This window comes from Neovison vison, chromosome 3 (genome assembly GCF_020171115.1).
Source record: "Neovison vison isolate M4711 chromosome 3, ASM_NN_V1, whole genome shotgun sequence".
Classification (NCBI taxonomy): domain Eukaryota; kingdom Metazoa; phylum Chordata; class Mammalia; order Carnivora; family Mustelidae; genus Neogale; species Neogale vison.
Window position 1 is genome coordinate 141,123,193 of NC_058093.1, and position 238,016 is coordinate 141,361,208.

Genomic DNA, 238,016 nt, shown 5'->3' on the forward strand with positions numbered 1-238,016 from the left:
CTAAAGGCATCCAAATGGACATAGTGAGCCTCAAAATATTCCTCTCTCATGTTTCCTTTTTCAGATGTGCTCCACCAGATTTAGCAAGTCCAACAAAAATGAAAATATGAAGTAGCAGGAAGCCTCAGGAGGACGGTGAGGGGAAGTCCTGCAGGACAACAATAATATTCACACAGGAACAGGGACAGAAGGCTCCAGCAGAAGACACTGCAAGGAGGGAGAATGTAAACTGGTAAGTTATGTGTTGTCTATCCTGAGAGGAGCTTTGTGGTTATGTGAGCAATTTAAGGCCTAAATTAATGGTAGGAAAAAGGTGGGGCTTAGTAATTGGGGAAAAAGAAAGGCAATAATTAACCCTGGTCAAAATAAAAAACTTTAGGAGGAAGGAAATATAATCATAGAATACCCTGTAGCTTAGGTGCAAACAATATCCCCATAGTCATAATACTGGATCCACTGAACATGATTTAACTATAGATGGGAGAAATCTAATTATGATGGGAGAAAGGGTGAGTGAGTGTGTGGACACATCGTTGTGCTGGGAATAGAATGCATGACAATTAACTCTTCCTTCCCCATAGCAAGAAGTCCATAGATGATGTCGAAGACAGAAAAACATCAGAAATAGCAATATAAACATGTTATTCGTATTGTGAAAGTAAATGCAAGAACCAATAAAAAGTTCTCTGGAGGGGCGCCTGGGTGGCTTGGTGGGTTAGGGCCTCTGCCTTTGGTGGGTTAGGGCCTCTGCCTTCGGCTCAGGTCATGATCCCAGGGTCCTGGGATCGAGCCCCGCATCGGGCTCTCTGCTCTGCAGGGAGCCTGCTTCTTCCTCTCTCTCTGCCTGCCTCTCTGCCTACTTGTGATTTCTCTTTGTCAAATAAATAAAATATTTAAAAAAAAAAAGTTCTCTGGAGAATATTTGAGCATGAGAAATGCTGGGGTAGCAGCATTGTTGTCTTTCGTTAGAAACTTTGCAGTACTACTTGAGCTCTTTTGTTTTAAAGATTTTATTTATTTATTTGACAGACAGAGATTACAAGTAGGCAGAGAGGCAGGCAGAGAGAGAGAGAGGAGGAAGCAGGCTCCCCGCTGAGCAGAGAGCCCGATGCGGGGCTCGATCCCAGGACCCTGAGATCATGACCTGAGCTGAAGGCAGAGGCTTTAACCCACTGAGCCACCCAGGTGCTCCACTACTTGAGCTCTTAAACTATACGTATTTATTACTTTGACCAAACTAAGTTAAATTTAAAAATTATACAGGGACATAGTAAAAAAAGAATTTCAACTGTACAAAGACGTTTGTGAAAATGTCTCCTCTATAGAGATGAACGCTGTGAATGATTTCTTGTGCCTCCTTTCAGGTTATCTATCTTTCTATCACACAAATATATAACACTCATGTATGTTATTTATATGTTACACAAATGGAGACAACTTGTAAACATCACATGAATTTTATTTGTACACACCTACTCTTCTGTACTTTGCATTTTCACGTAACGGTATATCTTGGAGATGTTCCAAACAGCAGCATAAGTAGGTCTCCTAATTTTTAACAAGGCTGATTATTATCCTGTTTTATGGATGTAAACTCTTTTAATGGACATCGAGGCCACCTCTGGTCTTTTACAGTGAAGAAAGTGCTGCAAGGAATATTTGTGTACATTTACCTTTGTGTAAATGCTTAAATATATCTCTAGGATAAATTCCTAGACACGGATTGTTGTGGCACAAGGCACACGTGTTTTGTTATGGGCTTCTGTATTTCCTCCCAAAGGAGGAGTCACACAATACACAGCCACCAACAGCCTAGGAATGCCCACTTCCTCATAAACACTGTCAAAGCAGTGCAATTCCAGATTTTTTTTTTTTTTTGTCTTTGCCTGTGTGATCAGTGTTTCTTATTGCTGTGTTCTTGCACTTAATTGGGAGGGACAATCATTCATGCTGGCTGGCAGTTTAGGAAAATTAAAAAGGCAGTATTCATATATATCCTAGGCTGCTGTAACTTTATGGAAGAATTTGAATACCATTCTTTGTATTGCTCCAGTGATGGCAACAAAGGCTTAAAAATGTCCCAGTTCTAATAAAACACAAACTCTTCTTGTACCATGGGCCCACCATCTCTAGAAGCAAGTCGAGGAGGGCAAATCACAACCCACTAAATAATAAGAACTGGAGAAAAGTAAGAGGTTTAGAAGCCTTAGAATCCAGTACTGGTGGGTTGGGTGCCTAGGTGGCTCAACTGGTTAAGCCATTATCTTCGGCTCAGGTCATGATCCCAGAGTCCTGGGATCAATCAAGTCCCACAACAGGCTCTCAGCTACATGGGGAGCCTGCGTCTCCCTCTGACCTTTCCCCCCCTCATGTTCTCTCTCACTCTCTCTCAAATAAGTAAATAAAATATTTTTTTCAAAAAATGAAATAGTGGGGGGTTGTAGTTGGTCAGATATTTCTGGAAGCCAATCTGGTAAATACAGAAATATTCAACAATAGTAATGATTAAATCATCAACAGGAGAAAATACAAATATTGAGAATGATGACTATGCAGACCCTGCCACGAGAATTACTAGGCACTTAGGTGACACAGCAATGTTCAATGCCAAGAAAGACCAGGAAGAATAAGACTCAGGGGTGCCTGGGTGTTTCAATCATTCAGCTTCTGCCTTTGGCTCAGGTTCTGATCTCAGGGTCCTGGGATTGAGCCCTGCACTGGGCTCCCTGCTCGGCAGGAAGCCTGCTTCTCCCTCTCCCACTCCTCCTGCTTGTTTTTCCTCTCTCTGTCAGATGAATAAAATCTTAAAAAAAAAAAAAAAAAAGACTCAGTCTTGGGTCTCAAAGGGCTCCCATGCAGTGGGAAATAAGCACAGGTTAACAGTTAAAATACAGTGGGATTAAGGCTTCCTTATGCTATGGGGACTATTGTTTGGGGGCATCTGGGGCAAGGCTTACCCAGAGGAAGTTACTTTGGCTGGAGACCAGGCAGATGAATCAGGAGGACATTTTTAAAAGATTTATTTATTTGAGACAGAGAGAGAAGGAGAGAGAGAGAGAGAGAGAGCGCGTACATGCATGAGTGGGGGTAGAGAGGAGCAAAGGCAGAGAGAGAAACAGACTCCCCACCGAAGCAGGAAACCAGATTCAGGGCTCGATCCCAGGCCTGTGAGATCATGACCCGAGCCAACAGCAGGCATGCACTTAACTGACTGAGCCACCCAGGTGCCCCCATCAAGTGCTATTTAGAACTCAATGAACTGGGGTGCCTGGGTGGCTCACTGCGTTGGGCCTCTGCCTGGGGCTTGGGTCATGATCTCAGGGTTCTGGGATCGAGCCCCGCATCGGGCTCTCTGTTCAGTGGGGAGCCTGCTTTGTGCCTGTCTCTCTGCCTCCCTGTAATCTCTCTGTCAAATAAATTAAAAAAAAAAAAAAAAAGAGTTCAGTGAACTGCAAGCAGCTTGGAATAGTGGGAACTTAGTTCGTGAGGGATGAGGGAGGAAGTTGGAAAAGTGAACTGTTTTCGAGTAAAATGTAAAAGGTAAATGATGAAAACTGTTCTCATGACACCGTGGTAAATGATGAAAACGGGATACGTACAGACTTCTTACGATCACGTGAAAACATGGCTCTGTATGCTAAATGGTCACCAGATATTTTCAAAATTGTTGATTGATTATGAATTAAGTTTAACTGGGGTTATTGGTTCAATGTCATGTTCATGACCTTTTCATATAGATAGTAGGTAATGAAAAACTCCTTGTAAAAAAAACTGTAGATGAGTTCTATATATTTATGTACTCATGAATATGAAAGAAAGAGATGTGAACTTAATATGCTGAGAAGTATCACCTCCCCTGACATCTCTTGCACGTTAAGCGTGGGTACTAACAAAATAATGGAGACACACTTGGTTCCCTGGGGTTTAAGGTTTCTTTTGCAGTCCAATTTTTAATTTAAAATGGTGGTCAGGAAAAAAGAAGTCAATAAGTAGTAAAGGAGGTATTGCCTCCTTTAAACCAGAAGAATCTGGAAAATCATTTTTGCAGAGACAACAGATGTTATCACCTATATCTGTTGTTTTAAATGACATTTAAAAGAAAGTGAGGCAGACTGTTTGAAGCTTCTAATTCCACTTATTGCAAAGACAGACTCACCTAAAAGGTACGTTCTTACCATGTTTAGAATTCTGGAGCTGGACTAGAAAACAGCTGGGAAAAAACTGCCTTCCAACTGAGTTAATCTTGACCACCAGGCACGGGTTACAGTAGCACCTAGTGTGGCTTGAATACCTTTCCGTTGGCATTAAATGCTTTAGTTTATTTAAAGTGACCACTGAGCTTACGAAAGAGGTGAATACAGTCAGTATAACTCCCTTTAAACATCTTTCATTCTTTACCTCCTATCTTGTAGGAAAAAATTCTAGGAAATGAATTTCAGTAAAATGAGCTCCTTCTCTTGGAACCTCCCCCGCCTTCCTACCCACATCATGGAAGTGCACAGGAGTGTTGCCAAGAAAAGGAAAAAACAAAACAAAACAGAGAGAGAGAAGGAAAAAAAAAATAACAAACAAAAAGAAACAGGAAATTGCAAACCGGCAAACCCTGAAAAACACTGTTCGCCTTATTTAGAAATGGCTGTTTCTGTTAATTACTTTTCCCAACATGGAATTATTTTCCCCTTGCAAGGGAGAGCTGCTGGTTATGGAGTGGGAGTGGCTTCTCCATACAACCAGAATACTTATTCCATCCCATCGGGGTACTCTGAGAAAGCAGCGCAGAGGATGGTGGGATCAGGGCGGGATTCCAGGACAGAGTGACTCATGGAAGACTCATTTCAAAATCAATCTTTGTCGCATTCATGAAACACTTTCAGGGATTGGCCTGACTAGACACCCTGAAATTTGGCATGGTTCTCTCCCAGAGGACAAAAGTCAGGACTCCGAGGTGAGCTACTTCCTTTCTCAGCAAGGGCAGCTGACATGCTCTGAAAGCCGCCTTCTCGATGACCAGGAGGGCACATTGGAGGGCAATGCAGCAGGACAGGGTTTGAACATGCTTGGTCTGGTGGGTTCTAGGTGAGATGAGTTTTCCAGGAATTTCTCTCCCCTAGGATGAAACTCCTTCACCTTCTTGCAAGTCTTTTCCAAACCCAACTCTTTTTTTTTTTTTAAAGATTTTATTTATTTATTTGACAGAGAGAGATCACAAGTAGGCAGAGAGGCAGGCAGAGAGAGAGAGAGAGAGAGAGGAGGAAGCAGGCTCCCTGCTGAGCAGAGAGCCCGATGCGGGACTCGATCCCAAGACCCTGAGATCATGACCTGAGCTGAAGGCAGCGGCTTAACCCACTGAGCCACCCAGGCGCCCCTCCAAACCCAACTCTTCGTGAACCTTACCTTGACCATTAATTTAAAATTGCAACTCTTTCTCCCACTCCTAATCTCTTAACCCTACTCTATTTTTATTATTTCTAATGTATAACTCTTAATGTCCAGGACAGTGAACTCTTACATACGTGTACGCTCATATAACCATCACCCAGGTCAAGATACAGAATTTTTATAGCACCCTAAAAGTCTGCCTCAGTGGCCCCTCCCAGCCAGGCCTGTTCTATTTTTTCAAAGCATTGTCTCTTTTTAAGATACAATTTGCCGGGTTGGTTCACCGATATATCCAAACAACTAGAACAGTCAACGCCTACTAAGTTCTATTGTTAAATGAATGAATCTTTTTTTTTTTTTTAAAGATTATGTTTATTTATTTGAGAGAGAGAATAAGAGAGCACGAGAATAAGGGAGCCCGACATGGGACTCAGTCCTGTGACTTCAGGATCATGACCTGAGCCGAAGGCAGTTGCTCAACCAACGAAGCCACCTAGGCACCCCAGTGAATGAATCTTTAAAACAATACCCATTGTGTCCCTTTTTCCCCACTCTCCTCACCCTCCACTCCATGTGATCTGTAAGAGAAACAATAGCCACAGCAATGTTACTGACGCGATGTGAGTTTAGGCGTGGACTGGACGGATCTTAGTGTAGTCTGTCTTCTGTGCAATGCTTTCTTGGACAGGTTGATCACTTGCTGGTAGATCTGCAAGAAAGAAGGGATCCTTCCTTTAGTCTAGAATTCTCTCTTGACTCTTAGGTGTACCGGCCTTTCTCCTGGTGGGGCAGAGCCCTCCTCAGTGGCCTGTCTTCCTTCTGACTCTGCTGTTCCTACTAACGCCAGCACCTAGCTTGGCGAACTTGGCTCATCTTCGTGTTTCTGTCTGCCAGTCAGTTGTAGATTCTGGCCACTCTGCGCCCTGCCATTACTCCTGATGCTGTCCCTGAAAGTTCCTCCTCCTTCCAGTGGCGAGTCCTTCGGGCCCACATTATGTTGCTTTACTAGCTTCTTAAATGGTACCCTCATCTTCAGTCTTACTTTTCAAACTAGTCTAGTTATTTTCCTTAGAACACAACACAGATCGTGCAATAGTTGTGATCATACATTTTCAATGGTTTGGAAGTGCTGTCAAAAGGAAGCCCAAACTCCTTAACCTGCCCCTCCAGCCCTATGGACAGCTGTTGCATGTCAGCCAACTGGTTTTCCCCATTGCTGTTCACTGGTCCCTATGTTTTCCAGCTTCTGTACCTTTGCTCTGCTGTTGGGTTCAGAAAATGGAAGGAACCATTTGAGGTCATCCATTCCAGTCTCATTCTACAGATGAGGAAACTGAGGCCCATAGAGATTAAGTGACTGACCAGCCCACTTGCTCAGAAGTCAAGTGTGACAGGATGCCTGGTTGGCTTAGTGGGTGGGGCATGTGACTTTTTTTTTTTTAAGATTTTATTTATTTATTTGACAGAGATCTCAAGTAGGCAGAGAGACAGGCAGAGAGAGAGGAGGAAGCAGGCTCGCTGCTGAACAGAGAGGGGCATGTGACTCTTGATCTTGGGGTCGTAAATTCAAGCCTCACGTTGGGCATAGAGATTACTTAAAAATAAAAAAATCAAGAGTGTCTAATGGAAAAGAAACTCAGGGCAGTTTAGGGTTTAACGATACCAGTGGAATCTTTCACATATGTGGAGGAAGAATAGTGGGGCTATTCTTTGAATATCCTCTCCACCCAACTCTGATCCCTGAAAGTGTAGGCTCTCCCAGCCCCAAATGCAGCGTGGCCTCCTCAGAAAAGGCTTCCTTAAGCCCCCAGGTGGGCGTCCGAACTCTCAGGCCCAGGACCTGAAACCCTGATCTGCAGGTAACTAGATATTTATCTGCAAATTCTATTTTCCTTACTACACCTTAGGCAAACTTTTTTTTTTTTTTTGACGATTTTATTTATTTGACAGAGACACAGTGAGAAAGGGTACACAATCGGGGCGAGGGGCAGAGGGAGAAGCAGGATTCCTGATGCGGGACTCGATCCCAAGACTCTGGGATCTTGACCTGAACCCACGGCAGAGGCTTAACGACTGAGCCACCCAGGCGCCCCGAAGCAAACTCTTCAATTCATCTTTGACTTTCCTCCATTCCCTTTAGAGACTCTTCCATTGTGGATGAGCAGTAAACTTCTGCTGAACCGAGTTTCCAGTGTGCGGTACACACACTGTTGAGGAGGCAAGATTCACAAACCCAGACACCAGCCCGGAGTCCCAAATTTCCAGCTACGGCGTGCCATTTCGGCTGCTTAGACCCCAACCCCCTAAGGGCGCAGGAGGTCGGTCCCCGCAGAAGGCCTGCTTGCTGCCACCCCAGAATAAGTTTCTCCAGGTCTTTCGGTGTGGTCCCTTTCCCCACCCTCCGCGCGGTGAACCGCGACGCGCGCTGGGTGACCGGTCCTGGAACGTGACTTGGCGTCGAGAGTGTACGGCTCCCCTTACCGAGGGAGGTCAGGTCCCAGGCAGGCCGCGGCCCGGCCAGCTTTCCGGGCTGGCGCGGTCACCGACCCCGGGTGGCGGCCAGGCTGGCGGAGGGCGGCGGGAAAATGACGCGAGGCTGGTGGGGCGGGGTGGCGAGCGCGGCCCCCAGGGAGGCGGGGGCGCCGGAGAAGCCGACAGCGACAGCAGCTGCCAGGTCGCGGGTCGGGCGAGGCCGGCGACGCGCTCCGGGGACGGCCGGGGTGCCCACCTGCCGCCAGCGCGCACGGAGGGCGCCAGGCAGGATCTGGGCCTGGTGTACCCGCCCCAGGGGCTCCCCGTCCAGCCCCTCTCCGCCCCCGGGAGGGACAAAGGGAGGGCGGACGGCCGGGCCCGCCCCCAGCCCCAGCCCCGCCGCGGCTGGCGGAGAGAGACTGGAGACACCACCCCAGAGCGGAGAAACCAGTTTGGCCGGTCCGGGGGTGCGGAGGGAAAAGGGCGGCCGCTGAGGACGGGCGCACGGACGCGGGGCGGGAGAAGGCGGGGGAGCCACTGGGGAGAGGCTAGAGCCAGAGGAGCCGCCGCCAACTGGACACGCTTCTCGGGGCCCAGAGCCAGCCCCCGTGCGCCATGAAGCGCTAGCGCGGCCGCCGGGGCTGGAGCCAGGCGGTGGCGGTGGCGGTGGCTGCGGCGGCCAGGTGCGCAGCGAGCGCGCGGAGGGGCGCGCCCCCGGCGGATGTCCCAGCCGGGGCCAGAGAGCGCCAGGTAAGGAGGGGAGCGGCGCGGAGCCCCCAAAGTTCCCCACCCGGGGGATCCCGCGGTGTCCCACAGGTCCTCTGGCCGCCCCGGAGCTGGCGGACTCCCGGGATCCGGGATGCGGTGGCCCCAGCTGTCCGCGCCCTCCGGCTCCGGAGCCCACAGGGGTGGGATTCAGGTGGGGGCTGTAGGAAACTTGGCGGCCTCGGGGATGGAGAGGCACAGCTGGCCGGACGGGCAGCTCCCAGGAGACGTCCAGGAGGTTTCACCTGCCGGGAGGAGAGGGAACTCGCAGGTGGCGTTTGGGTTGTTTGGGTTTGCCACGCACATGTCTGGGGTTAAGCTTTAAGGGGCGAGCCAGGCAGGCTTTGCAGAGCCTCAAGGCTCTCCCTTGAGGGGAGAGCCGCTGGTTTCCTGCCGTGTCTGCCGCGCCTCTGGAAGTCTCCCGTGGCCAAGTTCTGTTGGGGCCCCCTTTGGGAGCCGATGCCAACGTGTCTGAAAAAGACCTTAGGACCTCATGTACCAGGCGCACCTGCGGGGAGGGATGGAGGGCGCCTGCTGCAGGGCCAGGTACGCTCCTGGCATCTTTCGTGAGCTTTAACGCAGGTCGGGAGGTGATGGGGAAGAGGGACACTTTTCCCGGTGATAGTAGGGTCGTCTCAGCCAACTCCGGTGGCACCGCCACAGGCCATCTCCTTCCCTCCCCAGTGTGATGCCCGGCGCTGTCACTTCGCGGCTGTGCGTGCGGGGCGGCAGCTTGTCGCCGCGGAGGTGGCAGGGAATGGCGAGTGTTTCAACCCTCCGCTTCCCCACACACCCCCCAGGGAGAGAAGAGCCTTCAGTTGTCCGCCCCGCTTCTCCGGGGGGTTGTGCGCGTAGGGTCCCGGAACGCGGCTGGGGAGGCGGATTGGCCACAGATGTAGGGGGAGGACGAGAGGGCGGAGGGGATGCGGAACGCGGGAGGGGAGTTGACACGCGCGGGTCTGGGGCTCCTGGGCGGCATTTCCGCCTCGCGAGTGCCGCCCAATCCCACCTGACCCCTCCCGCCTGCCCGCGGTGCCCCCCGGCCGAGTCCCAGTCCTCGTTCAGCGCCCGCCGCCGCCGGGCTCCTTTCCCGGAAACTGCCCGCCCCGTTGGCGTGAGAAAAGATTCTCTCCCATCTTCCTGGTTGCGTTGCCTTCAGATTTCTGCCTCGACTCCTTGAGCATTGCAGGAGACAGCACGGGCGACGAGCCTGGACATCGCCAGGCGCGCAGTACGCTATGGGCGAAGGTTGACTGCTTTTAGGAACAAAAACTGAAAATGTGTGATAAAATCTCCAGGGATGGTGAATGCTAGAGTGTATAAAAAAGAGAAAGCACAAAATGTGAATTTTCACGGTCTCCAGAGCACTTTGGTGTTAGACCTAAAATGCCATTCGTTAATGTGGGCCTGTTGGGGAAGGCTTTCTGGCACTTTCACCGTGCCAAAGATAATGAATGCTTATTAGCTGGTTCCTTTCTGGGGGAGAAGTCCGCCTGCAATTACTCTCAGAATTTTCTTAATGACTTTCATTATGTGCTGGAGGCTTCCTTGTTGTAATTTTAGGTAAGAAACCTTAACCACTTTCTTCTTTGGTCGCTTGCTGGTGACTGTGCTTTGGTGATTCCTGTTAGGGAGGGCCAAATAAGGCTCTTGCGGCTTGATCCCGGTGAAACTACATGGCCATCTCTGTGAGAGCAGCTCTGGCTGTTTTCAAGCTTTCCTCCTGGCTTTTAAGGAAAATGCATGCCAGGGTGCACTGGTTCTTGGTAGTGATGGACCTAGGCGATTTTTTTCTCTTTAATTTTGTTTTTAAGGGGCCCCTGGGTGGCTCAATGGGTTAATCCTCTGCCTCCGCTCAGGTTGTGATCTCGGGGTCCTGGGATGGAGCCCACATTAGGCTTTCTGCTCAGCAGGGAGCCTGCTTCCCTCTCTCTCTCTCTGCCTGCCTCTCTGCCTGCTTGTAATCTCTCTGTCAGATAAATAAATAAAATCTTAAAAAATTTTTTTTAAATTGAGACTTTATTTTTTAAAAAAGTTTTTTTTTTTTTTTGGAAGATTTTATTTGAGAGCGATAGAGAGTACAAGCAGGGGGAGCAACAGGCAGAGGGAGTGGGAGAAGCAGGCTCCCCACTGAGCAGGGAGCCCTGTGGGGCTCCATCCTAGGACCCTGAGATCACAGCCTGAGCAGAGGGCAGATGCTTAACCTACAATCCACGCAGGTGCCCCTAAACTGAGACTTAAAAATAATGCTCAGCATGGAGCCTGCTTGTCACTTCTCCTTCTGTTCCCCTTCCCCACCGCTTGTGCTCTTTCTCTCAAATGAATAAATACAGTCTTTAAAATTGATTTGGTAAAGCAAATGGCTTAATAAAAAAGTCTGCAGACTTAAGGCTCCATGTTTGGCCTGGATTTCAGTCTTGGGGATCTTAGCATTCATGGATGGATCACCTCCTGCTGTGAGGTGTTTCCCTGTCTAACTTACCTTCCTTCCTTCCTTCCTTCCTTCCTTCCTTCATCTTCCTAAAGCAAGGAGTAGTGGAAAACCTGTGGATTTAGATTCCCGCAGGATTTCATTCAGTTCTTTTACTTATTTTAAGTTGTATTTCTTAGAATTTTTTATTATATTTACTTTTTATTTTTGTTTATTTATTTATTTTTACTGATTTTCTTTCTTTATGAGAGATGGAGAAAGACAGGGAGGCAGAGGGAGAAGGAGAGGAAGAAGCAGTCTCCCCACGGAGCAGAGAGCTTGATGCGGGACTCAGTCCCAGGACCTTGGGATCGTGACCTGAGCTGAAAGCAGATGCTTTCAGACTGAGCCACCCAGGAGCCCTGCATTTACTTTTTAAATTGTCTAAACTTGGATAAATTCCTAAATTTTCTGAACCTCAATTTACCCCCCAAAAAGTTATTATCAACTTCCTTTGGTGGTTGTTGAGAGAATTAGTGAGAGAACAGGTGAATGTCCCTTAAACATAGTAGGTGTTCTTATATTCTTTTTTCATTAAACTGCTATTTTAAAAAGAGTATAATGCCCAGATGTTTGATGTATTTTTTAAAAAGATTTTATTTATTTATCTGACAGCACAAGCAGGTGGGAAAGGCAGAGGAAGAGACTCTGCAGACTTCCCACTAAGCAGGGAGCCCAATGCAGGTCTCAATCCCAGGACCCTGGGATCATGACCTGAGCCCAAGGCAGATGCTTAACCAACTGAGCCACCCAGGTGCCTGTTCGGTGTATTTTTAGTATTTTATTGCCTTGCTGGTTTGAATTCCTTTTCATAAACAACATTCATGAAATCCAGGTGATCCTTATAACTCTAGCTAGATTTGAATCTATTATTTATGTTTTCTCTTATGAATGCAGAGGTACTTGCTTTTTAGTTACTAGAACAAGTTTTGTGGGATCCGTCCATGTCACGTATGTCTAAAGAAAGGTGTTTTTAAAGTCACTTAAGTGCATAATTTTAGGTTGCTTTTGTATTTGCTTCTAGATCCCTCTCGTGGGAAGTTTCTTTGGGGGGGTGTGTGCATGTGAGTTTTCAGGTGTTTGTTAGCATCTCTCAATTAGCTTATTTGTATTCACAACACCTGTAGATGTTTTGTTACTTAAGGTAAATAAAAATTAATTTGCTGCCGGGGTGTTTTAATAACACAAAAAGAAGATCGCTTATCCTTCTTTTTGTTAACCAGGTTATTCCCGAATGCCCGTCCCTGTGCCCAACTGAAGAGAATGCCCAATCTAAGATCTTGTCAGATCTGGTGTTAACGGAAGACTAGCACAGTGGAGGAAGAATCTAGAAAGTGTGTATGTATAATACAGTCTTTTTTTTTTTTTTTAAAAGATTTTATTCATTTGACAGAGAGAAAGATCACAAGTAGACAGAGAGGCAGGCAGAGAGAGAGGGGGAAGGAGGCTCCCTGCTGAGCAGAGAGCATGATGCGGGGCTCTATCCCAGGACCCTGAGATCATGACCTGAGCCGAAGGCAGAGGCTTAACCCAATGAGCCACTCAGGCACTCCTGTATAATACAGTCTTGTTTCTTGTTCTTATTTTTTGAAAACGGAGAAATTATCATCTGATTCTAAAGAATACATTAGTATTCTCCCGAATACTTCTAAATGTATTGTGCTTTTAAATACATTGTTTCCCAAATACGCACAACAGGAAGTATGTTCCATACTGGTCCCAGGGCCCCTGGAGCCCAGAGGCTGGTGACTTTCGGGCTTCGCAGTCCTTTGACCTAACTTGGAATCCGGATCTCACAGCTTTATTAGCCGCATAACCTAGGCCAAGTTACTTAATCCGTCTGGCTTCAGTTTTTTAATCTGTAACGTGGAATAATAATAACAGTAATAATAATAACAACAACAGCGGCAGCACCTCACAAGGTTTGTGATGAGTTCCAAATAGCAGCATGAATGCAGCGAAATTTAGCTTGGCACAGAGCTCAGTAAGACGTAGTCATTAATACTGGTATTGGGTTGGGGCGCCTGGGTGGCACAGTCGGTTAAGCGTCCGGCTCTTGGTTCTTGCTCAGGTCCTGATCTCAGGGTCCTGAGATGGAGCCCTGAGGAGGGCTCCACACTCAACATGGAGTCTGCTTAAGATTCTTTCCCTCTCCCTTCCCCACCCCCCACCTCCCCACCCTTGCTTTCTCTTTCTCTCTCCTCTCTCTCTCTCCAAAAATTGTTTTACTGTTATGTTGTCATTGGATTGCTGAGTAAATATTCATTGCTCACCCAGCAATTGCCTCTCTCCTAGACTATGTAGGAGACAGGAATCCCTTTGCATGTTGGTATTTATTTAAAAAACATAGGGGACTGTTTGCACCAAGCCCTGGCAAGAAAGAGTCTCTTAGGTAGGGGTGAGATTCTGAACCTTCATATCGAGGATTTGACTTCTGGAGCATAGACGTTTGGGGACAGCATGAAATTCAACTGGCCTTGGTGGCCTACGGACACGCCCACTCCGTCACAGCCATGAGGTTCTGGGTGGTGGAGTCGCTTGGGCCATATGGAGCACTTCTGGGTCTCCTTTACCCCCCACCTGCTATCTTTTTCCCTCGGCCTCTGTACTTGCATTAAAAAATATATATATATTCTTCCGTGTTCAGAACCCAGCAGTTTCTGGAACTTGAGTCTTCCCCAAAGGATCTGCGCCCTCTGTGTCTCTCATTTGTGGCGCCTAGTAAGCCGTGCTAATTAGAGACCCTTGGGACGGTCCAATTCATTCATTCATTTAAAAAAATGCCTTGAGGATCTCTTCTCTAGGCTCCCTGTCCTAGGGATTACCTCCCTGCTTTGCTGAAGCCTGTGAGCATAGCAGAGGGTCTGAGTTATGGGTTTGTTTGTTTCCTCTTTTTTGGCAAGAAAAGAGCCCGGGTGTTCTCTTTCCCTCTGGTCTCTGGATGTTGTCCCTCTTAGCAAGGGGAGATGGTGAGCCCAGCCCGATTCTGGCTCAGAGGCTCTGTGGTCATTAGCCATCTCCAGGCTAGTGAATTTGCACTGAAGAAGGGAGAGAGCTGGGCCAGGAAGCTGGCTCTCAGTCTGGGGAAAGGCGTGGACTCCTGATGGGGGCGGGTGGTGGGTGCTGAGGTCACCCTTTTCCTGGGGCAGCCTTTCAGTGTCAGTGGCCACCTCCCCTTCTTGGCACTGAGAATCCTGTGATTCGGCATTGAGTACATGTGTGTCCTGACCTTTGGCTGGTGGCTTTGCTGGTTGACAGGGCTGTCCTTTATGGTTTTGTCTCTCTGCCGAGTGGCTTTTGTTCACCAGAGTTGAGGCTTGTTTGGCTTAGAGCACATGGTGTTTGAAATCTGTTTTCTAACCTTTCCTCAGGTTGGGGGGGAATATGCTCCTTGGATCTGGTCAGACACCCAGTATGGTCCTCATATGGTCTCCCATCGTCTGCTCTTGCTGTTGGGGGAGCTCCGGTGGAATGGATGCATTATTTTATAAAGCACAAAGTGACTTGTACACAGATTCTCTGTGTCTTCTTGGAGTGCAGTGACCTACAGGGACCATTCTCTGAGATACGTATAGATGACCCATGGATCCAGAAGAAACGTTTAATGTTCTCTATAAGGAAACTAATGACCTTTTGTCTTGGAGGGTTTCAGTACTCACTTACATGAGAAGATGGGTCAGATTTTGTATGTTTCGTGCTGGAAACTGTTGGCCTTACCACAGTATCAGGGAATCAACTTGTGGGCCTCTAAGCCCGGCACTGGCAAACGTTACATCAGAAATTCTGGAGGCTTATTAAGCAAGCAAAAGCAAGTGTGTAGGGTTCATCAGATGGAAGAGATTGTGGGAATTCTGTGAAAATCTGTACTCATGATCTCACCGTAGTAGAGAAGTTTATTTCATGGGAATTTTGTCTAACTGTGGTAAAGTTTTGATAAAATTTGGCTTTTTAAAAATTTGTTAAAGATTTTATTTATTTGACAGAGACACAGTGAGCGAGGGAGCACAAGCAGGGGGAAGCAGAGAGCACAAGCAGGGAAATGGAATAGGGAGAAGCAGGCTCTCCCCACCCCAAGAGGGAGCCCGACGTGGGGCTTGATCCCAGAATCCTGGAATCATGACCTGAGCGGAAAGCAGACACTGAACAACTGAGCCACCCAAGTGCCCCAAGATTTGCCGGTTTTAAATGTGAATTCAGTGGCAGTGAGCACCTTCATGATTATCAAGCAGCAGTCACCACTGTCCATTTCCAGAATTTTTTCATTATCCCATTCTCATACATGGTAACCGTTAAACAGTAGCTCCCCCTCTCCCCCTCCCCACAGCTCCCAGTAATCTCTATTCCATTTTTTTAAAAAGATTTTTTTTTGACAGAGACATCACAAGTAGGCAGAGAGGCAGGCAGAGAGAGGGGGAAGCAGGCTCCCTGCTGAGCAGAGAGCCCGATGCGGGACTCGATCCCAGGACCCCGGGATCAGGACCTGAGCTGAAGGCAGAGGCTAAACCCACTGAGCCACCCAGGTGCCCCTTGTTCGTAGATGTTTTTGAGGTCATCTTTGGTTTTGTGACACTTACCTTTCAAAGAAAGTGGCTAAGAAGGGCAGGGACGATTTCTTCCAGAACAGCTTGGAGAGAGAGGAGAACGCGTGGAACCACAGCGAGGCTGGTTTCGTGGAGAGCTGTGGAGGGCTGTGGAGGGCATGACACGCCTCTTTCTCACCTGCAGCTGCTCCTAGGAAGCCGACCCATGGTGTGGCTGATACTGTGCTTGCCCACACAGGTGTGGAGGCTCAGGAGCCCTGGCTCCACAATCTGGAAACTTCTACAGACCACAGCTGTCTTCCAGGGAGGACATTCTAGTAGAGGGGAAAAAAAAAATAAAATCCTTAACTTTCCTCCAAAACTGAGTTGGGTGAAAACACATTGCTTTCTTTTGGTGGAAGGAGGGTTAGCATGTGAGAGAAACTGACATTTAAATGTTTGAAAATGGAATACTTAGTAGATAGAGTTCTACCTTGGGATCAAATCCATGGTTTTCAAACAAAGCTTTAAGGCCAAAGGTCAGTTATAGACTGTGGAATGGCAGAATTAGCCCATGTTGCATCGTGTAATAATAGCAGGAGATAAACCAGAAGGCCTTTTAAAATAATTAGATGTCAGTCTATTAGATTAAAGGTCTCTTAATCTGTATTTTCTTTTTTCTTCTTTTTTAAAAAGATTTTATTTATTCATTTGACAGAGATCACAAGTAGGCAGAGAGGCAGGCAGAGAGAGAAAGAGTGAGGAGGAAGCAGGGTCCCTGCCAAGCAGAGAACTCCCAATCCCAGGACCCTGAAATCATGACCTGAGCTGAAGGCAGAGGCTTAACCCACTGAGCCCCCAGGCATTCAGTCTGTATTTTCTAGAGAACAACAAACTCTCACTTTATGGTCAGAATGTGAAAAATTAGCCAAAAGAAGAATTTGCACGTTTTAAAAACAAGATTATTTTTTTAAAGTGAAAAAAAAAAATACTCTAACCCCCAATTCTACCATCCTTGGGTATTTTCCATCTTCTATCCTCTGCTGGTCACAGCCACAAAAAAGGATGTTGGGGCTAACATGGCTGATGTCTCGGAGGTTTGATACTTGATTTTTTGTCCAGCTCAACTTGATTAAGATTGTTGTCAGAAGTTTTTTTTTTTTTTTTTTTTAATCTTCGTCTTGGGCTTCCCCCCTTATGAGAACCTCAGGCCGTGTGAGCTGAATAGAAGGCATCTGATCTGTTCTTTGAGATCACTTGACCAACAGTCTTTTTGAAGCTGAAGGAAGTTTGCTCGGGCCCTGTCTCCTGTTCGACTCTTGGCCTCCCTTCCTGAGTTCCATGGCCAAAGAAGGACACTCTCGGTTTCTCCTAAGGAACTTTCTGTCTCCTCTGCTGTTCCGCCGAGTGGACCCTCTTTCTTAGCCTACCGGTCTGAAACAGAGGCCTCATTTATCCATCCTGCCGGCTGCCCAGGAGATGTTAAAAGGCACATGCTGTGTGCCAGGCACTTGGCATCTGTTGGTGAATCCGGTCCATGAAGAGAATCTCTTGGTGGGCTCACCCTCTAGAGAGCGGAGAGAAACAGTAGATACTAAAGGTAGTCAGCGGGTATGATGTGGCGTGTCTGATGGTAAGTACTGGGGAGGGGCAGGATGAACAGCAAGCTGGACAGCGTAGAGGGGCCTGGAGGAGGGGATGGAGAGATCAGGACGCCATTGTCACGTGGAGAAGGTGACATTTGAGCAAAGACTCCGCAGGGAACGGGGGAACCTTGAAGATCTGGGAACAGAGTGTTCCTAAAGGCAGAGGGGACCAGTTTCTCTGGGCAGAGGCCCTAATGTGCAGGTGCTCGGTTCCTGATTGGTCTGATGAGGCCCATGAGCAGGTGGTTGGCTATTCCTCAAGCCCGTGAGTGAGGAGGGGAATAGGAGGGGAAGCCAGGAGCAGCGGGAGGGGGAGCCCCACCATGCAGGGCTTCCTGGGGGTATAAGGACTTGGCTTGGATGTTTTGACGTTGCGCAGGACTGGGGGGCGGTTGGTGCGGGATGTTGCCCAGTGGAGTAGCGTGATCTGTGGTCTGGTTGAGTTTTAAAAGGGTCATTCTGGTTGGGATTGGGGTGGGGGTGTGGTCCTAGGCAGGGAGACCAGGCGGGAAGCTGACCCAGGTGAGCCGTGGTGGAGGCTGGGACCTGGGTGAGTCTCTGTGCAGGAGAGAGTTGTGGATCTACAGAAGGGCAGAGCCAACAGGATTTCCGGATGGATTGGCCGTGGGGCGTTAGAGAGGAGCCAAAGATAACTTTCTTGGCAGAACCTGGGTTGCAGACGGAAATCTGAGTTTCAGAATGCTGTAAACTCAGTGGGCTGTGGTATAAAGAGGCTCTTCAGAAATATGCATATTTATGTAAAATCTTGGTCCAGAGAGCTTTACCTTTGTTTATCTTCATAGTCCGGCTTCTTGCTTTGGGGAGGGGAGGGGAGGCTGGTGTTAGAAAAAGGCAATGGTTTGCACAAAGCAGAGGCCTTTTCTGGAAGGCAGATGGTCTGTAATCCACAGGGTTTGTGGGGCTGGGGGCCCTGTGCTGCCGGAGGGAGGCGGGGGCCTCTCCTGGGCTGCTGCTGATGGTGCTGGCTCCTTGCTGTGCGTCTCCTCCTCGGGAAGACAAGCTCTTCCCACCCTGCAGATGCAGGCAGGCCTCCTTCCTCTCCAGACACATGTTGTCTTCTTTTTTTTGGAGGGTTGAGAGCAAGCAGGGTTGGGGGGCGTGGACAGAGAAACTCTCAAGCAGACTCCCCGCGCAGTGTGGAGCCCAAGGCGGGGCTCGATCTCCACCGCCCCTCCAGGTCATGACTTGAGCAGAAACCCAGAGTCAGAGGCTTAACCAACTGAGCCACCCAGCACCCCCCCCCCCCACATGGTCTTTTTCTTAAGCAGCTTTGTGGAGATAAAATCCAAGTACCTATAATTCATCCTTTTAACGTGTTCGGTCTGGTGGTTTTTAGGATATTCACTGAGTTGTGCAGCCATCACCACAGTCTGTTGTGGAACCTTTTCATCTCTCCAAAAAAGAGGTCCTGGGCCGGTTAGCGGTGGCTCCTGCTCCTTCCTCCGCTAGGCTCCTGGCGAGGTCCAGTCTGCGTTCCCCACTCTGGACTCTGTGTATTTGCCTATCTGGACATTTTGCATAAACAGAATCCTACAACATCTGTTCTTCTGTGTGTGACTCCTCTTAGCAGAATGTTTTCTTTTGTTAAAGACTTTTAATTTATTTATTCGAGAGTGCAAGAGAGCGAGGGAGGGTGGGGGTAGGAGCAGAGCGACAGGGAGAAGCTGACTGCGCTAAGCATGGAGCCTGACTCGGGGTTCCCTCTCATGTCCCTGAGGTTGTGACCTGAGCCCAAACCAAGAGTTGGATGTTTAAGTGACTGAGTCCCCCCCCAACCCCGCCCCGCACCCTGCCCTGGGCTCCCCTGAGCAGAGATATCCGCATTGTAACATTTATCTGTACTTAATTCCTTTTCCTTGCTGAATATACCAGTTACTTTTGCACGTGATGCATTCTTGAAAAAAGACACAGGAAATGGAAATGTTAGTCATGAACAGATCAACTGACATGTTACAAAGGGAATTGTTTGTGCCCAGAGAGCTAAATGTGTATGTGTATATGCATGTGTGAGTGCGCGCGCGCGCGCACACACACACACACACACACGCATGCATGTGCGTTAATTTGTTCTCTGTCACAGTTGACAAATGCATGGAATCTGTGGTTGCATCTAAGGACCATGGCTTTCTGGTGTCCTCATGATTTTCTTTCATTGAATGATTTAACAATTACTTATCGCATCCCTCTCTACACTCCAGAGCCTATGCCGGGAAATGCTCGCTAATAGAAGGATGAACAAAACACACATGTCCTCCTCTTCATGGAGCTTACAGGGTCGTTAGGGGTGGGGTGGCAGGACGACATATTAAATGAAATGTTGAACAAAGGAAATAGGAAACAAACCGATCTTAGAATTGCCCTCTGTGATAAGCACTTGAAGGAAAAGAAGACACTCTTTTTTTTTTTTTTAAGATTTTACTTATTTATTTGACAGAGATCACAAGTAGGCAGAGAGGCAGGCAGAGATGGGGGGAAGCAGGCTCCCTGCTGAGCGGAGAGCCCCATGCGGGGCTTGATCCCAGGACCCTGAGATCATAACCTGAGGCAGAGGCTTAACCCACTGAGCCACCCAGGCGCCCCATAAAATAAGACACTCTTAAAAGAATAATGAGATCCTACTTAAAAATGGCCCCAGAGGAACCTGGATGGGCTGTTGATGGATGAGTGGATAAACAAATATGGTATATCCATACAGTGGAATGTTACTCAGTCTTTCAAAAGGAATGAAACTCTGACACATACTGTACCATGAGTGAAACTTAAAGACCTTGTCCTTGGTTAAATAAGCCAAACTCAAAAGGACCAGTATGGTACAAATGGAATTGCTGGGTACCTAGGGGTACCTAGAATAGTCAAGTTCACAGAAATGGAAAGTAGAACAGTGCTTCCTAGGGTCAGGGGGAGGGGGAATGGGGAATTACTGTTTAATAAGCATTTCAGTTTGGGATGATGAAAAAATTCTGGAGCTGGGTGATGGTCATAGTGGCACAACAGTGCAAGGTGAATGTACTTAGTATCACTGAACTGTACTCTTAAAAATAGTTAAAACAGTAAATTTTTGTTCCATGATTTAACCACGATTAAAAAAATAGCCTAGGAGTGTCTCTTGGAGGAGCTTATACTTGGGTTGAGACCTGAAGGATGAGAAGCACCAGTTAAGACGTCCCCTGGTTCAGTTGATGGGAAGGGCATGTGCAAAGACCCTGTGGTGAGTGCTCAGTTTGTGTTCTAGGAGCTGTGAGAAGGCCAGAAGAGCTGGGGGAGGTCATGGTGAGGCCAAGAAGTGTGAAATGAGGTAGGCAGGGTCCAAGCTCATGGGAGGGCCTTCAAGTATTTTTAAGCAGCAGAGTGACATGATTTGATTTCTGATTGCAGTGGGTAACTCAGACTGTGAGGTGTGGAATGCGTTTGGGGGGCAGGAAAACAGTTGGATGTCCGTGAGGGAGATGATGGAGGCTCGGTGAGGACCAGGGTGACCGGAGTGGAGAGGAGAGACATGGAGGGTAGGAGCTGTATTTGAGAGGTGGGGTCTTGGTCTTGGTGTGGATCAGATTTGAGGACCTCCTAGAAGGAAGTGTCTGGGTGAGGCTCAGATTTCTAATGTAAGCAACTAAAGATTATGACCTCAGAGGCAGAGGAGCAGGCAGGAAGAGGAAGAGTTTAGCTTCCGTCATGTTCAGTTCTAGTGGCTGGGACACCCAGGAGAGGCCAGAGGTCAAGCTTAGATAGGTTCAGAAAGCTTGGCTGGAGACACGTAACTCTGGGAACCGGAGATATGGAGGTGAGTTTCTGGAGTTCCACAGGGACGTTGGAGAGCCTATGAAACCGGTGCATCCTAATCCTCAGGGTCGGGCTTTAATTTTGATAAATTTTGGGACGCCTGGGTGGCGCAGTTGGTTAAACGACTGCCTCCGGCTCAGGGCGTGATCCTGGAGTCCAGGGATCGAGTCCCGCATCAGGCTCCCAGCTCTATGGGGAGTCTGCTTCTCCCTCTGACCTTCTCCTCGCTCATGCTCTCTCTCACTGTCTCTCTCTCTCAAATAAATAAAATAAAATCTAAAAAAAAAAAAAAAAAAATTTTGATAAATTTTTGTGAAATCATACATTCAGCCTGTTTGTTTTTTTTGTTTGTTGTTTTTTTTTTTTTTAAGTAATAAAGCATTTACATTTGAGCAAAAAAAAAAAAACACTTGTACAAAGGCACTGGCCCTGCTTTATGGGTAAAGAGGAGATGGAAGGGGCGCCTGGTGGCTCAGTGGGTTAAGCCGCTGCCTTTGGCTCAGGTCATGATCTCAGAGTCCTGGGATCGAGTCCCGCATCGGGCTCTCTGCTCAGCACGGAGCCTGCTTCCTCCTCTCTCTCTCTGCCTCTCTGCCTACTTGTGATCTCTGTCAAATAAATAAAATAAAAAAAAAAAATCTTTAAAAAAAAAAAAAGAGGAGATGGAGGGCTGATGCAATATTGTCTAATACACAGAACAACTGTGCACACACCAAAATGTTTATCAAATGCAGGAAAGAGCCAGTTTGTTTTGAATGGGGACTTGATAAAGTCACTGGATTTCTCAGATAGTCAGGCATTTAAATTGTGTGGTGTATGTATTTACTGGCCTCTTTTTGCAAGTGAAGGAGCTATAACCTGCCAGAGGCCTCAAAAACTGGAAGTTAAAAAACAAAAACAAAAACAAAAAAAACCCTGGAAGTTGAACTGTGTTTTCTCAGCTACCAAGGTGAGGGTTCTTTCCAGAACCTCACAGCTGTGTTAGAAAAGCATTACAAAGGACCCAGAAATTGGTTAGCCAATGCAAAATACAGGGCACACAGTTACATTTGAATCTCAGATAAACAGCGAACCAAATAAATAAATAAATAAATTTTTAAACATAAGTATATCCCATGTAGTATTTGGGACATACTAATACAAAAAAAAAAATTTCGTATCTGAAATTCAGATTTAACTGCACGTCCTGCATTTTATTTAGAAACACTATCCAGAATTGAACTTTTGGAACACAAAGATGTTTGCTATTTGAGGAGAACTTGTGTTTTTGAAAATTGGGGGATTGAGTGGGAGGAGGGTTGATTTACTTGTTCTCTCAAAATGGCTGTGTTGTGTTACTTACCTGGTCTTTGATGAATATTCATTATTTGTAATAAACAGCAGCCTGGTGTTGGGGAAAGGCCTTGGGGTCAGGAGATGTCCGATCTGGCCAAGTCACTGACCAGCGCTTTGACCTTGGCTAGTAATAACATACTGTATATTTTTAGGCCACTTCATTGCTTTGAAGTCCTCTCACTTGGCAGTTATTTGGCTGGATGGTACCCCATGGACCAGAAGAGCAACACTAGGGAGAGCAAGGTCTGGGTGGATGGTCTCTGGCTGGAGCTGGGCTATTACCCTCTTCGCCACTTTGAATTCAGTGGTGTCAATAAATTTTCAAAGTTCCCATTTCCTATGCTTCCTGTCATGCCCTACATGTGATAGCGTATCTTCCTGATGTCCTTCTCTGCACAATCTCCTATGCCATAAGATTCCCACTTTTAAAAGTTACATGGTGGGCATAATTTCAAGCTGTAAGTTAAGACAATGAAGCATATACCACTTTGGCAGTCAGGAGCTGCCTCCCTGTATGTTGTCCTTCCTCTGGTGGAGTCCGTAGTATCTGACGAGCCTGAGGGGCCACTATGCTGCAACTGAAAGCTTAGTTTCTTAGATGAGGCATTGCTGTAATAACAATGATGCTTGTTGGGATTTTTGAAATCCTGATACTTAAAGTGTACCAGTCCCAGTGGATACCTCCGATACCTATAGACCCAGATGTGGATATTCTATATTTCGGGGAGTTCTTCCTGTTCCTTTTGGAATATACTGTTGTTATATGCAGCCAGTGCTAACCACAGCTCCTGGCACACAGTAGGAACTCAACAATGTGTTGAGTGAGTGATTATAATGGACCCTATTCCTTGAGGACAGCTGTGAAGGCCATTACTTTCACTTTTCATGCTGACCTAGAGAGCTGTAGCTGTGTTAGAATTAGTGCTTGCCCTCCACATATTTAATATGTAGTGGGAGAATCGTACAAAAACCTATTTCAGGTACAAGGAAGTAATGGTTTTCATACAAGGTAAGAAAAAAGAAACCCGCCTTTGCAGTAGGTTCTGTCTTGTTTTATCCCATATTCACTTTGATGAAGTATTTTTTATGTTTACCCAACAAATACCATAGAGCCCTTCAGAAGGTTTATCAAATTTTAAATGAGGCCTTTTTGTTTTAAATGGGTTTTTTTCTGCATTTTGAGAAATTTTTAATCTACAGAAAAAGAGTTCTAACATTCTAGTCACTCAAGTTTGACCAGAATTTAGAGCATCTTTTTTAAAAGTTAAAAATCAGTAAAGCTGTGCAGTTTGTAAGGCACGACTTCAGTTTTGAAGAGGAAGTTCCCAGCAAAGACCCAGCCAGAATAACAAAAGGGAATCTAGAGTGCATCCCACGCTACCCAGCCTCCGTGTTCTAGTGGGATTTTATGCTTGCTTTTTATCAGATGAAGTTCTATTTTATTTATAGGTTCCTTTGCATGTGTCCTGAGGAAATCAGTAAGCATAATATGGCTTTGATTGTACTTGTTAGAGGACTAAGGGAGCATGCGTGTTGGTGACTATTGGAAGAACCAAGGTGCATTTGATTATAAAGTAACATTTTGTTTGCTGCATTGTCTTAGGAATGGCACAGTGATTTTCAGTCTAGAGGACCCTTAGGATTTGTTAATATCACAAAGTTCATTGTCTCCAAATTTTTATGTTAGGATACTTCAAAGGGGCAGCTGGGTGGTTCAGTTGTTACTGAGTTGTTATATAGGTGGTCAGCTCAGGTCCTGACCCTGGGGTCCTGGGATCAAGCCCCACATCCGGCTCCCTGCTCAGTGGGGAGCCTGCTTCTCCCTCTGCCACTCCCCCTGCTTGTGTTCTCTCTCTCTGTCAAAAAATAAATAAAACCTTAAAAAAAATAGTTCAAATCTTTCAAAACAATGTATTTTTTAAAGATTGTATTTATTTCTTCGAGAGAGAGCAAGCGGGGGTCCAGGGGGGCATACAAGAGGGCTGTGCCTGGAGCATGGAACTGGATGCTAGGTTAGATCAGATCCGGACCCTGGGATCATGACCCAAGTTCAACTGACTGAGCCACCCAGGCACCCCCCCAAACAATACTTTTATCCTAACATCCTGGTGGCTAGTTCTGTACTTTAGAATTTGTCTGATTAAGCTCTAAGTGGTTAGGGATCTTTTTTTTCTGTCCCAAAGGGTTCAGTCGATGTTATCTCCTAGATCTGGTTGTTTAACCCCTTGTACTAAACAAAGATAATAGTATCTCTCCTTTGACTGTTGATTTTTTTTTTCTTTTTATAAAACTCCCTATAACATTTTTGGGGGTTCCTAGTTTTCATGAACCTTTAGATGGCCACATATATTACTGAAATGAAGGCTCTTAGATTAGAGGCTACCCCCCAAAATTCCCAGCTCTTTCTCCCTATTTACGTTAAATTTACCTGGATCCTTTCCTCTCCAACCTCTGCCCACATTGGTCTCCACTTAGCAGGTGACCCTGAGATTTCTGTTTTATTTCTTTGCTTATTTCCTGGACCGGTGCAGGTCCCATCTTTATTTATTTTCTTTAAAGATTTTTATTTATTTATTTGACAGTGAGAGAGAGAGAGAGCATGCACAAGCAGGGGGAGTAGGAGGGAGAGGGAGAAGCAGGCTCTCCATTGCGCAGGGAGCCCAACACGGGGCTCAGTCCCAGGAACCTGAGATCATGACCTGATCCAAAGGCAGACACTCAACCGAGCCACCCAGGTACCCCAGGTCCCATCTTTAGACCAACTGAGCAGCCTACATTTGCCCATATCCTTAGTGGCGAAATTAAAATGGCGGAGTGATTAGTACTTGATAATCCGACGTTGTGATAGACTCTTTTTAAGATTTTTTTTTTTTAAAGATTTTATTTATTTATTTGACAGAGAGAAATCACAAGTTGATGGAGAGGCTGGTAGAGAGAGATAGAGAGAGCCGGGGGGGGGGGGAAGGAGGCTCCCTGCTGAGCAGAGAGCCTGATGCGGGACTCGATCCCAGGACCCCGAGATCATGACCTGAGCTGAAGGCAGCGGCTTAACCCACTGAGCCACCCAGGCGCCCCAAGATTTTGTTTTTTTACGTCATCTCCACACCCCGTGTGGGGCTCGAACTCCCAACCCTGAGATCGAAAGTCGTACCCTCTGTGGACTGAGCCAGCCCGCTGCTGCTATGACAGACTCTTAAAAAGCCCAAGCTATTGTCTAAGGAGGAAAGCATTTAATGCAAAAAGAAAAAGGCTGACAATGATATATTTGATCATTAAAATGCTTTCAGTAAGAAAGGAATGTTTTCATTCCTGAAGTTAATGGTGCAGTTGCTTCTGCTAATGTTACCTGATAAGAAATGTCATTTCCCTCTTAGCTGGAATTCTAATAGGACAGAGCACACTCCTCTGTCTGAGGGTCTCTGCCTATGCCTTGTTCTTTGTCCGTGACTCCCATACCCCCCACATACCTGCCGATCAGGAGCTCCTTCCTCCTTGAAGACTTCCTGATTCTCCAACCTCTCGGGTCAAAGTGAGGGGCGCCTCCTCTGTTCTGGTCACTCGCTGTACATTCCTGACCCAGATCTCACCATCTCAGAGATGGTAGCTAGCTTTTATTTCCTGTGCGCACTCCTCTTGATGTAGGGGTAGTTACCTAAACTCTGCTTTTCAAAAAATGGTCCTCAAGCAGCAGCCGCAGACTTCCTGAATTAGAAGCTTGGGAAGCAGAACCCCGCCATCTGTGTCTGAACGGAACTTTCACATGATTCGGACACCTGCTCCAGGTTGAGGACCACTGCCCTGGAAATGTTTGGTGAGTAGGATTCTGAAGTCACGTCTGGCTGTGGCAGGGAAGGGTATGCTAAGATTTCTTAGTGACCTCCATCACCTTGAGCAAGTGAGAAGCTGGACAGATGGGGGCTTGGGCAGTGCCATCCTGAACTGTTGTGTAATCGCTGGTCGGTCTGTCTCTGCACCAGGCTGTCACCTGCCTGAGAAGAGCCTGTTTAGCGATCACTGATGTAATCCGTCCTCCAACATGGTGCTTACCGGAAGCAGCAGTTCTGCAAGGATAAGGACCGTGGCAGAGTCAGACACACGCACTTCTCCACACTGAGAGTCACTGGAATTAGCTGCTGTTATTCGAAGATGTTCTCTGAGAGCAGGTGTTTAAGTTGGTTGTTGTGGCCATGACCCTGGGGTCAGAAGAACCACCTGTGGCCTGATCAAGTAAACTTTATGGCTTCATTCCTTTAGTAAGGTGCCAGAAGAGAATAACCACATTCTTGAACCTTATGACTTCTTAAAATAGTCACAAACAAAAATTGGTATTTTAAGATTTTTTTAGCACTAACTTCTGATGCATATTGCCGTCCTTTGCAAATGCCACAAAATACCGGGGATTATTTTTAGTTCGCTCCTACCTGGGGAAGTGGACTCTTGTGATATCTTGGTTTGGATAGGAGGTCTTTTTACCGGTGATACTTGGAAGCTTATAGCCCATTCCATCACTCTGAGCTATAAAATACTTGCATACAAGGGAAAAACAGCTCCCACCAAGATTCACTCACTGTTTGGGGTTCTGTGTTTATTATCAAAAGACAATAAAGCCAAAAGGTTTTCAAGATCTGCGGACCCTGTTTGGGTTAGTACCACTACAATTGTTTCTTTCTAGAGAGAGCAAGGTCAAGCTTAGGAGTAGCTCTGGTTTTACTCAGTGAATTCTAGGTGCTTGTCCACAAAGCCAGAACATGAGAAGGGTGAAGGAGTTTGTGGAACTCTTCCCCTGGGTGGGCTGTGGACTTTCAAGACCAAAATCTGGCGCCAGCTTTATTAGAGATGGCAGACATCCCTAACCTAGTCAACCGGGGCAATTTGGGCATCCCCTAAGGGGATGTTTTAGGTTGTCGCAATTGAGGGCGTGCTGCTAACATTTACAAACGCCTCAGGAGGCTGCTAAACATCCCATGATGCCCAGGACCACTTCCACAATAAGACATCCCACCCGAAATGTACAGTGCCAGGCTGGGGAAATCTTAACCCTACACCTTGGCCTGGAGTCCTCTGAGAATGCCGGTTCCCAGGACTCCCTCCCCGCGTGATTCTGCTTCCCTGAGGGAATCTGCTCAGTTTCAGTGGCTTTCAGTGCTGTTAACACACCAGTTCCTGTGGTTTTCTCCCTGCCAGCCTGTCCTCTCCGCTCTCTGGGTCTCCAGAACGGTGCTGACCGCCGCCCCCCCCCCACAACCCCCAGCTGGTTTAGAATGACTCCTCTCCAGCTGGTGCTAAAGCCAGGCACTTGGACTTGAACCATGGCCTCTTCCTCCTCCACATTGCACCAACCCGGCCTCCATTTCCTTTTTTTTAAAGATTTTATTTATTTATTTGAGATAGAGCAAGCATGAGGGGGGTAGGTAAGGCAGAGGGAGAGGGAGAAGCAGACTCCTCGCTGAGCAAGGAGCCTGATGAGGGACTCAATCCCAGGACCTTGGGATCATGACCTGAGCCAAAGGTAGACATTTAACGGATGGAGCCCCCCAGGCACCCTGCGACCTCCGTTTCCAGTCCACCTGTTAGGTCTGCTGCTTCTACCTCCACGAGACCTTGAGTCTACTGATTGTGTCCACTGCTTCCCCCTTGTTCAAGCCACCACCACCCTCCTCCTGAGCTCCCCTCCCCGCCAGGAGTCCCCTTGCTGATGTCTCCATTCCCAGTCCAGAGCGCCGCTCGGGTCCCAGAGCACATCTGTGCCCAGCTCTGAAATTTTTTGTAGCTCTCATGGCACTGATAACAATTACCTCCTTCCTGTGGCTTAGCAGGTCCAGCCTGCGACCCCCTGCCAGTTTCACTCTTGTCCTGCTTCAGCCTCTGGAGCACGATGGCCCTTTCCTGTCTCAGGACCTGCACATTTGTTGCCTTCTCACCTGAAAAGCTCTTCCCCACAAGGGCTCTTATCTTTTGCTTTTGGGGCTCAAGTTCATTTCATCGGAGCATTCTCTGATCACCCCTCGTAAAAGTAGGTCCCCCTTGCTTCTTCTCGTCCCTTCATTTGCTTGTGGGTTCTTTGGTGTGCGGCTCCCTGAGTCTGGAAGCTTCCAGAGACGGGGCTACATCTGTCCTGCTCCCTGCAGATCAGTGGCAGACGGAATGGCTGCGGCTTGGTGTTTGATCACTATCTGTGGGATGTTAGTGGGAGTAGCTCCTGCCTGGGAGGCCGGGTGAGTGAGTGAAGGGAGACCAGCCTGTAGGGGTGAGGGGGCACAGAGAAGGGAGTTACTCAGGTCAGGGGTGTTCAGGAAGCTTCCTAAGAGGGCGTTTAAACTGGAGGACATTCTTGAAGAATGACTGGGGGTTCCAATTGGGTGGGGAAAATACTTTAAAATAAAGGGAGCCTAAAGCAGCTCTGGCCTCTGAGACGCCCACAGCCACCCAGAAAAGTGGCTACTTCGACAGTGTAGACCACAGTCTTCTCAAACATGAATGCGTATACGATCTCTTAGGGAATCTTGTGAAAATGTAGATTCAGGATTGGTTGGAAGGTGGAATTGTGCAACTCTCCCGAGCTCTGGGCGATGCCCGGGCTGCCGGTCTGCAGGGTACGGGGGCTGGGCAGGACCCGCTTGTTGTTGAAAGGACAGCAGCTCCATCCTTATGGGCCCTTTGATAAAGGGTGGAAGACATGGCTTCCATATTGTCTCTGAAAATTTTCTTCTGGACTTTTCTGTGGAACAAGGAGACATCTGATGGCTTCATTTTAGGCAGCATCTTCCAGCTGTAACTTGATAAATTTGAAGTTCCTATTACCTGGGCCTTCCATTGTCATTAAGGAAGTGCACATATAAACATAGTTGTTTCTGAGCCCCGATGTTCTGTCCTGTTACCTGTTGTCAAAGGACCACAGCAAGCAGGTTGGCACTTTGTTAGGTACCAGGCCCGTAAGTAATACCGGTCCTGCGTTCCCCCAGGTGCGTTCCCCTGTAATCTGCCCCTTGTCTGTTTTCACGGCTTCTCCACAGCACGTCTGTGGCTTGGACACTCTGTTCTCTGCTACTTCTGGGCAATCGCCCTGCTCCCTATCAGCCTGTGCATCTTTAAAAAAAGACAAACTAGTATTAATCTGGGCCAGTCATCATTCGGAGGGTAAATCTGTTTTCCTGAAAGAACCCCCTCATAGTCCAGACTGAAACAAAGGGGTCCCTGTTACCTGGAGCCTGCGTCCAGTGTTTGAACCAGCAGTGACTGGGGAGTTGTCTGTGTGGGGGTGTTCAGTCTTCTTGGGGTTGTAATAAATGAAGGTCTTCAACTCAGTTGCACATTGGAGTCACCTGGGGAGCATCAGCTGTATTGATGCCCTGAGTCCCCCACGTGGTGGTGGTGGGAGGTGGGGGGAAGTGGGGGGAATTGAGCGCTGGGAGTCGCCCAGGTGGGGTACATCTGGGGGTTTCCAATGCATAGTGGAGGCAGAGAATTGCCTGGAAAGTAGACACGGGAGAAGTCTGCCCTCTATGGGATGTCTTTTAGTGTGTCCGAAGTTCACAGGGGCTTGTGGAAATGCCGGGGTATCGGCATATGGGGGAAGGGATTGAAATCCATGAGCCGCGTCACTCGGGCTCAGGGCTGGGTTCTGTGATTGCAGCAGCTGTGGGCGGCCTTGATGGAGTCCCAGCCTCAGCTCTCGTCTGTGTTGGGATTTGCTGATGACAAAATACTTTCACCTGCAGTATCTTCGGGTCACAAGAATTCTTTTTTTTTTTTAAAAGATTTTATTTATTGATTGATTTGAGAGACAGAGATCACAAGCAGGCAGAGAGACAGGCAGAGAGGGGGTGGGGGAGCAGGTTCCCAGCTGAGCAAAGAGCCCGATGTGGGGCTTGATCTCAGGACCCTGAGACCACCAGCTGGGCTAAAGGCAAAGGCCCTACCCACTGAGCCACCCAGGTGCCCCCAGGTCACAAGAATTCTAAAGAGAGGGCAGGCTGCCTTTGCCCCATCCTTTCCTCAAGGGACACAATTCTTTGTCATCGGAGATTCCCCTGTGGTGTTGTCCTGGGCCTGGAGCCCCTCCCAGGCTGCGTTAGGGGCCAGGCTCCTAAGGTAGCTGGAGCATCTCCTGGCACTTCCTGTATTGAACTGTAAGAATATGTGATGGCTTCTCCCCCTTTAAGGGTCATGATCACGGTAGCCCCTTCACCCAAAGGGTCTGTAACCCAGTAGGCAGTCACTAACTGATGATTTCTTCCATCCATCCATCTCTGCTTTCCAGTTGGGGACACAGGGCGCAGGGAGATGAAATACAGTCTAGCGCTCACCTCCCCTAACCTTTCAGAGCCCCAGACTCCTCTCACAACATTTTCTCTAACATCCCTTATAGCTCTGAAACAGGGGGTTCTGTTTTATCATTTTAACTCTTCATTGCAAAAACTCAACAGAGCTCTCCAGGCGAGTATGAAACAGTCTTAAGAAGATAGAGTACAGGTATAATGGGCAGGAGCAGAAATTCCTGTGTCCCTTCAGCCTGGGCCAGGGACCCAGTCCTGACTGCAGTGCGTTAGTATCCCCTCGGGAGGTGGAGAAAGTGGAAACTCCAGGGTCAGACCCTTTTGGGACCTTCCCCAAGTGATTCTGATGTAAACCAACTGGTGTTCGAGGGTCTCTTCGGTTCTTCTGGAGGTTACTCCCATCTGACCAGCAGTGGTTTCATGAATGGACTTCAAGTCCATTTTTATGAATTCTAAACAGCTGGCCGACCCCCAGCAGCCCCGTTGGGCCCTGGCCAGCGACATGCATCGTGCACACGTCGCTGAGACCAGCAAGGGGCCTTCTGTCCAGATCATGAGGGAGTCAGGGACATGGCTGCTTACACCTGACTCTTGACCCCGTAGACATCGCTTCCTAATCAGGGTGAGGAGGAGGGGTGGGTGTGGGCAAACAGAAGAGAGAAGGACCTGGGAAACCACATACATCTTCCTCCTCTTGGGTAAAACTAAGCCTTGCAGCTTAGTTTGCATAGTGTACAATATTGATTGCAAGGCAGCCCCTTTGGCTAAAGCCAGTGAGAAGATTTTGAGGCTTGGGGTGCCAGGGTGGCTGGGTCCGTTGAGCGGCTCACTCTTGGTTTCCACTCCGGTCATGATCTCAGGGTTCTGGAGTAGAGCCCTGCATCCGGGCTCTGCGCTCAGCGGGGAGTCTGTTCGAAATTATCTCCCTCCCTTTCCCTCTGTCCCCCTCACCACTACCACCCCAATTTTCTCAGGCATGCCCTCTCTTCCCTCTTTCTACAATAAATGAATCTTTAAAAAGATTTTAAGGGTTGTAAAATGGGATCATTTCTCTGGCCTTGGGTGTGACTGGCAAACAATCGAAAATTCACATTGCTGATGTAATTTTGACTCTCTCCGCCCCAACACACACCTTCCCAGAAGTCCTTTTCTTGGTCTCCGCCCCCCGCCCCCCAGCTCGGAATGGAAGGCAGCCTACCAGCGCTGAGCAGTGTGATAAGATCTGACTCCTCATTGTTAAATTCCCAAGCTGTTAATGTATACCAACAAGCAACAGGATGTCCCTTACAGCTGCACATCTTGGCTGTGGGAGCCCGGCCAAAGGGAGCCATTCACCGATTCACCGAGTCAATCCTGTAAAACCTTCAGTTATGTTTACAGTCATTGCGAACTCATCCGTTTTCCCCGCAGAAGGACATTTTAAGGAAATCGACAAGTTAAATATTTTTTAATCCTTTCAAGGGTTTAGTTAAGTGAGTAGAAGATTAAAATGGTCTTGTTTGCTTTACCTTTTCCAACTTCACATTAAAAAAAAAAAATTCTCCATTTATCGGCATCTCCAAGACAGTTTTATATAGAGAGACCGATTTGGGAATAGGAGATTCATAATAATCAAATAGGATCAGAAATGTGGGCTTAAAGGTCAGATGATTGAGCCGGCTTTTGAACTGTGGCATTTATGTGCCGCAGTGGTTTACAGAGGGCTCAGCGAACAGAGAATCCTTAACGTGATTGCCTGTTTCATTTCCCTTTTGTTGCATAACACAGGCTAAGCGTTGATAATCATCTTCCCCCCCATAAGATGTAAACACTGTATTCAGCGATGCTAAAATAAAAAAAGAACGTATCACACCAGGGCTGATACCCCTTTGATTTTTTTTAAAAGCAAATTTGGGATTTTACTTTTGCTTCCCTCCAGAGCCTTCCAGTTCTGTGAATGCTTGCAATGCTTCCCATTGGCTGGTTTTTTGGTGGGACGTCTCGGCTCCAGTTTTGCACCGACTGCTAGACCTCTCATGCTTGTCGCATGCGAGCTGTCTCAAGGGGCTTTTTACCAAATTTGGGGCCCCGCTGAAATGTCTCTGGATTCTCGCCAGTGTAGTTTGCAGTTTCTGCTGTTTCTGGGCGACCTCTCTCCTTGTCAAGGAGCTGGACCTGATGATACGCTTGTCATGAACAGAATATGGCACAAGGGATGGGAGGTCACTTCCAAGGTGAGGGTGGAAAAAAGACCCTCCTTTTGTCTTGCTCTCTGAGCCGCCGGCTTCCAGCCTCCAGCCTCCAGCCCTCAGGAACCGAATCCTGCCAGGAGGCCTGTGAGCAAGCCGAGAAGCAGAGGCTTAGGTCAGGCCCAGGATCCTGAGCTACTGAACTGAGATAATGCTGTGTTTTCAGTGACTAAAGTCCGGGGTCATTTGTTACGCAGCAGTCGGTAACTCATAAAGGACACACATTCAAGGTACAATTAAAGTGTCCCCTGCTGCTGGGGCGCTCCCCCATCTGGCGCTGGAGTTGCCAAGCATCATCGGTAAGGCAACATGTGAAATCATCATGGTTACTTTCTGATGAAGAACTTCAACAAAAATAGCTTCCAAGCTTCAGTGTTCCCATGTATTTTTTTTTTTTTCAGTTTAATTTTTGGAATAAGTGAAACACGTGAATGCTACAGTCTTCGAAAGGTCGGAAAGGGTATAAAGTGTCACGTCAGTCTTCCCCCTTCCATGTCCGTGCCCGCTTCCCCTCCCCCAAATCAACAGCCCTTACCAGTTTATCAGTTGCCTTTCTACAGAGAGTCTTTGCATTTACAAATGTGTACATGACAGATGTGTGCTGACCTGTCCGCCCCCACACAGAAACCACATAGCAGTGAAGTTTGACTTTCAGCTTGGACTCAGAATCAGGAACGTGGTTGATACATAATCGATGGAAAACTTACGTAATTCCTGCCAATGGATTCTGCTCTGAACACAGATAAGAGGGGGCAAAAGTAAAATTTCCACAGATAAGAAATTCACTTAAGGAAACAGTGGAAAAACCTTGGAGAGATATGAAGATAACAAGTCGTGGAATGACTGGGCCTCGCGAAGCCGCCTGGTTTGTCCCCTTGCCTCTTGGGTAGGATAGTATTTAAACCATCCAGAGGGGCTGCTTTTGAGAGACTGCCATCACGAAATAGCTTCTTGATCATTGGGGAATCGGGGAGATGGAAATAACTCTCCTTACCAGAAAATGTCCCCACTGATTGTTCTAGAATTTTCTCCCTAGAAACCCTATTGTGAAAAATTAGGGGTGCATGTGTGATTTGCTTCTGGGAACTAAGGTGGCTCTGCATTAGCCGTGGTGTGAGTCCCAAGGACAGATCTGAAGAGAAGGGCTTGTTCTCGCTCCTCTGCGAGTCTGTGTGCCTGTCCCCGTGGTGGCTCTGGGTAACGGTTGTTAATGGACTGGTTGGTGGCCCCGGCTGTGGAGTGGATACTGAGTCCTTCCTTGGGTGGCTCTGCAGCCTTTCCCTCACATCTTCACCTGTTCCTGTCTCCGTTTTCTCTCTGCAAGGGGAAGGTGACGACACCGTAGCTTTCAAGGATGGGGAGGCCCAATAAACATGGTGTTTGAAGGCCAATAAATACCTTAGAAGAAAGGCGCCATACGCGTTTGAGGTGGTTATTCTCGTTATGGTCGTTACCTGTACTGTTACGGGCAGCATGCCAGACAGCTTGACCCAGAGGTCAAAGAACAGTGCCACGGGATTCAGCTGCACACAGGTGTTAGCTGTGTTTCCTTGGTGTGTCTTGTCGGCGCTGACTGGAATGGAATCAAGAAGTACGCCCACCTGGATCATCGTCACAAGATCCACCAGTGCCCTGCATTGCTTGTTTGGAGAGCAGTGGGAGAAAGCACCCTACAGACAGCCACGATGGCGGTCATGGTGTGGTGACTCATGGTTCCTTAGACTGGAATCCAGTGTATTGTGTGTTCCTTGTTCTGGCATCACTAGTAGATACTTCTTTTCATTCTGACTAAGGCCACACAGGAATGGTTAGGTTTCCCATGAATGCTTCTTTAGGTCACCGCTCTCTGATAGGATCTCTTTCCATATGGAGAAATCTGAGAGCCAGTTAATGTTTCTTAATTTTAGGCCACTCACCTGGGACCTTGATGGTTGGAGTGAGAATTCCTTCCTTCCCACCTTCCTCTCTCCTCCCTCCATCTCCTTCCTTCCCTCCTTCCTTCCTCCCACCAAACACTGGAGTACCTTCACTGTTCCAGATGTTCTGGATTCATTGAAGAGAAAAAGAGACCTTATTTCTGTCCTTACGGAGCTTACATTCCCACATGGAGAGAGGGAGAAGAAATGCACGAGCACACGTCTGTGCGCTGCTGAGAAATGCAATGGCAGGGAGAGGTCAAGACTAACAGTGAAGACTTGAGGATTTATTGTTCTGCGTGGTCACGAGGAGGTCTTTCTCCAAGTTGAGCGTTGCTCCAACCCACAAGTATCTGTGCCTCCTTTGCCTTGGGCTGCACTCTGGCTGCCCATTTACCCTGGCTGGTGGGACTGGCTTACCCCCCCTGCCTGCTGCCCCTCCTGTCGCATTTTCCATCCTCCTTCCCAGCTGCGAACAGGCTCTAGTGTCCTGCACCATCTGCTTCTCCCACCAGAGCGTACACTCCTTGAGGGAAGGGATTTTTGTTTCTCGTGTTCAGATCTGTCTGAAAGCTGTTACTTCTCCCTGGGAAGGGCTTTCAGTGAGCCTTCTCCCTGCTCTGCCTTTGCCTGTTTTTATCATCCGCAAGCGCAGGACCGTAGGTACTTCCTGTCATCTTGTCTCAGCCACAGATTGGCTTCCTCTCTCCCTGGAGTCCCTGCTCTGGCTTATCATTTCTAAACTGCCTATCTGATGCGGCCAGTTTCTGGGAAAGAGGCCCCAGGCTCTTGACACGGACACTTCCGTGAAGGGCGCTCCCCCCTTCCTCCATGCTCTGCTGATGCTTCAGCCCCTGGGGCCGTCCTCGCTTGCTCTGGAATGTTCCTGCCCCTTCCTACGTCACCATGTCCTCCCTGTCCCAGTGTTACTCTGTCATGGTGTAGATACTCTGTGGGCCGTATCCCTGTCTGTCTCCCCAGAGATGGAAGCATGGGAGGGACAGGAGGCCTGTCTTGCCCACCAGCTGCTGGCGAATTACCTGTCTGAAGGCCTGGAGATAGTTGCCCAAAGCATGAGGAGCCTCTCGTGGCCTCTGCTTGCTGAGCACACAGTTCCAAATGCCTCCCACCTGCAAGGCCTCCCCCAGCCTTGCCTCAGTCTACCTCTCCGGCCTCCTCTTCAAACCGTCTTCTTCCTACACCTGCCTACACTCTTGTAGCTAATCCTGGCATTCCCTTGGTTTTCTCTCCTGACGTGTTTCTCTCTTACTTCCCGTCTCCCACCCTGATCACCGCCCAACTCATTAACTCCTGTCCTCTCCATCCTTCCTTGAGGTCCCCGCGCTCTAGCACCTGCCACGCTGAATTACAGTGACATGGCTATTGGTCACTGTTGCTGTTTGGACTGCAAGACGAGGACAGGGCTCCTGTTTTATATGTCACTGTATACTCTAGGTATATATATATATAAATATTCATGTATATTTGATCTTTGTATCTGTGAATATCTTTAATATACTTCATATATATCTCTAATCATGTGGGGTTCTTTTAAAGATTTTACTTATTTATTTGACAGAGATCACAAGTAGGCAGAGAGGTAGGCTGGGGGTTGGGGGAGGGGAAGCAGGCTCCTCGCTGAGCAGAGAGCCTGATGCGGGGCTCGATCCCAGGACTCTGAGACCATGACCTGAGCCGAAGCCAGAGGCTTAACCCACTGAGCCACCCAGGCGCCCCACAATCACATGGTTTTTTGGATTAACAGAGGAAATGGTGGAATTTTATGTCTTAGGAGGCTTGTTTGTTAGGACTACTCTTTTCTTTAATACACTGATATGATAGAATTACAGTTTGACCTTAGCTCTGGAAGGTTTCGCGTGGTGGGAGTTCGGGGTTCTACAGTGTGGCTTCTTTGTCTCACAGCTAAAGGTAGAGCCTCCCTTTTCTTCTCCTGCGTATTTATCAGGAGTTTCTGGGCCTCAAGCTGTGCTCCCTTCTGAATGTGGTTTTCCTGGTTGTTCAAGAAAAATGCTGAGGGTGCCCCCTTGACATTACTGGAAAACGAACTTCTCTTGTCTGACACTACTCAGATCTGGAAACTGGGTGTGTTCTGGTCAGATCCCTGCTCTCCAACTTTGGGGATTGTAGTAGAATTCCGACCTGAGGCAGCGCCCCAGGGCTGGTGTGTGTGGGGCCCGTGCGACGGACTCAGAAGGCTCATCGTGTACCAAAAAGGAAACACTGCAGTAGACGTTTATTTACTGATTGATTTTCAAGGAGGCTCGGTGCCTCGAGGAGGCAGGGCTCCAACTCCCAACCCTGAGATCAAGAGTGGGACACTTTACCAAGTGGGCCACCCAGGGACGCCTACAAATGGACTTTTAAAGCACAGATCACTAAGCTTTTTGGAAGCTTCGTGAGGGAAACCTGCTAACCTCAGACACTGAGGAATTACAGAGAAAGTGAGTCGAAGGGTTTGAAGTCGAGCAGAGGAGGGAATGGTCTTGAAGGAGGCGATGCACGAAGCCCGCTGCCGAGGGCGGGGCCGTAGGATGGTCTGTAAAATGCCATCTGCCTATGCAAAGGACAACCAGCCTGTCCCCTAAAGCAGGGGGTGTGTCTCTAAGAGAAGTGGCTCTATCGCGAGTCTATGAAATGGCTGTGGAAAAAATTAACCCTCTTAATTCTCCTATCAGCGGTACTGGCAGGAAACCCAGATTTCGTGATAAAAATTAAAGTTCATGTCCCTGCCAGAGAGGGGACATTAAGTAAGCCGTGTCTGACTGTCCCTTGTCTGTTCTTTTAGCTCTCTTTCACAGCGGGCATGTGGAGATGCTTTTGCATACGGATCTATGGCTGTGCCCTTGAAATCTGCCGTGGCAGGCAGGCCCAGGGTACTGTCCTTAGGTGTGCTTTGCCCCACGGAGAAGCCACCCTGCCCACTGGAAGTTGATCTCAAGGCCCCCATCCCCCTCTCCTTCTCCTCTAGGCCCTTCCCACCCCTGGAAGCTCTGGTCTCCGTGGCCTGGCCAGGTTCTCAGCGGGCCGGCTGGAGCTAGTGGGAGGAGCTTTGTGTCTCCTGTGGGGCCACTGGGTGAGCATGGTGAGCAGTGGGGAGAGGGCTCCTGGCAGCCACAGAAAGAAACATTCTTGCACGTGGTGACCCAGTGCCACAGTACTGTTTTGTATAGAACGCAGGTCTCTCGAGGCAAATGAGCGTTTTGTGGATGAGTCTGGAAAGATCCATTCTGATCTTCAGACAACCAGCTAAAATCTCTGGATTCCTGTCAGCAGCTTGGGGGTGAATGGGGCACATGGGAGGCCGGCCGTGCTGTTCCCTCTGCTTCTGCCTGAGAGCAAGAGAAAGGAGTTCCAGGCAGGGCAGTTCATGTGGGAACCTGAGGGACTAGATTTGAATCTAGGCTCTATGGTATACTAGTTGTGAGGTCCTGGGAGGCTTTCTAGGCCTCAGTGTCCTCATCTGTAAAATGGGAACAACAGAACCTATGTCATTGGACCCTTGTGAGCTCCAAATGTATTCGTGTGTGTGAGGTGCTTGGAAGAGGACCTGGCACATAGTATTGGCTCGAGCAAGGCGGGCGGGTGTCACCATCAATACTTTGCTAGGTCAGGAAAACAAGTCAACGCTCCTTGCATACTCTGTGCCTTTTTGCTGTGTGTCTGGAAATGCGGCCGGCGTGGTGCTCCTGTCTCTTCTCTGGACTCCCTTCTTGACTCTTCCAGGGTCCTGTTCAGTGTTTCCTGCCCTTGAGATAATCCGCAGACTAACTGCTTCCTGCTTTACCCCGGTCCCCCAAGGGACCTAACGCTGCTTCTCGTGGATGGTGGCCAGGCTGGGGAGTGGTGGATAAATGGCCTTCCATTCGTGGTGGTTTGGTGTGAAAAGGCTGTGGGCATCCCTGGGAAGGCTCTAGAGAAACTGGTTTTCACCCCAGGAAGAGCTCTAATCAGGGCACGGAGGAGGGAGCCAATTAGATCTTCATTTCCATCCCTGCAGGGCAGATCCGGGCAGAGATCAAGCCTGAGGAGCCAGCAGCCGGCCTGTGGACAGGCACCCCACGGGGCCTATTCTGGGCTATTCTGGGCTCCCGGGCTTTTGAGCAGTACTGACACTCAGCTCTCCTTCCGAGAGGCCCCTCCCCTTAACATGCCTGGACCAGGAGAATGTTGAACAAAGATGCGATGTGTGGTTGGCCTCCGTTCGCTTCCCGAAGCCACCTGTCCCCTTGGCATCGGGACTTGGATGTTCAGATGATCTGGTTGGACCTATCTCCTCTCTGGAAACTTGCCCCCAACCCCAACCTTCAGGGGGAGGCAGCCCCAAGGGAGCCAGAGCTCTTGGGTGTCGCCTCCCTCCTCAGGCTGCGCAATTACCTTCTGAGCGACTGGGAAAAGAAAAACATCCCTGGATTTTTATTTGCACCAGTCCTCAGCCACCCCGGCTTCTTGGGCTTTTTAACTGGCTAGAAACGATGGCCGGCACGGTCAGCCCAAGGGTTAAATCTCTCTCCTGGGCGTGGGTTTCATTTTGGAGCAGAACTCATTTCCTCCTCACATCACTTTCCAGTTGTCCTCACTTGGGGTTTGTTACCAACTTGGCATGAATGTCTCTTGCCTTTTATTTTTAGAACTTAGAGTAAGGATTAGCAATGTAATATTATGAATCCTGTGTATTGAATTAGGTAGAATGAACAATAGAGAAAAAGCCTTCAAAGCTTAGCTTTTTGGCATGTCAACAGTAAAATGGCTTTGTAGAATTTTAATCTAGGGTATATTATCCTCCCTCTGTTCCCCCGGCCAGTTATTTTAAGGATTTAGAAGTGGCTTTGGAGAGTGAGTGTGATTCTGGGATTCTTTGTAGTGGCTTGGAAAAAATATTCCTTTAATGTCTTATTATAAGGAATATGTAAGGATATTTATAGATTGGGTATATATGATGAGGAGCTGCTAATTGTCTAGGATTTTACTCTGTAATTAAAAAAAATCAATTTAGAGCTTGTATTTCTGAGTTTTCTTTCATGAAGGCCCAAACCAGTTACATACTGGTTTAATGCAGTAAAGCCGATATGCCTGGCACGTCTTAAGTCCAGTCCTGTGTTTCATCTCCTGGACCAGTGCTGTCCGATAGAACTCACCATGATTATGAAACATTGTCTGTCTGGTCACTAGCCACATGAGCATTTGAAATGTGACTAATGCCACGGAGGAACTGGCTTTCATTATTGTTAAATAGCCTCACATGATTAGGGGTTCCTTGTATGGGACTGGACAGTGGACCTGGGCTGTTCACAGAAAGCCTGAACAGCCTGTGACTCAGGCAGCTGTTGGCTTTTGGAGAAGCTAGAGCTAGGATCTGGTGGGATCAACCTAGAATCAGAGGGACGTGTGTCTCTGGCCCCTCCCTAACTCCCAGAGGCAATGTCTGTGCTGGACAGAAGCCCTGCCAGAGAGGTCACGTTCAGGCCTGTGTCCTTAGAGTTAAAGCCATTAAATGCTAAAAGCCTTCCTGAGGCTCTGTATTGCCTTGAGGATAAACTCTGAGGTCTTCAATCAATGCCCACAGTCTCTGCTCACCTCTCACACCCTCAAGCATCACCTTCCTCATCACCCCCCAACTTCCCATCACAGGGAAAGTCTTGTGTTCCAAGAACAGGGGGTGCACCTTCTCCTCTCTTGACCTTTGCAAATCCTGTGCCCTCTGCCTGCAGTGCCCTTTCCCTCCCATTCCCCTGCCTGTCTCCAACATGTCCCGCGGGTCTCGGTTTAGATGTCCAGTCTTACAGCACCTCCTTTAGGAAAGGCTTTCTTGGTCTCTCCTAGGACTGATGGGTGCCCCTGCCGGTAGACGTCCTGGGTGGATCCCCGTTATATCCTCTTCCACACTTGATTGAAATTCCTTATTTACCTGTGCATCTCTGACCTCATGCTAGAGCTTCTCCAAGTGGGGTCCCTGGACCAGGAGTTTTAGCATCACCTGGGAACTTGCTAGAAATGCAGACTCTCAGGCCCAAGCTAAGACCACCTGAATTAGAAATTCTGGGCTAAGCCATAAGCCCGGCGAAGATAGGATCTGTGACTATTTGTCACTGTCTCCCTAGCACACTGCCTAGACCAGAGTAGTTGATCCTCAAGAAATACCTCCAGAAATCATCCGTTATTCTTTGGGCAACTTGTCCACTTCAGAAATGTTTAGCTGAAATCCATTTAAATCTCTTTGTTCTCCAGAGGAGAGAAAGAACAAATGAGTACTTTTTTTTTTTTTAATTAAAGTAAAATTTTGTAAAAATAACAAAATTTACCATTTGAACCATTTTTCCTATTTTAACCATTTTTAAGTGTACATTTCAATGGCATAAGTAAATTTTTATTGTTGTGCAGCCATCACCACTGTCCCTCTCAAGAACTTCATCTTCCCAAATTGAAACTCTACACGCGTTAAACACTAACTCCTCATTGCTCACTCTGCCCTATCCCTGGTAACACTATTCCACTTTCTGCCTTTATGACTTTGATTGACTCTAGATACCTTGTGTAAGTGGAATCATGCTGTATTTGTCCCTTGGTGGCTGGCTTATTTGACTTGGCATAATATCCTCAGGGATCATCTGTGTACCACCCTTGGTCCATCCATTCATCTGTTGATGGACATTTGCGTGGTTTCTACCTTTTAGCTGTTAGGATCAATGCTGCTGTGGACATGGTGTTCCGTTCTTTGGGGCATATACCTGGAAATAGAGTTGCTAGAGTATAAGGTAATTCTGTGTTTGATTTTTTAAATTTATTAAAAATTTAACTTATTTGAGAGAGAGCAGGCGTGCAGGCAGAGGGGGAGGAGCAGAGGGAGAGGGACAAGCAGACTGCACACTGAGCATAGGGCTGGACCCCACAACCCTGAGATCATGACCTGAACTGAAATCCAGAGTCCATGGCTTAACCGACTGAGCCACCCCCAGGTGTTTCTGTGTTTGATTTTTCAAAGGAGACACCAACCCTACTGCCCCCACAGTGGCTGCACCACCTGCTGTTCCCACTAGCAATGAAGGAAGGGTCCAGCTTCTCCACCTCCTTACCTACACTGACTAGTTTCTGTCTTTTGACAGCCGAGCACTTTAAAGAAAAGCTAACTTGAGGATGTCAGAGAAAGAGCTCTGCATTTTCTTAAATGTATTTCTTTGATGAATTAAAACGTACACACTGGGAATCTGTTGTACAGCACATTTTCGTATTAAAAGAAAATCAATAGAATTTATTTCAGATGGCCCTTGAAATAGTTTGTTGGAATTTGGGGGTGGTGGAAGGGACATATGGAAACTTAAATGGTGGAATGTTACCAGTTCCCGATGCAGTTTGTGGAAACAGAACCCCATCTTTAGAGAATGGCTTTTTGACAACATTCTATCCTTGGCATTTATCCCTAAGGAAATGACTGACTGAATGCAAAAGTGTATGTTCAAGGAGCTTCATTTCCCGTAAGATTCTCATTGTTTTCGCCCCCGAATTTCATAGAATTTCAGTTATCTTTGGATCAAGGGAAGTAATTTCCTTTTTTTTTTCTTTTTAAATTTTATTTATTTATTTGACAGAGAGATCACAAGTAGGCAGTGGGGGGGCGGGGCAAGCAGGCTCTCTGAGCAGAGAGCCTGATGTGGGGCTCGATCCCAGGACCCCAAGATCATGACCTGCGCCGAAGGCAGAGGCTTAATCCACTGAGCCACCCAGGAGCCCCAAGGGAAGTAATTTCTATCAACGCCTAGTTGTCATCTCTTTGAGTTCTTAAGAAAAATAGTTAAAGACTCTAAAGTCATTGTGATTGATTGAATCTGGGAAGCACATTACATAACCAGGAAATACCCATGGATTTGGTTGTTTAAGTAACGCAGATACATCCTGTTGGAAAAGATCCTAAGTGCTAAGAGGGAAGAGTGAAAAAGCAAAAAAAAGTAGATTTCTGTGTTTGTGGTGTGTTTATGGTCAGTATACCGGTGTTCCATGTAAATATCTTTGACTTGTTCTAACCTCAGGATCTGTGCGCATCAGCCGACTTCCCTCTCATCTGCTGCCTGTTATTGTGTGCCCTGCTCTTGAGATCAAGTCCTACTCAAGGGGACATTTAAACTAGGAAACATACATGTCATTGTACATGTGTCAAGCCCCATAGAATATACAACACAGGGACCGAACCCTCAAGCAAACTATGGACTTTAGTTAGCAGTTAATGATAATGTATCAGTATTGGCTCATCAGCTGTAACAAATGTATCCTTCTAAAACAAGGTGTGAGTCACAGGAGCAACAACACAAAGGGCTAAGGGGGTAGATGGGAATTCTCTGTACATGGCTCAGTTTTTCTGTAAAGCTCAAACTATTTTTTAACAAAGTCTCATTAGGAAAAACACGTTTTAAATCTGATGAAGTTAGGAAATTTAGTGCCAGAAGGGATCTTAGACATCTTGTAGAAAAGCCTTAGGACAGTCTACCTTTGTTCCCCAGTCCAGTTTTAGGTCTGGGCCAGCAATCTGTTGTTTTTAAAAGCATTCTGTGGGATTCTTATGTGTGGTCCTGTTTCAGAAGGAGCGATCTGGTGAAGAACCTTTGCATACACAGGAAAATGTGAGCTGGGTGGGGACACAGTCTGCCCAAGGCCATGGTGCTAGTGTGTGCTGTCCTACACTAGAGTGTAAGTCTTTCTCCACTGCCTGTACTGCCTCAAGGACCTTCAGAAAGGCCATTTATGGCAACCTAACAATTGCTTGAAGCATGGGTGGCACCGTTCTGGTCTCTTTAAAAAAAAAAGGGTGTGTGTGTGTGTGTGGAATGATTCAGCTGGCCCCTTGGCTGGACTAGTCGTCTTATTTCCTCTTGTTTTAAGAAAATCTTTTCAAGCAAGCTGCCCATCTGGAGAGGTGAAGATATTTTTTATGACTTATTCCACTTTCAGTAATAAAAATTCCCAGTGATTACTGATTCTAGAACATGCTATTCCAGTTAGGCATACTGATCCTTTTAAATGCTACCTATAGCGGCGCCTGGGTGGCTCAAGTCGTTAAATGTCTGCCTTGGGCTCAGGTCATGATCTCAGGGTCCTGGGATTGAGCCTCGCATCGGGCTCCCTGTTCTTCGGGAAGCCTGCTTCTCCCTCTCCCACTCCTCTTGCTTTTGTTCCGTCTCTCCCTGTGTCTCTGTCAAATAAGTAAATAAAGTCTTTTAAAAAAAATGCTTTCTCTAGGACCGAGGCAATTTTTTAATTGTAGAGAAGCAATTAAATTAGAATCCATTACGTACAGATTTCAGGGGTGTGAATATCTATTTCTGTTAGGTATGTATCTCTTAAGAAACAACTGGGCTTTAAAAGTTTGTTTTTCTTAAAAAAAAGTTTGTTTTTCTGATACAGTGGTGAACAAAGGGGAGGATGAGCATATTTTCTTGTCAGAGTTTCGTGAAAGGAAAAGCTGTTGCAGGAGATCCAGGAATAAACCAGGATGTGCATTACTCATGAACCGTGTCTTGCGGAAACCACTGGCTTCTCTTTCCCTCCAGGGAGACCGGTTTTCGGTTTGGGGAAGGTGACAAAGAAGGTAGAGAGGGGCTGGCTATGGGAGGGAGTCATCAGGCATTTCTTTCTTTCTTTCTTTTTTTTCAAATTTATTTATTTGACAGAGATCACAAGCAGGCAGAGAGGCAGGCAGAGAGAGGGGAGGAAGCAGGCTCCCCACCAAGCAGAGAGCCCAATGCGGGGCTCGATCCCAGGACCTGGGATCATGACCTGAGCCGAAGGCAGAGGCCTCAACCCACTGACTCACCCAGGCGCCCCCTCATCAGGCATCTCTGGACCTGGCTCTGCCCAGAACTGCTCTGTTCCCAGATGGTGGGGTCTCGGTGACAGGACCGTTGCCTCATCAAGACCTAGGACAGGTACCGAGGGACACGCTCCTCCGATGTTCTATCCGCCCAGGCTTTATCCCACAGTGACTGTTTTTGAACTGTCAGTCCCCTGAGACTATTAATTATATTACTGTACTGAATTCTTCTGTGGCTTTCTGACATTTATAATTCTGGGTGCTCATTAAACTCACTACGGATGCGTGGATGGCTCAGCTGATTAAGTGTCTCCCTTCAGCTCAGGCCACGATCTCAGGGTCTTGGGATTGAGCCATGAGTCGGGGCTCCCTGCTCAGCAGGGAGTCTGCTTCTCCCTCTGCGCCTCCCCTTGCCCACACTCACTCCCTCTCTCTATCCCTCTCACTCTCCCTCATTCAAATAAATTAGTGAAATCTTAAAAAATAAAAACCCTTGGAAGGGGATCACTTTTAGTCATCATCTTTCCCCCTTTGTGCATTGGAGAGATTGGCCAGCTTGGAAAAACCAGGTGCCACAGCATGGACCCCTTCCTGTTGGTGTGCAGAGAACTTGGTGTGCTGACGAAAAATTCTGAGGAACTCCCAGCAGCTGTCCTTCATGGTGGGAAGGATGAGAGGGTGGCAGCAAGATCAGGGGGAAAAAAGTAGCCTTGAGGGACAGTTGGCTTGCCGATGGCAGGACTGGCTATGGGATTTTCAGCAGTGGTGATGGATTTGTTTTAAGTCATCCTAACACCCTTTTTTTAAAAGATATTTTTTATTTATTTGACAGAGAGAGAGGTCACAAGTAGGCAGAGAGGCAGGCAGAGAGAGGGGGGGAAGCAGGCTCCCCGCTGAGCAGAGAGCCTGATGTGGGGCTCAGTCCCAGCACCCCGGGATCATGACCTGAGCTGAAGGCAGAGGCTTTAACCTGCTGAGCCACCCAGGCGCCCATTTTTCCCCTGGTTCCTTTTGACACGAGTTGCCAGACACTTGCCTGGGATGAAATGTTCACAAAGGGAACTTTCTTTTTTATGCCCTTGGAGTATAGTCTTAGTTACTACATTGGGGCTACCTCTTTAGATCGAAATGTTGCCTGGGGGAAGTCCCTGGAAGTCATGAGTATCTTCCCTGGACGTTAATAAAGTCACTGTCACAGTATAACAGCCCTGCCGAGGTTGAGTCCCTAGAGGCAAGTCAGACATGAGAACATGGAGGGGTGGGTGAGGACTTCTGTCTTTGAGTACAGAGAGGGAGGGAAAGGGAGCAAAGCATGGTGGGATCTGTGATTCATTCAAAAAACATTCCCAGGAGATGACTTGTTCACACACATAAATGTTTCTCTACTTTAAATGGTGCCTAAAAAGTGACTTCTAGTGATTTCTAGGAAATAGTAATTAAAAGAAGCAAGTGAAAAGGGTCACGTATATTCTACTTCAGTATAAGAAAGATAAATATGAAATACATGTAGCTGCTTATTTTTATGAAAAGAAACACAAGAAGAATAAACGGAAATCAGTGAAGTGAATTGCCAGCATGGAGTGGGTGGGAAAGAGAAGAGGATATGCGAGGGAGAGCCACTTGGCTAAGTTTCCCTTTTTGCAGTGTTTTGACTTTTGGGAGCATGTTAATGTTCTCCATATTCAAAAAATAAATTTAAGTCAATAAAACATGAAGGAGGGAAAGAACCCTGGGCTGGAGACCCAAATGAAATGAATGAATCCAGTTACGTTTCAAATGAACCGTGGTGAAGAAGGGAAAAAAGAGACAGTGTTTTCCTATAAATACTCAGTCTCAGACAGTGTATGGGAAAAAAACCAAACACATCCTCGACTATTTTAGTGGTTTTATGTAGTGATGTTGGCAAAGCAATTCTGAGACCATTTTTAGGTTTGATCTTAGCCAAAAGGCCGAGAAGCGATCTGAGACAATTTTTTAGATGTTAGCATTGAACAGAGGAGTAAATGTATTATTTGGGGAGAGAGGTTTCTCACTGAAGGAGAAGGAACATACAGGTAATAGACGGGAGACGTTGTGGGGATCAGTTGGAATCTGCGGTTTTGGCATGGGTTTGGTTTCTTGAAGTACATGCAGAAGTGTTCTCATGTAACATGTGTATATTTGTATGTGTGAGTATATCTGTATGTATGTTTGTATGTTTCTTCTGTCCACCAAAGGGCCAGGAAGCAGAGACACCCCAGTAGCTGTGAGCACCTCTAGTGCCCAGACTTTGGTCTCTAATGTCATTCCCCCACTGAGAGGAACAGGCTGTCCTGGGAAAGGTGCAGCGAGCTTGGAATGCCTTGTTACTGCTGCAAAGTGTGGAAATGCTCCCAAGAATGATGCGGGTCTCCCACAGGATATATGTGCCAGTTTGAAGGGACTCCCAGTGGCCACACACTGGGCAATTTGAACACTGATTGTGGGCAGTAAGGAATTAGAAACCTTAGAAGAGTTAGAAGGAAAAATAGAATTTGGGCTTCCATACTGATAACCAGTGGATACACAGACGAGTAACTGGGAAGAAGGGAGCCTCCGCTAACAGTGGAAGGCTCAGGCTGGGGGGTGAATGTGAAGGGCATGCTGGAATGGGGAGTCATGCTGCTGTAGCCACGAGAGCCAAGACAGGATTGGGTGAGAATCCCCAGTGGATGCCACAACGAGGAGGAAATTTTGATAAGGATTAGGATGTTGCCATTGTCTCTTAAAGTGTCACCCCACAGATGACAAGTTAAAAAAAAAAAATACCTTGGCAAAATCAGACAACACCTTGCCCAAGTGATGGAAGTTAAACCCCCAGTGAGAAGTGGAGGACATCAGGTGCCTCTATTTGCCAGGTCCTGAGAAGGACACAGCATCATATATGCTGGGTTCCCACCAGGGTGCCCAACTGGGTGCAGTGGTGGGGAAACCTCAAAGACCAAATGAGAAGCTCTCTGGTTAAGAAAAAAATAAACAAATAAAAGGGGTGGGATGGGGACTGTACCCTTTTTTTTTCTTTTTCTTTTTTTTTTTTTTTAAGGCTTCAGTGTCAACAAATGACATCATGGACAAAAAATAGAACATTCCAGATTAAAGGGCTTGGCCATTTAAGGTAATTGATTCTGGGTTGGATCTCATCCTGGAGGAAAAATAATACTCTAAAGGCCAGTATTGAGTCAGTAATAAAAGAATACTAGGTAGTATGTTAATACTGACTTTTGTGAAGTTGGTTGCTCGGTTATGATTATGTAGGGAATGGAAGAGTTTCCCCCTGAGGTGTTTAGGGGTACAGGGAAGTGGTGAAGCTGATTCCCAGATGGTTCAGAGGGACACACACACACACACGCACGCACGCACGCACGCACGCGCGAGAGGGAGCGAAGAGTAAAGCGAATGGTGTAAAATGTCAACAGTTGAATGTAGGTCAGCAACAGCAAATATTGCTGATGTGGAACCGCCCTGTAGTTGGGCAGATGATTTTTCCTTTCTTTTACTTTTCTAAGAAGTTTATGGCAAATCTGTGGCTCTGTCTATGTTTTGAAATTCAGCGCAGCCTCTCTGGATTACCTTTAGTGGGTGCTTTCTCTTTTGCAGATACAGAATTTGAAAATTACCCACGTGTGTCTGTCCGCCCTTAGACAGGCTGATTCCCTTGCTGAAAGGGGACAGGTGAGCCACAGAGCTTGGTCCTAACAAACACCACCGGTTCTGGAGTGAAGCTGACCTTGACTGCAACTCCAGATTGCCACTTGCTAGTTTTATGACATTGAGGAAATCACTAACCTCCAAGCCTCAGTTTTCTTATCTGTAAAATGGGTATAATTGCGGTATTTGACTCTCCCAAATTCAATTCCTGCAAGGGCCGGAGAGGGTCGGGCTGGCTGCAGGTGGTTATGGGGTTGGGACTCAAGCAAGTGGGGCACAGCGCACATCCCTCAAAAGAAGAGCTGCTACCGCCTCCCCCCACTGATGGTCGTGATTTTATGCAAAATCAATAGATTTTTCAATGCAACTAATTAAAATTTCAACAAACAAGAAACCTTCAGTGAGTGAGCTCAACCGCTCATGGCTGTGGGTTGGATTCAGCCCGCTGTGCGGTGTGGTTTCTGCTCTAACTCCAGCCGGGTCAGTGGGGAGCTGGTCTGGGTATTTGGAAATCCGACGCCAGTCCCAGAAAGGCTGCCCCTGGGTTCTGGGCTGAGCACCACTATGACTGTGTAGAGTACATAACAGAATATGAAGGATTCCCGTATTTAAGGCCTGGGAAAGATTAGGGTATTGGCCCCTTATGCCTATTCTTTAAGTAGTTAAAAGTTAAAAACTCCCTCTGGGAGCTTGCCTATGTAAACAGGTGAGACGGAGCAGCTGACCAGGAGGGAGCCCAGCCTGGGATCCACAGAGAGTGAAGGAATCAATCATTAAACACGTAAATAATCAAGGATTAACTTGATTAAACAGCCGATGTGAAATTTCCAGAACCATTGGAAATTTTGTCAAGGATTTTTATCTTGATAGGAAACAAAGGAGAGAGGATTCAGTGTCTTTTAACCTTTCCCTTCCCAAATGTTGACATGGTTATATAATTACTTGAGTTCTACTTAAATAGGAGGCTTTCTGAGGAAGTGTTTAAGAAAGCAGTTCTGACGGGCGTGTAATATCTGGGTAGAAGAACACGTTCAGCTCAAGGCTCTCCGATGTACAATTACACATTGTTGATAAACAACCCAGACTATTTCTGGCGGGCAGGTATAGTGTGTCTCTTATTGGCAAGACAGATACCGTATATCATGGCAGGTGTCAGATATAAAAACGGTTTCTGTTTCTGGAAATAACACTTTCTCTTGGTGAAAAAAACCCCAAAACCACTTTTATCCATTATGCAAAAATAGGGACTGTGAGATGTCCCATTTATATGCTACTTTAAATTCCAGACTCTGAGTTTTATGACTGCTTTCCTCTTCACTCAGGAGAGCTGGAGAAGGAGGTAATAGGATACGCTGCAGGCTGCTTTGTTGTGAGCAGCTGGGAGAGTAAAATATTTAATGTCTCTCTCACTCCTAGGGTGATGCAGCAGGTTACGAGCTGGGTATTCCCCTAGCTATCAATGATTCAGAGGAAGGTACATTGGAGCCCGGGCATGCACCGTAATAGTTTCTCGGCTGTTCCCGAAGGGTCCAGTTTCGTCACACAGTTTGGTCTCTTAGTGTTTAATTCTCCCACACAGGATTAGCAATGGCTAATATTTATTGTGCCTTTCCTTGGGGCCTGGCTCTGTCCCAGGAGTTTTATCTGTATCCGCTCATTTCATCCTCACGGCAACCCCCAGAGGCAGGCACTGCTGTTTGACCCATTTTGCAGATGAGCAAGCTGAAGAACGGCGGTGTTACTTCACGAGCTTTCCGGAGGCCTCCCCGCAGGCAGGGAGGGTGACCCCGAGCCCAGACTCATCCCAGTTGCGCCAGAATGGACCGTGGGCATGCTGCGGGGGATGCCGTGACCTGGCAGTGTGGACTGACCTTGACAACTGGAGTGTTTGGACTGGGTCCCGTTGCAGTGCGAATGGTAACCAGCTGCATGACCTTGCGCCCTCCACGTAAGCTCTCTGGGCCTCAGTTTGCTCATCCTCGAAATGGGGATAGTAGCACTGTTTTACTCACGTGCTGGAGGAGAAAATGACGTAATAAAGGATGAGAACAGTTTTTGAGCTAAAAATCGTTCTTAAAAGAAAGGCGGCGATAATGCACAAAAACAAGGTTCAGTGCTGAATGTTCTCCGTGATCTGAAAAGTCCATACGCCGTCCCTGGTACCATAGAGACAGGGCAGCCTAACTTAACAAAATGTTTCAGTTTCCCGTTCCGTTTTCACTTTAGGAACTATTTGGTGAAATTCTCTGTTTATTTTGTGAAACAGGAAATATTCCATGTCATTTAAAAATACTCTTTTTAACTATGAAAAGACTTATTATTTAACAGTTGAGTTCTTTGATACCTGGATTCTCAAGATGGGCGAGTGGCCACTCAAAGCGTGGGGTTCCACAGAGTCTGTGTTAGGAATGAGGACATAACATGCCACATCCGACGGTGACCTAATGTCCGTACGTTAGTTTATTCTAATGCTAGTTCATTGTTTCATTTTTTAATCGAGGTAGGTTTGCAACATACAGAATAGAAACAGTCATATAATGAACCCCCCACTTCGTTCATGGCCATGGCCAGTGAAGGGTCTTGAATCTGCTCCTCTGTCTACTTCCTTCCCTGTATTATCTCAAAGCAAACTCAACAAGTGCATCTTTTTATTAACGTTGGTTTTGAAATTTAAGTGTTTCACTTGTTCATACCATGAATAAAGATTGTCGGAAATTGTTGACTCTGGAGCTGCCCGGGTCTCAGGTCCCAGGTCCCATCCACCCTGCCGAGGGTTTTAACCCGAGATTGAAGTTTGAGGACCCTGTAACGTACGCATTGTCTTCATGTTGTGAATGAGGAGGCTTATTGAGGATACTTTCCCCAAGGTCCCCAAGGTCCCCCAGGTCGTAAGTGGTAAGTGATTGGGAAACAAGAGTCCCGAGCCTTTGAAATTTACTCTTAGAAACAAAACCAAGCACAGTGCGAGTTGGAATACAAAGAACAGGCTGAGCAGACAGTAAGTTCCAGTACAAATGGAAAAAAAAAAAACAACCCATTGCATCAGGGTGTGAGGATGTGGGAAAGGAACAAAGTGCCTTGTTGCCTTGGCGACTATGCCAGTGTGTCCCTGGGAGTGGACAGACAGGCAGAGCTGGGAGGAACCTGCCATGAGGGGTGGGCAACAGGTAGATCGGGCTAATCTCTGATGCCATGTGAAACTAATAATTTCCAGAGTAGCCACGAAGCATTCCATCTGTCATAACTTCTGATGACATCCTGAATAATCTCACAGGTTTCTCATCGGACCTAGCCCAGCCGTTCCTCGAGAGCTGTTAATTCAGAATGCAGAATGCACTGGACGTTAATTGTCTTCTGTATTTGCTCTAGGTAGCAAAATGTAAATGTCATTCAAAGGAGTCCTCTTGTCCTGACAGCCTAACGGTTGATACAGGGACCAGCAGCCCTAATGTGTAAGTCTCTTGTGATACATGCACAGAATTAGCTGCAAAAACGTTTTCTGTGCCTGGGGTTTGGTCTTTGGAAAGCCAAGATGACCAATTCCTCATAGCCAGAGCTCTAAGGTGAAGGAAGAAAAAGAAGGGTGTAGCCTCTGAGTTCGGGTTGGGGTGTTAACCAGTAATGAGCCCAGGGACCCAGCTGCTAGGCGGGTCTGGCTGAGGAGGGCTCATAGGTGGCCTCTTTTATGGCCAAAAAACCCAGCCTGGGGTCTTGAGTGTGGTTTGGCTTTTCACTGATTGTACAGTGATAAAGCCTGTATCACAACTAGGAAATACGGAGGGATGGCCTTAGGTCAGTCCAGAGCACAGTTTTTTCAGAGTGCTTTTAAAACATGCTTTGAAAAGATTTTAATTAGTTCCAGATATTTGTAGTTCAAATCTATGTGGTATTTTAAGGTTTGTAAGTAGTGTTTTCTTGGGTTGTGCACGGTACATATATATTTATTCCTGACTTGGTTACGATGATTTATGGATTACTCATTCTGTTCCCCCTCATTCTATTCCCAATGATGTTCTCTTTATTCTACTTTTAATTTATTTTCTTTCTTAAAGAGCTTTGGTAAGTCAGGAGGATTGTTTTTGCTGAAATATCAAAGTTTAGGACAGTCAGATTTGTTCCATTTGGGGCTGTATCCCTAACATTGGTTTATGATGGGCAGCTGAGGGAACAGAGAATTCTTGGGAATAGAGGTGGAGTGGGAGGTACACTGGTTGAGGACGAAGGGAGAGTCCTCTGAACACAGCCAGGGCCTGCTTCCTCCCCAGACCTACAAGGAACAATTAGAGTGAGCTCTGCTTCCTAAATAAAGAAATGATCTTCCTGATTCAACTCAAGAGTTCTACAGTAATGCCTTCACCTAAATCACGTGTTAAATATTACAAAAGTATATAAACATTAGTAATAGTGTGATAAAAGTTATAAATAGTATGGCGATAACAATAGGGTTGAAGACGTAAATTTTCTGTGTCTTGAGTCCAGTCGCATTCAAGAAAGTCCTTGGGAGAGATGTGGGTTGAAGTCTGGGTCTCTAGAGAAAGGGGAGGGGGGAGGATATAGAAGAACAAAAATATTCAAATGTATTTTGGCTGTTTGTTTTGTTTTTTTATTTCACTTCAGCGTTTTTTTTTTTAAGATTGTATTTATTTATTTGACAGAGATCACAAGTAGGCAGAGAGGCAGGCAGAAAGAGAGAGAGGAGGAAGCAGGCTCCCTGCTGAGCAGAGAGCCCTATGCGGGGCTCAATCCCAGGACCCTGGGATCATGACCTGAGCTGAAGGCAGAGGCTTAACCCACTGAGCCACCCAGGCGCCTCTCTTTTCAGCATTTAAACAAAAGTTCTCCCTTTATCACATGGCTTTGGGAGTAGGGGTTGGGAATGGGGTAAGTGTCACTAACTCAAACCCAAGCCCCCACCACCGGGCTAAAGCTCCCAAAAGGTACCAAGTTTTTAAAGAGAAGCAAACGTTGATGAAGAAGGGAAAGTATCACTGGAAGAAAAAAGTTCTGGAATGAACTGGCATTTTTTTCCTGGGGTCGTGTTTTTTAGGAGATAGAGTAGAAAGCCCGTTTCATTGGTACTTTAAAACCTCAAAAGGTTTCGATGTTTTAATCAATGTTAGAAACTTCTTTGGGCTTATGTTCTCTCTCTCTCTCTTTTTTTTTTTTTTTTTACTGTTTTCTCTTAAAATGCAAATCAGAATATGTGTTTGTACAGGGCCTGCATTAGTCATTCCTATCTGAGCAGGCTGTCCTTATTTGCACTAAAGACCTGTTTCTTCTGGGTATTTCCTGCAAATAACTTTTATAATCTAGTTAAGTAGCAAAAAAATAGCATGTTTTACCTTTGGGTAATTAGAAGAGAGAAAAGAAAATACGGTCATTTATGTCTTAATTGTGTAATGTGTTAACAGACACTAGCCACAACTTTCCCTTTCGGGTACGCAGTCGTGGTGTGGGGGGGTGAGTTCTGAATTTGTAGACACAGTGAGCAGTATTTGACTTAAACATTCTTTGCAAGGGGGTGGGGGATACTGTGTAACCAGCAGTACTCAGAATTAGCTTCTGTAGAATCCAGTGTTTATCATAGGATAAGTCATTTTCTAAAGTGCTTTTTGGAAACAGCAGTAAAACAAAACTGAGCGGTTACTACAGCAAAAAGATTTTTGAGAGGAGGCATATTTTATCATGGACATTACCCATTCATGGTAATAACAGAGTAATAACAATGACAACTTTTTGGTTGGTTTTGCTACTGTTTTTTTGAATCTTCTGCGGGGAATGTGTTTTCTTATTACCTGTAAGCTGAGCCAGTGAACGCCTCCTCCCCTCCTGGTGGGTCTCTGCAGTGACAGCCTGGCCCAGACTGGCTGTGGGAATTTGGACGACTTGCATTAAGGATTCTGCACCCAATCCCTATTGTGTGTGGTTTTTCCACACCACCAAGCAAGGATCTGACATCAGCTGGGTGTCGTACACCTCAGCCCTGAGCTGACACTATCTCCCCGGAGATAGTATCAGATCCCACAGGCTCAGGGCTCCGTCCTGCAGGACTGCCCCCCCCCGCCCCCCGCCCGGCTTCACATGCCACCTGCCACTCTTCGCTTATCACCTGGTGCTTACGACAGGCAGGCTGGAAATTGGAGGTTCTGACGGCCCCCTTTTGTGGTTTAATTCATTCGCTAGAGCAGGTCAGAGAACTCACACAGTTTCCCTATGAGATCACTGGCTTATTACAGAAGGATCTGACTCAAACAGCCAGATGGAAGAGAGCCACAGGGCAATAATGTGTGCCTCCTCCTCCAGGCAAATTACTTGTTGGAATCTTCATGTGTTCCCAACCCCAAAACTCCAAACCTTCTCCTTTTGGTTTTTTATGGAGACTTCATTCCATTGGCATGACTGATGAAATCACTGGCCATTGGTGACTGAACTCAATCTCCAGTCCCTTTCCCCTTCCTCTCATCCTTAGCTTATTTAGGTGCTTTCCAGAAGTCGCCTCGCTAACATAACAAAAGAACTTCATCACTCTCACCACTTGGGAAAGTCCAGGGGCTTGGGGAGCTCTGTGCCAAGAACAGGAAGAAGATCAAATACATATTTTTGATTATAGATCACAATATCCCACACACGATCTCTCATTCTTAGCTCCTTGGGAGAATGGGCTAAGCACCCTTCATCATATGTTTCTTTTTCTTTTCTTTTCTATTCTTTTCTTTTTTTTGAAAACCATTTCTTTAAATAAAAATTCTGCCATATTCCATAGTCAGATTTAAAAGAGATGGCAGCTAAACTGCTGGGTCTTGCTGCCCTAGGAGCTGTGCTAAGGAGGAGAGCCACGGGGCATCTCTGGAAAACCAACTGACTGTGCATGTGAGGAATGAGCAGGAGATGGGCCAGGAGGAAACCAGCCCTAAAGACTGCTTCTCTTCATGTGAACAGAGGGCAAAGGTATTCCCTACAAAGTCAGAGACCTGGATTCTAGATAGTAGTGGAGAAATTCTCTTGCACGGGTGAACACACCCTTGCTAGGGGTGCCTCCATTTTATGCCCCTCCCCCTTCTCAGTTTCCACCCTGAGTGTCGCAATCAGAGGATGACGTCAAGATGGCTGGGTACCGGTCCATTCCAGCTCCAACAGAGATTTAACCGTATCTCTTAGTTGTTTCTGCAGATCAGAGGAACTGTCTCTTTTCCAATTTGTGCCACGGAGATAATACGTACAATTAAGGCACTGAGTGTTGGGACTGAGCCCAGACTATTGACAAAGAATTTTATCCCAGTTACCACCTACATGTGCTTGGGCAAAGAACTTGATCTCTCAGTGTCCGTTTCCTCACCTGTAAAATGGGGATGATCATTTGACCCTCAGCAAATGATGTTAGAACATATATCAAGCACTTAGCTCTGGGCCTAATCCATAGGATGTGTGGTCTCTTCTCTTGGAAACGCTCACCAACAGCATCCCATGAAAATCCTGGGAGCTTCAGAAGCTCACTTTTTTTTTTTTTTAAAGATTTTATCTATTTATTTGACAGAGATCACAAGTAGATGGAGAGGCAGGCAGAGAGAGAGAGAGAGAGAGAGAGAGAAAGAGAGAAGCAGGCTCCCTGCTGAGCAGAGAGCCCGACGTGGGACTCGATCCCAGGACCCCGAGACCATGACCCGAGCCGAAGGCAGCGGCCCCAACCCACTGAGCCACCCAGGCGCCCAGAAGCTCACTTTTATAAGCGTTGTAGTAAGTTCTTAGAACAATTCGATATGGAGAAACACAGACGGTCCTGTTGACTGACCAGTCCAAAATCTGAAAGCCAGAACAGGCTATTAGGATTGTCCCCTGCTTGTAGGAAACTCGAGGTGGTATATGCCCAAACGTTTCGGAAGGACATACGAAATTTTAACCACGTATTTGCGGGATGGTCTTGGTCCTGAACTTCTGGTGTGAATTCAGCTGTCTGGGAAAGGTTTGTAATCCAGTTGAGTCCTCTAAGCTGACTTTAAATACAGCAGAGGAGATGGTGATTTAATAGAAGATGTGGCCTTTCCCCTTAGACTTCTGGGACCCGGAATTTGTGAAGGTGGTAACTTTTAAAAGGAATGAGAAGTAAGGTTCTGTTGGCCAGGCACAGATACTCATGAAACCATGCCAGTGTCTAGGACAATAATCCAGTAGGTGCCTCCATCATACTTTTATGTGTCAGCCATACATCGTGTCTATTTAAGCCTTTGCACATATTTCTATATGAACACTTGGAAAATTTAAAACATATTTACATATGAAAAGGGTGTCTTCAGAGGGTTCAGGTTTTCAGTGGAAAACATGAAAAGGTTCACAGACCTTTAGGATGCAGATTACAAGGGGTGAGGAACGAACTTTGTAAATCACTCTGTCCCTGGACCTGTGCCCAGGGCTCTTGAGATCTGTTGACCTTAGTGCATGAAGGTCACTGGTTTGGAGTCTCCATCTACACATAGTGTAGGTCAGTAAAGGGCTCTTAGAGGAAGAGGACAGACACAGACTAGATTTCATGGCATCTCACGATCGTTAGGAGACACTTAAATCTTATGTTTACGAATGCGCTGGAAGGTACAATCACAGGAAGGAGTCCATGTGGCAGGTTTCATCTGTCCTGCCCTGACACGCAAGCCATCCCTTCTCTGAGCCCAGCCGCTGCCTGTGGATGACATGAGCCTCTCAGGCTGCTGTCTTTGGTTTTGTAGTCATCTGCAAAGACAGAGAATGATCGAAAGTGTGGGTGGGTAGTGTCCACCCCGATGCAATTTTCCTCCCCCTGTGACAAATCTGAAGAAATCTGGGGGCAGACAGATCTGGTTGAAACCTCATTATATGACCCTGGAAGGGTCCCCTAACCTTCAAAATGAGGGTGATACTTTGTTTTGGGGCATATTGTGAGGATTTCATGAAATGAGCCCAGCACATAACTGCCAGCTTGGTAGTCTTTGGCTGCAAGAGGTAGGTAGGTGTTACCAATCGCTGATTTTTTTGGAAAGAGAAACACAAAGTAAGTCTCTTGTTTGAGAGCAAAAATTCTTTTCTAAAACATGTGTATGACTTACAAAACTGCAGTAACAGGACCCAGTTCTGATTTCTGACCTTCCTCCTTTTAAAGTTGTATGGAAAATATTTCCTGTGTTTCTGTGGCTGTCGTTTCTAATGGCTGTCCTAAAATCATGATTTATAAAACCATTATCCTGTTGGACTCCCAGCTGGTTTCTCTTCCTGTGCTTTTTATAGCTAATCATGACCACCAAAAGTTTTTTTTTTTTTTTAAAGATTTTATTTATTTATTTGACAGAGAGAGATCACAAGTAGACAGAGAGGCAGGCAGAGAGAGGGGGTGGGGAAGCAGGCTCCCTGCTGAGCAGAGACCCCGACGCGGGACTCGATCCCAGGACCCTGAGATCATGACCTGAGCGAAGGCAGCGGCTTAACCCACTGAGCCACCCAGGCGCCCCGACCACCAAAAGTTTTATGTGAATCGTTATTTTACTTGTTGGTTTACATTGGAAGAGTTTCTAGAAATGAGATCATTGGGTCAAATGTTAAAAATACCTTTAGTGTTCTTGGTGCTTAAAGTGTTGTTATATTGTTTTTATACATAAGGAATGGACCAGTTTCAATGGTGGCAGCAGCGCTGCGTGTGTGCCCGTATGAATGTGTGTGTGTGTGTGTGTGTGTGTGTGTGTGTGTGAGAGAGAGAGAGAGAGAGAGAGAGAGAGAGCATTCATTCAGCTATATCCCAGCCAGCACAAGATGCAGTAATTGAATATTGTTAGCCTAATAAGGCATGAAATGGTGTCTTGATTTTCCTCCTTGTGCCTTTCTTTGATTATTCGTCTTATTCATATTTTCCCTGTATGTTTATTATTCCAGTTACTTACACATCTGACCCTTCTACTTCCCTTTCCATTCAAACAGTGGTCCTGTTGACTCTGGGGAAATGTAAGCTGTCTTTCTCCGTATTTAAGGTTCATGTTTAGTTCTGGAAAATTATGCCGATTCTTACGTCTTTCTATAGTGTAGTCTTTTAACTTTCTTTTTCTTTTTCTTTTCTTTTCTTTTTTTTTTTAAATTTTATTTATTTATTTGACAGAGAGAGAGATCACACGTAGGCAGAGAGGCAGGCAGAGTAGGGGTTGGAGAGGAACAGGCTACCTGCTGAGCAGAGAGCCCGATGTGGGACTTGATCCCAGGACCCTGAGATCATGACCAGAGCTGAAGATAGAGGCTTGACCCACTGAGCCACCCGGGCGCCCCAACTTTCTTTTTTTTTTTAAAGTAGGCTCCAAACCCAGCATCGGGCCCAATGTGGAGCTTGAACTCACGACCCTGAGATTGAGACCTGAACTGAGATCAAGAGTTGGATGCTCAGCCAACTGAGCCACCCAGGCACCCCTGTGGTGTTGTCTTTACATTAAATGTGGCCATGTACCCATAGGTTGGTGACTCTTCAAGTATTCAGATTAATTTAACTTGACAGATTTCTTTCTTTCTTTTTTTTAATTTATTTATTTGACAGATAGAGATCACAAGTAGGCAGAGAGGCAGGCAGAGAGAGAGGAGGAAGCAGGCTCCCCGCTGAGCAGAGAGCCCGATGCAGGGCTTGATCCCAGGACTCTGGGATCATGACCTGAGCTGAAAGCAGAGGCTTTAACCCACTGAGCCACCCAGGCGCCCGACAGATTTATTTCTTATTTCACCTTGGAGGTTTTGCCTTCAGGCCGCTGTCAGTTGTACAGTCCTTATGGTTTTATATTATTTAAGCACGAATATAATTTCAAAACCTAATCATAGAGGCAATAGTAATAAAGTAAAAATAAGGCCATTGTCCCTACCAAGTGAGAATGAAGCGTGACTGTACAAACAATGCTTTTTTTCCTAACTTTCAGTATTTATTAAAAAAATACATTGTGGATTGAGGCTGAGGCTCTAAAGTAAACATTTGGGGAATTCTGGCATTATTATCCTATGGGAACCAGTGCTAGTCTTTTGTTTACTTTTTCCCTTAGTTTTCCAGACAAAAGAACGGCAGCCCCACCCGGTCTTAATTTTGAACACATTTTTCTGGTTGCCACCACCCTAATTCAGGCCTGTATTCTTCCTTGCTTCAGCTGCATTCACACAAGAGTGTTGTTTCTGAATGTTACTGCAGAGGAAAGAGAACCCAAACTGCCTGGTTTTATAGATGACAAAGCCAGAACAGCCGATGGCTCGGTGGCCAGCGTGACCTCTGGGCGGTCTCCGTGTCTGGCTCTCACCTTCCGGGCCACCCACACTCCCTCCTCTATCAGATTAATCTTGCTGGAGCGCCGTGCGGATCGTGTTCCTCTTCTTGCAAACACCTTCAGTGGTTCCTTCCACTCCCTGGAAGAGAGCCTGGCCAAGCCCTCGCGGGTCGGGGCAGAGGACTCCAAGCAGCCCTTCCCCAGCTCCTCTCCTGCACCCTGAATCATTCAGGTGGGTGGGTGCCTCGTGTTTGCCCGCTGCCTAGTCTTCACCCAGCCGTTCCTCATTCCTGACAATCTCTCCCCAGCCACCCTGAGTGCTTGCTCTCCTCTGTGAGTCTCCGATCCTCAGCTCAAAACACCAAGGAAATCATTACTGATTTAAATGCTCCCCTATGTGATACAAGCTGGGAAGCATTTAAGATTTCCCCACTTGCTGGTGTAGGTCAGTCTGTAGACCATCAAGTTTGCTTTATTTTTCTTGTCAGTTGCCCCATTTTCTTTTGCTTAGGTTTTTCTTGTGACTGATGATGCTGTCAGTTGATATGTGGCAGGAGAAAGCAGTGGGAGCTCGAAGGAGGGAAATAGGCTCAGGTGCTTCGGGGGCAGAACTTGAATTTCAGCCCATATCCACATGTGTTAACTGTACCGCACAATCTATGTAGCACAGACTTGGTTGTGCCATCAGAGGGCCTGAATCCAATCTGACATGACTGAGCTGAATAACCTGGGCCTTCACCACCTCTGTCTTCTCTTTGGTAAAATGGCAACCATAGTGCACGGCCACACATCTCAGAATGAGTCCACGACGATTGTGAGAGCCGAGAAGTGTGAAAAATACTTAGTGATCCGTAAGGGGACGCCTCGTATTAATAAGTCCTCATCTTTGCTAGAGGATGTTAGTGAGCTCATGACAGAGTCGGGACAGTATCACTAAGGAATCCTCTACGTTTCACCAGGAAAATGAGAAAACTGCCCTTCTCTTAGAGGTCCAAGTTCTGAGGTTTTCCTGCACCTTTTCAATGGTAGTCTGCAGAGTTGTGTGGTACCACATGGTTGTCTACTTCCTTTGTGGCACAGGGCTCTACGGTGGACTTTTTTTTTTTTTTTTTTAAAGATTTATTTATTTATTTACTTATTTATTTGACACAGAGAGAGATCACAAGTAGACAGAGAGGCAGGCAGAGAGAGGGAAGCAAGCTCCCTGCTGAGCAGAGAGTCCAATGCGGGACTCGATCCCAAGACCCTGAGATCATGACCTGAGCCGAAGGCAGCGGCTTAACTCACTGAGCCACCCAGGCGCCCCTCCATGGTGGACTTTGAGAGAAGTGGAGGATGAAGCTGTGGCCCCAGAGAAGACTTTTCTGTCCTGAGGAAAGGTCTTGGCTGATTGTCCCCACAATAGTGACATCTGTGGTCCCTTAGTTTTACGGGAGCTATTCCAGGCTTCTAGGCTTTCTAGGTTTCGGTTTAGGAGGAAATAAAAAATATAACCCTCTTTGTCCCGGGGACAGTAGAGTCATGTTTCAATATCTGTATAAAGTTTAAATTTAATCTAGATCTTCGATATGTTTTATTACTATTGCTTCATGAGTTTGTCTAATTACAACTGTCATCAAGCTTGTTGGCTTTTACTCTGCAGAGTGTTGGACAGATTCCAAGAGGGGTGTGGCCGGTGTCTGGACTAACTAGGATTACAAAGAAGATTTCTGCTGCCTCTGAGGTTGGGCTCTTCTTCAGAATAACTTAGAGATAGCCTTACCCCAGAATCCTGATTATTTGTGATTCATGATACGTGTATGAGTTCTCTGTCATTGCAAATGACTCCAAAATTTAGCAGCTTACAGCAGCACATGCTTGTTAGTTTTCTGCATGGAGAATCCAGTATCACTTGACGGTGTCCTCTGTTCTGGGGTCTTATGAGGCTGCAGTGAAGGCATCAGCCCAGGCTGGGGCTGTGGGGTGGTCTCATCTGAAGGGTGGACTGAAGAAGAATAAGCCACTTCCAAGTTCCTGCGGTTGTTGGCAGAATTTATTTCCTTCACCTTAAAAAAATTTTTTTGCAGTTTTGTTGAGCTATAACTGACATATAACATTGTAGTTATAAGTGTACATATAACATGTAGTTTAAGCTACAGGTGACATATAACATGTAGTTTAAGGTGTATAGCATAATGATTTGATATATGCATATATAGTAAAATGATCACCAGTGTTAAGCTTAATGAACATTCATTACCATTATATACTTACAATTTTTTTTTCTTGTGATAACTTTTAAGATCTACTTTCTGATCTTAAGAAAGTTACTCTCTGAGTAACTTTCAAACATACAACGTGTATTGGTAGCTGTAGTCACCATGCCGTACATACAGAAAATTCATTTCCTTGAGGGTTGTTGGTCTGAAGACCCCAGTTCCTTGTTGGCTATTGGCTGGACAGGCACTGAGTTTTTGCCATGTGAGCCCCGCCATAGGACAGCTGCTTCATGAGAGCCAGGAAGGGGGGGCAGCTGGCTGGCTGGCTGGCAGGGAGTCATCATCTCCTGTAACCTAATCATGGATGAACCATCCCAATTCTTGTGTCATAGCAAGTTGGTTACAAGCAAGGTCTTACATCCAGCCCACTCTCACGGGGAAGGGTTACACAAGAGCAGGAACAGCAAGTGTTGGCATCATTGGAGGCTTGTGGATTCTGCCTGCCAGAGCTGTAATTTATTCTATTTAATATAGAACATATAATACAAAAACACATAGTATAGGACACATGGAAGTGCAGTGCACAGATTTATTATGTCATGTTATGCTACTTTGCATTGTCTTTAATTACAATAATAACAATAATAGGAGAGGAAAGGAGGAAAAACACATGTTAAAAATACCCTTTCTTGAGGAAGGCTTGAAGAACCATAAAAACAGATGGTGTAGAATGAACAAAAATGAATTTCGTGACTCTTCCTTTCTAAGCTGGACATGAATCAAGTGTGGCAACAAAGCTGTCATTGACCGGGGCCTCTCGGTCTTCCCCAGCCTCTGAGTTCCCTTTGTGTTCACACACAGATCCTACCCTGGCCATGACAAAACTCAGCTTTTTGTCCCTCCTTTGCCTTCACTGAAATCTAGAAACCTTGTGATGGCAGGAAAAGCCTGTGCTTTTGTTATTGCGGACTTCGGGCTTTTTTATCGCAAAGTGGAAAGATAATTCTTTGGGCCTGGGTTCCCTTTTTCCTCATTTCTTCAGTGCCTCCCCTACAAAGGGAGAAGGATATCATTCATTCATTCACTTGCATGTAGTTGGTAAGTATATTAGGTGACAAATGATGGGTGTTAGGGTACATGTTTGGAAACTCTGTCCTTGACACCTCTTGTCTTAGCGGGGTTTATGACCAACAGGGCTGAACACGATGGAAAACGAAGCACCCCTTTATTAAGAGCTAGAAAGACCCAAATCAAGCTCTGGTATAAATAAATGATGCCTCTTGGTTCCTACTCCTCCCCGCTCCCTCCACCCGGCACTGTTTTTCAGGCAGGGCTGCAGAAAAGTCTGGTCAGGGACAGAACGGGGAGAGAGGAGGATGGTTGCCAGAAGGCGGAGCCCATCCCGGGGTCTTGCTCTCATGGAGATGGTAAGGTAGGAAACAACCCGCACACTGTACTGAACTTTAAACTCCGGTAAAGGAGTAACATCTCCCGTAGGGCTGCAGGCTCTGAGCTGTGTGGGTCTCAAGGCCCCTTCCTTGGGCGGGAGATGGGGGGAGGGGGGCAGTGCTGAGGCCCTGTCCATTGTGGTGGGTATAGTCTTTGAGTCTTTGTTTTGCAAATTCCTCTCTCTTAAGGACTCTGGAAAGAACCCAGTGGAAAACTAGCCTGTACCTTGTATCTATTCCCTGTGGGTCGTCATAAGGGTTTTTAACACCATGAGGTAGCTAAGCAAATCCTTACTGTATTTGAAGGGTCACTATCTCCCTGCCCCTTTCTCTTTTTTTAACAGATGGGACAGCTAAGCTTTCAAAATGTTAAGTAACCCACCCAGGTTATACATTGGTGAGTAGAAGAGCTGGGATTTCAATCCAGGCCCATATTCTTTCAAAGAAACGGTGCTGCTCAGCTGAAGCGGAGCTGGGCAAGAGTATTTCCAAAGATCATGTGACCAGAAATGGCCTTGAATGCTAAGTCCTTGATGACTCAAAAAGAATTCTGATACATCTTTTGCTTACTTGCGCTAACATCTAGGCACGTTGACTTTGGACGCCATGATTATAGACTCTGGGATTAACGGGGAAGCGCCACACTCCGGGGGTGTGTGGTCACTGTGCCTCACGTGCTGAGGGAGATGACGGTGCGGTGTCCCACTGGCGGGGGCCAGTGTGTGTGCTCTCCGGTTACGCAGCTTCCGGCAACTGAGACGCTACTATTCCCAACCAATAGGGCAACTGTGCTGGGGCTGTTTTCCCACCAGCCCACCTGGTCATTCATTCCATATTCCCACAGCTTGCCTGGTTTACCCAGGTCAGTCCTCATTTTCTCTAGCTGTGGGCCTTCAGTCTTGACCACATATTGCTGCTGTCTCTTGCCTTTTGTTTTAGTCTGGAGGTCAACAGACTTTTTCTGTAAAGAGCCGAATAGGAAATATTTTAGACTCTGAGGCCATATGGCATCCATTGTAACCATCCAGCTCTGCTGTGGTGTACGAGCAGCCTAGACTGGATGTCAAGGGATGAACAAGGATGTGTTCTAATAAAACCTGATTTACAAAAACAGGTGGTCAGCTGACCCTGGCCTGGAGGCTGTCGTTTGCTAACTCCCATCCGGACTACAAGCCCCGTCAGGACAGAGGCAGAAGTAGGCTCTTGCCAGGTGCTGGGGTGATAGTGAGAAGTAAGAAAGATCAGGGCTCCCCCTCAGTACCTTACCACAGGCTGGGTTAATTCGTCTGTCTGTAGCAGAATCGTAAGCAGTAAGTTTTGGGGGGCCTTGAATAGTGAGACTGTTGAAAAACTGCCAGTGCACAACCTCTTCTCGTTGCTGTCAAGCTCTCCTCCTCCATCCACTGACAGCTTGAAGTCTTCTACCGTGTGGTAGGAAGGAACTGTGGAGAGATGGCAAAGATAGCTTTGAGGGCTTAATTGAAAGTTCATTTTTTCTTTCCCCAGATCTTTGTGTGACATCTAGGCGGTTGGCACTGAGTATTCACACATGGGACTCTGTTCTTGTATAGCTTGTGGTCTAGTGGGACAGACAGATGACAGATAAGTAAAAGTGAACATATATTTAAAAATTGTGGTAAGTTCTTCTCAAAAGAGAGAGGTAAGTATTGGGGAGGTTAGTGGTAGCAGAAAGAAGAGGATAGAGACCTGTTCAACACCATCCATGGAAGTGGATACTGAAGTTGAGATCTAAAGAATGAGATACAGTAGCCATGCCGAGAACTGGGAGAGAAGCATTTTAGGCAGAAGGAGGAGCATGTCCAAAGGGCCTGAGGCAGGAAAGACTTCACTGGCTTAAGCTAAAAGTGGGGCCATGGGGCCTAGGATGATTGAGCAAGAAAGAAGTTACAGAACTGTGCAGAACTCTCAGACTTGGGGGAAGCTGTGGATTTAGTTCAAAGTATAGCGGGAAACCACTGTCTGCTTGGACTGCCCTAGCAAAATACCACAGGCTGGGTGGCTTAAACCACAGACATTTATTTTTTCACATTTCCGAAAGCTGGAAGTCCAAGATCGAGGTGCCAGTCCTGTTGGTTTCTGGTGAGGCCTCTCTTCTTGGCTTGCAGATGGCCACCATCTTGCTGTGGCCTCTCCTGTGTGCATGCATGGAAGGAGAGCTCTCTGATGTCTCTTTCTTGCCTTGTAAGGACACCAGACCTGTCAGAATAGGGTTCTGCCCTTACAAAATAGTTTAGCCTTAAAGACCTCCTTAAAGGCCCTATCTCCCCACACAGTCACACTGGGGGTTAGGGCTTCAGCCTGTGATTTTTTAAGGGGACACAGCTCTGTCCAGAATGCCTGGGAAGGGTCTAAGCGGGAGAGTGGCATGACTGGGGGGGGGCACGTGGAAGGTGATCATGGGAAGTCCAGTGTGGGAGCACTGCAAGAGAGAGGTGATGGTGGTCTGAAGTAGGGTGAAGCCCGTGGGGCTGGAGACGAGGGAATGGGTTGGAGGTGTGTGTTTCAGCAGAAATGACTGGCCTTGCTGTGGATCGTGCCTCATGCCTGGTTTACTCACCTGTACCCCTGAATAACCTGGAAGTCTCCAGAGGGTCTGTTTCCAGCGACGGTGTGGTGGTCGGCATGAGCAGGTGCTTAGTGAAGGTTGAGTAAGGGCACACGTGGCCGCAGTGTGCCACTGGGATGTTCAGAGATGTTCCAACGTTTCCAAATCCACATTCTAGATAGTGCCTGCCTTACAGATGTCATGGTTTCGATCAGAAAACTCCTCCTGTCACTTGGGGCTTCAAAGAAATGATTTCTTCCTCATTTTTCTTTGGTAGTGCTAAGATGATGGAGCAAAGCGATTCCAGTATGCCTGCGTCACACACACACACACACACACACACACACACACACACACAGCAGAGAACTTCCGCTCAGCTCAGAGCTCTGCTTTCCAAGCAGCCCACACAGTCTGGCCTGGGGTGGATGTTCTGCACTGAGCTGGCTGGTTATGCAACGTCTTGCTTACTCTGGATCATATCCTCGTGGTTGTCAAAGCCATTCCTCCTTGTCAGCTGCTCCCTCTACCTCAAAGGACTGGATCCATTGAAATGTGGGAAATAAGCATGGAGACGCTTGCCAGTAATCATGATGAGGAAATGATCTCTTACGGAACGTTTCTAGGATATACTGACCCGGACCCCCGAAAATGGTTAAAGTGGCTCGTTTGAAGTCATGTATGATAACGAAAAAGTGTTTCTGTATGGTGCTTTCAGACTTGTTAATACTGTACATGCCCCTGTGGTGAAGAGATTAGCTCCTAAATCCTGCCACTTGGTCGCTGAGCCCCAGTGCCCTTATCTGTAGGATGGGATATTATTATCTGTCTCACAAGGCCATCCTGCTTGACACACAGCAGGTACTCAGAAAATGGTAACCGCTTTACTTACTTTAGTTCTGAGACATGGCTGATGCAAGTTTTGCATTTAAGGGTTTGGGAATTTTATTTTATTTTATTTATTAATTAAGATTTTATTTATTTATTTGACAGGCAGAGATTACAAGTAGGCAGAGAGGCATGCAGAAAGGTTGGGGGGACAGTCTCCCTGCTGAGCAGAGAGCCCGATGGGGGACTCAATCCCAGGACCCTGGGACCATGACCTGAGCCGAAGGCAGCGGCTTTAACCCACTGAGCCACCCAGGCACCCTGGGTTTGGGAATTTTAAAGAGAGTGCATTAAATTTAAGTATTAGCTAAAGCATGACTGGCAGAATTTTACAGAACCACAAATGAGGCTAATGAAACCTGTAAAACTCCAAGAAATAGTTATTTACTAGCCCACAGAAAACTGGGAAAGTGGGAAAATGTTTTACTCTGCAATTAAAAGGTTTTAAAATAGAATATGCCTATGCTTAAATGTAGTCCTATTGTAGTCTAATAATTTACCTCCTGGTGAGGGGTGGGTACATTTGGGAAGAGATTTTGAGAGATGGAAAAGCCTAAAAGGGATAAATTCTCACACCATTCCATTTGTTATTATAAATAACATTTTTTCCCTTAATTTTGGAGCAATCGGCAGTAACAATGACCTCACATTTGCACACTTACTGTACTGTGAGACTGTATTGAGTATTTACGGGAGGCCAAATTCTGAACCGAGCACTGTGCACACATCATTTCTCTTAGATGATGCATGGCAGTTGTTGGCATTTTGGAAAATGAATGACTGTCTGGATAACCGGGACTATTTTATGCATACGGATTGTTAACTCGCCCTTTTAACTCAACAAGTTTGGACTTTTGCAATGTCATTAAAAACTCTTCTCATCGGCGTGCCTGGTTAAGTTGGTTTCTGCTCAGGTCACCATCTCAGGATTGTGGGATCGAACCCTTTGTTGGGCTTCACGATCAACCGAGAGTATGTTTGAGACTCTCTCTCCCTCTCTCTCTCCCTGCCATGCAGTCTCTCTCGCTCTCTATTAAATCTTTAAAAAAAAAGTCTTCTGATCATGGTCTACATTTATACTATCCCCTAGTAGGAGGATATCACAGTTTATCTACACAGTGACCAACCCATGGATACACAAGTTACTCTGGGTTTTACGGTTTTAAGTAATGCTGGACAAAACCCTCACATAAATATTTAAACATTTCCTACCTGCTCAGCTAGGGCTATGCAGATTTAGATGTCTGCAATGCTAGATTTGATACAAAGCGTGCAGGCAGCCAAGTGGTTCCACTCAAGGCAACTGAGACTTGATGAAAACATATAAGAAACTATAATGTAAAAGTACAAGATAAGAAGGTCTCTCTTAGGAGGGCAGTTGTTTTTGCCATAAAAAAATTTTTAAGTAAGCTAGATGCCCAGTGTGAGACTTGAACTCATGACCCCAAGATCAAGACTTGCATGCTCTACCAATTCACCCAGACACATGCCCCTTTGCTGCAGATTTTTATTACCATGCAAGTCATTCAAGGAATTTCGGTGTTTTCCTCTAGAGTGGAAATGACAGCAGTACCTTCAACGGGGTGCCATGGGAAGTTTCGAGGACCCGGTGCCCCCAAAGCATTTCACCCGGGCCTGACGTGCAGTTACCACTAAGTAAATGTGAGCTGCTATTACGAGCAATGTTAAGTACATGGCCATGTGATGCTAATGTAAATAATGCCAGGCTGTATGTCTGTCTTCAGGTCTCCTATGGTCTCTGTGTCAGTATTTTTCTAATATAACTAAGGGTGTGCTTGTCCCTTCTGCAGTCACTTTACACAGGGGTGTGCTCATACACAGGCGACAGACAGGGTGTGGGTGGGGTCGTTTGGGAGGGAGGGGGTGAGGGAGTGCTCCCAGGAAGCCCTTAGTAAAGGTGAGCTTGTATTCAAAATGTATCACAGAGCAAAGTCTTAGAGTATGAGCCTTAGCAGAAACTAAGTGTCTGAGGGCAGGGTTTCCCAAACGTTGCCAGCAACCCACAGTGAGAGATATAATGGCACTGAGGGCCACAAAGCAAACAAACGTGTCTACGTGTTGGTTACGTCAAGCAGTTTCAGCAAACAGGACTGACTCTCGTGATGCCTGCTCTACTCTCATATTTTGTGGTCTGTTTCATTTCATTGTAAGGTTGGTTATGGATTCAGTTTATTTTAACAGGTAGAGACCCCCCCCCTCAATTTGAAATACTACCTTAAAGTTTGTATCTGCTTTAAGAGTTTGCAACTATGTTTTTGTTGTTAAATCTCACTGAGGCATGGAATCGCTAATGAAAGGTTAATTTGAACTGTGGGGGGCGCTATTCAGACACACTTGCCTGTGAGTTGGGAGAATGTTCTGTTAAAAGGGCACTAGAACAGGATGCAGGCAGGAGTCAGCCAGACCCTGGGCACCAGTTTAAGTCGCTCTGGTTTCTCTGTCTCTTCAACCAGGTAGTTCCAGTTTGCCGGCAGCATGAATTCGGAACGAGACTCGGAAACGACCTTTGAGGAGGATTCTCAGCCTAATGACGAAGTGGTTCCCTATAGCGACGATGAAACCGAAGATGAGCTTGACGACCAGGGGCCTGCGGTCGAGCCGGAACAGAACCGAGTCAACAGAGAAGCTGAGGAAACCCGGGAGACCCTCCGAAAAGGTGACCTCACTGGGACGGGGACCCTGGGACCTGTCCGTGTCCGCGCCCACGGGGCAGCGGCGACAGGTGCACAGGCCAGCTGGCCCATGTTAGATGGTCCAGGAGGTCTCTTCCTTCTCCGAGGGTGATGGGAGAAGGGTCGCTGGGCTCGGACGGGCACACGTCCTCGGCGTGCAGGGCTGTTCCACCGACCTGACCACGTCTGCCCGGAAAGTGGCAAGCATGGGCTAGCGTCTACTTTCAGAAGGGACTTGCATATGCAAGAATTTGCTTGTTCCTGGACTCAGGAAGCTTTGCATTACCAGACCTTTTGCTCAGTCAGTTGTGACCGTGAGATGGCTTAGGCTCCGCTTGCTGTAAGGGGCCTGTCCTACATGCAGCAGCCGGCGTCCCTGCCCAGAATGGGGGCAGCTGTGAGGCCGAGTCTGGACCAGGGGCCAGAACCAGACAGTAACTGTTTCAGGCTCTGTGTGCCATGTGCTCTCTGTCACACCTACTCGGCTCTCCCGGGAGCTCTTAAAAATAGCCCTAGACAGTCCGTCATCGAGGCCGAAAGAGTGTAACTAACTTTTATGATGCAGCTTTTCCCCTGCAGCTTTTCTGTTTCATTTTCCGCTGCTTCTCCCACCCTGGTAAGCAAATGTGATCTTTTCCTGTGGCCGATCCTTTCCTCCTTGGGCTTCAGATTTGCTCCAGATTTCAGGTGGAAAATATTTCTTCCATAGTCCCTAGAATTCCAGCTAAACAGCTTTGGTTTCTCATTTATAGAAATTTCCGCTAAGTTATGGTTTTTGACTCTCAGGATGTTGTCACCACAGCGTTGGTCAGAATAACCTCTGATTCTTTTTTTTTTTTTTTAGTCTAATCTTGTCCAATTTTTTTTTCCAATTTATTTATTTTCAGAAAAACAGTATTCATTATTTTTTCACCACACCCAGTGCTCCATGCAAGCTGTGCCCTCTATAATACCCACCACCTGGTACCCCAACCTCCCACCCCCCCGCCACTTCAAACCCCTCAGATTGTTTTTCAGAGTCCATAGTCTCTCATGGTTCATCTCCCCTTCCAATTTACCCAAAAGCACATACCCTCCCCAATGTCCATAACCCTACCTCCCTTCTCCCAACCCCCCTCCCCCCAGCAACCCACAGTTTGTTTCGTGAGATTAAGAGTCACTTATGGTTTGTCTCCCTCCCTATCCCATCTTGTTTCATGGATTCTTCTCCTACCCACTTAAGCCCCCATGTTGCATCACCACTCCCTCATATCAGGGAGATCATATGATAGTTGTCTTTCTCCGCTTGACTTATTTCGCTAAGCATGATACGCTCTAGTTCCATCCATGTTGTCGCAAATGGCAAGATTTCGTTTCTTTTGATGGCTGCATAGTATTCCATTGTGTATATATACCACATCTTCTTGATCCATTCATCTGTTGATGGACATCTAGGTTCTTTCCATAGTTTGGCTATTGTGGATATTGCTGCTATAAACATTCGGGTGCACGTGCCCCTTTGGATCACTACGTTTGTATCTTTAGGGTAAATTCCCAGTAGTGCAATTGCTGGGTCATAGGGCAGTTCTATTTTCAACATTTTGAGGAACCTCCATGCTGTTTTCCAGAGTGGTTGCACCAGCTTGCATTCCCACCAACAGTGTAGGAGGGTTCCCCTTTCTCCGCATCCTCGCCAGCATCTGTCATTTCCTGACTTGTTGATTTTAGCCATTCTGACTGGTGTGAGGTGATATCTCATTGTGGTTTTGATTTGTATTTCCCTGATGCCGAGTGATATGGAGCACTTTTTCATGTGTCTGTTGGCCATCTGGATGTCTTCTTTGCAGAAACGTCTGTTCATGTCCTCTGCCCATTTCTTGATTGGATTATTTGTTCTTTGGGTGTTGAGTTTGTTAAGTTCTTTATAGATTTTGGACACTAGTCCTTTATCTGATATGTCGTTTGCAAATATCTTCTCCCATTCTGTCAGTTGTCTTTTGGTTTTGTTAACTGTTTCCTTTGCATAACCTCTGATTCTATCTGGTTTCCCTAAAATCTCCATCACTAGCCCATCTGTCCCCCCAAGTGCCCCTGAAGTCTGCTTCCCTCAGATAACTCCCTGCTACCCTCATCTTTCCTGCTGCGTTCCGCTCCCCGGTCCTTGTGGGTTTTTTTCCAAACCATTTTCACCTGTAGAAAGAGCAACAAGCATGAAATGCCACTCATGGGACAATTCCTCCTGCTCTGGCCAGACACTGCCTCTCTCCCCGATGTGGGGAGGTTCTTCATGGGGGAGAGCACGCATCCAAACGGGCCTCTGCCCACAATGGGCTCCAAAACCTGGCAGGCCGGCGACCCATGTGGACTGTTTGCTGTCTTTGGTTTTCTATATCAGACATTTAGAACGATCAGAATTTACTGTGGATTTCTGGCTGTGAGCTCAAGCTGTTGAGAGTTAAGCTTAAGTGCTTTCTGCCTTGAAGCAGAAGGTACTAAAATCAGGATAATCGAACTAAATTAAAATGGAAACACTGCTGATCTGGACAGGAATGTGGCCTCTGTCGTAATAGGTCCAGGCTGGATGTCGTTCGAAGGGGGTTCAAGCCGAAGTAGCCTGACAAGTTAGCAAAGGAGTTCTAGCTGACTGCCCCAGTCCTGAATACCGTGTTTCTTCCTCATTCCTTCTCCCTCCGAACCTCTCAGTTTCCTAGCACAATCTCGGAGTCGCTATCATATGTGGCTATCTGATGAGTTGGCAGGGAACCGGCTCAGTGAGGTTCAAGGTGAACTTTGCTGTTGCTGCCTGGTGCCGTGCTCTCCGATGTGTGGTCCAGGACGCAACAAAGACGGGGTTGGGTGCCTGCAGAAATGTCAGGGAAGCACGTAGTGGATGGAAACTCTCACCTCTGGTTTTTTCCAACTCTGCTTTCACATCTTGGTGCTCAGGGCCCTTTCCTGATCATGCCTTTTGCACCTTCCTTATAGGTTTCTACTGTTGGAATACAGGCCTCAAGGGAGCCCAGACATGTTCTTGGTGCTTCATAGTCTTTTCCCATGGTGGCTTATGTTTTTAGGGGACTCTGATGGCCTGCCCTTCCTCCCTCCCTCCCTTCCTTCTTTCCTTTCTCTTTCTTTCTTTCGATTACTTACGTATTTGAGAGAGCAAGCATGAACAGGGAGAAGGGCAGAGGGAGAGGGAGAAGCAGACTCCCTAGTGAGCAGAGAGCCCAAGGTGGGGCTTGATCCAAGGACCCCAGGATGGTGACCTGAGCCAAAGGCAGACACTTAACCAAATGAGCCACCCAGGCACCAAACCCCCTTTAAAAAAAAAAAAAAAAAGATTTTATTTTTAAGTAATCTCTACATCTACACCCAGGGTGAGACTCAAACGTACAACCCCAAGATCAACCCGTATGCTTTCCAACTGAGCCAGCCAGGCGCCCCTGGTGGTTCTCATTTCTTAAAATTCCTGTCCAATGACCTTGCTTGTGACTTTCAGAAATACTATTCTGATACCTCTATCTGCCCTTCCCAAATACACAGAGGATGTTCAGTAAGTGCTAGAACCTCTCTCCCTACATTCCCATCTCTGCCCTTCACACCCCACAACAGATCGGCTTCCTCTCTTCCTCCCTCACTCCCTCTGTCCCTCCCTTTCTCCTCTGTACCCCTCCTCCTCCCTTCTGATTGTTTTTTTTCCCATACTCTTACTTGGTCATTTTCCCAATTAAGGTTGGGTCATTTTGACTTGTTTCAATTCAGCCTTCCTCTGTCTGGACATTTTATATGAAGGACAGTTTTTTTTTTTTTTTCTTCAAAGAAATCAGTTTTTTATTTTTATTTTTAAAAAATTGTATTTATTTATTTGACACAGAGAGACACAGCGAGAGAGGGAACACAAGCAGGGGGAGTGGGAGAGGGAGAAGCAGGCTTCCGGCCAAGCAGGGAGCCCCATGTGGGGCTCGTAGTCGGGACCCTGGGATCATGACCTGAGCTGAAGACAGAAGCCCAACCGACTGAGCCACTCAGGCGCCCCAGAAAGTTGGTTTCGTAAAGATGCCCTAGGCCAGCTGAGTTCAGCAGGTGTTCTGCGAGACCCATTTTGCATGCTTTTCAGTTGAAGGACCTTGGCTGTGGGCTGCGACTCTTAGCACAAGGGTAAGCCAGATCGTGCTGCTACAGGGTGCCACGGAGGAGGAGGTCAACCCACAGGTTTTACGGGAGTAATTTTACCCTTAGTTTACTTTGAGCAAGGATGGGCACAAACAAATGGGCGTGTTTCCCATGCTATGGGATGGGCCCTCATTTCCTGAGGAGTACATAAGAACAGCATTTCTTAGGGTGCCTCTGGGAAACACGACATTTGCCAGATGCGCCAGGACACAGATCTGTAGTCTCTGATACTGGAAACTCAGAATTCTGACACCTCTTCTTGGAGTTTAAGATTGTCCATTAGTATGAAAGGATCCAAGAACTCAAGGCATTCAATAAAGCAGTTTAATTTTATATAGCCACACGTTCCTAAAATTTCTTGACTCTAGAATGCTATGGGTTGGGTTTTTTTTTTTTTTTTCCCCCATCCCACCATCTTGTCGTCCCCTAGGTCAACTCCTTGAGTAATTCTGGGCCAGTGAGGAGCCAGCTTCCAGATGAAGTCCTTGGGAATGCATAAGGGATCGGGAGAGGTTGCTGGATTAATGCATACTGGCTCTTTTTTCGGAGCCTGGGCCTCCTCGGCCACACTGCCTTATTGGTGACCTCTCCCATCTGCCCGCTCTGCTGGCTTACCCATGTATTCACAGCTTCCCTGTCTGCAATGCGTTCCTACCTGAATCCTGCCTTCTGCCTTGGGCTGGTGTCCCGTCTCCTGTTGTCATGGCCAAGCTTCTGGAAACCCATTTCTCCGGTGCCACATCCTCCCGTTGCCCTGGGTTCTTCCCCTCCATGGGCTGCCCCACCACCCCAAGCATAACGCTTTCGTTAAAGTCCCCAGGAACCCCAGTGCAAGGCCAGTGAGCTTCTTGTCAGCCCTGCATTCTGGCCTGTTCTCTCTGGAGTGCCGGACCTTTGTAGCAGCCTCTCCTTTGGGAACGCTGACCTCCTTGGCAGGTGGCAATGTCTTCTTGTCCCAGCACTCTTCCTGTTTCTCCTTCCTTCTGGAGAATGTTCACCTCCCCCTTCACACTCCATTCTCTGTCTTCAGCCCTTCCTTTGGCAAGACGACTCCCTTTAACCTGAGTACGTACCGCACCTCTCCGTCACTCGGAGAGGCAAGATGCATGGTGGGGAGGAGGGACGACACTGGGTGCAGACTCTGGGCTTCAGCCCTGCTTCATGACTTGCTAGCTGTGTGACCTTGAGGAAAGGACATCCCTCTTCCATGCCGCAGTGGGCCCATCCGTGCAATGGGCGCAGTATCTGTACCTACTTCATTGAGTAGTTGTGCAGATTAAATCAGAAAATCAGTGTAACGGATTTAGGACTGTTTCAGGCATACAGTAAGTGCTCAGTAAACGGTAGCTGTTATCCCCACCACCCCCTCTGGCCAGTTCCTCCCTTAAGTCTTTCATGTCAGATTAAAAGTGGCTACTCTTTCCCATCGTCTCCTCCCTTCTTTCCATCATCATAACTTCTTCTTGACCCCTCCACCCCCTTTTGGGGTATTCAGGTTCTCTTGGACAGCCCCAGGCTGTAGCTGCAGACTCGTTCTTTTAAACCGCTCCTTCTGTCGCCAAAGCCAAGTACAGTGAATGGTTGTGGAGGTGGATGGGGTGAAGAATGGGCCATTTTCCCAGGAATGAGTTTGCTCACATACTGAGGAAATTTGGGATGATTTAGGGTCATCCCTGCCTCTGCCATCCTATAAGCCTTTCCCATGAACACAGCCTTCTCTAGCCTTTCTGTTTGCAGACCTGTGGTCTTTCCTAGCCCCCTGTAGTTTCTCAGGTAATGCCTTCCTCCTGGTCTCAGGTGGTCCAGCATACCCGCAGGGGGTCAAGGCGTAAGTCTCTCCAGCAGAGAAAGCAGAAAGCTCCATTCGTGGAGAAGTTCACGCAGGCACACGTGAAACCACAGGGACAGAGCGAAAGTTTGCAGAAGGAGCCTCACTCAGGCAGTGACCTGGTCTTGTAATGGGTTGACCTGTGCTTCCGCCCCGCGGGCTGGGACAGGGGAGGCTGCCCTGCTTCCGTGTGTGAGAGGCATGCATGAGCTGCCAAGTGGAGATAGGGAGGAGCTCGCTAGGAGAAGGGAGGGGGAGGCAGGGGCGTCCCGCAGGGGCACCGGGCTCGGCAGGGCATTTGTGCTCAGGTGCATCTGAGAGCCTCAGCACAGGTGTGACTAGGGAATCAGATGCGCTCTTCTGCCGCCTTCCCTGGTCAAGGAGGACTTCCTGGAGGGGAGGACACCTGAGCTGAGCCCTCAGTTAAGCGTGAGAGGGAAATCAGCCCCCGTGGTGTCAGGTGCAGGGTGTTCAAGCTGAGGCAGCGTGATGGGGGGCTCCGAGGAGCTGAGGGTGCAGGGAGCCGCGAGCCTTGTTTGGAGCCTAGATGGCGAGCTGGGGCTGGAGTCCAGACCTTGTCCTGGAGTCCGGACCTTGTCCTGAAGGCCCCAGGGAGCCATGGCAGCATTCTAGGTGCAAATAACATGGCTAGATGTGCAGTAGCCTCCTCCCAGCGTGGCTGCGGCGTGGCCACGCTTGTCCTCCTAGTCCAGGCTTCGTGGGGATGGGGGTGGGGGCTGGGAATGACTTCCCTGCGCCTGGGATCCGACTCCAGCTCCTTCCCTTGGCTGCTCGGGCCCCTGTGGTTTGGGCCTCTTGTCCTCTCCCGGCTGCCTGCCTGTGGTGCACAGCCGTTGTCACTGTGCTCTGTCACCCTGCCCTCCCCTCGCTTCCTGATTCGTGCAGCCTCCCCAGCCCGTGACTTCCCACCCTTCCCCAGTGCAGCCCCTTCCGTGTGCCGGGCTCCTTCTCACCCTTCAGCTCTCAGTGGAGTTGTCACTTCCATAGAGACATCTTCCGTGAGCGTCAGCCCTACCCTGGAGCAGACCCCCTACCCCCACCCCTCGTTGTATGAGCCCTTTGCACTTTCCTTCATACCCCTGAGGGCACTTAGGATTCTGCCCTTGAATGACTGTGTGACTCTCTCCCACCACACTGTTGGCTTCATGAGAATTGGGGCCCTGTTTATCCCATGCAAAGCCCAGAAGCAGCAACTATGTTGGGGGCATGGATTTATGTTAGGAATCCCGTGTTGGCACCAGCAGGGAGCAGACAGTAATCCGAGTAAAAACTGGTAAGGACCCGAACCAAGATGGCCAGGATGGAGAGAACGTGACAGATCATGACCCATGTCAGGGAGTTGACTTTCATAAATCCCACTGGATCCGAGGGTCAAGAGAAAAGGAGGCCTGAGCAATCACTTCTGGCTTAGGCTCCCCAGTGGGCGGTCTGGTTGTCCGTTGCTGCATGAAAAACCGCTCCAGACCTACCGGCACCAAGTCATCGTCATCATGTTCACAGATTCCGTGGGTCTGGGGTTCAGACAAGACGTGGCAGGAGTGGTTCGTTTCTGCTCTCGGGTGTCTGGGCCCTCAGCTAGGTGAAGACCTGAACAACCAAGGTGATGTGAACCCCAGGAGCCTGGAATCATCTGGAAGCTTCTTCACTCAGGTCTGGCCCCTGAGCTGAGTAACTCAAAGGCTGAACGGGTCTGTAGATGGAAGCATCTCTCTGTGGTTTGGGCTTCTGCCAGTGTGGCACTGGCGCTGCGGTGGAACGTCCTCTGTGGGGGGGGCTGTCTGAGGAACCAGCGTCCCGAAAGGTCAAGATCACAGCGGAAGCTGGTTGCAGAATTCAGGCAGCATCCCCTGTGCTGAGTGTCTCTCGGTCACGAGAGTGTCACCGAAGCTAGTTCTGATTCAAGGGAAGGGAAATTAGATGCCCTTTGTTGACGAGAAGTAAGAAGGTCACGTTGAACTTGGGAGATCCTCTCGCAGCCCCCTTCGGAGACTGATTTCTGCCTCCGTGGATAACGGAGCCGTTTGTAGGGATGATGGATGCTGGGGGAAGGAGAGGGGTTTGTTGTTTTGAACCTCACAAGTCAGGGACCTCAGTGGGACATCCACTTTGTGTTGCTGGCCACCTGGAAGTTAAAAAGAGATCACGAAGTGGTAAGAAATGATGTAGAACGAAGCTGCCTTGTTGCGGGAAATGATGGCACTTCACATTCTTAACCACGAGCTCATAGACAACCCTCAGTTTCAGTTCCCGGACAGCCATCCCGGGGACGTGGTGGACCGAATCCTGGGTCTTGCTGCATCACAGAAGTGGCGAGTTCTGAGGGAGAGGGTGACTGCAGGTCATGGCTTTGGGTCGGGGGGCTGTCTGGTGAGTACTCGGCCCTCACCCTGCCCGCAAACACACACACACAGCCCCACACGCCACAGCCATCTCCCAGCCTCTGGGCTCCTGGGGCGCCCACCTGCCCGGCCTGCATACTGTCTGTGCTTGAGGTTAGCCAAGAACATGACTGACGACTGCCCATCAGAACTAATTCTGCTCCCGCAGCTTTGAAATTGGAGCCAAGGCACACAGAGGCTGCGATGTCATTTGTCTTTGTTTTTTTGTTTTGTTTTGTTTTGTTTAGAGCCCAGTAATACCATGAACAGTATCCTGTGGGGGATGCTAAGCCACTCACAGAACAGCTTCTAGGCGCTTCTGAAACGTGAGCCCATAAGCAGTGGGCTCATTCACGGGCACTCTTCTCAACAGGCAGTCCCCAGAGACCTTTCTTCTTGCCCGGGATGGGCAGCCCTCTGTACCTGAAGGTAGAAAACTGTGTTTCTTTTTTAAAAATGAACTCTAGGCCCAACATGTGGCTTGAACTCTTGACCCCAAGATCTGGGAGTCACTCACTCTACTGACTGAGCCGGCCAGGTACCCCCAAACTACATTTCTTTGAAACCCTTCTCCAACTCAGAATTTTGTTCAGAATTCTCTTCTGGGTGGTTCACAGTACTTAAGATGGAATGTTCCATCGAGGAGGTTGCCCTCACTGGGCATGATTTCAGGTGGGGTGTGGCATCAACCCACGAGGGCAGCTGTTTGCCTGTCGAAAGCGGTATCCTCCAGAAGGATCTGGAATTAAGGATGTGGAGCTCTACAGCATTTGTGAATTCATTCTGATCTGGGACCAGAACACAGACTGGCTCACCGAGATCTGTAAGTCACAGGAAACCCAAAACATGCCGACGAGCTGTATTTTACACTCGAGTGGATGCATTTTGACTTTCCGACCCATCCCCCATGCAGAAGTTCCACTCTGGCTACTTATTTTCTGCCTCCAAGAAGCTGCAGGCCTCCTTCTACTGCTTTAGCTTTGTGACTACCACAGTCGCTGTCCGCTCACGAAAGGAAGGGTGTGGGGGGGCACCTGGGTGGCTCAGTGGGTTAAGCCGCTGCCTTCGGCTCAGGTCATGGTCTCGGGGTCCTGGGATCGAGTCCCGCGTCGGGCTCTCTGCTCAGCAGGGAGCCTGCTTCCCTCTCTCTCTCTCTGCCTGCCTCTCCGACTACTTGTGATTTCTCTCTGTCAAATAAATAAATAAAATCTTTAAAAAAAAAAAAGGGAAAAAAAAGGAAGGGTGTGGGGGGTGTTCCTGGCTGAGGGGTTTGTGGTGGGGGAGGGGATGAGGAGACTGCGCTCTCTCCTTCTGCAGAACCCGCTTTTGAGTCATTCATGACTGAACCTCGAGCAAGAAGCTCTTGCTCGTGGAGACCTGCGCGGTGCTGGCTTTTCTGAGGGCCGGTTTGAAACCTGCATCTCTGACGTGGGTTTTTGAGGATGGAAGTCACCTGAGGAAGACCTTGGCCGTCAGTGTCTCCACGGTTCTCCGTCCTGCTGGCGCAACAGAATCTTGTGTGGAGCTTTTAAACTCCCCTCAGTGCCTGGGTTGAGTTTCTGGAGGTGCTGAGAGGGTGAGTCTAGAGTGAGGCCACGGGAGGATCCATATTTTAAAATAAATCCCAGGGCGCCCAAGTGGCTCTGTCGGTGAAGCATCTGCCTTTGGCTCAGGTCATGATCCCGGGGTCCTGGGATCGAGTCAGGCTGCCTGCTCAGCAGGGAGTCTGCTTCTCCCTCCGCCCCTCCCCCCTGCTCATGCTCTCTCTCTCAAATAAATAAATAAAATCATTTTTAAAAAAATAAAATGAGGGGCGCCTGGGTGGCTCAGTGGGTTAAAGCCTCTGCCTTCGGCTCAGGTCATGATCTCAGGGTCCTGGGATGGAGCCCTGCATCGGGCTCTGTGCTCTAGGGGGGAAACTGCTTCCTCCTCTCTATCTCTGCCTGTGTCTCTGCCTACTTGTGATCTCTTGTCTGTCAAATAAATAAATAAAATCTTTAAAAAAAAAAAAAATGAACCCCACCAGGTTCAGCCTCCCTTCAGGACAGTCATCTGACACATCCCCCCAGTGTACCTGTTCCTCAGAGCGAGGTGTCTCAGCTCGCCTCACCTGGGTCTCTGTCCTAAAACCACCACCTAAGGGGCCCAGCTCCCCTTTATTTTCTTACCCAGAGGACACTTCTCTTATTCCATAAGGTCACTGATGGGATTCTGATCACCAAATCACAGGACATCTCTCGTGTCTGCTTACTGGGCACGTCTCTGTTTGCTACTGAGGCTCCTGCATTCTCACCTTTGTGACACGAGTTCTCCTGATTTCTCCCTGAGCCTCACAGTTTCTTTCCTGGATTCCTCCTCTCCTCCCACTACTTAAATATCTTGCCTGCTTGTAGCTTTGTCTCCTCCTCGCTTGCTTCTGACATAACCCATTCATACTCCTGGTTTCCACCCACATCGGCATGTCTAGTACCTTCCAATCTCTGTCTCTGCCCTAAACCTCAGCCTGGAGTCCAGATCTGTTTCTGTGGCTCCTGGATGGTCATGTCCACCGCCCCCCCCACATGTCCTCTAGGTGTTTTCAGTTCACCAGCCCCCAGCCAGACTTGCACCTCTGTGTCCTCTAGCTCGTTTGTGGTCTGTGGCTCGTCTGCCCAACCAGTCACCCCAGCGGGCACCCTGGGGTCATCTTTTTCTCCTTTTGACTTCATTTTGTTTTCTCATTCTTCCTCGCCCACATTCAGACCATTGATCTACAGTTCTTAAATCTGGCTTCTCTCCATTTGCATTCCCATAGTTCTGGCTCAGGCTCCCATCCACTCTCCCTTCAGTGACTGCACTGGTCTTCTGCCTCTAGATCTGATCTCTTTAAATACATCCTGCTCATTGCTGTGAGTGTGACCAGGGAAAACCATGATCTGACCAGCCACTCCTGTCCTGAATCCCTTTGGCTTGGCTGGACATCAGAACCCATGACCGCCAGACTTCCATCTTTTCCTGTATTGTTCACTTTTTTTTTTTTTTTAAAGATTTTTATTCATTTATTTGACAGAGATCACAGGCAGGCAGAGAGAGAGGAGGGGAAGCAGGCTCCCCACTGAGCAGAGAGCCTGATTCGAGGCTCAGTCCCAGGACCCTGACATCATGACCTGAGCCGAAGGCAGAGGCTATAACCCACTGGAGCCCCCCAGGTGCCTCTGTACTGTTCACGCTGGATCTATTCCCACCCATTCCATGCCTTTAGAAAAGTACTTTTTAAAATAGTAGATACAATGGTATAATGACCATAAGAAATTATCAAGCAACTTACCTACTGGCTTCATATGTAAACCTATAGAGGGAAGGAATTGAATTGTAAGCATATTGTTTTAAAAGGTAGTGCATGCCCCTGGATCCTAATTATAGGAGGGAACAGTGAAGATGAAGTCTCCTAACTTGTCTCCTCTGTTCTTCAGCCATGTGGTTTCCTTTCCCAGAAAGAAACTGATGTCATCGGTTTCTCAAATGACCTTCCGGAGATACACGTACACTTGTATATCAAAGAATACTTAAAACCTGTGTCCCTGTGTACTTACAGATACATAAACACACTTTGTCAGTATGTGTATAAGCATGCATCCCTATTGTGCATTAATTCTGTGTGTCCCATGCCAGGAAGCACAGTATGGTAGACACCCCAGCTTTTCTTTTTTTTTTTTTTAGTTATGTTGTGTTAGTCACCATGCAATACATCATTAATTTTTGATGTAGTGTTCCATGATTCACTGTTTGCATAGAACACCCAATGCTCCATGCAGTCTGTGCCCTCCTTAATACCCACCACCAGGCTCACCCATCCCTTCACCCCCCCTTCCCTATAAAACCCTCAGTTTGTTTCTCAGGGTCCACAGTCTCTTGTGGTTCATCTCCCCGTCCGATTGCCTTTCCTTCTCCTAATATCCTCCATGTTATTCCTTATGTTCCACAAGTAAGTGAAACCATATGATAATTGACTCTCTCTGTTTGACTTACTTCACTCAGCATAATCTCCTCTAGTCCCATCCATGTTGATATGAAAGTTGGGTATGCATCCTTTCTGTTGGCTGAATAATACTCCATTGTGTATATGGACCACATCTTCTTTATCCATTTGTCTGTTGAGAGGCATCTTGGCTCTTTCCACAGTTTGGCTGTTGTGGCCATTGCTGCTGTGAACACTGGGGTACATATGGCCCTTCTTTTCACTACATCTATATCTTTGGGGTAAATACCCAGTAGTGCAATTGCCAGGTCATATGGTAGCTCTATTTTAATTTTTTGAGGAATCTCCATACTCTTTTCCAATGTGGCTTCACCAACTTGGCATTCCCACCAAAAGTGTAAGAGGGTTCCCCTTTCCCCACATCCTCTCTTAACATTTGTTGTTTCCTGCCTTGCTAATCTTTGCCATTCTGACTGGTATAAGGTGGTATCTCAATGTAGTTTTGCTTTGAATTTCCCTGATGGCTAATGATGATGAACACTGTTTCATGGGTCTGTTAGCCATTTTTATGTCTTCACTGGAGAAGTGTCTGTTCATGTCTTCTGCCCATTTCTTGACTTGACATCCTTGCTTCTGTCCTTTAGTGTGATTTGGAGATCTTTCTGTGAGTACATAGAAAGCTGCCTTCTCCTCCTCCTCCTCCTCCTTCTTCTTCTTCTTTTTTTAGGATTTAATTTATTGAGGGGCACCTGGGTGGCTCAGTGGGTTAAGCCACTGCCTTCGGCTCAGGTCATGATCCCAGGGTCCTGGGATCAAGCCCTGCATCAAGCTCTTTGCTCGGCAGGGAGCCTGCTTCCCCTCTCTCTCTCTGCCTGCCTCTCTGCCTACTTGTGATCTCTACCTGTCAAATAAATAAATAAAATCTTTTTGAAAAAAAAGATTTAATTTATTGAGAGAGACAGAGAGCAGGAGCAGGGGGAAGGGCAGAGGGAGAGGGACAAGCAGACTCAGCTCGCTCGCAGGACCCCAACCGACATCACGACCTGAGCTGAAATCAGACCCTTAACCAACAGAACCACGAAGGCGCCTCAGCTGCCTTACTCTTTTTTGCAAACTGCATAGACTTTTGTCGTGTAGATGTTTAACTGGTTGCTCATGGTGGCATTGTTTCTGATTGTCCTGATAAACAGGGCTATGTTGAATAGTGCTAAGACATACCATTTCTCCTGTGCATGAATACATACGTGGGGGGTAAATTCCTAGAAGTGAAATTGCTCCATCTGCCAGGGCATGTGGGTGTGTTAAAATCTGATAGATGTGGTTCACTTGCTGTTCACAGAGACCACTTACGGGGGCCTGACCCTCTGCTCTCTTTTCAACCCAGCGTGTCATCAGATTCTTTGCTCTTTGCCAATATATTGCCATTGTAGGCTAAAAATTGGTACCTCCATGAAGAACTGCACTTCCCTTTTTATGAACTTGAGTATCTTTTCACATATTTAAGAACCAATGGAATTTCCCTTTGTATGAAATGTCTGTTCATGCCCTTTACCCATTTCTCTCTTCTGTGGTTTGTTGGTTTTTCCTTTTGATGTTAAACTTGAGATCTTTTTATTCTGCTTCTCCATTGTGGTTCGTACCAACCTATGTAGCTGTTTGGTTGTTGACTTGTCTGTAAACAAGAAATCAGAACCAGCAGTAAGGATGAGGGTCCAGGGGAACTTACTTTTTGTATGGCAGCTGTCAAAGGTTTGGGTGCCAGTGGGAGCACTCTGAATATCATGTGGCAATGTTTAGATGTGTTGAATATGCATTTACCAAATCTGGAGATGATTCTGAGCCATAGCTGGCCGACGTCACATGCATTTCTGGACACATGCATTGATGGGTTTACAAATGTTGTTAGTTGCTGTCTTCAGAGCTTTTTACCAAAGGGCCATATGTGCATTTTTTGCTGGTCAATTTATTATTTCTTCTCTTAGTATTTCCATTCTAGAAAATGGCATAAGCTTTCTTCTTTTTCTGTAAATTAGCCTTGTGGTCCAAATGTCTAGTAAAGTTCTCTGTTCCAAGTGAGTAATTTAGTAAATGTTTGATCAAAGAGACGAGTATTTCCAGGTGTTACTTTGCTGCCCTTCCTAAAGGCATGTGCTCTAGCACAGAGCTTCTCAAACTGTATTAGTAGGTGTTGTGTGATTTTTTTTTTTTAAATGTGCCAGTGGTCACATTAATTTTGAAAAGACCAAGTTAAATACAATTAAATACATTTCTTCTCTGAGCCCTTACTATGCCAGTGGGTCCATTGAAGGTCCAAAAGAGGGATGCAGTACAATATAATGTGTTTTGCAAATGCATTTAAAACCCCAGAACACTGTCTTCGCTTTTCTTAGGATCCCCGCTAGAAATTTTCCTCAAGCGATTAGCATAACACTCAGAGGAGAATTAGGAGAAGGCATCAGTTTGTTTACCCTCTGATTTGCCTGAATTATGCCAAACAAGGAACCTTGCTGGAAATAGGGTGATTATTGATTATTTGACTGCAGTCAGGTTTCTAAAATTAACTAGAAAATTCCTGTGGTTAAGGTCAGCATGTTGCAGATCAAGACCTACTGGTTACTTTATCCAGTTTCCCCAAGGTGTTATCACATCCCTAAAATGAAGAGACCAAGGGCATTTCTGGTAGACCCTTCACTGCCACTGCTTGAGGTCAGACACCCTTTCTGTCGGAAGCAACTAACATCAGAATGGGCTGGGGATGAGGCATGGTGCGGGACAGACGGAGGAACCACTGGCTACAGGCTGAATTATGGGGGAAATTTAAAGCAAAGTGAGGGTTGCTGGAGGGGAGGTGGGTGGGGTGATGGGCTTAAGGAGGGCACTTGATGAGCACTGGGTGTTACACGCAACTGATGAATCACTAAATCCTACCCTGAAACGAATGCACTGTATGGTAACTAAATTGAATTTATATATTTTTAAGATGTTATTCATTTATTTTAGAGAGAGAGAGTGCACACGAGTGGAGGAACAGGGGAGGGGGCAGAGAGAGAAGCAGACTCCCTGCTGAGTGGGGGGCTGGATCCCAGGACCCTGGGATCATGACCTGAGCCAAAGGCACACACTTAACCAACTGAGCCACCCAGGCATCCCAGCTAAATTGAATTTAAATAAAAAATTAAAACAAAAAAGAACCACGAGGTACGGGGGAGGCAATGAATCTAGCTTATTCACTAACTGGGCAGCTTATTCTTTCTTCTCGAGTTTTTCTGAGATTGATTTTTATCCCTTCCCTTTGGTCTTTTCTTGCTTCTTGAGGAATCCTGTCTGTTGTCCTTCTTAGCCTTCGTGGGTTTTAGAACAGCAGCTCCATGAGGTTCTGGGACACTGGTAGGTGGAGCTGTGTCGCAAACCATCTGCATGCTAACAGAAACTGTTAAAAGCACATACATTTTCAAGTTACCAAGACCGAGAATGGATTCAAGATCACCCTTTAAAATCTCTTTTTTAGCTCTTTTTATTTAGATCTCCTGTTCCAGCGGGGGAGAACTGTGCTGATCGTGTACACGAGATTCTGGTCGTGTAGCAGCGCACGTTGTAACAGTGCTTATGAGTTGTCTTACGGTTCCGTTTTAATTTTCCCACTTGATAAAACTGCACTTATGCTAGAAAGAGGCTGGGTGCAGTTCCGTGTGTGATGGCGCGATCATGATGATTACCCAATGAAGGGCGGCCAAGATGAGGCAAGAGAAATTTGTAGTAATGGTATTGTGGTTTTTAAAAAAGTAAAACAGAAAAGGAAGCATTAAAAACTGAAATACAGTATTTTTAGAAGTATATCTTTATTTTGATAATTGTATAGGATTGATAATTTTAGGGGCACCTCAGTGGCTCACGTGGTAATCCCAGGGTCCCGGGATTGAGTTCTGCATCCGGCTCCATGCTCAGTGGGGAGCCTGCTTCTCCCTCTCCCTCAGCCCCTCCCCCTGCTTGTGCTTGCTCATGCTCGCTCTCTGTCAGATAATAAAATCTTTAAAAAATAATAATAATTTTAGAATTCTTACCTGTAAATGTTCTTTAATATATTCCCATCTCCACAAATAGTTGAATCCCTTTAGTTGTTAATTTCCCTCTCTTGCTGGTGTGCCAGGGAGGGGGAGGGGTTCATTCCAGCTGGGTTGACCACCCATGTATAGCCTACAAAGGAAGTTCATCTGGTATGCACATTCAAATCCAAGTCTTCGGAAGACCTGATGGCAAGAGGCGCTTCCTCAACTTTCCTTCCTGATGGATGACATCCTTGTCTTGAGTTTTCCTAGTAGCCCTATGCTTATCCCTTCCTGTGAGGAAACCAAGTGAGGTCAGGTACTTGACTTCCGCCCTTCCTGGTGGAAAAGTCAACCCTGTGCTCAGAAGCAGCCCTTCCTCCTTGGCTCGTGGGCAAACTTCTTGGGGTCGTTTGGAGCATAGATCGCAAAAGAAGTCCCAGTGCATACAGCCAAATGGTCGGAGAAACTGGACTCCTCAGCATGACGTCTTACACGTAAAAAGCACTGAGCAAATGTTCGCTCCAGGGCCACATGTCATGGGCCAGAAGAGGTCAAGCAGCAAGTGGATAAAACAGACCAGGCGGGTGGAAATATTTTCCTTCTGTGGATGTAGCCTGACTGCCGGGTGCATCATCGCTCAGTGAGAAGGTCCCTTTCGCTGAAATTTCCATTAGGTTCTAGGCTCCATCAATGGGGCATCCGCGGCGACAGAGAGGACTTGAGCCAGAAGTAAACTAGATCTCACCTTGGGAGCTTGACCTTTCCTAGTCATCAGGAAGGTCTGCAAGCATATCTTCCATGGGTACTTTCAGCACATCATGGGGGGCCCCAGTCTGCCCGGTGAGCTGGTTGCAGGCCTGGAGACCACCGGCATGCCTGTCACCAAAGTAGCTAAGCCTGCAGTAGTGGGACCCTCGTTTCAGTTTTGCAGAGTGAAGGCCACGTAAGGGGACAGATTGGAAGCCAGGGAGTCTCCAAGGCCAGCGCCGAAGCTCTAGAGGAAAGAAGGGAGGACCAGACACCCAGTAGGAGGAGTTCCTATCACTACGGGATGGCTGACAACTGCTATAACATAGGGAGAGACAGGTCAACTCAGAAATCTACCTCCAGCGAGTCCTTAGCTGACTCTGGACCCACTAGAAATGATAAAAAGAAAGGAGTCTGGACCAGCCCAAGAAGCAGCAGCTACAGCCACACCACAAAGGACCCCAGGATATTTTGCACATCAGGGAGGAGCCCATCTCCTGCTGATTCAGGTTTTGGGAGTAAGAGAGCCACTGGATTGGCTCTTTGTTGAGAAACTTTAAAGCCAGCCCTACCACAAAACAGTGGTCCCACCGTGAGGAGGAGAGGTGGGTGTTGTGTCTCAGGCTGTGGAGGGAGGAACACGGGAGACCACTGTGGAGATGGCAGAAGGTAGCCAGGGGCTGGGTTTCGGGAGCAAGGAAGCTGTAACCTTGGAGTCTCATTAAAAAGGAGACATGGGCAAAAAGGCTCATTAAAAAGGAGTCTGGGGGGGCCCAGGCTCAGAGAAGACTTCCTGGAGACCATTACAGCTTGCCTTTGTGAGGGTTAGATAGATATACAGGCCATCTCAAAGTGGAACACATCTTTTGTTGGAATCTCTATGTCCCACAGCCTAGTGGTAACCTCACAGTGGATTGACTGTGTGATGTCACCATGGTGCAAGCTGAGATACCAATCTTGAAGTCAGACGACCCCCACCTCGCCCTCCGGCTCTTTAGAGACAGTATTAGGGCGCCATCTTGCCTCAGGCCTTCCTGACTGGTTCTCCAATGCTGTAGCTAAGGTCATACCACCACCACCTCCTCCCTCTCCTCTTCCCACCCCCCAGCGCCCCATGATGTCTCTGAATGTAGACTGGACTCCGGTCCCTTCAGGGGCAGTCAAGAGAAGTAGGAGGAGGCTGCAGCATGAATTGTGGGCAACCAAAAGAGGAGAATCATCACCCAGACTTCCTACTTCTAAACAGATACCTGGAAAATATTCTTATGAAATCCACAAGACAATCTGAGAATGTTTATAGCAAAAGAATTTGTAATAGCAAGATGCTAGAAGCACCCCAAATATTCACCAACAGAAGAACTGATAACCTGTGGTCTACACATGGTACTATAAGCCAGTGGCAGTAAAGAGCAGTTACCCACACTAGTGTTGATGAAACTCACATAGTGTTGAAGGTGGAAAAGCTGATTCACGGAAGAATCCACGTGATACAGCTAAAACTGGCCTGAACAACTTATTTTGGGGGGTGCGTACTTGATAAACCTATACAGAAAAATAAAGGGATGATAAGCACAGATGTTAGGAATGTGGTTGGTGGTTAGGGTGGGAATGAGGAAGATGTGATCTCCCAGGAGGTAGGAATTGTTCTATTAAACCCGTAGACAGCGCCTTCCAGTAACCATGGAGAAAACTATCCCCAAGGAGAATCAGGGTAGGAAGAGCTAGTGCTGGCCGGTGGGGGAAGGGGATGGTTAGGGAGAAGGGCTTAATGAGACACCTGTTGGGTGAGAAATGTTCCCCCCAGCATTAGAGATGCTGTGGACATTTTCAGGTTACTCGGAATTTGGGTCTCTGCTGATTGAACGGACTGAGTCCGCTCAGCGCTGCGGGTGTGACATTAAGCGTGTGAGGTAGAGCAGAGGACATTGATCTGCGATCAGGTCCCAAGAGTGTTGAATTAGTCAGTGATGGCCTTTTCTTTGACTTATCCATTCACTCACTATTTAATGGGTTAAAAACTTTACAAACCAAGTATGTGAGTGTGAAAATAATAATTTGGTTTCATTTAGCTGTGACCTCCCGAGGCTCTGGGATTGTGTTTGGCTCGTGTTTAATGAGGATTATTCTTAGAACCCCAGTGTTCTATGGACAGTCGGTCAAATGACAACATGTCCACTAGTTTGCTGGGGCTGTGCTGTAACAAAGTGTCACCATCTGGGTGGCTTCAACAGCAGAAACTTAATTATCTCCGATCTGGAGCCTGCAAGTCTGAGATCAAGGTGTGGGCAGGGGTTGGTTCCTCCGGAGGCTGGAAGGGAAGGAAGGGTCTGTTACAGGCCTCGCCTGTTGGCTTGGTGGTGGCGGTGTTTTCCCTGTGACTTCACCACCTCGACCCACTGTGCATTATGTGTGCAGATTTACTTTGTTTTAGAAGGCCATCAGTCCTGTTGGGTTGGGGGCGACTCTAATGACCTCATTTTAACTTGGTTCATCTGCAGTAACCCGAATTGGAAGTCAGGTCATTGTATAATATAAAGGTTATGTTACCAGGTTATATTCTGAGGCTCGGAGTGGGAGTTCAGGCTTCAACATCTGAACCCAGGAAGGACAAAATTCAGCCCATACCCATATGCTAATTCTCTGCCCGATGGGCTTTTTTCTCTTTCTTTTTAAAAGATTGTACATGGCAAGTCAAAGCAAACGATCGAAGCTTCCATGAACAACCTCACTTCATGAACACAAGGTTCTTTTGTATTAAGGAGAGCAAGTACTCGGTAAGTTGATTTTAACTTTCTAAAAACTCTTTACTAAAAGCCAGTGTCCTCCAGTGGCCCCTATGCTTACCAGCTTCATGAGACTCCTGCCTTGCAGGTCATCCCTGGCCCCGGGCCGTTGGTCATCATCGTCGGTTCTATAGAGTATCATGATCATTCATCACACTCAGTTTTATACAGGTGAATAGGAGTGGCTTGACACGGACCAAAACAAAATTCTGTAGACTGGAATCTTCCCGATGGGCACAGAGCTCTCGTAATGTTTTATATAAGAATTTATAATAATGTCACAGAAGCCTTGTGTTTGAAAGTAATAGGAATTTGAAAGGAATCTTGATAACTTCTCTCCCACTTCTCTGCCTGTGACAGACTTAGAGACTTTGAAGATATTTTCACCTCCGATAATCCTGATTACCTTTAAAAGAGGATTACGCTTGTCAAGTGTGTGCTTACATGTTGGAATACGTCTTCCAGCTCTCTAGGACAGGGACACAAACGGGCTAGTTGAAGACAACAGAAATTCGTTCTCTTACAGTGTGGGGAGCCAGAAGTCCAAAATCACAGTGTCAGCAGGGTTGGTGCCTTCTAGAAGGCATGAGGGAAGGTCTGTTCCAAGTTTCTCCCCTAGCTTCTGGAGGTGACTGACAATCCTTGGCGCCCCCTGGCTTGTAGACACATCCCTTCAATCTCTGGCTTCATCTTCACATGGCCTTGTCCCTGTGTGTCCTCATGTCTGTGTCCAGCTGTCCTCGTCTTCTAAAGATGGCAGTTGTCAGATCAGGACCCACCTTAATCCAGTGTGATGTCGCTATAACATGATCCCATCTGCAAAGACCCCGTTCCCCCATGACAGTCATGGGTCCTACGATTAGGATCAAGCATATCTTTTGGGGCACACAGTACAGCACATAGTAGCCTTCATCCCTCCTTAAGTAAAAGAGTGTCCCTCCTCCAGCTTTGTGGTCCATGCGGACATCTCGCTTTGCTCCATTTTCTTTCTTTCTTTCTTTTTTTTAAAGATTTTATTTATTTGATAGACAGAGACCACAAGTAGGCAGAGAGGCAGGCAGAGAGAGGAGGAAGCAGGATCTCCGCTGAGCAGAGAGCCCGATGCGGGGCTTGATCCCAGGACCCTGGGACCATGACCTGAACCGAAGGCAGAGGCCCCAACCCACCGAGCCACCCAGGCACCCCTTTGCTCCATTTTCTAAGAGGCTCTGAGGAGTCGAGGAATCTGCCAGCAGCGTCTACTTGTCCCCCAGCCAGATTTGCCGTGGAGATCCTTTGAGGGCAAATGTCTACTTCTTGTTACTGTCTCTAACCTGAGCCTCCAAGAAGTCAAGGAGGCCCTGTTTAGAATAAAAGGCATAAAGGAAATCTCAGTGTCTTTCTGGCCAATGTCCCTGTGTCACCATAGGCCATCAGGCTTTAGGGATTTTTGCAGGTGTGTTTACACTGGGACAAATGTGTGACCTCACGTAGAGTGACTTTCTTTCTTTTTTTTTTCCCCAACAGAATAATGCAATTAAAACATACAAGTATAATGCGTTTTCCTTTCTACCGATGAATTTGTTTGAGCAGTTTAAGAGAGCAGCCAATTTCTATTTCCTGATCCTTCTTATCTTACAGGTAATGACCTTTGACATCTTAAATCTGTTTTGAATTGTGATGACTCAGTAACACTGAAACTGTGGACATGTATAATCTTGAAAGTAGTGTAGTTAGTTACGTTAGTGTAACACTAACGTAAAGGAATAGTGCCTCATACAGAACCAGGGCGACAGTGTTCCATGAACAGGGAAAGGAAGCAAATGGAGATATTTTAATTGTTTATTTTTTTTAAATTCCATTTCATCCTGATGTGAGTGTTAAAACTGGTTTCCCCAAAGTGACTACAGTTAAAACCTTCACTTTGTAAAATTATTTGTACCTTAAAATTCTGGTTTTCTGTGTGCTTGCTTGCCCTTTGTTTTCTCTTCAGATGCTTGATTTCCTCAAGAATATTAATTTGTGTTAATATTTGAGTCATAAATCTCAATAAATTATTTTTGCAAGGTGCTTTTACATGGACAAAAGGCCTGTTCTTTTCCTGAGTCTTTGTCCCCATTGTTGCAAAGGATTCACTTTACCTGGAGAGTGTTAATTTTCCCTGTGTAGTAACTGTTGTTAGAATCTGAGAACTTTACACCCTCTCGTTGCCAGACTGTTGACCTTTAGCCCCTGATGTGCAGGCTACAAAGGGCCGCATAGCCACTTGGTGTTACCAGCTTTTTTACAACCAGAACTGGATTTAGAAAACGGTCTCATCTGCTGGGATTCCCTCCGGAAGGCTTCATGAGATGGGAGTGTGTGTGTGCCCAGGTCGGGGTGGAGGGCATGGGGGGAGTGGCGAGGAAACCCGAGGGAGAAACAGAGACCCGACAGATGCTGTAGAATATGAAACCTCCAGGTTTGAGAGTACAGAACGGTCCTGTTATCAGGAGGGACCTTTGAAATAGGCCCATGTGGAGACAAACTCTAAAATTTGAAGGTTCTGCTTTGTAATAAGTGAGCTGTCCTTCCCTGCCTGCCTTCCTTCGAACAAGAAAAAGGGGAATTACACACAGTTAAGAATAATGCGGCAAGTGATCTTTCTCTCTTCCAGCCCACCCCTAGTCATCTTCTCCTAAGATAGAGCAATTTAAATTGAAATAAATTATAGCCAGTTGCTTGCCTTGTTACTTCACTTAATTCTTCTCTGTGATGCGAGGGCTATCATAACCTCCATTTTGCAGAGAAACTGGGGTCTGGGCAGGTATAGGGACTTGCTCCAAATCCCAAAGCCCTAAGTGAGAGAGCAGGACAGGATTTGGATCCAGGAATTTCTCTGCAGAGATTGTCCTTTTAACCACTACATTATGTGGTCTGAGGATCCATAATGGATTACAAGAGATCTTTACTAAACTTGCCTCCCAATCTTTTGTTCCAACTTGAAGCCTGTCTTCAAGGGGACAAGGCCTCCTGGGAGGGCAGCCCCTTTCTCGGCTGGACCAGTAGCCGTGACCGCCAAAGATGCCCAGAGCAGTAATGAGCTTTCAGCCACTCCCTAATGCGTCCTGACCTCCATCCTGAGACCCTCAGAGACCACTGGCTGGGCAACCAGCAGTGGAGAGCCTGTTCTCTGCTCGTCCTCTGGGATCTGTTCCTGGAGGTCAGAAGCTGGAGAGGGCAGCAGGAAGAAGGTTGGCTGGAGGCTCGGATGCCTTTCCTTTCCTCCAGGCTCTGCAGGGCGTAGACTCGGGTGTCGGGGGAAGTTGGAGTTAGCAGTCACCTGTAGAGGCCATGCTTCCGTGGGCACACGTCTTCCTTGTGTTTCTGGCAGGCAATACCTGAAATCTCGACCCTGGCATGGTACACCACCCTGTTCCCCTTGCTCGTGGTGTTGGGCATCACGGCCATCAAGGACCTGGTGGATGACGTGGTAAGGATTGCTCGTGCGGCTTTCTCCTCACTGAGGCGGCATCCGTACCTTCTATTTTGAGATGATTAAAATAACCTTTTGCCTTCTGTCTTGTAAAGGCTCGCCATAAAATGGATAACGAAATCAATAATAGGACGTGTGAAGTCATTAAGGATGGCAGGTACTGTGCCTTCCTTTGTTTGTTACTTAGTTACAGGGGTAGAGTGGGTCACTGTGCTCAGAAACATGCTTAGAGACAACCCTTCCGACCTTAGAAGGCTGTCAGCACAGCGGCCGTTTCCCTTGAAGGGTCTCTGTTTATTTACTAAGACTTGGTCTCCTCCTCGAGACCCAGAGGCTCTATGCCAAGTTGGGTTACGGGCCCTACGGTAACAGCACTGTTGTGTTTATTTATTTTTTTTAACTTTGATTTATTATTTGAGAGGGAGCAAGATGGAGCAGGGGGAGGGGCAGAGGGAGAAGCAGGCTCCCCGCTGAGCCGGGAGCCCGATGCAGGACTCGATCCCAGGACCCCGGGGATCATGACCTGAGCCGAAGGCAGACCCTGAACTGATGGAGCCACCCAGGCGCCCCAGCACTGTTGACACTCTTTACTCCTTCCGCCGGCAGTTCCCACCTTTGCCGTTCCCAAACCGATGTGTTCAAGATTCTGCCCAAATACCTTGACACCTTTCCTGATTCTCCATCTCAAGGGATTTCTCCCTTCTCTGCACTTCGAGGGCATTTTGCTTTGCTCTTTCTTCTCATGGCCTGACTTTCATTAGGGTTATTGGTTATTGGTTATTGGTTATTGGTGTCGGCGTCCCAGCTGCCCTGAACTTTCTCAAAGAGACTGTCCTGATGGTATTCGGTTAGGGTTTTTGTGGGGTTTTTTGTTTGCTTGTTTGTTTTGGTCCCTCAGAGCCTCCGACACACCGACAGTCCTCCATAAATGTTAAATAACCATCGTCAGCTGTGACCGAGGTGCCAACTCACAGACCAGCAATGAGCTGTTTTCTGCGCAGCGCCTGGAGGCAGAACCACAAGTCAGGGGCTAAAAATAGTGACTGAGAAGATGCCAAATCCCTGTGCTGTACCCCGGAAACTAGGATATTCTAGATCAATCACACTTCAGTGAAAAAGAAAAAAAATAGTGTGAAGGCCCAATTCAAAGACTCCTTTAGATGTCGACCCTGAGAAAAAGAAGGTGACTTAGACACACAGTTCTGCTGTGTCTAATTTGCATACAGACGCTGTCAGTCTGTTTGGATGACTTTTTTTCCTGCCCCAATAAGTGGATTCTGTTCTGAAGGTTTCCGTTCAAATCACTTAGAGTCAGGGAGAGCGGTAACATTCACAGCCAGCCCCCACGACCCTGGCGATAGGCCACAGCCTGGTTAACTCCATTGATAAAGAGTAGTTCCGAGTGGCCTTGAATTTGGGGTCGGGTGCATATCTGATGGGGCTGTCGCCCCAGCTCCCCCTGGACTAGGGTCAAGCCTGTGTGGAGACTCAGACCTTGTCAGGAGGGTAGGGGACCTTCCAAGGGGAAACCAGATGTCACAGTGGAAGGGTTCAACTGAATTGCCTCTCATACCCCCAGAAAGCTGTGGGAAGAATGTTCTTAACTTGTTCATTTATAATTTGACACTCATATGCCAATTCTAATATACAGTTTTCCAGATACTGACATGTAAACTACCACTTCATTTCTTGACAGATGAGCCACGTTTTTTCTTTTTGATGCTAAGATTAAGAATTGTGTATTAAATTCTAATAAAATTGGTGAAACTGGTGTATAGGCATATATTTAAGATGTATTTTAAGTTGAAAAAAAATGCCCATTCTCAACTCCAGCTCTCTTTTATCCATGAATTAATGGGAGGACACACATAATAATTGGATTTCCGCCTCCAAAGAAATTAAGATTATTAGTTGTGATAGATTCACAGTATCTGTCAGGGATACCTTTTGTATAGATGAACATCTTTAAAACAGACTACTTGTTTTAAAAGATATTTTAAAAAGATGTTTAAAAAAGATGCTGACTTGTGAGATATTTAAAGGGTATTTCCTATGGAATTTAAGACTGAAAATAGCCCCGGGACAACCTGAGACCTGCGTCCTGAGCAGGTGGTGGACAGCCCAGAGCAAAGAGAGCGGGAGAGGTAGGAGCACACAGGACGGGAGCAAAAACAAAGGCGGTGCCCGGCATCCCTCCTTGCCGCACATTTAAGTACCCCCTCTAGCCTTCACTATGTGACCTAGGAAGGAACAGGTCACAAAGGTCCCCATCACCACCACTTCCTTTAGAGGAGACTGTGATTCCCGCAACCACTCAATGTGGTTTCATCCTTCAGTGGCTGTCCTTTTAGGAAAACCCTTTCTCTGTGATAGTCCCGCTTTCCCCGGAATGGTTGGCTTCTAGAAAGAATAATTCCAAATCTTTTGCCAGTAACTTTGAAAAAGCCAATAAACTATCATTATTTTTAACATTTAGATTCAAAGTTGCCAAGTGGAAAGAGATTCAAGTTGGAGATGTCATTCGCCTGAAAAAAAATGATTTTATTCCCGTAAGTGAATAAACCCTGCATGCCTCGTGTGTTGACCTCCCAGCGGCTCTGGCTCAGTTTTGTCTTGGGGATCTTTGTGTGATCGGTGCGTTTTGTTCTGAGCAGGCTGACATCCTGCTGCTGTCCAGCTCGGAGCCCAACAGCCTCTGCTATGTTGAAACAGCCGAACTGGACGGGTAAGTGGGTCTTCACTGGGTCTGTTCTGAGGCCGACGGTTGAGGGCACATTCATTCCACTGAAAATTGCATCATGAAAAGGAGCCTGAGGTCTGGCCCTGCCCCCCAGCACTTGCTGGGTACCCAACAGTGTCCCCAGCAGACCAGCCTCTCTTTTTCCCAATTCCATCTGTAAAGTGGGGATTTCAAGTCTGCCCACCCCCAACTTTGAGGGAACGTAGAAGCATGGATGCCTGAGCCCTTTGTACACACCTGAGCAGTGTCGAGATGTCGAGATGCATACTGTCGGTATAATCTGTTTTAGAAAAAAACAGATTCTTAGGAGTATCTGTCAGTAGGCACTTCTGGATTTTCCCTTCGTTGGTTCTGGTCACTCCACTGCCACTGCTTTTGACCAGTTTGGAATGTGTTACTTGAGTGCCTACTGTGTTGCCTTAGCGTTATGTATTAGCTCATTTAGTCTCCTTAGCAACCCTATGAGACAAGTATTGGCCCTACCTCGATGTTACCCACGAGGAAAGGTGGGCACAAGAATATGAGGTAGCCCACACAAGGATCTGAGGTAGCCTGCCCAAGGTCACACAGCGAGTGGCCGGGTTGGGACGCTGCTCCCCTGTGCTGGCTCTCCAAGCTAGGGTCGGCACTTCCCTCTCTGAGGTGAGCACCTTACCTCACACCCTAGATACTCGTAAGTTCTCTGTGGAGAGCTGAAGTCCTCTCAGAGGCACCAGGTCTGTCTTTGCTCTGTAAGTTAGTCAGCTGATGAGTCTTCCCTATAAAACAGCCATTATCCCCATGAGTGAAAGCCTCTAAAACTTTTCAAAGGTAGCAAATCCCAACAGGCCCTGTCAGAACAGACAGAACGGGAAGGTTGAGGGCCGCAGGTCAGCGTCTGAATATATGGGAACCCCAGAGTCCGTGTTTGGGGAGCCCACAAAAGGACGTCCAGCGCCCACATGCCCAGCCTGAGTGTCCTTTTTCCAGAGCGTGCGCCTTCCTTGCTCTGTGGGTGGGAAATGCCACGTGCTGGGGGGTAAGGCTCCCACCTCCGCTCCTACATAGAATTCTCTTTCAAAGATATGGGATCCAGTTATTCTCTTTGGAAATAATAGGTTGACAGAGTCCAAACACTTTCTGTAACAAATACGTCTTGTAGAATCATCTTAGTGTGATTAAATATTAGAAGCTAAGTTGTTTTTTTGTTTAAAGATTTTATTTCTTTCTTTTAGGGAGAGAGCCTGAGCAGGGGGAGGGGGAAAGGGTCAGAGGAGAGAGAGAATCTCGAGTAGACTTTGTAGTGAGCACAGAGCCCAATGCAGGGCTTGATCCCATGACCGTGAGATCACAACCTGGGCTGAAACCAAGAATCTGATGCTCAGGCGACTAAACCCCCTGGGTGCCCCCACGAACTAAGTTTTTAAATAGCAGTTTGATGGGGTGCCTGGGTGGCTCAGTGGGTTAAAGCTTCTGCCTTTGGCTCAGGTCATGATCCCAAGGTCCTGGGATGGAGCCCCACGTTGGGCTCTCTGCTCAGCAGGGAGCCTGTTTCCCCCTCTTTTTCTGCCTGCTTCTCTGCCTACTTGGGATCTCTGTCAAATAAATAAAATCTTTTAAAAATAATAATAAATAGCAGTTTGATAGTCTAGGCTGGCGGCAGAAGCGAAGTTAGCAAGGAGGAGGATAGGAAGCACGTGGGTGCCTCCGTCCCAACCATATTGGCCCATAAAAACAAACAGTGAAGGGGACCAAAATTGCACAAATCATTGCCAAGGAAGTTTTTCTGTTGTTCTGGAAATAACCTCACTAAATCCAAAGTTCCAAGGCAAACAGAGTCTGAAAATCGGAAAAGCTAATGACCTAGCTTTTGCTTCCAGGAATACCTAATGTTATTTTGTAGCATTTTTCATATATTTCCTTTCCAGGCTCCAAATTTTACTCATTTAATTTTCTTTTCCTCTTTTTTTAGAGAAACCAATCTAAAGTTCAAAATGGCACTTGAAATCACACACCAATACCTCCAAAGAGAAAATTCATTGACAGCATTTGATGGTTTGTGCAAACATGTCTGTCTTTGTTTTAAATTTTAGTTGCTCAACTCAGTCCCAGTTAATTAAAATTAAAACCACAAGCTCTTTCGTATGTGAGTACTTACGTGAATCATATTTGTCTAAAGGTCTTATTGAATGTGAAGAACCCAATAATCGACTAGATAAGTTTACAGGAACACTGTTTTGGAGAAACACAAGTTTTCCTCTGGATGCAGACAAAATTTTGTTACGTGGCTGTGTCATTAGGAACACGGATTTCTGCCATGGCTTGGTCATTTTTGCAGGTAATTTCTGACTTTCTTGGGAAATTGATCTGATACGTGCTTTTAAGTCTTAAAGAGGGGATTGTTTTTTCTGTTCATTGTCCGTCAAAACTGAAGAAAGAGTAGTTTTATTGACATGGCCGTGAATTGATTTTCCCAAGTATTGATCATATTGAATTTTCTGCTTTTAGGTGCTGACACGAAAATAATGAAGAATAGTGGGAAAACCAGATTTAAAAGAACTAAAATAGATTACCTGATGAACTACATGGTTTATACGGTACTTATTTTCTATTTCAGTAGATGAGAGGCTAGACTGTTGTCTTTTGCTGTAATGCTGTTTTGGCCTATTTTATTTTATTTTATTTGACAGAGAAAGATCACAAGTAGGCAGAGAGGCAGGCAGAGAGAGAGAGGGGAAAGCAGGCTCCCTGCTGAACAGAGAGCCTGATGCGGGGCTCGATCCCAGGACCCTGAGATCATGACCTGAGCCGAAGGCAGAGGCTTAACCCGCTGAGCCACCCAGGTGCCCCCAGGCTTTTCTTTTTTTTTTTTAAGATTTTATTTATTTATTTGACAGAGAGAAATCACAAGTAGATGGAGAGGCAGGCAGAGAGAGAGAGAGGGAAGCAGGCTTCCCGCTGAGCAGAGAGCCCGATGTGGGCCTCGATCCCAGGACCCTGAGATCATGACCTGAGCCGAAGGCAGAGGCTTAACCCACTGAGCCACCCAGGCGCCCCCAGGCTTTTCTTAATGCAGAGAAATCTTAACCTCTGCGAGCCAAGGAGAAGAACGCATGCGGTGTTCCAAGGCTAGGTGGGAGAGAGAGGACTCGCTTACTTTTTTCTCAGAAATGCCATACCTCCAATAGGAGAATCCTTTTGGGAATTGAAATTCCAGTTGTAGGAGCCTCTGATTGAGTGTCTTTTAACTAGAGTGACCAGGGAGCCCAAGATAAGTTCGTGGGACTGGGCTCCTAGAGTCAATGTAGGGCTGATTTTACTGCTATTAGTTTCCCCAAGGGGTAGTTCTTGTAAACGTAAACTTTCCCCCATCACATATACTGTATAAGTCTACATAAAAGGCAAGGCTAAGTATAAGGTGTTTTGAGGGGTCCCCAAGAACACCCCTGGCTTTAGTGGTTCACTAGGAGGACTCATAGACTAGAGCAGCTAGTTCGCCTCATAGCTATGACTTACTGTAACTTACTACAAAGCAAGATCAGCAAAGACAAAAGGCCCATGAGGCAGAGTCTGGAGGAAGCCAGGTGGCAGCTTCCAAGAGTCTCTCCCAGTAGGCTCACACGGCAAGACACATTTAATTCCCTGAGCAACAGTTTCTGACAGGCCCTGTGAGATGTCCGTACCAGGGAAGGTCTGTGCCTGGGGTTTTATTGGGATCTGCTCACATAGGCACCATCGGCCAGGCGGGTACCAAAATTCCAGATTCCCTGGAAGAACGCAGGTGGTCGACATAAACCGTATTGTTTTACAGTTAGGCACAAAGAGCCATTCTTATCAGGAAATAAGGGAAAAGGAAACCTTTCCATCTAAGTTCCCAGATGTCAGCCAAAGGCAAAGCTTGCAAAGTCATTTAAGGATAACATCTCAGGCCTGGCTCCAAATATTAGGCAATCCTCTGATTTCCCAGTGAAAATTCACTTTCTCGCAAGTATTTAGATTAATTTGAATTCATAAGGTTTGGGGGGAATTCTAAAACTTACAGTACTTTACATATACATGTTCAAAGTCATATAAAAGTAATACACTGATTTGAGAAACAATTCTTTTTTTCTCTGATCCGGCATTTCATGAAAACTTGGAACTTTTCAAGTGCATCTTCAGCGTCATTGTCCTCGTTATGGCCAAAGGACTCACAATGAGTTCTCTCCTGCTGAGCCACGCGGTTTTGAGATAGAGCACTTTTGGAATCTGTGTCCAGAAATTTAAATCTGTCCTCAGAAATTGTATTCCTACCCATAAATACCAGATACCGTGAGGACAGTGGACTTTTGCATCCATCCCTTAAGTGTATCCTCATAATTTCCCCAACAGGATATACTTACAGTACCACTTTTCAAGTGACCTTAAACTTGAAGTGATAATTAAATCTTTAGGAATCATTACCCAAATCTGGATGAAATTCTCTTAGCTTAAAAAACTTATTCCTTCAGATATTTTCTCTAAGCATCCCAAGTCAGCGTTTGAAATTATTTCACGTAAGGTACCTTCCCCAAGCAGTATGATATTATTTAAACTGAAGGTCATGGATTGAATGCCCTACAGGCATTAAAGGACGATTAAGGATTTGAACATAAGACACCACTTTCTCTTTTGAACCATAGCTTTGGGGACAAAACTGTGCCTATATGTGTGACATAGGATAAGTTAGTCAATCACAAAACTCAAATGGGCTTTCAAAGCATCCTGGTGGCGTTGTTTTCCCTAAGTGTGTTGTTTTTACTGACTACTAAATTATTAACATGCGAGGTATTCAGTAAGATTAGTTAGCATCTGTGACATTCTGGGAGTTTGCAGTCTGTCTTCCAAATACACTTCAGTGTTTCGTGTCTTCTAGATCTTTGTTGTTCTCATCCTGGTTTCTGCCGGTCTTGCCATTGGCCATGCTTACTGGGAAGCTCAAGTTGGCAACTATTCTTGGTACCTCTATGATGGAGAAGACTATACACCCTCCTACCGTGGATTCCTAAATTTCTGGGGCTACATCATCATTCTAAACACCATGGTGCCCATCTCTCTCTATGTCAGGTAAGGCTGTCCTCTCGTGGGCCTCCTGCTTTAAGGGAAGCGTGAGCACATTTTCCCAACTTCGCACCTTCAGTTCTATCAGTAATTGTTGGTCTTTGAGGCCGTAAGGAACAAGTAAGAAGATAACCTTCATTTCAGGATTGGAGGTAATAGGGGGAAAGGAAGTCAACACGGGAGTGTCTGGTCTGTACCAGGCACGGCACCTTGTGTCTTGCCCACTTTGCAGATGAGACCACCAGAGTCCAGAAGTCACTCCTTGGTAAGATTCCTTCTCCGTGGACTTCAGAGCCCAAGCTTCAGAAAGGGCCTTGGGAGAAGGTGGAGATTTCTAGCATCATGGGAAAACTTAGTTGTTTTCCTTTTCAGGAGCCTTCTAATCTCTTAGCTGGGTCTTCTTTATTACCGCCTGGCACATCCCTTGCTTATAAAATGCTTCCTGGCCGCTACTTTCCATTGGGAATGCCCCTCTCCCCGCCCTCAGTCCACCTCTCAGAGTGCTCTGTTTCTCATCTCAATCTCAACCACAATAGAGGAGTCAAGGTCCTGTCTCTGACAGTGGTGATCACCTTGCTTGGTGAGATTCCTTCCTTGTTCACTTTTTTCCTTCTTCAGTGTCAAGGCCTGCTGTCATTCAGCCGTTGGATTTTAGACCCCCTGGATGAGGAGTTGTGTGTTGGAATATACCCAGGAGCCAGAGTCTCCTTTGAGTTCCAATTAAGTAACAGCCCAGAGACATACAGGATCACATATACTTCTGTAATTAGAAGCACTTGTTTTATTTAATTTTATTACATGTGCATTTGTTTGATTTGTAATTTTATTATGTGTAGTTAACTGCCATTCTCTCTCCATGGAGTAGAGTCCTGGGGAGCCATGTATTTGCAGTCACTTAAACAACAACAAAAAACTGAGATGAGTTTTACCTTTGTTGAGGGAGCTACCAAACAGATGATTTTGTTTAAAACTGTGAGTTATAAAATAAACTGTTTATCAGTTTCAGTTTTTAAAAAATCATGTCGTAATTAATGTGATTTCCTTATTTCTCTTGGAAATAAAGGCCCTTCTAGATCTGATAAGTCAGATCAGGTCATTCTGCTTTGTTTTCTACCCTAGGGTAGCTTTCCATCACCTTCAGGATAAACTCATTACTGAGGCCACGCTGTGACCCACAAGGCCCAGTGTGGTCTGTTGCTCTCCTCCTCCCCCTCATCACCTCGCCTTGCACCTCGCCCCCTCCTTAGGCTCCCTCAACTCCAGCCCCCTTGTTACTCCTCAGGGTGGTGCCAGTACCTGCCACAGACTCTTTGCACCTGCTCTGGTCCTCGCCTGGAATGTTTTCGCCTCTTACTTACATGGTTGCTCTTTCATTTCCTTCAGGCCTCTGCTTGGACATCCCCTTAGCACGCTGGCCTTTTCAGACCCACTCCATCTTAGAAGTCACTTCCGTTCCCTCTTGCTCTCCATCTTCCCTTTACCCTGCTTTGATGTTCTGTGGGGGAATTTTCACCACATGCTGTATTTACAGGTTTCTGTATTTGTCCCCAGTAGAAGGTAACCTCCTTAACGACAGGGATTTTGTCTGTTCTGTTTCCTAATGTGGCCTCCTGTACCTAGAATGGTGTCTGTACATAGAGAGCACTCAGGAAATACTTATAGGGTGAGAGAAGGAGTTCTTTTTCCATCTCTTTAATTTATTATAAGACCTCTTTTGCCCATTCAACCTTGGCTGAACATGTAAACAGCTTCCTTAGAACTGTGATATATTTAACCCCTTAGAGTTTTAAAATTGAGATGATTCTTCTAGAGTATCTATTTGGGACATTCTTTATCTCCTTAAAAATTTAGGGGAAAAAAACCCCTGGTTTTTCACAGCGTGGAATCACAGTGTAGGAGTTAATTGCCAAGAGCCCTAGGGCCTACTTGTGAGCACACAGGGTCTGTAACCTCGTGGACCCTCCCCTCCAGCTGGGGGCAGAGGTGAGCATAGACATGCCAATCATCTCCAGGTGCCGTGGGAATGAGAGAGGAATTGCTACATTGTCACCATGTCGCCAGTCCCACAGGGCACTGGGGTCAGCCATACTCAGGATTGCGTGAGAAATCAAGGCTGGAGAAAGATGTGTCAGGTCAGGAGAACCCGAGGCTGGGCGCATGGACCCTGCAGGGCTCATGGGCAGCCCGTTCCCGTGCAGGCGAGTGTAGATGAAGCCTGCTCCGTGCCTCTCGGATCTGAGAGTGCCATCCAGAGTAACTTTGCATCTTGTCTTCCCAGTGTGGAAGTGATCCGGCTTGGACAGAGTTACTTCATAAACTGGGACCTGCAGATGTACTATCCAGAGAAGGACACGCCTGCAAAGGCCAGAACCACCACGTTGAATGAGCAACTCGGCCAGATCCATTACATTTTCTCAGACAAGACAGGGACACTCACGCAAAACATCATGACCTTTAAGAAGTGCTGCATCAATGGGCAAATCTATGGTGAGTGGAAGCCATCGCTCAGTCCCCCGGGGTCCGTGTGACCAGGACCCGCCTTCCCAGAATTGCCAGTGTCCTCCCCGATCCCAGCCCTAGTGGCCATTCTGGGCTGAGTTCTGAGGTGGCTTCTCTGGTGGCCTCAGGAACACATGCATGGGAGAGGTCAGCGGTCAGAAGGAGGCACACGTGCCTCAAAAAATTAAACATAAAGGTACCGTGTGATCCAACAATTCCACTTCTTGGTATGAACCCAAAAGAACCAAAAACAGGGATGGGGAGAGAGATTTGCACAAGCATGTTCTTGCCCGCATTATTCACAATAGCTAAAGTGTGGAAGCAACCCAAGTCTCCCTCAGGAGATGAGTGGATAAAATGTGGGGTGCACATACACCCGGAATATTAGTCAGTCTTGAAAAGGAAAACATTCTGCCAGACGCTGCACCATGGGTGAACCTAGAAGACACCATGCTCAGTGAAAGAAGCCAGTCACAAAGGACACACATTTACACAGACGGGAAGTGGAATGGGTTGTTGCCAGGGGGTGGGGGGAGGGGAGGATGGGCAGTTACTGTTTAATGAGTACCGAGTTTCAGCTTTACCAGATGAGTGAGCTCCGAAGTGGGTGGGGGGTGATGCTGCATGGCAGTGGCACTGTATTTACTGTCACCGGACTGTACACTTAAAAATGGTTAAGGTGGGATACGCCCGGGGGGCTCAGTTGGTTAAATGTCTGCCTTCAGGGGCGCCTGGGTGGCTCAGTGGGTTAAGCCGCTGCCTTCGGCTCAGGTCATGGTCTTGGGGTCCTGGGATCGAGTCCCGCATCGGGCTCTCTGCTCAGCAGGGAGCCTGCTTCCCTCTCTCTCTCTCTGCCTGCCTCTCCGTTTACTTGTGATTTCTCTCTGTCAAATAAATAAATAAAATCTTTAAAAAAAAAAAAAAAGTCTACCTTCAGCTCAAGCCATGATCCCAGGATCCTGGGATCGAGCCCTGCATTGGGCTCCCTGCTCGGCGGGGAGTCTGCTTCTCCCTTGCCCACTCCCCCTGCTTGTGTTCCCTCTGTCCAATAAATAAAAAAAATAGTTAATGTGAATTTTATATGTATGTCCCCATAATTATTTTGAAAAAGTTGATGAGCATTCTAATATTCTGAAACATGCTGCATATTTATAAAAATATTAAGGCTAATACTGTATTCAATGTTCTAACTTTTAAATAAAGACTGAATACAGTTTTTAATCATTTTATTTTTTTAAGAGATTTTATTTATTTGAGAGAGAGTGAGCATGACCGGGGGAAGGAGCAGAGGAAGAGGATTAAGTAGACTCCGTGCAGAACGCAGAGCTTGACGTGGGGCTCGATCCCGCCATCCCAAGATCACAACCCCAACTGAGATCAAGAGTTGGATGTCGGGCGCCTGGGTGGGTCAGTTGGTAGGTGGCCGATTCTTGGTTTCAGCTCAGATCATGATCTCAGGGTCCTGGAATCAAGCCCCGTGTGGGGCTCCGTGCTCAACAGGGAGTCTGCTTGAGGAGTCTCTCTCTCTCCCTCTGCCCCCCACCAACACTGTGTACTCTCTCTCTCTCTCTCAAATAAGTAAATAAATCTGGGAAAAAAAGAAAAAAAAAGATGCTTAACTGACTGAGCTAACCAGGCACCCACTTCATTCAATTTTTTAAAAGAGCAATTAGAACACCATGTGCTTTTCCCTTGTAGAAAACTATACCATGAATGTGTTTTTACATAAGAAGAATCTCAGATATGGGGTCCGTGAGGAAGGTGGTGGGACACTGGGGGTCCAGGAAATGGTTGTTCTCATGTACATGAGAGAGAATTTATTTTCATGGTGGTGGGGGGGCAGGTAAAGCACTTCAAGGGGTAGGAGTCTGGCCCCCCAAAAGGATGCCGTGTGGAAGGACAGAGGCACCAGTATTTGAACCTCGGGATGGGGGGGTTCCCGGGTGGGGGTCAGCAAACTTCTTGGGTAAAGAGCCAAGTAGAAAGCATTTGAGCCTTTGCAGGCTGTATATCGTTGGCATCAGATTTTCTCGTTAGGTTCTCTTGTTTTCACAACTCTGGAAAAATGCGAAAATCGTTCTAAACTTGAAGGCTGTCCAGAAACAGGCTGAAACCCATAGAACTAAAGCAAGGTGGGGCGGGACCTCCGTACACGGGAGGAGACTCCATTTCTTGTGTCCTGTTTGCTCCTCAGGAGACCATCGGGATGCTTCGCAAAACAGCCACAGCAAGATCGAGGTGAGTCCTTTCACCTTGGGAAGGGTTCAGGGGTGTGCATTTGCCCTTGATGGCTGAAACAAAGTACCATGGAATGGGGGTTTGAAAACAACAGAAGTTCGTTCTCTCACGGCTCTGGAGGCCCCAAGTCTGAAATCAAGCTCCCAGCAGGGCCAGGCTCCCTCTGAGGTCCTAGAGAAGAATCCTCCCTTGCTTCTTCCTAGCTTCTGGTGGTGGCCTGCGGTCCTTGCCATTCCTTGGCTTACAGACCCGATCCTAAAATATGTGCTTCCGTCATCCCGTGACAGTCTCCGTGGGCATCTGCGTGTCTGCGTCCCAATTTCCCTCCTCTTGCAAAGACGCTAGTCACTGGATTAGTGTCCCCCGTCATCCAGTAGGAGGACCTCATCGGAACTCGATTCCATCTGCAAAGACCTTATTTCCAAATAAGGTCGTCCTCACAGCTACCAGGGTCAGGATTTCCACGAATCTTTTTGGGGGACGCCATTCAAACCCACCACAGGGTGTCTTTCTGTTTTAAGATGGGCGTGAGCCTCTTGACACTGAAGAGTGTGTTAAAAATCCCAAGATCACTTTTCCAGATCAGACTTGGCCCCAAAGACAAGCGGCGCTCTTTGTGAAACCCACGTGCACATTTTCAGACTCTCATGTCCGTTTCTTCCCTCTACTTCTCTCAGCAAGTCGACTTTAGTTGGAATCCGTTTGCCGATGGGAAGCTTGCGTTTCATGACCACTATCTCATTGAGCAAATCCAGTCGGGGAAAGAGTCAGAAGTCCGCCAGTTTTTCTTCCTGCTTGCGGTCTGCCACACGGTCATGGTGGAACGTCTGGACGGTGAGTGTGTCTCTGGCATCTCGGACACGGGGAACAGTGTTCTCGTCCGCAGGTAACTCACGGTCAGCACTCACGTGCATATAAGTACCGGACGCGTGTCTTTTACTCAGTGAACATCAGCAAGCCCTCACCCCGATGGTGTAGGAGGCGGCAAGATAGGAAACCAGCTCTCAGGCTCTGAAAATGCACATCTGCTTCACAGTACGGCTCCAGATGTGTTTATCGCTTTGCAAGGGAAATCTTATCGCTAACAGAAATGATGGACTCTTGCATTATTACTGGAAGAATCCCAGTCTTCCCTCCCTGCTATTACTTGACATTTATTGAGAGTGAAAAGTCAAGCCTTATCTGGATCGTAAGGGGACTTTGAACTTGAACAATCTTGCTACAAAATAATTTCAGAGAGAATCTATTTTCTGGATTCAGATCCACCAGAGCCTGGGCTCACATAAGGTGCCTTTTTCATGGGAAGGAGCATAATTAATGTGTATTTGCATGGGAGCCAGCAAAGCTGACTTGTAGGTTCCTTTGCAGAATTCTTTTTTCTTTTCTTTGTTTGTTTGTTTCTTTTCTTTTCTTTTTTTTTTTTTTAAGATTTTTATTTAGTTGAGAGAGGGAGAGTGAGTGAGTACACATGAGTAGGGCAGGGACAGAGGGAGAAGCAGGCTCCCTGCTGACTGGGAGCCAATGTGGGGCTCGATCCCAGGACCCTGGGATCACAACCTGAGCCGGAGGCAGACACTGAATGACTGAGGCATCCAGGAACCCCGCTTTGCAGATTTCCTAAATACAGCTGTGCCAGCTTTGTTGCAGCAACTTGGTCCCGTGTCAGTGAAAGCTAGCCATTTTTTCACACACAGACATTACAGTAAATTATATAAATATACCTGTGCATTATTGGAAGTGCAAAAGCAACCCTTTTGGCACTTCTGCAGTGAAGCACGGTCTGCTTGTCCAGCCTCCCCTTAGGTCAGTGCGGCAGAGGACGGGGCCTTTCTGTTTTCTGACCTTGCAACCTCACGTGTGGCAAATATGAACTCTCCCGGGGGAAGGAATATGCAGAAAAAAGCTGAATGTGTACAAGTTCCAGGCACTACTTCCAGCAGATTTCAAAGAAACCCATTCTAAGGCTGGCTCTCAGGGTGCAGTAAAGGGAGATAACCGCAGAATTCAAATGGGGACAGATACAGGGAAGCCTGTTAGCGGGCAAAGTGGGGGAAGACAGGGACTCTCACCAGGTCGTAAGTAACCAACACGCTGGTCAAGGTCTGTTTCTAGCCGAGCACATTTTATTCATGTAGTAAGGATCCACTGTGATGTTTCTAAGCAACATGGTTCTCTTAGGTCTTGACTCATTAGTAACATTATTCTGCCCCCCCCCCTTTTAAAGTGTGGTGGTTATTTTGAGAACTGACCAGCTGACGTGGGCAAACATCCTTCAGTCTTACGGCCTATATGTTCTTTTCTCCTCCCCGGGATATTACGGGAAGAGCCCTGTTCTGCTAGAGATGGGCCGGCCCCATCTGGGTGGCTGCCACAGCACAGGATACAGACCCGGGTCTTGGGTCCCAGCAGCAGCGTCCTCCGCGTTGGCAGGTGGAAGGCTGGAGTTGAGTGGAGTTCACGACCCAGTGTGTCCTTCCAGCCGAATGTTGCGCAGCTCTTTGTCCCACTGTCCACTGAGGCCAGGAGTTGTACGTCTCGAGGAAACTTCTTTCACACAGTCCATGATGGGCAGTTGCTGTCAGTTACCACAAATAAAGTACAGCTGGATGTCTAGGTGCAGGAGGCTGGAAGAGAAATTGGTAGGGGTTTGATATGTGAAGTACCTTGAAAGGGTCCCTTGGAAGGACCTTGGGAACCGCTCCTCCTGCTGTGATTGATAATCCAGCCCCAGAAGGCCCATGGACCTGCCTGACCCACGCAGCAGGTCAAGTAAGACCCCTTCTGGTTGAGTCCTCTGGCAGTCCCGCCTGCTGGGCGCCTTTGCTTCTGCTCTTGCATTTTCTCTCTTCTGTAGGAATACTGGAGACTGGTCAGTCTTCACATCACGCATCACATCAACGGGAGAGGGAGGCAGTCCTTTCACACATGTTGCTGTAGGCATCAGACTAGCTCAGTGGCGGTCTGTGTGACTCGAGTGTGGGGTCCCTGTGGAGGTACCTGGGGACAGAGCTTGGAGAGGCAGCTTTGGTATTCTGTTGCTCTGTGGTGAGTGACTGTAACTCAGTAGCTAGAAACACACATTCATGAGCTGCTAGTCCTGTAGGTCAGAAGTCTGGGCATGGCATGCCAGGGCTCCCTGCTGGAGATCTCCCTAACATCAGGGTCAGGCCATGTGCTCATCTGGAGCTCCCAAGTCCTCCTCCAAGCTCATGGGGAAGAGTGCAGGACTCTGTTTTCCATAAAGGATGGAGGTCTTCCTTCCCTGCTCCTACAGACCTCCTTTCTTCCTGGCCACGTGGCCCCTACTGTCTTCAAAGCCAGGAAACAAGAATCTCCCTTCCATGGAACCCCTTCCATCTTTCCGATCTTTCTCCAGGAAAAGCCCTGTCCCTTTTAAGGTCTGACCTGATTAGGTTGGGAATACTCTTCCTATCTTGAGGTCAACTGATTTGGACCTTAATGACACCTGTAAAATCCATTCCCAGCAGGACCTCGATTAGCACTTGAATAACCTGGAGGAGGAGGTGTTGGGGGAGTGGGCAGGAACCCCAGGGCCACCTTTGATTCCTACTTCCCGCAGAGCTGTGTGCAAGCCGAGTGTGGGAGGCTTGGAGGCCTTTTCTTTGTGAAGTCTGGATGCGCTGTGGGCCTGGGTGTGGGTGGGGTCTGTGGGAAGGACCAGGAAGTCCTGAATGGAGGAGACATTCAGCAAGGCTTTGCAGGGGGTGAGGTTGTTGAGGGGGTCATCAGAGAGGTCCCTTGTTTCAGGGTTGGAACCTGCCAGAGAAAGCTCTGGTGGCAGACTTGCCAAGATGTGATTTGTGGTTGGAGAATCTTTTTATCTGTGCGGGTTTCATGGTCCACAAATTAGTTTCTGAAAGAACAGAGTATCTCTCTGGTTGCCTCCAACTGTACAGTAAATAAGGAGTTCTCTTTGGAAATGGTTCCTGAAGGATATTTTTTGTCCCAGTTTCTTCCTGCAAACATCAAGCTGGAGTTTGGAGCAGCTCCTGGAGTTCCTTCCTGTCTCTACTTGTGAGCACTTCTGTGACCCCATTATGAGAACCACATGGAAGGGGGGCGGATTTGGGTAATGATAACAGTATCAGTGCTTGTTCCAGAGAGGGTTGTCCTAGTCATGGGAACTTGAGCACCTTTTATCACTTCATTGCTTTTTTTTCCTGCTGGAAATAAGCTTGCCATCAGCACCGTACAACAGGGTGTCAGCCACACTGGCCCAAGGGAGGGGTTGTGTCCCCACTGCTGCTTGTTTAGCTCTGGTCAAATATTTGCCTTCGGGAGTGTGTGTGTGTGTGTGTGTGTGTGTGTCTGGAACGGATGGATTCAGTGTGTATGTTCGTAACTTCTGGTATACGACTTTCTGGGTGAACAGAAAATCTAAAGTGTCATCTTACTAATTGGGAATTTATAGATATGGATTTATTAGGGTGAGCCATGTGAACAGGTGTGTAGAGGGGTGGGTGTGAGGGGGAAGCGGGTGTGTGTGGGGATGAGTGTCGGGGCGGTGGGTGTGGGGGAGCGGGGTATGGAGGTGTCACCGTCCCCATAGCTTATTCACCCCGGAGCGTCCTCCCCTTCCTGGTGGACGATGGTATAAAAAGCTGCCCATCCCTCCATGGTCTGCATCCTGCTCAAACCATGGAGGGAAACGAAATGCCTTTTTCTGTGAAAATTCACCTCACCGTACAAGTACTTTCCTTTCTGCTTTGAGGCAGAATAACTGAAGTAGAAAAATGGCGGGGTGCCTGGGTGGCTCAGTTCGTGAAGTGTCTGCCTTTCGCTTAGGTCACGATCCGAGGCTCCTGGGGTCGAGCCCCGCGTCGGGCTCCCTGCTCCGTGGGGAGTCTGCGGCTCCCTCCACCCTTCCCCGCCGCTCATGATCTCTCTCTCTCACTCTCAAATACGTAAAAATCTTAAAAAAGAAAATGGAAAATCTTTTTCAACTTTTTGCCGAAGTACAACATGTATATGGAGACAAGCATATGGCTGAGTTTTTTTCACCAACTAATCTTCCCGTATCATGAACACCCAGATTTTTAAAACACAGAACATTACGAGTCCCGCAGAAGTACCCTTGTGTCCCTTCCAGCCAGGGCCCCTCCGAGAGAACTAACCAGTCCTGACTTGGCACAGCCTGGGTTAGCTTTGTTGGTTTTGTGGTCGGTACAAGTGCAGTCACAGCACGTAGACTTGCATGTCTGCCTTTTTTGGCGCAACGTGGTGAGATTTATCCCACTTGTCGAAGTGTGCTTATGAGCTGAAGGCAGCTTTCCATTAATTAACTTTAAACATCAGGCGATGGAACAGATGGATGAATTTTGAGGGTTTTTTTTCCTTTTTTTTTTTAGTATGGGAATATGGCTGTGGTGATGTAAGCATGCTCTTCCAGAGGGACGATAAAGGGTATAATCCTTCTAGAAAATAAATGAGTAATATTTCCCAACTGACTTAAAAATTATCAGAATTCTTTAGCAGTGTATTTTCACTCCTGGGAAGCTATCTTTAGAAAATAGTCAGCAAAACTCTGCACACAGACCAAATAGTTATTACGATGTTATTTTTGAGAACAGAAAAACTTGGAAATAAGCTAAGTGCCTATAATTGGAAAATAGTGACATGTTCACATTCATTAAAATAATGTTTAGAAAGGGGACGCCTGGGTGGCTCAGTTGGTTGGACGACTGCCTTCGGCTCAGGGCGTGATCCTGGAGTCCCGGGATCGAGTCCCACATCAGGCTCCCAGCTCCATGGGGAGTCTGCTTCGCTCTCTGACCTTCTCCTCGCTCATGCTCTCTCTCACTGTCTCTCTCTCTCAAATAAATAAATAAAATCTTTAAAAAAAAAAATAAAATAATGTTTAGAAAGAATCTTTAAAGCTATGTTAACATGCTCCAGATATAAGGTTTAAGTAACCAGGTTGTAAATGTACGTTCAATATGATAGAAACTATTACCGAAATAGGCATTTTCAGAAGGACTGGAAAGAATTGTAACACAGTGTCGATAGTGTTGTTTTTCCTCCAGATGGTGAGATTATAGGATCCTTTCCCCTATTCCTCGCCAGTTGTTTTGTTTTACTTCTAGTTTATGTTACTGTTTATAATTAGAAATAAAAACCTTAAATGTTAATGTTGGCATACTTCTTAAGAATTAGCGATTTGAAGTAAATCAGAGAAAGACAACTATCATATGATCTCCCTGATGTGAGGAAGTGGAGCTGCAACGTGGGGGGTTTGTGGGGGTAGGAAAAGAATAAGCGAAACAAGAGGGGATCCGGAGGGAGACAAACCATAATAGACTCTTAATCTCACAAAACAAACTGAGGGTTGCGGGGGTGGGGGGGGGGGGGGGGGTGGGGAGAGGGGGGTAGGGTTATGGACATTGGGGAGGGTATGTGCTATGGTGAGGGCTGTGAAGTGTGTAAGCCTGACGATTCACAGACCTGTACCCCTGGGGCTAATAATACATTACATGTTAATAAAAAAATAAAAATAATAAATCAACCCCCCCCCCAAAAAAAAAGAATTAGCGGTTTGTTTTCTTGGGGATGTTTTGGGCTTTGCGCTACATCCTTACCCCCGACGTGAACGCCAGCTGTGACCTCGGGGTGGTGAGTTCTGCATCTGGCTTTACAGCTTCCCTGGTTTTCTCTGTTAGGTCAGCTCAACTACCAGGCGGCCTCTCCTGACGAAGGTGCTCTAGTGAACGCGGCCCGGAACTTTGGCTTTGCCTTCCTCGCGAGGACCCAGAACACCATCACCATCAGTGAGTTGGGAACTGAGAGGACTTACGATGTTCTTGCCATTTTGGACTTCAACAGTGACCGGAAGCGAATGTCTATTATTGGTAGGTCTCCTTCAAGAGTGTGTCTGTGTATCACTCATTTATTATTATTATTATTTTAGATTTTATTCAGTTATTTGACAGAGAGCGAGACAGTGAGAGAGGGAACACAAGCAGGGGGAGAGGGAGAGGAAGAAGCAGACTCCCCACTGAGCAGGGAGCCTGATGCGGGTCTCGATCCCAGGACCTTGGGATCATGACCTGACCAAAAGCAGACGCTTAACGACTGAACCACCCAGGTGCCCTTCTATCGATCATTTAGATGCTGCCTTTTTTTTTTTTTTTAAAGATTTTATTTGTTAGAGAGTGAGAGAGAGTGTAAGAGGGGAGAAGGTCAGAGGGAGAAGCAGATTCCCCATGGAACAGGGAGCCCGAATGAAGGACTCGATTCTGGGACTCCAGGATCATGACCTGAGATGAAGGCAGTTGCTTAACTAACTGAGCCACTCCGGCGCCCTAGATGCTGCCTTCTGCACATTTAATTTAATGACCCCAGAATAATACGGGCAGTGAATGAACCACTTGGCTCCTGGGAAATTGCCACGGACTTAGTTGAAACCTGTTTTTTTCCTCGGCATTCTGGTTGGTGGCCATCACTCAAAGGGACACCTGCAGTATATCTGAATCTTGCAAATGTTGGCCTTCTTCCACGAAATGAGCCACCAGGTGCTGACTCGAGGGTGGGAACACGGTGGGTGGTCAAGCCACACACGCGTTGTTATTTTGTGAGGCCCTCGGAGCACTTCTGCTCTGCATTTGGGGTCAGGGAAGGGAGAGGCGGCAAGAGAGGGGTTCAGAGAAAAGCAAGGCTGTGCTTAGGAAGCAAGAGTGTACCTCCAGTCCAGGCACAGGACAACAGGCCACCAAGTGGAGAGGATGACTGCTTCCCAATATTGGAAGCTTTAAGTTCATAATTTATAACAATTTCAGATTTACAGAAAGACTGCAGGAATGGTTTAAAAAAATTCTTATATTCTCTTCCATATCTGCCAACTACTAGCATTGGCCACATGGCCTTCATCATTTTCGTCATACACAGGTTCTTGTTTCCTGAACCATTTGAGAGTAAACTGTAGAGCTGATGCTCCTTTTCCCTAAATACTTAAGTAGCTATGTCCAATGAATAAGAACATTTTATTTAGATATAAATAAAATGATCCGAATCAGGAAATTTAACATGAAACAATATTATTATCTAATCTACAGGATGTTTTCTGATTTTACCAGAAAATATTTTCCCCGCCTTCCCTCCCTTCCCTTCTTCTTCCCTTTTTCCTTCCTTCCTTCCTGATTCAAGATCCTAGATTGCATAGGGCATTAGGGGACTGTTAACTCCAGTCTCCTTTGATTTACAATTTCTCAATTTTTTTCTTCCATACATTGACATTTTTGAAAAGCACAGGCCCATTAGTTTGTAGAAAGTCTCTGATTTGGATCTGTCCGATACAACCTCATGACTGAATTCAGGTTATGCACTGTTGGCAGGAGGAGTCCGCGGACTGGTGCTCCATCCTTCCCAGCATATCATATCTGGAGGCCCGTGATTACTAGTGATGTTGGCTTTGATCGCTCAAAGTGTCTGAGACTTCTCTACTCTGAGACTGAATTTTTTTTTTTAATTTTATTTATTTATTTGACAGAGATCACAAGTAGGCAGAGGCAGGCAGAGAGAGAGGAGGAAGCAGGCTCTCTGTGGAGCAGAGAGCCCGATTCGGGGCTCGATCCCAAGACCCTGGGATCATGACTTGAGCCAAAGGCAGAGGCTTTAACCCACTGAGCCACCCAGGTGCTCTGAGACTGAATTTTTAACCAGTAAAAATATATAACTTCAACTGTCTACTGAATGCTGATTAGGCACATTTTACTGAATGCTTTCTGTGTGCCTTAGCACTGATCTAGACCAATTACCATGCTTAACCTTTACCTTGAAGAATTCAAAATCCTAGTTAACGATGAGGGCACACACTATTATTACCACACAGATCCAAAAATCAAAGAAAAATGGTCACAGGAAGTCATGTTATGGTCTGAGTATTAAAGGCAGTCAACGTTACGGGTTTATGTGTAAAAGAAAGATTCCTGCGGTATAGACAAAGAAGGCATCGTGGAAGAAACTAGAACACAGTTGGGAATCTGGCACACAGTTGGGAATCAGTCAATTACTTGCTGCGAAACTAAGTAAGAATATGAAAAACTGAGCTGAAAAAAGGAATCTTTTTATGTCCCTCTTACGTTATATGTAGGTGGTGGCTGGCCAAGTTTGTTGAGAGTGAAGTTTTTCCAGGCACATTCATGATTTTAAATTAATGGTGAATTATTAGCAGACTAACTTTCATATTAGCTTTATAAATGTGGTTTTCTATTACAAAATCAAACCCACCTTTGTTATTTGCTTTTCCTTCTCTTGCTGTTAGTAAGAACCCCCGAAGGCAGTATCAGGCTTTACTGTAAAGGGGCTGACACGGTGATTTACGAACGGTTACATCAGATGAATCCAACAAAGCAGGAGACACAGGACGCCCTGGATGTAAGTCCCACCCTTACCCTTTATGCCACTGATTGCAAACCCCTTTCTGATACTCTCTTGTAAGATCAATTGAAAGTTCTGTGTTAACTCTTGGCCCTTCCCTTGTCTCGGTGTAGCTGTGTGGAAACGGCATGAATGTAGGAATACGGCAGGCCGGTTCTGGGTCTGCCCTGCTGCTGACTTCTGGGACATGGCCATGCTGTCCTTTCCAGCACCCAGGTTGGCAGCATCTGCAGGGCTGTTCTAGGGTAATGACTGGTCTCGCTTCCAGTGACCTTGAGCAAGCTACGTAACCATAGCAAGCTGTGGTCTTAATATCTGTGTGGGCTCCAGGAATTCCACCAGCCTCCTAGTGTACGATGAAGAAAAGAGCATTCATGGACGATGGGGCATGACAAAGCAATGAGGTGGATAATTGAGTTCGAGGTGTTTGTCAGTAAATCAGTTTGGTCTTCATTACTTCAGATTTGTTACCTGGGGGGAGTGTGAACTTAGTCCAGTGATAATTGCAGTTAATTCAGAATGCTTCTGGAAATGCTGCCCTTGGAATTGCCTACCAATCCTCTTACTGTTTTGGTTCTATCAATGATGGCAATGAGGTACGGAGGACATCCATCGGTCCTGGTATCCCAGTCCTGCCTTTTTGTTTTGTGTTCTTGGGAAACAGTTGTGTTTCACTGAAGCATTAGTTGCCCATGTGAAAGAGGAAGAGGAAGAAGATAATTCCTACCAAGGAAGGTTGTTGCAAGGGAAAGCATTTTGCACAATTCCCAGCATTTAGTAAGTGCTTAGTAAAGGGTAGTTTCTTCTCTTTAAGGGTCCGGTTGAGTTTTGGGACCAGCCAAAGGTCCTTCAGGAAGAAGCCTGTATATGTTACTTCTTGGGATCGCATTTTAAGTTAAGATAGGTTGTCAAAGCAGTTACAATGGATAATTTCTCATGAGGATATGAACAATGGCAATTTAATCAAACAGATACACAACCTTCCAAAGAATCTTTGAAAGTAAACAGTCAGTTGGGGGAACTAATTCCGCCATCTTGGCTAGACAAGATGCTGCTGTGAAGTAATAAAGCATTTTTACTGACTCACACTTGAGCTGTTTAAAATAGCTTAAATGTATTCACCATGATTAAATTTTCCAGACACTCTTTCATTTAAATGTTTTATCTCACCTTTAACAGGGGTTCAGGTATTTCAGAATTGGCTTGAGGAAACAATGCTTGGTTGAGAGTTCACAGCTGATTCGGCTCGTAACAGTTTATGGGAACAAGTTATAAAATTGTCAGGTCTGTGTTTACGACATCAGTCCACTCCCCAAGGCAGCTCCCTCATCTGTTATTTTCTGAGTCGTTATAAGAAAAAGTTTTCTTCACTCTAGTGACTTGATGTAGAAGAAATCTATACTTTTCTCTTTAACTAATTTGGGAACTACAGATAGGATCCTGGGAATACTTAGAATACTGGAAATACTTAGTATTTGTTTAATCTCATCCACAGAATGTATTTATTCAGAATTCGTTATCTTTCATGACCTCTTTTTAAATTCTTACTGTATAACTTCAAAAAAGTCGATCTTGAATTACATAAAATTAACTATCGTTTGTTGGATGGATTATCTTTTGGATAGATCTTTGCAAGCGAGACTCTTAGAACTCTGTGCCTTTGCTACAAGGAAATTGAAGAAAAAGAGTATGAAGAATGGAACAAAAAGTTTATCGCTGCCAGTTTAGTTTCCACCAACCGAGATGAAGCTCTGGATAAAGTGTATGAAGAGATTGAAAAAGACTTAATTGTGAGTCTTAACCTTCCCAACTCGATATTCTAAAGAGAATAGGATGTTTTATTAAGTTTAGTTATATTTTTAATCTCATGCTTGAAATAGAATTCTAACTTTAGCATTTCAAATGGGTACAATGGAACTAGGTCATTTGAGTTTCTTTTGTTCAGCAGGCAACATAGAAATTGCCATTATGAGAAACCAAAAGACAGAAAACATGGAGAGTCTAATTAGATTCTGTTATTTTTGTATCACTCATTAAAATGCATTATGATTTTTACATAACCAACCAGCACATATTCATTACATTTTGAGAATCACTGAAATGATTTTTATTTTGCAAAACCTTGAAACAAGAAAAACATACCATTTTTTTGAGTGAAATTTCTCAAAATTGAACACTTACTGCCTGGAGAGTTTAGGTTAGAAGGAGATGTTCCACAAAGAGCTAGTATCGACCTTTAGTGAAAGGAAGTGGCTTGTGTCCATTGAGGCAGTATGTAGACAATGAAAGTGTATTTTTAATGTCCTTAATTTTATACTTAGGTTTTTATCTTGGTAAACTAAGAAAAAAATTTTTGACTGTTTTGGGTTTCGGTGAGTGCGAAACACCGCAGCCTTCCCAGTCCCTGCTGGCCGTCTGCCCCATCGGAGCACCGACTAGGGGGTATAATTAGCCCTTCTTCTGGTTACAGGTCGGCAGATTGCAATTACAGAACATTTGAGCTTATTCGCTAATTCCTTTTTTTTTTTTTTTTTTTTAATGTACATTCCAGCTACTGGGAGCAACAGCAATTGAAGACAAGCTCCAGGATGGAGTCCCAGAAACCATTTCAAAACTCGCAAAGGCCGACATTAAGATCTGGGTACTCACTGGAGACAAAAAGGGTAATTCCGCTTGTGGGGAAGCATCTCTGTTAATTCATTAAATATTCATAGCTCCTATTTCCCTTGCCCAAGATGACTTTCTCAGACTTTCCATCCTGCACAAACACTGTCCGTTTCTTTAAGAAAACCTTCTCCATTACCCCAGTTCTCTCGGACAGCATCCTTCTGGAAACCCCCTCAGTAGCAGAGTTTATGTCTTATCATTGAGCTCCTGGGTAGACCATGCTGACTGGGATCAGTCTTATGTCCCCAGCCAGAGGTGAGCTCCTCTGATGAAAGGACCATCTCTTTTGTCCCTTCTGCCCTCCCCAGCACTCTGCCATTATGTTGGACGCAGAATGGAACAATACAGAATGCTGATCAACTACTTCAGTTTTCTGACCCATTTTATTGCTTTAAAATGATTAAAATTTTATATCCAAGGGATGATCTTATCTTTTAAATCCAGAGCTCAACAAGGAGTTGTTTGGCATTCCTTCCTCACTCCATAAGCCTCCTGTGGAAAATTGGATAATTTCTCTTACCTTATGTTGTTAATGGGTTGTACACTCTGATAAGCTAAGGGAAGTCCTGACCTTAAACAAATAACAATGGGTGGTAATGGAAAAAAGGGGGGGATCTCGAGTAGGAGCCCTGTGTAAAAGTTTGTGGAAATAGTTCTCTTTTCTTCTATAACAGAATGATTAAACCACAGGAACTGACTGCTTAGTATTTCAGTGAACACTGATTTATTAAATAACCAGTTCATGTGTTTGATGATACAGTTCTTTTTATAACTGAAAACATCTCAAACAAGACTTTGGCTTCACTTATTTTATCACAGAAAAAAGAGCATACTGGCTTGAATCTATTTCATGACTTGAAAAGAAGTCTCATTACTAGCTAAAGTCCATCATTCATCAATTGGAACAACACTTAATTTTTAAATTTTATTTATTTTTAGATTTTTTTTTGTATTTTTATTTTTTATTAACATATAATGCTATATATTATATACCTGTTTCAGGGATGCAGGTCTGTGATTCATCAGTCTTACATAATACACAGCACTCACTACAACACGTACCCTCACTTAATATTTTTCTGTTGTAGAAACTGCTGAAAATATAGGATTTGCATGTGAACTTCTGACCGAAGACACCACTATCTGCTATGGGGAAGATATAAAGTAAGTAAAGGCAAAACTAGAGGCAGTAGACATGGCAGATGGAGAGAAATGGGAGCTGACTGTCCCCTCAGACAGCTTTCCTCACATTTAAATGAAGCAGGAGAACCCAGGTAGTTCCAAGTTATCATGATTTGACCTTATTTTGTGCAGACTTTAGAGTTAGGGGAGCTTGGAGCCTTTATTTACTCTTTCAGGGGCCATTTCTCTCCATTCCTTGGGGAGTCCTCCGTGCTTACCTGCTGACCAAAAAACAAACAAAAAAAAGAGATCAAGATGTTACTAGCCAATTAATCTGAATTCTCTCCATGTGCTGCCTTTTCTAAGAATTATAATTTTGAAAGAAATACAGAAGGAAAGAAAGCCACAATTTTGCTTGGATGAGATGTACCTCTAGACTTGTCTGGATGACGTGGGATAACTTGAGAGCATAGCTTCTCCTGAACCCTTGAGAACCCAGGGGCACAGCGGACCTGGAAAGGCATCAGGAAAAGCTGTGTCCTGTTAAAAAGCTGAGAGTGTGTTGCACAAGTTCTTGGGCGGTGCTATCTTGACAGCTATATTTATTTCTCAAATCATTTCCTTACAACACCTCTCCCAGGCTGTCCCAAGGCCAGAAGCTGTGGGCAGACACACGTGCCTAGTCTAGTAGGATGATGTGGGACTTAAGCTTGAGCTTAGCCCAAAGGCTGAGAAGTGATGAGTTGATGAGGGAGTTGATGGTTGTGGTTAGTCTTCTTTCTAATGATGGTGCTGGAGCTTTTGTGAGCTGTTCCAGGATACTGGGCGCTAGGCTAAATTAGACAAAATCAGGTAGCTCTAACATCTAAATAGATCAGTTCTGTTTGCAGAAACCATGCCTCTTTGTGCTTTTTAGCTTTAAAAAAAAATAGGGATAGACAAATAAATACTAATACGTTTACGTAAGAAGTTTCTTGGTTTCAAGTGATTTGGCTAATGGCCAGATGGTCATAGATGGGGGCCTTAATAGAGTTTGGGTCTCTCTTTCTCAAGTGTTGAAAATTGGGCCCTGAGCTAAATTAGAAGGTAAAAATCTATGCAAGTAGCAAATTTTGTGAGCCTGCTGTTAGTTAGGTTTACTTCCTAGAGGGCTGACTCCATCTTTCTCTGTAGATGCTTCCTGAAAGGGTGATTCCTATATAATGGTTTGGATGGGAAACTTCCCGTTTTTTCTCTTCCAGCCTTTTAGTGATTTGTCTTGATAACTCCTTAATTTCAACTTGAAAATGAACAGTTAATGTAGAAAAAAAAGTAATAGATACCTAATCCTCTAGGGTACTGGTTCTCAACCAGGGGTGATTCTGCCTTCCAGGGAACGTTTGGCAATGTCCGGAGACATCTTTAGTTGTCATAATGCGGGGGGCGGGGTAGGGGCCAGGGATGCTGCTGAACATCCGATGATACAGCGGACAGCCACACTGTCCCCGGCCCCGAGACATAGTAGTGCTAAGGTGGAGAACAGTGGCTGTGTGTGTGTCATGGGGAAAGCTCTGGCCTGAGAGTACGGAGACCTGAGTTTGCATTGCCATCTTCCTATCATTTTGGTGCAGGTCAATCACCTCCTGTCTCTTACTTGTAAGGGAAGAGTCTGGGTGAGATCTTTGTGGACCCTTCCACTCCCAAGCTCCATAACTCATTTTTCTTTCACATGAATGTAGTATATGTAGTCTTCTCTTCTCAATTACTTGTTGATAGAAAGCCCTGAGAATTTCTCAGAAGCAAACATAATTTTATGTGGGAGTAAGCTGCTTCTTGCCAACTAGTAACCACTGTTTATGATACACGGGGGGTTCACGCCAGGTATTAAAATTCAGATCAAGATTGCCTGCCTTCTCCCATTGCTTGTGAACACATTTTCAGCTGTGTCTTCTGTGAGCTGTCTTTGGCAGATAACAAAGCACCAAGCACACGGTGCCCCACAGAGGGAGGAATTAAGACTTAATGAGATTATGTCATCAGATTTAAAAATGGGTAAAGGACTTGAATAGATTTTTCTCCAAAGAGGATATACCAATGGCCACCAAGCATATGAAATGATGCTCAACACACTAAACATTAGGGAAATGCAAATTAAAGCCAGCATAAGCTATCATGGTATATACCCTTTTAGGACGGCTCCTATCAAGACAAAAACAAGGGGGACGCCTGGGTGGCTCAGTTGGTTAAGCAGCTGCCTTCGGCTCAGGTCATGATCCCAGCGTCCTGGGATCGAGTCCCACATCGGGCTCCTTGCTTGGCAGGGAGCCTGCTCCTGCCTCTGCCTGTGCTCGCTCTCTCTCCCTCTCTCTCTCTGACAAATAAATAAAATCTTTAAAAAAAAAAAAAAAAAAGACAAAAACAAGGCAGGGTGCCTGGGTGGCTCAGTTAAGCGTCTGCCTTCAACTCAGGTCACGATCCCAGGGCCCTGGGATCGAGCCCCACGTCGGGCTCCCTGCTCATCAGGGAGCCTGATTCTCTTCTCTTCTCCCTGCCTGTGCCCTCTCTCACTATCTCTGTCTCACTCTTTTAAATAAACAAAATCTTTAAAACAACGACAATAATAACAAAAAACCCTAAAAACAACAACAAGCAAAAAATAACAAATGTGGGCAAGCATGTGAGAATTAGAACCCTTGTGCACTATTGGTAGGAAATAAAGTGGTGCAGTTACTATGGAAAACAGTATCATGATTCCTCAGAAAAATCACAAATAGAATTACCGTATGATCCAGCAATCCTGCTTGTGGATATATATCGCAAAGAATTGAAAGCTAGAACTCAAAGAGAGAGATTTTCTACCAAGTCCATAGCAGCACTAGTGACAATAGCCAAAAGTAGAAGCAACCCAAATTCCCATTGATGGAGGGATGAATGGATAAACAAAATGTAGTATAGCCATGCAATGGGATAGTCTTAAAGAGGAAGGAAATTCTAACATGTGCTACAATAGGAATGAACCTTGAACACAGTGAAATAAGCCAATTGCAAAAACAAAACAAAACAAAACCCAAATACGGTATGATTCACTTGTAGGAGTTATCTAGAGTGGTCAAATTCACAGAAACAGAAAATAAAGTAGTAGGGACCAGGAAAGGGGGGAAATGGGGAGTTAGTTAATTGGTATAGAGTTTTCAGTTTTGAAAGATGAAAAGGTTCTGGAGATTGGTTACAAAGCCAAGTGAATATACTTAATTCTACTGAACTGTATACGTAGTAGAAATAGTTATGATAAATTTTGTGTGTTTTTTAAAATCACAGGTTTAGAAAGATTATTTATCCAAAATATCTCACAGTCAAGGGCTAGTTTATAGTCTTGTACTCTTAAAACACTGAAATTTCTTTCTCCCCAGTGCTCTTCTTCACACAAGGATGGAAAACCAGAGGAATAGAGGTGGCGTCTATGCAAAATTTGTACCCCCGGTGCATGAACCTTTTTTTCCATCTGGTGAAAACCGTGCCTTGATAATCACTGGTTCTTGGCTGGTACGTATCATTACTATATCTATACCTCTGGATTAAACTAAAGCAGTTCATTGTGGACTGATTTGAGATGGTTTCCGATATTAACTGCCAACCTAAAAATCTGTTAGCCTGCAAATGAATGGGAAACTTCCCATTTGAGAATTAATATTATATGATCTACAAAGGGAATTATATGACACTGGTGATAGTGGTTATCCCTGCCTCATCAATCAATGAGTCATTTTAATTTTCTTCTTTGTACATTTTTGTATTTTCTAAATTTTATAGTAAATAGGTTTTATAGTCAAAACAGTATCATCCATGATGTAACCCAAGAACCATCACATGATTAAGGTCTTGGGAATGACACTCTTGAAATAAAAACGCAAATGGTTGTAATCCTCTGATTCCACCCAGAATGAGATTCTTCTGGAGAAGAAGACCAAGAGAAGTAAGATTCTGAAGCTGAAGTTCCCAAGGACAGAAGAAGAGCGCCGCCTGCGGACGCAGAGTAAGCGGCGTCTGGAAGCTAGGAAAGAGCAGCGGCAGAAGAACTTCGTCGACCTGGCCTGTGAGTGCAGCGCGGTCATCTGCTGCCGGGTCACCCCCAAGCAGAAGGCGATGGTGGTGGACCTGGTGAAGAGGTACAAGAAGGCCATCACGCTGGCGATCGGAGACGGGGCCAACGATGTAAACATGATCAAAAGTGAGTCTTGCCCACAGCCGGTGCCACCGGAGCTGCCAGAGAGAAGCAATGGCAGGGATGTTTGGGGGGGGGGGTAGTCTTTCTGACTGTCGCTGCTTAGGCTTTCATAAAGAAGATGCCTGACAAAGGCCTTTCCGCATGACGACGACACCTATGACCCTGCCCTCAGGAAGCTCAGGCTACCCAGGAGGAGAGAGCAGGGAGGACAGTGCCACTTGGGAAGTGCCAAGTGGAAGATGAGCTCCAGATGGGGGAACTGAGCCTTATTTGTTGCCCTCTTTTACATACATGTGGATTTGTTTTCCTTCTCTTGCTACTTCTCCGTATTTCCTTAAGGCTTATTTAAAAAAATCCTGCTATTTAATACTTTTGCAAAAATCTCTGCTGAGCTTGGAGTGAATTCTCTTGGATTTTCAGAGCATTTTTTTTTTTTCCCTCTGAGCATCTTTTTCTAGGGCTTTCTTCTTGCTCTTGGCAAACTGGGTGACCAGGGTAACATACGTGGCACTGAAGCAAAGCTCCAACATGCTCTCACGAGCCTCCTGACCTTCCTAGAAGAGGGTCAGGGGTCGTTTCGCTGGTTGGGGCAGCCTCGGTCTTCAAAATTGAAGAACCGAGTCCTATCACGCAGAAATACGTTGTGCTCGTAGTAAAGTGTGCAGAACCAAACCCTCATCAACATGTCTGAATCCTGGGTTGGTTTTAAAAAACAATATTATCTTTGATGTCCCTTCCAGTTTTGTGGTATGATTAAGATGAACCGTTTGTTACATGACCACACATGTCCTGTTATGCTGGCTACTTTAACTGCATAATGTATAACTAGGCTTAAGTCAGCCTATTTTGTAATTCGTGTCTTTTTCTTTTCTTAGAGTCTCCTCCTCCTCCTTCTCGATCTATACTAAGAAATTCCAACTTTATCTTCCTCAACAGGAGTCAGCTATGTGACGTATGTCTTCTTTATCATGTGTATGTCTGTGGCTACCGCTAGTTGTCATTTCTCTCCGCTGTGTTCTGCATGTGTTCACCCTAGCATAGGACTGGCATTCTTGCTCCAAATGCTATCAATTTCTTGCCCCTACAGCCGGTTCTAGTTCATTTTCCATTTGGGATGAAAATCAAAGAAACGCAGGTCTCCTCAGAAGTCCAAGTACTGATAGTGCTTTTTTGTACTTTAGAAAAACTGGCATCACTTTCGTCTGCATAAAAAATGGTATGCAGAAATGATATTTGCTTAAAGGAAGTACAGTGAAATTTAAATGTCCAAAAATCTGGCCATTTGTTAGCATGCTCCACGTTTAGTAGTGTAGCCCAGTGGACGTGGAGGGAATCGAAATCCGCCATATGGACGCAAGGACTCTCCAGGGCTGCCTGCCCTCTCTCCTTCTCTTGGGCTGGAAGAGGTCTGCTGGCTGGTGCCCTAAGAAGATCTAACACCCTAAGGAGGAACAAGCAGCATGAGAGGGGAGACAGAGGCAGAAAAGCATGAGGACATGACGGGTTTGTTAAGCAGCTATGAAGCAGCCTACCAGTGAGGCATCTGAAATTACATTTTTGAAGCTTCAGGAAAATCCAGGTGTCTATATTTAGATCACAGGGGGAAAAAAAGTGTGGCCTTACAAAGTCCATCTGTTCAGTTGCCTTGAATCCCCTGTGAGCTGTGGCCGTGTTCATTTCACATACTGTCCTTGGTGTGCTCAGCAAAAAGGCTGGGCTGGACATCAGGGCCTGCAGCCGGCATTCCTCCTCCCTGGCCCCAGGACATCTGCGTATTTCCCTTTGTTGCTTGTTCAGGAAAGAAGGCCACGGTTTGGGAGGAAAGGGCAGTTTGGCAACCATGACTAGTCATAAGAATTATTTATGTGTTTTGAAAGAAATCATAAATATTGACTGAGACATGCAATTTATTCCATTTTTTAGAATGGCAAAGTGCTGCTGAAAACTTAGGTTTGGCCAAGTCACTGTGTTGCTTTGAATTTGCCAGACCTTGTATTCTGCCACCATGGCAAGATTTTGGGAGCGTCTTTCAGTTGGAAACCCTCCTGAGTTGGCAGTCGCTCTCAGGTCTAAGCAAAAATACACTGTGTTCTCCAACACATGTTCTCTAATTGATGTCAGTACATCTTTACTTCCATGTCTTTTAAGACCTAGATAAAGTTCATAATTCAACTTTTGGAAAAACAGATAAAAATTGACTTTCATTTTTATCCATTCTGGAACCTTTCCCAGGAAAAAACTGTGCCTCTTAAGGTCATGGTAGGCCATAATTAAATGCTGAAAGTTTAATATTATCTTTGTTAAAATACTTTTGATTGCAAATATTAGAGAACAACTAAAGTAAGCTCAAGACAAAAATATATTTATTTTAAAAAGATAAAAAAGATGGGGGCACCTGCGTGGGGGCTCAGTTGGTTAATTGTCTACCTTCAGCTCAGATTGTGATCCCAGGGTTCTGGGATCAAGCCCATGTCGGGCTCCCCCACTCAGTGGGGAGTCTGCTTCTCCCTTTGCCTCTCCTCTGCACTCCTGCTCTCTCTGTCCCAAATTTAAAAAAAAAAAAAAAATATATATATATATATATATTTTGTGCCTCCCAAGAAGCCAGGCCTCAGAAAGATGCTAGAACCAGGACCTGGAACTGCACCAAGACCCCAGCTTCTGGTTTCTCCCTCTTTCTAGACTTCTTCACTTCTCTGCCCCTCCGGAGGGCGGGGGGGGGGAATATATATATATGTATATATTATCTCCCACAACTCAAGAATGTACAGGTTAAAATTCCAAAGACAAATACGCCCAAATCTTAATTCCAAAGTGTGAAAGCGACACTGATCGCCCCAGCTTGGGTTTTCAGTCAAGGTTAGTACAAGAACCAGACCCCGCTGGTACTTTAAGCAGGAAGTGATTAATACAAGGGACCAGGTGCTCATGAGAGCTCTGGATGGACAGAAGAAAGCAGGTGCTAGCACGAGTCTCTAACATCTCAGTCACTTACCGGAGGAGCTTCTAGCTTAGAGGCTCCTGTGAAGGGCTTTTCAGTTGAGCAGCTTTTGTCTGTCAACATCCAGGCAGCTGGAGAGAGGATATGAACTGTGCTGCAGAAATGCCAAAAAAAAGGAAGGGGTGCTGAGCTCCAGCCCGCATCGACTTCCACTTCAAGTGGCTCGTCACAATGGAACCCAATTCACAAACAGAACTAGTGCCAGGGAGTCTGAGTGGTGTAAGGTTTTTATGTGTTTCCCACCTTTCCCATAGAACAAGGGTGGCAGGGAGGTTGGGAGGCCCAGTGTGTAGCATCCGTGCTGAGGATCTATCTGCCCTCAGCCGGCACAGCGGTGGCCAGGGACACAGGGACCAGGGACGCACAGTCTGCACGGACTCCTCAGATTGACCGTGTGGGTGGGAAGGATGGCTGACGAGCTGGGTAGATAATCCTAATGGAATTCGCCACCCATCTGAGATCCTTCCACAAACACCCTTTAGAGGCCCCAGTGTGTGTTCTTTTGAGCAACCTGTATCTCCGAGTTCAGAAGCTTGGGGGGCGGGGAGGGAGCTGGTGAGCGGGAGTTTTCACGTGTATTGTTCCATGAATGTGTTTCTGTGTTTTGCTGTGGAAACATTTTCATCGCCTCAATGTTTCGCCTTAAAATTAGCTTAGGACTCACGTATGTGCTCCCTCTGCCCCGCAGCTGCCCACATCGGCGTCGGCATAAGCGGGCAGGAAGGCATGCAGGCGGTCATGTCAAGCGACTACTCCTTCGCCCAGTTCCGCTACTTGCAGAGGCTGCTGCTGGTGCACGGCCGATGGTCCTACATACGGATGTGCAAGTTCCTGCGCTACTTCTTCTATAAGAACTTCGCATTCACTCTGGTGCATTTCTGGTACTCCTTCTTCAATGGCTACTCTGCGCAGGTAACAGAATGATAATTCGTATTATCTGATGAGTAGAAGTCTTCCATCAATAAAACTCTACTTCCGAAAAAAACCTGTCCCCTTTGCACTTGCGGTTTGGATGTTCTCTCTCTCTCTCAACAGTTGAGGCATGGATTGAGATTATAGAGGACTTTTCTAAAAGGTTTCTGGTGCCTTAAAAAATAGTTTATTTTGCCTTCAGAAAGTTGGGGTTTGTTCCTGACCCACTAGCTTTTGTTATGTGTCTTTGTCTTTACCCTAGATTTTTTTTCCCCTGCGTCACCTTGCCATTAATAGCGAGAACAAATTACTCAACGCTGAACATATAAAATGATACTGTAATAGGCTAAAGGGATTATATAAATTTGGGATGATCATCAATCTGTTCTCTTTACCTGTTGATTTTTGGTTTTGTTAGTGCTGAAATGGCAGTGGGAGACATACAGAATATGCTGAAATGGTGAAACAGCAGAAAAATATCATTAGTAACAATGAACCTAAAATCAGTGCTTGTGGTTGTCCAAACTTCTGATGCCACAGACAGATGATATCGGAAGAGCTTCCGATAACCGAGGGCCTGGGGCAGCCTTGAGCACAGTGAGGGCCTTCGTCCTGCTCCCCCCGCAGGCCTGTGTGGAGCTGGTGGCCGTGAGTGAGCCCGGCTCCTCTCCGCCGCCCTGAGGACCCGTTTGTGCATGGTCCTGCTTATGCTTCCAGGAGCCCATTTTTCATACTCACATTCTGCATGTGATGTTTATATGGAAACGGGAGACTGGCAAAGCAAAGGAATCTTTGAATGATACCTTACGTGCTTTTTGAACCAGTTTTTGTGTTCTGTATTCTAATTCATTAATCAAGGGATGTAAAAAGGATCGGCACCAACATATTTTCCAGCATTAGTCAAACAGAGGGGAACTCCTTTTCCAAAACATGTTTTGGTGTGTATTCCCCCATCTATGTTGGAAGGCAGGTTTGTTTCTGTGGGGCGCTCTTTGATTCTGCCCGTTCCACGGGATGTGGCTCCGGCAGAGGCCGCACACAGCCGGGGCCCTGCCGGCTCCGGGAGAGGGGAATGCGCGTGGACTGGGCGGGCAGCGCGTGCTGGTTGGTGACGTGGCCACGGTCTTCTCCCCACAGACCGCGTACGAGGACTGGTTCATCACGCTCTACAACGTGCTCTACTCCAGCCTGCCCGTGCTCCTCATGGGGCTGCTTGACCAGGTAGGAGCCTTGCGCGGACGCGGACACTTCAGGGCCGACTGGGCCCGTTTGAGAAGGTAAAAGCGAATATTTCAGTGCATTCTTTTGGTTTTCATGGCTTCCCAAGAAAACCCTATTCTTTTTTTTTTTTTTTAAAGATTTTATTTATTCACTTGACAGAGAGAGATCACAAGCAGGCAGAGAGAGAAGGAAGCAGGCTCCCCGCTGAGCAGGGAGCCCGATGCGGGCCTCGATCCCAGAACCCTGAGATCATGACCTGAGCTGAAGGCAGCGACTTAACCCACTGAGCCACCCAGGTGCCCCGAAAACCCTATTCTTGTCCTGTTGTTCGGCAACCAGAATAGCTGCTGTACTTCTGTACGACAGTGACAAAAGGGGATTTCTGTGCCTGGGCTGAACTCATGGACAGGAGAGTTTATTATCTCCCTTTTGGACACTAGGAGTTTCTCGTCAAGACACCTGACAGTATAGTCTGTCTTTAGAGGAGTGACTTTAAAATTGTTCTACTCTTTCTCCAAACGTCTGTGTTCAGTTTCCCAAATTAGTCCACATTTCATCCAGGAGCAGTTCTTTGTTATTAATGAATAAAAATAATAATCTGGAATTAACCCATCAACTTGGATGTGAAAAGACTTTCTAAAAAATTAGAATATATGCTCCTAAGAGGTAAAAATAGTCTCCCTACATTTTTTTTTTTTGACATGACTATTTGCTTTCCTTCTCTGAGGAGCAAACTAATAGATCTCTACCTAGTCCCTTTCTTAATTAAATAGCAAATAACCGTGGACTGAAGTGAAGGGGTTGGTCTCTGCACACTGTAACCATTCAGGACTTAACCTTGTTGAGGTTTTGCCTTCCTAAAACTAAGCTGAAGCTCTCTGTGAGAGAGAAACTGGAATGGATCTGGGAGCTCTTGGGTTCTGGATGGCGCACAGCTATTTTCCGTGTGTTTTTTCCCTTTAAGGATGTGAGTGACAAACTGAGCCTCCGCTTCCCTGGGTTGTACGTCGTAGGACAAAGAGACTTACTCTTCAACTACAAGAAGTTCTTTGTAAGCTTGGTGCATGGAGTTTTAACATCGATGGTTCTCTTCTTCATACCTCTGGGAGCGTATCTGCAAACTGTGGGACAGGATGGAGAGGCGCCTTCAGACTACCAGTCTTTTGCTGTGACCATTGCTTCTGCTCTTATAATAACAGTGAATTTCCAGGTACGTGGCGTCAGGCGACTGTTCCCAGTGTCTGTCAGTTACCTGCGTTTCTGTCCACGGACCAGTGTGTGTGTGCACCTGGCTCCCACTCTCCCTCCCGCTGAGCCTCGGCCGCCTTACCAAATGCAAATGCTGTCTGCACCCCTTACACCGAGCACATTTCCTGCTTCTTGCCTGAGCCAAGAATAGTTTTTGATTGTTCGGTATTCAAGCCAAATCATGCCTAAGTTGTTGAATTCTCTTTTCAGAATCCTTAGATTCTTTATTCCTTGGTAACTCCCCAAAAGTGAATGCTCTGTTTTTCTCTGGTTTCTCTACAGATTGGCTTGGATACTTCTTACTGGACTTTTGTGAATGCTTTTTCCATTTTTGGAAGCATTGCTCTTTATTTTGGCATCATGTTTGACTTTCATAGTGCTGGAATACATGTCCTCTTTCCCTCTGCATTTCAATTTACAGGTTGGTATTTTCTAAATTCCAAAAATAAAGGTATAGAAAAGTGTTACTGGTTTAGACTCCAAGGTAACTTCTAAGTAATAACATGACGTTTAAGTTATTGCTAGTGAAAATTAATGTCCTGACTTGCAACTAAATGACGGCGGTGGGCTGGAAGTGTGGGAATAATGTGACAGGAAAAAAGCAAAATTTAAAAATTTGATATAATTCCATCTGTTCAGTTAGACAGGAGATCCCACCTCCAAATCTAATATTGGCATGTTCCTGGGAAATCGAGTATGCATACAATGCTGGTAGCTGGTAGCATAATATAATGTTTCCAAAGAACTATCTGGAAATATGTAATGAACTATAAAACTTCTCATACATTTGGACCCAGGATTTCCACTTGGGGAAAACACCTAAAGATAAAACATACCAATTTCTGGAAAAATCAATTTGTACAAAGATTATACCACTGCAATTCAAATTGTTTTTTTAAAATGGAAAGCGTTCAAAGATCTAATAAGAATATTATAGTAGCTAATCAAGGTATGAGTCCCATATGATGAAATTTTAGAATTCAAAAGTGGAAAACCTATCACATCATTAGGAGAATGTATGCAGAAGGGTGCCTGGGTGGCTCAGTGGGTTAAAGCCTCTGCCTTCTGCTCAGGTCATGATCCCAAGGTCCTGGGGTCAAGCCCTGCATCGGGCTCTCTGCTCAGCTCGGAGCTTGCCTCCCCCCATTTCTGTCTGCCTGCCTCCCTGCCTACTTGTGATCTGTCAAATAAATAAATAAAACCTTAAAAAAAAAATGTATGCAGAGCAAGAAGTAAACTTTCAGAAATAGTTTAGAAATAGTTTACAGCTGTATAAAATAGGACAAATGATAAATGCTAGAATGAATTTGAATAATTTCATACATATTATAAATTTTTAAATATCATGAATTAGAATTCACAAATTTCTTAGTTTATTAAATACAGTAGCTTGGATTCACAATGAGGAAAAAAGTCCCCATAAACTAGTTTCCCTGTAAAAAATTAGTTTGTTTTTTGGGGTTTTTTTAATGGCCATCTGTAAAAAGACATTTGCTGTGGTAATAACCCTTGACTTGGGATTGAGGTCATTTTTTGGATGATTGTTTCTCTTCACTGACTCTATGTTTTAAAAAGCTTATTAGTACCCCGTTACTTAAAATATTCCCAAAGGGAGGGTGTGTTTTTTATTTAGCAGTGTAAAAACACATTTAAAAAATTAAGGCCACTACTTTTATAAACTTACAGTGTAAGTACAGAGAACACTGTGATTGATTTGGCTCTAAGGGATGTTAATTATAAAATTGGGTAGTTATATATGATTACCTAGTTGTATGAATTATTACTTTCTCTGACATAAATTTGCTGCTGAACTGCAATGGAAAAAGCAAGGCTCTAGTCAGATGGATATAGGGTTTAATTTAGGAGTTGCCATGGCTAGTTGTTACCCTGGGAAATCTTTACTTCTCCACAACTCAATTTCCTTGTGTGGCAAGAAGGTTAATCTTCATCCCTCAGAGGTAATTAAATGGCATGACCTGTATAAAACACCCACCATAAGGGCTGTCATACTAATGGCAGGGCAAGTTGCTACTGTTACTTGGAGTTTCAAACTATAAATTGGAAAGTAAATTCCTGGAAAAAAGTATTAGTATAGATGGCCTAACTTTGCATTTTTACTTAATGCAATGTCAACAAACACTTTTTTTTTCCTTATTTAGTTGTTCAGTGATGTACACTTGCCTTCCTCATTTTGCTTTGCCTAGCCCTATTTTTAAAAATATTTTATTTATTTATTAAGATTTTATTTATTTATTTGACAGAGATCACAAGTAGGCAGAGAGGCAGGCAGAGAGATAGGAGGAAGCAGGCTCCCTGCTGAACAGAGAGCATGATTTGGGGCTCGATCCCAGGACCCTGAGATCTTGACCTGAGCCGAAGGCAGAGGCTTTAACCCACTGAGCCACCCAGGCACCCCAAGATTTTATTTATTTGACACACACAGAGACATCGAGAGAAGGAATATAAGCAGGGGGAGTGGGAGAGGGAGAAGCAGGCTTCCTGCCCAACAGGGAGCCTGATGCGGGGCTCGATCCCAGGACTCTGGGACCATGACCTGAGCTGAAGGCAGATGCTTAGCAACTGAGCCACCCAGGCACTCTGCTTAGTCCCATTTTTAAAATGTTCATTCCTTCAGCAATGACGGGATGTTCTGGGGAGGCCAATCTGTGAAAGTTTACCACAGACAATCATTTAAGGCTTAAGGAATGTTCACTCTGCCCTGAGGATGAAGGACCCCTGGGATTCACTGTCCATGTTTTTACAGGCACAGCATCCAACGCCTTGAGACAGCCATACATTTGGCTGACCATCATCTTGACCGTTGCCGTGTGCCTGCTGCCCGTTGTCGCCATACGGTTCTTGTCAATGACCATCTGGCCATCAGAAAGTGATAAGGTACAGAAAAAATAGTATTCTCCTCATTCTGAGTGCCCCTCACAGAAAGCAAGGCCTGTCCCCAAAGCAGCTTTGCTGCAAAATTCTAAATCCATGGCAAGTTTGGTGTTAACATTTTTAATACTACTTCTCTTTAACTCCATCTTGCAAATAAGTCCTTTGGGACTGGGATTTTTGTTTGCGTGCTTTTTATTTTAAACATTATCAAAGAGAGAATAGTATAAGGTCTGTCTGCTCAATTTAACAATTATAATACTAACATTTTTCTCTGTGAAGAGGTTGGGGTTTCTTCATTTCAAGAAAAATGCCCCCTCTTCTGGCAGGATCCTCTGAGCTACAAGTCATCCAAATAATGCATCCCTTCAGCTCGCACACTGACTAGCAGGCTTGGGGGACTGAGCACCTTAAGTCATCTAAGGGGACTGAGCGCCTTAATGTCTGTTAGAAAAAGACTGGGGTTCTTTCCATCGCTCCCCTCTGCTATCCTTCCTATAGCTTCAGCTTGGAGCTGGGGGTTGGCTGCTGCAGTTCTGGGCATCTCCCGACACCTCACTGGTCAGGGGAGGCCAGAAGCTTCCTCAGGAGCCCCGGAATGGGGCATGGGAGGCCCCCGCCCACTCCTGGCAGGCCTCTGGGGCCAGAGCAGGTCACGTGGCCGGTCCTGAGCGAGGCAAGTCCCTGGTCCTGCTCCTGGGAGCGCCATCCACATCCGTGGAGGGCTGGGGCTCTATGCAGGGAAACTCCCATTTTCATCAGGAAGGAGAGGACACTGGGCAGGCAACCTGCAGCGTCCCCTAGATGGCCCTTTTCCGCTGACAAGAAGATGCAGTAGCAACAAGGGTTTTCTCTTGAACCCGCACCAGTCTGACTTGTCAGGGGAAGGGACAGCAGCGTAGGCGAGTGGCATTTTCAGCTCCCGCTTTCTGGCTGGGAGACCTTGGGAGTGCCCGTAGCCTCTATCAGAGGAGGCCGGGCCGCCGCCCTCCAGGAGACAGCTTGGCCCGCATCCACGTTAGCGTCCGCCCGGTCCCCCTCCGCTGTCCCACGCCGTCCCACGCCGTCCCACACCTCCGTGTCTCTGCCGTCCGCAGATTCAGAAGCACCGCAAGCGCTTGAAAGCCGAGGAGCAGTGGAAGCGGCGGCAGCACGTGTTCCGCCGGGGCGTGTCCTCCCGCCGCTCCGCCTACGCCTTCTCGCACCAGCGCGGCTACGCCGACCTCATCTCCTCCGGGCGCAGCATCCGCAAGAAGCGCTCCCCGCTGGATGCCATCATCGCCGAGGGCACCGCCGAGTACCGGCGGACCGTGGAGAGCTGACGCGCCTGCCCCCCCAACGCTGGGTACAAATGTCTATTTTTTTACGGAAAGATTCTCAGGACTTTTTTTAAGACAAGAAAACCCTGAATTTGTCACGAGGATGTTAAAGACCACCACCTTCATCACAAGCTGCTTGGGCTGCCGGACTGTTGCAATAGCGAAGGATACCTTCCCAGGTCCTGTTCTTCACCTGTGTTCTTTATGAGTCAAAGGGAACCCGTTAATCCAGTCTCCATCTAGGACAACAGAATTAGGAACTGTCTTCTATTTCAATTCAGATGGTACTCGTAAAATCACATTTAGATCATCCCCTCTGGGACCTTCAACACGAATTTCCAGAGGCTGCTTTCTTCCCCATAGGCTACCTTTTTAACAACGATCTTGTACTTAAAATGGCAAGGACAAAAAAATTCATGAATGTTCATCACCTGGAAGCAAAGTGGTCCAATGACTTTTTCAGAGTTGATAATGAACTGCGTGGTTTCCTCTTCTTCTCCTCATATTTGTTTAATAGCTCAAGGAAACCACTTCACATTTCATAAGTACAAGCCTTCCATCTACTAAGTTTACTACCAGGTTAGAAGTGTGCATCATGTACGTTTACTCTTACTTTCCATATTATTTTAGCCACTTCCTTCCCTACTTTCATTTTTAAAAGATGTGTTTAAATATTTATGGGCTTTTTAAAAAAGTTCTTGAAAACTAAGGACATCAGTGATAAATTGTGATTTTTTTGGGTAAAGCTTTCTTTTGAAAAGCAAACTCTATACCTGCCTATATATGTATTTTATAAGGGACTTGAACAGAGGCCTCATGTTTTTACTTGTCTTATGTCTTCAAAGAAAAGGCTGTTGGCAGCCACATTTCTAAGACTAACAGTGTACCTTCAAAAATTAAAATTAATTTTAAGCAATTATGGAAACTATCCTCAAAGACTCAAAAGTTATTTTTCTTTTTTTTTTTTCTAGAGGCTCTTCTCATTCTGTGTTTTTCGCACATCAGTTTCCATATTCTAATGAAGATGCAGAAGTGTTTTCAATAATTCTGTTCTTTACCATTAGGCTGTGAATGTTCCCCTTTGAGTTCCTATAAGAAAATCACAACATGTATATAGTTCGTATTCTAGGTATGATGAAAGAATGTATGGGTCTTTATCCTATGGAAGTAAATTTCTGGAAGTTTACAACTTTATCTTGTAAATTTAAAAAAAAAACTAAATTGTTTTTTCTTTTGTTTGGTAAAGCAAAGTTTGCTTGTATAATTCTCAGTTTTCTCTCCTGTTTTGTGAATTGTGGGAAAAGTCGACAATGCAAATGTGTCAAAGACTTACACTGTTGGGTGCAATATTAACAATTTTAAAATGCAAATTGCTTTGGATAAATTATTTCTATATTCTGTAAATCTGAGATTTAATGTATATTTTTGTTTAAAAAATAAATGCTTTAGTAAAATCTTTGGAAAGTATCTTTTAAGTAGGGGTTATGACAGGAGCTAAGGCCTGCAAGGTTGCTAAAGAAACACATGGGTCCTCTTGCAGTGAGAAATAAAAGTTGGGGCAGGGTGCTACGTCTTAGCAGAGATGGGAGAGAAGAGGCCCTCAGTCTGTAAAAGGCCGGCGGATGCGGATTCATAATCGGCAAGGGCAACTGTGTCCAGACAAGGTGCATCTTTGGATACTCAGGTAAGGTGCAGTTTTTAAAAATGACCTCAATTCTGAAGGCAGAATAAAAGTAAAGGTAACCTTTGACCAAAAGTAGGGGCTGGGAAGGGAGTAAATGATCAAAGGGAAATTAAGGCGTTGAGGGGCAGGAGAGCCGATGAGGAGAAGGGGACCTGAGGCTTGAGGCTGGGGGAGGGCGGAGCATGACCGGCCGGCTACAGGATGAACAGATCGCTCCTGGACAGTATGGAAAACTGTGACCCACTGAAGAAATGGGACTATGCCACAGATTTTTTCCAGAGAGAGCATGGGTCTAAGTTGGGTGTGGGGGGGATCTGAAGCAGATTCAGCGCCGCCTGATGCAGGGCTGTATCCCAGGACCCTGAGTTCAGGACCTGAGCCCAAATCAGGAGTTGGATGCCTGACTGATGGAGCCACCCAGGCGCCCCAGGACTATGCCACAGAGATAGAGGTTCTCTGCAGAATAACATCCGTGGGGGACTTGTCTGGGAGGCAAAACTGACAGCAGGTGATGAGAAAGCCCCTCAGCCTGGGTGCTTTCTAAGGTGGAAAATTAGGACCCCCCCCTTTGCTATTCCACAATTGACAGCTGGCTTCGGGAGCAGAACTTCATGTCTGTATCAGAGCAATCCTTTCGAAATGGGGTGAAAGGACATGGGACAGATCAGACTCTGCAAGAAAAATTGTATAAGAAAAAGTTCTGAACAGACATTGGATATAGTCCCTTAAAGGGGGGGGCACTTTTTCCCCTAGGATGTCCTACTGTATTTAAAGGGGTAGAGGAATATATGTGTTTTGTTTTTTAATTGACAGCCAGAGATCACAAGCAAGCAGAGAGGCAGGCAGAGAGAGAGGAGGGGAAGCAGGCTCCTCGCTGAGCAGAGAGCCCGATGGGGGACTCGATCCCAGGACCCTGGGACCACGACCTGAGCTGAAGGCAGAGGCTTAACCAACGGAGCCACCCAGGCACCTGAGGAATGTATGTTTTTAATCAAAGAGCACCACCTAAAGGTTCTTACTGACGATCAATACCTGAAACTGTTCAGTAATGATATCCAGTGAAGATAAAGTAGTTCTTAAGGGACTCCAATGTGATAGCAAAACCAAATGTGCCCCAACGGACTCTGTATTTTAGCAGTTGTTGCCTTCGTGTGATGTAAGTGAAACTTGGGAAAATTATAAGACAGCTTCTAAGAGTCCTGTCAGAATCTGCTAGACTGTTAAGGCTACAAGGGGTGCCTGGGTGGCTCAGACATTAAGTGTCTGCCTTCAGCTCAGGTCATAATCCCAGGGTCCTGGGATCGAGTCCCGCATCGGGCTCCCTGCTCAGCGGAAAGTCTGCTTCTTCCTCTCCCATCCCCCCTGCTTGTGTTCCCTCTCTCATTGTGTCTCTCTCTGTCAAGTAAGTAAAATCTTTTTTTAAAAAAAAGTTATGGCTACAATAAAACATCTGGTGCATTTATAATTACAAAAAGGCCTGTCAGAAAACACTGTAAAAGTGACTTCTTGACTTAAACTGACATTTCTTTGAAGAAGATCTGTAAGTGGCCAAAAAGTGTATGAAAACATCCTCCAACAACATTAGTCATCAGGCAAATGCAAATCAAAACCACAATGAGATACCACGTCACATCCACTAGCGTGACTATCAGTACAAAAGAAAGGGCTCCTCACTGGCTCAGTCAGTAGAGCGCGGGACTCTCGTTCTTGGGGTTGTGAGTTCAAGACCCATGTTGGATGTAGAGCTTACTTAAAAGGCTGGGGATGGGGCAGGGAATAAGTGTTCGCAAGGACTGTGGAGAAACCGGAACCCTCATCCACTGCTGGTGGGAATGTAAAACAGTGCAGCCACTGCTGAAACAGTCTGGCAGTTCCTCTGGAAGTTAAACAGAATTACCATATTAACAGCAATTCTCCGAAGTGTAGACATATACACACACCACGAAACCTTGAACACAGGCACTCAAATATTCGCACATGAATGCTCACCGCAGCACCGTTCACAACATCCAACAAGGGCAGAACCACCTCAACGTCCATCCACTGCCGAGTGGATATACAAAATGTGGGCTATAGAGAAAACGGATATAATTTAGCCATAAGAAGGAATAAGGCCAGTTCAAGATGGAGACATAAGGCAGATCCTGAACTCACTCCCTTCCATGGACACACCAAATCCACAGCTACATCTGGAACGATTTCCTCCGAAAACAGAAACAAAAGCTGAGGGACTTGTAACTTGGAGCAAACCCCCACACCGAGGAGTGGAGGCAAGGCAGAGAAGTAGTCTTGCTGAAAACCCCACCTCCAGCATTGAACCCCATATCGGGAAGCCCAACTTTTAAGACCCACGCCTGAGAAATAAGGCCCTAAAACTTAGAGCTTTGGAAACCAACGACAGTTGCATGCATGAGGCCTGAAAGGCTAGCGAGCAAACTGAGAGATGGCTCGGACCGGCCTCAGGCCCCTGGCTTCTCCCACACACTACAGCCCAGCACAGGAGCAGCCGGACTTGACATCAAAGAGGCTTTCTGCTCTTAAAAGCATCGGCTTGAGAGGCAGGCGTCTCACTTAACACATCTGGGGGACTGCTGGGTACTCTCCAAGGATGGAGGCCAGTGGACATGTGGTTAATCTCGGCACCACCTTCACACTGCCCCTGCCGCTGCCCTCCAGAGCACCAGTATCTCCCAGAGGAAAGCTTTTCATTGCCTCTCATACCATTTTTACACCTGGCACCCCAGTTTTTGTAAGCACCCATCCAGTGGACACCCCTTGATTGCCTGGCTCTGGGGGCAAGCAGGGCCTGCGTTCCGGGACCCGCACGACTGTATCAATCAGATACAAGATCTCGGCTGGCTGCCAGGGTCCTGCACAGCCAGCAGACTGAAATAAACACCCAGGCTCTCTGTGATGTGCTTGTCCCGGCAGCGTGGGCCCAAAGGGGCAGGCCTCTGGTTTGGCACACATCTAGAGTCCGTATCTCCCAGAAAGGAGTTTATACCCTCACCTGGTGCCCCAATTTTCGCGGGTGCTATGAGGTGACACCTCTAGATTGCCTAGTACAGGTCACACATGACTGAAACCAACAGAGAAAAGAGTTTTTAACTGCTACCATTTCCAGAGCACAGCCATAGGCAAGTCTGAGGAGCTGAGTTTTCCTGTGAAAGAGGCCCACGAGCTCATCTCCACAGCTACGTCAGAGGCTAGACTTCTTCTGAGGGCCGCCTGTGAGCCTTTCCAGAGACCTCAGAGGACCAGCTTTGTGTTTTCCTTCTGCCGTGCTCCAGCGTGCCACCATCGCCCAGGGGGCAGTGTGTACACAGGTCTGGTACCAGTTTCTATGTCCGAGGCCTTGACTGCTGTGGACAGTCACCACCCAGTGGACGGCCCTTCACCACCTAGCTCCGGTGGCCCGCAGGATCTGCATTCCTGTGGCCCACTGGACTGTAACAGGTGGGGAGGACAACTGTGGCCTGCTACAAACTCCAGGACACCACACACACACACACAACACACACCGGCTAACACCAACCCCCGCCCCCCACTCTCTGTGATAAAGAACTATTTGCTGGTCCTGGAGCTCTGGCCCGAGGGACAGGCTTTTGGTTTGATGAACACCTTGGGAGCTTCTAAGATGCTGTACTGGGACAGAAGTCAGGAGATGCCCGCCTGTGCACTCCACCCGCCTTCCTTCAGACTGCTGGTATCCTCCAGAAAGGAACGCATACAGTTGTCTGGCACCCCAATTTTTGTGACTGACACTCAGGAGACACTTCCAAGGTGCCCAGCGTAGGTAGCCCCTGGGACTTAATGCTTGCTGTCCTGTAGGACTGTATGTATTTGTGAGGTGCTGCCCTAGGGGTCTTACAATCAGCCTGAATCTAGGTGCTGACGTAGATCCTCCGTGAGGCAGCTAGCGGATATAATCAATGAGCTGAAAAATAACCAGAGAGGTTCAACAGTAAACTAGATGAAGAAGAAGAAAGGACAAGTAAACTCCAATACAGAGCACAGAACTCACCCAATCAGAGCAGCAAAATCAAGCAAACAAACCAAAAAACCCAACCCTAGTGTAAAAAAGTAGATAACTGATAGGGCTTCTGAAACAACATCAAACAGTCCAACATGTGCATTACAAGGTTCCAGAGGAAGGAGAAAAGGGAAAGGGGCAGAAAGCTCACGTGAAGAAAGAACAGGTAGCTGAAATTTCTCTAACTTGGGGAAGGAAACAGACATCCAGATCCAGGAAGCCCTGAGAGTTCCAAATAAGAACCTGAAGAGACTCAAACCAAGGCACATTATAATTAAAATCTCAAAAGTTAAAGACAGGAAAGAATTTTAAAAGCATCAAGAGAAAAAAAAATTGTTAGGTAAAAGAGATTCCCCCCATTAGACAATCAACAGATTTTCAGGAGAAGCTTTGCAGACCAGAAGGGAGTGTCAGGATATACTCAAAGTAATGAAAGAAAAAAAACCTTCCAAACTTTCAACTAAGAATTACAGTGCCCCGCAGTGTTTCAATTCAGAATTTCAGGAATGATAAAGAGATTTTCAGACAAGCAAAAGCAAAAAGGAGTTCATCACCACTACACGGGTCTTAGAAGAAAGCTTCAAGTGGGGGCACCTGGGTGGCTCGGTTAAGCCTCTGCCTTCAGCTCAGGTTGGTCTCGGGATCCTGGGATTAAGCCGCGCCTCAAGCGCCGCATCGAGCTCCCTGCTTTCCCCGCCTCTCTGCCGACTTGTGATGGCTCTCTCTGCCAAGTAAGTAAATAAAATATTTAAAAAAAAAAAAAAAAAAAGCTTAAAGGTACTTCTATAAGCTGAAATGGGTGCTAATTAGTAACAGGAAAACACAAAAGTATAAAATCTCACTAGTGAAAGTAAATATACAGTGAAATTCAGAATCTAATATAAAGGTGGTGGATTGATATTTTAAAAAGCTTGTATAGTGGGGCAACTGGGTGGCTCAGTCGATTAAGCCTCTGCCTTCGGCTCAGGTCATGATCTCAGGGTCCTGGGATCGAGCCCCGCATCGGGCTCTCTGCTCAGCAGTGAGCCTGCTTCCCCCTCTCTCTGCCTACTAGTGATCTCTCTCTCTCTCTGTCAAATAAATAAATAAAATCTTAAAAAATAAATAAAAGGTATTCAAACTTAAGTTATTATCAACTTAAAAGACACTGTTACTAAGTTAAGTGTAAGCTTCACAGTAACCACAAAGCAAAAAGCTACAGTTGATACTACTTCAAATGTAAAAGAACTAAATTCTTTAATCAAAAGACAAAGAGTGGCTGAATGGGTAAAAGACAAGACCCATCTCTATGCTAAAAAGATTCACTTCAGATATAAGGACAAATGCAGACTAAAAGTGAAGGGATAGAAAAACAGTCCCTGCAAATGGAAACAGAAAGAAAGCGGGGTGGCTATAATTACATCAGATAATATAGAGTTTAAAACCAGGACTATAATTAGAGACAAAGAAGGTCATTACATAATGATAAAAGGATCACCCACCAAAAGCACATAGCATTTGTAAATATATATGCATCCAAAAATAGTAGCAACAAAATATATAAAGCAAATATTAACAGACACAATGAGAGAAATAACCAGCAACACAATAATATTACAGTATTTTAATACCCCAATTTCATCAATGGATAGATCATCCAGACAGAAAATCAATAAGGAAACAATGGCTCTAAAAATTCCATTAGACCAGATAAATATAACAAATATATATAGAACATTCCATCCGAAAACAACAGAATATACATTCTTCTCAAGTGCACAAATAACATTATTCAGGAGATTACATATTAGGCCACAAAATAAGTCTTAATAAATTTAAGAAGGTTTAAATCATACCAAGCATCTTTTCTGACCACAATGGATGAAACGAGAAACCTATTACAAGAAGACGACTGGGGGCATCTGCGTGGCTCAGTGGGTTAAAGCCTCTGCCTTCCTTGGGTCATGATCCCAGGGTCCTGGGATGGAGCCCTGCATTGGGTTCTCTGCTCTGTGGGGAGCCTGCTTCCTCCTCCCTCTCTGCCTGCTTCTCTGCCTACTTGTGATCTATCAAATAAATAAATAAAATCTTAAAAAAAAAAGACTGGAAAATTCACAAATATATGCACATTACACAATATGCTACTGAACAACCAATGAGTCAAAAAAAATATATCAAAAGTGAAATAAAAAGTGTCTTGAGACAATGAAAATACAAATACCAAAGCCTATGGGATGCAACAAAAGCAGTTCTAGGAGGGAAGTGCAGAGCAATAAACAATTACTGCGAGAAACAAGAAAAATCTCAAAAAACCAACCAAACCAAAACAAAAACACCTAACTTTATACACCACAGAACCAGAAAAAGAGGAACAGAGCCCAAACTTAGTAAAAGGAAAAAACAAATACAAAAACAAAGGTCAAAGCAAAGATAAATGAAAAAAAAAGACTAAAAAAGCAAAGGGAAAAAGATCAATGAAACTAAGCTAGTTTTGGGGTGCCTGGGTGGCTCAGACAGTTAACCTCTGCCTTTGGCTCAGGTCATGATCCCCGTGTCCTGGGATCCAGCCCTGCATTAGGCTCCCTGCTCAACAGGGAGTCTGCTTCTTTCTCTGTCCTTCACCCCATGAATACATGCACTCTCTCTCTCTCAAATAAATAAAATCTTAATGAAAAGATATATAAGTTACAAATCTTTAGACACACCAAGAAAAAAGTGGTGCTGCAGAAATACAAATGATCATCAGAATACTGTGAAACTTACACTCCAACAAATTGAACAACCCAGAAGAAATGGATAAATTCCTAGAAACCTAAAGCCTACAAGACTGAAGAAACAGAAAAGCTAAAAAGACCAATTTACTAGTAAGGAGACTGGAGCAGTAATCAAAAAACCTCCCAACCAACAAAAGTCCAGGACCAGAGAGCTTCACTGGTGAATTCTACCAAATAATGCCAACCTTCTAAAACTCTCAAAAATCAGAAGAGAAAGAATACTTCCACATTCATTTTATGAGGCCAGCATTACCCTGATAGCAAGCCAAAGGGCTATACTACAAGAAAAGAAAATTACAGGTCAATATACTTGATGAACATAGATGCAAAAATCCTCAATAAAATACAGGCAAACAAAATTCAAGAACACATTAAAAGCGCTATACACAATGGTCAGGCGGGATTTATTCCAGGGATGCAAAAGTGATACAGCACATTAACAAAATAAATGATGAAAATCATACAATCATCCCAGAAGATGAAAAAGAGCATTTGATAAAATTCAACATCCATTTTTTTAAAAAGTTTTTTTTAGAGATTTTATTTACTTATTTGACAGCGAGATCACAAGTAGGGAGGCAGGTAGAGAGAGATGGGGAGGCAGACTCTTGCTGAGCAGAGAGCCCAAGGGCTCTATCCCAGGACCCGGAGATCATGACCTGAGCTGAGGGCAGAGGCTTAAGCCACTAAGCCACCCACGCACCCATCTTCACCTTTCTTAAAGGCTATCCCAAGTTCCCATCATACCCAAGACAATCAGTGAAGAAACTAGCCCAAGCTGATGCTAACTGTACTTTTAGGAAGAAACGGTAGGCTGGACCATACACAGCCTGGTGAGTCTGCATGGGCACATGGCGGGGATCCTGAGAGGAAATCATGGAAGGTTGCCAAGGGAAAATAAAATGGTTGGGTTAATTTTTTTAAGTATTCTCCTGGGCTGGAATGGAGATTAGCTTGGGGAGCTGTGGTGACCCGGAGACCCGCAGAGGAATTGTCAGGAGAGATAACACTAGTGCATTGTCCTAGAAGGACAGCATAAGTAGGTGTTGAATAGGGAAGTTTGAGGGCAGTAAGGGAGGACAAGCCCAGAGCTCCTATTCAACAGCCTGAAGCAAGAAACAAAGTATTTGCTGAGAGGTGGGGCAATGAGAAGGGCCTGCAGATTTGGAGACATGCTGAATCCTGAAATCCTGAGACTTTCAGGAAATGAAGAAAGAGGGAGTGAATGCGGAAACAGGGCAGGTGCGCGGGGAAAGGCCTCAGCAGGTTGGTCCAAGGCTTGAAGATTTGAATCGTGCAGAATCATGAAACAAGAGATTAACAGTGATTATTAATACCATTTCTAACCTAACACAGAAGGCTTACTGGATGCCAACCATATACTAGGCACTTTGTATACTTGATCTCATTACCTTTCCAGATTATCATTTTAAGGTGGAAAAATCTGTGCTCAGGGATGTGAAGGAACCTGGTCAGGGTCACTGAAGCAGAACAGAAGAGTCTGGTATCCTCTGTATGTACCCCATGGTTTTAGAGCCCCAGCTGCTGAGTTTGCATCATTCACTTCCTTACAGGAAAGCGTCTAGCAGGGCTTTAGAATGACTTTTACTTTTTTTTTCTTTCTTTCTTTTTTAAGGGAGAGAGTATAGATTCGGTGCTTATAAACGAGCAGTTCACAAACATAAAGCCTGGAAATCACTGAAATAAACGAACGAGCAAACCTAAGCGCTTAAACTTTACAACAAAAGGAAAGTTACGTTTACAATTGCTTGAACTGAAGTTTCATCGTAATCACTCCCACTTTTTCTTTGCAGTTTCGAGCCGGTTTTAAACAGGACTAAGATTTTTGGATTGCCCGACCACTCGCTAATTACCAAAACCCTGGGCCTCCCCTCCCCCGCCCCCGCCGCCGTTCCCGGCTTGAGGACAGGTAAAGGAGCCTCGAAGGTGCTTACAGCAATGTTTGCCTCTTGTCTCTCCGGAGACTCTTTTGAGGAGCAAATCGCTAGGTGCACAAGAGTACACTATAGACACTTGAGGGTTTGCATCGAGATAGTACCCTGAAGGCAGCGCTCCCGCGGCAAGGGCCGGCCCCGGAGTGTCCTCCCATACCTGGAGGTAATGGGTGGAGCCACGAGGCGGGACCAGGCGAGCGAGAGGCGGAAATGGCCGGAGACGACATGGCGGCGCCGGCGTCGCGCGCCCTGAGTTCAAACAGGCTGAGACTCGCATCTAGAGACTGGAGAGAAGTGGGAGTCAGCCCAGACTGGGACAACCCTGAGTGGGCGCGGAGACCGACAGTCGAGGACCACGAGAAGGGGGCGGCCCCAGCTGGCCAGAGTCGGGTGAGGAGACAGAAGAGCAATGCCATCCATTTTCATTTCATTTCATTCATTCAGTTTGTTCTTGGAAGTGACCCCTTTACGTGACACTGCAAGGAAAGTTCTGCTTCCTTGAGACTGTCAGCCAAACAGTGCACGAAGGGCAGTCCAGATGACGGTTTCTTAGTGCCGCCTGACTGGAGCCAGATGCAGCCAACTTGTGGCAAGGCAGCTGGGCGAATAAATACCCCGAGCTTACTGTCCCCCCTCTTGCTCTCCTGCTGTGCTCCCCTTTAGCTGTATCTGACCAGAAGACAGAACGTTGATGCAGTCCCCATCAGTCAGCCTCTGGGGGCCCAGGGCAGGGTGAAGAGGAGAACTTCATCCAGCTGGTGGCAGGCAGCCCCTAGGCTGGTTTCCACTGAGCCTCACCTCCTGGTCTTCACTGCTGTGTAGTCCTCTCCCGTGTTGTACGAGGGTTGGTCCATGTGACCAAAACAGTAAGTAGAAATGATGAAATGTCACCTCACTAATCAGGTGACAAGAGGCACCGCAGTTTGGGAAGGCAGCTTTCTAAGATGGCCACATCGACCTCACTTCCTAATAGGCATGCGCTGGTGTAAAACCCTTTCTTTGAGTGTAGGCTGGACCAGGTGACAGGATTCCAATAAAGCAGCATATGGTGAAGATTAGGGATGTCACTTCTGAGGATAGGTTACAAATGACTGTGGCTTCCGTCTTGTTTGCCCGCTCTGATGACGCTCGCTGCCTGATGGCGAGGCCCCCGTGTCAAAGAACTGAGCCCAACACTCAGCTGAGTGAGCGTGGTAGAGGATGCATCCCAGGTGAGACTTCAGAGTCTTAAAATATGAGGCCTGCAGTTCCAGCCCACACCTGGATTGTCGCCTTTTGAGAGGCCCAAGTTCCTGGTCCACAGACAACGCGAAAAGCCAAATGTTGTTTGAAGTTTGGGGTGATTTATTATACAGCAATAGGTAACTAATACAGCTTTCTCTCTCTCTGATCACTTGCTTTTGGAAATGTCAGCTGTCCTGTCATTAGAAGCACTATGGGGAGCCCATTCCGCAAAGAACCTAGGCCTTCTGCCAGCAGTCCTGTGAGTGAGCCTGGTAGCAGATTCTCACCTAGCCAAGCTTCAGAAGACTGTGGCCCCGGCCAACTTGATTCAGGAGACTCTGAGACCCAATCCCCAATGAAGCCACCCCTGGATTCGTCACTTTCAGAAACTGTGTGAAGTAATCAATGTTCATTGTCTTAAGCTCCAAAGTTTGGGATAATTTGCTTTGCAGCAACAGATAACGATTATATGTGTGGGCAAACACAAAAAGTTAGCAAAGAGGGAAAACGGGAAGTCCATGAAATTGGATGAAATACTCCTGAAGAGAAGTATTTGGTTCCTATTCTCCAGAGTCTTAACTTATGTTTGGAGTTATTTTTAGTTTCTCTCCTAATGCAAATAAGTTTTTCTTCCACTCAAAGATAAACTCTTGTATTTCACTCAACAAAGAATGATAATTTTAGCTACCCTTTATTTAGCATCTATTATGTGCTGGGCAGTGAATTTACACTATCCTTCACAAACAGGGAAATTAGCTTAGGTTGGGAACTTCTTCCCAAAGCACAGTAAGTAAAAGACAGAACCAGAGTTCCAAGCGGGTTTGAAGCCCTAGTTTTTCCCACAACATTATTACAGCCTTCCTAATAGCGATCCTTATAACTTTAAATAAAAGTATCAATAATCCGAATCATAAATACAGAAGTACTACATGTCCATGCACTTAGATTGCAAAATTAAATGGCCTTGATATTTCACAACAGGCAATGCACGTGAGGTAGGACTACTTTCACGCCCCTAACACCGGCTCGCACCCCTCCTCATGGCCGGTGCTCAATACACTTGATGATGACATTAAGTCCACAAGCATTCCAACATTTGGGGCTAAGGAACGAAATTGTTCTAGTTTCCAAAAGGGCCCCAGCGCACCTACAGCTGGGGGAGAAACTGGACAATTCAGTAGGAAAAGTAGGAAGATGGGGACCGAAGGCAGAGAAGACGGCTGCCCCCAGTGGGTCTAGGCGTCCAGGGAGTCCGGGGTCGCCGGGCCCCGGAGAGCCCGAGCGCGCCGGGACCGAGCGGCGGACCCGAGCGGCGGACCCGGAAGTTGCCTCTGCCCGGCTCAAAGATGGCGGCAGCAGCAACACCCGCCCACTTACCCTATCCTCCTGTAACCAATGGCGCCGCGACGCTCGGGTGACTCACTGGGGCGACCTATGCATGACGTTCTGATGCAACGTCCTAGTCGAGGAAGCCGCCGGTGCACGTTGGGGTGGTGACAAGGTGGCAGAGTGTTGGAGACGATGTCCTTGGAGGTGACCGGGCCGACCGCCGGGATGGTACTAGGTGAGTGAAGCTCGGGGGTCCCGGACTGTGTAAGTGGAGCGGGAACCCTACGTGGGCCAGGAACCGAGCTGCGGCAGATGGCCTGGCTTCGAGTGGGCGGTCCACTGATATTTGTACAGGAAAGATTGGAGGTGGGGGGAGGGTTGGGTGGGGGAGGGAGGAGCCTGGACCCCGGCTGGGCCGCGACTCTCTGGGCGGGGCCGGTCCCCCCTCGAGGCCCCCTCGGGCACCCCTACCCTGTCCGGCGACTGGGATGGCGGCCACTCCTCGCCCTGCCCCCCTGCAAACAGTCTGGTGATTCGGCTGAGACTTAGCCACCGCGAGGCACTATAAGACGCCCGAAGTACCCCCCAAATATGTAAGCTCTTCGAAGTGATCGTCCGGAAGGGACTCTTGAATTCTAATTCGCTTTCACACATCCTCATTTATATTGAGATTTGCAGGGAGACCGTGTGGTGCAATAGAAAAAGGAAAAACGGGACCAGGGTTGATGCTGGTGTTCACACTTAATTAGTTGTAAGGTCTTGTGCAATTCGTTAAGCTCAGAGCTTCATTTCCTTTAAAGATCAGAAGGAAGTGGTATTTATTTGACATCGGTGCACTCTCACTGGGATAGCTGATTGATACGTGTTACTTCATTACGTCCTCCCTACAGACCTTCAAGATGAGTATTGTTTTTCCCCCTCATTTCCTAGACAAATAAGCTCAGATGGGTTAAGTGAATTCCCCGGAGTCACCCTGGCTTTTAAGGTACAACATCCAACATTCGAGTCTGGGCTGGCCAACTTCAAAGCCTTCATCAAGGAGCTAGAAGCAGTATCACAAATTAAAATCATCAAAGTTCATTTTGAAAAGCCAGATTTGTAGCTAGTATGTTTTTATGGGATAGATGTCACTGAATTAGAGGCGTGGGAAAGAATCATGATATAATTTCTTTTGGCCCGTGGTAATTTTTACTAATCAGATGCTTGTTCTGTTTACAAAGATAAAGAATGCATGAAGTCATTACAGTATGAAATGACTAATAATTACCGGCCAAATGAATAACTCATTCTCCTTTTGTAAAACAGCAGAGCTCTATGTCTCCGATCGAGAGGGAAATGATGCTACAGGTGATGGAACCAAGGAGAAACCTTTTAAAACGGGCTTAAAGGTAGTATTTCTTCTCATTGAGAAAATGACTACATTTATTAATGACTAGTGTCTTGTTAATATCTGACTTGCCAATAATTGTATCTCAGGCACCAGATTTTGGAGAGAATTTTCAGAAAAGAGAAAACGAGGAATGTATACAGCTGTGTAGCTTTAAGAGTATTGGGTGAATAAGTCTAAACTTATATTTGAACATTTTTAACATATGTCTTCTTTTTTTCCGTATCCTGCTGAGAGAATATGCTAAATTCACTTGAGGATTTTAGATCCTGAGAAGTAATAGTACATTAGTAAATTAGCATCCCAGACTCATGAGTTACTGAGTGTGTGCTCCGAGAAATGAGTCCGTTCGTAGTGTACGGATATCAGTTAAGTCTCTGAGTCTCAAGGCTCAGGATCACATCTGGATTCTAGTGGTAAATTCACCAAGAGGCCTCTTAGGAGTCCATTTAGAAGAAATCTGGGTAGGAGCACCTGGCTGGCTCACTTGGTTAAGTGTCTGCCTTCAGCTTAGGTCATGATCCCAGGGTCCTGGGATCCAGTCCTGTCCCCTCCCCTGTGTTTAAGGCTGTCTACCCAGTGGGGAGCCTGCTTCTCCCTCTCCCTCTGCCTGCCACTTCTCTGCTTGTGCTTGCTCTCGCTTTCTCTCTCTCTCTCTGTCAAATAAGTAAATAAAATCTTTTTTAAAAAAGAAGAAATCTGAGCATGAACTTAGTGGGACTTGGGGAAGCTGAGTCTTGCTTTTCAATTTTTGGAAGGAAATCTTTCTCTCATTTCCAGTTGTTGAGGTGATTCCTATGGCTCCCCAAAACTGACATTTAGGAGAATGTTTGCAAAATGTCACTATGAGCAAAGTGTGCTGTTCTCATTTGGGGAATTCCAGTTTGGCTTCTAACTCTTAATTTCGGTGATTAAAAAAAGGGATCAGTAGAGAGTTTCAGGTAGCAAATTCTTAGTGATTTACAAACATCTCTACCAAGTGTAATTTTTTTTTAAAAGATTTTATTTATTTATTTGAGAGAGAGAGAATGAGTGAGAGAGAGTGTGTGGGGGGGGGGAGGGTCAGAGGGAGAAACATGTGGCGACTCAGTGCTGGGATTCCAGGATCCTGACCTGAGCCTGACCTGACCTGATCCTGACCTGAGCCCAAGGCGGTCGGTCGTTTAACCAACTGAGCCACCCCTCAAGTGTAGTTATTAAAAAGAAGAACTCTCTTACATGTTTTTTTTTTTTTAAGATTTTATTTATTTATTTGACAGACAGAGATCACAAGTAGGCAGAGAGGCAGGCAGGGGCGGGGAGGAAGCAGGCTCCCCGCTGAGCAGAGAGCCCCATTTGGGGCTCAATCCCAGGACCCTGAGACCATGACCTGAGCTGAAGGCAGAGGCTTAACCCACTGAGCCACCCAGGCGTCCCTCTCTTAGATGTTTTTTAAAAGATCCAGGTTCCCTCCTCTGCAGTGATCATTGAGTTGGGGTTAGTGTTAAAAGAAAGTGAAAAGTATTTTCCAGGTCTGGAACTAGACCTTTAATTTCCACAAGCTTCAGATCATACAACCAGAGAGATTAATTTGTTAACATTTCTTGGCTGACTTAATCAAGTAATACAAACTATAAAATATAAATGGCACAGCAACCCCTGACATGTCCTCATATTTATGAAATGAGGTATTCTACATACAGGAATTTTTCAAATTAAATGAAGCTTAGCCTTTTATGTTCTTAGCCGTTACTTTTGTTTCTGAAAGAGTTCCAGAAGCAACTTCCCTGATTCCTTAGTGAAGAAGAGCCATTTAGGTGTGATCTGCAGTTGACTTTTACTGTCGGTTGTCTCTCCTCTGGTGTTCTCAGTATACTTCCTGCCGGTCCCTGCAGCCAGTGGAAATCCGCTGCTTCTACTCTATTTGTACCAGGAAACTGTATACACTCAACCCTTGAATAACACGGGCTTAGGGGTACTGACCCCTGCAGAGTCAAAAGTCTGCATACAGCTTCTGACTTCCTTAAAACGGAAATACCGGGGGTGCCTGGGTGGCTCAGTGGGTTAAAGCCTCTGCCTTCGGCTCAGTCATGATCTCAGGGTCCTGGGATCAAGCTCCGCATCAGGCTCTCTGTTCAGCAGGGAGCCTGATTCCCTTCCTCTCTCTCTGCCTGCCTCTCTGCCTACTTGTGATCTCTGTCAAATGAATAAAATCTTAAAAACAAAAGAACAAAACAAAAAAAACCCTGAAATACCGATAGCTTATAGTTGACCAGAAGCCAGTAACAGAAACAGTCAACACATACTCTAAATGTTATGTGTATTCTATACTGTATTTTAACAAAGAAGTAAACTAGAAAACAGCAAATGTTAAAAATCATAAGGAGAACAAAATGTATTTACAACACTGTAATGTATCTATAGGAAAAACGTGTGCATATAAGCAGATCCACACAGTTTAAACCTGTGTTCAGGGATCAGTTATATTGTGTAGCCACGCGTGCTAGAATTGTTTGTGAGAGGACCGCATGGCTCCTGCTTTAAGCAAAGTTTCCTTAGTATGTCAGACCAGTCATTCTTTCAATGTTCACTTTCGGCCGTTGGGGTTTGTATGCTTTTTTTCTTGGCTCTTTTTGGTTTTTTTTTTAAGGTTTTATTTATTTATTTGTCAGAGGGAGAGAGAGAAACAGCACAAGCAGGGGCAGTGGCAGGAAGAGGGAGAAGCAGGCTCCCCGCTGAGCAAGGAGCCTGATGTGGGACTTGATCTCAGGACCCAGGAATCATGACCTGAGCCGAAGGCAGATGCTTAACCTACTGAGCCACCCAGGCATCCCTCTTCTTGGCTCTTGTTGGTGTTCTAGATGGTTGAAGTAACCTCATAATTAGGATGTTATTTTGATGTCAGGTATGGTACAATATTAAATTTTCTTTTTCTCCCTTCCCACTCAAGGCTCTGATGACGGTAGGAAAAGAACCATTTCCAACCATTTACATAGATTCACAAAAAGAAAATGAGGTAGGATGAGCCAAAAACTCTACCGGATTATATTTTGTAAATAAATTTTCATCATAACAGAGAGATTCTGGAAAAAATAAATATCTCTTTTTCTCTCCAGAGGTGGGATGTTATTTCTAAATCACAGATGAAAAACATTAAAAAAATGTGGCATAGGGAACAAATGAAGAATGAATCCCGGGAAAAGAAAGAGGTGAGCAATGATTTTGCCACTGTGAATGTTTTTTAAGTTAGAATACTGGAAACCTTGTGTTAACAGACTGCTTTATTGTTAAAAATTAGGCAGAAGACAGTTTGCGGAGAGAAAAGAACCTGGAAGAAGCAAAGAAGATTACCATTAAAAACGATCCAAATCTTCCCGAGCCAAAATGTGTGAGTGTGACACATACTGTCCCAAATATCGCCGTCACACCCTGTCAGACTGTCGGTCCTGTGTCCGAGAGCCGGGCCGGCTGGTGTGCTCCTTGACACTGTTCGCCCTTCCTTTCCTTTTAGAAGGGTTAGAGAGAAAGTAACATTTTAAAGTTATGAAGCTGGTCCTTTGGGGGTTCACTTTATCGTAAAGTTTAGTAATTACGTGTTGAACGATTCCTGTCCCACCTGAAAGCCAGCTAAGTGTTGCCCTCCCTATGTGTCCATTTCCTCACTGTAAAATGAGGAGGTCAAAATCCATGATTTTCATGGTATTTTTAAATAGATAAAATGTTCTGTGATTTTGTGAATTGAATTCCTCTGCATTTTTTTGTAGAACAGATGTTGAGCTGTGAGTGGCCAAGCTTAGATTTCAGATAGTTCTTACTGCTCATGGGTGGTCGTCTTTTTCCTATGTCCTCAGTGAGGAAGGTGTCTATGCTACCTTTACCCTCCCCTTCCTGTACTCCTGTTCTTCCTCCAGACCGATAGCTAGCCTCGGCTAGCTTCTGCCTTGTGTGTCGGGAGGAACTGTGAGGGCAGAAGGGCTTCACGCAGACTTGTTGCTCTGATGAATTCATTTATTCACTGATTTTATATAGCAGTTTCTGGAATTCCAGATGGTTCTCAGTGTTCAGTTTTGCACTAAGAGAAAGACTTGGATTTTTTTTTTTAACCACTCTAATATGGTGAACGTTTATTGTAGAATGACTGTCGTTTTGCATCATTTGTGAATTTGTGACACTTGACTGCCATCCGTCTAGTTTTAGTGGAGAAACTGATACGTAATAAATAACATGATCGGTCGAACGTTATTGACTTCAATTTCGCAGGTGAAGATTCATGCCCTAGGAGGATACAAAGGCCAAAGAGTAAAGGTGTTTGGCTGGGTCCACAGGCTGCGTAGGCAAGGTAAATGGTAGAGCTTTTCTTTCGTTTCTCTTTAATTTTCAACATCCCTGCTCTAGATGAAGAAGAACATAAAATCATTTACTTAGGTGGGGGATATTTTTAGTTTGGGGTGCTGGTTTATAAAAGAAGATAGTGAATTACATCCTAAATTTGTTATTACAGGTTTAAAAATTATTTAAATGCTATTTAACTGGAAGCAATCACAGAGATCAGGAATATCCAGTAAATACTTGTCTAGCTGAATTTAATTATTTAATGAAAGGCAGGGGATGTGTTACAGGAAGGGCAGAGCCAACTCTGAAATTCATTCCTGGCAGTAGTGTTGGCTTTTATAATTCGTGTGTTTGCATTCTACTTCTCTCAGTGCTGACTTTTGCTATCTGTAACTATTATTTTATTACATGTATTTTATTATAAGTAGTTACACATCTTCATAAAAGGAGATGAGACATAAATGAATGGGATTCTGGGCAGCAACATATATATATTTTCAAAGATTTTATTTATTTAACAGAGAGAGAGAGAGCATGTGTACACAAGCAGGGGGAACAGCAGGCAGAGGCAGAGGGAGAAGTAGGCTCCCCGCCCAGCAAGGAGCCTGATGCAGGACTCGATTCCAGGACCCTAGGATCATGACCTGAGCTGAAGGCAGCTGCTTAACTGACTAAGCCACCCAGGCGTCCCTGGGCAGCAATATTTATCTACCTCCCGTTGAGTACACAGCCCTATGCTAGGCCTTTCAGGGGATTCGATGGTGAGGGAGACACAATCCCTCGTGTCAAGTTTCTGACAGTCTTGCTTTCCCATGATCACGTGGATCACGAGACTCACATAGGATGTGGAAATACAGTGAAGAAGGTGAAATGCTTTGCAGACACTGAGTAGTGATGTTTCCAATGGCCACTTGAGAGGAAGGGGGCCACGCGGGAGGTTTGAACTTCGTAACAATTTTACCGTGGAGTTACCTATTACAAGATTAAATTATGAGAAAGTACTTTTAAGTGCCTTGAGAGCGGTCGGGCTACATTTTTCTTTCTCGTTTTAGGAAAGAATTTAATGTTTCTGGTATTGCGGGACGGTACAGGCTATCTTCAGTGTGTCTTGTCAGATGATCTGGTAAATATTTTTTCTTATTTCTCACTGAAAATCTGTTGTGTTTTGTTTTTTTTTTTCCCCCAGGAAGTTCCTTTATTGTTAGTTTTGGGAATTTTAGGATCTGTATATATATTTTAAACTGTTAGAGAAAATTTCTAGCACATAAAAAATAGAACGGTACAGTTGACCATTGAACAACATGGGTTAGGACTGCATGTGTGTGCTGGGGCCTGGGGTTTTTTTTTTTATACTATGAGTGAATTTTCTCTTTATGACTTTCTTCTTTATGACCTTCTTTTCTCAAACTTATTATAATAATGCAGTATGATACGCCTACTACATAAAATACATGTTAGTTGACTTTGTGTTGTCAGTAAGGCTTCTGGTCAACCGTAGGCCATTAAAGTTGTGGGAGAATCAAGTTGTATGTGGATTTTAGACTGCACAGGGGGTCAGCCCCCCTAAGCCCCAAATTGTTCGAAGTCACCTGTATAAAGAAACCTCATGTGCTCATCACCCGGCTTTGGTTAGGTCTTAGTCATAGGCTGGGTGGCATGTAAATGAAGGAATTTGTCTCACAGTCCTGCAGGCTGGGAGTCGAGCTGGGGGTGTCAGCGTGGTCGTGTTTGACCTGGCACGTCCTTGTGTGGTGGAGAGCACAAGGGGGAGCAAACCCTCATCTCACCCTATTCTCCTGTCCCGGGGCCCACTTTCTCATACCGGCACACAGGGGCCTAGGATTTCAACATAGGCAATTTGGAGGGACAAAAACACTAAGTCCCTAACAAGTAATGACTAATAAATGGCCAATTCTGGTTTACTGCTCACCCCTCTGACCCCCCTAGACATCATATCATTTTATATAAATACACTTGCATACACATCTGCAAGAAAAAGTATTTGTGCTATAACCACGCTAATATTAATTACATCCTCCCCAAACAGGCAACTCCTAAACATCAGTCAGATTCTCCCAGTTGATTCATAATGTCTTTCTACAATTGTTGGTTGAATGAGAACCCAGACGAGATCTCTGCACTGCACTGAGCTGATGTGGCTCTGAAAGTCTTCCAGTCTGGAACCACTCGTCCTTTCTATTGTCTTTTCTACCAAATTTGTTTAAAACAACCTGTTTGGTTGTCCAGTGGCTCTCCTCTACTCCGAGTCTGGCTGGTTGCCTCCTCGGGGTCATTTAACATATTCCTCTCCTCTGGAGTTCTTGCAAGCTTATCAGATTCAGGTTTGGGGGATTTTTCATTTTGTTTGACTTAGTTTGCTATCTTTTTTGGCACAACTACTTCTCATTGGGCAAGGCTGTGCGCTTTTCATTGTCTTGCATCAAAGACACATAATATCCTCTTGCCTTTTTTTATGATTTTATGATAGTGGGTTAAAGTGTTGGTAGCCTGATCCCTCCATAGTAAAGCTGCCTGTCACTTCTGTCCTGGCGGTTTTAGCAAGTGTTGCTCGTAGCCCAGGTGGGTGGTTTATTATCCCAGCAGTCTGAATTTTAAAGAAAATAAAATGAGCTGTTCAGATGTTTTTAAGGGATGTGGGCTACTCTCATTCATGCATATGTATATATGTAAAATATCTGTTTACATACATATTTCTCTGTAGATGAATCCTCCTACAAAAATAGCTATTCTTGGTTAATACTAAAAAAAAATCGATGGCCATCTTCTTTTACTAGTTTTAGACAGGTAACTTTTATTTGAGTAATCTGCTTAGCTTTCTATATATCAGAGCATACATCTTAATGTAAATGTGAGTAGTAAATACGGACTTTTATCTTTTTTATAGTGTCAGTGTTACAATGGGGTTGTCTTGGCCACGGAGAGTAGTGTTGCAGTGTATGGAACGCTAAATCTGACCCCAAAGGGCAAGCAGGTGAGTAGGTTGATTTTCTCAGTGGGTAAGTAAGTGTGTCTTTGTTCTCCAGTGTTCTTATTTGTACTTTAGGGATTTGGCAAATAAATACACAGATGTGATGTAAATTTATCGCATAATAAATTTAGGATAAATTTATATTTATAAATTTAGGATAATTTTAGGATGAATAAATTGATAAATTTAGGTTGCCTTTTCCTCTTCCAGGGAAATATGTCTACCGTACAACTCAGATGATATAACACACTCAGGGATTTCCAACTTTATAGAATTCATAAATAACCCTCATGGGCCATAGTACAGTCACTTTGCTGTGGATGCATGAATAACTTTTCATTCAGTTGGAAATAAAAATAATCTACCCATGGGGCGCCTGGGTGGCTCAGTGGGTTAAAGCCTCTGCCTTCAGCTCAGGTCATGTCCCAGGGTCTTGGGATTGAGCCCCACATCTGCTCAGTGGTGAGCCTGCTTCCTCCTCTCTCTCTGCCTGCCTCTCTGCCTACTTGTGATCTCTTGTCTGTCAAATAAATAAATAAAATCTTTTTAAAAAAAAATCTACCCAAAAACTTCAGGAAAGAGCAGTAATCTAAATCTGATTATCACTTTATCACTTCCTGAATAGAATTTGAAAGTTTCTTTTAGAGAAAGTTAAATATAATTCTGATATTCAGAGAGTTGTTTCTTCTCCAGCCAACAGGCACGTAACAGTTACTTGTTGGTAATTACTTTTCACATAATTACTGTGGTTATATTTGTTGGCTGGGAAAGAAAACAAACAAATGTGTCCTATTAACCACCAGAGGGAGCCCCCAGAGTACTCCTTAATAGACTAGAAATATCGATATCAGAGGGTCTCCCAGAGTTCATGTAAAAGAACCTACATTAAGCATGAATATCTGATTCAAGTTCACTGAAGTAATGTGATTTGCAAAATGGAGTTGTTATGACATGTTACTTGCTCTCCAGAGTTTGGCACCAAGATAATTGTATATTCCATGATGTGTGGCTTCTAAAATAAATCCTTTTAATGGAATTACTAGGGAGAATTTAAATTTTTATCATATATGCATTCCAAAGAGAAACAGCTTTCAGTAAAACCTTTGTATTTAAAGAGTGTTTCAGTGTCAATAAAATAATATTTTAACTTAACGGAGAAGGGTTAGGAAGATGCATCAAATGATAACAGCAGTTAGTAGTTACTCCAAGTTGCAAGATTATCATTTATTTTCTAGTTTTTGCTTTTCTGTTGTTTAAAAATCATGTGTGGGTTTACTCTGAAAGGAATATTAAATATCAAAATAAAATCAGATTATTAGGTCTTTGTCTAGAAGGGTAGGCTGATAATGGTGATGTCTAAAATTATCTTACCAACAATTTTGACATAAAATCTCCAATAATGTTAGTTTTTGTTTCCTTCTCTCTCCTTTTTCCCTGCCCCCCCCTTTCTAAAATGGAGGCCCCCGGTGGCCATGAGCTGAGCTGTGACTTCTGGGAACTGATTGGGTTGGCCCCTGCTGGAGGAGCTGATAACTTGATTAACGAGGAGTCAGACGTGGACGTCCAGCTCAACAACCGACACATGATGATCCGGGGAGAAAACATGTCCAAGATCCTGAAAGCACGTTCTGTGGTCACCCGGTGCTTTCGAGATCACTTCTTTGATAGGGGGTACCATGAAGTAAGTGTGTGTTCATCATCTTTTGCAAATAAACAATACCTTTGGCCATTTTAAAACTTGAATAGTGCCACTCACAATCGGCCTCTACTTACTCCCCCTTTTCATTTGAACAGGTTACTCCTCCAACGTTAGTACAAACCCAAGTGGAAGGAGGTGCCACGCTCTTCAAGCTTGACTATTTTGGGGAAGAGGCATTTTTGACTCAGTCCTCTCAGTTGTACCTGGAGACCTGCATTCCAGCTCTGGGAGATGTGTTTTGTATCGCACAGTCATACAGGGCAGAACAGTCTAGAACACGAAGGCACCTGGCTGAGTACGGAGTTGTCTTTTTATTTCTGTTTTAAAAATTACTTTTAAGAATGTACATTTAGTGTAGCAGTCTTTATGTAGGTAGTGTGAAAAAATTGGATATTTTAAGAGTGTATGGAGGGCAGTTCCACAAATTAATGGGAGCCATGTATGAAGTTTTGCCTCCTGGGCCATAGCTAGCAATGTTCTTGTCTTTCACTTTTCTTTGATCCTTTATATGTTAAGAATAAACAAGAAATCACTCTTTTTAAGGGAGGAAAGGTAGGGACTCTAAAACTTGCCTGTGGGCCACCTGGATGGCTCGGTTGTTGGGCATCTGCCTTTGGCTCAGGTCATGATCCCAGGGTCTAGGGATCAAGCCCCGCATCGGGCTCAGTGGGAGGCCTGCTTCTCTCTCTCCCACTCCCTCTGCATGTGTTCCCTCTCTTGCTGTCTCTCTCTGACAAATAAATAAAATCTTTAAAAAAAAAACCAAAAAACTGAAATAAAGCTAATGGGCTGAGTGAGGAGTTGGTTAGCGGTGCTGGAATTTACATTTCTGTGCAGTTTTGCGATGTTAAAATCCTTACTTAAGAGAAACTTCGCAGAAAGGTAGAGTGGCTGCCAGCTAGTATCTTGTTCTTTAGATATACTCATGTGGAAGCAGAGTGTCCTTTCCTGACCTTTGATGAGCTCCTGAACCGATTGGAGGACTTGGTTTGTGACGTGGTAGATAGAGTCTTGAAATCTCCTGCAGCGAGTATAGTGCGTGACCTCAACCCGGTAGGTGTGCTGTTTATGGAAATGCAAAGTCATGATTTGGTGGGGGAGGGGGGAGGTAATGATGTCTTCACCTTCGGTTTTTATAGATTTAATGGCGTGGCGAGCTTTGCTATAAGTGCATATATGCACACATATTATATTTTTATTTTTTATTTTTTAAGGTAAAATTGATAGCATTATGTTAGTGTCAGGTGTACAGCATCATGATTTGATAGTTGTATGTATTATGAAACGATTATCATAAGTCTAGATAACATCTCTTACCAGACATTGGTACAATTTGTTCTTTTTTATGCTGCAGCCTTCTAAGATCTACTCTTAGCAAATTTCACATTTATAAATAGAGTATTGTTAGCTGTAGTCCCCTTGCTGCGCATTATACCCTCAGAACTGACTGTTTTATAACTCGAAGTTTGTACCTTTTGACCACCTTCACTCATTTCTGTACCTGTATTTTTAAGAGTAAAATTTGATACTAGTCATTGCCAATAATTTTATAATATTTTACATAGGAGGAGATCATGTATATTTTCCATTTTTAGGAATGTCCTCATTGTTTTCTTGTCTGAAATAACATTTTACACTAACAACGGATAGTTTTCCCTATAATGGAAATTTTAGTGTTCCGGTTTCTTTGTATACACTCTTGTTTTTTCTTGCTATTGTAGAACTTCAAGCCTCCCAAACGGCCTTTTAAGCGGATGAACTATTCAGATGCTATTGTGTGGCTGAAGGAACACAACATAAAGAAAGAAGATGGAACTTTCTATGAATTTGGAGAGGTATGCGTCGCCTAAGTGTACTGCTGCTGAGGTGATCGAACCAGGAATGCAGGAGGCAACCGCTTGTCAAAAAAAAGGGCGACAACAGACCCTCCTTGGGGTTGTCTGAGGATTCATTGAGTCCACAGATGTAGAGTCAGCCTTAGTCCGCTTCTGTGGTGGTCAGTAAACATTAGCGCCGCGATACCTTCGCAGCTCATCTTTTGCCTTTTTCCTCTTCTTCTGTGGTCAGTCCATGCTCCTGACTTGACTCTAGGGGTAGCTCTCTAGGCTGGCACAATGCCTCAGACATTTCATGCAAAATTTCAGGCTTTAAAATTTCATGCAAAATGTTGATATGCGGTATATTCGTTTTATTTTTTGGAGAAAGTATCCGCCTCTTTCAAAAGGAAGCCTCTGGCAGAGGAGTATATTGAAGCTCCTTCAATTGGAGAAGAGGCAAAGAAGAAAATAGCTGTTGGTTAAAATGCAAAACCCAAGAGAGAAGGCCTGGCTAGGGAAGGTGGTCTGGCGTCCCAGATACACTGTGCGGACGTACCAGAGGTGTAGACTGTGAAGCCCTTTTCCCAGTGCATTTAACCATTTCTCACATAGTATTTGCAAGTCCACTTTATAGATAAAAGAGGAGCAGCTACTGCTTAGAGCTTTAATTTTTAGAAGGAATTTACAGAGAAAACAAACAGGACTCTCGACCTATATAAATTATTCTTTCCATTTCATGAATTCGTTGGTGGTATAGAGTAACAAAGTTTTGTATTAAAAATTTAAGAAGTGTTATTACCTAAAACTTAGCCAAGTAGTATGGTGGAGTGGAAAGAGCCCCATCTTTGGAGGAAATTCCCCCCCCACCACCACCAGGTGGCTTAGCTCCCACCTGTGTCCTTATTGCTGTGTGACAGAAGGCCAGTGACCCCACCCTCCTTCCTCGGAGGTCACTGCTGCTTTGCAGAGTTGTGAGGACTCAGAGCTAAATTCCTGGCAGGGTCCATGGTTCAGGAAGCCCTTGATGCTTGTCAACATTTATCATATTCTGATGTCATCCCATGCACATGAGGTTACCAGAGTAGATGAACGTTCCATGTTCTACATCCAGTAAGTGAATGGAGGATGAATCTTCCAACTTTTTGGAACGTGCAGTAAGACTGTTTCCCCCCAATTAAATCCGACTATGGTATATAGAGCAGTTAAAATCTGAGAGACCAGAACCATCCCACTCATCTCCAGTGGGGCCTGTGGCCTCATGACTGCCGTGCCAGGAGATTGGCAAGCCCCAATGAGTCTTGTCGAGTTCTCTCAATCAGTTTGTACTAGGACGAGAGTTTTCAGTATTACCTTGAGTTTATATGTGGGTTACTGAAGGATGTTTTGAGACAGAGGCAGATGAACTTGGTTCATCATCATCTGACATTTCTTGGCTAAGTGTTCCAGGTGTGGTTACACTTGGAAATTTCACACTGGTTATTTGTCTTAGGGCTCTGTCTTACCACCATTGAAGCCATATAGATGTACTGTAATAGGCAAGAAGTCCAGATAACAGGAAAGTTTAAGGATTGGTGTTATTAATAACACAGACTGTGCATAGACCAACGATGTTTTGGAGCATTCACTGATTGTCTTATACCTCATGGGACTAAGTGGACCACGTTTGCTTCAGAGCTGGGTAAAACTGGCCACTGAAAAAAAGAACTACGCGGTATCTAGTCTCAGTGATAATGGCTTCGAGTGTTTGTTTGTTTTTTTTTTAATTTAATTTAATTTTTATTTTTAGGGGTTTCTTGGGTGGGTTTTTATTCCTCAAGCAGATGGCTCTTGATCTACTGTAAAGGGAAGCAGGTCTTCTTGCAGTTGGTTTAATAACTGTGTGTGAGTTGTTAAAATATCTTTATTGTTTTTGGAAGAAAGTGTTGCTTCCACCATGTGTTTGGGTTGTGGATGGGTATGTGGTCTCTGCTACGTTACATTAATAACATGAAGGGCTGCTGTGGGTGAGAGCTGCTTCTGTCTTGTTGCCTTTTGAGTTGTAAATGTTAATGAAGTCTTGTTTAACCTCAGGATATCCCAGAAGCTCCTGAGAGACTGATGACGGACACCATTAATGAGCCCATCTTGCTGTGTCGATTTCCTGTAGAGATCAAGTCCTTCTATATGCAGCGATGTCCTGAGGATTCCCGCCTTACAGAATCTGTCAGTCTGTGATTCAACTAGTATTAGTAATTTTGCTTTCTAATGGGGTGGGGACTGCCACTGGAATAAGATAGAGCTCATGGCAAGTATTTCATTATACATCTAGCATGGCAGTATTTAAAGAAGTGGCTTTTGTCCTCTCTTGGGCTTATCATATCTTGTTAAATTATAGGCTTTGAATATTTGAGTATTACATGACCATTGTGCTCCTTTAGCTATGAGTTTAATTGTGATTTTCTTTGAAACTATAGCCTGGTAGTAACTGCATCTTATTTACTTGTTTTTAAAGGTTGATGTGTTGATGCCCAACGTCGGTGAGATTGTGGGAGGCTCAATGCGTATCTGGGATAGTGAGGAGATACTGGCAGGTTATAAAAGGGAAGGAATTGACCCCACTCCCTATTACTGGTACACAGATCAGGTAAACAGTTTTGTGCTTTGTTTTTAACACTCTTTAAATTGTTTTCATTTTAGTAGTTCTGTTCTGTATAAATTGGAATTTTTAAAAGGAGAGAATTCAGTGTGGTACTTTGATGTGGGAATGAGCTGTATTCAGTTTCATGGTTGTAATGTGGCATGTGACTAGTTTTGTCTTTGTCTAATACGTTGACTTAATTTGAAAAACAACCCAGGTACTGGCCTTGCTTAACGCAGCCCTTCTTTTCTTTTTTTTTTTTTTTAAACAGAGAAAATACGGCACGTGTCCTCATGGAGGATATGGCTTGGGCTTGGAACGATTCTTGACCTGGATTCTGAATAGGTATCACATCCGAGATGTATGCTTGTACCCACGATTTGTCCAGCGTTGCAAGCCATAACTGGTTCTTCCAGAAGCATTAAGGAAAGAATACAGTTTATGAAAGGAACAGACTGCCTCTTTAAAAAAAAACAAAAACAAAAAGCCAGAATCTTCCCTTTTTTATTCCATTGGTGTATGGCCATTTCTTTTTTCTCCCACAAAAAGCAATCCAAATCATGTGAATATCAAGTGACGTCAATGTTAGCATTTTAAGGAACACTATCCATCCATCACAAAGTTTGGAGGAACTATGTGGTGTGTAACACTACGGTCAGAAGTCCAGTTCAGCATTTTATCCAATTATAGGTTGTAATTTTTTCATCGTCTGTATCACATATATCATTAAGCAGAATTTAATTATGATCTAAGACATTCCAGTAACCTAATCTTTCCGCCCTGTTAAGTGTAACTGGAATTCTTTAATTTATATCATTTTATTGTATAGGCAAGTTATAACAAACATCTTGAGGGAAAATTGGCAATGTGGTATAAAAAATCTGCTAGTATTAGTGAAATTCATTGGTAGATACTGGAATCAAACAAAGACAGTTTTGCATTGGTTATTAATCTTTTCTAATCCTATAGAGCTGCTTATAATTCTAAAGCATACGAATTGATGTGGAGAAATTAAAAAAAAAATGGGAATTTTGCGTTAAACAATTTGAAATGACAGCACATTCTTTTTGTTGTTGTTGTTCTTTGCGTTAGTTTAAGCTAAAGAGGCAGAGTGATCTCTCTTTCCTGGTAGTTTCTAAGTAATTAAGAATAAGTAAGTTCCAAAAGAATTTGCAGCTGGAATCTTAATGACAGCTGTTTGTGGCCGTTTGACTCTTCCCACACTGTGACTTTAGATCTAATCTGCTACCTTATTAACTCCCAGCAGGCTTATTGAATGGCTTCATTTCAGATTTGGTGAATTTCTCTCCCAAAATGCATGTCATGTATTCTCAGTAGGCTGTATTCCCAGCAATCAATAAATGGACACACATTAAAAACTATTTGCTGGCTTTAATTTTTCTAAAGCTGAACGCCTCAGTCTTACATTGGTTCATGTATTTGCATTTTTAAAAATCTTTTTACTTTTCATGACATATGTATGTGAAATTAGATATTACTAAATTTAGTAGGTACTACTAAAAACACATGGTAATGAAAAGGAACAATTTTTTCATATTAGGTGTAGGTTCTAGTCATGTTTGATGATCTTCTTTATTTTTCAACACATTAGATTATATCCTGTTTTTCAATTAAGTGAAATGACAGCTGGAAATGAGACATTTATAGTATATTTGGCCTGTATCTTTAAAATAAAAAATACTTGTAAGAATGAATGAGCTCTAATTGGATTCATCTAGGCAGTTCAGAATTTAAGGAGGAGGTTAGACCCAGTTAACCTAAATTTTAATTGTGCAAATGAATCGAGAGTTTTCAGTACGGAGGGAAAGCTGTGAAATTAGGTGAGGATGAGAATGTCAAGGTTGTGACACGATGCCAAGAATCTGAGCATAGATTCTTGGAGCAGCAAACCCCATACGCGAGGATTTTTTTCCCTTGACTGTCATTGTCGCTGCAATCTGGTGTCCCATGGACCCCCGTGTGTCCAGCCACAGACACCCCAGTTCTGAGTTCCTGCTCCTGTGGGATTCTCACAGCTCTTTCCTGATGTGACTCTTCAAGTTGATTCCTACATCAAAACCCTCTCACTTTGGCAGCAGACCTGCTGGAGGTTTTGGAGACACGTGGGAGGCTGATACTCCAGCAAACTGAAGGGCTTCGGTATTAACTTTACCTCTTTGAGGTACGCATGGTAATGAAAAGGAGCGATTTTTTTCACATTAGGTGTAAGTTCTAGTCATGTTTTATAATCTTCTTTATTTTTCAACACATTAGATTTTATCCTGTTTTTCAATTAAGTGAAATGACAGATGGAAATCAGGCATTTATAGTAAATATAAATATATATATATATTTGCTACTGAGAATCCCTAAGCATTCTCATACCTGGTCCTTGACATAGGAGCTATTTTGGAAACTTGTCCCCAGTCTTCTGAAATTTCATGACACTATTTCTTGGGAATTTGCGTCCATCCCATGGGGTGGGTAACAGGACCCGCACACCCAGGAAATCAAGCCCTTCAGTTGTGTTAAAGTTTCTAAAATTGCCTCATTCATGAAAGTCTTTTTTCTGTTTTGCTTTCTCTCTAAAACTGCTACTGTTCAGGAATTAAGCCATTTATTTATTTATTTATTAAGATTTTATTTACTGGAGAGCAAACAAAACACCGCCAGCACGGTCTCCTGTCTCTTCTTCCCGCTGCGACTGTCGCACACTCTGTAGCCTGAACGTGTTTGCTCAACAGTTTTCCCCAGGGCACAGCCCGAACACCGACCGTCATGACTATCACCAGTCCATTACAGACAAAGGTCCAAGGCCTGAGAACTTTCCAGCTTGCCCCTGCCCTTAGCTTGTAATCCTTCCCCTCCCCAGGGCCATGGTGAGAGAGTACAGATGGGTTCATTAGTCCATCTGTACTCTCTGCTTATCATGGACTCTCAGGAATGAGTACAGATGGACTAACAAACCCATCATCACTTGTGGGCTTAAGGCTCTGTGTGGTGAAGAGAGGAATTCAAAATGCACGCCACATGGGCCCAGACTGGGTTACCTCTTTGCTATAAAACAATGTGGGGACCATTGATCTGATGTCTCAGAGTGATCATTACAGCTCACCGTTTGCCTGCCTCGCCCAGCCACTGTTTCTCTTGTACCACACACCGCCCCTTCCTGCCCTGTTGCTTTTCTGATTAAGGAGACAGAATTGAGTAATCTAAATTTAGTGTGTGTAGCACAGAGGTGCCAATCATGACAAATAATGAATTAGGTGATCCCCCTGCCCTTCCCTGAAGCACTGAGCTGAAACCAACAAGTTCATTTCATTTAGGACCAAAGGCTGAACTCAGTGTTGTCCGTGACAGGAGAGTGCTTTCTTCACTAATTAAGTCACCCGGGCTCAGAAAAAACCTCTCCCGTGCGATGGGGGTGTGGCTTATCAAGTTGGCGCAGAGACTGTCTTTGGCCTTCTGCTTGCTAAGGGAAGTGGTATATACCTTTGTTACAAATGTGTAAGCCAGGAAAAAATGCATTTCTATGTACACACACACACACACGTAAATGCCATGCACTTTTATAAATTTCTTTAGCCATTTAAGGTCTTTTCCGGTTTTCTTAGCAAACCCACATTTAGAATTCACACCTTCTGGGTCACCAGGGTGACGCAGTCAGTTAGGCATCTACCTCTTGGTTTTTGGCTCAGGTCACGAGCAGGGGCATGAATCCAGCCCCGAGTCAGGCCCCATGCTCAGCGTGGAGTCTGTTGGAGATTCTCTTTCCCTCTCCCTCTGCTCCCTCCTCCTTCTTGCGTCTCTCTCTCATCAATCAATCCATCTTTAGAATTCACAATTTCTGGGTTAAGGGCTGTGTTTTCTAATCAGTTTTGAAAAGGATCTGTATAAAATGCATTTTATTTGCTTTCATAAAAACATAAAAATTTACTTGTTGGAAAGCTATTATATTCGATGTTTGTAAGAAATAAGCCATAGATTAGAAATAATTTTTATGATACTCTCTGTTCTGGAGAAATAATGAAGTTCTGTTTCCATCTATGACCTTTGAGTCTTTATTTATTTATTTATTTTTTATTATTTTGACCTATGGGTTTTAAGATGTGGATCAGGGAGGTTTTATACATGAGGGATTTTGAATGAGTCTTTTTCAAGCTAGTACAAATGAAAATAAAAGATGTAAATAAAATGCATGAAACGGTGCCAATTCATTTTTTTAAAATGTTATTATGTTGATATATTTAATAGAGCATGCGTTGCTAGTTCCTTTCTCCTCTCTGGTCAGATACCTGTCACGGCTGTTGATTATGTGATTTGGCACCTTTGTGCATTGTCACTAATCATCGGCATTTCCCTAGGAGGGGCCAGAAGACCCCTGTTATCTCTACCTAGCAGAAGAGGCACAGCCCTGGGAAGGAGAGGTGACTCATCCAGAGCCTGCCAGAGTCGCTGAGAAGAGCCCACGCGTTTCAAACATCTAAAACTCTCAGTCTTTCTAGTTCTCTGGACCTGTCTGCACTTTGTCTAGAACAGAAGTTCAAAATGTAGAGCTTTTTTTGTGCAGCTTCCTTAAAAGAAATGGGTTTAAGCTTTAGGTAGAGAAGCACACTATAAAGAGCAAATCAAATGGGCAAAATAAATGAATGTTATTTTAATTATGAGGGTAGAGAGTTAGCAAAATATATAGGAAAGCAGTCTGGAACTTGGAGCAAGTTTATTCTTCATTTCTCAGGGAACATCTCCTACTTGGATCTGAAGATCACGCAGGTAACATGAAGGACAATCCATTTAATACGATATTTTACATTTGGCTTATAACCAGAAGGAGGGCCAACTTTAATAATAAACTAACTCAATCAGGAACATTAATATTATGCTACATAGGTGATTTTTTTTAAAAAAGAGTTTTTTTATTTAAAAGATTTTATTTAAAGAGATCACAAGTAGGCAGAGAGGCAGGCGGGGGTGTGGGGGAAGCAGACCCCCTGCTGAGCAGAGAGCCCCATGTGGGGCTCAATCCTAGGACCCTGAGATCATAACATGCAGCGAAGGCAGAGGCTTTAACCCACTGAGCCACCCGGGAGCCCCAGATAGGTGATTTTAACTCAATCTGGATTCCATCTTCCTGGAATGTTATACGAAGCTTGCACCCTTACTTCCTTCGGGCCTTTGTCCAGATGTCAGTGATAACTTCTCTGACCCATCTATTTCATTTTTTAAAAAGATTTTTATTTATTTATTTGTCAGAGAGAGCACAAGCAGGGGCAGCGGCAGGCAGCAGGAGAAACAGGCTCCTTGCTGAGTAGTGAGCCCTACACAGGGCTTGATCCAGGACTCTGGGATCATGACCTGAGCTAAAGGCAGACACTCAACTGACTGAGCCACCTAGGCGTCCCTTGACCCATCTACGTCAAATTCCCTTTCCTTCATCTCCCTCGCGTTGCTTCCTTCTTCTAACGCTTATCATCACTTCAAATAACATATATTCTCATTATTTTGTCTCTCCCTTAACCCCCACATAAGTCACTTTTCTGGTCTGTTCAGTGCTGTCTTCCAGTGCACGCAGTAGGTGGTCAATACTTGTTCAACGAATGAATAACGTCTGAGACCTTTGTGCTCCAAGGTTGGTCTTGTACTCCGAGATGCACAGAAGAGTGGGCAGGGGGAGCAGGCGGAAGCGTGGGAATGCAGGAAGGGCTAGAAATGAGGGAGGGGCCGGTCGCGAGTGCGGGACTGGGGCCCGAGAGCTACCTTGCAAGGGTGTGCAAGTACACCCAGAAACTCCAGCACGGCATCCCCCCCCCCCCCAGAAACGCGTTTGCCGGACTGGCCCTCCCTTTCCTAGGCTCCCGTTTTCTCCTGTTAGCAGTATAATGTTTGCTTTCTGGTCCCACCTGTCAAACTCTGCTATATTGAGACGCTACAGAGAAATCGAGTAATATGTCATTCACGAGTGTCTCGTAAAACAATTCCTTTCCCTAGTCTGCAAACCACGCAGAACGGAACTGGGTCTGCACAGGGCGCGGTAAGAAGGCAAGCCGACTGGAGAACGGAGGCACAAGCAACCTCGGCATCCCGGGAAGAGTGTTGGAAATGTCTGGAAAGTCCTTTGCCGAGTTGTGGCTGTGGTTCCTGACTTGGCCGAATTGGCAGAGGCCACCAGGGCATTCGTTCAGGGTGATCCGGGGCCGAGCCGGGCTCCAGCACCGGGAACCGCCGGGTGGTGGGGCGCCGCCACTAAGGCGGCTCGGGGCGGGTTTTACCCCCCGGACCGCCCGGCTGAGCTGCCGGCTCCCGCGAGGGGCGCATCTTCCTTGGCCCCGCCCCCGAGGCCCCGGCCCGGTGCGGCCCGCAGCGAATGAGCAGGCGCGCCGTGAAGGCTCAGGGGGGCGACGACGCGAGATAAGGCCTGGGGTGGCGGTGACAGCAGCGCGGCGCCTGGGGGCCCGGCACCCGATCGCGCCACCGCGGGAGGAACCCGGGTTCCGGGCGAGGCTGCCCCGGGAATGCTTTCGGGAGGCACAAACATGGCTGCGGCCGTGCGAGCTGCGGGCTCCCTGCTCCGCGACCGGCGTAAGTGAGGCTGTGGCGGCCGCCGCCGCCGCCGCGCGCGTCCCTGAGACGGCGGGGGCAGCCGGCGCCGGGGACCCCGGGCCTGGGGGCTTCCGGGAGCGGCGCAGGAAGCTCCGCGCGACGGGGCGAGGGGCGCTGTGGAGGTGGGACCGGAAAGGGGTGGCCCTCTGGGAGGGGAGAGCTGGTACGTGGGTCGTCAGCGGGGCGCGGCCGGGAGGGGTCCGGGAGCCCCGCGGGTCGGCTGGGTGGCCTTGAGCAGTGCGGGAGTTTGTCAGCGCCTTAGTCCTTACCTGTAAAATCAGGAATGGGCGTCAGGGGGTTGTTGGGAACGTTAGGGGAAGACCTGCCAGGGAGGGTGATCACTAAGGCATCGTGGTCCTCACCGCGGACCTCTGTCCTGGAGTTCCCTCCCTGGTGATGGAGGTCGCGGCGTGCCCACCGCTGCTGAATGGTGACTGGGCACGGACCTGCCCTATTTTTTTTTCTAAGCAGTTCCCCAGTTCACCAGTCTGGTGCCCACTGAGAAGGAATGGAGAGAATCCACTTTGAATTTCCATCAACTTACAGGTGCCTTTGTAGAAAGATGGTTAGGACCCGGTTTATACTGAGGGTCAGGTCCCTAAGGGTACTGGAAGCAAAAGGCATTAACTTTTAGGGAGAGGACGCGCAGTGCCAGTAATGGGGCTGAAAGGTGGATTGAATTCGTGTTTTCTTTCTTCCGCCCTTTCTGTGGAAAATCTGACAGGTTCTACATTTGAGGTCATAGAGCAGTATGAGAAGCTTTAAATGATTTGCTGTTCAGATTATAAGTAACTAAGTGGAAGGATTCAGAGACCATAACAAAAGTGGATTTGAAGTCAATTGAATTATGGACTCTGATTTTAAGATGTAGTTCTAATACCTTAATCATCTTGTTGAAATGAAGGAATTAACATTATCGGTTTGGAAAAAATGGAGTAATATTTCTGAAAACAAATTCTGAAGGTACAAGTGTGAAAGCAAAGTCTTATACTATGTTTTTAACATATTACAGAATCAGTAAGAACCTCCCTGGGGTGGGCCACATACTGTGTATACTATATATATTTTTTAAATTAGAAAGTGGGTAGGTTAATGAATTATTGTTTTTTTCTTTTTGCCTTTTCTTTCCAAATTTTCTACATGAAGCATCTATGTCTTTCATGATTAGAAAAAAATTTCTGGAATTAAAAAAAAAAAAAGAGCACTAGTGTTAAATTAGGGACACTTGGGGTGCCTGAGTGGCTCAGTGGGTTAAAGCTTCTGCCTTCGGCTCAGGTCATGATCTCAGGGTCCTGGGATCAAGCCCCGCATTGGGCTCTCTGCTCAGCAGGGAACCTGCTTCCCCCTCTCTCTCTGCCTACATGTGATCTCTCTCTCTCTCAAATAAATAAAGTCTTTTAAAAAAAATAAATAAATTAGGGACACTAGAACATTTTGGTGCCATACCAGAAAATAATTCTTTTTTGAAAGCCTCCCCTCTCCAAGTGTTTATTAATAGGCACCATATAGTACCTAACTTCTGCTAATTTTCATGACATAAGTAGAGTTAGAATACCTGGTCTTAGTTCATAAGTGGGCAAGTACCTGTTACTGAGTATTCTTCTCATTTAACCACATGTGGTCTGCCTGGTACTGTTGTTAGGGCTGGACGTAGATTAAAAAATTTTTTCCTAATCTTCACAACAGTCCTGCAGGGTTAGCCTTATCACCATTTTACAGATGAGAAATGTGAGGCTTGGAGTAGTTCTTTGAGTTGCCCAAGTGCTGCCACACAGCCTGTTTGGTACTATCAGAGGTTTCCACGAGATCTCTCCGGCTTTGGAACACGGACACTCTGTGCCACACAATGCTGTCTCTGCCTTTGGATTTCTCTTAAGCTGTGAGCTGAGTGTATATTCAGGAGTCTCAGTTGATCCTTTGTTTGAATAATTAAACAACTTTAGCTACTAATTAGTATACTAATTGGTGAGAGACTACTCTTTGTTTCTCTGAAATCTTCAGATCATTAGGGGAAAGGAGTTTCATAGAGAAGATCTTGAGAGGTGGGTATATTAACCCTAAGTCCTGAGCACAGAGGACCCATTATTAGCAGCAGTGCCCTGAGAATTTGTTCAACCACAGAGGATTCTGTAAGCGTAGGGCACGGCAACAGATCAGCAGCTTGAAAAGCTCCCAGCTCCCAAACTGTCCGAGGAAGTACTAATTTACGAGTTGAGGATTCTAGTCTCACTCTCATTCCCTTCCGCCAGGCTATACTCTTTCTGAGCCCTTCTGCCACTCCCTTTTTAAGATTCACAGGGGAAATCTTATTACCAGCAGTCAAATCATGTAATGCCCAAATTCTATTCTGATACCCCCTGGAACCCAGTATAATCTCATTCATATAAGGAATCACAGACATTGTGACATGATTGAGAACCTGGTTAAATCTCATGCAGTTCAGAATTAAACTTGTCTAAAATAAGGAGATGTGAGTTGGTTTGAGACTTCATTTGAGCAGAATTGAACTTCTTTATGTCAATCTCTTGCACTTTCACTTTGAGTTAATAAGGACTGTTCAGCACAAGCTCACATAATTGGCTCTGTTGGGAATGTGCACAATATGGATAGTTGGAAATCTAAAGGGCCTGGAGATACCATTCTCCTATATCTTATAGACAGGGTAGGTGAAAAAATCAGCAGGCGTATTCCCTGTGCTCTTACAAATGGAGCTAATGCGAGCACTGAGGAGTGCGTCACGGGTGTCCTTGGCTGTGATCATCACAAGGATCCTGGTAGCAAGGTGTTGACATTTTACTGGGGAAACGAAGGCTCAGAAAGAGTGTAGCCTGGCCCCAGTGCATTACTAGTAAGTGGCAGAACTGGGGACAGTCAGATCTGCTGGCGCATAGCCTGAGTTCCTCGCCTGGTCTCCTCTGACTCATAAGTAGGAGGAGGGTAGAAGGAGACTGATCTCAGCTGATTTCAGACCAACTGGTTTGAGAGCAGAGAAGGGAGAGGTCATGTGTACCGGGTGGGGCACCGCAGTAACCACTGTCCCACATTGCCATCTTGGGGACCTACTGTATAGCTTCAGTTTAATTTCACTGTAGGTCGTTTAAGGATGAAGATTCTTCCCGCTATAGCTAAGTAGGGCCCACGGACTCTTCAGTTCAGGTGGCTTCTCCAGGCGCACACCTAACTCTTGTGGGGCCAGGACAAGAGTGCAGATGGAGACCCACATAGCATATGTGGAATAGCCAGCTAACAAGCTGTTCTCTTCTCCGCTACTGGCAGCTAGAACTTCATCATGCCCTGGAAGAAATGTCAGAAATGTCAGAAAATGTCGCTGCCTTGTAGAGAGCTGCCTCTGACCTGTAGGCTTCCCTGCTTCTCTTTCCACTGCCGGCTCTGCCCTGCGTGGTGAAGAGTCCTGTGCATATGCCCAGGCGGACACTCCAGTCTGCATGTTCAAGCTCTGTTCTGCACATAGCTTCCCGCGGGTCAAGTATTGCTTGCACGGATGGTACAACCAGCCCTCAGGAGGCTAGAACTAGGAAGGAGGCCTGTGCAGACCTGGCACTGAGTGTGGGGCTCTAGGGACAGGGAATTCTGGGGTTCTGGATCCTGGGAGCCTGGTCAAGAATGTGGGCCATGGACTCTGGGGTCCCTGAATTCTTGGCTGTGCAAACTGCATACCCTGTTGCGGGGGGCTGCAGCAGGAGGAGGGCCAGAACGGGTCCTCTAAAGTACCCTTGTCAGGGCCCAAGGGCCATGCTAGGGTTCTCAGCACTGGTGCTTTTTTTTTCTTTTTTTAAGATTTTAAATTTATTTATTTGTTAGAGAGAGAGAGTGCGTACGCGGGGAGAGAGAGAAACAAGCAGGGGGAATGGCAGGCGGGGGAGGGGGAGCCCTATGCAGGACTTGATCCCAGGACAGTGGACCACAACCTGAGCGAAAGGCAGACACTTAACTGACTGAGCCACCCCGGGGTCCCTAGCACAGGTGCTTTAGGGGAGAAAGCTTATAGGTCGATGAGGTCTGTGCAACTGACAGTGGAAAACTGGCTTGATGGCCACTCCCTTAAATCAATGGTTCTTAGCCTGTCCTGCAAGCTTCTCACTTTCCTATCAGCAGCACACTGCTGCCAGTAACTTCCAGAAATGTGCAGCGATCATTGCAGAATCTGCTGAGGCTGAGTGAGGAGGGGTGTTTCTAAAAAAGCTCCCTGCAAGCCCTAGGGGGCGCCATCCCACCTCGTCAGAGGGATTTTAAGTGCCTTGACCTATGTGCAGAGAAATGCTGGGAAAACCTGTGCTACAGCATCTCTTTAAGTTTTAAATCCAGGATTGCTGCTCTGAGGACCTCTTCCAAAGGAATTACTTCCCCGCTAGATTTCATGCTGCTACTTGAACTTTGTCACAGTGGTGCATGGTGCCTCGAGGACCTGCCAGCCATGGAGGGGCCAGTCCATGGGAGCCACGGCGACAGCTACTGCAGAAGCAGCCCAACCGGCCAGAAGCCCAAAACCACAAGTGCAACCGGGGAAGAGGTAGGACTCTAACTTGTGGTACTAATAAGAATTTCTGTTTGTGGATGCAAGCTGCTTGAGGAGAAAGCTGCTGGGGCATGCCAGTATGTAAGAGTGGGATGTTAGAGTCTTGGCTTCCTTTCAATAGCAGGAAGAGTAAGCTCTCTCTCTCACACACAAACACCCCCCCGCAAGGTTTTTAATTTTTTTTGGAATTTTTTACAGATTTTTAAAATTTTTTATTAGAAAATTTTTTCCCAGCTGTATTGAGGTATGCTTGACAAATGAAAACCCCACGGGCTTTTGTTAAAGGACACATAGCTCAGTACAGTGTGCAAATCATGTAGGAATTTAGTTCTGGAATACATCATGTAACACAAATTATATGTATGCTGGAAGTGTATTAACAAACCTAACATAATTACCCCTATGAAATGTCTGTCCTGTATAGGATAAAGAATAACTAATCCGTCAAGAGTGTATATAATAAACTCTGCCCATTATTTTTCACTGTTAACACAGTGAGCATAATTAGAAATGAAATAATATGATTTGCAATTTATTAAAGGAAGAAAGGGCCTGCTGTTTGCCGGTGGACGTCAGCGGGCACGGCGTTGTTCTTGGGTGTCTTCTTCCATAACGGAAGCCATAGCTGTGCCCGAGTCTTCCTTGGTACAGAGGCAGCACAAGACTCTAGAAGGCTATCATTTAGATAAGTTCACAGAAGTAGCACACTCCAACCCTAGCAGGGTGAAAGAAGGAAAGTTGCCGTGAGCGATTAACTTCCTGACCTTTCTTCTAGACCGGATGTTCCGTGAAAGCAACACAGCTATGAAAATGAGTAGTCTTATTTTGTGTGTGTGATTTTTCATTGTGTGATTCTGGGTACATTGATTGAACACTGAGGAAACTGAGGCTTTGGGGGGGATAGAGCCACAGGCAAAGTGTTGAAACCCTTTCGAGGGAGAAGTTTTAAATATGTTATGCTATTTATATTTTACATTCAAACAAAGGGAACCTGACATTCAGAGCTTGGTGTCACATGGGCTGTGTCTGGAGGGGAGGAGAGACAGACCATGGCTAAAGCTTTGCACTTCACATTCTCTCATAGAGGGTGTCGGACTAGGGCAGCTAATGCGCCATTCGTTATGCATAACACAGTTTTGAATTAAGTGCGTGTGTATTTAGGTATTTTCAAATCGTGTGCATCTCTTTCATGTGTAAGCTCATCATGGTTTACAAAACATGGGTTTGCAGAGCAGAGTAACATCCAATTCAAAGCCACTCTTGTTCTGAGCTCAGGTGTTATAGATGGAAAACAGTTCCAAATCTCGTTTGCACATTGATACCCTCTGTGGCTTAGGTAAGTCTCTTAGCTTGGGGTTTCTTAACCAGTAATCTGTCAACTGGCAGCAATCCATGGGAAAAAGCGCTTAATTTATTGTGAGTCACAGATTTTGAGGGTGAGACACAGGATCCCAGAACACTGGTGGTCTAAAAAGAAAGATTAAAGGAGTATTACAGTTTCACAATATAATGAATTCGGAATTTTCAGGTATCAAGAAAAGAAAACTAAATACCAGCTTGTTAATTCATTGATAGGACTTTTGGACAGAGGAGGTGGAAAAGTTGTAGGACAATGACCACCTTCCAAAATAGTTGCTTGGTTTAGTAAAAAAGAGAGTAAACCCCCTTCCTCTAACCGAGTGGTTCTCAGCAGAGGGAGGGGGGAAGCTCTCCTCTCCCACTGCCCAGGCGTATTTGCGATGTATGGAGACATTTTCGGTGGTCACAGCTCGGGTGGGGTTTGTGCGGTTGCCACCCAGCGAGTAGAGGCCAGGATGCTACTGAAACCCCGCAACATGCAGCACAGCCCTCCACCCCCGGGGACCGTCCAGCCCAGAATGCCAGGAGTGCCCAGGAAGAGAAAGGCTGGCCCAAGACAGTGCTGTGACAAGTGGACCTAGTTCATCCTAAATGGGAAGATCCCTGACATCCCTGGAATGCAACAGTGCCCTTACCCCAGGAATTGGTTCTTATTTTGGAAACTTGGGCTGAGAAATTCAGATTTGTGCCTCATTTGTGTTTGCTTAAGCAAACAGTTTCCTGTATACTCTATATTTGTATACTGTATACTTTTACTGTACAAATGTATACTGTATACATTTGTATACTGTATAATGTATATTGTATACATTACATTTGTAAACTGTATACATTTGAAACACTATCCTGCCTCACATTATCACCACATTAGTGTTTCTTTAAAATTGCAAAAAAAATGTGCTTGTGATCTTGTTGACTTTTTAGAACACATTAGGACTGGTCCTCCAAATGAGCCCTCTCTGCAGGGCCAGCTTAGCCACTGTGGTAGGCTGAGGTGGTGTTGATGGAGGAGGGTGAGAAAGTGGGACCCCTCCGCATTTGTAACAATGATGTTTGACATAAACCGCAGTCTGGTCGTTTCTCAGCTGCTTTATCAAGAGTGAAGGGAGATGACTTCAGCCAGAAAAAAGAAAGAAGTACTGACCATCAAGCTGTGACATGGATGAACCTTGGAAATTGCATGCTAAGGGAAAGAAACCAGACACAAAGGGCCACATATTATGTGATTCCTTGTTTTAAAATATATTTTTAAAAGATTTTATTTATTTATTTGACACAGATCCCGAGTAGACAGAGAGGCAGGCAGAGAGAGAGAGGGAAGCAGGCTCCCTGCTGAGCAGAGAGCCCAATGCGGGGCTCGATCCCAGGATCCTGAGATCATGACCCGAGTTGAAGGCAGAGGCTATTTCTATTTCTATGAATAAGCAGATCCATAGACCCAGAAAGCAGATCAGTGGTTGCCAAGAATGAGCAGGAGAAAGAATGGGGAATGTCTCTAGGTTGGGGGGCAGATATTCTTTCAGGGTAATGAAAATGTTTAGGAATTAGATAGTTGTAATGGTCACATAACTTGGTGCATGTATTAGAAACCACTGGATTGTAATTTGAAGTGTCAGATTTTATGGTATGTAAATCATATATAAATTTTTAAAAATGCAAAAAAAAAAAAAAAAAGCACATGAATGGAAGAAACACTCCTTGTCCTTTAGTGTCCCCACAACAGACTCTTCCACTGCTGTCACAGGGCTACCACTCACGGGACCACGCAGGCCTTCAGTTCTCCGGCCTCGCATCTCTGGCTGTGACCTTAGAGTTCCAAGTCTCCAGTCTTGGGCTGCTGGCGGCCACTGGAAGCATGCAGGAGGCCCTTGGTCCCACTCTGGCTCCATCTTGCACCCTTAAGGGGTGTAGGGATGGGGAACTCATCTTGGCCTGGCTCCGTTTAGTCTGTGCAGGCTCCAGAGCGGCTCTGGAATTCACAGGTTTGGAGTTTGCATCGTCCTTTTGTTTATTTAACTTCCTCCAAACTGTTTGATTTTCTTTTTTTGCTTGATTCTTTAGACTGGGAACTATTTGAATAAGATACAGCAATTTCTTGTAGGAATCAGCTAAGCAGTGGCTGTAGATGAAGGGTGGAGAGGTGAGTGCAACATGAGAAGTGTGTATACTTTATTGTAGCAGGAGACATGAAGAAGGAGTAAAGGCAGGCTCTGGAGAAGGCAGCAGAGTAGCAAGAAATAACTTGTCAGTAATAATTTAATAACTAAGGAGAAGGGAGCAGATAAAGAATTAGATATGGGCTGCTTTTATACTGTGGAGTTTTAAACTTATAGGAAACCCATGGCTTCTCTGTGTATAATAGAACTTCTGTGTTCCAGATCATGCAAATTAACTAAGTACACTATCTATTTAGCTCTCCATACAGCATTTGAGATAGGTGGTGGACTTTCTGTCTTATGGGTGAGGAAACCGATGCTCAGAGAGACCAAGTCATTTGTGTATTCATGAGGCATTCACACGAACAGTTGCTCCAACCATGAGACAATTGTAGTTTTATACCTGGCTCTTGGCCCCTAAGGCATGGGATCTTTTTTCAGGGCTGACCGTTTAGTGGAGAAACGTTTCAAGCCCAGAGAGTCCAGCATCATGGAGGGAGCTAGGAGACCAAGGTCAAAGTCAGAGCTGGGTTGGTGTGGAACCAGAAGCCTCGTGCGTTCCCAGATGGGTAGCCATGGGATGCCAGTGCATAGCTCTGTAGCTCTGTACCTTTGCTTTGAACAGACTGGATGTGAATTTGCTACTGAACCAAGATTGTACCTTAGAGGATACAAATCAACCATTGCATTTTGTTTTCTGTAGGAAGCCGAAAACTGGAATATTGATGCTAAACATGGGCGGCCCTGAAACGCTGGGGGATGTTCACGACTTCCTTCTGAGGCTCTTCCTGGACCGAGACCTCATGACGCTTCCTATTCAAAAGTAAGATATGTCTAAGCACCTGTGCTTCTTCCTAACTTATGCAGCACCTCTTGCCTTACGTGTACCTCAGTTCTTTAGTTTAAAAAAAATAAATGGTTTTAATACATATCTGGTAGTGGCTAGAGCAGCATTATTATTTTCCATTAGGTATAAGAGAGAAATGATACTGCAAGAATTGCAGTGGAGAGAGAAAGCAAGTGGGGGGCGGGTAGAATTCCCCTTGAGCCCTTTCTTTCCCAGAGCTCTGGAAATTGCAGTTGTCTGACACAGCTGATGTCCCTTTAAAGATTGTTACAGACATATTTGTGCTTGGCATTCAATGGCTGATTAATACTCAGGGAAGCAATGATTAGTATTCATTCATGCTGTGACTATGGACTGTGGCTCTCCCTTTTCATCCCCCCCCAATCTCTTTTATTATTTATTTATTTATTTATTTTTTAAAGATTTTATTTGTTTATTTGACAGACAGAGATCACAAGTAGACGGAGAGGCAGGCAGAGAGAGAGAGAGAGAGAGGGAAGCAGGCTCCCTGCTGAGCCTCTTTTAAAGTAGGTTTTTGTAAAGAAAAATGTATACGTGTATATGGTAAAAAATGCAAATAGCAGAAAAACGTTCACAGTAAAAAGCAAGTATCCCTTTCCTTGGGATTCCAGCCTTCCAGTTACCCACTGGGAGGTTACAGTTGTAACCAGAAATAGAGAAATCTGTAACTGTACAGGTATCTTTCTGGTTACATTTAGAACTAGTTTGTACATATGCAAGCATATACATATCTTTATTTATAGATCTAGATATATAGGTATGAATGCACATGTATATCCTTCTAACACAAATGTGAATGTACTTATGTACATTATTTAACACTTTGCTGTTATTTTTTTCTTTAAACTTAATGTATGGAGATTGTTCCAGAACCGATTACCTAGATCTGGTTTATTGTTTTTTTTCCACGACTGTATAGAATTGCATTGTTGAGTCATACCTTAATTTATTTAAGATGTGGCTCATGGTGGACATTGATGTTGTTTACATGTTAAAATGAACATTTGTGTGGTTTGTGTACATCTTTGCTCACAGATGCAAATGTATCTATGATTAATATGCATTTTCTTAAAGTAAGAGGAATATATGCTTCCCAATGTCTTCTATATCCCACTTCCTACTAGGTGTAGGATCAGACATTGCTAAGACAGTGGCTCGCCCACATCTAGGGTCTGTGCCTGAATGTTCGGTGTCCTGCTTCTTCAGGCTGTGTTGCTAGAATGTCACGTGGGGCAGAGGTGGCCACCTCTCCGACAGCGTTTAGTTTGCTGTCTACTCAAGGCCGAAAGAGCTGGCTGTTGTCACTCAAGTTTTCTGTTTTTAAAGGCTTGATATACTTGGGCTCTTATAATTTTGCTTATCTTTTCTATTGAGTAGTTTCTGAGGTTGCTCAGGTGGAATAAGACCCACTTACCTACCTGTTAAATGATTTAGCAAGCTGGCGCCAATCATCGCCAAACGTCGAACCCCCAAAATTCAGGAGCAGTACCGCAGGATTGGAGGCGGGTCTCCCATCAAGATGTGGACCTCCACGCAGGGAGAAGGCATGGTGAAGCTGCTGGATGAGTTGTCCCCACACACAGGTACTTAATCACCGTCTCACTGGGCTTGTTCTTGCAAATCAGATCTGAAGTCCCGATCACGACTGGGTGGTGGGTGCAGTTCTGGGGGGTTCCTGTGTGATGCATTGTCCCTTAACTCTCTCCTCCAGGCATTATCCTTTGTCGTGGGCCATGTAGCCTGTTACTTCCTTATGTTGCAGAGGAAAGAGCAAAAGATTTGGAACAACTAGTTTCAAAAGAAAGTTTGAGGAGCACCTGGGTGGCTCAGTGGGTTAAAGCCTCTGCCTTCAGCTCAGGTCATGATCCCAGGGTCCTGGGATCGAGCCCCACATCAGGCTCTCTGTTAGGCAGGAGCCTGCTTCCCTTCCTCTCTCTGCCTCTCTCTGCCTACTTGTGATCTCTTTCTCTCTGTCAAATAAATAAATAAAATCTTTTTTTAAAAAAAAAAAGGAAGTTTGAGGTGTGGGTTAAGTTGAGCTAGATCATAAGAAAGAGGCCAGGGGCACCTGGGTGCCTCAGTGGGTTGAGCCTCTGCCTTCAGCTCAGGTCGTGATCTCAGAGTCCTGGGATCGAGCCTTGCATTGGGCTCTCTGCTCGGAGGGAAGCCTGCTTCTCTCTCTCTCTGCCTGCCTCTCTGCCTACTTCTGATCTCTCTCTGTCAAATAAATTAAAAATTAAAAAAGAAAGAGGCCATATACTATGAAGAAAAGATGCAGATCTCATTGCCCCAGAAAGAAATCTTTGGGAAATGGAACAGGGCTGCTGTTAGTGCCTTTCCTTTCTGTGCAGAAAGCTAGTTAGATGAGCAGAGCAGAATTTGTTAGTTGTCAGGGCAGCCGTGAGACTGTAAGCAACTTTCAGCAGCTGCTCTTGGCGCTCAGCGATACTGGCTAGCATGAGGTGCTGGAGGACTGCGTGCAGCTAGTAACCATCCTCTGAGAACCTCTAATGTAGAAGAAGAATGTGCAGAATGAAACCTTAACTGCATGAAAAGAATTGTAAGTGTGCATTTAGCTGCATTCAAGACCCATTGCACGCTGCTGGACACACCATCATTCTTAGGTATACTGACACAAGAAACTCTGTCTGCTAATACTAAGACAGCATCTTGCAGACGTGGGCCAATATGAGAAACGTTAAACCAGAGATGTGCATGTAAGGTGCATGAAATACGTGAACTACAGGTGCATTTTGGGGCTTCAGAATCAGGACAGGAGCATGACACAGTGAGGACCCTCGAGGACCGCCACCCCTCCAAGCGGGACCAAAAGCATTTCACTTTGCTCTGAGAGAGCAGCACTGAGTGTCACCTCAAGCTGCTCTCAGAAGCCACCACTCCCGTCACACACAGGGACAAAGGCTCTAGCTCAGCTCATCTCACTTGGAAAATTGTTCAGTCGCGCTTCTGAGCATCGGGTGTGCTTCCTGCCTTCGCTGGTGGCTCAAGGGCATTTCCTACATAGTTCAGCCATGTGCACCACAATGTGTCTTGAAAACATTAGGTGAGGAGAGCTCGGCTGTGCCCTACTCACACCTACCTGATAGAGAAGAAGCCCCCTGGTCCTAAACAGTTTATCACCATAAAAGGTTTAGCGTGAATCAGACCTTCAGTTGCTGTGCTGTCTTCAGTGGAAAAAAGAGGGGGCAAGATGCCATTTCTGTCTGTGGATGTAGTAGGGCAGTACTCGTCACCACCAAGGATCCGGCAGAGCTGTCAGCCTTGGAAAAACCCAGATGGAGGGCATCCTTCACATCTCTTCTCCCTAGGTGCGGCTGCTCGGTTGTCCAGATCAGACCGGCCAGCCATGGATTCAGCCTCCCAGCTTGGCCTGGAAAGAATCCCGTGGAATGAACTAGATAGAAATCACTTACTATCAAACATCTGATTATTTTAATCTGTGGCCATTTAGTACAAAGGAAGTTATATCATCTAGATTCTAGGATTATTCCCTGCTTTGGTAGGGGCCAAAGAATAGTAATATCTACGTCATGTTTTCATAGTCAGAATCGTGATTTTTAAAAGATCGGTTATTAAGCATTCCATCTTACTGAGACTTATCTGAAAGAGTAAAGTCTATTATTCTTCCTTGTAACTTTGGGGATAAGTTTAGGGTGTCCGCTCTGTGGCTTGCCTCTCCAGTCCCTCAATCGTTACTAATGTGACAAGAAGTCATCTTTCCTCCCTCCTTTCTTGCTCCAGTCACTGGGAATTACCTGCTCTTTTCACGTGGTAATTCCCACTTCCATCCATTCCTAAATCCAGCCAGCTGGCAGGTGTTTGTAAGCACTGACCACACTCAGGCTTAGTGGGGTAAGGGATGAAGTAGTGAGTACGTCACACCCTTACCTTCATGGAGCTCAGTGACCTGGTCATTGTCACCGAGGCAGGGGGTTGTCTCAGGCTGCTTTTAGTTTCTCTGGATCTGGGAACCTTGTCCAGGGCCTGGTCCTGGGAGGGCTTTGGTGCTGATGACCCTTTGACCTACCACTGTTCTCTGTGGCCCATACTTGGGACCCTTGGAGCAGGCAGGTTGAATTATGGCTCTCTCCTGCACCGTAGATAGCCACGTAGCAGTTTCGGCAGACTGCTCTGGGGCTATGGTAGAGAAGCTTGATGAGGCCCAAGACTGGCCATCCGTTCATTCATCTGTGGTGCCCCGAGTGCCCTGCACTGTTCGATGCTGCTTTTCAAAGTCAAAAAACATGGTTTCTACTTACGAGAAGCTTCCAGTCCAGGGAGACCCTGCAGTTGCAGCCTAGTCTGCTTAAGGGGCAGAGAGAAAATCTTTTAAGATTAACTGGAGAAATGCTACACAAAACAGGTGGACTAGTGATCACACAGAATGCAGATGGAGGAGAAATGGAATAGTCTTGAGGTTTGGAAACTGCTTTGGGGGAGGTTTGTGCTGAAGACCAAGATTATCAGGTGTGGCTCTGTGGCTCTACCAGGGGCCTGCCCAGATTACCTAGAAAGAGGTTCCTTGTCCTGCTGTCTAAGGCTTGGCAGAATGGACCTGAGCCAGCGTTGAAGACCCAGGCCCCTCACCCTCTTCGTGTGGATTTTCCTTCCTGCTTTCTCTGTCCTTCCCTCCTTTCCTCTCTTTCTCCTTCCTCTTCCCTTCTCATACTTTCACACAAAACCATAAAGTATACTTTTAAACTATGTCTATTTGTTTATTTCTATTGTGAGAAAGTGCTCTTTACGCAAAACAGTGCAATGATTACGAGCAGGTAGAAACGTTTCAAACTCTTGTTTTTTTAGGGAAGTAGTTGTTGCTTAGTAGCAGGTGTAGAGATCTCAGCTTGCTCTGGCTTTGTGTAGAATTGACTATTAAGTCCTACGGTCAGTTTAATGAGGGGATATAACTTGGAATTTGTGTCATGTGTTTACGCTGCATTACAGGAATTGAGGGAATACAGAAGGAAATAGATGAGAAGTGTAATCATTTCATGAAAGTCTAAATCTCAGACACATTTGAAAAATGATAGTTTGGTTATGTAGACTGTGACTGCTTCTCAGGCAGCTGTAAGTAGATGCTGCAGAGTAAGTGAGTGGTTCTTTACAGGGTGAATGGTGGGGAGGAGCATGGGCTTTCTTCAGATGGAGCTGGCTTCCCTGGGCCTGCTTGTGAGAGTTCAGCCAGATGACTTTCCCCACTAAGCCTCATCTCGAAAATGGGGGTGATCACAGAACCCAAGTCCTAGAATCATTTTGAAGATTACACAAGATAATCATGAAAGGCATCAGCCTGGTGCATGGTACATGGTAAAAATTCAGTACATGTGAGCCTTTATTATGATTCATTGTTGGCCTAGGGCTCCTAACATGATACAACTCAAAAAGCATTGCGCTATTTCACACCTTTCTCTCAAAGAGTCATGTACAAATCAGACATTTGATCTGTGGGCTGGAAAGGAATGAAGTTTCATGGCTCAAAAATTCAATCAGTTCTTTTTTTTTTTCTTTTCTTTTCTTTTCCTGGTCACATGTCACCAAAGACTGCCAGGTGGTTGGTGGCTCTGTGCAGGCCATCTTTAATGGAACAGTCTAGCAAGTCTTATCTGTTCCTTGCAGAATATTTTACCCTCCCTCCCTTCCAAGTGAGGTCACCACCCTGCCTTTATCTGCAGGGGCACTCACTCCACCTCTCCTGCCTGCAATATTGGAGGAACTCCCCAGCCCTAGGCATTTAGGCTGCAACTTTTCCCAGGTGGAAGGAAAATGGCGGAAGCTGGTTGGCTGGTAGTATTGGAGGCTCTTACCCTAGCAATCTAGTAATAGGATTGTCTCAGAATAGATTAAAAGGCAAATTCCACTTCAGCCTCAGCTTAGGTCCCCCAGAGCTTCTCAGACAGGGGGGCTTGGGAGCGTGGTAGCTGACGGTTTTCGAATGAACCACATTGTCATCTTCAGCAAGTCAGTTAGTCATTTGGACTTTGCTTACAGCATCAGGCGTTCTGGTGTATTTTTGCTGCAGTTCATCATTTTACACAAGAGAACATAAAACTGGTAGCCTAGAAGGGACAGACTGCTGAAAATGATTCCCCTTATATCGCTTCCTTCCTCTTTTTGCGGTCCCTAGCCAGAGGCTATCAGAGCAGCTTGTCCTTCCTGTGCACATACACGCTTCTCTCTCCTTTCTCTCGTCCACTCCTGTCCTTGGGAACATGGACCCCTGACTGCCCATTGCCTGTGTCCCGTCAGTCAGGAACTGTTTATACAGATACACGAACGTGTACCTTTTCTTTCACTGCAGCCAAAATGTTTCTTGTGGCTATTTTCATGACCCATACTTAGTGTAGCCCCTGCTCACGCTAGGACAGTAGCATCATCTTGGTTCTGTTACTGCTTAACATTTGTGTTGTGTATTCCCAGTGTCATCCCTGAGAGGGAGATAGCTTTGTCCTGTGAAATGGCAGGAAACTTTCAGTTTCATGATTTTCTAAATGCCTAAGAAATTGTGTGCTGGCGGGTGTTTTTAAGATCCAGAACAAAAAGATGGAGAAGGACAAGGGATGGCTAGGAGAAGGGGTTTGTAGGGAATGTACAGGGAAGGAAGGCAAGGGTGTACACTGAGCTGGGCTGTTACTTCAAATCCGGATGGGTGTCTCGGATTGAAGCTTTGCTGTTGGGTTTCTTTTCTGTATTAGATGACAGGAATCATTCCATCGTCTGTCACCCGGGAACAGCTGTTGAGTGTCCCAGAGCTCACATAGGTGACCTGGAGCCTAAGGGAGCAGGAGGGAACAGGCCAGGTGGAAGCAGGCTGGGGTGGGGACAGGAAGGGGCACAGGCTTGGGAGGGGCGAGACCCACATTCACGTTCAGCTCCACCGTCTGCTGGTGTGACTTTGGGCAGGTTCATTAACCTTGGAGAGTTTCAGTTTCTTTATCTGAATAATGGTGCTTAAACGAAAGAAAAAACAGAAGCAAAGTGTCCACCATGGTATCTGGCACATCAGAGGAGGTTATATTTCAAGAATAAGTGCTAGTTCTTTCCTTCCTGCCTTTGAGTGTCTCTTCGCTCAGTCAGGAGCAGAGACTAAAGACCAGAAGTTTGAGTTTTAAAAAACACTGTGCTCAGCAAAGTTGTGGGGGTGGGGGCGTGGAGGTTGATCCCGGAAAATAGTGCCTAAAAGTCCCAGCACTAGCAAAGACTGGGTAAGATCTGAGGAATATTCTAAACTTATCCCCAGTATCAGCCTCTCAGGAAATTAGGTTAACTGTTCTTTGTTCTGGGCTTTGCATGACGTTTGGCACTCCGAGGAATCTATATAAAGATTAATACTTTCTCCTTTCCACACATGCCTCCTAATAGCCCCTCACAAATACTATATTGGATTCCGGTACGTCCATCCTCTAACAGAAGAAGCAATTGAGGAGATGGAGAGAGACGGGATCGAAAGGGCTATCGCCTTCACGCAGTATCCACAGTACAGCTGCTCCACGACAGGTGAGCCTTCCCCTTGACCGTGGGTGTGCGGGGGTGCCGGGCTCTGGCAGCCATCACCAGGGAATGCAGCGGGAAAGGATAAATCATGTTCCATCTGAATGGCAAATCTAGCCTGCCCGCTTGCAGCACGAGAGTGCAGCTCAGGCCATTTGAAATCTCGGGTTCGTCTCCCCCTGAGTTATGGGCCAGTCGGCTGAGAGTCACAAGCGGTGGGTTTGGAAGGCGGTCGCCGCTCCTCGGTGCTTTAATGCAGTTGGGTAATGGAACGTTAAGCCACTTCTTATATTTGCGTAATAAACCCTATTTTTATGGCAACCCTAATATTCTCAGTAACGTAGCAAGGGTGATAGCTGTTTCCATTTCGAAATCAGAGGTACCCAGGTAGCATGAGAAATATTGGTATGTTTTTTCATTGTGCTTTATGTATGGGTTGGTTTACTGGTTAAGCCAAAGCCCAGCTTGATGTTCCCTTTGTAAACTTCTCTCAGTATTCTAGATTTTGGAAAATATTACTGTGTGTTGTTTCCTGTATATTTAGATGGAGCAGGAGAATAGTCATGTTTGTCCTTCTCTGTAGAACTGGTAGTAGGTAAAGCTTCTACTGTTGCCCACAAATACATTTGTTTGCATTCTGTTTTAAGGATTGGGCTCAGCACGTTTGGACTCCCAAATTGTTTTTGGGTGTTAGTGCATACTATTTCTATAATTATGAAGAGAAGCAAAAGGCTGTCCGAGGAGATGTTCAAAGCCTATTGTATGCCTTAAATGTTCGCTCAGAGTCCCTATGAAAATGCCTGAGTTCTCAGACACCCTCAAGAGTCTGAGTTGCAACTTCTTTTGGAAATATACCTCTGCAACTCAAAATGTCTGCTAATATGTTATTGGAGAAGGAGTCAGATTTTATAAATTTCTAAGCATAGCTTTGCCTTGCTTTACACAATAGACCTCAAATGTAGGTGTGCCTGGGAGGCTCAGTCAGTTGGTTGAGCATCCGGCTCTTGATTTCAGCTCAGGTCCTGATCTCGAGCCCCGAGTCAGGCTCCACGCTTAGTGTGGGGGTTGCTTCTCCCCGTCCCTCTTCTCTTCCCGCTGCTTGTGCGCGCTCTCTATCTTGCACGCCCTCAAATCAATACATAAATAAATGAATGAGTGAAATCTTTAAAAGAAATGTATACTTCAGCTGTAGATATCTGCTCTCAAAATTAGACAAGTTAAGAAGATGGTAATTTGTATATCAGAGGATTGACTGGGTTTCCTTTCCCAGCGGAGTCTCCCAGTGGGTCTCAGGTGTCAGAGTCTTTGCGCCCTTTCCCTGGTCCATCTCACATGAAAAGGCAGGTACATCTTCACTCAGAGATGCGAAAGCCTTTGGGAAGTGCATCCATTCTTGGAAGCCAGGAGAGTGTTGTTTACCTGTTGTATCATGTAGACACACGTTGTTGGGGCAGAGCCAGGATAGCCTGTATGTCAATCACATGCAGTTGTTTTGGTTCTATTTTCCCCTTTATTACTACTTTGGGTAGTTTATCAAATGTTTCTGAGTGACCCAGAAGAACGGATGTGGCTTCCAGAAGTCCTTCTGTGGCTTCAGAAGTCCCGAGGATGATATTCGCCTGTACGGTATGGCTTGCGGTGTGACTAGGCTGGGAACTCCGGGATTTCTGGAGAGACTGTTTTCGAACATGCAGTGGACTCCATTTGGATTTATCTGACTCATTGGATTCTGGAACGAAACTCATTTATCTTTTTGAAAATTTCAGTTTTAGGCTAAGTGTACATTTGATTTAACTATGGGCTGTATCCGGGCTCTTATTTTAATCTGGAGACATACCAGATTAACAGCCTTCATTGTTGCGGAAACCGGTGCCTTGATGTTGGGAAGCAGGGAAATGTTGTGGAACATTTACCCTGTGTTAACATTGAGAAAGAGCCTCTGTGTGAGGATTGGTTGCATAGGATTAGCCTTGGCCCACGTGGCAACTCCCCTCGGCCAGGAAAAAGTTCCATTGAGTTGGCACCATCTGCCTTCCTTCGGCCTTTGAATTTTTGTGATTTTGACCTCTTGGTTAAAAATACAAGTTTTGTTAGATTACTGGTAAGGATTTGCTACCCATTTAACTTAACCCTGGGGAATGATGATAATCTTGTAGAAGCAGATAAAAATAGAGAATGTCCATGCAAACTTAAATAAGCTAGTCTTCTTATTAACAAGTCATTTAAAAAGATGGCTATCAATACTGTAAAGTAGAAAATATGCATCTCATAATATTAAATAAAAATATGCCAAGCACTCGGGATACAAAATTGCATACATGCTAAAATTACAATTTTGTGAAACAAAACAGCTATACAGGAAAATAATAGGAAAGAACTCTGCTAGAATAAAACGATGGCTGTATTAGCATGCTGCGTCATGGCCATTTTCTTTTTTCCTTTCTCCCCCACCCCTTACTTTTTCTGCTGGGGCTGATTACCTTCATAATGAGGGGAGGGGATTAACATGCTTTCAGTTGTTAGACTTCGTTCCTCAAAATAGCGGCAGTTATATTTCATAAATCCTCTACCATCCTGTTTCTTACTAGAAATGGCCGCACTCCTCTTTGAAAGGCCATCGCAGTTGATTGCTTTTTAGTGATCTTCATTTGCAGGGTAGTTAACTCTATCTGCATTTTAGAGCGTTGAAATGATTATAATTAGACCAATTCAGTACAGAAGCAGTTACCTATGTTGAACTTACTGCCTCTACTAGTCTGTTTTTCATTTTCACTATCATCAACACGCAGCTACTAAGTGGTCCCCTGTATGTTTCAGGAAGCAGCTTAAATGCCATTTATAGATACTATAACCAGGTGGGCAAGAAGCCTGGGATGAAGTGGAGCACCATTGACAGGTGGCCCACGCACCCGCTGCTCATTCAGGTAAGCCGGCACTGGCCGCAGCCCCTCAGCCCAGCTTCTGGGGTGGCTCAGGTTCTTGTCCCTGCCTAGCCTGTGGTGCCCTTACGAGCCGTATTGTTCTCTTGCTTAAATTGTGTGCTGGGGGGAAAAAAAAGTGTTAGAGACTCGACTTGTTATGACAAGAGAAAATAAATTTGAAGATTAAAGGTTAGAGTCTCCTTTCTTCGGATTAACAGTGTGAGTTACAAGCTAGAGCAGAATTATGTTTTCAGTTTCGTGTTTCCCAATAACCAGGACACCCCTTTGCAGGGGTGTTTCCATTAATTTACATTTATATATTGAATGACTGACAGATCCTGTATTTTCTAAATCCTTTAAAATGACAAAAGGTTTTAAAATTTTTCAAGGTACTAAATCGAAATGTTCTGACATGAAAATAGATTTAACATTTCTGGGGCGCCTGCGTGGCTCAGTGGGTTAAAGCCTCTGCCTTCGGCTCAGGTCATGATCCCAGGTTCCTGGGCTCGAGCCCCGAATTGGGCTCTCTGCTTGGCAGGGAGCCTGCTTCCCGCTCTCTCTCTTTGCCTACTTGTGATCTCTGTCAAATAAATAAAATCTTAAAAAAAAAAAAAAAAGAAAAGAAAATAGATTTAACATTTCAGTTGAGAAAGTCATATTTGAAGAAATTTCAGATTTCTCCCATACAGCTGTAATATTTTCATGAACAGATGCTTGGTTTTTGGAGAATCAATTAAAACTACAATTCGAAAGCCAGAAGCTTTGAATTGGTGTTACTATTTACTTTTTGCCATTTGTACTTGAGAGTAGTATTGGTAATTGCCCTAAAATGTACAAATACAGTTTTCTTCTATCAGAGGAGATTTCTGCCTTTGAGTTAGTCTAGGTAGGAAACATACGAAGTGATTTAGGTTTCGTCAACTTTGTGTTTCACTCCGTGGACATTTCTCTGGCAGAACAGTCCGGAGTCCCTTAAAAGCTCACACCACTAGGTGGGGCCAGAGGTCGGTGAATGCGGCCCGCTCTCCCCTGCAGCAGGCCGTGATCCTTAGGCACAGAGGTGATGTCAAGGGTTAACACTTAGGTGGAAAAACAGTTTTAAGTTAAAATGAAAAGGAGGAGCCTTCCCTCAGGGATGGGTGTAGTTCTGCTTTGAGGGTCCCCCACCCCTTTGCAGTACTGCTGCGTGGAAAGCCCAGCCTGCCCCTCCCAGTTTGCTCTGGGCAGCCTGCAACTGGGAGCGAGGGCTTTCGGGTCAGCGCTGACATGTGGTAGCAGAGAGCGGAGGGGTCTGCACAGCATCTGCCTGCCCTGATCCACCAAGCAATTAGGTTTGCATTAAAATTCAGCCCTTTGAAAGGGGGAAGCAGAAAGATGGAAAGGTCTCTTAACTGAGGAAGTCTCCGCTCACAAAATGAAAGGGAATTTTCGGGGCATTTATCTGCCCTTCTCGATGGTGTGATTGAAGGCTCTAAGAGCCGCCTGCCTCCTTCATTCCGCAGCGAGATTGCGCGTGGAGGACCCCGCAGATGGACTGTAGGTGATCTAAGCAGCCTCCTCCTGGCCCCTGGCTCCTTTACGGCTTAGCGTCTGTTGCAAGCCGGAACAAATTGTGTTTCTGCTCACTCTTTTGTTAGAGGAGAAAACGAAAAATGCTAACATTTTTTAGAAACAAAAGTTTATAGATAGGTTTTATGCTTCGTGTCACGGAGCTGACACGAGGAGATTTGATATCTAGCAGAGATTTTTTTTTTTTAAAGTCAAACCCTAATCGGAAATTAAAAATACAGTTAAAAACAAACACTGAAAATAACACCTTACTCTACATTTCTACTTGTTTTAGGTAGTAATTACTTGAAATTGTCATTTCTCTACTGCCATCCCTAATAGCGCTGTGTGGCGAGCTGCCAGGGTCAAAGGAGTAAACATAGCTTCAGGTTCAGACTCCTATGTAGGCTTCGCAGCGGGTCTCCTTCCCCGGGCTGCTGTCCGTCCAAACACAATCCTTCCTGAGCACCCTTCGTTTCCAGGTACTGCAAGACCACCAGAAAATACTGTTGTTGTTTTTTTAAAAATCTATATCTAATCTAATCATATTTACTCTGTAGATAAAGTATAAATTTTGAAAGGAAAGTCTCTGGGCACCAACTTGTACCTTCGTGCATTTCTTCACCAAATTTGGAGGGGTTGGAGAGATTAGTAATATCTCAGTGCTGATTAGGGAATTATTTGCTCCTCTTATAGTATCAACCACTGATATATCAAAATACCAACAAGCGCAAAGGTACGTGGTTCTGGTAAATCATCCTTTATGATTTTTCAAAAACCCTTCTATTTGGAAGTAAGTTTAAACATGCAGAAAAGTCACAAGACTAAGAATAGTGCAGGGACTAGACTCTTTGCCTAGATTCGCAGATTACTAGCATTTATTCCGCTCCATCACTAATACACTCTGTACGTGTGTGTGCCTACAGTTTCCTTCTGAACCTTTTGACAGTAACTTGTCTCTGTAAAACCACCCTTGACACCTAAATAGCAAGGACCTTCTCCTCCATAACCATGATCCAATATTCAATCTCAGTAAATTTACCGTTGATACTTAAATTCATCTGATCTACATTCATATTCCGATGCTGTCAATTGACCCATTAATGTCCTTCGTAGCATTTGCTTTCTGAGTTAAGTGACGAAGAATGATTAAAGTAGAAGATGAAAGAAAGCCTCTTCACATCGGGTATTTCAGCACCTATTGATGTAGATCGGAAAGCGCCAACTAGACGGAGGGAATTAACTGGTCTGGTGGACAGAGCTTTGGAGGCGAAGGCGGGGCCTGTCTGGCAGCCCGGGTCCCCAGATGTGACTGAATGGCCCCCAGGCCGGCCGCCTCTTCCCCCCTCTGTGAATTTAATGAGAGTTGGACAACCTCTCATCTGTTGTTATGAAGGTTGTTACGAAGACTGGCTGAGGGAGGATACTGGGCTCAGAAGGAGAAGGTCGTAAAAATAGAATAGTATTTTCTTATTCCTCTACTATTTGTGTCTAATGTATTTTAATGTCATAGGCCTGAAAGCCAAACTGAGGAAGATTTAGAAAGAGCCTGTAAGCTGTTTTCCTGCTAACCGAGCAAATGAGAGGTCTTAAAACAACTTCTCCTTCCCATCTGTGTCTTCTTTCCATCTGGAAGTGTGCCCTGTTCCTCCCGAGGGGAAGCAGATCCAGAGCGCTCATTTTCAGTGAGCCATTAGCGAGCTTCAGAAGTTTCCCATCAAATTCCCTAGGCCCCTGAAACCGTTATGAGCCATTTTCATGATGAACCAAAGCGAGAAGAGGCTGTACTGTTTGCAATTTTTTTAAAAAGAGAGTTCCCGTTTTTGAGGGTTGCCAGGAGATATTTGTCATAGCTCTCATTCGAAACATATTCTCTTTTCTTTCTATTTTGTTCTTCCCACCTCCTCATCCTCCTTTCTTGCTGTCCCCACAGTGCTTCGCAGACCATATAGTGAAAGAACTGGACCATTTTCCACCCGAGAAGAGAAGTGAGGTGGTCATTCTGTTTTCGGCTCACTCCCTGCCAATGTCTGTAAGTAAGAGAGTTTCGTCGGATGAGTGGTAGAGGATTTCTGAATGTGCAAACAGGACCCAGCTTCTCAAACATCCTGAGCCCAGTACAAGGATGAATTCTAACATCTCAGACTTACCTAGGTGCTCATTTTAACTAGACTCCTTTCTTGAAACCTAATTATAATTAATTCAAATTATAATATTGTGAATAGGTATTGTCCTGATAACCCCCTTTGAAATGATAACTGGAAGGTGTATTCATGAGTAGGGATTTTCAGTACAGGGGGCAGGTAGAGGAAGGCTGCTTTTGCCTGCCCCACTGAAGGAGCTCATCTGATGTCAGGGTCAGTCAAGCACTGAGGGCCGCTAGTCACACTGAACTATCTTAGGTCCCATTCTTTTGTCCAGACTGGGTAGGGGCTATTTGAATTCCAGGAAGTGATTACAGTTTTTAATCTGCTAGGACTAGAGGCCGCGTTTTAGCAAGTGAATACGGAGTGTATCACCTTATGATCTGGTTGCTCCTGAGTTTTTCACGTTACGCTGGGTGTTCGCTAAAATACCACCTCCACGCGCCCTCCTCGTTGCGCATGTGCAAACGAGAATGACCGAGCTAGGGTGCTGGGTGGTACAGAGATGTGCATGGAGTGAGCAGCGAGTTTCATCAGCTCAGAACTATCATCGTGCCCCAAAACAGTGCTTTTGAAGCCGGAGGGGTGGAGAATGAGATCTTCGGAGGTGCCATTTAGGGCTTAACTCCTGAGTTAATGCGGCTAACCTGGCTCGTGCCACTCTTCTAATCGGTCTTTACTGCCGCCTGCTGGTCACTGGGGTCGAGCCCTAACAGCTTTTCCACTCTGCCATCCCCACCACCGGGGGCCGGTTCAGCTATAGGTGGCTCCGGAGAGAAATTTCTCTCTTCTGGAAGCCTGCCTCTTTTACTTTCACAAGTTCATAGTCTCTCTTCTGGTGTCATGCAAATCCTCGTCAACTGTGCGTCCCGCTGCTCCGCCCGCTTCCTTTCCGTAACCGTCACCGTGCTAGTGTGATGAGGCCACGTCCGAAGGGGAAGCTCTTGAACAGGGAGCGGAGGAAACACATTTTTCTACGTGAATGGATTCCGGGTGCTGCCTGCCCTTCCCTCACCGCCGGCCGCACTTCCCTTTCCTTCGTCAGGGACGGAGCATTCCGCCCAGGGCTGCTGTGGGACTGAGGAGTGGGGAAAGACAAGGGATAGTGAAGGGAGAAGTCTGTTCAGGGGGGCTTTGCTTTTCTCCCGGGCTTGCTTCTAATGACTTTTTCCTCCTTCATGACTTTTTAAAGACTCACTATTTGGAAGTAATTTTAGACTTTAGGCAAAGTTGCAAAAACAGTACAGAGCATAGGGTAACCTGCATATATACCCTCCCCATACATCCCCTCCTGCTGACATGTCCATAACCATAGCTCCGTGACCCAAATCAGGAAGCTAACAGCTGTGCGGTGCCATGGGCCAAGGCCAGGTGGATCAGACTCCACCACTTCTCCCACAACGGTCCGTTTTTGTGCTGGGATCCAGTCCGGCATCCCATGTCACATTTCGTTGGCACATGTCAGTGTCCCCCCATCTGTGACAGTCCTCATGCTTTCCCTGTCTGATCGTGACCTTGATACTGTCAAGGTATCATCACCCTGGGATGCTCTGTCCTCAGTGCATGGTGTGGAGGTACATGATGACGACACCCTACCACTGGCGATGTCATCCTCGGCCATTTGTGTAAGGTAGTGTCTGCTGGATTTCTATGTTGTAAGGTTACTGTTTTTCTCCTTGTAATTTCAAATATCTTAGGTGACATACTCTGAGACTACGTAAATGTCTTCTTGTTCCTTGACTTTTGCCCACTAATTTTAGCACGCTCCAGTAGATCTTGCCTATAGCAGTTATTTCTGTGCTGTTCTAATGGCGATTTTCTATTTCCCTCCTTCATTCTGTATTTAGGTTTCTAATGGTTTTTAAACTAACTTTTAGTAATATCATAAAATAGTTTATCAGTATTTCATTTCAACAATATTTATTGAGCACTACTCTATCCACTGTATTCTAAGCACTGTTCCTTCCACTGTCAGAGGATATGGGAGTGAACAAAATAGAAGTCATTCCCCCCAGAGAGCAGGGCTGGGGGACAGATAATAAACATAGTACAGAAGAAAACAGTTCGGTGTCTTAGGAGGTAATAAGTGGTATGGGAAGCAATCAAGCCATGCAAGGGCTTAGGGTGCCCGTGCACAGCTAAATATTAAAGAGTAAAAATAAAATTCCTGTTGAACATTTTAAAGAGTATTAACACGCTGCTGCGTCAGGACGAGTCAGACATTCAACAGTGCACAGAGCACTCAACTTGCTGTCTGTTGCTGGGGGGCGCATGGGGAGACAAAAGGGATTAGAAGGCGCAGGTGGTATTCTCGAGGAGTCTGGAGTCTGAACCCCCGTGCTGCTTCTCCCCTCTGTCTTACTCCAGCAGCACTTGCCCCCGTGTTGACTGGCCCCATGGATTCAGGAGGTCCATATGCCGTCCATACAACACTCGCAGTCCTGCCTTCCCTGCTTCAGATGCGGGAATGGAGAGACTCATCCTCCCATGAATAACACAGATGTAGAATTTGGCATAGTCCTAGGTACTTGGAGATGCGTGAGTACACTGTTCTCCTTTGGCCTCTGAAGACAGAGATCAAGGAAAGTTTGGTGAATGAGCTCAGATTGCATCATCTTTAGTGCAGAAGACGAAAGGGGGGACTCTGGTCACTGGATCACAGCACCTCACAGCACAACCTGAAGCTCTTAGGACCCTTCATTGTGTTGGCGACTGAACACTCGTGTGTCTCTGCTGCAGGTGGTCAACAGAGGGGACCCCTATCCTCAGGAGGTGGGCGCCACTGTGCAGAGAGTCATGGATAAGCTGGATTACTCCAACCCCTACCGACTGGTGTGGCAGTCTAAGGTACGTGGTTTCCACACGCTTGAGGGCAGTCAGCAATTCCAAGGACGTCTATTTTAGGACTTGGTTATAAAATGATTCGGTTTGGCTCTTTCATATACACAGAATGTTCTTTAACCTGACGGCTCACCATAAGCAGAGGAACTCTGCAAGCAGCACAAGAAATCAAGTGACTAGTTGAATTTCATTGATTTAATGTATTATTTTTTGTTGTAATGACAGAAACTGTGACGTATTTATATTATGCCAACTTCAAGAAGGATTCAAGCTTAATACAGAAATACTGAAAGCCACTAACATAGATGTAAAGCGAGGCCCTCGCTCTTACCAGGAGGGGTGTGTGTGTGTGTGTGTGTGTGTGTCCAGGGCAGTGGGCTGTGGTGTGCCACAGACACAGGGAAAAGTGGGTTCCCATGTGCCTTCCATTCTCCTTTCTCACAGGTTGGTCCGATGCCCTGGCTGGGCCCTCAAACAGATGAGACCATCAAAGGGCTTTGTGAGAGGGGAAGGAAGAACATTCTTTTGGTTCCAATAGCATTTACCAGTGATCACATTGAAACGCTGTATGAACTGGACATCGAGTACTCTCAAATTCTAGCTAAAGAGGTGAGTGTGATTATTAATCCCATTCACGAACTGTGATTTGTTTTGAAAGGAAACTGTCTCTGCAATGATATAATTGTATCATTTAAAAGTATTGCTCAGTGGTTAGCAGAGGGGAGGTGGGTGGGGCTCGAGGGAAGTAGGAGGAGGGGTTCAGAGCACAGCCTGTCTTGATGAGCACGGAGTAACACGCAGAACTGTTGCATCACGGTATTGTATATCTGAAACCAGAACACAGTGTGTTAACTACACTGAAAAAAAAATTTCGTTACATTGTTTGCTACATATTTTGCATGTACCGTGGCCTCCTAATTCTGGGTAACACTTAGCCTGAGTTCATCTGCACACATCAGGGTGATTCCATGTCAGCCCAGCGGTGGGGAAGCACTTTTGTTCCTGTGTGAAACCTGGTTCGCAGGCATTACTGACAACAACATCATTTTGTCCAGTGTGAGTCATTGTACTACCTGGAAGTGATAAACTACGTTTTCTTTAGAAAAAAATAATTGTTCTTCTCACCAGTTTGGAGGAAAAGAATTGTATTGTGCTATCATTCCTTTTCTTGGTCTGATGGCGCCTTTTACTTGGGGCTTTTACACGGGTTCTTGGTGGGTTTTGAGGCATAGAAGAGTCCTTGTCATTTAGTAGAAGACCGTGGAATGAACAGCGAAGCCGTGTGTGTTCTAATTCCCTTGACCTCTTCCGTACACTCACTTAATTAGCTGTTTGCGGCGGTGTTGTGATCAATCTGATTGCTGAAATAACAAATACCATCCTTAGTGTCTTGTAATCTAAGATGGATGTGAGTTATCATTCACAGCAGAGAAAAACTTACTCTTCTCCCATCTCACGGCTTTCGAGGGCCGGCCTGAGACCTGAATCCAGTTCATAGCATTGTTTCTGTGGGGAATGGTGGTAACTCGAGGATCCAGGAAATGCTTCCCCCTCTCATCTTCTGTCAGAACTGATCCTGGTCCTTCCCATGCGTGATTGATGGAGGCCCGGCCTCAAAGGATACTTCACCCTCTCCGGGACTGGGTGACAGGTGCGGGGCAGGGTGGGAGCTGCTCTCAGCAGGGGACAGCTTTAGCCAGCACCCAGCCCCACAGGTTTGTGTTTAGGCAATGCATGCTGGTCATCAATCAAACGCTGAGGAAGTCAAAGGGTGCGTAAATTGCTTGTCAATAGTTCTGATACAGAATTTATGGTAAAGTTGTAATTGGCTAAAGTGAGGTTGCAGGGTTGTCTGCGGATTTCATATAATGGTGCCTTCCATATCCCACCCTGACCTTGACTAACTGTGAACTTGCTAAAAGGAGATGTGCAAATATAGGTCATTCCAGTGTGTTTGGAAAGTAAGTTGTGTTTGTGTTGAATGATAATTCACATTCATTAATATCACTAAACTGAGGCTATTCCTCAGTAATCAAATGGATTATTAGTGACCAGTAAATTAGACCATAGAGAGAATAAAGAAAACTGTCTAGCTACAGTTTATTGCATTGTTTTGTTGGGAGAATAGACTGCGTTTAAAATGACTTTCTTTAAAAAATAATTTGGAGTTTTTCTTAAGATGAAATGATTGCTTTTTGGTAATACAAAATAAATAATATAATAATAAAGAGCTCAGACAATTCAGAGAAGTATTGCATAGAGAGTAGGGCACATTCAGAATCTTACCCCTGAGACGGGCGCCTGGGTGGCTCAGTCTGTTGGGTGTCTGACTCTTGATTTTGGCTCAGGTCCTGATCTCAGGGTTTGAGATTGGGCTCTGCACTGAGTGTGGAGCCTGCTTAGGATTCTCTCCCTCCCCCTCCCCATCCACTGTCTCTCTCTCTCTTTTTTAAAGATTTTATTTATTTATTTGACAGAGAGAGAGAGCACAAGTAAACAGAATGGCAGGCAGAGGGAGAGAGAAAAGCAGGCTCCCTGCTGAGCAAGGAGCCTGATGCGGAGCTCGATCCCGGGACCCTGGAATCATGACCTGAGCCAAAGGCAGCCACTTAACCAACTTAGCCACCCAGGCAACCCCCCACCCGTTTAAAAAAAAAAAAAATCTTACCCTGAGAGATGTTGATATTTTAATAAAAATAAGTCCCCGTTTTCTCTGAATATTTATGAATAAAATACCATTTTTGCATGGTATTTTATTCATACTGTTTTGTAACCATTTTTTCCCCTTAAAAATATATTATATGGACCTAAATCAATAAATGTAATTAGATCTACATAATTATTTTAAATGAATCCTTGATCAATATATATTTAATATATTTCCAACTTTTTACTTCCTAAACTGCTCTGTAATAAACATCGTTTTCTTTTTTTCCATTTATTCTCTTAGGAAAAATTCCTAGAAATGGAATTTAAATGTTTTGTAGATGTTTTACTGGATTGCCCTACAGAGTTGTGTCCTTTGACTCTCCCAACCAGAGTGTTCAAGAACACTGCCAGCATTGGTTGTCTTGTTGTCACGGACTTCCACATGGAGTTTTAGGACATAGTCTCCTTTCTTCCTTTTATCTTTTTAAAAAGATATATTTTTTATTTGATAGAGTTTGCAAGCATGCTCACATGCGTGCAGGGGGGCGGCAGGGGCAGGAGGGACAGAGGGAGGAGAGAGAGAGAGAGAGAGAGAGACTCTTGAGCAGATGCCCTGCTGAGCATGGAGCCCGATTGGGGCTTGATCTCAAGGCCCTGAGATCATGACCTGAGCCAAAATCAAGAGTTGGTCGCTTAACCAACTGAGTCACCCAAGCACTGTGAATACAGTTTCTTTTTGGGTTGAGAACTATGTGTTTGCTGAATCACCATTTTTCCCATGCTGGTTAAAGTTAATTTAAAAGATGAAACAACTGAAAAGGCATCGCAGCATTTCGGAAAGGGAAAGAGAAGATTTTGGCTACCTGAGTGAACAATAATTAGATGTTTCTTAATTATTTGGGGGCTAATCAACTGGGTATTTTGGAGGGAAGCTAGGATGGTAGTAAAACAGTCCTCGGGTTTTATTTTGGGTTTTTCTATGTAAGAATATATTAAAAAACCCCACTCTGCATTGGAAACCATCTAGGTTCAATATACCTTAAATTAATCTACCTTTTTTGGCAGTTAGAATCAAAACAGGCATAAAGATTTATTTAATTAAAGCAACATTCTGCTTAGGTAGAGCCTGTCAAAGTGTGTGTTAGAAAGGTAGAATAAAAAAAGAACAGTAAGCAGATTTGAGTTCCTTGAGAATTCTGTCAAATACAGCCTCAGAAAACGGTTCAGAAACTGAGCACCTATGAGGAAGGTAGTCGGGTGGGGGAAGGAATAGAAATTGAGAGCAGTTTTATGATAACGGAGATGAAAATCAACATCTGTGTCTGGGCCCAGGACTGTTTTCATTTCTGAGCCGTCTGGGAACACTTTAGAAGTCAGGCTTTTAAGCTGTGTATGCATCTAAGTCCATTTATTTATTTATTTATTTTTAGCGGTTTCTTTAAAAAAAAAAAAAGGAAAATAAAACGTGTATGTGTTTTTCTTTCTTTTTCTCATTTGATTCAGTGTGGAGTTGAAAACATCAGAAGAGCAGAGTCTCTTAATGGAAATCCATTGTTCTCCAAGGTATCTATAGTGTTACAACCATTTTAGTAGAACATATCAGAGAGAAATCCTCTGAGAAACTCTTACAGAATATTGGTTTTCTCACATATTAGAACATTTTGAGTTCCAATTAATTACAAAAATAAAATCGAATTCCTTATACTCTTGCTCCTTTTTCCTTTATATAGCCCCAATTTTCTTACTTCTACCCATCTATAACTATGACGGATTTAAGACCTGCCTTAAGATCCAGAGGCAGGGTTTAGCACGTAGGGTAAGAGGATGTCCTCTAAAATCTCTATTTTAACTTTTCTCTAAGCCGAGGGTCCTTAAGAAATGAAGATGTTAGAGAATCCAGTTCAAAGCAGTCATAATTCACATAAAAAAAGCAACCCTCAGCCATAGTGATTATTGGGGCAGGTGGGAGGGGGAGATGTGCGGGGACACAGCAGACGTTTTGCTTCTGAGGAATCTCTGCTTCTTGTCGCCCATCTCGCAGGCCCTGGCCGATCTGGTGCTCTCACACATCCAGTCAAACGAGCTGTGCTCCAAGCAGTTGACTCTGAGTTGTCCGCTCTGTGTAAATCCTGTCTGCAGGGAGACTAAATCCTTCTTCACCAGCCAGCAGCTGTGACCCCTGCCAGAGGACCCCGTGGGATTAGGCAAATGCCCAACCCCCAGATGCCCCTGTTGTGGAGGAGATGTATTTAGAGGTCAAGAAAGAAAGTTACACTGGTATCTGTACAGCCCTTGGGCACAAATTGTGTGATTTCTTGAAGAACAGACTCTGAAATCCTTATTGGGGTTTTCTATTTTTGTATGCCAGTACAGTAAGTATTTATAGTCCCCCTCTGTGGGTAGAGTTACCAGTTTGGAATGTCCAGTGGGCTATTTAAAAAATGAGTTTTAAAAATTTATCTGAATAGATGCACACATATTTTAAATATAGATTTTGGTTTTATTGCCCCAAACCCCTGCAAGGATAGTTGTGGGCTGTCAGCGTGCATGAGCTCTGTTTACAGTCTCGTGCAAATAGTTGGTGGTCCTTGTTTTTGAAGGGAACGTAGTTGAGCAAAGGAAATATAATTTGAAAAGGAACTGTTACCTGGCCTCTCCCTAAGCCCGTGGGGCCCAGAGTGCCTGTGAGGTGGCGTGGTTGCCTATAATGTCTGTTCCTGCCAGTGATGTCACAATTAGTTTGTCATTTGGGGACTTAACATGTGAACCTCACTTTCTTCACCCTAAAACCAAATCAAGTACAGATTCTGGAAGCGCTTTAAGATTCCCCAGGCACACAAGGCTGATAGACATGTAGAAATCCAGCGTTTGTCATCTGTGCTCTGTGGTGCCACCAACAGGAAAGGGGGCTCCCCCTGCTTCCTGTCCCCAGGGCTGGGGAGGCCGGGAAATGCTCACGACGGGCTTCAGCCGTAAAGCTTGTCCCAGAACCGAGTGAACCTTTCTGTGGAACATCTTCATTTTGGTTGAATGTCTTCTTTCTGCCTATTTGTTTGAAGCATTATTTTACAAAGTTAGCTATGTTTTGTAATCTTGAATTCTTTCTTAACTTAGAATTTTTATTATAAAATTATATAACCCTCCCACTAGAACTTTGAATAGTAGAGAAAAGAGAAATAACCACTCTAATGCAATAGCCATTAATCATGTTGTTATATCTCATGCCATTCCTTTCCTGTGGATATTTTTAATGCTACTGTAACCTTGAATTTATGAGTGAAAAGTTGTTCTAAAAATGTGGAAATAATGTCAGATCAGAATCTGATCTCCTATACCTGGATTTAAATGGGTTAAAAAAAATCTCTGATGGATCCGTAATGAACTTGTAATGATTGCCTTTTCTTTCCTCCAAGCTCTAAAACTTTGTTCTTCAAAAGAGCATGTCTTTGATGTTTTTAAAGCCAGTTCTGAAACTGAAGTGTTAGAGGAGTGATAGATCTTCTATATTCGGGATTTACTATATTAATAAATATTATCACATCATTAAGGTTTTAACAATTTGATCCGTGCTCTCTGTGAAATCAAAACTAATGCAAGTTAGTTAATAATCAAAATTATTAAATAGGAGGAATTTACTTTGGAATACAAGAAAAGGAACATGCCGTCCATTTTAGTTAATAATTTTCCCACACTGATAACAGCTCTGAAGTTTGATTAACAGGTGCATTTTTTTCCAAATTTGTTTTCCTGTTAGTAGATTGTGTTTCCAGAGAAAGGTGCAAGGCATGGATAGTTGGCTGTTTCCATCAGTTTTGGGGGATTAACTTCAAGGTAGACCAGGTGACTGTCGCCCCGTGGAGCAGATGCTCTGGGTCAGTGGGATGGCCCTGGAAGGCAGAATATGCTTAGAGCCCTTCTCCCTGTGGCACATCTGCTAAGGGCCTGCTTCACTTTGATTGTATTATGCAGATGTTACAGAAAACTCCAATTCAGGAGTTTTCTTCTTCTTCTTTTTTTTTTAAAGATTTTATTTATTTATTTGACAGAGACACAATGAGAGAGGGAGCACAAGCGGAGGGAGTGGGAGGGGGAGAAGCAGGCGTCTGCGGAGCAGGGAGCACAATGTAGGGCTTGACCCCAGGACCTGGGGAGTCATGACCTGAGCCGAAGGCTGATGCTTGACCAGACTGAACCACCCAGGCACCTGCAATTCAGGAGTCTTGCTAGGATATCTGAAAACCCTCATTAGCTAAGGAAACCTCCCAATCAACAGTGACTGGGCTGTCTGAAATAATATCCTTGACTGTGAGCGGGACCAGACGGGCCCTTGTAGTGAGAGGCTGAGGGTGTTCCTGGGATCCGTGTTCATGGTGTGGGTTCTTTTTTTTTTTTTTTTTAAGATTTTATTTATTTATTTGACAGACAGAGATCACAAGTAGGCAGAGAGGCAGGCAGAGAGAGGGGGGAAGCAGGCTCCCCACTGAGCAGAGAGCCCCATGTGGGGCTCGATCCCAGAACCAGGGATCATGACCTGAGCTGAAGGCAGAGGCTTTAATCCACTGAGCCACCCAGGCGCCCCCACAACTGCTCTTCTCAGAGCTGATAGTCTTTGAGAATGGTGATGCTCTTTGTTGACTTTGAAGTCTCCATGTTTACCCTGGTAATTCATTAGCTAGTGCGCTGTGGGCAGTGCCTTCTTGGGAACAGACCTGGCTCTACCTGATGCATCAGCCCGCAGAGGAGAATTGCAGGCGCTGTGGCCAGGCAGTGCAGCCTCCCGGGTCCTTGGAAGGCCCAGCTCCCTGGACAGACAGCACAGAAGAACGGAACGCTCCTAAACGATCTGCCTTCTGGAACTACTTACCATTTTTAAATTTAAAGAAATGTTTACACTCGATGAAGATTCAGTCTGCTTGGGGAGAAATGAAACTCCTTATTAAAAGTCCTATAAATGTCTCTCAGTGACTCGTTGGTGCTGACCGCATAGGGAGCCCTCATGACTTCCTGAGAGTACCTCAGAGGACTCATCCTCGCTCAGTAACCCCTTGGACAGAACGTTACATTTCTCTAGGATTCTGTTAAATTTTTCTTTACGACTGAAATTATTGAGACAGGGATGGCCATGTAGATAGGAAAAGAAGGGGGATTTTCTGCTCCATGTTGCCCAAATTAAGCCTATCAGAAGTGACCTCAGATCCACAATCCTAAAGTCATTGTAGGTCATTTACATGTTCAGCTGATCTTGAAAATAGATTAATTTCTCTTTGAGGAAAATACACTGATTTGGTGGGATGAGGTTCTTAGAATAAAGTTGTTGCATTCTGTTTTTTCCCCTTGGCCAATCTGTTCTCATAAATTGGGCATTTAATCCAGGAAACTCTAAGGTATGGAAGAGAGACCATTTGCCCAATCAGGTGCCGCTGTGTTTCTCCAACGTATGTCACTAAACCAAGACAGTGAGCCCACATCACTGGGAAGCAGTGAGACCTACATCCGTCCCAGAATCAGGAACCACATGGGCCGATGGTTCTAGAACTCCCCTGTGTTCATTCTTCCCTCCTGGGGGTGGAAGGTCATGGGGGAAGGGGTCAGCTGGTGTAGCTAGAGCTGGGAGGAGCAGTTAAAGCTGGTGGCCAGAGCGAGAACTCAATGTCTGTGTGTGCCCACATGTGGACGCAGGTACATTAAGCTGGGGGCCTTTAGTACCTTGATTCTAAGCTCTTAACCTCGCCTGAGAAACCCCTTCTGTTGGAATCCTGAAGACGGCACAGGAACATATGTCCCAACACTGGATGGAAATGGACAATCTGTTGAGATGTCACAAGGTAGAAAAGCAAGGCAGAAAAACCCACTGAGTTTGGAGCTGTTGCTAAAACGAGTGCCCTGAATTAAAATTCAGTTTCTTAGTCTCAATAGCAATATGGGGAATCCTCAGAGGAAAACAAAAGCTAGCCATTCCTTTCATGACTTCTAAAAATTATAAAATTTAAAACATGTCATCATGGTCATGTCCCAGAAAGGCTTTGTAAATATTAGGAGTTTTGTTCTCATTGCCTAATAATTGAGATTCCTTCGTAACGAGTCGCTTCAGTAGCTTCTCAATCCAGGTGTGGCTTTTTGGCCACATTTATATTATATGTATTATTTATACTATATTTCACTTTATAGAAACTAGTATCATAAGGTTTCAGAGTCCATACATCCAATGGATTGAATCTGAATTAGGAAACCTGCCTTATGCTTGAATTGTTGCCAGTTAAAGTATTTAATCATGCCGTAATGGTGTTCAGGTGCTTCCCTAACTAGAATTCCTGGTTACTTTACACGGTGGCACCTGAAAACTTCTGACTTTTGTTTTTTGCTTGATTTCTTCCAGCTGGACAGTTGCGAGTTGCGACTACTATCTAATCTTTGCCTTAAATGTTGTGCCTCTTTTCAAAATCCACTTCCTTTGGAAAGGATAAAGTGTGCCGAATTAGCACCCAGCTGAGCTGTGGGGACCGGTGGGTACTGGAGAGGAATAAGGTGATGTCATCCGTATTTGCCCCGTGGACCTAACATGACCGCAGGAATGCCTGGTGCAGGAGCTGAGTCTTCCAGGAGCCCTGGGGTGTAGATGCCCCTAGAGAACACATTTGTAACCTAGGTCCCTGGGGAGGAAGACAGCCTTTTGCTCTTGCTGTGGGAATCTTATTAAGCTTCTCTACAGGAAGAAGGATGTGGAAAACGAATGCAGCCAGTGATCATTGGTTTCTTACGATATACTCTGATAGTACTGGCTTAGTTGTTTTTAGCTGAAATCATTAGCTTCCATTTTTAGTAGAACAAACTACTGGCCAAATTAGCCTATAGTAAGCCATTAAGATGGTTGTTAGAATTAAAAACATTTTTGGAAAAAAGCCTGTTTTGAGCCTTTGAAGCCTTTGGGCAGGAATCGGGTCCTGTTTCTGGTTGCTTGAGAGCTGTCCCTCCGACGTTCTAGGCTGCTACACGTCGCAACACGTGTCAACTTTCTGCTGGGTCAACCTTTCTGCCGGCTGTCTCCCCCGTGGGTCAAAGCTTTACTTGCCTGACAGGTTAAGAAGCAATAGATTCTACCCTGAGAATTCATGAAGTAGTCTTTTTCTTGGGGAGGGATATATATAATATATATATTTAATATGGATATATATTTATATATAAATACATATAAATATATAAATAATATATACATATAGAATTGACTGCACAGACATATAAACCAGGGTGTGCACGTTGATTGTTAAAATGTTTATTAAACAGCAATTGTTAAAAATTCTCTATCTTAAATTATATGAAAACCAAAAGTAGCAAATATTCAAAATTCATCACATCTCAATTCTTTTACTCGATTAAAAAAATATTTTATTTATTTATTTGACAGAGATCCCAAGGAGGCAGAGAGGCAGGTGGGAGGAGGAAGCAGGCTCCCTGCTGTGCAGAGAGCCCCATGCGGGGCTTGATCCCAGGACTCCGAGATCATGACCTGAGTGGAAGGCAGAGGCTTACCCCACTGAGCCACCCAGGCGCCCCTTTTACTCCATTTTATTATGGTTGTTGTTGTGCTCATTTACATTTATTGTGCTATCTGGTGGAAACAGTATCTATGACGAGTTACCGTGCCTCTTTCCAAGTCAGTGCAGTGACATCGTGGTAGCTTGCAGTGCGCTGTGATGGGGGCTATGTACACTGCGGGAATCAGCAAATACTATAAATTAGGACTTGACTGTTTTGTTGATTATCTAGACTTAAGAAAGTGACAGAAAAAATATCAATAATGCAGAAGAAAAGTTGTCATCTGTAGCCATTACATTGTGAATAGTGCAAAAACTTGAAATACCCTTCCATTATTTGAAAACTATTATCTGAAGGATCCAAATGAAGTTTCGGCATCCAAAGAAATTGTTTAACTTTTTTATTACTCATTAAAAAAAAAAATCAGCATTCATGTCAGAACCCTACTTGTTGACCCACTGCAACCAGAGGCTGCCTACAGATGCAGGAACTTTGTAAAAATCAACAAAAGGCTTTCTTTGAGGACCCACTGACTATATGGGTTTCCAGTAAAGAGCAGTGTGTGTTTTATTATTGTTTGTGTAAAGTGTGTCATATCTTTTGTGCTGCTAAAATTTACGATAAATACACACTCACAGATGCATAGGTGGTGTTTTCCAGAGAGCTGGTTGGTGAGTGTTTACCAAACACTAGAGCCCGAAAGGACACTCTTCTGGGGCGATGGGAATGGTCCATGCGGACTGCATACTTGTTGCTCGGATGCACAATGCACGAGGCAACTCTCTGTCACCGTCTATTCTGAGCGGAGGCTGCCCCACGGTAAGGAGGAATTTTCATCTTTTAGTAAGATTCCAATGTCCCCAACAAGATTCCACGAGCCCGTTGTACTAACAGAATCCCTGGAAAGTGGAGATGTGTGGCTCTCCCCATTGGTTGCAGCCAGGGGGGCTGGCGGGGGTCTGCAGAGGATGGCTTTGGGCTGCCTCTCCTCTCCCGAGGCCCCAGAGAGCTGTCACACGTGTGGGCCACCCGCGGCCATTGGGACTTGCTCAGGGAACGTGAATCACTCTCTCGAGAGCCGCGGGGGCTCGGTCAGGATCTGCTCCCAGTTCACGTCCGCTCCTCGGGAAGGCTCAACCTCATGATGTCCGTGACAGCCAGAGAGAACGATGGCCGCTGGGTCCCCATCCGCCCCGCGTGCTCACACTGGGGCCACCCCCTCCCGCAGATTCATCCCACCCAAGTGCCTCTGGTTTCCACAGTTTCTATTTTTCCTGAAGCCAAGGGGCCTTTTCTCAGGGCTGGGCTCTGCAGACAGGTGTTTTCTTTCATTTGTGTCTTTCTTTCTTTTTTAAAAATTATATATTTTTGGGCGCCTGGGTGGCTCAGTGGGTTAAGCCGCTGCCTTCGGCTCAGGTCATGGTCTCAGGGTCCTGGGATCGAGCCCCGTGTCAGGCTCTCTGCTCAGCGGGAAGCCTGCTTCCTCCTCTCTCTCTCTCTGCCTGCCTCTCTGCCTACTTGTGATCACTCTCTGTCAAATAAATAAATAAAATCTTTAAAAAAAAATAAAAATTATATATTTTTTAAAAATTTCTTTTCAGCGTAACAGTATTCATTGAATTTCTTATGTCAAGTCTGTGACAGAGAAGAGAAAGCTGCTTCGAGCAGTGAATACCAGAATAGAGACAGGTTCTCTCTCAGCAGCGTGCGTCAGCCTCCTGGGCTTCCGAGAGGACTTCTTTTGTTTCCAGCCCTGGGTGATCCTTTGTCAAAATCCCTTGATCCTCAGGAGCCGGGTGATCTTGAGGGTTTTATGCCTGATCCTTCCCATATCCCCCAAGGCCAAGTCTGCAGCAGAGCCGTGGTTGGGCTCTCCTGTGGAGGAGGTTAACCTGGCCTTACCTTGCGGGGAGCTGGGCGTCTCTCGGGGAGCATATCAGACATCGGATGGCCACTGTGCAGCGTGGGGTAGTGTTTTGTGGGTACGTGGCAGCTCGGTGACAGCCACTTCTCAAGGAAATTTAAATGCATTCCCCCAGACTAAGGACCTGCCCCAGTGAGCGCTTCTGTTATTTCTGTCTGCATTAGCACCATTTGGACCGAATTACCTCCTGATAAAGTTTCCCTCCCAGCCTCCTAGCCCACAAGTGCAGAAAGTGCAGAAACAGTTCACGCAGCGCCAGAGGAGGTGGCCCAGCTACAGGCCACCGTGCTCCAGGGTCCCCCAGGGAAGTCTCAGGGCCAAGACTGAGTTCACAGCCAGACCCAGCACCTACTTGGGGAGCGGACCACTCTACTCGCTCCCACCATCAAGTTTAGAAATGAAAGAAGGGTGTTAGGTGGCCTTTCTTGGACCCTGAAGAGGACACAGCAAAAGGAAACAAACTCAAGTGGCCACAAGGAGGGTGGAGAGGAGGCAGACTGGCAAGGTTTTGTAAATATTGGGAGTTTTCTGAATAACGTGTTATCCTAAGAGTGTTCACGTCCTGCCTTAGTCTATGCAGGCGGAATTCTGTTGAAAGCCGGTATGTGTAGATAGACCCTCACTGCAGTACATGGGCTTCTAGTTGTGACGCTGCAGTGGGGGCTGGTAACTGTGTAACTTGGCTCTCTGCGGGAAGAAAGCAAAACTGATTTCTAGCGTCTGCCACTTTCCATGGTGTAAATAGTCCCACCACGGCCAAGCTACCTTTTGTGATGTCACTGATGGCAGGCTTGGGAAGAGATGCCAATAACTGACTTTCCTCAAGGGGTCAGAGGCAGCTCCCTGGTACTGCAGACTCCCATCCCGGTCAAGATTCTGCTTCCCAGGTATTCTGGAATGTTGGCCCACCCTTCCCACTCTAGGTTGAGGGAAATCCTGGAGAACTTGAGCCCTTGCAGGGGAGGGCTTGGGGAAGCCAAAGAAGGAATGAGGCAGATTGCTTTGAGAGCCCCAGATGCAGCAGGTGGGGCCACACTCCCCACAGTGGACGTGGAGGGCTTGGGGAGGACGGCCTGTGGGTCATGGCCAAGGACAACCTTGCTCTGCACAGACTTGCGCACCCCCTGCCCGTGGGGAGAGGGGAACCTCTGGCTTCTTCTTACCATTCTCTTTCATTTGTGTGTGTGTGTGTGTGTATGTGTGTGTTTGAGATTCTCTGCACTTCCCAAACATCTCTGTCTACTGAAAAGTGTTGCTGTGAGGGTCCACTGAGACAGTGTGGCAAAACCACATTATAGACCAGAGAGGGCTTTGTCTGTGCAACGGGCTCTTCTTAAGCTAATGTAGAGCTATGAATATTTGGACATAGTACCTAGGTCATAATTAAAAAAAATACTTTTCTTATTAGAAATTATAAAAGATTAGAAATTAAGAGAAATAAAATGAAGAAAAAAAATCACCCATGATCTATGACACTTTGATGAATTTCATCACATACTTTATGCATTATATGTATTACATTCTATAATTTCTTAAATATAATCCTATTGTTCCTACTGTTCTTCTGCTTACCGAACACTCTCTCCTAGACACATTTTATTGGTCAATACATATTCTTTCACAGCATAGTGTTAAATGGCTACACAGTATTATATTGAACGGATATATTGTAATTCTTCTACCACCTCTCCACTGTTGGAACTTTTTCTTATTTTCATTTCTTGCTTAAATTGGATAAACACCCTTATAAACAGAATCTTTGGACGTATCCTCAATTACTTCTATGAGAAGAATTCCTAGAAGTGGATATTCTGAATCAAAGGATATTTTTGCAGCTTAAAAAAAAAAAAAAGATTCAATGAAATCACATGCATAATGTATTTACTACAGTGCAGTGCTCAGTGTATGTGTGTGTGTGTGTGTGTGTGTGTGTGTGCGTGAGAGAGAGAGAGAAAGGCCCCATAAATGACAGCTGTTGCTGTTATTCATTTGATTAGCAGACAATTGCTGTATTGGTCTCAGTGGTGACTATTCTAGGAGGTGGAATTTTCTGGGTTGTTGTTCGGGGGACATTAGAAGAGAGCGTGACGGTGGAATGGATGTCATCGCTGAAGTTCAGAGCACTCACGGAGCCTCCAGGAATCTGAGATCAATTCTCCGGTCCTGCCTTTGATGTTCCTTGTTGCGTTTACTTTTGGTCACTTGCCTTGAGAAGGTCACGGGTAGAGGGAGAAGAGACAGACTCTAAAGCTGTCAATCCTTATTCGTCAGTAACTTTGCAAAGAGTTTGAGTGTTGAGAGAAAGTGGAGTCTCAGGTTAGAACTACTTGGGGGCTTAAGTGTGCATTTCACTTACCCTTTATGGGTCTGCGGGTACCTGAGCAATGCCTGTGTGTGTCCCACACACCCTCCTGTCCCCGCGTGCCTCTGAGATGGACTCCCAGAGGGCAGAACCGCCATCAAAGCCGGGCCGGCCTCCAGCTTAGGTAACCACTGCACTCACACAATTGTCCCTTTAAGAAAGGTCAGCAGGGGATATGTTCCTTCCTGCTTCTATGCTCCCGAAGGTTTTCATGTCCACACTAACCCACTGCGGGTCTGGGCCAAGGCCAAGTTGCCCATCAATATTTTAAAGTAGCGGTGTTATAAAATTTATGGAAGACGCACAAAGGACAATTCCCTGAAGTGACGAGCCCGCTGAGAGGGAATATTGGCTAAAAGGAGATTTCGCTTTGAAACAGTGTGAGATCAGGTGCCAAGCTGGGGAAACCCTTTATATGCATGGGCTGGGAGCGTGGGGGAGAGGGAAATCTGACCTGGTTTCAAATCCCACCTACAACTGTTAATTTATTTGGTTATCTATTAACAGTCTCCTGGCAGCTTACTTTTATGTTTAAAATTAAGTGCTTGATTGATTATTTTCTAGAACAGTGATGGGATGTTGTTCTATACTTAAGCCAATCCATTAGTGGGCTCTCTCATTACTGATCTCCTTTCCTTCCTTTCTTGGTTCCGTGTGTGTTTGGGGCGTGGGGGCATGCGCACGTGCACGTGTGCACGAGGACTTGCACGTGCGCGCGAGGACTTGCACGTGCGCGCGAGGACTTGCACGTGCGCGCGAGGACGCGCACGCGAGGACGCGCACGCGCGCACGTGGCTGCGTCTGTGTGCGTGCGAGTGCACGTGTGTGCACCTGAAGGTTTAGAGGGTTGGATTGGAGGAAGGGGGGTTTCCGTCCTGAAAGTGAAGGAAAGTGGGGCTTTTATTTGTTCCCCAAACTATACGTCCACAAGGATTTTTTCCAGCATCCAAGGCAAAGTGGTTCGTTGTCGACGTGATTCACAGGTAGGAGCAGAGTCTTGGATAATTTTTTATCTCCGTGATCTCATTTTATCAAAACCCATGGCATAAGCTTCTTTAAAAAAAAAAAAACACAAACTTCACTCTCTTTTTATCTGCTTGGGAGGAGGCATCTTTAAATATTTTTGTATTAAGATTTGCTTCTGAGGTTTGGAACTGTGTCACTTTTTTAAATGTTGGGTTCATTAAATATTAAATACATGCAGAAAATAAGCTTTATAGGGCAGAGTCTTGTGACTCTTGTGCTGGTTTCTCGGTGTTCTGATTGTTTACTGGTCCCCTAGCCCTTGGCGTGGCCGGGTGTGGTGGTTCCAGGCGACCGGACCCCCCAGGCGGGTGACGTCTGGGCACTCAGAACAGCACCAGCAAAGCAGGATGTGTGGCCTGCGTCCTACCTGAGAAAGGTTGGGAATCCCTGGAAGAAAGTCCGAGGGGCAACAATCGAATGAGCGCCTATGTCCACAGCGCAGGGTGCAAGGGGCAAGCTGTGCCATCTCTCCTCAGCTGTCCTCGTTTGGGGCAGGTGGCCCTTCCGGCTTACAGGTGAGAAGCAGGGGCACAGGGAAGGATGACCCCCTCCAGCAGTGGGAATGAGGAGCTGCATCCCACAGGGCCTGTGCTGAGCTCGGTCACAGAACTGTGTCACCAGCAGTGCGACCCTCTGCCCTTCACCCCAGAAGCTGAACATTGAGAGTGAGCAAGCAGGCGGTCCGCACCATGGGCCATGCTTTCCCTAAAGAGGCGTGATCCTAAACATTTGCACAGGAAGTGAGTTTTGTAAATCGAGTGACCTTGCACGGCTCTTCGGGAGGGATTGGAATCTAAAGAAAAGCTTCCACGGAGTAAAGAACCTTCCTCCGACACATGCCCATGCTGGCTAATTTGTAAATCTACATTTTTGGTCAGGCTAGAACGAGTCTGGGTTCAGTTGCCAAGTCTCCCTAAGAGAAAGGAACTGGGTGCCCTTAAGCAAGAAGTACATGGAATAATAGTCCCCAGAGCCACTCCTGGCAGCTTTGCAATGGTCAGGGGCCTGAGGGACAGCAGGTCGGGGCCTAGGCTGGGGTTGGCGTTCACTTACCACATGGCCCTTCTAGTTCTCGCGCTTCCTGGAAGGAAGGAGATTTCACATTGACAGAACCCACGGCTGTGTCCTCAGAAACCTAAGGAACTGCTCTGGCTTCCCAGGAGGAGCTCTGACGCCACAACCCTTCTGACAGGAAATGCTGACGACACAACCCTTCTGACAGGAAATGTTGATGACACAATACTTCTGACAGAAAATGCTGACGACACAACCCTTCTGACAGGAAATGTTGATGACACAATACTTCTGACAGAAAATGCTGACGACACAACCCTTCTGACAGGAAATGTTGATGACACAATACTTCTGACAGAAAATGCTGACGACACAACACTTCTGACAAGAAATGCTGTTGGGGCTGCTGTAACAAAGTACCACCAACTGAATGACTTTAAAAAAAAAAAAAATCCAGAAATGTATTCTCTCTCAGTTCTGAAGGCCAGAATTCCAAAATCAAGATGTTGGCAGGGCTGCGCTTCCTCCAGAGGCTCTGGGGAGAACCTTTGCATCTTCCAGTGGCTCCAACATGTTCCTTGGCTTGTACCTGCATCACTTCAGTCTTTGCCTTGTCTTCACGTGGCCTTCTCTGGGTCTTCTGTCTTTCATAAGAATCCCTTGTCACTGGATTGAGGGCCTGTCCCAGATAATCCAGGATGGTCTCACCTTGAGATCTTTAATTATATCTGCGAAGACTCTTCTCCCAGCATATGTCACATCGCAGGTTCTGGGGGGTTAGGACACCATTCAGCCCCCTCCACACCCCCCACTCTCCTTAGGATCAGCTGAGTTCACATCTCCCCCTTATGAGGTAGCACTGTATGGTCAGAGCATAGAAATGGGGTCTCAGGGCTGAGGTGGGTGGCGACAAGCACAGGCCTGGAACCCAATCCTGCCTCCCCAGAGACCAGGTGTGAGATCTGAGCCATCAAACCTCTCAGGACTCTGGTTCCTCATCTCTGAGACGAGGAGAATAACACGGTCATAGAGATGAGCCGATGTGGCTCATAGATAGCCCACGCCCTGGGCCACAGTAACCACTCGCTAGCATAGGATTATTATGGCCTGGCAATGGAGGAAACCCGACTCCCAGCCTGACGCTTCCCAGCTAGCCACGTGACCTCATGTGGGCCCCTGTGGAACTGGATAAAGTGTCAGAGTGTCTATGGAATGGGTAGAAAGGCGGTGATCTAACGAAGAGACCCCTGGCCTTTCCAGCCATAGAGGCCTGGAGCCCTTGGTTCGGCAGACCCAACCAGAACTATGAGGTTCTGGAACCTCAGTTTGCATCAGCTCTCAACTAGTTCCTGTCCACACCTTGGGATGGGCTTTCAGAAGAGCCCAGAGGATGTTGTGGCCCACTTAACAATAATATTTGCTGCTCAGTTATCACTTGGAAAATGGTTTCCGTGGTTGCAGTTTTCTATTTCTGAGAAGGATGTAATCTATGGAAGCCCTGAGTGGGAGAACAGGGTTACAGAAATAGTGGCTTAGTCCGTTCTCCTGTGCCCAGATAAGAGTGTCCAGAACCAGAGAAATCGTGAGCCAATATGGTGCCATCTGGACCCCTGGGGTAGGGTCTACGCAGAGCGGGCTGCTGGAAAGGAGTGTGATTCCAACTTACAGATGAAGAAAGTGAAGCTTGGGGGCAGGCGGGGTGGCCTGTTCGAGGCCTTCCAACTGTACGACCGGGCTTCGTCCTTCCTCGCTTCTTTCTGGGAATCCCTAATTCCATCTGACGTTGCTTTTGGGTGCCGGTGTTGGGGGCACATTTTTATCAAACGCAGCTGTGCTACTGTTCAGATCGAGGCAACGATGTACCCCCTCCCAGCGAAACCACAGTCTGAAGCAAAGTGGAAAGAGGAGGGCGAGCCTGGGTGAGACAGGGCGGAGAGAACGTCTTCCACACGGAGGATCGGGGGTGGGAATCTGGGAGCTCCTGCACACCGCTCAGTTTCACTGTCGAAGAGGACGCGCGCTTTATCCACAAACCCAGTCCTCGTCTAAAAGGGTAAGGCCCATCTTCTCTCCCTGTGGTCTGTTCTCTGAACGCCACTCTCGCTCATATGGACTCATTTGGCAAAGTTCTAAAGGCCTATGTCCCAGTGCCAGCATCTTCTCTGCCAGGCTAGACACACACACGTAGGTGTTTCTTGGAGAAATAAAACTGTATTAGTCCTGGAACACAGGGGGCCGACCCGCTCCACAGCCTAACTGTATGGATAGAATTTCTCGCCAGTTCAAAAATGAATCTGACCTTTGCCCGGGGGCACGTGTTTCAGGGATTGAGGGCTGTGGAAGGACACTCTGTGTCATATGGGAGGGGACATCCGTTCTACAGAATGGGACAAGTCCTCATCTCTCTTGTCCGCTGCCCACTCTACTGACTTACTGCCTGTTTCTGAGGATGGTTCCAGCGGCAAAGGAGGAAGCACTTGGCCTTTGATGGGTCTCACTGACTTAGCGCGGGGCAAAGCCTTTAGAGAAGAAAATGCTTGATTTTCCAAACAGTGGCATAGTACTGACCAGTGTGTGTGTGTGTGTGTGTGTGTGCGTGCACGCTCAACGTGCACGTAGGCTTGTGTGTGGATGGAGCGGGGAGAAAGACAATGTATAAATCACATCTGGCAAATCCTTCCATTCTGAACCAGTTGTAAACTCACTTCTTTGCTTTTCTCAAGCTTTGATTTATGTACGGGATCGTGTGGCTTGTGTCCCTTCTTCTGATAAGTGTGAATTTATCAGGGTGCTCCATAAAAATGTGGGGTGATTTGCATGGTCCGGGCTGATTGAGTTGCATTCTCTGAATGGCCATTTTGAGATGGATTGTCTCTGTGGGCCTCTGGCCTTTTGTTTTCTGGGGCTCAGAGGTTACATCAAAAACCTTCCTGCCTGCTGCCTGATGTGACCTTTGAACTCCAAAGGGCACAAGATCACGAGGCCATAAAATCAAGCACAAACGCTAAAGGTGTCATTCTGACTGTCCTCTGAGGACAAGAGTTTAGGTCTCCGTCACATGATCTGGAGGAGCGGAAATACTGAGAGAGCAAAAAGCAGGGAACAACGACCATCCTGATGTCAATCCAGAGCCGGGAAGGTTGTAAAAAAGCCTGGGAGTGGGGTGAGGTGGGGATAGCCATTGTGCAAACTGCTAAAATGTCAGCTGCGTGTTTCGTTTCTCTGGGCATTTCTGGTAGGACAGCCCCGAGGAGGTCAGCATGCCAAATCTGCGGGCTGTGGGGGTACGCTGCCATTCTCTAAGGGCGTCCCCACAATCTGGGGCGCCTTTCTCTAGGCTGCCTGCCCTGGGTGACACGAAGGCAGCAGGAAGTCACCGGGAGGATGTCTGGGTGCTGTTCCAGCTCTCAGGAGGGACAGGCTGAAATCTGAGAGCCCAGCCTGCGTGGCTGGGGAGGAAGAGCTCTACAGGAGCTGCTGGTTTTTAAAAGGGGAAAAGGCACTGGCTCCGCGTCAAACCTCCTAAGAGTTTGTCATTAGAAAGGAGAAAAATCTATTCGGAATAATGATAAAGGTCTCCCTGTGGCTGGCTTGCATTTCAGGGCAAACCAAAACAAACATGCAAAGGAAATGAAGAAGAGCCCTGCAGGGTGCGGGTTGAAAAGGGAAGGCTCAGGCTCAGGCACCTTGACACCAAATAAATGATCCAGAATATTCTAAAACCATAAATGAACTTCTTCTGATTTATGCAGAGGTTTCTGAGGTCTTTCAAAAATGCATGGGAGGAGCATTTCCGCTCCCCAGTGGCATGGGAAATGTTCCTCTGCAGCAGAAAGGAGCGGAGCTGAGCAGCTGAAAGCCTCCAGCTGCAAAGAAGCTGCCATCATGGAAAAAAGCCCATAAACTGGATCAGGAGCAGGGGGAGGGGTCGTCCTTGGAGAGAGGTCAGCGTCCACTCTGGACTGCACATAGGGGGAGACAGAGCCTCAGGACAAAGGTGACCCAGAGACATCTGTCCCCAGATGTTATTCTCATGCCCAAACGGAGGAAAGGGTTGTTGTTGTTGTTTTTTTTAAAGGGTGTGTAGAAATCTGAGCTCCCCCCAAGGGCAAGGAAAGGGGACACCCCTGCTCTGTAACTCAGATGGAGGCTGTGGGTTTGAAGGTCTTAGAAATCCAGGCACAGATTTGAGAGTTTGGGGCTAAATTCTTGAGAATGGACTGCCGCTGAGGAGTGAGGGGTCCAGGTGGGGTGGCGAGAGGGAGGAGGGAGGGCAGGGGGCAGCTGATAGAAATGAGAAGAGGTGGGGGGGAAGATGGCCCTCACTGGGTTGGCTGGTTCTCAAGCTGGAGAGGGATTTGCAAACATGTGCATAGGATGGCGCGTGCATATTTTCTGGGGAGTGTCCGGGTTTTTTCCTTACTCCAGGACCCCAGGCACTGAGGGATTCTGGGAAGAGCTAAGCCAGGGGAACAAAACTCTTGTCTATTTCTGCCTCTCAGAGTAGGTGTTTTGCAGGTGAGGATGTTGAGTTTCAAGTGTTTGATGCACCTGTGCCTTTCAAAGGTGACGTCTGCCCTGGGGTGAGTCCCCGGGTGTCCTTTCTTCTGGGACCACCAGGCTGCTCTCCCAGAGGTCAGAGGCCACGCTTGGGTCCTTGTGCTTTCCTGGATCTGGACTCATGGCAGTTTAAATCCCTGAGTTTTTCTGGTTTGCTCGACGGGAAAGGGGGCCAGACCCTGAGGCTGCTAGAGAGTGATGAACATCGGAACTGTTCCTTTGACCAGAGCTCTGGGAGCTGGCTGGGGAGAGGCCAGAGAACACGCCTTTTGGAGGGGCTGGCATCCCACAGCATGGCGGTGGGGGGGAAAAGAACTCCCTCAAGCCCCCGGCTCATTACCCAGGCCCATGGGCCGCCCGCCTTTTCCACTTGTCTGAAACCTACCTTTCCTCAAAAGACCAGGTTAAATCCCCCCACTTCCGGGCAGTCCTCCTGGACCAGCCACATCAGAGTGGCTTTTCTTTTCTGACTGCGCGGGGTGCTGTTGGTTCCGTGTGTATCACGCTCGGTCTCCTCCTCTCCACCAGACAGACTGCACACGCGCATGTGTGTGTCCGTGAGCGTGTGCCCCCGCCCCCCGGCATCCAGCCTCTCCTGCAGCTCGGCCGGGCCTCCTCTCCTCCATCCCCCCTCTCTAAAAATGTCTCTTGGTTAATGGACATATCGACTTCTTGGGTGCACCACACATCTTCCTCTGACGGACGCTCATTTTATTAGAAGCCTTAGTGGGAGAACAGTGACGGAGCATCCCCCTGGCTTCCCCGCGCCCCTGTCCCGTGAGTCCCTGGATACGGGAGCCAGCCATGCAAGTGACAGCCCAGTCCCGCGTCACTTGCACACAGTGGTGCTTCTGTGGGGCCGAGGGTGTCGGGGAGTTTGGATTTGCTGCAGCTGTGAAGGGAGTCAGCCTGGGAGCAGGGGTGCCGACACTCGCGGCCCCAGCCACAGAGATTGTGATGTCAGGGGGTCGAGTTGAGACCCAGGTGTATGTATTTCTTCCAAGCCCCCCAGATGGCTCTGATGGGCCTGCAGGGCTAGGGATCACCAGTCTGTATGGTGAAGTAAGACTCTCTCCAGGTTCTTGGGATGAATGGTTACAACTCCCATCCACACGATGTCTGTGGTCTCTGGATGTCGATTCCAGATTAGTGAGAAAGGACATGGGATTGGCTGGCTAGCTGGATCCGGTTAGCCACGGCAGGGGGTGCGGGGGAGGGTGAAGTCACGAATTACAAACCTGATGATCGCTACTCCTTTAGATTTGGGGTGTATTTCATAGGAGTGGCAAATTGCGAGCTGGGCAGACATCCCCAAATGAGACGGGTACCTCTCCTTGGGCCATTACGGTAGCAAACTTCACCACAATGGTTTTTGTTTTGAGGTTTGTGACTTCTTCAAGGGCAGAGACTATCGTTTTTGGAGAGCCTGTGTATTAATTACATGTTTAATTTTCTCTATTTTATGATGCTTTGACATCTTGGGGCCTTGCAGACCCAGGCAGGGACTGCCCCTCCCAGCCTTAGCTAATTTCCAGGGACAGCAAACAACTTACCTGCAAATCTGCCAATCCCAAATCCATATACTCCAGCCAGTCCTCCTGCCCTAAATCACCCACCCCAGGGCCAGCTATGGGAGGACTGGGAACCACCCCTAGAGCTCAGTGCCTGCTGAAATGCTTGAAACTATCCAACCTGGAGCTTGCTAAGCTGCTTACCCTGCCTCACCCACTCCTTCCCACAAAAAACACAAGAAGGGCTTTTGCCCATGACTTTCCACATGCTCATTCTGTCTCCTGACTGACCCTGGTGCTTCTCTGTGTGGCCCCATGTGGTGCGGCGCGGTGCCCCTCCTCTTGTTAGCAACTGTAGATAATGAACTATCTTTTCCTTTTTTTTTTCCCTTCTACATTTCCATTCTCTCATGTAACAACCACATAGAGCACCTTAAATAACCCAGTTAGCTCGCTGGAGGGTTCCCTCCGAAGTCAATACCCACCCACCCGGAGGTAACCACGACTCTGACTTCTCTAAGTTTTAGAGGTTCTTTTTTCTTTTGTTTTTGAAGATTTTATATATTATTTATTTGAGAGAGAGCAAGAGAGAGCACGAGTACAGGGGGAGCAGTAGAGGGAGAAGCAGGCTCCTGCTGAGCAGGGAGCCCGACCTGGGACTCGATCCCAGCACCCTGGGATCATGACCCGAGCTGAAGGCAGACGTTTAAGTGACGGAGTCACCCAGGCGCCCCTAGATGTTCTTGAACTCTGCAGGAAGGGATCTCTTTCCCACCTGTCTTCTCACACTCGTCCTTGTTCTCGGAGATTCATCCCAGCTTCTGCTTGTGTTTACAGCTTGTTCTTTTTTGTTGCTGTGTGGCATTCCTCCGCAGCAGCAGGGGACCTGTCGGGATGATGGGAGGGCCACAGCGAGCCCTCTTTTGGTGCTGGCCATTGCCTGGTCTGTTGGTCTCCCCAAACCTGAATAAAACCAAGATCCCCTGTAGGTTTTAGAATACCTCAGCACCTGGCACAGGGCCTGTCACATCCAAGGCAAATGATAAATGTTTGGTGAGTTGAAGAAATGGGTGGGGGCATGAGCAGAGTCTTGAGAATTCAATGGGGGCCTGGATGTGACATTTTATGCCTGACCCAGCCCTAAGATAAGAGGACGGAGGGACCAGGTGACTGTCTGAAAAGGAGCAATCAGACTGAAGACCAAGGACAGAAGAAGAAGGTGTGAGTCGAGCATCCCCGGCCGGGTGGGAGCTCATCGCGGTGTCTGTAAAGGGCCATGATGAATGAGCACGCCGTGTGTTTATGTCACCGTGCCGGACCTTTCTGCCCGCCTCCCCTCACGTTCTCTCTCTAGGATAGAAGCCGCCTGGCACGGAAGAACCGTTGTCCCTTCTACTCAGAACCGGGGGAAACTGACAAGCTCCATTCTAGTTCATTAGGCCCCTCGATGAATTATGGGAAACGGAGGGACATCGTGTCTGGAGCACACTTAATGAACCCAGGAACTCCAGTGATGGATGGATGGATGGAAATGAACATTAATCTACTCTCAGTCACTCCGATGATGTCATTTTTAACCAACCGTGAACCGTGAACATCACCCAGGAGCCAACCTGGAGACAGAGCGGGGATAAGGGGGCGGGGAGAGGGGTGCCCCCGAGGGAGCACCGTGAGCCAGACTTCGGAACCCTGACAGCGGGCCAGGCTGCTAGTTCATTCAAATGCTCCGCTTAGCTCTTGAATTAAAACAAGACAGGGCTAAAACTTGAATCAATCCGGTTCAGCTGCCACACTCAGGCATGAGCAGCAAATAAAATGAAGGTCACGGGAGAAGTCCGCACGAGAGAATTTGACAGTCTGCGCAGATGAATGGAGCGATGCCAAATGGCCTTGGAGAGGAAAAGGAGGCCCAGGCCGGCAGTTCATTGAGAGCGGCAGTGGCAATCTGTCGATAGCTGGTGCCAGACTCCCGAGCCCTGCTTTTCTGGGAGGATGCAGGTGTGCGCTTGTGCATGTGCGCATGTGTGCCCTCACCTGCCCTGGTAGAAAAATAGGTAAGCTGCTAAAACAAACAAACAAACAAACAAACAAAACCCAAACCCCAAACCCTCTCCTTCCACGTTCACTTAATCAGAGACTGACTGACTTTAGTTAGCAACTCATTTCCATGGAGGGTTATTCCATTTTGATGTACATGGTGTTTCTTCACATAATGAGATTGCTTTAGTCTGAATTCCTCAGGAATCGAGGGAAGGGTCGGGGATGTCGGAACCCGATGCACACCGCAGCGTGGGCAGAGGCAGCGAACGAGGGTGCAGAGCAGGAGAGGAGGGGAGCAGGGTGCAAAGACCAGTCTCTCCTGCTGATTTGGCTTAGCACCCTGCGAGCACCCATCACAAGGTACAGGGGAGGCCAGCTGTCTTGCGTGAGCTGGGGAGAGACCATGGAGTGGCTCCGGAGAGGACAGCAGGCAGTGACCTGGCAGTGAGGAGCCCGGAGGATACCGTGCACACCTTGGGGCCATAGGTCACATCTGATGTGACTACAGCCCAGACATTCCCTCCTGTGACACCCCACGCTCATTGCCTTGGCCCCTCTTCGTCAGAAAAGTAGACATTGCTCTAGAAAAGGAGGAGAGAGTCCCCTGTATTAAGTAAGGCTGCCTCTGTCCTTTCTGGCCAGAGCAGCTGATTATATTCTGCTTCTCTGCTAGTTCTCTGACTCATCTCTCTCTCCATCCTTCTCTCTCTCTCTCTAAATCCATCCCCAGAGTAGCCTTCTTACGGATCTATGCCAAGACATACTCCTGCCCCAGGGCCTTTGCATTCACTGTTCCCACTTTCTAGAATGCTCTGTGCCCAGATACACTCATGATTCCCTTCCCACTCCCCTGTTTAAATGTCACACTTTCAGAGAGGCTCTCTCTGGCACTTTATTTAAAATAACAGTCATCCATCCCTCTTTGTCCTGTTTCGTCTTCTGAGCACTTGTCACCACTGATGGTATGTATGTGGAAATGCATATGGATATAAACCCAATATATGTATGTGTGTGTATAAGCCATATGTTTTTGTTTATTGTCTTTTTCCCTCATTAGGATGTCAGCTCCATGAGAGCAAGGGCTCAGTCACTCAGTATCCACCGTGCTCAGAACAGTGAGCATGCACGGACACTTCCTGAATGCACACTGCCCCCCACCCCCGCCCCTGGTTCCCCGCCCCTATCCCCGACTGCCTGGGCACATGTGGAGCCCCCGGGACTTGGCTACAATCTGCCCCTCAGGGCTCCTGTCACACACCTCTGCCTTTGGGACCCGCCATTTAAGCCCTCTCTTCCTCTCTACCTCCCTGCTGCCTCAGCCCCGAGAAACTTTATCTAGCCTGGGGCAGAGCTGTCTGGCACTGACTGATCACGTATTCTTCCAAATCTATTATTTATGTCTCACCAGTATGCCCGGAGTCCTTCAGGCCTGAGGCTTCTTACACTCAAAAGCCACACTTTGAAACACAGAAAGCTTTCTCCCCGCCCTTAAAACTACAGTCTCTGCTGTGAGTTTCCAAAAGCCTATTTTGTAATGTAGAAGCAAAAGCTGGATTCCTTTTACTGCCTTTTGCAGTGTCATCACTTTCCTAATGCGGGACCCAGAAGGTCCCCGGGGCGGCCTGTGTCCGTGGGCAGACCAAAGGGTAAGGAGTAGGGTAAGGTCGGTAGGACAAAACACTTTGTGCCTCATACGGAGTGGAGAGGAGTTCCCACAGGTATTGCAAGTGTAAGGGACCTCAGTAAAATCTCTCAACACCCACCTTCTGGTGGGTTCTGAGGAATTAACAAACATAAGTAAAAATAATAAAACCCGGTGTGACTGCGGATGTGGGGAAACACAGTGCACTGCCGGCGTGGCATCCATTCGTTCCAGGATTTCTAGAGAGCCTGGCACAACAGGAGCTGTGAGATAGTTAATCTTGGCAGCACATTGGTAGCATCCCCCCACCCCTCCCCAGCCAGTCCCCTCTGGAGAATATGCTCGAGGAGTCTGAGCCAGAGGAGCAAATGAGAAACCAAAATTTTTTCGAATGTAATCATGGCATTATTTAGCCCCCATGAACACGCCCAAGACAGAGCAGTGGTTAAGCAGACTGATCTGTTCCAGTAATAGCCAAGCAGCTAAGGATAGTAGCTAAGGTCAGGGTCAGGATAGGGGAACTGCTTTAACAAACCATATCAACGCTGGGTGACTTATCACAGCAAAGGCTGTTTTCTTGCCCACATCACAGTCCTGTGTGGGTCAGATGAGTCTACTCCACAGAGTCACTCAGGGACCCGGGCCCCTGACATTTGTGGGCTATATCATTTCCTCTCTCTATTTGGTAGGTGCATGAGGGAAGGAAGGGATGACAGAGGACAACAAGGGAGATTTCATGAGCTAGATCTCGAGTTCTGGGGACACCATTATGACTACCCACACTCTAGTGGCCAGAAGGCAGTCATCTGTTCACACCTAACTGCGAGGCTGGGGAATGCAGTCTCACGACACGCCCAGAGGGTAAGGGTGATCGGGTTTGGTGAACACATAGCAATGACTGCCACATCAATAAAAGGGCATGCATGGGGGTGCCTGGGTGGCTCAGTTGGTTGGGCATCTGCCTTCGGCTCAGGTCATGATCCTGGAGTCCCACAATTGAGTCCTGTGTCGGGATCCCTGCTCAATGGGGAGTCTGCTTCTCCCTCTACTCCTCACCCCACTTGTGCTCTCTCCACCCCCCCACTCTCTCTCAAATAAATAAGTAAAAGCTTAAAGAAATAAAGGGATATTCTTGTTGACTCTACTGATACATGGGAACTTAAATATTAAATAATGGTAAACAGAAGAGGCAGAACACAGAAGAACTTGTGAGGACTAATTAGAGGTAGTTTCTAGTAACTGTAACTGCAACCATGTGCATTCACCAACTTGGAAGTGATTTTAGAGTAAGGCGGGCTCTGCGGCTGCGTAGGATCTTTTTTCCCTCTGGGAAATGAGGGGGCGCGACGGGCGGAGGGAACAGCGGAGGTGGAGTCACGAGACTAGAGGTTGTGTTCCATTATGCCATTTACCTTTTCCAGACCTTTTCATGGAAAACACTGAGGATTATCTCAATTATTTTTTTCTGACTATGTGAGGAATGTCTTCCTGGCCACCGACATGATTCCAAAATGGTAATGGTGTTACAATAGTCCATTCTGTTGAAATGTCAGAATCTCAACGACTCTCTTCTTGGCGGCCTTTGTTTCTGTATTTTATTGGTGTAAATTACTTTCTAAAGAATGCCTTTTACGGACACTGCAGCCCACATTTCTGATCACTTTTTAGGACTGAGTCCTTAGAGAGGAGTTACCAGAGCAGAGAGGTTTTTTCAAGGTTCTGGAAGCGCATTGCCAAAGCAACTTCCAGAAAGGTCATATGATTTATATTCTTCTCTCACTACACCTTTGTAGTATCTGGTGCTATCAATCTTCCTGTTGTTTTTGCTAATTTGATAAGCAAGAGGCTGTATCTGGCGATTGTCTTTAATTTCTCTGATTATTTTTTTATGGCTGAATAGCCTTTCGTATGTGAATTTGGCAGACATTTGTATTTTCTCTTCTGTAAATTGTCTCTTCATAGCCTTTACCCATTTTTAAATTTTGTTTTCTTATTGATTTATACAGATACCTTATGTAGTAAGAATATTAGTCTTTTGCCTGTTATGTGTAGGGCTCACACTTTTCCAGTTTATTGTTTGCTTTTATTTTATTTTTTATATCTGGACGTTTAAAATCTTTGTGTGATAGAATCTATTAGTCTTTTCCCTTGTGACTCCCTGTGTCGTTTTGTGCTTGGAAAAATGCTTTACCCGATCTCAATGCAGAGATTGGATAAATATTTACCTACATTTTCTTAGAGTAATTTTTAAAGTAATTTTTGGATATTGTAATTTTGACGTGTCTGGCATTTATTTTATTTTGTCATGTGAAACGAGGGTTTAGATGTTTTCTGCCCCTGGAGAGCCAGTTTTCCTAAAATCACATTTGAACAATGTATCCCTTTTTCACTGACTTGTGATACCTCCTTTATTAACTGTGAGGCTCTTATTAAAGGGCAGATTTTAGAAGCTCTAAGATGGAAATAAAAATCTGTGACCAGGCACCTAGAGTCATCACGAAAATCGAATGAGATAGATCTGTGTGAAGCGGTTTCGCAAATTCTGAAACATTCTACAAATGCTTTGATAGCTCACAAAAGTGAGGAAAGGAAAGCAAAAGTAGATGCCAAAGTGCTCATCATTTTTGTACAGAAAACACACATGATGATGTCCAGGCAACGATTGACACCCTAGGGTTGGAAGCACCACGAGGATTATAAGGCCTTTTGTATTTTCCCGTTCCATGATTGTGTCTCTCTTTGCTCATATTCACCTCTTGCCAAAGCCAGGAGAGGAGAAGGTGGGCTATTTTTTCCCCAAGTCTTATAAAAATGGGGAGAAAATGGTTTTGGGGGGAAAAGGGTGGGAGGTTACAGAGCAAGAAGAAATGAACTGCAGAAATGAAATTCAGGCTCGATCTAGAGATTTCGCTGTCCTTGTGCCCCAGGTCTCCAGATGACAGGTGGCTGAGTTCAGCAACTCAGTCAACCGCACAACGATGGACTGAGTTCAAGTCTGCTGGGAGCACTGAGCAAGGGCTTGGTGAGAGACACGTGCCATAGGACAGGCTGTCACGTGTTCAAGGAAGGCAGACCAGCCCCATGAAAAAGCCAAGGGCACTAAGGCAATGCGCAGCCAAGGTCCAAATTGGGTCCCAGAAGAGCCAGTGGGAATTGGAAGTGCTCCTGGTGATGGGAGGTAGGAAGAAAACAACCAATGAAGAGAAGGGCATGAAGAAATGACAGCAGTAGGCAGGTTCCGAGTGAAAAGAAAGATGGCCTGAGATCAGGTTTAGGTGCAACCCCCCTCCCCCAGGGGGTGGGATGAGAACAGACGGGTCTGCAGAGGAGAGGTAGTCCCACGCTGGGCTGGTGGGGACACTCTGAGCAATGAGCAGATGTGTGTGTCAATTTCTAAAAAAAAAGCTGTTCCTCAAGAGCAGAAACTTAGGAACAGGAAGTGGGTTTGCAGGGAGAAGTTTGAGCAGAAAAGAAGGCGTGATGGAAAAACAGGTGGACCTTTTCATGGCCTTTTAGTTCATCATGCACACTCTTTTTTTTTTGGTAGTGACTTTATTTATTTATTTGAGAGACAGAGTGAGAGAGAGCATGAGAGAGGAGAAGGTCAGAGGGAGAAGCAGACTCCCCAGGAGCTGGGAGCCTTCATCATGCAAACTCGTAGTCCAAACGGGGTCTTCAGAAGATTACACGCTCCAGGGCTGAATCAGCTCCGGCCCGTAGTACTCCTGATGAACTTCCTCTCTGAGTTTTCTGGAACACATGTCTCCCTTGGGTTTGACAGCGCCCCAGGAACAGAAAATGACGGACACGCTTACTTTCTTATGGATGTGAGCACATCCAAACCCACAGTGCCTCCCCTTTTCCTCTTCCGTTTCAATACAAAAACAGTCATCGTGCTTAGTATTCAGAAAGCTGTGGGTCTAGATGGGGAATTCTTATTTTTTTTTTTTCCGCGGAGGACAATGGTGGAAAAGCTAGTATCCACTCCACATGGCCCTGGGTAATTTTTTTTCTGTCATCTTTAAGGATGACGCACAATGTGTGAATATGGCCCACAACTGAGGCCTAATTATGATTCTCCAGTGAGAGTGCTGCATTTTGGAGGAAGTCTTAACCGAGCACTTAAGCAGTAATGCCTCCAAGCACGCCACTGTGGATTTGGAGGAGAGCTTCGATTCCTGCCCCGGGAGCAGACGGCTCCCACGCTGCTCCCACAAGCACTTTTACCACCAAGTTATTAGACCATTATGGTCTACGATTGTCTTTTACCGCCTTTGATTTTTTTCTGTTGTCAGACGTGGGGAAAGTGATGTGTAATACGATCCAAAATGCTCTTGTTTGTTTTAATCTACTGTTTTAATATATTATGGCTTCCTGCCATTACCCTTCTCTGGCAGGGCCCGAGGGCCCCTTGGAGATGGTGCAGGCCTGGAATATGCTGGGCAGTTTGGGGCTTTGGCCCAAAGTATGGACATGCATGTTCCTGCCACCCAGGGACTCTGCCGAATGAATGCTGGAGGTCCCCAGGAAGGAGAATGGCCTGGGCACTGGACAAGTGGAAGTGGTCCCCCCAAGGATATCTCATAAGCTCTGAGTCCCAGCCAATGCTTGCATGACTTTGGGGATCACAAGTAGGCAGAGAGACAGGCTGAGGGGCAGGCAGAGAGAGGGGGGAACAGGCTGCCCACTGAGCAGAGAACCCGATGCAGGGCTCGATCCCAGAACCCTGAGATCATGACCTGAGCCGAAGACAGAGGCTTAGCCCACTGAGCGACCTAGGTGCCCTGGGTCCAAAGCCTTCTTGGGCTTGAAGTGGTTTAGGTCAGTTTCCCGAAACCCAGCTTGGCATCGTCAAAAAGGGAAGCCTCCAAGAAGTGTTTCAAAATAGTAGGACTTTCATGGGTTAGGGCATGGTGCCGGGTGATATGTGACAATTGTATGAGACACTCTAGTTTTGGCTCTGTCCCTAACTGGGCAAGTCCCATTGTCATTCAGGGCCACTGGGCCCTTATCTCTAAAAGAAGAGTGTGAGACTTAATGACCCAGGGTCCTTTCATAATTCCCAACCTTTTCCTGTAGACCCTGTCTCGTCTTGCCAGCCTTCTTGGTGGTGCATGAGTACTTTGTACATGGGAAGCTGTTGGCTTGTGAAGGCTGTGACCAAAGCTGTTTATGCCTACTTTGCTTTTGTGAGGATCATTGAAGTCCTTCTGGAAAGCTCTCTGGGAGAGCTGGCAGAGCCTGGTCTGCTCTGCGTGTCAGCCTGGATGCTGGCAGGGAGGCTGATCACCACTGTTGACCCTTAGCAGTCAGGCCCTTAGAATAAGACACCTGCCTTGAACCATTCATTTAATCCCCAGTAGGGGAAGGGGTATAGGGATCTGCCAGTTCACAGGAACTGAGTTCACCATCAACCACCATCATTGCCCTGATGCAGGTGAGGGGCCAGGTCATGTGTGGAAACGCACACCCTCCTGGAGGGAACCCATCATGGCTTCCTGAGTTAGTCCGCTGAGTGTTTCCTGCGTAAATACCAAGGGCAATCCAAGTCGGCGAAGGAAACAAGCAGCACGCAGAGGAGACGGACGTGAAAAATGACACCCCAAGGTAAAAAAAAAATCTCAGGAATGAAAAGAGTGTTTTTAACTGAAGTATAATTGATGAAAGAAGTTTTTAACAATCTGATGAGAGTCCTCAGAGAGAGCCAAGATCTCATACCCACAAAGAAAGAACAGGCTGAGACGAAAAGAAGCCTGCAGAAACAAAAAGAAGTATTGGAAAGGAAATATACGACTGCCAGAGTAAAAATCAAATACAGTGGCTGAAGATGAATTTCACGAACTCTCTCAGAGCAGAGTAAAATGGTGAAAAGATGAAAAATACAAGAGGAAGGGGCACCTGGGTGGCTCAGCGGGGTAAGTGTCCGGGTCTTCGTATTGGCTCAGGTCATGAGCTCAGGGTCGTGGGCTCAAGCCCTGCCTTGGGCTCTACACACAGCACAAAGTCTACTAGTCCATCTCCTTCTGCCGCTCTTCACTGCACGCCCCCTCAAATAAATAAATAAGTGAAATATTTTTTAAAAAGAGAGAGAGAAGAAAAATATGAGAGGATGGGGTGTCTGGGTGGCTCAGTGGGTTAAGCTTCTGCCTTCGGCTCAGGTCATGATCCCGGGGTCCTGGGATGGAGTCCCGCATCAGGCTGTCTGCTCAGCAGGGAGCCTATCCCCCCCCCAACCTCTCTGCCTACTTGTGATCTCTCTCTTTCTGTCAAATAAATAAATAAAATCCTAAAAAAAAAAGAGGAAAAGTAAGACAAAATATCAGGATAAGAGCTCCAGCATTTAAGTAATGAGAGGTCCAGAAAGAAAACGAGAGAGAAGTGATGACGTAAATTATAGTATGAGCATCTAACAGAAAAGCACAAGTTTTAAAATTTATAAGTCATACTAATTTCTAGGTAAGAAAGTGGGAAAAACACCCACATCTTTAGGTGAAGCAATACAGCACAACGATAAAGAGAAAGTTCTAGACCTGCATTGTCCAATGGCCAGAGGCCATGTGTGGCTATTGAGCACTTGAAATATAACTAGTCTAGATTGAAATATGCCACAACTACAAAATATACACTAAATTTCAAAGGCTTAGTAGGAGAAAAATAATGTGAAATATCTAATAAATAAGTTTTAACTTCTTTTTTTTTTTTAAGATTTTATTTATTTATTTGACAGAGATCACAAGTAGGCAGCGAGGCAGGCAGAAAGAGAGGAAGGGAAGCACACTCCCTGTTGAGCAGGGAACCCAATGCGGGGCTCAGTCCCAGGACCTGAGATCATGACTTGAGCCGAAAGCAGAGGGAAAACCCACTAAGCCATCCAGGCGCCCCAAGTTTTAACTTTCTTAATGTGGCTGCTAGAAAATCTTTAGATTATGTATGTATGAAGTTAAAAGAGACAGTTTTCCAACCATGCTGGGTTCAGAGCAAATCAGAATCTTTATGTACCAAGATATCATTCTTTAATATCCTTATTTGAGGGTGTCTTCTCCCACGAGTACAGGAGAGAGAGAGAAGCAGCTATGGGTCCAGGAAAAGTGGTACTCTTCTAGATTTCAAATGGAAAGCATCCCAGCTGACCTCTCCAGCATACCTAAAAACACAAATCAAAACATAAAGGAAGTAAACCCTAAACATTGCTCCAAGGCTAGAATGGGGATCATTTAATAGGTAGGACAATTAAGAAGCTGGGAGCTCGGGCACCTGGGTGGCTCAGTGGGGTAAAGCTTCTGCCTTCAGCTCAGGTCATGATCCCAGGGTCTTGGGATGGAGCCACACATCAGGTTCTTTGCTCTGCAGCGAGCCTGCTTCCCTTCCTCTCTCTCTGCCTGCCTCTCTGCCTACTTGTGATCTCTGTCTGTTGAATAAATAATAAATAAAATCTTTAAAAAAAAAAAAAAAGCTGAGAGCTCTTAACCCAATGAGGAAGAAAAGTTAGGTATTTTTTCTCCCCCTCTTGGCAAGAACAAAGAAGCACAATTAGAAATGCCAAGAAAACTAATGAAAAACTAGAGAAGACACTTAAAAAAAAAAAATTTTTTTTTTATTTATTTATTTGACAGAAAGAGAGATCTTGGTTAAACACTGAGCCACCCAGGCGCCCTGAGAAGAAACTTTTTAAAAGAAGATTTTTTTTTTTTTTTTTGAGAGCAAGCAAGCATGAGAGGGAGGTGTAGAGGGAGAGGAAGAGGCAGGCTTCCCACTGAGCTGGGAGTCCGATGCAGAACTCAATCCCAGGACCCTAGGATCATGATCTGAGCCAAAGGCAGATGCTTAACCGACTGAGCCACCTAGACACCCCTGGAGAAGAAAGTTTTGCTTCAACACAAAGTAGCAAAAGTGTGTCTCGTTCTTGAGTGCTTGTTGGAATAGAAGAAAATCCATCTAACCGTAGCCCTTGGGACATTCTCCTTTGAGAAGATCAGTGACATATTTTTCAATGGATCTAACCACCCAATTTCTTTCCTTTCCTTTTTTTTTTTTAGAGAGTGAGAGAGAGAGTATGGAAGGGGAGGGGGTGGGGGAGGAGGGACAGAGGGAGAGTGAGAGAGAGAAACCCAAGCAGGCTCCATGTCTAGGATGGAGCCCGACACGGGACTTGATCTCACAACCCTGAGATCCTGACCCTACCTGAAATCAGGAGTTGGATTCCCAACTGACCGAGCCCCCCAGGTGTCCCCAATCGCACAATTTCTGCTGTGACTAATGACTATGAATCACATTCACCCAATCACATTCACACAGTCATAATTAAATGGTTACTAGTTCCAGTTGTTGTAATCCAAACAGAAGCCTTAATTGATGGTATAGAAAAGCATGCATGTGCAAACAATTGACAGGGTAAAGGCGATGCTCCCGTGAGTTCCAGTTGGCAGCCGGGTGCGGGAAGGCCAGTGAAGGGTGTGGCTTTCCCCGTTTGACTTCAGGATGAGGCAAGAGATACCGGGTAGGGAAGGTGGAACATAAAGGATGACGTATAAACGTGTGTGTTTAAGAGCATCAGGGCCACTGCTAGAGGAAGTGAATACACTCGTTAACTGACAAAGCTCAGAGGAGGGAGAGACGAGGGACCTGTAGGGCTAATTCTTCCTCTCTCTCAGAGAACAGAAATGACTTGATGTTCTCTACCCTCGGGAAGTCCAGAAATTGAGATCTGGGTGTATTATTTAGAATTATGGTAGAAACATGGAAGAATGAAAAACCAAAGATTAACAGGGGTTTCCTCCGACCTGTGGGACTTGGGTGGTGGTAGGGAGGGTGAGACAGATGATTGTACTTCTCATTTGATGCCAGACCATGTGGTTTGAATTTTTAACTCTATGCATGTATTATCTTAGAATATCTTAAAAGTACACACACTGGAGAGGGTATGTGCTGTGGTGAGCGCTGGGAATTGTAGAAGACTTATGAATTGCAGACCTACACCCCAGAAGCAAGTAATACGTTGTATGTTGGTTTGCTTTAGTAAAGATACAAAAAAAATATGTATTTATAAAAAATTGGTGCTAACAATCGGTGTAAAGAAAGCCCTAATTAAAGAATTGCTTTTCCCTGCTGGTGACGTTTGCTAGCTTGAGTCTTTAGCTAATGATGTATCTCCTTGTCCTTTGGGGAGTCCCTACTCTGCGGCTGAATTCCTTTTCTTTCCGTGGACACTCTCCATCATTCTAAATCAACGCGTGCACTTAACGGTGCTATTTAAGCCTTAATAAATATTGTATCAACATTCACAGGGGATGGTATGGAGAGATGGGAGTTCACGAGAGACAGACTCTCGTCATGGCCATTGTGTGTATATTTGTCAAAGAGATGGGCACAGAGAGGAAACAAATTTTCACTGAGATTCTGGAAAGTCTGCTGGAGAAACTCACAACGTCCTTATACATTTCCTCCGGAAGGGGAGTAACGCCAAGGGCTCTCTTGGCTGCCCAGGGCTCATGCCTCTGGTCTCCAACAAATGCGCCTTAGTCTGTGTCTTGCAGCGGGCTTGTAGGATCTGAGTGTTCTCAGCAACGTGGTCATCAGGGGCCACAGCGCCTGGGCACTTCTCAGAGCCTTCCCATGGGACGTGGTGCCCCGTCTTTGTGCCCTCCCAACTCTGACACTTGCCCGAGCCATAGGATGGCATGTTCCCCCAGAAGCTAGCTAGCGCCTCGTGGCGCAGACAGACCTGAGGCTCAGGGCCTGCTTCTCCACAGAGCTCCGCTCACGCCTCCTCTCTACTTTGGTCAGTCCTCTGCTGACTAATGTGCCGCTAACACTTGTTTGATTCTTGACCTCGCTTCTCTTGCTTGGTTCCTCTCTTTGATTGGCTCTTGGCTCCTCTCCCCAATGGGCCTGATCCTTCCTAGTCTTCTCATGTTCCACTTGCCTCTAGATCTCCTGTCCCGCCATATACAAGATAAGATGCCGGTGATACAAAGATGAATACTGTCAAGCCAGGAGAACCAATCTCTCTCTCTCTCTCTCTCTCTCTTTTAAAGATTTTATTTATTTACTTGAGAGACAGAAAGAGAGAGAGAGCACAAGAGGGGAGAAGGTCAGAGGGAGAAGCAGACTCCCTGTAGAGCTGGGAGCCTGATGTGGGGCTCGATCCCAGGACTCCAGGATCGTGACCTGAGCCAAAGGCAGTTGCTTAACCAACTGAGCCACCCAGGAGAACCAATCTTGAATAGAGGGTTGGAAGTTTCATTTCTACCTGTAGACCTCCTGGGAGGTAAGAGAGGCTGGAGATTAAGTTCATCTACCAGGGGACAGTGATTTAGTCCATCGTGCCTGTGTAATGAAGCCTCATAAAAACCCAAAAGGAGAGAGTTCAGAGAGTTTCCGTGTTGCTGGATGTGGGGAGAGACAGGGAGAGTGGTGTGTTGGACAGAGCAGGGAAGCTTCACGCCTTTCCCCCATGCCTTGCCCTACCTATCTCTTCCTCCAGGCTATTCCCGAGTCCAGTGAGTAAAAGTTCTCTGAGTTCTGTGCATTACTCTAGCTAATGAGTGGGACCTGCGGAGGACTTGGTGGAACGTCCAGTCTGTGGCTGGTGGGTCAGAAGCACAGTGGTTAATTGGTGTCGGCAGGGAGGGTACAGCACTGAGCCGTTACCCCGTTGCGTCTGATGCTGTCTCCGAAAAGACAGTGTCAGAAAGGAGTTAAATTGTAGGATGCCCCACTGTGTCCGAGAAGTGCTTGCTTCTTGGATGTGTGGGAGCCCCTCCTGCACTGGAATTTGGGCATAGAACTCCATTAGTACGTCTCAGAGCATTTGCTTAAAACACAATCCCGTTACTGTATAAGGTTATTTAACCATATTATGTATGTACCTTGCCTCTTGATGGGATTATGAACTTATGAAGGAAAGTGGACCACGTTACACTTCACATGTGACATGGTTGCTAACATAGGTGCAGGACCCACGTGCAGAACGCCCATAATTATCCGTGAAAGGAACAAGGAGACAATGTACTTGTGGGAATAGACAGTAAGTGCTGTGTTGTCCTCACTTTTACCAACGGGAAATATCTGGGAGTGGGCGTTTTGTTTTGTTTTATTCTCCTTGCAAATCGCTGAGCACAGTCACTGAAACTCAACCAAAGGGCTGCCACATTTGAAAGAGGTCTGGGGGCACCTGGGTGGCTCAGTTAGTTAAGCCTCTGCCTTCGGCTCAGATCATGATCCCGAGGTCCTGGGATCAAGTCCCGCATCAGGCTCCTTGCTCCGCAGGGAGCCTGCTTCTCTCTCTGCCTCTGCCTGCTTCTGTGTGTGCTCTCACTCTCTCTCTCTCTGACAAATAAAGAAATAAAATCTTTAAAAAAAGAAAAGAAAGCGGTCTGATCGAACGCAGTCTCTGTATGGCTTCTCCAGTGACTTCAGCTCAGTAAAAATACGCCTAGAGGGGAAGATAAACCTTTTCCTGAAACTTCACACAGGAAGAAAGTGGAAAGTTTCCCGAGTTTCTGAGAAATGACTCGTAGCTCCAAAGTGGAGTTTGATTAGGAACTCGAGAAGCCAACGGTGGTTGGCAGCCATGGTGGGGTTATTGGGAAGCCCAGGTCTGAAAGCAGGCTTGGAGAGGGAGAGACAGAAATGCGGATCTGCACCGAATGCTGCTCCCAGATCCCCTGTAACATGGAAGCACCGGGAGGCAGAATCCATTTCTCACCGCCGGGTGATGCCTGTGTTTTCTACAGTCTGGAAGCACAGAGGTCGGTAACTTTCAAAGGTCTCCAAAAAGGACAGGTAAATAGCCTAAAAATCCTTGCTTTTGCCCAGCCATTCTCCCTGGCCTCTTTCCACCCCTGGAGAAGGTTTGCTGTTTCCATTCACCCTTCCCGCCCCGGCTACAGTTTTGCAAGCCGAACTACTAATCAGTTTGTGATGGAGTCCTGGCTCAGGAGGCAGGGGGGCTGCCCAGAGATCGAGGGCCAGTGGGGTCAGGCCTGGGTGTGGCAGTCAGTATGGGGACCCCCCGCAGGCCTCTGGGAGGAGCCTGAAAGAGCAGTGAAGGGACATCGAGGCTAAACTGCGTGTGCTTCAGTTTTGCGGAAGGCCCACTCTGCATACACACTCTGTGTGTGTGTGTGTGTGTGTGTGTGTGTGTGTGCATGCTGTTGATCCGATGACTGTTTGCTGTTTGCTTGTTTGTCTTTTCCTGCGTTGGGGACTAAAGCATATTTAGAAAATGCTGTGCAGAACTGCTAGGAGTGGAACTTTGCCGGGAGCTCTGGGACGGCTGCCTCCAGGAGATGGAGACAGGTGAACTATTCAAAAACACAGGGCTGCTCCTCTCCCGTGGAGCTCAGCTCGGAAAGCCCAGGGTAGGAAGGGAGCAGAGCTTCTCCTTGGCGGCTGGCTCCTAGCCTCGGGCTAGACTTGAGCTGAGCTGGCAATTCTGAAAATCTGGGAAACCAGGAGTAGGGAGTGGATACAAAGAAAGACACCTCGTTCCTTCAGTGTGGCTGCCTGTAGTGACCGCCTTCCAGAGAGGATGGCATAGAAGGGGGGAAGAAAGTAGCTTCCCAGAGGGGAAAACTGGTAACACTGCCTGGCAGCGGGGAGTGGAGGGGGTGGGGGGTGGAGGGTGTCTGCCGTGACCAGCGGGGGTGGGGGGGGAGTTTCAGTGACCATATAAACCCTTGATTTGATGTGAGGAGGATGGAAGATGGCACTTTCCTTCTGTGATCTTCCTCCCCCAAACCCTTAATCCTGGTCTAATCATAAAGGAAACACCAGACAAATCCCAATGGAAAAACGGCCTACGAAATTCGTGGCCGGTACTCCTCAAAACTGTCAACATCAAAAATAAGGAAAATCTGAGAAACTGTCTCAGCTTAGAGGGGCTTAAAGAGACACAACGCCTAAATGTAATGGTATCCTGAAGGAAGAAAAAAAGATATTAGACAAAAACTAAGAAAATCTGAATAAGATATGGGCTTTAAATTAAGAATAATGTGCCATTATCGAACCATTCATTGTAGCAAATGTACCATCTTAATATAAGGTGTTACTAAGAGGGGAACCTGGTTATGAGGTATAGGGAAGCAAACGCTCAGGATTATCTTGGCAATTATTCTGTGAATCTGAAACTCTTCTAAAAAAATAAAGTTTAGGGGCGCCTGGGTGGCTCAGTCATTAAGGGTCTGCCTTTGGCCAGGGTCATGATCCCAGGTTCCTGGGATGGAGCCCCATATCGGGCTCCCTGCTGGGTGGGAAGCCTGCTTCTCCCTCTCCCACTTCTCTTGCTTGTGTTCCCTCTCTCTCTGTGTCTCTCTCTGTCAAATAAATAAACAATTTTTTTAAAGTAAAGTTTATTTTAAAAATTAATGTCCCCATGAGAAGGTGCTCAGCATTCTCGGTCATTAAGGAATTGCTAATCAAAACCAGAATGAGACTTGACTTCACATCCAGTAGGACAGCTGTGATTGAAGAGACAGACAATAACAAATGTCGATAAGGGTGTTGAGAAACTGGAAACTGCACACATTGATGGTGAGAATGTGAGGTAAGGCAGCTGTCAAGATAGTTTATCCCCATAAAGGGTATTCTTTTCAACAAATGGTGCCAGAAGAATATGAAAAGCAGTAAAGCTGGACCCCTGCCTCACTCCACATGCAAAAATGAACTCAAAGTGGATCAAAGACCTGCACAAAAGAGCTAAAACTATAAAACTTAGAAGAAGGAGTACCTGGGTGGCTCAGTGGGTTAAAGCCTCTGCCTTTGGCTCAGGTCATGATCTCGGGGTCCTGGGATCGAGCCCCGCATCAGGTTCTCTGCTCGGCGGGGAGTCTGCTTCTCCCCTCTCTCTCTGCCTATGTGTGATCTCTCTCTCTCTCTCTGTCAAATAAATAAATAAATAATCTTTTAAAAAATTAAAAAAAAAAAAACTTAGAAGAAGAAAACATAGGTGTCAATCTCTATGACCTTGGTCTAGGGGATGGTTTCTTATATATTGACATCAAAACTACAACCAAAGAAGAGGTTGTGTGAGGTGCGGGGAGCAAGAACGAGCTGGAACCCACAGGGTGAGCTGGAATCCTCATCTGTCCCTGTCTCCAGACCGACCTCCCTGATGAAGATAGGGGGAAAGCTGATGCCCTTCACCATGGAGCCTAGTCACCTGCTGACTTAGAGCAGCCGAAGGAAGATGTGGGACAGGAGTGACGGGATGGGCATCTGCCCCTACAAGCAAGGAGAATCAGCAGATCGGCGACCCCAGGTTTGATCTGTAGCAGTGCTGGAGCCCTGCACCAACCTTCTTACTTTTAGCAGAAAAGATGTGGGGAGCACTGCTTTACGTCTGGCTTCTAGATCTTCTGCAAAATATCTCTTATGGCTCAGCTAACCCAGACTTAGGCAGGTAAGGAAATTCTGGGGAATAAGGATCTAAGCAGACACAGTTCCCAGTCTACCACAGGACCCCAGCGTCCTCTCAAAGAGCCCTTCTCCACTTCTGAAACCCAGTTTCAGGAGCCCACAATGTCGTATCTCTTCTGGCGCTGTTTCTGCCATGGCACTTACTGTTCCTTGCAGTTATTACTCTACATGCTCCTTGGCTTAATGATTTATTAAATATCTCCATGCTACATGCCAGCTGTCTAGAAGCAAGGACTTTGTCTTATTTATTTCTGGATCTTTAGGATCTAATAATGATGGTGATGAAGATGTTGAATAATGGTAGTCATCTATTTCTTTCATGTGCTAGGACCACTGTAGTGGTTTATGGGTATGAGTTTTTGCTTATTGAACATGGAGCCCAGTACCTGGCAGAGAGCAGGTGTTCTGCTTCTGACCTGGACGCCTATGGGATGTCTAACAGGATCAGCTCAGTTGCCTAAAGACACATGGGAGTGGATTAAAAGGGTAGCCTAGTGGTTATCCCTTATTTTGAGAGGGCAAAACTCACTAGAAAGTGACTTGGAGTTTTTGCAAAATCCTTTTTCTGACCCGAAGGAGCTATTATTTTAAAAAAGTTTTTGTCCCTACCCACCTCTGAGAACATTTGGCCCTCAAAGCACAGCTATTGGGAGCACAGTTCCCTTCTGGGGGCTCTCTGCTATCTGGCCAGGCCCTCTGACACCCCTAGATGGTCTTCTGGGCTGCTTAGTCCCATCTGCCTGACAACTAGAGCCTGTTGTCTGCCACTCACTAAATCTGCAGGAAGTGTCTTCAGCTTCAGGACATTGAAGATGGCCATCTTCAGGGTGGAATGTTTTTGAACCTTCTTTAAAAGTTGCCTACTTTAAAGAATCATTGCTCATATATCACTGGTAGGCATCTATCATTTGTGGTTATATCACTTTATTGATCCCCACATCCCATGGGCAAGCTGAATGACTTAAGCATGAGTAATATCACAGAGGAGCACCAACACCTTTAAGAAGAGTCTGGTCTCTGATGTGCCTCTGTTTCTCTAGATGGTTCCTCTTGATTTATACTTGAAGCTGTTTTTGGAAAAAGGAAACACCCTGCAAACTGAAATTACCTTAGAAGTTAAGAAAACATGTTTAATAAAAGGAGGTACACCGCGGCCTGCCAAAATGGATGGTAGCACATTCATGGGTGGAGGAATTTCTCCTGGGGTAGAAATCTCTTTTTGGGTCCCCCCATTTCTTCTCTTCTGCTCTGCTCTCCCTGTGGACTTGAAGCATCACAAGACCTGCACTCTTGATCTTCTTTTGCCTCTGCTGGACTTGCTGGAAGATGCTGAGCAAGCTTAGGTCCAGCCAGGAGAGAGGCAGTTGAGCGGTGGTGGGCGGTCATGAGTACTTGTGAGCAGAAAATGGTTTTGGAAGCTGCCCATGGCTCTGGAATTGACCTCACAGCAGAACTTAGAGAACACTGATATTTCAGCTTGGGCAATTTTTCTAGAAAAGGAATGTCCCTAATTGTAGATAGGCCAGTGTGGGGGGGAGGGTAGAGGACTTTGATGTTCCTTGTCAACCTTGCTTTGCCATAAAATCCACTGGAAGAGTATTTTAGATCTTGTGAAATTTAAGGTTTACAAACATATGTCACAAGATTTAATCCATATGGGTGATCTTGATCTTGGATATTGTGGTTGGAGTAATGTTAAAGATAGTTTTGAGGACACAGCCACCCTTGATACACCTCTGGAAAAAAAGGCTATAGAACCCAAGCCCTTACTTGCCAATTCCAGGCCCTACAGCATTATAATAAGTGACACACCATCTTTCTCCTTCACTCTCTTCTCTTTTTCCCTTCCTCCTTCTGCTTCCCCACCTCTTGTTTCTCCTCTTATCTCTTTATCCTCTTTCAACAAAACGTTAAGAGCAAATTATAAGAACATCTAAAATGAAGCAGAAAAAGTATAAATGACTAATTAATTAACTATATAACCAAGAGGTCTTGATCAAAGTTCAAGTGTCCAGTAACCAGACACACTTTCTCATACTGACTGTTAATGGATTGAGTTGTATCCTCCAAAAACTCATATGTTGAAGTCCTAAGTGTTGGTACTTTTGACTGTGACATTATAGGGAAATAAGGTCATTGCAAATGCAATTAGTTAAGATCAGGTCATACAGGAATAGGGAAGGTCCCTAAGGCAGTATGCCTGGTGTCCTTAAAAAAGGGGGAATTTTGGATCCATACACACAGAGAGGACATCCTGTCAACACATGAAGGTAGATATGGGAGCCATATATATGTCTACAAACCAAGGAATATGAAAGATTGCCAGCAAACCACCAGAAGTTAAGAGATGAGCCAGGGACAGGTCCTTTCCTAGCACCTTCCAAGGGAGCATGGTCCTGCCAATACCTCTGGACTACTGAGATAATAAGTGATTGTTGTTTTAAGTTGCTGAGTTTGTCCTAATTTATTATGCAGCCAAAGAATACTAATTCAAACCCCAAATCTTCAGTCCCAGATGACCAGCCATATTCCAACAGGATGGGGAGGGAGCTAGGCTAAGCAAGTTGGGGTGACCTGAGCCATTATAATTGGGGGCATGAGCATGGAAAAAAGGGGCTACCTCCTTTGATGGTGGTGTCTCTTGTTCCATGATTTGCTTCCAACCTATTTTTAACATCTGCTTGTTGTCATCATAAACATTGTGCTAATGAAAATATCCTTGGAAAGATACTAGTTTTATAAGATATGCTCAGGAATAGCAACAGCTTCCCAACTTTCTATCTTCAAGTCGGTTCATATCCCGTGTCCATCCCCAACACAGGCTGGGGATGCCTGTGTTCTCCTCTTGGGGGACATCTGGCTCCCAGCACTGCCTCCCATACTCCCGGGTGGACTCAAACACCCAGAGCCTTCAGCCTTTGCCCAATTTGGATCCCACTTCTCGTGTCACTGAGTCACAGTGTTAGTTTGGCTTATGTCTTAGATATTTAAAGAGGATAAAGCCTCTTATTATTATTTTTTTTTAATCTCTGATCTTCAAGAGCCCTATTCAGGTGCTTTGGGGGAATAGGTCAGGAACTTAGTTTTATCATTTAATACTAGCTCTGTCTCAAACAATCTGCTGTAGGAACTAGTTGAGTCTTGTAGATTTCTTCCCTTTTCCTTCCTCCTCCCTAAGTTAGTGTCTGTTTTTGTTAGGGGAGGGGAGAGTGGAGTGGAGGAAGGCATATCCGTAGGTGTGTTGGGTTAGGTTCTCTGGGAGGAAGACCCTGAGACTCCAAGGTCCACAAGTTTACCAGGAAGTGCTCTTGGGAGCAGCCGCTGGGAGGGGCAAGGAAATCAGGATGGAGAAGAGGGAAAAGTTGGCTGGCGGTTTGGGGGAAAGGTTCAGTGCAGGAGGATTATATTAGGAAACACCGTTGATCACAAATATAATGCATGTTCTCCAGTTCAGCTCTACCTATAAAACGAATTTAAAAAAAAAAAGACTTTCATTTCTGTGTCTCATTTCTCAATTAGTTCTGAGTTTAGGAGAAGACAGGAGGATTTTTTATTGGTCTGAAAATCCAGCCGGAGCAGTGAAAATGAAGGTAATGTGACAATAACAATGACAAAGACGGTGAGGATCATTTAGCGCTCAGACGTGGTTATTCAAAAACAGTTCCATAAGGAGAGGTATTTGTAGCCACTGCTTATACCAATATTGGCTGTTTTCTTTGTGGTTTCAATTTTGCAGCTCTATTAGCATCCTTTAAAGATTCATTCTTGGGATGCCTGGGTGGCTCAGCTGGTTGAACGTCTAACTCTTGATTTCAGCTCAGGTCATGATCTCAAGGTCATGAGATTGAGCCCCA

The 238,016-nt window shown here is 45.9% G+C and overlaps 3 protein-coding genes across 5 annotated transcripts; all 3 read left to right on the plus strand.

Moving 5' to 3' along the window:
• Nucleotides 1-8,511: 8,511 nt before the first annotated feature.
• ATP8B1 (ATPase phospholipid transporting 8B1) lies at nucleotides 8,512-133,205 on the plus strand. Its single transcript, XM_044242898.1, has 28 exons — nucleotides 8,512-8,601; nucleotides 69,106-69,308; nucleotides 89,131-89,228; nucleotides 90,744-90,857; nucleotides 92,590-92,688; nucleotides 92,787-92,848; nucleotides 95,168-95,240; nucleotides 95,346-95,416; nucleotides 97,383-97,465; nucleotides 97,590-97,748; nucleotides 97,919-98,007; nucleotides 100,305-100,495; nucleotides 102,768-102,976; nucleotides 105,183-105,226; nucleotides 105,904-106,060; nucleotides 111,904-112,092; nucleotides 114,504-114,616; nucleotides 116,245-116,409; nucleotides 117,171-117,282; nucleotides 118,375-118,450; nucleotides 121,798-121,930; nucleotides 122,327-122,615; nucleotides 126,302-126,525; nucleotides 127,663-127,746; nucleotides 128,711-128,956; nucleotides 129,277-129,415; nucleotides 131,759-131,889; nucleotides 132,981-133,205. The coding sequence occupies exons 2-28, from the start codon at nucleotides 69,128-69,130 to the stop codon at nucleotides 133,203-133,205; spliced, it is 3,756 nt and encodes a 1,251-aa protein (XP_044098833.1). The 5' UTR covers nucleotides 8,512-8,601; nucleotides 69,106-69,127.
• Nucleotides 133,206-146,276: 13,071 nt separating this feature from the next.
• NARS1 (asparaginyl-tRNA synthetase 1) lies at nucleotides 146,277-162,382 on the plus strand. 2 transcript variants are annotated; one of them, XM_044242900.1, is made up of 15 exons: nucleotides 146,277-146,415; nucleotides 147,489-147,568; nucleotides 150,497-150,562; nucleotides 150,663-150,755; nucleotides 150,845-150,934; nucleotides 151,807-151,885; nucleotides 152,931-153,001; nucleotides 154,784-154,870; nucleotides 156,327-156,548; nucleotides 156,662-156,861; nucleotides 157,484-157,619; nucleotides 158,288-158,401; nucleotides 160,454-160,585; nucleotides 160,875-161,006; nucleotides 161,272-162,382. In XM_044242900.1, the coding sequence occupies exons 1-15, from the start codon at nucleotides 146,373-146,375 to the stop codon at nucleotides 161,401-161,403; spliced, it is 1,677 nt and encodes a 558-aa protein (XP_044098835.1). In that variant the 5' UTR covers nucleotides 146,277-146,372; the 3' UTR covers nucleotides 161,404-162,382. The 2 variants fall into 2 exon arrangements, with proteins under 2 accessions (XP_044098835.1, XP_044098834.1); XM_044242899.1 differs by having other exon boundaries at nucleotides 146,278-146,415; nucleotides 147,486-147,568.
• Nucleotides 162,383-167,351: 4,969 nt separating this feature from the next.
• Nucleotides 167,352-199,690, plus strand: FECH (ferrochelatase). Of its 2 annotated transcripts, none has more exons than XM_044242901.1 (11): nucleotides 167,352-167,579; nucleotides 172,005-172,131; nucleotides 176,356-176,475; nucleotides 177,955-178,103; nucleotides 183,901-184,035; nucleotides 186,847-186,953; nucleotides 190,432-190,530; nucleotides 193,382-193,489; nucleotides 193,928-194,092; nucleotides 197,636-197,695; nucleotides 198,174-199,690. In XM_044242901.1, exons 1-11 carry the CDS (start codon nucleotides 167,513-167,515, stop codon nucleotides 198,306-198,308), a joined length of 1,272 nt encoding a protein of 423 aa, XP_044098836.1. In that variant the 5' UTR covers nucleotides 167,352-167,512; the 3' UTR covers nucleotides 198,309-199,690. The 2 variants fall into 2 exon arrangements, with proteins under 2 accessions (XP_044098836.1, XP_044098837.1); XM_044242902.1 differs by lacking the exon at nucleotides 167,352-167,579 and adding an exon at nucleotides 167,736-167,763.
• Nucleotides 199,691-238,016: the final 38,326 nt, after the last annotated feature.

Excerpts from the sequence above, each read along its gene's own strand:
- FECH (XM_044242901.1), top strand. The coding sequence starts at position 167,513 with ATGCTTTCGGGAGGCACAAACATGGCTGCGGCCGTGCGAGCTGCGGGC. Across the intron at positions 167,580-172,004 it reads CTCCCTGCTCCGCGACCGGC|TGGTGCATGGTGCCTCGAGG; the intron begins GTAAGTGAGGCT and ends ACTTTGTCACAG. Across the intron at positions 172,132-176,355 it reads CAAGTGCAACCGGGGAAGAG|GAAGCCGAAAACTGGAATAT; the intron begins GTAGGACTCTAA and ends TGTTTTCTGTAG.
- ATP8B1 (XM_044242898.1), top strand. The coding sequence starts at position 69,128 with ATGAATTCGGAACGAGACTCGGAAACGACCTTTGAGGAGGATTCTCAG. Across the intron at positions 114,617-116,244 it reads AGACACAGGACGCCCTGGAT|ATCTTTGCAAGCGAGACTCT; the intron begins GTAAGTCCCACC and ends TCTTTTGGATAG. Across the intron at positions 129,416-131,758 it reads CTCTGCATTTCAATTTACAG|GCACAGCATCCAACGCCTTG; the intron begins GTTGGTATTTTC and ends ATGTTTTTACAG.
- NARS1 (XM_044242899.1), top strand. The coding sequence starts at position 146,373 with ATGTCCTTGGAGGTGACCGGGCCGACCGCCGGGATGGTACTAG. Across the intron at positions 153,002-154,783 it reads GTGTCTTGTCAGATGATCTG|TGTCAGTGTTACAATGGGGT; the intron begins GTAAATATTTTT and ends TCTTTTTTATAG. Across the intron at positions 156,862-157,483 it reads ACACGAAGGCACCTGGCTGA|ATATACTCATGTGGAAGCAG; the intron begins GTACGGAGTTGT and ends CTTGTTCTTTAG.